The sequence below is a fragment of the Telopea speciosissima genome, chromosome 2 (genome assembly GCF_018873765.1).
Source record: "Telopea speciosissima isolate NSW1024214 ecotype Mountain lineage chromosome 2, Tspe_v1, whole genome shotgun sequence".
NCBI classification, from domain to species: Eukaryota; Viridiplantae; Streptophyta; class Magnoliopsida; order Proteales; family Proteaceae; genus Telopea; species Telopea speciosissima.
The window spans coordinates 14,821,602-15,070,432 of NC_057917.1; the positions used below are offsets into that span (position 1 = coordinate 14,821,602).

Sequence of the window (248,831 nt, forward strand, 5' to 3'; positions counted from 1 at the left end):
CAATATAAACTGAACAATTCACACCAAAGAAAAACCTTTCTTTCTCCCCCAAACCCCAACTAAATGGAGAAATCAGTTGACCAAAGTCAAAAACTATCAAGCCCATCTCCTTCTAGGATGCCAAGGGAAAACCCACCTTAATCCAGGAATTAGTGGAAAACTACCTTCTTCATCAATTCCAATTCCAAATAATTGGGTTTCTGGAATTACCTACCACCATCTCTGACTCTCCAAGAATCCCCTCTCAAGGGCTTATCCAGGAAACCAACTTCTCTGAAGATCAAAAACTATTTTGGACAAAGTTTCTCTCCATTGAAACACAACAATTTGCATCTTTAATCACAATTCAACTCCAATAACTCTCAATTCAAACCCATAAAGAATCCCAAGTTGAAAGTTGTTTTTTTAAATTCAAAATTTCTTTGGTGGTGAAATTATGAAAAGAAGAACTCACCTTTTATCTTCCCAATTCGATTCTGAAAACTCATATCCATCCACCATAGATCCCCATTTTGACGATTTTAAAAAGAAAACTCAAGAACCCAGAAAAACCTTTAGTCCCTGGGACGAGGGGCACCTCAAGATCTATGTGAAGTCAATACACGGCAGCTAGAAATCAGCTCACCAACCAGCATAAAGACGATAACCCATTTAATTAAAATAAAAATAAAAATAGAATTAACAATAATAAATAAAGTATAATAATTTAACAAAGACTGCTCAGAGAGTGTTCGTATGAAAGGGTCTTCGAAGACGAAACCAGTTATGGAGAAAAAGTCTTTGGCTCTAATACTAGTTGAAAGTTCAAACCCATTATACAAGCTTATCTCAACCATTGAAGGAGCTTCCATTTTAAAATTCATATAAGCTTAAGTTAAGTGTTTTTTTTTGGTAAACAGCTTAAGTTAAGTTAATAACTCAAATCAAATTTAAAAGAGGAGATTAAAATATCATATAAGTCATAGTCTATATACAACGACTTTCAGAAATCCCATCTTCTAATTGAGCCTTTTTTCTATTGTAGATTATTTGATTTCTAAGCTAATTATCTGGTAACAATAGTGATGATTAGTGAACAAACAACCCACCCTAATTAAGGCTATAATGCTATGTGGTCATAATTTCGTTCTGATCCAAAGTGGATTGATTGCTGGGACCATGGTTCAAGGAATCGTGGTGGTTTGGTTCAAGGAATCGGCGGGGCCAGAACAGGTTTTGTAGGTTTTTCTTTGTGGTCAATTCTAGGGTTTTTTAAGCCAATTCAACCCGATTCATGCCAAATCGGATCAGAATTGGCGGTGAACCATTCCAATTACTTGAGCTTTAGGGTTTTTTTGTGGTCAATTAAGCCCGATTCATGCAAAATCGGATCAAATTGGTGACGATGGATTCCAAATTATTCGACCCCTAAATGGGACCTATTGATCGAAATCGAACGATTGTTAAAAAAAGGACATAATCCCTTTCTAATCTAATTAAAATGATTCTTATATTGTTTTTAAGGTTTAAAACTTTTTTCTTCTTCTTCCTTTTTTTGTTTTTTGTTTTTTTGTGTGTGCAAAGTGCAAACACCCTTTCGAAAGGTGGGGAATTTATTAAGTCATATTTTCCTCTCTTTCTTAATCATTCTAAATAAGAAAATAAAATTTTTCTTTTTAAGGACCACGGATTTTTTGTTTTTTTGCTTTGAAAGGAAGTCTCACTCTGGATTTTAATCCTTTCCAATTCCTAAAAGTGTGCAATGCGGCAGTGCTAGGTGGAGATATCGACACTTGACAACTCGGACATCCAATGATCCGAGCTCATTGATATGGATCGTTGGATGTCCAAGCTACCAGGTGTTGATATCTCCACCTATGATTGCCACGTTACACATTTTTAGGAATTGAAGAGGATTATTTTCCGTCAAACTCTAGCAAAAGAATAGATAAAATCTTAAGAAGATCTTCAAAAAAATAAGTCTTTAGTCTTCCAAAGACCCAAATGAGGGTAACTCAGTGCCCACTTGGACCAGCTAGCTGTGTGGTAGGTTGAAGGCTCCTTTTGGATGTGTACTAGCAAAGCAAGTAACTTGTGTGTATGTGTGTGTGTTTGGAGAGAGGAAAAAACCAATTATTATAGTACAACTGCTACTATTGAGATTTGGGAAGCTTGCTTACATCAGTAATAAATTGAAAAACCCATCTCTTTTGTTTGCCATGGAATGCCTAGGTAGCTCTTAGCAAGAACGTTAAGAGGGTAACTATGATAATTGAAAGTCCACGGTTATGTTTGGTTACAAGGGGAATTACAAGGAAGGGAAATGAAATTTTCAAACCTTAAAAAAAAATTTTTGTAATAATTAATCCATGTGATTATATAAACTACTTAAATTTCATACCATATTTAGTAATGATAAATTTTACATGTAATTTTTATTTTACTTTTTAAATCATAGGAATTGGATGCAAAGTAAAGTAAAATTTAGTAACCAAATATGGAATGATTTGGAGTTAGTGATATACTCACATGGGTTAATGATTACAAAAATTCCTTTTTTAAGTTAAAAATTTTCATTTCCCTTCCCTTTACTTCCCCTTGCAACCTAACGGAGCCTATGTGCAAGGAGACCATGCAACTTGGAGAGTTTCCACATACTTATATACCAGTTTAAAGAAGTTGGTTTTATTTCCGTCTAAGTTCCTCGATCACCTTCTTGATTTAACGAGGAGGAATTGGGAACACGGAGACCACGAATCACTAAGTTTGTTACTAGTTAAACAAATGTCATTAGTTTTATGAAGGACAAGTTTTCCTTTCACCACGGTGAAGTGAAAATCTCTTAAATCATCAAATCTAACTCAATGTCAAAGAGTCAAACCATAGGATCATATCACCTTTAATGAAGAGATGCTTTTCTTGACCACTTCCACCTTCTTATGAATATAAAATGGTTTCTTTTTTTTTCTTTTTTTTTTAAGTCTCTTAAATTTCTAATCATTTTCGTCCTTTTATTTTTTTTTGTTTAAATTTAACTAGTGAAATGGGTATGGAATCCTATGTCACATGGACTTAACCATGTTTACTATGTTTGACATGTAGCATGCTACCATAACTGTGTAAGAAAGTTTACAAACACTCCAGGCATTTAGTCTGTCACAATTCTAGGTTTTTTTAGCCAATTCTCCCCTATTCATGCCAAGTTGGATCGGAGTTGGTGACGACGACAGATTCCAAATTATTCAAACCTTGACTTTGACCCAGTGTTCAAAATTTGACGATTCTAATTAAAATGATTTTTTTGCTGTTTTTTAGGTTTTAAGAATTTTTTTTTGTGTGCAAACACCTCCTCAAAAGGGGAAATTTATTAAGCCAATTATTCCTTTCCTTTTCTTAATCATTATGAATAGTTAAATACTTTTCCCTTTTAAAAGATCATCAATGTTTTTTTTGGTACTTAAAGCCTCGCAAACAAATTTATTAAGTCTCATTGGACAAAAAGGTAGATATAATCCTAAGATCCAAAACAATAGATAATATGTAAATCAAATATTTTTAATCAAAATAACTAAATCCTTTGAAACTAATTAAGGTCTCCCCACATGCCAATTCTAGAACAAAATGAGAGATAATGAGCCCAATGTACACAAAAAAAAACATGTTGGGTCTTTTAAACCGTTCAAATCATTTTGATGATAATTAGTTTGATCAATTTTACTAAGAAGGTCTAAGAGTCGAATCGGTATTCCCCTATCTAAATGTAATTAGAATTTGATTATTCTAAATTAAAATAATTGAGATTTCAATTAAATTAACAATTACTAATAGTAGCACGAATGACAATGATCTTTTTTTTGGTAAAGACGAATGACAATGATCTCAATATAAATATATAAGAGAAGAATATGATGATTTCGGTATAAATAAAAGGGAGAATGTTTTCTGTGTCGGGGGCGCAGGTTATGCCCAGACACATGATGGTGGGCGCAATGACCACCCTGGCCCCCTAAGTGGCAGGCCCATGTGTTTGGGCGCAGCCTACTCTGCGGCACAGAAAACATTAGCCCTAAATAAAAAATTGAAGAGGGATACGCACACCACACTTGGAATAAACTAGTGGGTGACACCAATGAAGGTATGGGATGAAGCATCATACAGGTGAGGCAAGGGAGTCATTTCAAAGGGGGGGGGAGAGAGAGATAGACATAGAGGGCGCTAGCTTACGGGACACCAGGATGTAGCCAATCTTTTTTCATAAAAAATTCAGGCACTTGCGGGTTCAATGTGAAAATTGTTTTGTGACTAATTAACTTCCATCATTATTTTTTTTTCCTGAGTTTTGACAAGTGAAATGGATATGGAATCCTATTTCACATGGACTTGACCATGTTTATTATATTCGCATATAACATGCTGCCATAACTTTTTAACCAAAATTTACAAATACTTGTGGCATTTAATCTCTCACATTTTAAATATTTTGTGGATTTGCAAGGATCCATGTAACCGATCACATTTAGATGGGATAAGACTCTCTTTTTTTTTTATGCAACTCAAGGGTCGATCGGCCATCAACTTCATCAGGGCCTCACATGAAGGTAAGGAGAGGACCCACAAGGGGTCAAATATGGTACCATGGGCTCCACTTCTTGGAAAACAAATATATGTGGACTAGGTGTCACTAAGGAGACTTGAACCACCGATCAAGCTCCTGAGTCCTGACGCAGATCTCCCAAGGGAGTAGCGAACCACCAGGACAAGCCCTGGATCGACAGATGGGATAAGACTTAGTTTGTTGTTGTTGTTGTCTAACAATTATAATATAAGAGTCTAAAAGGGTAGTTAGTGACCCCATTAGGCCTCCTCATATATGATCTAAGAAAATTGTTTACAATCATTAGACAATATGATATATAGCTGACAAATCTTCCAAAAGAAATGTCCAAAAGTCAGTAAAGTATAGAGTCAAATAATAACGCCAAGGATCAAATCAAGTTGATGAGACTTCTTCCTTTGTGGTGTAGAGAATGCTTGACTGCATTGCATCAGAGGTTCAGAGCCATCAGTGCCTTGCGGAGAAATTAGAAAACACTCCCTCTTTAAATCCAAAGTTTCAAATGAGGAGAAGATCTAAAGCAGAACACACGTCAAAGGGCAATTGATCCACATGGGTATGTATGATTCGGTTGTAGGGAAAAAAAAAAAAGGAAAGAAGATTAAGGGAGGGAAAGGAGACGTGTGTCAACACTTTATGACCCTCTAGTGAAAATGGTTCAAGGAAAATTAAAAGGAAGAGAAGTGAAATTTTAACAATGAAATTTTTGTAAAGGAAGAAAAACACTGCCGATTGCATGGCTCCTACACCAGCATGGATGCCAATGAGGGGCGCACAGGGGTATCAATCAAGGGAATTTTTATTTGTATGGGGCTAGGGCAGTCATTTCAAAAGGTTGTGTCAAGGCGTAAAGGGCCACGTGATCGGGCAACATTCTTTTTTTCCTTTTTGTAATTATTAATCCACATGATTATGCTAGTAACTCTAAATCATTCTATATTTGGTTATTAAATTTCACTTTACTTTGTTTCTAATTCCTTTAGATTTGAAGTGTAAAATTAAAATTACACCTAAAAAACCATCATTACTAGATATGCGAAGAAATTTAAGTACATCATACCCATATGTTAGGTACTAATTATAAAAATTTCTTTATTTAGATTTGAAAATTTTCACTTCCTTTCCCTTTAATTTCCCTTGCAACAAAATGGAACCTTAGGAATTAGAATCCAATGAACCAAAAAGTTGGGGAATCGTAGTTAGTTTGGTGGCCTTAGTCTGACACTATGCATGGTGGCATATTGGGATTGGCCGTCCTCATTGGCTTGTTCGTGGTTCGCGAATCGCAATTCTTAATCTGTGCTGTTTCGTTGTGTCCCAAATCCTAAAGATAAATAAATCATGGTAGACGGATGGGTATGCTAGCGGAATACCGTAAGCTAGTACCCTATGTTTCTATTTCTCTTCCCCCCTTTGAAATGACTCCCTTATCCCTCAAAGGGAGGAAGATAGAGATAGACAGATAGGGTACTAGCGTACAGTATACCTCTAGCATACCCAGCCTATTCCCATAAATCATAAACAGTGATAAGAATTCACGATTTACGTTGGAGTGGTTCGTCGTAGTTCCAAGCTCCTCCTAAGACGTAAGTCACAAACTCACAAATTGCAAAAAAGAAAAGCTTTGTGATCGGGTCCAGCTTGATCATTATGAGAATTCTGAAGAGATTTGTAAGGCAGTGTGTGTGGTATGCATTTTTAGAATAGACTCCGACTCTAAAACACGAGAAAATAGAAAAGAATCAAGTTTCAGAATGCATTCTAAACCCAAAAATCTGTTCCGAAAATGCATGCCAAACACAGCCTAAATTTCCGAATCCCCATTCTTAAAGTTGTACATTTCAATTTTGTGATGCATTTGTTACATGCAAACAATCACGGAGGAGCAATTTTTTAGGGCGTGTCGACAAGCATCATAATAGCCATTACTGCAACCTTGCTCCCACTGCTAATTTGTAAATTAAGAAGCAAACAACAATCTCCCATGACATTGCAGTATTGCAAGTTAACCTGACCCTACTGCCTCTCTAGAGGGCATGAGATAAAATATTAGTAAATAGAATTTGCAGATAGAAAACATGGTCAGCTTCAATCTTCCCTAGTATAAAGCTTTAGTACTCAAAGCTCATCCATTCCTATTGAGAACCCAGCTTTTCCGACAACCTATCAGGGCAACTAGTTATGAAATGATCAGATTTGTACCTGATACACTATTGATCCAGGTCTCAATTGTACAATTCACCAATGAAATATATATATATATATCTGATGCATGAAAATGTAAATTCGTCTTCCGTGGTCTCAATGTTAACACAGCTCAGGTTCAGGATCCAACAGTGACTCCTCAAAACTATAGATCGTTCAGACAGGAATGGAATGAAATTTTAATCTGCTCAGTCTAAGCTCCAGCAGTAATAGCTTCAGTAAGTTCACTAAGACAGCCCATGTGCAGAAGTACAATAACCACAAAATTTGACTTCTTAACTAGCACAATACATGATTATAACCATCCAATACAGTGCTTCTAGCTGGGGTCAAGAATTCCAGCCAACAATGCAGAAAAAGGAGACTCCCATGAGAATCTCCCATGAATACATTGGATTGTGGATCCAGCACATCTCGTGTGCATAATGTAATACTGTGTTGTAATCCATCAATAATTACAAACAAAGATCATAAACTCAACCCTCTCACTACATTTTTCTCTAATTTTTTACGAAACTATCACATAATGATGAAAGAATGGAACTTGAAAACCCTCACTATTGTCTCCTCAATTAGTGGCAGAAGTAATGAGAACCATAACTTATGCACTCAATTAAGAATTTCTTTTACGGTATTAGCACACAATTAATAAATGGAGAATGAAAAAGCCATCAAACAGTTAAGATCCTCCACCCACCCACCCCCACCCCAACAAAAAAGAGGGAAAAAGAATCATCTGATTACTGCAGGAAACCCCCATTTCAGACCAGGCTTTGACATTTCCCCACATGATAAGTAGGAACATAGAAAATTTGGGTGGTTGATGTAAAGTATAACAGCCAGTGCAGAGGCACCGGGAATTTACTCTGGAAGCATCTGTTCATTGTCTGCATCTCCCTCTTCCTCAATCTTAGGCTTCGATTGTGCTTGGCCAGCCCCAGGAGCTTGCTTCTTCTTGATTCCACTCACAATGTCATCAATCCTCAGTAGCATACAAGCAGCTTCAATGGCCGTCTTAAAAGTTTGTGCCTTCACATTATATGCATCCCAAATCTGAAGTGAAAAAAATAAAGAAATAAATAAAAATTTTCAATTTGCAAAACAAAGGACTAAAAAACAAGAGTAAAGCTACAGATACCCGCTTCTCTTGCATATCCACAATAGCACCAGTGATCCCATCAATACCAATCCATGGGTTTTCACCATTTGCATGCTGCAACAAAGAATCATCATAGAAGATACAGAAATAGCTCATTACCCCATCCCATTAGATCTCAAATTATTGAATATCTGCTAGCAGCTGTATACCTTTCCCTGCAAGGCAGTCATCGTCCGGATCACATTAACCCCACAGTTCTGGGCCAAAGTCCGTGGGATTGCTTCAAAGGCTATGGCTGCAGCTTCATATGGCCACTGTGGACAATCAAATGCAAAAAACCATTCAGTCAGCTTTCTATCTTACCACAGTAGAGCAATTTTTAACACTTACAGGAAGGATAACTCCCCCTCCCCCCTCCCAAGTGAAAAAAATGAAAAGTTAACTTGTCACTTGTTCTTGATCTCGGTTATTGTCTAAGTAAACAAAGAGTAGACAAAGTCATGGCACTTTTCACTCAAAGTAATACCGATTTTTTTCAATGTAAAACCTATAAACGTCCTATAAATTAATTACAATTCAATACCTTTGAGGCTGCTCCAGTGAAAGTCTCTACTTTTCTTAATAGCTAGGTAAGACAATTCTGAATCACAAATTTTCAATTTCCTAGCTATATTGATGTCACGAAGTCAATTTACCTTTTCTATGCCTTCAATAGACGAACTCTTCTGCTTCAAGGTAGCAGATACAGTCAGCTCCGAAGCACCCCCACCAGGAACAAGTTTTGGATTTTTAATTATATTTCGTGATACAGACATGGCGTCCTGTTTGTTAAAAAGATTCTTAGAATACAAATTCCAAAATTCAAATGTCTTCAAATACAAATTCAGAATTTACCTGAAGGTTCCTTTCCACTTCATTCAAGAGGTCCTTGCTAGCACCCCTTAAAAGAACTGTACAAGCCTTTGGGTTTTTGCACTCTTCAATGAAGGAAAAAAACTCATCCCCGATTTTCCTGACCTCAAAATGTCCTGCTCCAGTTCCAACGTCAGATTCCTGGAGCTCATCCGGTCTGTTGACAACAACTGCTCCACATGCCCTAGCGATCCTGTTGTTGTCAGTCTTCCTCAACCTTCTGATTGCACTGACCCCTGCCTTGCTAAAGAAATGGCAGGCAAGATCACTAAGACCCTTCTCCGTGATTACTAAGTCAGGCTTGAATTTCAGAATCTGTGCACAAAGGTTCTCAATATATTCTTCTTCCAATTTGAGAAGCACACCCCTGCCAAAATTCAACAAACAATCAATTAAACTACAGCCCAGAAGTTCAGTGGTATTCCATGATTAACGACCAACATTTTCATACACTCAATATCTATTTTTTATGAAGAAGCCAAAAAAATTTAACAGGCCATTTAACCAAATTTAATTGGGAAGAAGCAGGCTTTTCATTCTAGCCCATGAAAAAGCAGGTCTCACGATCTAATAAACATTCCAAATAACCATAACCAACTATCTAAGCCCCCTACCCACCCCCTAGTGGAACTGATAGGTAACAAAAGGAAGCCCGATGCGGGATTTTCTCAAACACTAGGAAAATGTTTGTTCAGTCTAACAGGACAGTTCAAGGGAAATTAAGAAATTGAAAATAAAGGCTTTGGGCATAAACTAGTTGCTACTTACCAGTGTTAAAAATTAGAAATTTGAAATCAAACTCATATCTAGGATTTCACAAACTTGAATTTGAGTTGTATTGACAGCCTGAAAGGATAAGAAATTGAGGCTAAAATAGAGCTTAAGTTAAGCAATACATAAATGTCTCAAGATCTTACAATCTTTTTCCAGGCTTTTGAGAGAAATACCCTGGACGTTCATCTAGTAAAAAGAAAAGGAAAAAAGAACGCTAACTGGTTGCGTGGTTCCTGCGCCCAGACACAGGACAGCGTGAAATTGCCATTCAGCCCCCAGCAAAATAAAAAATCACATTCAGGCAGATCCCTTTGCCTGCACTCTCATTGGCCCCCACGTTGATGCAGTCGCTACACAACTAGACAACTATCTCTTGCCCAAAAGAAAATTATAGTCTTGTGTGTAGTTTAAGTGTTAAAATAAAGCTTCTAGAACTTAAACTTAGCCACAGAAGGATTTTAATTGGCTTGGAATGAGAACTTTAAGCTTTGAGTTAAGAAGGAAGACATGTATGCAACAATCGAGGAAATTCCAGAGCAAGAAGAATAAAAATAAGTAGAATAATGGTGTACTAAGTAGTAGTACTAGATTACCAATACTTAAAGTCATCAAGGTTCCATTGATTAGTGTCCAATCCACACTCGGAATCTACTTTTTTCCACTAACTAGAATTCTGTTGATGAAACATGTAAAGTGAAATATATGCTTCCCTATAAATGTCACATCTGCCCTCCTTTCCTAATAGAACTCCTCCTTAAGTTTGAAATGTAACATTCTGTCAAAATTTATAAGATCATATCCTAGTTAAATTGATCCAAACTAACAAAATATAAATATGAACTAGAATTACAGAAAGTGGCCTGAAGGCTCCAAGAAAGAGAAATCAAAATACAATTCACAAACTCCTCGATGGCCACTCTATTGCAGAAACCCACTATAAGTTGATGTTCTATCTAAATGCCATGGTTTAAGTTGAATGTCAGAGTGGGATCAGAATATTCGGCTAGGCCCACTTTATTTATAGATTGCAATAGGGAAACAAATAAGGTATGCTAGGTGGAGATGACTCAGCTCCACCTTAGCACACAAGGTACATCGAACCTGGACAGTACATTGAACCTGGACACATTACACACATTAACACTTCCCCTCAAGTTGGAGCATACATATCTCGCATGCCCAACTTGCACACAAGAGGGTGAAAAACTTTACAATGAAGGCCTTTCGTAAAGACATCAGCTAATTGATTAGTTGTGGGGACAAAAGGGATGCAAATGGTGCCTTGTTCCAGTTTATCTTTGATGAAGTGCCTGTCGATTTGGATGTGCTTGGTTTTATCATGTTGAACCGGATTATGTGCTATGTTGATTGCTGCTTTGTTGTCACAATATAGGCGCATAGGTGTACCAACAGCTAAGCCCAAATCTCCTAACAATACCTTGAGCCAGACTAGTTTGCAGACTCCTTGGGCCATTGCTCGATACTCGGCCTCTGCACTGGATCTAGATACAACAGCTTGTTTCTTGCTCCTCCACATAACCAAGTTGCCTCCAAGGAAGGTGTAGTATCCAGAAGTAGAGCGTTAGTCTTCAATAGAGCCAGCCCAATTAGCATCTATAAAGGTTTCCAACTGAAGATTGTTGCTGTTGGAGAATAAAAGGCCTTTGCCAAGGGCTGATTTCAAGTATCTCAAGGTGCATGGTACGAGGATCATCTAAGAATCGGCTGACAATTCCAACTGCATAGGCTATGTCTGGCCGAGTATGGGAGAGGTAGATCAGCCTGCCCACCAGTCTCTGATAACTCTCCTTGTCGACCGGATCACCCCGGTGCTGCTCAGATGATGACTGACTTCAATGGGAGACTCTGGTGGTTGGCAACCTAACATCCCAGTTTCATTGAGAAAATATAAGACATCCTTCCTCTGCGAAATAAAGATGCCCTTATTGGAACGGGCAGCCTCAATTCCCAGGAAGTATCGAAGCGGTCCCAAATCTTTAATCTCAAACTCCTGTGCTAGTTGAGTTTTTATTTTGGTGATCTCATCCTCGTCACTTCCGGTCACAACAATGTCGTCAACATATACAATAAGAAAACCCTTTTTATTTATTTTAGAAAGGTAGTTTGTCAAAAAACATGCCCGTGACCATGCAAGGTAGTTAGTCCCATTCAACTTGGTTGGACCCGCTTTCAAAGAGAGGTTATGGCCATGAATCCCAACACAACTCACCTCACTACCCCCAACATCTCCTGTGGAGTCATTAACATCACAATCGTCTGCCATGAGATGGAATCACAACAAAGAAGCTGATATGGAACGTAAACAAATAGATAAAGCAAGGAGTAGCGGTATGGAGGCTAACGTGTCATTCACGAGAGTAGCGAGACAGCATATCGCAACGAGATGGATAGGCACCAAGGCAAATAGAGAAGTGGAGGGCCTGGGAGAGGCCAGGGTCAAGCACTGTAAGTAGGGATGTACCGTATTTGTATAGAGATATGCGGAAAAAAAATCCGAATACTCCGATAAAAATCCGTCCCGAAAAAATCCAAATACTTAATAATAAAAAATTAAGTAAATAATGATCATGAGGGTTTTTTAAGATTCAACAGGTTCTAGAATATGAGGAAAAGAGAATCATGATCTAAGAGATATGGATTGAGAGTGAATTGTATTTGCTAGGGGAGGAAGGTCCGGGTTACACAAGGCAAAGATGTAAATGAATGGTTGAAAATCCAAATTCGATCCACATCCGAATCCGTTTAGAGGTATCCGTATTCGGTCAGGGAATATCCGGATCCGATCACATCTAATCCATATCTGAGCCGAATCCGATCTGTTTACATCCCTAACTGTAAGAGGCGAAGGACCCTGGAGGTCGTGCAATAAGGGGGGAAGCCCTAGAGGTCGTGCGACAGGGGCGGAAGGCCCTGGGTGGTCTGCAGCAAGAGGCGGGAGGCCCTGGTTTGTGCCGACAAAGGGTAGGAGGCCCTAGGTGACTCCGACAGAGGGCGAGAGGCCCTGGGATAGTGCCAACAGGGGGTGGGAGGCCATGGAGGTCATGCGACAGGGGCAGGAGACCCTGGGTGGTCTGCAACAGGGGCGGGAGGCCCTTGATTTGGTTCGAGAGAGGGTAGGAGTCCCCTGGACGATCGCGAGACGGGGTGGATCCCCTGGTGCAGCGATGGAAAGAGGGCTAAGGCCCTGGGAGGCACAGCGGCAGTGCTGGAGCGGTCATTGGAGCCGGACAGCAGTGGCGGTGGTAGGTGGCAGCGGCGGTCAATGGTTGTTGATGACAATCATACATGGTATGACATGCATTGCCACATGTTCAGTCAACCATATCTGACGCAGTGAGGCCGGAGCCTCGAGATCAATGGTGGTGTTCTACTGGCGGCGGTGGCGGAAAAAGAAAACCAAATAAAATTTTAGGGTTTTTTGGCGCTCTGATACCAAGTTGAATATCAGAGTGGGATCAGAATATCCGGCTTGTCTCTCAAAGACAGAAGGCCACTTTATTTATAGATTGGAATAGGGAAACAAATAAGGTATGCTAGGTGGAGATGTCTCTCAAAGACCGAAGGCCACTTTATTTCGCATTAACTGTTAGAGGTATTGCATCAGGAACAATGCCAGTGCATTCAACAACAAAGCGTTATTGTGCTCCTGCACAGTTCACACAGCTGACACAAACCTAAAGAGGAGAACTTGCCAACAACAAACAGTTGTGCTCATGCTTTTAAAACCAACATTCAAACCGGTCATACAACCAAAACCAAAAGGATCCGAAATAAAGAAAAAGTAACCATTTATTTATGGGTGCAATGTTATACCAAAGTGGTGGACTTAGAAGTTGTAACCTTCGAGTTTTGAGTGCTCCTTATCTTATTCCGAAAAGTTCTTCAAGTCGGGTAAAAAAAGATTTTCAAAATTATTCAAAAGTGACCTACCATTATGTCATTCTTAAAGACCAGATAATGCAAAAGTCGACCTCGAACAAGGGAAACCAGCGGGAGATCGATTGCAGCCAGCATCAACACAATAAGGATGAACAAATTGAATAACTGAAACTTTTAGTGCTTTTTTTTTTCTTTTTACATATGAAGAATAACATTAAAAAAAAAAAAAGATAAGAAGAAGAGGAAGAGGATATAGAGAAGATAGAAGAAGAAGGGGGTAGGGGATGGGTTTCTCAACCTGGGTCTCTCACCCACAGCTATCCCAGCTGTTGAAACAAGAATATTCTCCCATAAACGATGGCAACATGGCCTGAAAATTCTATTCTCCAAAACCTGTTTCTATTACAAGAGGGGCTGCCTATTTAATGGAATAGGCCAGCTTACAAAATTAGAAACTTAAGAAATAGTAACTTTTAAAATAGAAACGTAATGAAAATAGAAACTAGGCTTTATAGTTCAGCCAACATGCAAGGAACAAAATTGGAAACTAGTACATATAGTAACTACTAAAAAGAAAGAAACAAAATTAGAAAATACTAGATACCTAGACTTAATAACTAAGAAACTATTACAAAAATAGAAACTAAGTTAATAGCAGCTTCTAATAGAATATTCCACCAACATCCAGCAGCTAATCTTCACACCAACTGTCCATATCAGCCCTCAAATCACTGTTCACGCGAACAATAATTTTGGTACTGTTCATGTGAACAGTAACTTTTTTTAAAAAATCAAATTGTCTTGGTCTCTTATCTTCTTCATGCTTCTCTCTGGGCTGGAGCTGCCTTAGGTGATGCTCCATCAAACATTCAAACCAACAAAAACTTGCCACATTATCAGACTAGGCTGCCTCTCACAGCAGTTGAATCCGACAACCTTGCTGAGATGGTTTTGGGGTTTGTTCATGCGGGTACATATGGACTTGTGATCTACATCACCAGAAGAGCTATCATTGTCTTGCATGCTTTCATGTGTGAAATGGTCCTCATTGAAAGAAGAATGATGCAGAGTTGAAGCACTACATCCACAAGAAGAAGAGGAACAAGAAGCTGCTGTCCAAGTAGTAGTAGTAGTAGTAGGGATGCCTATGTAAAGTAGACTTCCATACTTAGTTTTTATTTTATGTTTTAAATTGAACTGGTTGAACCACTAGTCCAATTTAAGTGATTTTAGAATATTCTTTTAGAATAGGATCTTTTTTATTTTTGACCAATTAATAAGTCACATGACCTACTGCCCATGTAATAGAGCTCAGCTAGGGGGGGATCTATTCCTTCTCCTAGGCTGGTTAGGATTAAGGCCATTGGCCACCTATATATTCTAATGAAATCGTGGGAGGTGGACATTACCTCTGACTCTTGAAAACTTTGCTCTTGCAAGTTGCTGCTTCTTCTCTTCTCTTTGAAGATTGTCTTGTGTTTGATCCAATCAACACCTTGCGGTGTGAAGCCTGGGTGGTTCTCTTCAAGTTCTACTTTCTAGTTTCAGTCAATGATTCCATTTTTATTCAGATTCCTCCATCATCAAGCTGCTGCCAATTACTTTCTGCCAGTACAATTAAGTTTGAACCCAACCCCCAATTCTTCTTCTAATCCTCTACAGCTCCAAACCCTAACATTCCCCCCTTATTATTTTTGAGTTTTCCATAACCTAAAATCTGCACAGACCAATCCACCCATCAATATCTCACCAAACCAAAACCGAATTACCCTCTCTGCCCCCTTAGCACTCGATCCAAACCCTAGCCCCATCCTCCCACTCTAAACCCTAGATCCCATCAATATTCTCTTATTAAAAACCCAAAACCCTAACCCTATACTGCTGTTATTTCAAATCAGCATACTTCCCTCCATTAAAACAACTCAGGACCTTCACTGATAGACTCCCCTACCTTGGCTTGACATAACCCTAACCCTAACCCTAATTTCACCAAAAACCCTATTTTGACCTAGCCGATTCACCTGTTCATAACAGATCCTGGTTGATTGTCTCCTAGTTGGTCCTCTACCAATCTAGGACTACATTAAAGAAGTATGTTATTCTCAAAGGGCAAGAAAGTAACGTTAAAGCTACTTTTTCACCAACTTTGGATACCACAAGATTTTCCCTTTTATTTATTATGGGAGCAGGATCTGAGAGATGCACATCCAAAATAAAGTGAGCATTGCAGGTTTCACTCTGAAACACCCAGTTCAAGTGGTCCAACCAGGTTGTATCCTACACCTTTAAGATTTAAAAGGATTCTTCTTTTTTTCTTTTTTTTTTTCTTTTTTTTTTTTTTTTTGGTGGGGGGGGGGGGGAATGCAAAACATTTGCATCCACCACAAGGGTCAATGCCAGTGACCAAAATATATGTAACACAGTAGTCACAAAGAGTACAAATCCTGCTTCTGTTTAGAATGGCAATGTTATGAACAAGAAGGAAAAAATATGCAACAGCAGCCACACAGCAAATCTTACCAGTCCTCTTCCTTAAGCAGTTCAGCATTTGTCTGATTCTCTCCCTTCTTGTATTCAAGAGGGCAATCAAGAAGTACAATGCGTGGATTTAATATCTTTCTTCTCATTTTTCCAGGGGCAACAATGTCTTTGTTAAACATAACACCTTTCAGCACCCTAGAATCTTCCAACTGGCCACCAGGAACCTTCTCAACCTTTATATACTTTTTGATATCCACTTCCCGCAATCCTTGGCCAAGATCGACACCCACAGCCATGGTAGCATCAATAGCTAAGTCCTGGAAAGAAAATTTTCAGGCAAAATTTCCCCGTTAAAAGTAAGAAGAAAAATGCTTAAATAAATAAGAGGAGATGCCTATAGAATGATTAAAAAAAAAACACGTATAAACATTATATCCAAGATAAGAGGATAAAACAGGACAGATAACTTACAGCAATTAGATCTCCAAAGTGACTAGTGAACTTTGTCGCAATACAACTCTTAACCAGTCCCAGCATTGCAGCACCTGCCATGATCAACATATGACCATTACTATCTGTTTAATTAGAAAAACTACAATGCTAAAGAACCTACAACCGAAGTAAAGCACAGATTCATTGAGTACCAAATCTTGTATTGATTTAAACAGGAATGCTCTGACAGTGAAGGAAAGAAGCAAAGCAATTCCAGTGATATCAATAAAATAATTTTTTTTTTACCCCAGAACTCCAGGCCTGGGCAGCCCTTTATAATTTTGTACTCAATACACCAGTACATGGAGGAACATCCCATATTATCCACACCCAATCAAAATGATAGAGAATAACATGATCAGCTACTGAAATTGTCTGGAAACTTACGATCATTCACATCAACCGACACAGCAATTTTGTCAAGCACAGCAATGGCGTCCTCAAGAGCTTGATTGTATGCTGTGATAATGGATTAAAATTAAAAACAATAAAAAGAAAAGACATATTTCTTGTCAAAGTAAACTAAAGGATCAATTTCCTCCAAGACATTAAATTACCTCGGCAAATGACTGTGGGGTGATAATTCTTGTCAATAAAAGCTTCAGCCACATGAAGCATCTCGCCAGCTATTAAATAATAAAAAATTGTTACATTCAAACAGATCAATAATGCCATTATCTTCCTTTTCAAAATTAAGAGCACAGCCCCACCCTGCCAACCCCGAAGTCCCAGGAAAAAAAAAAGGGACAGAGAAAAAGCCACCACTACAATGAATTTTGCAGATTAATATTTAAGCTGCCACCATTAAACAAATCAAAAGAAACTTGATAGTACCTTCCACCAGGAGGGATCCAGATAAATAGCTAGAACTTGAGTTTTATAGATGTCACAGTCACTTGCGATGATGTTAATATAGGATACCTCCCAGCTAGAAATCCTATAGTGGGCCACGTATCCCAACTGTCTGGGCAACAAGCATGTCATATATGTAATGGGAGCAATGGCACAGGAACAGCAAATTCCATTTAAGAACCACCAGTATATTAATAAGGTAAAGATAAGTCAACCCACATGCATAAACAGGAAGAATTGCCAGGTAACAAGGGATTGGAACTTAAATTTAGTGGACGTATTCCAAATTGACAAAATGATTAACCAGTTTTGACAATGTCAATCTCATTGGTTCATTGGGTTAGGTACTGTCAGCCTTACATAGGTCCAGGTAAGACATAAATCTCTCTTATCAAGGATAGCGCAAGACTAAGCAAACTCTTCTTGCATTAATATCAAGGACAGATGCACTTTCTGTTCCAGAAAACAATAGCATGGGAGCAGGCTTATATAACATACCAAGAACAATTACTGAAGTGGTTCCATCCCCTACTTCTTCATCTTGTGTGCGGCTGAGTTCAATCATAGACTGTCATTCCAGGATACGTAAATTGCAACAAAATTGAAAGTGAGTAGTTGTATTCACAGATAAACAAGTTAAGTCCAACAAAATAGCGTAAGTGACAAAAATAGTAGCATATTTTAGGAAGAATCTACCAAACAATAATCAAGCAGGAGATTGAATAAGCTACCTTAGCAGCTGGATGGGCAAGGTCCAACTCACGCAGTATCGCATTTCCATCATTCGTCACAACAATGCCTGTAAAACCCAAAAGGAAAGAAACTCATCCAATATCCATAATACTGGAAATGTTTGGACTTTGGAGTAACGAATTACACACCAAGATGACAAGAAAACAAAATATAAGCAGATCTTGGAGAAAACAATCCAATATAACGTAAAAAACAAGTCAAAAAATGGAAAGCTAATTTTTAATAATTTGATGTCATTGTTTAATCACTTCCTGAAGTTAACACATAAAATGAGCTGTTCAACCCCCCCCCCCCAACCCCAAAAAGAAAAAAAAAAAAAAAAAGACACATTGAACCAGCTTTGCCGAATTTTTAAAAGACAAGCTGGATGGAGGGAGAAAGTTTAACCATCTCCAACCTAAGAAGATGGTAATCCATTTTGAATCCACAACAGGGAGAAGCAGAGGACTGAAATACGATGGTTTCTAATGCAGAATCAATCCCAAACCAGGAAGAACTAGTGAGAGATCAATTACAACAAGATCCCAATATGGATAAAAATAAATCAATAACAGATTTTATTTTTTTTTATCTCTCTTTTTTAATTCTTTTATATACGAAAGAAGAAACAAGAAAGGATATGACCAAAGCTTCACCACCATACCCAACCTACTGAATCACCACAGTAGGGTTTGATTGAAATCACCACCAATCAGGCTCTTGGAATCACCACCAAGAGGGCATTGCATCACCACTGCACCAACAAGGCTGAAGCCAAAATTCACTTCTTCTTTTTAGAATCGTTAGAGGGTCTAAGCCCCTTCTCCTTTCTTTATAACTTCATAGAAACCAACAAAAAGGAAACCTCTAGTATGGTAAGAGGATCCCTTACAAGTTACAACTTGAGTCTTTCTTCAAAATAAAATCTATCTAGAACATTAAAAAAAAAGAAACTATGGTTGGATTGTAGCATATCTATCCAACCCTACAAAATAGAAAGTAGGAAGCCACAAAGTGTAACCCACAATCCTCATAATAGCTGGAATATCTTTAATAGAATATTCCACTCAATCTCCTCTAGGTCTTCTAGAATATCCTCCAAATCCCCTCCCTATGATCTGCATCAGTTCCACATCGAATTTAAGTAAATGACAAAATAATTGATTCCTCCATATAAGGCACCTTCCACAAATCCCTCTCGTAGTAATCTCAACTTAAGTGTCAAAGTAGCAGAAGTGAATGAGATGACCAGAGAAAACTAGCAGTCCTTACAAAACAATTCATCTCCGAATGCAGACTAAAATCTATACCCCACCACGGGCAACGATGATATGTGAAAATTGCAAGTCTAACCATGATAATCCATCAATCTAATTGTAAAATAAGGGGAGGAACAATGTCCAGAGTTGAGATAACAGAATCTGATGAATAATTTACATCTAAACACAGCACAAAGGTCAAGACATTGAGTACTAGTGCTGCACCAGAGATTGACCAGACAAATGAAAAAGTATACAGTAATATAAATAAATGAAAATGAAATACCTCCTCCAGCATCTAGGAGCATCTTCAGCATGGAACGGGGGCCCAAAGTAGTACGGATTATGTCAGCAACAGCCTGCAGAACAAATTCATGCAGTAAGAACTTCAGTCATATGAAAAAATGATCCTTAAGAAAACATGTAAAAGAAGAAGAAGACACCAAAGCCAGGCCAAGTGACGTGTCTAATAGAATCTCCAACAAAAAGTGGCAACTAATAGCAATGATTGTGAGAACTGTATATGAGCTCCTTTTCCTTGGAAATTGGGGTCATGATTGGAAACATATTTTATCGAATTTCTTTTCATCCATTTCAAGTTCGGAAAAACATCAACCCTGGAAACTTAATGCTGACGTAGTTTATATTCATTTCAGCTAACCCTTGATCAGGATTATCAAGGACTGCACCTCAAGCATAGTTGTCAAGGCGCATGCCTTAGAGTCTTGGACACCTTGGTCCCCTTGTTGGTGCCGCCTTGCATCCAGGCCCCCTCCAACTGCCTTGGGTAGCCTAGACACCGTAACAACTATGACCTCAAGCATGCACCTTGAGGCTCAAGAACAAGGCACACAGCTTGAGCCTCATCTCCTTGCACTTGCACTACTTCAACGATGAATGCATTTTTTTTATTTTTGTGGTTGGGCTGCTCTACTCATTAGACCATTGCGTCCTTGATAGCTTGCTCTGGTTGAACAGCTAGAGCCTGTATTGTAAAATTGCACATTGGTTTAAGCTATAATGATCAGGTCTAACTATCTTGCTCATTGGCTATTATAAAACTCATGGTTTGTCATCACACCAGTTATCTATTTGTTGCTGACTAATTGTAATTTTATATATGCTGTGGTTGTTGCATATTATTGCAGTGTTATTCATTGTAAGCTATTTTGGACTGTGATTGAATAATTCATAAGTATTATGCCTCTTAGTGTTATATATACTTAACTGATACGCATATATTTGTAAACTCCTCACTTAAGTCCAACAAGCACCTCAGCTTGCATCTTGGCATCAAATATTAGGAGGCCTTGGCACCAATTGGGTGCCTCTCAGCTTAGTAACTTTCTCATTAATCGCATTGATTGTTTCCATGACCTGGGAATTGACTGTGGGTCTAAGAGCAAAAGCATCACATCTCTCCCCCACCCCCGAATAACAAAACTAAAATAGAGCAAAATAAAACAGATGAAAAGAAAGAAGAAACACTTGGTATTATAAAGAAAACAACCACGAATATCAGAACCAGAACCTCAGTGCTAATGATCAGGTCTGTGATGGCCTGTCATGAGAAGCAGTCAGACCAAAGATAACCAAGGTGGAAGGGGAAGCTTAGAACTAAGGTTTTGATGTAAGACTAGAACCAGAATAGGTCTAATCCCAGGCAGGATCAAATAAAAAAAAACTCCAATAAACAAGAAATCATATGAGGGAACCAAGAGAACAATGGGAACTCAAATGAGGGACAATTTCCTTGGTTGAAATAACAAATATAAACCCACAAATTTGTAAGCAGTTGAAGCAGCAATGATCTTGATGTGGTAATCTTCAAGAAATCGATGTGACAATCAATTGAAAGAAATCCCAGCAGCTTGTAGCACTCTTGAGATCGATTTGAACAAAAGTTGGGTTTGGATTCAAGAACCGACAGAAGGGGATTGGGGAAGGTTGGGGTTGGCTATCTCAGCCGGGGCATCTCACCGATCCTATCTCAGGATTTTCAACATTGCGTAAGCAACTTTTCTATTCAATCAAATTCGTGTACAATGCTGGCCTACCTTACAAACTTATATAGAAGCTTCAAAAGTAGACTTGACACTAAAAAGGAAAGGCCTAACCCTATCCTTACCTAATAAGGTAACATAAACTGATTAAGAAAGTACAATAATAAAGAAAACACACTCAAAATAGGACTCTAACTAAACTAATGAAGCAAATCCCGTTTTCCTACTTTCTACCCATATGGCTCATTAAATTGGCCAATTACAAAATAAACCCATGGGATCAAAAGCCCAACACCTACATAACCCAACCCAAAGCTTATTTTCAATAGAATAAACCCTTTAGATGACTTATCTACATCAGGTTTGATGGGAAAGAACGGAAAACTAAGAAAACAAACTGAGAGAAGATGATGCTGATAGTTTTATAAGAATCACATCAACAGATATCTAGAGGGCTTTGAATGCAGATTTTTCTCTTGACTGAGTTCCTGTCCAACCTCTCTAATCCAATCATTTTTAAACTTGCCGAATCCACCATCCCTTTATCTCCAAGGATAGGGTACTGTTCTTCATAGACTCTAACGAAATATATCTGAAAATGTGCCTCTAGGGGCCTTTCAAAACCTATCCAAACAAACAAAGATCACATATTCAGACCAGTGTGCTCCTAGAACAAATCTTATAACTCCAAAAGCCTGGTGCAAAATAAATGAATTGGGCTGAAGGTATCCCCTCCCATTTGTGGTTCATTGAAGGGACTTTTTCAGAGTTTTTTTTTTTTTAAATGGAATAGGTAAAATTAGGTATCAATTCACTATCCATGAGGATCTCAGAAAGGCTTAGGCATAGGATCATGGCTAGATTGTTCCAACATTTACTGGAACAAGTCAAAATCAGAGAAAGATTTAAAGGAAGAAGAATTTAGAAATGAACAGGGTTCGCCTCTATTTGTTCAAGTCACAAGATGAAAAATTATCCAAAAGGAAGAAACTGTTCACACACTAATTCATTGCACTTATGCTCAACAGCTCTGGAACTATTCCTTTTTCTTGGGGGGAGAGAGTTAACTGGAACTACCAGACACTATGCTTAACTTGCTAACAGGATGGCCAGAGCAGAGACGATCCCAAAAAATGCAAGATTTAAAACTTTTTCCATTTGCACAGTAATATGTGCAATTCAAGGTATAATAAACCTAAGATGCTTTTATGACCGGTTGACCATGCCCTACCAGTCTATTAGGCTGCAGAAAAAGCTAAAGACCTAATTTTGGGGTCTCGCTTATGTAAAAGAATATAGAAACATAAAGTTAAGAGATACATGAACTAATTGGTGCTCCTCTTTTGAGTAGTTATGGAGTCTGCCTGTTTGGACCAGCACAGTATAGAAGGTTTGTGGAATTTCCCCTTCTTGCTAATAGTTATTAACCCTTGAATTAACCTTTAAATTACACAAAACCAATGAGTCATACGATGAAGTTATGGAAGAGGGTTATTGAAACACACCTGGGAAAGGAATCTAACATTTCGAAGAACTAATTTGGTTTTATGCCAGGAAGATCCACGATGGAAGCTATTTTCTTACTTGGGAGACTCAAGGAAAGATATAGAGAGGGGAAGAAGGATCTCCATATGGTCTTTATTGACCTAGAAAAATCCTACAACAGAGTCCCTAGGGAGTTAATCTAAGCATATACAAGAGAAGAGAAGGGTGCCATGTTAATATGTGTACATAATTAAGGACATGTATGATGGTGTCATTGGTGTGGTGACTAGCGAAAGAACTATGGGGGGTCAAGGTAGAGAATTCTCAATTACAATTGGGTTGCATCAAGGATCAGCCTTAAGCCTCTATTTGTATGCGCTTATCATAGATGATTTAACTAGAGACGTACAATATGAGGTTCCTTGGTGTATGCTTTTTGCTGATGGTATTGTTTTGATGGAAGAGTGATTTGATTCAGATTGAAGAAACTAAAAGAGCCAGGGGAAGGCCTAAAATAACCATAGGAGAAGTGGTGAGGACATGTTGGAGTTTATGTAATAAGGGTATTTTGGGTACTAGATTATTATCTTGTTAGTTAGGTTGCATTAAGCTTTTATGTTTTTTATCATTTACCTCCCTAGGGAGGTGTATGCAATTTCCAATATCTTATGCTAGTAAACCAATATCAGGGAGAGTCATTACAACTCTCTCCACAAGTTTGCACTCATCTAACTATTCTCTCCTTCTCTTTTCTTCCTTGTTCCTGCCTCTTCTCTTTCATTTCTTCTCTCTCACCTTGATCCTTGCTTAATTTCAACTAGACATGCATAGCTTAGGCCTCATATCTTGTATGACCTTCAAATAGATCTATTTGGAGAGTAAGGATCCATGTAGCCAACCCCATTTAGTTGGGAATGAGGCTATGCTGTTGTTGTTGTTGATGATGAAGCTACATTTCTCTCTATTTATCCACGGACTTTTAGCTAAAACATCAGCAACACTCTAATCGCTGATTCAAAAATACCATAAATGCATCTGATGCAATTTCTGAACTGCTCAACTCGTTTCATTGAGGCTTCAAAATCTTCCAATGAGAGGCGGTTGCTGCCAATCACTGCCTTGAGACTCTTGCTGCTGCCATGAACTAGATCAGCAATAGTCCTAAATCCTATGACACTATATATCTAATCTCCATATTCAACTAGGCATCAAAATCAATATAATAACCTAATGGTGGACCTCAAACAAAACGTATTTCCCACTACCCTAAAGAAATTTGAAAAGTGAATCTCATTGGAAATTTTCCAACCAAACTTCTATTTTAATTGTGGGGTTCAGTAGATGTTTAATCCCCAAGAAAAATGAAATACTGAAATAGCAATTGCTGCATAAGGAGAGTTTCTTTTTAAACAAGCTTTTTTCTTGAGATCATTATGATTGAACTGTTGTTTAAATAATGCTTTTCTTTTTTAATTTGAGCCAACTTTTTTTCCCCTTTTTATTTTGTATTCTATTGGAATTTGGAAATTTACTCTATCTTAAAAGCATATCCTCTGGGTTTCATTTGAAAGGAGAAAGTAAAATTCTACTTTCATGTGACAATTGCGTCCAGCAAGGCAGCAACTTTGAGAACATAAACAACAATAATCGGAATGGTGTGAAACTGTTAACCATAACAAGTATCAACAATCAAATCTAAAAATAGTAAAGCTCATAAATGCATATTATCTATGTAAGACATTAGAACTAAATAAATCCAAGTAATTTCTTTTTCCCTTCACCATGTACGATAGAACCCAACCTCATACATCCCATTATTCAATAGTATCATGAAACTGGGGAAGAAAATAAGCAGTAGATATGGATGCATTTGGGGCTCAACCGCAATGAATAGGACCATAATCATCAAAATGATAATAAAACTCCACCTTGGATGCTTGAATATTTGCATGGTGCACTTTACTTCCAGATTCACGCTTCAAAGAATCTTCTGTTCAGTCAAGTTCATAAAAAGCATAAGATTTGCAATAGGATACAGGTTGATGAACAATAGCACTGTAGGCACCTCAAAAGATCCAGATTCCTTATTCAGGTGAATAACAATATAAAAACAACAACAAAAAGCTCCTATAAAACAGACGTACCAAAAGACAAATAAATAAAGATCCATAAATGTGTGCATGTCAACTATTGAAGGAGCTAAAAGAGCTAGGGCAGGCCTAAAATGACCATAGGTGAGGTTGTGAAGAATGACATGCATAGTCTGGGTCTTGTGCCAAGTATGACCTCAGATAGAGCCTACTAGAGGGCAAGGATCCACGTTGTCGACACCATGTAGCTGAGATTTTCCTGATTTCCTGGCTATCCTCTTTCCTCTTACTCTCATTTTTCATTTTTCATTTTCCATTTCTCACTTTTCTAATCTCATTTCTTCATTTTTATTCTTCATTCATTTTACTGCCCTTTCCCTTTGTGCGGATCTCAGTTTTCCCTACGTTATTTTGAAAGGATCCATGTAGCCGACCCCATTTAGTTGGGATAAGGCTGATTTCTTCTTCTTGTTGTTGTTGTACATAAATGTGTGCATGGGAATGTCAATGTGCATCTAAAACCCATGGGCAATGATATCATTTCATTTCAATATCATATATCTACGATACTTATCCAAAGTGGAGTCATCTACGATACTAGGATTCAAGGAAATGAAGACGTTTCTGACAATTGTTAGCATCCGACAATGAATCCATTCTGTCTGGTGAATTACGCGCTTCAAGCACCACATAAAACCACAGACGAAGTCATTTTGAGTCCTGTGGTTTCCAGTTGAAGAACATAGAATTGAACCCTCCCCCCCCCCCCCCCGGGGACCTAATCAATGGGCGGGATACAACCACTGAGAACGAATCAGACCCAGGTGCCCCTGCAATGCTGCTGCTGCTCCTCCCAACAGAAAGTAGGGCAGGGCAAACATATTAAACCATTCCCAGGTAATCTTGCTTCACTGTATCTTTCAACAATAGCATAAATTCAAACCGACAAACTATATCTATAGAAAATCATAAATTAAGTACCACACTAGGCTTCCAAAATACTGAGTTTTCCACATTTTGGACTCAGAAAAAAAAAATACTTTCCCACAAAGAGCACTTAACCTCCAAAGTAACCGTGTAAGCATGACATAAAAAAGATAAATTTGCGAACTTACTTAGAACGAGGACGGGAGCGTGCATGGTTGATCCTCTTCCTCTTTAACTTCCCTGGTATTGAAAGTGTACGAAGTGAAATCCAAACTAACGTTAAAATGGGACTGAATGCTTCCAACATCAGCATAAATATAAAGACGAACTAGGGAACAAATTTTTAAAAAAAATGGCCGAGTAAATGGGGAGAAGGGCAGGAAATCTCATCGCAAGGATCAACTCGTTTGCGGGAAGAGGAGGAGAATAACCTGCAATTGTTGTTGAAGTCTTAGCTCTCAAGTCTGTAGAGATCACGCCTTTGTTCTTAGTGTTTTTGGGGGCAGTGGCGAAGGCGCGAAGCTGCTGGAGCAATGACGTTTCCAGAATGGGGCATTCCTATCAACTATATGACTGACAGAACTTCCAACCAATTGGAAAAAATGAAAATTTAAATGTCACCTTGTTTAGTCAAGTATAACATTTCACTCCATTTGGGGGGAAACAATGCCACCCGCCGCCCCTGACATAGGGTTGCACAGAATGACCGCCGCATCCACTAGAACCCGAAACGATAGGGGTGCGGTGGTCATTTTGGATGCCCTTGTGTCAGGGCATAAGGGCAGGTGACGTTCTCTTTTCTTTTCTTTGTTTTTAATTATATGGTTGGATGTGGCTAATCCATTATAAATAACCAGCTCATTGGTGCAATTTACCAATGGTGTGGAGCAGCGCCTGAATCTTTTGAACACATTATTGTATTGCCTTTTGCTAGGGTTGTATCAAGTTGTATGGTTTGGTTTCAACCTTTTGAATGTAATTCATGTTGATGGAGTAGCTCAAATTCATAGATACATAGTGAATTGGTCATCAATCTCAGTACTTGGGAAGAAAATATCTAAGGATGTTGCATCACAATGTTCTTTCAATGCTTGGTACTGTGTTGTTCTCGTAATGATTTAATACTTGGAAGGAAAATGTAGACTCCGGTTGAGGTAATTGCTGCTGCTCGGGATGCTTGTATTGATTTTTTGTCAGCTGGCCAACGAGTTCCGGGTATTGGTCCAGCCTCGTCTTCCTTGTTGAATCCAATCTGGACTCCTCCTCATATTGGTTTCTTTAAGTTAAATTGTGATGACTCTTACAATCAAGGAAGTAATCGTGGTGTAGTTGGTTTCCTATTGCATGACCATCTAGGACAACCCTGTTTGGGGTATGTTCAAATCAGTAATGTTCTACTGGGTGAAGCAAAGCCTCTTAGAAGCTATATCTGAAGGTACTTATAAACTACTCTGGAAAGTGATAACAAGGAAATCATCTCATACTTGCAAGATTTGTCAAAGAACTCACCTTTGTCTGTTCGTCCAGTTATTGAGGATATTAGACATCTCTCTTATTATTTTGATGTCTGTCAGTTTTTCTATATTCCCAGGGCTACTAATGTTGTTACAGATTCACTTGCCAAGAGGGCTCAGTCTATTTACGGGTAAGACTATTTGGCCTAACTCCGATATTTGTTAGTCTATAGCGGTTGTTGCAGATGACTCGAGTGTAATCTGTGTTAATCAATAGATTACTTTTCTACCCCAAAAAAAAAAAAGTGGTGCCATTTCATATGGCTAAGAATGCAAAGGATGTTATTGTGTATTTTATATGCATTTGCATACGATGGTATTTTCATAATATCAGAATTTGAGTCACTTTCTTCACGTATTTTAGGTTAAAATTTGACCATTGAGATTGATACGAGGTCCTCCATCACATTCACTAATTCATGTACTGCTAAATGGCAAATAGTGAAGTGGTACGTTTCATTGGGCATAATGACACATAGAAAGACTCATCTTTTTTTTTTGGGGGGGGGTGTTTAAATATAAAGACTCATCACTATACTAGCAAAAATGCCACTTTGTGGCTAACTAGACAAGATTATATGCTCAGTCCATGTAATTTTGGCATGTGGTAGGTTGATTCCAGTAGTTGATTAAAATGAACTATGTCTGAATTGGCCATGCATCAAATTACAAACTTGAATTTAATCAAATTGCAAACTTGAATTTAATCAAATTGCCTCCCATGTATTTTTTTATCATTCGTATATTGGCATGTATTATCGCATGGTCCTCTCTACTAACAAAAAGAAAATCTTCCCATAGTCCTCTCATATAATTGGATCTCAAAGCTTTTATAGGTTATACTTGGTATCATTTATGTTTGGGAGTGTCTGAACGACACCTCTATAGGTGGTGTATTTAGAACTTGACATCTTCTTTTAATCGTTCTTTGTCTTATTTACAAAGATTTTTAAGATAAGGGTATAAAATAGTTTTTAAAAAGAATACGAAAGTGACATATCATTATGTCATTATCAAAAGGTGTCATTGTCATGCACAGTTTATAAGTACACATGTGAAATGACACTATTACCCTTATTGTAACAAAAATTTCATGTCATACCAAAAGGGCAAAAAAATAACGTTACAATTTAATTGACACCTTGAGAGGTGTAAATAAGAAAATTCCTTTATGTTTTTGTTTATCTTACACATTCAATTTTGTAGGTATTTGTTATCACTTATGGAACTTAATTCAATTTAAAATAAAGCAGAATAACACAAAAAACCATAATAAGCTCAAAACCCATTGTATTATGGCCAAAAATCATTTTTAGCCAACTCTATTTAGACTAAAATTTTGACAGATGAACTAATGAAACCTTAGGGGCTTCTTATCCACACACACTCACATAAAAAATATATATATTGAAAATTCCATGTGGTAGACTTTTTCCTTCGATGAAAAGAAAAAGCTTCATAAACTTAAAGAAATTGTACATCATGGTGAGGATCAGTACAAAAGTTCGTTATGGCTTTAAGAGCCAAACCTTGAACTTTACTATAAACAGGACTGTTGTTATCCCATTTAATATTATAGTAGTGAAGTTGTCAGTTGCATTTGTTAGTTCAAAAAAACTTTAACTAAGTTTCATGGTAAGCACAGTTGGTCTAAAGGTCTAAGGTAGGAGTATAGATCTTTGTCACTACACCAAATTTCAGCTAATTTGATGTTAGCTTTTTCAGCATGTTTCCATCTCTACAGAAGTCCATACAATTTTGCCTCTTTTGCATCACGAGTTGGGAGACAACCTGTAGATGGTAAAACACCCTGGCCAGCTAGCAAAATTGAAAAAACCCAACCAGTTAATCTTAGATGATGTTCATATATGCCTACGCACATTAAACCAGGTAGTTGAGGAACCGGGTTAGTAATCTGATGCAATTCAGTAGTGGGGTGTGTGAATTGTGGAAATGCAATTAGGGGGGTTACATTTGTTGGGGGATGGATATGTAAATCACAAAGCCTTTTTAGAGCATCCAGAATAACAAGCATGGGTCAGCCTTAGCCAAACCCTTAATTAATTTGTTTCATACATTCCACATGAAATAGCATTTAATTATAAAAACAAAGAGAACCAAAATAGAAGATTGTTTATGAAACACTTTTGATGAAAGGAGGAAGGCACACAGATGTGCAATTGAAGGACTAGAGAGAATCTCTGTTCTCAATCCGAGAGGGCCAGATGCCCAAATATGCTTAGTTCAATCACATGACAAAAAAAGATGCCAAATGGATTCATCACTACGGCCACCAAAAAGACATGTAGGCTTGACGGGCATCCATTTCATGAGAGTAGCTTTGACAGGCAGTTATGCATTTAAGAAACGCCAAAAGAACATTTTAAATTTCAGATGAATATTAAGTTTCCAAAAAAAATGCCACCATTTGATAAAAATGGTCCTAGATGAACAAGAGCATCAATAGCTTTGGCCTCAAGTTGAGTGAAAAACAAGCCATTTCTAGATAAGGTGCATCTCCATTGATCAGCAGCGTTTGAGATGTTGATCCTAACAATTTCATAAATGAAACTCCATCACTACAGATTACCAACGTCTGCCAAAGGATGAATGGACTGAAGCTCCAACCCTACATACCTCCGAAACGTCTGAATGAAGCCTCTATGGCAGCTTTGTTGTCGGGCCCTGATTGCCAACAAAAGATCCAGAGAAAAAGGATAAAGCTACGAGAATGAAATTCAATATCAGGCGGTATGGGAATGCGTGAACTCTTTCTTGGCTTGGTTACTCTTTCATTCCAAGGACATTGAGAAGGAGAAAATTGAACAAAACAAAGGTCATGAAGGCTAGAAGAAGTAGGCAAAAAATTGCTAAGAGCATTTAAGTCCCATGCATTGTTAGAGATCAAGCTCTTTACCTTAGATATATCAGGTGGAGGTTTGATTTCCTTTGGCATAGAATCCCCAGGAATGGAAGGAATCCAGGGGTCGTACCAGCAATAGGTATTGAGCCCATTAACTATTCGTGAGTAAGTCATATTCTTTAGGTTAGGTAATATGGTTGTAATACTATTCTAGGTCCAAAACCCTTTCTTAGACTTGGTCTTAGGGTCAAAAAGGGAAGCCCGAGGGAAATACTTGGCCTTAAAAAGTTTGGCCCAAAGTGATCCTTCTTCATTGAGAAGTCTCCAGTCTAGTTTGAGGATGAGGGCCTTATTGTGGACCTGGGACTTCCTAATGCCCATTCCTCCAGCAGAGGTCGGTTTGTAGATTTTATTCCAATCAATCAAATGTGCTTTTCTCCTAGAATTACAATCATCGTTCCAGAAATTCAGATATATGGGAATCAAGGGAATTACAAACTTTTAAGGAAACAGGAAACAAGACATTAAGAAAGATGAAGTAGAGGCTAAAACAGATTGAACTAATACTACGGCCAACATAAGATAATAAAGTAGATTTCCACAGAGAGAGTTTAGAGCTTACGCTCTTTACAATGCAATCCAACTCCTTACATTTAGATCTGAAGTGACATAATCTAATACCCAGGTAACGAGACTCTAAAGACATTTCTTTCATTTGAAGGAGCGCACAAAGACTCCTTCTACTTAAGTTATTCACATTTTTGCTAAAAAATATCTTACTCTTTGAAAAGTGAATTTCTTGACCTGAAAGGTCAGAGAAGAGGTCTAGAATTGATTTAATTGTGAGAAAGTCCTCATCATTAGCCCTGCAAAATATAAATGTGTCATCTGCAAATAGTAAGTGAGATAATACCAGGTGCATGTCTTGCAATCTTGATACCCTTGAACATTCCCAAGTCTCGGTAGGCAGCAAGAAGCCTAGTAAGAACCTCCATTGCAAGGAGGAAAAGATATGGGCTTAATGGGCATCCCTGTCAAAGTTCCCTTGATGGCTTAATTTTGAAAGAGAACAATGTTGTTGAGATGAGGGTATTAATAAGAGATACCCATATATCATTGAACCCTAGCAAAACAGAGTCCATTCAACTCTATCATATTCTTTGGCCATGCGGTAGACTTTAATGCCAACTAATAAATGTTATAATTTTGTATCATGAGGCATGATGGTAAAATGTATCATTAGCATTCGATTAGTCTAAGGCTAGGGTTGACCTGCCTACTTAACACTAACCCAATCCATATTTGTAATTTAAAATGTAATTGGATATTCAAACTAAAAACTAAAGTTCAAGTTAAAATCAAGCTCTTACCAAGCCAACAATCACCATAGTCCACAATACCTAGTAAAATACAACATTTCTACCCAAAAAAAAAGTAAAACACAACATAACATGTACGTAGGGAAAAACATCCCATGTGCAACTTACGTTTGGACACAAGACCACACAAAATGATCGCTCCCACCCCGTTGATGCCCTAGCATGTGTTTGCATTGGCCCCGTGCAGGGACCACACAACCTGATAACGATATTTTGCCCTAACATTTAGGAAAAAAGAAGGTTGTTTGGTCATGCCCCTCATGCCCATACACATGGGTGGCGAAATGACCACCCCACCCCCTATATTGGATGCTTGGGCAAATGCTCCCATTGGTCCCCGTGTGGACGCAGGGGCCACGCCACCAAGTAGCATTCTCTCTCCCTAACATTTATTATAAAATTCTCATTTGACCGTGGATGTGGGAAAACTTAGTCCTTTATTATATTATCAATATTGAAAAAAAAAAAATATTGAAATTCAAACAAACAAACAAACCAGGTTGACTTGTTGAACTTTTAATTACTAAACCTGGACCTAACCTAATATTACATTCAAACAATATATTATTGTATAGACTTGAATATGGGTTAGGATATTTTGGATTTACCCAATATTAATAAAGTCTGCCAAGATTGGTACGATTGGTTTTATAAAAAAATTTGCTCCCTGATCTATAGGGTCTAATTCTTTTTTTTTTTAAAATTCCCGATAAGAGTTCTAATGATCTTTTCATCCCTCCTTAATGTACACATAGAAAATAAGTTTTGGAATTGCCTTTTTCGGGCTAGGCTAGGTTCAGTTGAGCCCATACGAGCTGGGCTATGTTTGGGATTTCATAACCCCGATGTTGGGCTAGATTAGTCTAGGTTATGACTGGGGATGGTTGATATCGGGTTAGGTTAGCCTAGACAACATGGGCAACGTGATTTAAAAAAATGGGAAAGGGTCTCCCAAACGGTCAATGTGAGAAGGAATCTACACACTACCACCAATCAATGGTTTGAAGAAGGTATCATTCATGTGAATCTTACATTTTAAGATAGATAAAAATACAATAAAAACATGTGTGGGGTCCTCCGTTTTTATGAGATGGCAAGGGTAAGAAACTGCACACGAACAATGTATGGATCTTTTCCATAAAAAACAAGTCGTTGAAGTTTCTTGGTCTATACAAACTATATAACTTTATGTGGTTTTTACACACTACCTGCTACAGGGTTGGCAGATTGAATGAGTTTTAAATTTTGTAGACTAAGTAATCCCCACAATCCTCTATTTTTATGTCAATTTTTAATTCAAATGGAATATGTCAAATGACAAAACAAAACATTGAAAAAACATATGGTATTATCAATAGGGTTTACCGACCACCTTTGGTGTATAAACATACATGGGGAGTAAATAATTAAATTTGAGGTTGAAATTTGCTATATGCTCAACCTAATTTCCTACATATCCAATTAAAATTGCGGCATTATGATTCCCTGCGGCACAACTAAGTATGCAGACCAAGTAATTTACTCAGCCTGGACAAGAACCTTTCACCAAAATTATATTTAAATTTATTTAAGGAGAGGGATAAGCACACTATCCTTGTGCGATAAGTTAGTGAGAGAAACTAATGGGGGTATCATATAGGAGGGATATGAGAGTCATTTAAAAAAGGAAGAGTGAGATAGACACAATGGGTGCTAGATTACGGTATACCAAGAGTATGCCTAACATTTTCCATTTATGAATTAAAAAAAGGGAAAAAGGTTGCCATCTCCCTTAAAAGAAAAAATGCTAGTCCGAATCAGTTGGAATCGATAATCCGATTATTTTGAATTCTATAAGCATACCCTTAATAGTGGAGGACACGATGAATCTTACATTGCATAAATGAATACATTGATGTTATCAATTAGGTGAGGATACAACCATTGACCCCTTCTCTAGTGTAAAATTTTTGTTTTTGATTTCTTCATTAAAATTAAATTGTTCTCTTAATTAAAAAAAGTCAGAAAATGGGCAATGTTGGACAAAAAAAGGAGAGAAATGAGAGAGAATAAAAAAATACATTAGATTATTTTATTACATACTAAAATAATAAAAAAAAAAAAACTAAAATTGATAGCTGTTAAGAATTCATAACAATGGGAATCTTTTTTAAGGATATGTGGCAGCTTATTAGTGTACAAGGAGAGCACACTACCAAGTAAATAATTGGAAGAAAAACATTAAGATTGCGTTTGGTATGCATTTCCAATACAGATCTTCTATGGTGCCCTGCACGTAGCGGCCTGTGCGGCCCAGACAGAGTGCCGCACGCAATGTCTGACTTATCCCTGCTCGGGCAAGGCGCTCAGGCAGGGGTAAGGTGGACATTGCAGGCGGCGCTCTGTCTGGGCTGCACAGGCCGCTTGTCGAACCAATCTATTGAAGAGAGAGAGAGAGAGAGATGGATGCAAATTAGGTAAGTAGCTTCCAACGATGGTGTTTCCTAGTTGGGCTCCCTTTTGCAAAGAAGTAAGAAGAAAACGAATAATATGTAGTTCTCACTTCGTTGTGTGATTTGAAAAGAAAAAAAAACTAATAATCTAATATGAGGAGAAGGTTGCCGAATTCGGTTCCTTTGCACGTACCAACAGGTGAACGTACATGCAAGAGCCAATCACATTTTAATTTTGTTTCCATAAAACCCCCTCATTCCCTTGTAAATTGCAAAAGTAGGACAAGTGGTTGGCTCTCACATGTACATTCACCTGTTGATATGTGCAAATGATCCATTTTCAAGGTTGTCGGCTTGTCGGTAATAGAAAAAAGCACCTAGCAGCAATACAATGTACAAGGAGAGTAATTACTCTATTTGTACAAGAAGCTGATTCAGACTCGCATTTGCAAGGGTGTGGAGACGGATCTTTATCCTCTCAATTACATTGCCCGTACTTGACTCAAGTACATCTAACAGAGGAGGTAGAAATGACTATCCTATCCCCTGCCCGAACACACTGCCCGAGGTGAGGTCCACCTCCCTCTATTAGATGTACTTGACGATCAAGTACGGACAGTGTAATTGAGAGGATAAAAATTCGATGGAGACTGGAGAGTGGAGGCCAAGGAGAGAGAGATGAGAGAGGTAGTGGTTTTAGATTTTTTTTTTTGTAAATTATATAAATGTTCTAATTCTCATCCAATCCCAAAAAATGGTGTCAAGCGTAGAATTAATTTGATTCCTATCGATTAATTCACTCGATTTAATACAGAATTAGAATCCAGAATCGGAATAAGAATTGAAATCAAAATCAGAAGGTAGATTCGGATTTCAGACCCAATTCTGATTCCCATAACCTTGCCAAGGATGGATAAAGTGGATAATGCGGGTAGTTCGATCCCTAATTTCGAGTGAGGCATTGGTACGAGCAAGCAAGCGGCTTCAGGATCTTAAATACAAAGATCCAGAGCATGGTTCTGAATCTTGGATTGGATCGGTCGATATTGACCGGATTGGATCGGTATCGGTCGAGGCCGATCCCAAGATTAGAGCGATACAACAAGGTTTGATTGGATCGTTCCTTGGATCGGTCGATTCGATCCAATTGAATTTTTTTAAAATTTTTTTAATAGAAAATTACACTATCACCCCCTGAGGTTTATGCTAAATACAGTGCAACCCCTTTTGTTTACAAAATATACACCTCAACCCCTTGAATTTAAGGTATTTGTTACATTCAGCCTCACTCCGTTAGAGCATTCCCGTTAGACGTTAGTTACCGATGTGTTAACCATTGATGCCTTAAAATGACAACTATACCCTTAATGGATTGTGAGCTTACCAATTTGCCCATAGGGTAGCCCAAACTTCACAGCCCCTTCCTCAGGCCATCTTCAAGCCCAACACCGACGACCTGCCTCAGGTTCTTGCTGTAGCGATCTGCTGAGGTCATCACCGACGACCTATGATGAACTCAGAAGAAGGCATACGGACAATGGCTTGGTACTCTGCTTCGGGGATTCCAAGATGCTCACTTTCTATGTCCATTAGCTTCATCTCAAAACCTGCAATCTTATCTTGATTTAGGCTTTCGAACATGACAGTAACAGTGTCGCTGCCGTCATCGGCCTTAAGAGTGACGATATCTTCGTTTCCGGCACACTTGAGCATCTTGGACATGTTGTTGAGGTTCATCCCCATGGACAGATTCCAGTCGCAACGGTAGTGGTCGAAGCCCTCAAATCTCAGGAGGAGAGCTACTAGAGCAACGTGGCTGGAATCCATGGCCTGGACCGGTGGCCGAGCAGTCGAAGTTAGCATCGGTCACCAGGTCCTTGATCACTACCAGCGCCTTCTTAAACAGACTCCCCTGCACAAGCCTCAGTTCCAACATCTTCGAACTTCTTCTCTGCTCACCACACCTCTTCAAGTCCTTTTTTTTTTTTTTTTAAAGACAGTAATCTAACAATATATTATCAAAGATCATTTAAGAATAACCAATAACATGATCTCCGAAAAAGCAAATATCCAAAAACAAGCATGGCAGAGGACAAGAAATCAGTCGCAACAACTCAACCAATATATTCCACCTTGAAATTCAGAATAAACAGAGTCAAGATTTAACAGACTTAAGACTGAAATCAGTGTTCTATTGCTGCTTCATCAGTTGCTGTAGGAGGAGACAAGAATACACCCAGCCGTTCAACTTCTCTAGTGTTTCTTGCTGAAACCTTCAAGACCCTGAAACTGCAAATCCATCCGTCTACTAGAGCCAATATTTTTACAGTCAAATACACTCCTTATAGTCTCCCTTCGATGGTAATATGAATTCAATCTATTGGCTAGGTTTGTCTATACCTTTGAGTTTTTAATTTTGGACTTAACTTCCTATTTCTGAATTCAATCTATTGGTTGAATTCCTTGATATTCCCCCCCTTCTCACAAGCCTCCCACCAGGGTTTTGAAGACCCTCGTCTGGTTGGATTTGGTGGCATAGCTATGCCGCTTCCGATAAGTGAGTCTGAACCATTTTCAAGAAGTGGGAAGAAAGTTGCAGCGGTGGTGGGGCGGTGGTTGAAGAAGAAGAAGAAGAAGAAAGATGAAGAAAGAAGGGGAAGAAATAGTGGTGGGTCCCATTTTTTTATGTTAGAAAAATAAAAAATGCCATTTAAATTTTATATTTAACACCGTCCACTTAAAGGTGTTGGGTGTATATTTTAAAAATACAGGGGATCGTACTGTATTTAGTATAAACGTCAGGGGATGGTAGTGTAATTTTCCCTTTTTTTTTAAATTTTTAGGATTGTCTTTTTAAATTTTTTATATTATCTTGACTAATATTGATCAATACTGACCGATACCAACCGATATTAATCGATCAACTTCGGATAATATCGGCCGATCCGATCTTGAAATCAAAATATCCACCAACTTTGGTCGATACATGACCCGATCCATAAAAAACGATTTTGGGGGTGTTTTGACCGATTTGTACCGATTCGAAAAGGTTTTGGCAATGACCGATACTGAGTTCGATACCTAGATTTTGAACCTTGATACAGAGACATTAGTAAAAGCCTAACGTGGTCTTCTCCACAACTTCTAAAATGGGTAAATTTTTTTGGGCAAGAGATTGCTCTTTGGTTGTGTAGCGCTTGCACGGTCAATAAGAGCGTGTGTAGAAGCATCTGACTAAATGGGATTTTTTAGTTCACAAGGGGTTGAGCGATAATTTCATGCAATCTTGTGTCTAAATCCAGGAACAATGCGACCAATTAGTGTAGAAAAAACATAGGCATGCTGTTCGTATACCACAAGTTAACACTCTTTCTATACCTCTCTCTTTCTTTCCCATTTGAAATGACCCTTGCCCCTTTTACTATACGATGTTTTGTCTCATGTTCCCTTTGGTGCCACACCTGCTAGCTTTGCTGCATGAAATGCGAGTCTTTTGTTTATGATGTACGAAAACAGCTGACAACCATTCAGATGAAATCCACTCGGTGGGACCCACATGGAGTAGATTCCATCTGAACGACTGTGAGTTGTTCTCGTACGTGAACGTGAGCCCAACTCCCCCTAGCTTTGCCGCACGGTGAGCCTAACCCTTTTTTTCCCCCTTTTTTATGAAACATTTCTAATAGAGTTGAAACATCTTCAGATTGGTTAAACTGAACAAGTTTTATGGACTTGTACCAAAAAAAAAAAAAACAACAAGTTTTATGGACTGACCGGACGTGGATTTCAATCAGACCTTTATCTGCTCCATTTCTTGGATAGATCCATTTTTCCAAGTTTCTCTAATAGAGGAGGCAAAAATGACTACCCTAACCCTATCTGAAGTTCTGAACACATTGCCCGGATGGGGTCCATCCCCCTATATTAATGGAGCTGACAAAAAATGGAATAGACAGGAAATGGAGCAGATAAAAACACACTTCAAACCTTAACGACTGGCTTAAAAAAAAACTTAGAAAAAAACCACCGAAACAGGAACTGGAGCAGATAAAAGATACGATCCAAAAAAAAAAAAAAATTTCGATCCGATAAAACACGATACGTTATAAACAAAAGACTCGCGTTTCGTGGGCGCAAATATTCGATATCTTTCAAACGGACGAGACGGGACAAAGACATACATCTAATTAGCCGTTGTTCGCCTACTAGGCTCATATCGGCCACGGATCTCTCCAGTCACTTGACACAGTTGCTGAAACAAAGAAGAGGAGAGTGTGGGACGTGGGACAACGTAGCCACGTTTCTATTTACCTGTACTTTTAAGTGACTGGTGAGAATTTACGCTGACATTTTGTCTGTTGTGGTCGTATCAGTTTTCACTATTCTGACTTCGCGTCGGAAACACTTCTCTTTCCCATTATTACTGTCTCCCCTTCCCATCCAATCCGGCAGGTCTTACTCCTCGCCATGTCTTGCTCCGGAAAACCAGCTGCTCATCTCAAGCCCTAGATTTGCAGAAACTTTGACCTTGGATTCTTTGGTTCCTCAGCTCAGAAAGCGCTCGAAATGCCGTCATGATCAATTGTACTGTTTATTTGCTGCAGATCTTCGACAATTGGATTGCTTCTCCGAGCATAGCATCATCTTTGATCGTTTTACATTGCTGAAACTCCCGGATTCCACCAATCATCTAACGAGGTATTCGATGTAATAAGAAATCGAGGATCTACACAAGCAATGCTATGGTTAATCTCTGCCGGAATCACTTTATTTCGGTCTTCTTTCACTTGTGCATTCTGCTCCACGTACTGTCCATTGTTTTCGAGTGTTTTCCCTAGAAATTGCATTTCTCGGGGTTATCCGCAATCGAAATGAGCACAAAGAGGGTTAATACCTGTTGGGTGCCCTCTATCCTCATCCTCATTGTCATTCTTTTGAGTTTTTCGCCGTGCGTTCAGTGCCAAGACGATGGAGATTACACTCAAGCGGACAATCCTGCGGTCCTTCCACTCCTCACGAACCTACTCTACAGTCAAATGTCCAATCTTACAGTTATATTTAGCGGGGAGATCAGCAAACAATTGGGATTCTGCATAAAGGATCCGTACGTTATTCTAATCCCCCACCCTTTTTAATTAAGGAAAAAAAAGGAGCTTAGTTCATTTATCATTTTCTTTTCTATTAATTGCTAGCGTATTTGTGTCCCAGAGTTTGAATGTGTTTAGCTGTTGATCAGGGAAACGGATTTGAATGGGGCGTTCAATTTCTCTTCGAATACGGCATTCTTGTCAAATTGCCTTAGGGAAACAAAAGGTAGAAGCTTCTCCGTTTGCTAAGATTTTTTTTAAAATATATAAATATTGCGTCAATTCTGGATTTATTTGCCGCATATATTGATGCAATTGAATTTTTGTTCATTAATACATCGTGGAACATGCAATGTCCTTCTTTTCTTTTTTGGTTAGCTATCAGAAAAGAGAACTAAAAACCAACTTCGATATCTTCTTTAGATGTCCTAGCGAAGGCAGCACAGTTACAAGATCCATCGATATATCTGACTGTAAAGACATCGTGATGACTTCTACATTAATCACTACTCTCAAAATAGGGACTAAAAACCAACTTCGATATGTTCTTTAGATGTCCTCTTGGATTATGTTCTTATCATAACTCATGCTAATCTTCTAGGCAGCCCCATTTTCAAGAATTTTCTACATCCCTCCCAAACTGAATATTACCTGTCCAGATCCATAATGACAAACCCCGCCACCCCCCCCCCCCCAAAAAAAAAAAAAAAAAAAAAAATTCCCATCTACTGTCAATCCACCCAATCACTCTGTTAAAAGCCAGATAAGCCTGCTGCATCATCACTTCGGATACTCCAATTTCAAATTCTACAGAGTCAACAATGATTCCTTCACATGACTACTCAAATGGGTTCAGCATGAGAGATTACCGAGTCCTTTTAGTGCTTATTATGGGTGAGGAATTGAGTATACTGTCACTCCCTCGCCATGAGAAATCCATCTCTGTTCTCACTTGTATGGAAAGTGCTAACATTTGAATGCGTCAGCTTACCCTTTATTTTCTGTTCCTAGCAGCTAGTTCAGAGAATTTTTTTTTTAACATTGCTTGCAACTCATTTGCTAACCTATTTTCTGCCTCTGCTTCCACACTGTACCTTTGCCTTGGTTTCAATCTCTTCTTCTGACAAAGCTTCTAAGGTGGTTTCAACCTCTTCCTTGTTATCTTTGTTACTTAGTTGCTTCTTTGAAGAGGCTTCATCAGCTGCACTAACTGTGATGCTTATTGATTCTCTTCCAATAGTTCCCTCTCTGTGGTTGTCTCTCTAGGGCGAATGGTGTACCTCCAATGGAATCAAACTCTACTTCTATTTGATCCAGTTATTCTGTGCCTCTTGTTCCCCTTCTTGCGTATTTAGCCGGGGTTGGTTGATTTAGCCTTGTTTTTGTCTGTATTCTTCCCTCACCCTAGCTATTGGAGTCTATGAGTTCTGTTACACTTCCAACACCCAACCTTCTTCTCCTTCCTTTCTCCCCTCCTTCTTAGTTCCTTATTCTACCCTTCTTTGTGTTGTTCTTGCTGGGGTTCCACACGGAAGGCGGAAGCAATAATCCCACATCGGATGTGAATAGCCCAATTTGGATGAGTTCTACCCAAGTCCGTAAAAAATGGTATTAGAGCGAGTTTGATAGATCGTTGCAAGGTGTGCACGGAGATCTGAGAAAAGGCAGTGCGCAAGGAGAGCGAAGGAAGGAGGTTTCTGAAGTGTAGATTGAAAGTTCGATTTGGAAACCTGATTTTGGAAAGAGAAGAGAAGACTTTACTGTAATTCTGACCTTGATTTTCATGCAAAATAGAGCCGCTTCACTGAGGCATTATCCAAAAATAATTGGGGAAGAGTAAGAAGACCTATGCTGTGTTATCTGTACGGTAGTTTCATGATACATAAAATTTGGAAAAAAAAATTCAACGTCTAGAGGTGTCACAATTCAAAAGTCACGACCCAAGGTGTGAGAGGAGAGTTGAGAAGAAGAAAGTGGGTGACACGCATATCAAGGGAGAGGGAGGAGTTACGGTAAAAAAGAGAAAAGGTGAGTATTCCTTGAATTTTAAGAAAGGTGCCTTGTATGATTCATTTAGGAAAAAAGAAAAAAAGGAAAAGTGAAGGTGCGTCTGTAAAGGAGGAGAAAAGAAAAGTTATTTTTTCAAAGCCGATATCGTATGGGATTGGTTTTGTATGAAAAATCTGATTTCGTATAGAGAGTGTGGTATAGAGGTTAGGTGTTTCTAAGGCTTTTCGACGTTCTGGACATAGTGGAACGAATGGATCGGACAAATTCCGCTTCGTTGGTATAGATCGTGTGGGTTCATGCAAAGATCAACAGTAATCAGGTACTTTGAGGTTGATGACGGGCACGCCTGGCACATATGAGGTAAATTGGATGGTGGTGAAGGGTTTCAAGCTCCTCCATTGAACGCTTTAATGGCTTATGGCTTCATTTTGTGGCAACAACGGGTGGAGAATATTCTTACGTAGGAGGAGACAATCAAGGCTCTCAGGAAGAAATCAGAAAAGCCAGAGAAGATAAAGCTGGAGAGTTGATACAAGTCCAAGTCGTTGACAAATCAGCTGTTTTTAAGGAATAGTTATGATCTTCGGTTGTCAGAGGGAGGGAAGTTTGAGGTGCACTTGGATGAGTTCAATAGAATATTAGCGAAATTGTCGGCTCTTAATGTGAAGATCAAAGAGGAGGATAAGACATTTCTCCTATTGGCATTACTACCTCTTTCATTTGATCACATTGTGACTATACTATTGTTTGGTAAGGATGCTCTCAAACTTGACGAGGTTATTATTGCTTTGTTGATTAATGAGATACGACGGAAAAATAGCGGTGAGGGGGTGACAAGGGAGGGTAGTGCCTTGGTTGCAGGTGGTGGTCAGGGTAGAGGTAGATCGAATAAGAGTTTGGAGGAGTTCATCAAGTACAAGGGTCGCTCGGAGTCTAAAGGTCGCAAAATAACTTGTTATTACTGCGAGGAAGGTCATATAATGAAGAATTGTACAAAGCGTAAGGAGGATAAAAAAGAGGAGGAGAAGAAAGATAAATCATCCAATGCTGGTGTCGTGGAAGGGTCCTGTAGTGATGATGAAGATATCCTTCTTACTACTTCATCAGGTACAGAAACTTTAGATTGGATTTTAGATTATGGTTCATTTCATGTGTTTAGTTACCGATCAGTTTGCTACATATCTAGCATGTGAGAGTGGTACTGTCAAAATGGCAAATAATGTGAAAAGCAAGGTTGTCGGGATTGGGACTGTACGGATTTGCATGTTTAATGGATTGTGCAAACTTTGACTGGGGTGAGGAATGTGCCAGATCTAAGGAAAAATCTGATTTTATTGGGAACATTGGATTCGAGAGGTTTCAAATGCTCATTTGAAGGTGGAGTTCTTAGGGTTTTAAGAAGTGCCAAGGTTGTGGTAGAGCCAGGGTGTTGCAACCTAGTATGCCTCCGAGGATGAAGTCGGGGAAGATCTCGGTTGGCTCTCGCGTGGAGGGGGAAATGAGTAAGATCTCAGTTGCTGCTTTGTGGAGGGTGAGATTTTTGGGGTTCCTTGCGGAAGGCTGAAGCAATAATCCCACATAGGATGTGAATAGCCCAATGTGGGGACTTACAAGTATTTGGGCACCCTCTCCTCAATAGCTAGCTTTTGAGGATGAGTTCTACCCAAGTCCCTAACAGTTCTTCTCCCCTTTAAACCCCTAATTTCCTTTTCTTCTGAAGTAATTATTGTTATGAGATATTCTGAGTTAAAGAAATTTCAAGACACTATGCACAACCATCTCTTCCTTAATGTCAGCGCTTCCTAAATGGGTGTTTGGAGCCAATGAATCCAAACTCTGGCCACTGGCCCAACTCTGGCTCTTCACGGCCTACTTGTTCTACTTGGGCATGAAGGCTCGCTAACTTACTTGTCAAGGTACTAAAACTCGGGTCTCGGTACCAACTCGGCTCTTGGAAAAACCGAGACGAGTCGAGATCTCGCCAACTTTGGGTCAACCCGAGATCTGGACCCGAGATCCGAGATGTCGTCGAGATCTCACCGAGATATGTCTAGTTTTGTCCAGTTAGGTAAGGTATTTAAGTGGTAGGTGGGTTAAAATAATGGGTCGAAACCGAGATCCGAGATCTCGCTGAGATATTGCACTTTTGAGACTCGCAAGCAGTCTCGTCTCGGCTTTTCCAAAACCGAGAAACTCGGCGAGATCTCGTGAGTTCTCGAACTATGTTACTTGTATATCATTTTGTCAGTCCTATCACCTAATTGTTTGGAGATTAAAAATTGGATATCTTATATTATTAGAATTTGAATGCCAGAAATTTTGCCAACCCCATTAATGAGTTCGTGCAACAATAAGTCGACTTGTCGGAAGAGCCTCCAATCAAAAGGTGTTACCTTTTTTTGTTTTCCATTCATCTATGATGCTCTCTCTATCAGCAATTTGCATTTCCCTCTACTTCGCCATCCATCCTCTCTAGGCTTCCCTCCCTATACCCTCTGTTTGCTTCTCTACCATCTGAGCTTGTTTCTGTGCCATCCATCCTCTATGTTGTTGTGAAATGAACCTTTGATGTGTTCCTAGTGCTTTCTGATTCTCCTCTCTTGTTCATTCCCTTCTAGTTTTCATTGCATGTTTTCCTCAGCATTTCTGTTATCTGAAATATCTTCCCTTCTCTGCATTAATGAGATTATGTTGATTCTCTACCAGCAACCCTCTATTTCTGCCCTTAAACATTGCTATTCCATCTTGACCTTGGCAGGTGCTCAGCCCAGGTGCAATATTGTCAATTGAGTCTAGCGTGACCTAGCTACTGCCACCCTAACTATAGAGTATAGACCCATTCTCTCCCAAACCAATTTGATGTTCGATGGAACAATGTCAAGAAACCAACATGTAATCATAATTCTAACCTTCTCCAACGAATCTTCTGGCATATTCAGTTTTGTCCAAACTTGACATTATGCCCTCAAAAGTTGTAGAAATCCAAGTGAACAAACTCTTCTGGTTGTCTAATTAATTTAAATTGGAGTGCTAACCTTGGTGCAACGGTAAGGTTGCTCCATTTCGATCAAGTGGTCACGGGTTCGAGTCTCTGGAAACAGCCTCTCCGCAAAGCGGCCGCGAAGCGGAGGGTACATTATGACCTTCCCTAGACCCTGTAGTGGCAGGAGCCTCGTGCACTGGGTACACCTTTTTTTTTGGAGTGCTAAAGCCCTTGTTCCCAGCTGTCCTCTACTAAGCCATTATTCCACCTGTATTGTGGAGGATTCAATATCTTTAAGATCCCTGATAGCTCAATTTTTTTTTGGGGTGAATAAGAAATTCATTACCAAAGAAGAGAAAAGAAAATACAACAAGAAACAAAACCCAGCCTTTACAAAGGGGGGGGTGTCACACCCCATCCGGACTAACTTGGATTATGTGACTGAATGTCCACAGACATTCCCAAAACCACCAAGATCTCAGTTTTGTGGCCTACCTCACAGTTACAAGCCATAATGATCAATAAAGAAATCAGAGAATGCAACGGAAGATCAAAATACTATTATAAACGTCAGTAACAAAGTATTAAATGATAACATAAGTAGATACCTAATCATACTATTGATCTAAGCATGGTTTAAAGTATCGACCGATACAATACGATACATACCGATACGTCTCTGTTTTTTTTTTAAATGAATTGTCTCGAAGTGTATCTAAATGTATCGACCGATACGATACAATATGACCGATATGTCCAGTAAAGGGTTCTGTGGGTGGTTTAATATGTATTGATATGTATCGGTCAATACGGCTCGATACATACCGATATATTACCGATACGTACTGACACATAACCGATATGTACCGATACATACTGATACGTACCGATACCATTGATACATTCCATAAAAAAGCCATTTTCATTCACAGTCTTAGTACTAAATCTCGTTTCGTTTCGGTGTTTCAGCCTGACCGAAAATTCCGAGAGTCCAAATTTCGTCGAAATATGTATTTTTCTGTGGGTGTAAAATGCAAAAAATGACCGAGATTTCCGAAACGAGATGACCGAAATTACCGAGATTTTCGATCGAAATTTTTCGGTGAAATTTCCGAAATATTCGAAATATTGCATTTTTCAATTCGATGTTGCATTTCGTTTCGACTCGACCGAGATACTCGAAATTATCGAAATCTCGACCGAGACGAAACGAGTTTTAGTATAATGCTCACAGACTCAATACAACTCCTAATCTAACAAAAAATGAAGGAAAACTCTCAAGCAAGAGTAGAAAATCTTGCATTTAAGAAACCTCATCTATTATAACAATTTCAATTTAATGCACTTGTTTGCATGGTATAAAATCTCGCGAAATATCGGCGATATATCGCCATATTTCGTGAATCTTGACATGTCCGAGATACGAAACACTTCCGAAACATAAAAATACAATATCTCGTCGATATATCGTGATATATCGACGATATATTGGGGATCTCACGATATATCGCGAGATATTGTAAAAGTGACAAATAATGTCACACTAAGGGCCTTATAATTCCATATTTCGCAGCTCTTGGTTGATATTTCGACCAAGAGCTGCTGAAAATCCAATTTTCTCTCTTCTTCCTCATTTTTTGCTTTTCTTCCTCCCTTCCAAGCCTCATCCAAGCATTGTTGAAGCTCCTTGTCGCCGGGAAGACGTCGGAGGGTCATCTAAGCTCATCATCCAAGCCTATTTTCATTATTTAAGGTAAATTATATTTCTCTAAAACTATTTTTTTAAAAAAACTTTGTACAAATGTTGTTGGATGTTGATGATATTAATATATGTTAGACACGGAGGCCGATCTCTGACCTCACGGTGTCAAATTTTTTCCCATATGTATTTTTTTATTTTTTTTCTGGTTTTAAAAATTCATTCTCCTACAACTAAAATAGGAAATAATTAGGGGTAATATGACTTAGATGGTAATGAATTAAATATATGTTAGACACCAATGGCCGATCTACGGCTTCACAGTGTCGGATTTATTTTTCTGCTCTTAAATAATTCTTTTAATTTTCGAAAATTAAGAAAAATATATAAAAAATTAAAAAAACAGAAATAAATAAGGAAAAATATGAGTTTTAAGTTTAAAAAATAATGAAAAAATATGAAAGTTATTTCAATATGTTTTGAGATGCATTACATGTATATTATGTTTACTAATTTTTGGTTTTGTTGTGTTAGGTCAATACTTATATTAACATTATATATAAAAAATTGGTTTTAATTATGTGAAAAATATAAGGGTTAGGGGAAAAATATTAAATAACTATACAAGTGTATTAGTAATCTAAAAGTGTCAATTGAAGTGCATCTACATTAAGTTTTTTAATTATTTGTGTTACTTACATTGCAGTAAACAAGTATCATTATGGCGGATCGTGATAGACAACGTGCGAAAGGGCAAGCAAAAGGTGGGGAAAGTAGTCAACAAAGGGGCGGAGGAACAAAGAGAACGAGAGGAACAAGAGAGACCAGCCGGCAGATAGGGGTGACATTGCATGGTTACATGGTACTCCCATTGATGGGGATAAGAGAAAATCTATATGTAACTATTGTCACATGCAATTTATGGGAGGTGGGTCCAGTAGACTTAAACAACATCTGACTGGAGGATCTGAAGATGTTGTAGGTTGTCATATGGTCCCTACTGAAGTAGCCAGGGAGATTGGTGATAGTTTGAGGGGAAGAAAGAAGAGGAAGGTTGACAAGCAAAGGATAAGAGAACAACTTGAGGATACAGTGAGGAGTTCGATGGGAGGAGGAAGACGATACAATGATGATGATGATGATGATGATGACTCCTCCTCTGATGATGACATTGCAGTACTTGATGACATACAAACAGCAGAGGAGGCTAGGGATTTTAGGCGGACTGTTTCAAGGAGTAGAGGAAGTTTTCAAGATGATCAGCAGAGACAAAGAGTAGGGGGTAGTGGAGGAGCTGGCAGTTCTGGAGGTCCTAGAACTTTGAATCCTTTTAAAAGATCACAAAGTGTGAGGGCAACCCCAACACCTCTACCAGTACCAGTACCACCATCAACATCTGATCTTAAATTGCATAAGAAGAAAGGAAGCAGTCAACCCATAATCAAAGGAGCATGGAAGGGGATGAAGGGATTGGTTAAAGAATCGATAGCTAAGTGGATGCTATACCATACCATCCCGCAGAACACCGCACTGAGGCCCCCATTATGATACCATGATAGATACCATTGCGAGGTGCCCAGGATTGAGGGCCCCACCCCATATGAGGTAATGAATGTTTATCTACCTCAATAAAAGAGTGAGATTGATGAGTACATTAGTGAGATGAGGAATATGTGGGAGACATATGGGGTGACTATAATGGCAGATGGATGGACTGGGCCTACAAGAAAGTCCATCATCAATTTCATGGTTTATTGTGATGGGAGGACGGTGTTCCTCAATGCGTGGATGCATCCAAAGAGATAAAGGATGCAAAATATATTTCTGATTGTTAAAGGAAGTAGTGGAAAAAGATGTGGGTATTGAGAATGTTGTCAGATTGTAGCGAGATGGAAGTAACTTAAGTGGTGGTGAGAAGATGATGAACAATAGTAAGTACCGGCTCTTCTGGACTCCTTGTGCAGCCCATTGCATTGACTTAATGCTAAAAGATATGGGAAAGTTAAAGTTGGTGAAGCTGTGGTTGAAAGTGCAAGACAAGTCATCAACTTTGTATACAACCACTCCTATGCACTCAATCTATTGAGGGAAAAATGTGGGGGTGACTTGGTTAGGCCTGGCATCACAAGATTTGCCACCAACTACATTGCTCTCAAAAGCATTGAGACAAAGAAGGCGGTGAGAAGCGTGTTTCGCTTCGAGGAGTGGTTTGAATGGAAGGGTTCCAAGACTGCAAATGGGAGGGAAGCACAAATAACGATGTCATCTGAGGACTTCTAGACCAAACTAACAAAGTGGTGAAAGTTTTAGAGCCGTAGTTAAAGTTCTACATGTTCGACTCCGCTCTCGAAGGGCCCAACCATGCCAGCCCTATATCTTTGCAATAGACTTGATGAAAGATAGTGTCTATTGTGTGGCTCCTCATGATAGCAAACTCTTCTTAGATATCATAAATGCTCATTGGGAGAATCAACTTATGCATCCATTGCGTAAATTTGGTGAGTAAATTTGTTTTATGTTTACTAATTCATAGTATTATTATTTACTAATTACCTATGCATTTGACAATACCTCTATTCTATATGTCATATTTCAGCATACTACTTGAACCCTAAGTATCAATATAACAATAGGCTTGGGTTGGAAACTCAACTTATTGATGCTGTGAAACAAGTAGTGAAGAAGTTGGAGCCAGATGGTGCACTACAAGCAATTTGCAACAATGAAGTGAGTTCATTTGGAAACTCAACTTATTGATGCTTTCAAATAAGTAGTGAAGAAGTACTTACTAATTTTCCACATGGGTGTAGATCAAGGTATTTAGGGATGCATTGGGAAGTTTTGGAATTGAGGCTGTGATACAAGGCAGAGCACGAGGTGATGCTGGTAATTCTTTTAAGTTTTAAATTACATATGTATTGAAATTTGAAAGTTGAAAGTTGAAACAACATTTGACACATATCTTTTTTGTTGTAAACTTGTAATGCAGCTGAATGGTGGGTGTTGTATGGGGAATCGGCTGAAAACTTAAGAAGAATAGCAATTAAAGTCCTTGCCCAAACATGTTCTGCATCTGGTTGTGAGAGGAACTGGAGTACCTTTGCACTCATCCACTCCAAGAGGCGCAACAGATTGGGGTCTCAACGTTTATCTGACATGGTGTATGTGTACTACAACTTGAGGCTGAAACTGCAACACATACGCATGGGACATGAGAGGGGCACCATTGATCTAGGTGACATCTTTCAAGTTGACTCAGACGATGAGGACCCTATTGTGGATTGGGTGAGGGATAGAGGTGAGCCAGTGTTAGATGAGGAGGGAGGTAGGCCCGACCCCATGATAGCTTCTGAGATTGGTGCTGATGTGGACGAGTATATGGCTGACGAGGGTCAGATACATGCAAGGGAAGCCTCACCCATACGACAAACACAGTTGCAACCTGATCACATGGACATTGATAACCTATCTAGCTCTGTTGGTGGTTTGAGTATGGGTAATAGGGAGGGAGGACCGACTGGACATTGGCGTGCCCCATCTTTTGACGCACATGTCACTCCATTGGCATCGGATTATGGTGCATCACAACCTTACGGTGGATATGGATATAGATCATCATCATATGGGCAGTTTAGTGGGGTAGGGACTATGACTACCAGTCCCAGTCCCAGGGACATACTGGATCATCTTTTGTAGATAACATCTTTGCATAACCTAGCGGACCTAGCTACCAACCTCACCAGCCATACATGCAGCCAATGCCATCGCCTCTTGCGCCGGCGCCAACATCATATCACAGTGGATCATCTTCTTCACGGACTGGATCAATTGGTAACCCTAGTTTATATCCTAGGATAGGTTACCTACAGTATGTTGATGATTCCATTTATGTGACACTTGTGGATGACTACACTCGTTTCTTCTCCGATTCTATACCGTGGTCTACATATGTCCTTCAAACAGAGAGCAATGGACGTCGACTCTAGCGAGGCATGAGTGGGATTGATCCAGGGAGGCACAGCAACTACTATTAGCAGTTTAGCACTTGTAATTTGTAACTTAAGTTGTGATTTCATTAATCTATGTGTATTTAACTATTTATACATTAGGGTCGGCGACGTATGTCAATCAAGGGTGCAAGCCCAAAACACCAATTTGAATTCACATTTTTACAATTTTATGGTTTAAATGTGTTTATTAAGCTTAAATAAGGTTGTCCATGAAGTTTCAGGCCTAGATATGGCCAAATACCCCCCGAGATGGACCCCCGAAATATTGCAGAAAAAATGCAATATTTCGGGCATACTTCGCGATATCTCGGATATTTCGGATATCTCGGTAGGCCCGAGATACCGATATATCGCGAGATATAGTACTATGCTTGTTTGGTTATACATTATTCATTATTTTAGTGTTTATGTATGATACTTGTTATATATTGCTTATTTATATTACTTTTTGTTCAAAAAATGTATTTCTATATGTATTTTGACCATTTCTATGCATATCTATATTGTTCGATATGTATCTCCGAAACGATACGATACGTCTTTTAAAATCACCCGACCGATACGATACCCGATACCGATACTTTAAACCTTGGATCTAAGCTTTACAATCATTCTTATATATATAGATAATATCCAAAAAGATAAACTTACATAAAAAGGAAACTTCATAAGTTGATCAAAATATAACCCATCCCCTAATAACTTCAAGCAGTAGTTACTAAGGTACAACTATCATCCTTACGTGTATCTCCATGCTCATCCTGCTCAGCACCACCAATGTCTGCTCCTTGCTTGACAACGAGCTGATATACAGGATCCACATCCATCATCATCACGCCAGCTGCCATATCTAAAATAAAGGTATACCTAGGGATGAGCTCCACTGAGTCCAGCGAGGGGAACATGCAAACAGATGCATATAGTCCATGATGCATGTCTCAAGTCTAACTATGCAACTAACAATAGATCTAGGTCTCATGAGGTTATATGTTATTGTAACAGGTATGATATTCTCAGTTTTGGAATCATACATCGGACTCCAAGAGTACCACTCTACTATGGTGGAGACCTGCCAGTACCGGAATCACACATCGGTGCCTAGCAAACCCCCAATGTTTACCCTACTGTACATCCCATTCCAGAAGCACACATTAGACCTAGGAGATAGCAAATGGCATTCTGGAATCATCCCTTTAGATCTACCACGGGTTATCCAACACCTCACCCCCTGTTGACAAGGATCGTAGTATAGGGTTTATGATATCATAGCCAGATGCACTTTCTAACATGTATGTTATGTAGTTCCATAGTAAATAAAATATTAAACCAGTTCCAACATCATCTCTCAATCTCATACATCATAGTTTCTCATCATATCATTCATAATATTATGCATATGCATTATGGAATGTAACCTATTATCATGCATACATTTAATGCATAAAAGATAAGCTAAAAACTACATGATCATAACTATGATATGGTGAATGTAGATGCAACAAGCATAATATAGGAAAAATAAATAAGAAACACAATTTCAAATTAAAGTCAATACCCATTCACCTTGAGTTGGGGAGTTGTACAAGTAAGTAGACGATCCAACTCATAATTAAGCCTCACCAACAGGAGATTACAGCCTAATTTTATAACACATAAGATGAATTAGGTCAAGGAATAAACCCAAGCCAAAGCCCCAACCATTTAGGGTAAAATTAGAGGCAGCAGAGGAGGATCGGATGCAGGCCAGCCCAGGGACCGGTTGACCAGGTGGATGGCTGATACTCCATCCTGTGGCTGTAACAGTGTACGGATTTGGGGTTTCTTTCATGGATCTTACCATGCACAACCCCAAAAGCTTGAATTGGTTTAGGGAAGTTTGAGGGCACAACAATGGTCATTTTGACCCAATTGCATGCATGATTAAGGATCAAGAACCCCAATCTTAAAACTAAAATTAGAATCTAAGGGAAAAGGTTGCAAGAACATGGCTGAATCCAAGAGAAGGAGAAGATTAACAGCTAGAGAGTATGCAAGCCTACCTGGTACGTATAGATGCAAGAGGTAGTAGTAGTTCTCAGCCAGCCAGCCTTTCTCCAGACTTTCTCTCTCCTACTCCTTCGCAGAGCCAAAATCAGAAGTTGGGAAAGAGTTAGAATGAATATCTAAGGCTGGTTTGTTTTTATAGCTAAGGCCGCTAAGGTCTGTTTGGTTTGGGCCATATAGAATTAGTTTGGTGACTTACATTCTACTAGCTATTTAAAAGGTAATTGACCAAAGAACGACTTATAGTTAAGTCCCGGGAATGATATCCCGCGACATAAATGAGAGCCCGTCTGTGATGGAATGCGGGCAGCTCAACCCAGACCAGGTGTGTGGGTCGCATCAGGGAAAAGTTACATTTTAGCCAATAATCACAAATAAGACATTAGCTTTACATAGCATTACTAACGGGTTCTTACTTATGATCCGGCCTAAGAGATTGACAGGTTTTGCATATGTTCCACCCTGCATTTATCGCATGCAAAACTTATGTGTGGGGTCTTGCTAGGTTCCTCAGGTCCCAAAATGGAGCAGCCTAGCGGAAGCTGTGGATCGGGAGGATCGAGATCACCATGAGTTGATCAAATCTCAAAAACAAAACAATTGCAGAAAAACTCTTAATGAGTTCCAAGACTATAGTCTCAATTTTATTTCCAATATTCACTGCCCTCCTTTGCCCTCAAGCTTACAATATATAAGAATGAAAACAAGAATCAAGCAAGCAAAATAAAAGGAAGAAGATCAAGGCTGATTGCCAGAATCATGGAGGGCTGGTTGAGTCTCCTCCAAGGTTTGGCAATCTTCTTGGGAATGGCCAGCTGCTGATGAGCACTTTCTGTAATTAACCAGCCTTATTTGGGGGGATTTAAAATCCTCTTTATTTTAATAGATCTTTCCCATTTAAGCTGCTTCCACAGTGGGAGAGATTCCCTTAGCTTGGGCCAGATTTGCTTGGTTCTTCCTTTCCTTATTGTTGGCTATCCTGGCCGACCTTCTCAGGGCCTTGGGGTGCTCAGTCGGTTTGGCAATTTGGTCTTCGTGATGCGAGGCTGCATCATTCTCCCCAGGTTGAAAAGAATTCGTGACCACGAATTTGGGTCGCCATCTTCGGAGGAATCTCCCAGATAGGGAGTCAGGTGTTTGACGTTGAAGACATTGGAAGTTTTGATGTGTGATGGCAGATTAAGACGGTAGGCATTTGGATTGATACACTCAATCTTACGATCACTGAGCTTATTGTGCGTGCCGATCGGGTGTCGGTCTGGGGTAATAATACCCAAACATAGTCTCCGGGTTCAAAAATTACTTCATGGCGGCGAGCATCAATGGTCTTCTTGTAGTTCTCAGAACTGAACTCCAGGTTACGCTGCACATCATCATGAATTCGCTGCAGCTCAGACACAATTTGTTCGACCTTTGCAAGAGGTTTCCCTGGGAATGGAATGGGCACCAAATCCAAAGCTGTTGAAGGCTGCCTGCCATAAATAATAAAGAATGGACTGTACCCAGTAGATCGGTTTACCGAACAGTTGTAGGCAAATTCGGCCAGGGATAAACGATGCTCCCAAGCGCGGGGATTATCATCGATTAAACTTCGTAACATGTTACCCAATGACCGATTAACGACCTCAGTTTTGCCATCAGTCTGCGGATGGAACACGGTACTAAATTGGAGAGTAGTGCCAATGCTGCCTCACCAAAAATGTCCAAGAAACTTGGAGTCCCGATCTGATGTAATGATCTTGGGGAGACCATGTAATTTGAAGACTTCTTGGAAAAATAAATCAGCAATACGGGAGGCATCCATGGTTTTTCTGTAGGCTATAAAACGTGCCTCTTGGAGTGGATGAGCAAAAACGTACTCCAGTTCCTCTCACAGCCAGATGCGGAACATGTTTGGGCAAGGACCTTGATTGCTATTCTCCTTAAATTCTTAGCCGATTCCCCATACAACACCCACCATTCAGCTGCATTACAAGTTTACAATAAAAAAAGACATGTCAAAATTTTCACAACTTTCAACTTTCAATACATATGTAATTTAAAAGAATAAGATATTGAATTGAGTACCAGCATCACCGCGTGCTCTGCCTTGTACTGTAGCATCGGTTCCAAAACTCCCCAATGCATCCCTAAAAATCTTCATCTATACCCATGTGGAAAATTAGTAATGACTCATTAACTAATTACTACTTACTAATTATATTCCAAATGAATTATAAGACTCACCTCATTGTTGCATATAGATTGTAGATCGGCCATTGGTGTCTAACGTATTTTTAATTGATCCGTAGATCGACCATTGGTGTCTAACATATATTTAATTGATCCCCATCCAATTTATATGACTCCTAATTTTTTCCTATTTTTGTTGTAGGAAAATCAGGTTTTAAAATCAGAAAATAAAAAATAAAAAATACATATGTAAAAAAATTTCGACACCATGAGGTTGTAGATCGGCCTCCGGTGTCTAACATATATAAATATCATCACAATCCAAGAACTCTTTTAACATAGTATTTAAAAAAAAAAATAGTTTTAAAGGAAAAAAAATCCTTCACAATTTTGGTGGGAGGTGTTTCTGACGTGTTTCCGGAGATGATCCATCGAAAAAGATGAAGAACAAGGTGGAAGATGCTTAGAATCCAAGTTGGAAGAGTGGAAAACAAGAAAAAACACCCAAATAGAGCCTCTGCCCAGCTCTCGGTTGAAATATCGACCGTTAGCAGCGAAATATGGGTTTTATAGGGGGCCTTTAATGAGTCACGTGGGGGAAATTGTAACATTTTGGCGATATTTTGGTATATCGCCTAAATATGCCGAAATGGTCCGAAATATTGCCGAAATATGGACTTTTTTCATTTCGCCATGCCATTTCGTCTCGGTAGGCTTGAAATTACCGAAATTTACCGATATATCGGCGAAATTTCGTGAAATTTTGTACCATGGATAAGAGAGGGAGTTAGAGAAGAGTTGGGAGAGAGAGAATCGTGGGTAGCACATGCTCCCCCCTTTTAATCCTCTTAAAAATCCTAATGTGATTTTCAAATCCCTCTTGAAATTCCCTTTTTGCCCTTCAAGCAATCTTCTTCCTTACAGTTCAATGAATATCTTTTATGCCCTCACAATAATATTCAATTATCTTCAAAATTCCAGCTCACCGATTAGAATCCTGCAATCATAGAAAATAACCAAGTGAATTCAATTTAACTATGAATATCCAATTAAAAACATAAATTAAATAACACTTTTATGCATATTTACAGCCCGATCCGCTACCATGATTGTCTTTCCAGCTGTTGGTAGCTGATTGTTATTGCCGTGTATGTGCTCTTTCTCTGGGACTGCCTGCTAGAAGGAAAAGATTGGGAGCAGTAACCCCCCTCCCCCAAAAAAAGTGATGAGAAAGTGATTTAGATAGATCACCTAAATGAACTTATTTTAGTGGAAATAAATCTTTAGGTTGGGTTGTGTATGTGTTGGGCCTTTAATCCCATGGGTTTTGTTTGTAATGGAGCTATAATATGGGTATATGCTAGGCATACGGGATTAGATAGTTAAATGTCTTTACTTCTTTATTTTAATTGTTATTAAGTGTCTTAGTTAGGCTGGATTAAGATTCTATAAGTCCAGCCGTATTTTGAGTATGTTTCCTTTCTTATTTCACTTTCCTAGTTAATTTAGGTTACTTTATTTGTTATGGTTTGAATTAGGCTTTTCTTTTTTGGTGTAGGAGTCTAATTTTGAGTCTTCTATATAAGTTTGTAAGGGAGGCCAGCATTGTACACTAATTTAGTAAAGAAATTACAGCTTTTGCTTGCCTCTTCATGTCACACCCCGGCCCGGTTTATGAGGGCCAAGTGTGACTGGATGTCTCTGACTTCCAACCAACCCACCAGGATCGCAAGTGCTGTACTCTATTCGCAATCGTATCTACAAATACAGAATTTAAATGCAGCGGAAGCAATTAACTATGACATTAAGACAGTAATAAAGGAAGAACTAGTGATACCAGTTGTATATATATATATATTTAAGTGAAATTGAGTTACATTGGTAGTTCAGATACAGTAACCCAAAACCCAAAAAGACTTATGTACAGTAGTAGTCTATACAAAAGTGTTACACAAAAAGAAAGGAAGGAAGGAAGGAAGTAGCCTGTCAGTCAGGCGGCTCAAGAGAATGCGCAGTCGTCGCACTAGCACGAAGCTTCGTGCTCCACTGCAAGAGGAGTGTCAATTCCATAAGCTGAAGGAGTGTCCTGAGCAGAAGAAACTCCCACAGAACCAGCAACAAGATCATTTGAAAAATAGGGTATACCACAGGGGTGAGCTCCACTGAGCCCAGTAAGGAAATGCATGCAAGCACATACAACAATCCATGATGAATGTCCTAAACAAGCATGCTCCTAACATATATACTAGGTCACATGAGGTATAAGTACTACTGTAATAGAATACTAGCCTCGGTCCCGGAAACACATAACCAGACGTCGGTCATCCGAGCGAAAGCATTCTACTACGGTGGAGACCCGACAGCTCAGGCATCATACATCTGACGCTAATGGACCCCCAGTGACTAACCCTACTGTTTGTTCCCACAGTGGAGTACACACGCTAACATGGGACAATGAATGGCATTCCGGAATTTACCCTTCGGACCTACCACGGGTTATCCAACATCTCTTCCCCTATTGGTAAGGGACGTAGTACTGGGTAATGAGAAATCCTAACCCAATGCAGTCTATCATGATGGCACATGTATTTATAGAACAATTGTAATGTAACTAGTGCACCATTATCATCATTCATACAATTTCAAGTAAATATCAATGCAATGCAGTATGCTAATGCATCCTAATTCACATGCAGACTAGTGCAAAGAATATAAAGCTAATAAACTACATGAACTGAGTTATAATTATGATGCATGACATGGCATATTGAACAAGAAGTAATTAAAGCAATAAACACACCAGAAATTAAGTCAAATTCCCTTACCTGATATGTTTGACTAGCCTAGGGCAGTAAAACTCCAATAATCCAGCCAGAAACAGACAAAGACAGGCTAGAACAGTTCTAAAATAGAACAAAATGTCACATATTAGGGTCAAGAGTAAGCTAAGGTCAAACCTAAGCATTGAGGGGCACTTTAGTCCAAAAATATTGAACCGGATTCAGAGGCCAGACCAATCGGTCGACTGGTTGCAAACCTGCAACTGAATCCGATTGAAAGGGCAGATTTGGGGGTTTTGTTTTTAGGCCTTGGATTCTTACATACATGGGTCCAATTTGGTGTTCTAAGCCTATTCTAAGATGGGTCATGTCCATTTAGTGAATCAATTTCAAAGGTTAAGTCAAATTTGGGGATTTAACCACTAAATCCCAAATTAACTGTTTTAGGGTTTATAAATTGGTCAATAGAACCAGAAATTGGGTTCAATAGGGGGACAACCATGAGGTTTCAGGTATAGCTGAACCCAAATTAACCCAAAACAGGTTAATATATGCAGAATTTCATTAATAAAGCTTGTTTGTCTAAGCTTTAATGGCTGCCATGGGGTTAGGGCTTAGGATTTGAGAAGAAAGAGATGGGAACAGCAGGAATCCTTGCTTACCTGAGTACAGCAGCAGCAACAGTGTGAAAGCAGCCTTGAATTATGCTGCCAGGTCTCCGATTTGCACTCCCAAGCTCCAATTTCAAGTAGAGAATCAAAGCCCAAGTGTAAGATTCACTTCTCCCTTCTTCTTCTTCTCTTTTCTCCTTCCTTCTCTAAGCTTCTCTAAGGTTCTCTAAGGCTGGATCGATTTTGCTCCCTTTAGTTTTAGGAATAGTGAATAGTAGGAATGGGTTTTAATTATATAGATGTTAACTAAGGCTTGTTTGCCTTAGTAAGCAAAATCTGATTTTTTAATTTAATTCCTAAAAGTGATTCTAATTAGAATTTCGTACTTAATTAGTTCTTTTAATTATAAAATGATGTCATATGACATCAGGGGTAATCCAAGTACGGGTAACTACTGGAAATAGGATTCCCCACTGGGGATGTGGGTCCCACAGAGGTAAATTACTAAATTGCCCTATAAACTCTAATTGGTCACTACAATACATTATAAAATACAAGCAAATCGTACTTACAATAGGTTTAATTGATGGAGAGGTTCTGCATGCTGTCTAGCCAGGATATCCGACACAGATAACTTCGGTGCAGGGTTCCATCGGGGTCCTCTGACTCCAGAAGAGCAAGTTGGGAAGATTCTCTGGAATCCTCCATAGGTGTGTCAAGGGATTGATCTATGTCCTCGACAGATGCAGCCCACAACATTGAGGCAACCATGGACACAGAACTGGAACCTGCAATCACACAAGTTCCAAAGTTTAAATTTACTGTGGTGCGGGGTTCCATCGGGGTCCTCTGACTCCAGAAGAGCAAGTTGGGAAGATTCCCTGGAATCCTCCATAGGTGTGTCGAGGGATTGATCTATGTCCTCGACAGATGCAGCCCACAACATTGAGGCAACCATGGACACAGAACTGGAACCTGCAATCACACAAGTTCCAAAGTTTAAATTTACTGTGGTTTTCACACTTCATGTTTGAAAATCTCTTGTATTTGATCAAGATCCCTTGTCTTTGATCAAGAAATCCCTTGTGTGCGTTCAAGGTAGGTTGGTGTTTGATCCAATCAAACCGCCTTGCGGTGTGAAGCCCAGGTGTTAGTTTCTGTTGTTCTTATTATTCCATCATCTTTTTCATCCATTGACAAGTAAGTATTCTTTTGCCACATGATTTGATTGAAACTTTAACCGGATCTCAAAAACCCTAAGTTGAGAACTCGATTCAAGTTTCATTCAATTTTGCCCTTTGCCTTATCAAACCCTGTTTTTCAGATCTAATTATATTTTGCTGAACCTATTAAGCTACTATTTATAGGTTATGTTCATGTCTGAAACCTGCACTTCATCTTCAACCTCTGAACTCTAATTGCAGTAGCTAAGTTACTATTTTACCCTTAATCCTATTGCTACTAGAAATCACTCTTGACTCCTAATCTAACCACCCGATTGGGCTGAAACTTTCAGAAAATATTCCCCCTCCTATTTGGTAAACTCGACCTCAGATTTAGCCCTAACCTACCATATGATTTTGTGTTATTGATAATCTCCTCAAATCTGGAATTAATTCTGTGTGAAAAGATCTTGTTTGGCTACTGTTTTGATCATTCAAATTCACAATTAGTGGTGATTTGCATTAAAACCCAGCGTATCCTGTGGATTTATCAACAAATGGTGGCATTATAAATCGTACCTGGATAGCATCTCTTGGTTTGTTACTCACTGTTTCTGGGATGTTAACTGTGTCGCGGACAGGCTTGCGAAACATGCAGCGACTACTTTGACTTCTACAGATTGGGATAACCCCCCTTCTTTCATAACTGATGATATTACCTGAGATGCTCTTCTGTGACCCAAATATAGGTTCTCGTAACTTGGGTTTTTTTGATTGGGCTACTTCTTTGTTGATGGTCATGCCAAAGGTGGATTAGTGGTTCAATGGTGTATTCTCTCATTCTTTTGATTTCATTATATAATAAAATTCATTTGCTGATCTTTAGCAAAAAAGGTCATTCAAATTCAGTACTACATTAGAAAGTGGCTTGATTGTTCTTAAATGAATCAAGTGAACAAAAAACATTGATTTTAGGTTTTCCACTAAATTAATTCATTGTATTATAAAATCTTGTTATGGGCAAGGTTTAAAATCTCGTTTCATTTCGGTGTTTCGGTTTGACCGAAATTTCCGAGATACCGAAATTTCGTCGAAATTTGGTATTTTGTCTGTGTTTTGCTTGGCCATTTGTGGGTGTAAAATGCCAAAATGACCAAGATTTTCGAAATTTCCAATATAAGATGACCTAAATTACCAAGATTTCCGAAATTTCCAAAAAGAGATGACTGCAATTTCCGACTGAGATTTCCGAAATATTGCATGTTTTCAATTCAATGTTGCATTTCGTTTCAACTCGATCGAAATACTCGAAATATTCAAAATTTCGGCTGAAACAAAACGAGTTTTTAAACTATGGTTATGGGATAACCACTTAGGTGACCCCCCAACAATCAAATATCTGCCACATGACAGCTCCAATAGTGCCAAAATGTCCCCTTCAATCATGTCAAGTTTCATCCCAATCTGAGTTGGCCAGGTGATAAAACAGTCCATTAAAAATCTAGGACTACTAAAGAGGGTGTATGGTATTATGAGGGGATGCATGGACATACATGGGGTGGGGTTGCCATTAGATAAGAGGGTAAAAATGATTGAATATGATGCTGAAATTTGACACCTGGCCAATGTGGACTTTGACCTGTGTATCCAAGTTAGGAATTGCCAACACAATCCTAGAAGTAGGAGCATTTTCTGTTGGGTGTAATTTCATAGTTTTTTCCTGTATATTGTTTTGCCTGCTCCATCCATTGTATCATGTCTAACAATAGATTCAACTGGATCTACAGGAGATCTCACTCGGCGCTTGTGTACAGCAGCAGAAATGAAATTTTACTTCAATACTTTCTTCGAAAGAGGGTCACAGACTACCAATTACTTGAAACCTAACAAGAACTGTAACTTGACTTCATGGGCGTCTGGATGTGAGCCTGGATGGGCTTGTAGTGTTGGCTCTAATCAGAAGGTTAACCTAAAGAATTCAAAGGATATGCCTCGTAGGACTGTTAATTGTAAGCCTTGTTGCGAGGGGTTCTTCTGCCCTCATGGTATTACTTGCATGATACGTAAGTATTTGAGTCTACAAGCATTTTCTTGGTTTTTTCTTTATACAGAAAAAAGTAGAAAAATCAGACTCTACCTCAAGGACACCCACACATAAAAATGGAAAAAATAATCTGCTGTTACTGTTGAATTTTTTTTCCCAGGTGTATTTGACCTTCCCCTTACCATTTATGCCAAGTCCATATTGGAGTAGTACATTGGGTGGCATACACAGGGTGATGTAAGGAGCATTCTAGGAAAACTTGACTAATCTTGAGTGTCAATGTCCAATCATTCAACAAAGAGCTTTAGTATGAACTATATGAACATATCAGACGTTTGAATGGGGAAAAAAATAATCACTGTTTGGTTGTGTTGGGCTTAAGTTAAGAATTTCAGCTATTGAAATATGACACGGGCCCATATATTTGACCATTGTGGAGTTGAAAGCATGAGAAATTATAGAGTATATTTACTCGTTACAGAAAATAGAAGCTTCTTCTCTTCTCTCTCTATCTCTGTGTATGGTGTGTTTGCCCTTTTTTTGTCCCAATTTTTTGGCTTCTATATGTGACCCACTAGTACTCTATTCCATATGATGCACGTTTAAATTATCTTGAGTTCTGTTATATATTAAAAGATTGCTTCTTATTGAGCTCTACAAGAGCTTGCTTGCTTGGTCAACTTGAGTCAAACAAAGGGTCATTTAGACTTAACAACCATGTGGAAGAGACTCATCTTTTCATACTTTGTTGAAATATCTCCTGACAAAATATTATTCCAATAACATAGGTGTCAAACATTGAAGCTTCTCTTCAACGATCCTCAAATTTAACTCCTGCCTAAGAATAAGGCATAGAGGAGCATAGACCACTGAGTTCTCCCCCTAGCTCCTTAGGGTCCTAATGCGATGATGCCTAAGAAGTCATCATGCTAAAGAGTGAATGAAAGAATTGCCATATATTAACAACACTACCCCGCACAGAGTTGATTCGCCTTCCTTTTGGGGATTTGCACAGGCCACACGTATTTGGAAATCACCACCATCTGTGGCCTAGATGATCCATGGTCAAAATCTTATCCAATGTCAATGTGATAGTTGTCACGGCGGTTAGGCGACCCAAGGCAGTGGAGAGGGTAAAAAATAAGGCGACACCAAGTAAGCGATCAAGGCGACCAAAGCGCCTGGACACCTAGGCGATGCCTTGACAACTATTTAAGTATTTGTCCACATAAAAGTTCAAGGCCTTGGGGCATCAACCTGCCCCAAATATAGAAAATTGAAGAATGCTTGTGATAGAGTCAGTGCGATCAAATTACCAAGTTAAGCAGATTAGACAACCAAACACGTCTCATTGCACAAATCATGACCAAGCAGTCCTATTACTCATAAAAAGGGGGAAAAGGGAGAAAAACTGACCTATCATCTCCCCAAAGCCTACTCTACTTGTTTCCAAAGGAAAGTGGTTATGACCTAAAAGTCCCATGTACATTTAGGAAGACTCTTGCCTCAAACGAAGAATCCACATGCTGAGGGTTCCAATCTCCAGCTGTCACAGTAAATCTCTGACTTATGACACTTAACCAAACGAAAGGGATTCAACGTGATATGTCCTAAGGCACCTGTGCAAGTGGTGATTCATCTCATTTACTCTGGAGTATTTGGTTGGCATCCTTGTTTCTATCTCATAAGAGTAGTTTCCCCCTTGAACTCTTCCAACTCCATAAACATTCCTCTAGGGTGCTTTTCCTAAGTTTAGCAGATGTGATGGGTGTTTTAAAATCTGTCATGTATTTGGGATACTGAGGTTAACTACCTCATCTCTGCTACTGCTAACTTGTAGGGAGACCTGGACTGAGCCGTGCTTAGTTTAGGGATGAAGCTCTCATATTTCGAGCTCTTGGGTAGCCCTCAAAACATGTTCCAGTGGAAGTTACTGAGTTGATATATTCATTCATGCAAGAAATTTACATAATTTTATACATGTATTTACAGAACTGTTGACAGCTGTACATGTTTCTTTTGTATGTTCAAAAATTATTTTCCCTTCTTCCCCACTAAAATAGTTAAAGATTGCTATTACTCTTATGATTGATCTTGAAGGATCATACTTTTTTGATAACCTCGCAGAAATTTCAAATGCTATACTACATTACTACTCAGATCCTTGAATATTGTGTACTTGTACCTTCATCTCATAAATACAGTGGATAGTTATAATATCTTAATGTAATTACCCTTAATCTTATCTATGGCATGTGATGTTCCTCTAATTGTTTCCTTGTCTATTGCCTTCGTTCCCTGTTATTGAAGCTTGTCCACTGGGTGCGTACTGCCCTCTTGCAAAACTCAACAAAACTACCGGCATATGTGATCCGTAAGTTGACATTCTAATCATGAAGTTTCTTCATCTCTCTCTCTCTCTCTATACTTGTCAATGTTAATGATGCTAGTGAATATGGTAACCTTCACTCCCTATCATGTGGCAAACATGGGTGAGTCTATGCCGTAAGGCTTTAAGGGACCGCACACCCATTTCACCAATAACTTGCTGCATGAAAGGAGATTGTGGTGTGTCTCAAAAGATGGTCCAAGGTTAAAAATTTTACATTCAAGCATTTAAAAATATCAATCAAGTGGTATTTTTGTAACTTTTTTGATAATTTCACTGAGCCATGTTACATGCTTGTTTGTGATGAAGCTTGACTGTTAAGATGGGTGTGAAGATCCTCTATCACATGCACCCACTAATGTTTGCCGAGTGGCAATTGAAGTGACCAAATTCATTAGCCTTATTTAACATTCCTGATATGTCTCTAGGGGGTGAGGGTTATGCATCATTTTCTTTCTTATTATGGCTAGAAATTTTCACAGATACCGGTACCAGCTACCTCCTGGACAACCAAATCATACTTGTGGTGGTGCAGATGCTTGGGCTGATGTTTCTAGTAGTAGTGAGGTATTCTGTTCTGCAGGATCGTACTGTCCATCTACCACCCAAAAGATTCCTTGCAGTAGTGGGTATTGTTTTATTTCCTGTCGCTCCAGTGCCTTTCTATTAGTTGCAAATAAAACTTTTATTTCCTTGTTGCAGCATGCTTTGGCATTCTTTGATAATTTAGAATTTCTCTTTAATTTCCTTGTTGCAGCATGCTTTGGCAATCTTTTATAATTTAGAAATTCTCTTTAATTTACCTAAGGCATGATTGTGATCATATTTTTATTACTTCTAACCTTCAACCTCTTTGTATACTATTTTTTTTTTCTTTTTGTAATTTCAGACACTACTGCAGAATGGGATCTACATCTGAAAAAAGTAAGTTTCTTATTTGATTTGTTAGATGACTACAAGCTCTCTTATGACTTTTCTTTCTTGCATTTTTAATATCTGAACTACCATACAAAGGAAGATAATTTGCTATGACAATAGATTTTTTTTTTGTGACTGGTGATGTGCAGGAAATATTTTTCTACATCTAGTTTGTTGTGTAGACTGCTATTATTTCCATTCAATTATATTAAAGATTTCTGTAAAGCAAAGTTCAGAAAATAGGAAGACATGATCCCGAGATAAAGGGGGTCAAAAGGAGGAGTTCAAAACCTTAGACTATGGTTTGACTTAATTCCGGGGGCTGGTTTTATGAACAGATCGTAAGACTTGGATGAGCTTGCTTCTTGTTCTAGCCTGTGATGAAATTGATACCCTTGTGCTGCTTGAATTAATGATGGGGTTTTGTTATATCATATCTTAGAGGTCATGGGCTCAAAGATACAATGTGAATTCTTTCTACTTTCAGATGGATAAATTTACTAGCGGAACATGCACATATGCACCGTGCCTGAATGGATGGATCCCACCAAATCTCTTCTTGGAAGGATATAATTTCTACAACTAAAGATGGTCTTTACACCTGTAGCTATGTAAAGGAGCACCAAACTAAATCAAATCTTTTGAGGGAACCATGACTCCATTGCTATAGGAGATGGGATTGGCTATGGAGGATGGGAAGAGAATCAAACCAATCTCAAGGCTATCTATAAGTTACTGTACCACACCAAGTGTAAGAAACTTCTGAATACATATCTTGAAAATTCATCTTGGGGAACAACAAAGTTAAGGAGAATGTAGTCCAAGGCATCAAAATCAGAGCTCTTAACTGATAATTTGTTTCCTAGCCAGTAGCCACATTTGGGAGAATCTTGTGAGCTCTTCATGGACTTTGATCACAAAAGCCTTTGATGAGGAGATATAGAACACTATCCGGAGCATCTTTGAAGTTCTCTGATGTCTGAATGCTAGCATGAGAATATTTATTCAAGTGAAGGGTTTCCATCATCTTGAAGTTTGAGAAACTCACAAGTCACAACCCAGGACCAGAATCTGTCTTCATTACCTGTTAGTCAGGATTCAACACTTTATAGAAAGGTGTAAGAAGCAATGGGATGTAATGTTCTTCATGGTAGATGCATGAAGATGTTAGTCAGAAGTCAGAATGAGAAATTTCACATTCTTGGAGATATTTTTATTGCTTATTTTATATTTCAGTCTAACTATTTGTTGAATGTATATCGTGAGGGGGAGTCCCTCTGTGCTTGTTATGTCAGTTTGGACTTATTAGCTAATAGTTGTTAGTTATGTTTGGGTTTGGTCTAGCAGTCTTATTAGTGTCAGGTGTCTAGTGTTATGTGTCTTTGGGTCCACAAGTAATTGTTTCTTAGCTGAACTCTAGTTTTAAATTTTAATAACAGTATAAGTAATTGTTCTAGGCCATGATAAGATTTATTCTGAATCCTACCGTGGCTCTAGGGATTCTCTTCTTCTCCATCGATATTGTCTTCTCTCTCTTCTCAAGCTTGGTAGGTACTGGTAGTAAGTTTCTCTGCTGCTACATGGTGTCGAGCAATTTTAAATCAGTATCTACTCTTCTATCTCTGGTTTAATAGTCTCTTAGAGACCTTTTCTTGTGGTTGCAGTAACCTATGCTGCTGTACATACTATATGAGACTCTAGTTAATGGTTATATGAAGATAAACTAGAGTCTCCTTGCATATACTGCCTACTTCTCGGTTTCCATGGAGTTATTCATCGTCAGGAGTTAAATTCATCAATATGAGGCTGGCAGCACCCCTTTTTTTTTGAAGTTTCTGGGGAGAATTCATGGTTGCAATAAATCCAGATCTAACTCTTAGATATGACTGGGATTTTGAGGCATTGAAGACTTCCTTGAGTGGGCCCTTCGACTGGAGTTTGAGGTTGATCCCAGCCTCTGATGTGGTACTATAAAAAATCTCTCAAGAAGCAGCATGCGGCACTCATGTTTTTTTTTACAGAATTGGTGTCTCTAATTAATCAAGATCTGCTTGAGTTCTTAGGGTCTTGAAGGCCCCCCTGAATAGGTTCTTCGACCTAAGTTTGAGGCTGATTTCAGCTTCTGATTTACTGGAATTAAAAATCTCCTATGACCTGTGGTATTCTGTTTTTCTGAATTGTTTGGGCAACATAAATCCTAACAGTATTACAGATCTATCCATCAGATCTGTCTCATATTTTTGGGCATTATTGGCACTTCTGAAAGGCACCTTCGATCTGTTTTTGGTGTCAATTTGACACCCTAGTGTTCTGATTTCTGCAATCACCCAAATTCTGGGTTTGTAATTCCAGATTCTTCTTATATCATTGCTGAATCCTATATCTTCATTGGAATTATTTAATATCGTGGGGCTTTTCCTCCCCCATTCTCTTACTATCTCTGTCCAGCTTTGGAGACTTATCAGAGGAGGTTGGTCTATATTTCTTTTACCTGTCAGTTCTGATCAGAATCTGCTCATCATTGGCTGCTGCTGGTATTTGTTCTTCAGGATTGATTTTTGATATATATTTGACTGCTGGTTTGTGGGTATATCTGATATTTTTCATATAATATGGGTGTCAAAACCCCCTATGAACCCTGTCAACGTCCAAGTTGCATTTGTCAAACTCAAGGGTGCATCGAATTACTTACTCTCGGCACAGGCTGTTAGTGTATGTATCTTTGTATCACTGCCAAGCAGAAAATGGATTTTTTGACTAAGCCATCTCCTGCTATAACTGTTACTGAGTATCCGGATAGCACATAATGCCACTGTGCTTTGTTGGCTGTGGAACAATATATAGCCTTCTGTGGCTTCCAATGTAATGTTTCTGTTGAAGTACTGTTCATGTGACACTGTTCACGTGAACAGTGATTTGGTTGATATGTGTATCTTCTATTTTCCTAGTCCTAGTTTCTAATTATGTCAAGTCCTAATTCTACTGTTAGTTGTTAGTCTTAGTTTCAGTTTGAGTTATTAGTTCTAGTTCTTTTCCTATTGTAACTTGGAATCCTATCATGATTAGGAATTCCTAATCTGATAAGGAGTTCCCCTTTCTATTGTAATTTGAGATTATAAATACAAGCATTATGAGGGAGACTGATAAGTTTTACAGTTCTCTCCTCTTCCTCATCTTTTCTTCTTTCTCAAGTTACTGGTTACAGGTCCTAGGTTTACTACATGGTATCAGAGCTAGGTAACCAGTGATTATTCTTTCCAAGATTGCCGGTTTGAGAGTCGTTTCAAAGTTCTCCAATTTATGGAGAAACCCTAGTTCATAAAAGAAGGAGAACTAGGGTTTAGTTTCGGTTTCATTTCAGTTTCATAATGGTTTCTTCTTCTGATTGTTTCTACACCGTAGACTATCATTCTTGGTCTGCATCTACTGCTACTGCTGCTCTGTGCTACCTGCAATAGCCTTATTGATTTGCTGCTATGTTTTTCAACCATCGTCTTTGGCTGGTTCGAAAACCCTTCCTCAATGGCTTTGAAACTTGGAGTCGCTGATGCTTTTGTTTTTTGGAATTTTTCATGGAGTCGTTTTGCTCGATTTCTGCTGCTGCCCTGAGCGAGGACTCCATCAATGGCTTCTATTAGGCAGGGATTTGTTCTTGAAGTTCAGTGAGGGTTGAAGAAGATTTCCGCGAGCTAACCTTTCCTGTTGGATGCTTGATTTCCGTGCGATAAAGTTCCAGAAATTCTTCTTCCTGTGTTCTCGGTTGCGAGATTGGTACTTGCTTGGTTCTGCTCCTGTAGCTTGGTGCTAGAGATGGCTTGATCTGGAGGTGTTTACAAATAGAATTTCTGCATCTGGTATGTCGTTTTAATTCCTGAATACCAGCATACCTTTGTTTTTCTATTGTTGAAGGCAACACCGCCAAGAAGGCCTGGTTATCCCCTTGGTTTCGCCTCTGGTTTACGCTGGAGTGATCTGGTTCTGAGCCCTACCGCCAGATTGGAGTTGCAGGATTTTTTGTTTCTTCTGCAAATATTGCTGGTTTGGTAGAGTATTAGTTGGGTTTGGAGGGCTGTGAGTTACAAAATTAAATCTGAGACTTTGCGAAGTTCGAATGTGAATCATGGGTGCTGACTCGATTTGAAGAGGCACAACTCCACCGCCTTGGTTCTGGTTTCGTGGCAGGAAGAAGAGGAACTCCTCTTTTCGGTACTTCACCTTTTCTTACTTATTCCCGATATTACCCCTTTACTTTAAGTATTATTTCATTCATTACCTACCTCCTCTTTACGTACCAATTTTACCCTTTTACCCACTGCTTCTTTAAATTGCCTATATCCCCCTTGAAAATTCTGGTGTATTACCAAATTGCCCCTCCTCCCTTAAATTTGGCCTTGCTGATGCGTATATATGGATTTCACTTAAATTACAATTCTGCCATCCTATTATAAACTTCAACTTAATTGCAATTCTGCCATTCCCCTATTTGACTACCCAATTGACCTTTGAAAATTCTGGTTTATTACCAATTTGCCCTTTGGCTTGGATTGTATTTAAAAGTGGATTTCCACCAAATTACAGCCATGCCATCCTTTTTTTCCAATATCGTTCCCTTTCAATAATTCTATTCCCTTCGTATCCTATACCTTTGGTAATTACCCATAACACCTTTGGAAACTTCTGGTAAATTACAATTTTGGCATTCCTTCCCTTTTAATTGCCCATAGCACTTTTAGAAAATTCTGGAATATTATGTTTTTGCCCTATCTCTTACATTATCTCTGTTATGTCCACGTGTACTACACGTGAGGGGGGGATTATGTACAGTACACCTGCAGACATTGTAGAAGCAGAATTTGCAGGAACACTTGGTGCAAAACATAGAAGATCAGAGTTTTCACCAATGCCAATGGGTATTGATACATCCAATATTCACCGGTCAATCAACGATCGCCACGTGTCACAGACGACCCGCCTCATAGCCAAGGGGAACGAACCGGGGTCCAAGGACCACCCAGGCGCGGTCGGGGCGCGGCCTCACCAGGCGCGGCCTCCTCCGGCGCTGCCTCGGCGCGCCTCCTCACAGCGCGGCCTCATCAGCGCGCTCACCAGGCGCGGCCTCACCAGGCGCGGCCTCAGCGCTGCCTCATCAGCGCGGCCTCACCAGGCGCGGCCTCACCAGCGCGGCCTCACCAGCGCGCCTCAGCGCGGCCTCCGGCGTGGCCTCGGGTGCGGCCTCGGGCGCGGCCTCCTCACGACCTAACCCACGCGGCCTCACCTAGCCGCAAGATCGTGGCACCTGTGGGGGCCACCCATCTACGACCCGATCGTATCACCAAGACTCATGTCACTACCAAGACTCTGGACCTTAGAGGTCACGCGTCATCCAGGACGGATTCAAGCACCAAGGACGTTATCACCACACGCGGATATCTATCCACCAAGGATCTCGATGCCACCAGGACACTCCCTCCCGCGGGAGATGGCCATCGTGATAGAGCCCCGTTACCCAGGGCCTCTATCCACTCAACGCACACTCGCCATCAAACTGGGACTCTCCACTCTGCCATACACCGCCATATGCTACTATAAAAGACAAGGTACGCAACCCATCAAAGGAAAAAAAAAAACTCTTACTGAATAATCACTATTCATCTGTTTGCGCCAGGAGATCTAACTTTGGCATCGGAGAGCCCTAGGCCGGGACCACACCGGTTCTTCTCGATCGACCCCTTTGGTCCACTTGCAGGACGCGCACTCGCAGGACCGCTCGACGATTTCGACGCAATGATTAGCGCAATGCGGGAACGACGCTAGCCATTACAACTACTACTCGCTTCCATACTCATTCAATGGCACGAAGGAAGACTACCACCACCAACAACGGAGCAAGGAATGGATCACCACCCCGGAGGGCTCTCGCCGCAGAGCCAACGCCGAGACCATGTCCCTCCTGGAGGAGGAGATCCCCCTTACCGACTTGATTCGTGATCGCGAGCCCAACAATGACGAGGCCAACGATGTGGTGAGTGGACACACCGACCCCAATGCTCCAGCCACTGTGGGTCAGATCAACGACCTGCAACGACAGATCCTCGATGAACAACGACTCTTGCGAGAATACCTGACGCAGCGTGCGACATCTCACCGTCGGAGGACTTCACCCTCAGCAAGGGTGGAGTCCATACCTCAACAAGAGCCAAACCCTAGGAGATCATCTCCCTGTGGGCGCGAGATCGAGAGACTTGCGCGGCAGCAACCCCACTCCGCGTGCGGGGAGCCTTCCCAAGATCCCAGGAGAACAAGAGACCTCTCGCCACGGCCGAACGTGGGAGGACGCCAACACCCTGTGGCGAGGGTGTCTAGCCCGCAGGATCGATCCGGAGGTCTGTGTTCGACGGACGACTGGAAGAAGGTCACATACCACGACGAAGCCGGACCCACAGAGAAGAAAGCCCCTCACCTTCACGACAGGGTTCATCCCAGCATGACCATTCACCATCCCGCCAACACTCAAGGCGGGAGGGGACATCCAGGAGAGAACGTGAACGGGGTCGCAGCGAACGTCCGGCTAGGCGTGGGGGGCAGGCACGGGACGAGGAGCTCGATCAAAGACTCCGCGACCTAGATGAGAAGCTGGAAGGGTTGAAGAAGCAGACCAAAGGCGAGACACACTCCATACCGGGACAACACCCCTTCTCGGCAGAGATCATGTCAGCGACACTACCTTCCAGGTTTCGACTACCCACCTTTGAACTCTACAGTGGTACCACTGACCCTAATGACCACATCAACTACTTTAATGGCATGATGACGCTGTATGGGGGGTCGGACGTGGTATCCTCGTCGGGCATTCCCCTGCGTCCCTCAAGGGAGCAGCCACATCACGGTTCTCCAGTGCTACGACCGAGATCTATAAAGCCTCGCTCGCAGAGCTATGCGAACAGTTCGTCACCCGCTTCCAAAAGCGTCAGCTGGTAAGAAGACCACCGTCAATCCATCAACGTGGTACGTAACCCCTGGGAATCTCTCAGGGAGCACGTTACTGTGTTCACCAAGGAGTCCCCTGAGGTACGAGACTTGGATGACTGCACACGCATGCAGCCCTAGGAGGTATTAGGGACCTGGACTTGATCAAGGACCTGGCACGCGCTGAGACCAGGACTACGAAAGAGCTTCGAGCGATGCAACGAGTTTGCAAATACGGCCGAGGTATTACAAGCTAGAACAAAAATAATCGAGGCTGCCCACAGACAACAAAGAGGTCAAGCACCACGACCGCAAAGAGGGTAAGAGGTCGAGGACAGAGCGCCGACAAGAGAAGAGCGACCGCCCATCTAGGAGGACAGACCGCCTGAGAGAGAAGTGAGAGGGCACGCCCCCGAGTTCACACCACGAACACCACCAGGTCCCGATACTCACGCAGATCCAAGACCGCGACCTACTCCAGCCGTGGCCACGACCCATGCTAACGGCGCCAGAGAAGCGAAACCCTAACAAATATTGTCTCTTCCACAAAGAGAATGGGCACGACACGGAGGAGTGCTATCAATTGAAGAGAGAGATAGTAACAACCGGTAAAAGCAGGAAGCTTGAACAAGTATGTGAAGGGGAGACGTGACAACCGCTCAAAGCAAGGAGATAGAGGTCGCGACGGAGACAGAGTGGAACCGAGACGAGAAGAAAGAAGAACGGATCGAGAGAGAGACCACCTGGAAGGGCGGAGAGAGGCCACCGAACCTAGTGGCACCGAGGACCTCCTATCCTCACCATATTTGGAGGACCAGGGCAAGAGTCCACCAGGAAAAGCTAAAGCTCATGCCAGGTTCGTGGGAGTGGCGGAGAAGCCCAAAGAAGATAGCCAGGACCGAGGCGGTGATCTCCTTCTCGGATGAAGACCTGGAAGGACTAAACTTCCCGCACGTGAAGATGCCCTGGTAGTACAGTGGAGGTAGCTAATCGACTGCGCATACGAAGGCTGATAGACAACGGGCGTCTGTTGACGTACTCTCCTGGACGCCTATCGACGATTCGGGTTCGGGGACGACCGCTCAAAGCGAGCCCACTTATCTCCACTGGATTCTCGGTGCCACCGCCTCCATCGAGGTACCATGAGCTACCCGTCACCTTCGGTACGCCTCGACAAGTAACCATCATGGTAAATTTTATGGTAGTCAAGTCCGTGGTGTCCTTCAACGGCCTCTTAGGGCGACCATCACTGTGACCCTTAGAGGAGTCATATCACCACTTCACCTTGAAGATGAAGTTCCCCACCGAGAACGGGTAAGCGAAGTCCGAGGAGATCGAGGAAGAAGCGAGTGGAGTGCCACGCCACCTTCGTGAAAAAGAATAATGGCAACACCGTGGAGTGGCACTCTGCTGAGAGCATGATCGTGACGGAGAGATGAGCCGACAGAGAGAAGGGGAAGGCCAGTGGAAGACCTCATCCCATGGCCACTCAGCCAGGATGACCCCTCCAAGGTCGTTCAGGTCGGCTCACTGCTAAGCAAGGAACAGAAAGAAGAACTTGGACACCTCCTCCAAGCAAACATAGATGTCTTCGCATGGTCAACCTCCGACATGCCAGGAATACCACGCCCATAGCGGAACACCGACTACACGTCGACCCAACCAGGAAGCCCGTTCAACGAAGCGGCGTAACTTCGCCCTCGACCGGCAAGCGGCAATCAAGGAGGAGGTCGAGAAGTTAAGCCGATCGGGGTTCATCGAGAAAGGAGAAGTTCCCAACCTGGCTCGCCAACGTGGTCGTGGTACCAAAGCCAAATGGGAAGTGGAGGATGTGTGTCGACTACACCGACCAACAAGGCATGCCCAAAAGATGAATACCCACTGCCCAGGATCGACCCTCTGATCGACGCCACCGCCGGCCGTGAGATCTTGAGTTTCGTGGACGCGCTACTCCGGATACAACCAGATCCTCGTGTGAGGATGATGAGTCTTACACCGCATTCGGATCGACAAAGAGAACTTTACCACGTCGTGCCGTTCGGGTTAAAGAATGCAGGGCCACCTATCAGAGGATGGTCAACAAGATGTTCGAGGAGCGGTCGGGCGCAACAGTGGAGGTATATGTGGATGACATGCTCGTGAAAAGCGCCCACGCCAGCCAACACCTGGACGACCTAGAGGAAGCATTCAGCGATCGAGGAGGAACCGGATGAAGCTAAACCACTGCGAAGTGCGCCTTCGGCGTAACGTCAGGAAAATTCCTGGGTTCGTGGTCTCGGTCCGTGGAATAGAAGCCAACCCATCAAGATCGAGGCCATCAAGAGATGGCACCTCCTCGAACGGTCGAGAGGTGCAGAGGTTGAATGGAAGGGTCGCCGCCCTTTCCAGGTTCGTGTCACGATCAAGGTGATAAGTGCTTACCATTCTTCAAAACATTGAAGAACCTCCGGAAGCCCTAAGGACTTCACACGTGGACGGAAGAGTGCAAAAGGCGTTCGGAGAATTGAAGGAGTACTAGAGAGCCCACCTTGCTTGGGCGACCGGAACCTAACGAGGAGTTGCAGCTCTCACTGGCCGCCACCTGCCGCGCGGTCGTAGAAGATCTTCTTGAAGGAAGAAGACAAAGTCCAGGAGGCCGATCTACTACGTCGGCCGTGTCCGATCGATGCGAGGACCAGGTACACTAGGATCGAGAAGGTAGCCTATGCATTGGTAATGGCGGCTAGGAAGCTACGACCATACTTCCAAGCCCATACCATCACGATCCTCACGCACCTACCCTTGAAGAAGATATTGCCTGCCTGGACGTCTCCGGACGATTGATCAGCGTAGGCGGTGGAGTTAAGTGAGCATGACATCAGGTTCCAACAAGAACAGCCATCAAAGGCCGACTCTTGCAGATTTCATGCAGAGTGCACAACCCAATCGAGATCGAGTCACAAACAGGGGAGCCCGAAGAGAAAGATCACGGATCGTGGGACATGTTCGTGGGACGGGTCGAAGCAATGCGCCAGGAAGCGGCGCTGGGCTCATATTAACCAGCCCAGGGGATTTCAGTATCCAATATGCTCTCGTGTTCACCTTCCAAGCATCCAATAATGAAGCAGTACGAGGCATTACTAGTGGACTCGGTGGCCAAAGCCATCCAAGTCACACACCTATCCACCCGGAGCGACTCCCGGCTCGTGGTGAATCAAAGTGAATGGAGAGTATGAGGCAAAAGATGAGAGGATGGCATCATACCTAGCACGCGCTCAAGCGTTGATCGAGGTTTCGAGAAGTTTGAGATGGTTCGAGTTCCCGGGGAGGAGAACGACGCGCCGACGCCCTATCCAAGCTAGCCATACGAGGAACTCGAAATTTGGCTAGCGCATCTATGTTGAGATCCTGCATGAGCCAACGCATAAGGAAAAGCAGGTTAATGAGATCACTGAGGGACTGCATGGATGGACCCTCTACTCAACTACCTCGAACGATGTCTTACCGTAAGACAAGGCCGAAGCAAGGAAGATCGGGATGAGAGCTGCAAAGTACACCGTCCTGGGGGTACTATACAAGCGGGGGCAACAGCACCACTACTCCGGTGCCTAGGACCCGAGGGGGCGAGTACGCCCTGGCCAAAGTCCATGAGGGGATATGTGGAAGCCGCATGGGGGACGAGCCCTAGCCTACAAAATCCTCCGCCGGGGACTATTCGGCCTCGAATGCAAGAGGAGGCCATCCAATATGCGAAGTGCGAGCAATGTCGGGTTGTTCGCCCGAGTACCCCATCTACCCGCCGCTGGTGACATCAATCCTCAACCCCATACCTTTTGCCTGTGGGGACTAGACATCTTAGCGACTTCACGCGCAGCACCAGGAAAGCAGAAAGTACCTGGTCGTCGCGATCGACTACTTCACCAGTGGGTTGAAGCTAAACCCTTGGCAAGATAACAGAGACGAGAGATGGAGAAGTTCGTCGCGACGGCGTCATCTACAAGTTCGGGTACCACGGATCCTCGTCTCGCATAATGGAAAACAATTCAACAACCCCAAATTCCAAGCATTCTGTCACGCTACAACATCGACTATCGGCTGTGGCGGTAGCATACCCACAGCCAATGGTCAGTGGAGGTCACCAACGTAACGCTATTGGAAGGAGTCAAGAAAAGGCTGAAGGAGCCAAAGGCAAATGGGTGAAGAGCTGCAGCGTCCTGTGGGCATACCGAACTACAAGACGGACGCCCACAGGAGAAAGCCCATTCCGCCTAGCATAGGGCATCAAGCATTGGCGCCGGTAGAGGTCGGGCGCCATGTCCCAAGGGTTCGCACTTCAATGAACGCACCTATGTCGACGCGATCGCGGCGAACCTGGACTTTATAGATGAGGTCCGAGAGAGAGCACTACTAAGGAACGTCGCCTACCAAAGAATTAATCGCCAGTGTACTATAACGCCAGGGTCAAGGAAAGGCTATTCCACCAGGGCGATTTAGTACTACGGAGGCAAGCGCATCGCAGCCATGAAGGCGGGAAGCTGTCACCCAACCGGGAAGGACCCTACATAGTCTCCAAGCGTATACGCCTGTGGACTTACCGCTGAAGACTCCAGGGGGCAGAAGGTAGACGTGCACTGGAACTCGGAACATCCGAAGAAGTACTACCAAGTAGAGGCATAGCAAGTAGGGGTAGTGATAAGAATCGATGCGATAGGAGTAGCAATGAGACGACATCAAGGGCAATGTGAATTTCATCAAAATAAAGAAATGTTGCAAGAATACTTGTCTTCTCCTACCACTCAATCGAATCACGGCCACTACACTAAGGCGGTATGCCAACATCGAGGCTTCATGCCTAAGGCGGTATGCCAACATCGAGGCTTCGTGCCTAAGGCGGTATGCCAACACGAGGCTTCGTGCCTAGGCGGTATGCCAACATCGAGGCTTCGTGCCTAGGCGGTATGCCAACACGAGGCTTCGTGCCTAGGCGGTATGCCAACACCGAGGCTTCGTGCCTAAGGCGGTATGCCAACATCGAGGCTTCGTGCCTAAGGCGGTATGCCAACACCGAGGCTTCGTGCTAAGGCGGTATGCCAACATCGAGGCTTCGTGCCTAAGGCGGTATGCCAACACCGAGGCTTCGTGCCTAGGCGGTATGCCAACACCGAGGCTTCGTGCTAAGGCGGTATGCCAACACCGAGGCTTCGTGCCTAAGGCGGTATGCCAACATCGAGGCTTCGTGCTAAGGCGGTATGCCAACATCGAGGCTTCGTGCCTAAGGCGGTATGCCAACATCGAGGCTTCGTGCTAAGGCGGTATGCCAACACGAGGCTTCGTGCCAGGGCGGTATGCGCCAACACCGAGGCTTCGTGCCTAAGGCGGTATGCCAACATCGAGGCTTCGTGCCTAGGCGGTATGCCAACATCGAGGCTTCGTGCCTAGGCGGTATGCCAACATCGAGGGCTTCGTGCCTAGGCGGTATGCCAACATCGAGGCTTCGTGCCTAAGGCGGTATGCCAAGCGAGGCTTCGTGCCTAAGGCGGTATGCCAACACCGAGGCTTCGTGCCTAGGCGGTATGCCAACATCGAGGCTTCGTGCCTAGGCGGTATGCCAACATCGAGGCTTCGTGCCTAAGGCGGTATGCCAACACGAGGCTTCGTGCTAAGGCGGTATGCCAACATCGAGGCTTCGTGCCTAAGGCGGTATGCCAACATCGAGGCTTCGTGCCTGGGCGGTATGCCAACATCGAGGCTTCGTGCCTAAGGCAACATGCCAACGCCGAGGCTCCAAGCCTAAGGCAACATGCCAACACCGAGGCTTCATGCCCAAGGCGACATGCCAACACCGAGGCTCCAAGCCTAAGGCGCCATGCCACCATTGAGGCTCTACGCCTAAGCCGCTAACTATCAAGGGTCAAAGAGCATCAACGCAAATAATCACCAAGAGACAAGGCAATCAAAGAAAAGCAAAAGCGATCACATAGAAAAGTCATAGTAGTTACAACTCAAGTTCAAAAAAGGAAAAAGGTTGAGACGTCTACAGGATCGGGACGACCGTAAGGTCAAGGGATCACTGAGTGATGGGTCACCTCCGACCAGTGGAGACATCATGTCCGCCTCAGAGGACGCACAAGCCACCCCCTCAGGCGTAGGGCAGCCTCCACTCGACACCGGAGCGCTCTCCACCAGCCTACACCCTAAGCGCCGCAGCAAACTCGAGAACCCCAAGACAGAGAAGTCATAGTCGTGGGTCACCTCCAGACACAAGCGGCTAAGTCCCGGACCCCTCCCTCATAGCGGGCTGAAGTGCGCCGATACAATGTCGAGAACGCAGAGGATGCACGGAACTCGGCCGCGGCTCGCTCACCTGCGAGGCCTTGCTCCACCTCATGCCTTCCCCTCGATGAATGAAGCTCCTCCTCGAAAGCGAACCCTAGCCGAGCTCTCGGCGCGCAGCAGAGTAATCGCACGCGGCTCCTCGGGCACCTCAGGAGCTTCCCGGACGCCACAGCAAGTTCCCCCGACACCCTCTGCGCGTCAGCCTCGGCCCTCTCACGGGCATCGACCTGACCCTGGAGCTCCCTCTCCATGTCACGCAAGGTGCGCTGCATCTGCGCGTCACGAGAAGCGTGACCCTCCAGTCGAAGCACCGCCTCAGCAGCACGGTGATGGACCTACAATCAACATGGCAAGCGATAAAATGAGGTAAAAATAAATGGAGCAATGGACATGAGGAGACAGTAAAGGAATAACTCACCGAAGCCATGTCATGGTAGAGGGTCTGAGCCAGACAAGCATCACTAAGCCTCTGCAAGGCCATCCTCGCGGTAGGGAGCCTGCCCCTGTCCACCCACTCCCGCGACACGCCGGCCTCGGCCAAGGTCGAGCCTCTCCGCACGCCCAAGGCGCGATCACTGTGGACTCACCCGGCGTGGGAAGATCAAATGGGCAAGATCGGGCCGTAGGAACCCACACCTTTCCCCTCGAAAGGGGCAACACAAGATCCGGTAAGAAACAGCAGAGGGGGACAGAGGCACAGAGCCGGGGACGCCATCGTCACCAGGAGAAGTACGGGGAAGGAGGACCCGCACGCCAGAGCTCGTCACGCGGGCATGTCCTGGTCCACCCTTCCGCTTCGCTCCAACAACCGCAGAGCGCGAAGCACCACTAACATCGGTCGCTCCAGCCAGATGGACCACCCTGGGAAGCTTGCCTTCCTCCGCAGATTGCCACGGAGCAAACTGAAATCCGGACGCGTATCCACTGCATAGATCGACCAACCAATCAGATGACACATACATTCAAATACCAACATGCCAATCAAGTACAAAAGACAATGCTCTTACCAGGACTCGGCCGGAGAGACAGGAAGGCCTCCGAGTCCAACTCCGGACGTGGAACGGATCGCGACCCAGCGCGGCAGGAGTCACCCTCAAAATCACTCACTCAAGCCCACGATTGACCCTCTTGAGGTCAATAACTTCCCTAACGATCCAGTAGTGAGCATCGGGGACCGTGGCAAAAAGAAGCGATCCCTCCAATACTTCACGTTGCTAGTGATCCCCGTAGAAGCTCCACGAGGCATAGGGCCCCTCGAGCACGCGGCGGGCAAAGTGATAACATTCATGGTTCCCCTTCTTCAACGAGATAAAAGTGGGAGAACAGGGGAACCGTGCGCACGCCAAAGCGGCGAAGAAGACATAAAAACCCAAGATCACCCCTCAAGAGTTGGGCAACACTTGCCCAGGGGTGAGGTGCCAATGCTCTAACACCAACTCGACAAAGCGAGGGATAGGAAGGCGAAGGCCCTGGAGGAAAAATGAACGGTAGAGGCAGATCTCCCCGCGCGATGAGAGAAAGCATACTCGCTAGGCCCAGGAGCACGCAACATGACCTCGGCAGAATATGAAACTCCTCACGGAGGGAAACCAAGTCGAGGATGACAAGATGCTAGCAACAAGGGCCTAACCTATCAAGCCACGACCAGCAGCTGGGGATGGCGCCCCAGAGGGCTGACGATCCCTACGGGGACCGGAGACACTAGAGGGTCCCACTCGTCCATCAGTATTACCAGGGGAGGGTATAGAGGAGGGAGTACCCACGAAGAAGGCGATCCGGGGAACACTCCTCTGAAGATCCAACCCCGATCAAGCAGGCCAAGGTCACCCGTGAACGACATTAAGGACAAGAGGGGAACGAACTACTTACTCAAGAAAGCGATCTCCAAATCGGCAAGAAAAAGGAAAGGAATGTCACCTGCAAGATATAAACAGCAGATCCATCACATACAAGAAGAAGAACAGGGAAGAAGAGCGAAGGTCCATCACACCAGGGCGCAGCCAGGCGCGGCCAGCAGGGCGCAGCCTCACCGCGGCCACGCCCCAGGTGCAGCTTCACCGCGGCCACGCCCCAGGCGCGGCCTCACCGCGGCCACGCCCCAGGCGCGGCCTCACCGCGGCCACGCCCGCCGCAGGCGCCGCCTCACCGCGGGCCACGCCTGCAGGGGCGCGGCCTCACGCGGCCACACCCGCCGGGCGCGGGCTCACCGCGGCCACGCCAGCAGGCGCGGCCTCACCGCGGCCACACCCCGCAAGCGCGGCCTCGAGGAGACACCCTACAAAAAAAAAAAAAAAAAAAAAAGAGGGTGGGGATCGATTTACCTCAGAAAAAAGGTGACCGCGCGAAAGGACAAGCACACGGCGATGACGGCAGCCACACCAAGAGGCACAATCAAGGGATAGAGGTCACAAGAGCCAAGACACTCAAGCCCAGCACCACTCAAGCTTCCCAAGCAAGCCAAGGCACCAAGGGCACCAAGAGAGCACAACCCAAACACAAGGGCCCAAAAGCAACAAAGTGTATACTAGTGGAGGTGACCCAAAAACAAACACATGGTGGGCACCAAAGAGAGGACAAAAGGCAAAAAGGGGGAATTAAAGGAGAAGGGGAGACAAAAAGTAAGAAAGAGAAATGAGAAGTGAAAGAAGAAGGGAGAGGAAGGAACATATACCCACAAAAAACAAAAAGAAAAAGTGTAGGAGGTAAGGTTTGAACCCCTAACCTCTCCTACCTCATTAGTGGATTTACGGGCAAACCCCACAGGAAAGTTTATTCGCAGCGGACCCCTCACTATGCAAAGACACCTACTCTCTGGGACATCCTATCCCAAGAGAGTGGGGGGCAAATGATACATCCAATATTCACCGGTCAATCAACGATCGCCACGTGTCACAGACGACCCGCCTCATAGCCAAGGGGAACGAACCGGGGTCCAAGGACCACCCAGGCGCGGTCGGGGCGCGGCCTCACCAGGCGCGGCCTCCTCACTGGCGCGGCCTCAGGCGCGGCCTCCTCACAGGCGCGGCCTCATCAGGCGCGGCCTCACCAGGCGCGGCCTCAGGCGCGGCCTCACCAGGCGCGGCCTCAGGCGCGGCCTCATCAGGCGCGGCCTCACCAGGCGCGGCCTCAGGCGCGGCCTCACCAGGCGCGGCCTCACCAGGCGCGGCCTCAGGCGCGGCCTCACCAGGCGTGGCCTCAGGTGCGGCCTCGGGGCGCGGCCTCCTCACAGCCTAACCCACGCGGCCTCACCTAGCCGCAGCATCAGGGGCACCTGTGGGGGCCACCCATCTACGACCCGATCGTATCACTAAGACTCATGTCACTACCAAGACTCTGGACCTTAGAGGTCACGTCATCCAGACGGATTCAAGCACCAAGGACGTTATCACCACACGCGGATATCTATCCACCAAGGATCCTGATGCCACCAGGACACTCCCTCCCGCGGGGAGATGGCCAATCAGGATAGAGCCCCGTTACCCAGGGCCTCTATCCACTCAACGGCACACTCGCCATCAAACTGGGACTCTCCACTCTGCCATACACCGCCATATGCTACTATAAAAGACAAGGTACGCAACCCATCAAAGAAAAAAAAAAACTCTTACTGAATAATCACTATTCATCTGTTTGCGCCAGGAGATCTAACTTTGGCATCGGAGAGCCCTAGGCCGGGACCACACCGGTTCTCTCTGATCGACCCCTTTGGTCCACTTGCAGGTGACGGCACTCGCAGGACCGCTCGACGATTTCTTGACGCAACAGGTATCTACTTTGTTATTGGGTTGAGTTTGTCGTAAGGGGGAGATTGAAGTATTGAAGTATTGAAGATATTTGGTTGTTGCCTATTTGAGGACTTTCAGTTGGGTTGATACAGTTTTTTTTCCGCTGCCTGATTCAGTTTGTTTTCGCTACTTGCTGCTCTGGTTATTTATCTTCAAGATTTTATGTCATTATGACAATCTGAGATTCATCAGTCATCACTGGTTAGCTATTGAAGATCGTTAAAAGCTGCCTTTTTTTGGAAGAAATTCTTGTCCTGGTTTGCTGATCATGTCTGTCCAGGTTTTGAAGATCAATTATTTCAAATTCTTGAATGTTTATTTGGGAGCTACATTCATCTGTCAAGCTGGATTCTACTGCAACTTAGTTTCTTCTCATTTTGTTCAAGTTGGGCATTGATACCTGGTATGCGCCAACTTGAGGGGGAGTGTTTGCATTATTATGGAGTTCTTTTTTTTCCTTTTAGTTCAAGTTGGATCTTCTTTCTTTACTTATTTGTATAATCCAGCTTGAGGGGGAGTGTTGAAGTACTGTTCATGTGACATTGTTCACGTGAACAGTGATTTGGTTGATATGTGTATCTTCTATTTTCCTAGTCCTAGTTGGAGTCCTAATTTCTAATTATGTCAAGTCCTAATTCTACTGTGAGTTGTTAGTCTTAGTTTCAGTTTGAGTTATTAGTTCTAGTTCTTTTCCTATTGTAACTTGGAATCTTATCATGATTAGGAATTCCTAATCTGATAAGGAGTTCCCCTTTCTATTGTAATTTGAGATTATAAATACAAGCATTATGAGGGAGACTGATAAGTTTTACAGTTCTCTCCTCTTCCTCATCTTTTCTTCTCTCTCAAGTTACTGGTTACAGGTCCTAGGTTTACTACAGTTTCATACCACAACTAAGGGTGTCTGAGATGATCTCAAAACAAGCTATTCTTAGGATAAGAACATGTCCAAGGTATATGACTTGTACGAAAATTTCTTCTCTTACAAATAGAACGACAAATCCGTTGGTGACTATTATAGTTCCTTGAAAGGCATGTGAGAAGAAGTCAATGTATACCAACACCTCTCCACTGATATTGCAGTCCTTAAATCTCAGCGCGCTGAGTTCTTGGTGGCTAAACTTTTATCTGGATTAGACTTTGACCTTCAATCAGTGAAAAGCTGAATTCTTTTTGGTGAAAGGATACCATCCATGAATGAGGCATTTTGTCGGATCCAACGTATCATGTCTCCCTCCTTAAACTGAATTTGACACAACCTCATCTAAAGAAAATTCAGCTCTTGTTTCAAGTGATGGAGGTCGTGGCTGTGGCATTGGTTAGAAGTCGTGGTTCTTAGTGAGGTTGAGACCGTGGCGGTGGTCGAGCTAGAGGACAGCCACTAGATCAAGGTTCGCGTGAGTGTACTCATTGTGGTATGATGAATCACACTGTTGATACATGTTGGACGAAATATGGTAAACCTAAGTGGGCTCAACAACTGTTTGCTAATGCTATACTACTATTACGTCTGATCAATTTCTACTGTGGCATCAGCGTCGGACACCAATCACACTTCTACTTGTGGAGTGAGTTAGTTCGTTTCTCCGTTACGCAATAAACTCAATCAAGTACTTAAACATATTCAACAAACTGAGACATCTGCCTCTACATCCATTGCTATCACTGCTTATTGAAGTGCTGGTGCACTTCTTCCCTCTTCTTTCACACCATGGATCTTTGACTCTAGTGCTACTCCTCATATGATTGGTAAGTCCCTATTCTCTCTTTACTTCAGAAAATTTATCACCCTTCTAGTGTCATCCTTGTTGATGGCTCTTCTACTCAAGTATTCGCTTCTGGTTTTGTTACTTTATCCTCTCATCCTATGTTGAAATATATTCTTCATGTTCCTAATTTACCCTTAAATCTCATATTTGTTAGTTAATTGGCTAAATCCCTTAATTGTTTAGTAACTTTTTATCCTACTTGTGTTTTTCAGGATCTCTAGACAAGGAATATGATTGGTGGAGGGTGTGATAAGGATGGTCTATACTACTTCGACGGCGTTGCTCCTACCTTTGCTTCTACTGCTTCTAGTGTGTCCTCTCCTCTCCAGTGGCAATACTGGTTGGGACATCCTTCTTTCCAAACTCTAAAGTAGGGTTCCTAGTTACAAGCATATCTTTTGACTTGGGTGTGAGGTGTGTAGGCTTGGAAAGCATCATCGTACTTTATTCCCTTCTTGTGACGTCTCTTGGATTTCCTCTTTATTTTCTTTAGATCATTCATTCTAAAGTATGGTTTCCGTGTCGTTTCAAGAGTCGGTTAGGTTTTTTTCTACTTTGTTACCTTTGTTAATGATCACCCTTGAATGACTTCGTTATATCTGCTAAAGGATTGATCATAATTTTTATCTATTTTAAAGCAGATTTATAGTGAAATAAAGACTCAGTTTGGTTTGTTAATTAAAGTTTTTCGCTCTGACAATGCTTTTGAATATACTCAATGTTAAATATCTAAATTTTATTCTAATCCTGGGATGATACATCAAACTGGTTGTACATATACTCCTCAGCAGGATGGTGTGGCTGAGAGTAAAAATCTGCATTTGGTGGAAATTGCTCGATCTCTTATGTTTCATATGCATGCTCTGAAATTTTATTGAAGTGGTGCAGTTTTGATTGTTTGTTATTTGATTAATCGCATGCCATCTATTGTTCTTGACAATTTATCTCCCTTCTCAGTGATTTTTCCCAAACCATCTTTGTTTGGTTTACCACCATGGGTGTTTGGCTGCACGTGCTTTTTTCACAACCTTTGATCTGGCTTTAATAAATTGTCTTCGGGTGCTACCAAGTGTGTTTTCCTTGGGTATGTTCGTACTAAAAAAGGCTATAGGTTTTATTATCCTATGATGCGTCCGTATTTTATTAGTGTTGATGTTACTTTTTTTGAAAATTCACAATATTTTTCGTTTGAGAGTCGTAAGTTGGATACTGATCTCCTTGATCCTCCACCCATTCTTGGACCTATCCTATTCCTATTCCTCTTACTGACTCCACCACCACTACTTCCCCCTTAAGCAATTGTAGGTTTACAAGCGCCATTCCAAGTCAACTTCAACAGTTCCGGCTGATCCTTCGTTACCACCCTCTTCTTCACCAGAAGCCTTGCCTAGGGATCCGACCTCCATTGACTTGCTCATTGCTCTTCGTAAAGGTATAGGTATTTGCACTTGTACTCAGCAGTCTGCTATTGCTTGTCTTATTTTTAAGTTTGTTTTAGTTTCTCACCTCCCACCTTTACTTCGTAATTTTGCTTTGTCTTCATCTACTGTGTTTGTACCCATGGTTCAAAATCTCGCGATATATCGCCGATATTTCGGATATCTCGACACTGCCGAGACGAGATGGCCATACGAAATGAAAAAAGTCCAAATTTCGGTATATTTCGTGAAATTTCAGTATATTACTTAAACAATGTGTATTTAACTTTTTATACATCAGGGTCCGACTATATACTGTCAATCAAGGGTGCAAACCCAAAACACCACTTTGAGTTAATTTTTTTGCAATATGAAGGTGTAAATGTGTTTATTTAGCTTAAATAAGGGTGTACATGAAGTATCAGGCCATAATACGGCCAAAAACCCACCGAGATGGACTGCCGAAATATGGCAGAAAAAATACCATATTTCGGCGAAATTTCAGTAAATTTCGTATATTTCGGAAATCTCGACCTGTCCTAAATGGCGAGACGAGACGAGATCTTGAGCTATGCTTGTACCTACTAAGAACTAGGAAGCATTGTCACACCTTGGTTGGAAGAATGCTATGGATGTAGAGATGGATACCTTGTTAGATCGCAAGACATGGTCTCTTACCAACTTAACCCCGGGGAAGGAACTTGTGCGGTGTCAGTGGGTGTACACTGCCAAGTACTTACCAAATGGTTCTGTTAAGTGAAAGAAAGCTTGCTTGGTTGCTAAAGGATATACTCAGATGTATGGCATCGACTCTTTTGAGACCTTCTCTCTGGTAGCTCGTCTCAACTCTGTTTATGTTTTGATATCCTTAGCTATAAATCTTGATTGGCATCCGTTTCTACTCGACATTAAATATTCTTTTCTTGATGATGATATTGAGGAAGAAGTGTATAGGGAGCAACCTCGGGGCTATATTGTTCAGTGGGAGAATGCATCAAGGTTTGCTTTCTTCATAAGGCTATTTATGGGTTGAAACAGTCCGCTTGTGCTTGGTTTGACAAATTCAGTAAGGTCATTGGTGGTTATGGGTTCACGCAGTGTTTCTTTGATCATTCTGTATTTATTCATCAACGTGGGTCCAAGGTCGTTATTCTAGTTGTGTACGTAGATGATATCATTATTTTTGGTGATGATTCTTTGGGGATTGAGAATGTCAAGGTATATTTGCATCAACACTTCCAGATGAAAGATTTGGGAGTACTGAGGTACTTCCTGGGTATTAAAGTTGTTCGTAGTACTAAGGGAGTTAGTCTGTCTCAGAGAAAGTATGTGCTTGATCTTCTATCTGAGAACGGGATGTTAGGCTCCAAGCCTCTAGATATGCCTATGGATCCTCATCTGAAGCTTGGAGCGTGTGATGATAAAGAATTTGCAGATAAACATCATACAAGAGACTTTTTGGAACGTTTATCTACCGAATTGTTACTGGACTTGATATTTCATTTGTCATGGGTGTTATTAGTCAATTCATGGAGAATCCCAAGCAGGCCCAATGGGATGCCGTGTGTCGCATTTTGAGGTATCTTAAAGGTGCTCCTGGGAAAGGCTTTATTTATCAACGTCATGGTCATATTCGTATACGGGTTATTCTGATTTTGACTGGGCTGGTGCTGATGGTGATCGTAGATCTACTATTGGGTATTGTACGTTTGTGGTGGAAATCTTGTTACATGGAGGAGTAAAAAGCAAATTACAGTAGCTCAATCAAGTATAGAGGCCGAATACAGAGCTATGGCTTATACAACAACTGAAATGATGTGGCTGGAGTCTCTTATTCAGGATTTAGGATTCTCAATCACTAAACCTATAGAAATATATTGTGATAATCAAGCTGTGATATATATTGCCAGTAATCTGATTTTCCATTGAGAGGACTAAGCATTTTGAGGTCGATTGTCACTTTGTGACGAATGCTGTTATGCAAAAGCTGATCTCTACTCCATTTGTCAAACTCAGGTGATCAACTTGGCGATATGTTTAAGCCACTGTTTAGACATGTATTTCTTAGTGGTTGTTCCAAGCTGGGTATGGGAGATATACATAGTCCAGCTTGAGGGGGAGTCCCCCTCGCCTTGTTATGTCGGTTTAGACTTTTTTGCTAGTAGTTGTTAGTTATGTTTGGGTTTGGTCTAGTAGAGTCTTAGTGTTATGTGTCTTTGGGTCCACATGTAATTGTTTCTTGGTTGAACTCTAGTTTTATAACAGTATAAGTAATTGGCCTAGGCCACGATAGGATTTATTCTGAATCCTACCTTGGCTCCTCTAGGGGTTCTCTTCTTCTCCAGGGATTTGTCTTTTCCCTCTTCTCAAGTTTGGTAGGTACTGGTGGTAAGTTTCTCTGCTACTACACTGTTTATGCTTGGTGTTTCCTTTGGTTGGACCTCTTGCACTTGATTTAGACATGGTTTAACTTATTTAGTTATTTTTTTTCTGTGCAGCTGGCCTCAAGAATAAATGATTTTGTGTTTAACTAACAGAACCAAACTCAAATCAAAAGATGTTTGTTCTAGGATTTAATATTTAATGATCACCTTTCAGGATGTTTCAGGTTGACTACTTGTGATCCAAACACTGCAAATCAAAACCTTCATGCATATGGTGTCATGCTTATTGTAAGTATTTATCGCTTTACTTCTTACCATGTTATTATGATTGTTTATATTTGAAACATTGCTGTCCTTGTATTGGCTCCATGATTGTCTGTTTGGACTGAAGTATGATATTAAATTTGACATTTATGTTTATTTTAGTTTCACTTTCTATTTTTGATAGACGAGGATAATTTGAAGGGATCTCCATCACATGGCGCTGTATGGAGAGCTTCTCTTTATGGTACACCCTTTTTGAGATCTCCATAACGGGAAATTGGATTGCACTGAAATTTCCTGGACTGAGTGATTATGATGTGGACAAAGCGTCCACAAATTTTGAGCCCCAGAAGAACTGCCATATTGCAGATGTCAGGGCTGTCCAGAGAAGATTATCATGACTGGCTGTTCAGGAAAAACATGTCCTTTTTTGAAAGCCTTGAGTGGCCAAAATTTGTGTCTGGTTGATCCCAATATCTTGGTTATAAGACTTGCCTCAGACATTGAGCTGTTTTGGTGTCAGTGTCTTGGCTTAACCGGTTTGATATTGACTCTATAACCAGGTGGATGTGTGAATTGACCGAATTCATAGTAGGAATGTAGGTTGACACTCGAACTGTTTTGACCATCTAGTTTGCTACAGGAATAAGTATGACCAATATGTAATTGTTGTTAATAGCAGGTAATCCTCTAAACTCTTTCAGAAATTATTCACATTCTCTTCGTTTCTCATTAATTCTGTAACAGAGTAAGAACTTGTTAAATACCCAGACAGAGATCAAGGGAGAAGAAACAAGAGAGAACTGAGAGAGAGAAGGATGGAACTAGTTCAGTGATATAATCAGTTAGTGAGTCTATCGCTGGACAAGATTTAATTTTAATAAATGGCAATGAGTTACAAACTGAATAGGGAAACTAACTACTAGAAGGAATCTACCCAAAGAGCAACACAATCCAAGCCCAACTAAACCTCACTCATGATAGGAACAAACCTCCTACCGTGAGACCTACCTACCACTCATACAGTCATACCGTGAGAATAATAGTGGTCCCAATAGGGGTCCACAGCTCCTATAGGAAACACCTTAACACTCCCCTCAAGCTGGAGCATACAAATCTCCCATTCCTAGCTTGGAACAACACCTGTGGAAAGCAGACCAAAAGAGTGGCTTGTAAATAGATAAGCCAACTGGTCAGTAGACGACATGAATGGACTAACAATCAGCTTCTTCAAAACAGCATTCCACACAAAGTGGCAATAATTATCAATCAAGGTTTAAAATCTCGTTTCGTTTCGATGTTTCGGTCTGACTGAAATTTCCAAGATACCGAAATTTCGTCGAAATATGGTATTTTTTCTAACACCGGGTTACTGACAATGTAGATGGGAGCTTGATTATCACAAAACATCTTCATGGGTTGAGTAATTGGAAAATCCAAATCTTGAAGAAGAGATTTCAACCACATCAACTCAGTTGCAGTGTGAGCCTTAGCTCTAGACTCGGCCTCAACACTAGATCTAGCCACAGTTGTTTGCTTCCTGCTGCGCCATGAAACAAAGTTGCCACCAATGAAGGTGCAATAACCTGTAGTAGATCGCCTATCATTATCAACATCAGAAAAGCCTACTAGATCAACATTTTGATGCGATCGGTAGATAAGCTCCTTTCCTGGAGCCCCCCTTTAGGTATCTTAAGATACGACAGGCCGCCTCCCCGTGAACTTTCTTTGGAGATTGCATAAATTGAGTAATCACTCCCACAACAAAGGAAATATCAAGACGAGTAACAGTTAGATAAATAAGCTTCCTAACTAATCTCCTGTAACGGTGGGGATCATCAAACACACCATCATCATCTGTCCCAAATTTCTAATGCAGATCCATAGGAGTATCCACTAGTTTACATCCAGGCATACCCCTTTCAGACAAAAGAGCCCATACATCTTTCCGTTGTGACAGACTAATCCCTTTTTTGGCTTTGTAGAACTTCAATTCCAAGAAAATTGAGGAAACTCAAGTCTTTCATCTGAAAATGCTGATGTAGAAAAGATTTTACCTTTGCAATACCATATGTATCATTACTAGGTACAATAATGTTATCAACATAAACTACTAAAACCACCACCTTAGAACCTCGGCGACGAATAAAGATAGAGTGATCAGAGTAACACTGTGAAAACCCACACTTAGTAACAATTGAGCTGCATTTGTCAACCAAGACCTAGGTGACTGTTTCAACTTGTAAATAGCCTTGTAAAGCTTACATACTCTGAATGAATTCTTCCCTTGAGCAACATACTCGAGAGATTTCTCCATATATACCTCTTCCTGAATCACCATATAAAAATGCATTTTTGATACCCAATTGATAGAGCAGCCAGTCCAAATTCACACCCAAGGGGGTAAGAACATAGACTGAATTGAGACAATCCACAGGGAAGGTCTCGAGTCCATACCATACGTCTGAGTGAAGCCTTTCGCGACTAAACGTGCATTAAGTCGTTCAACTGAACCATCCGAGTTATACTTGATGGTGTAAATCCAGTGATAACGTACATGATCCTTACCAAGAGGTAAGTTAACCATGGTCCATGGTTGTTGAGAGATTAAGGCATCCATTTCTATTTCCGTTGCCCCTTCTACCCAGGGTGAGGTAAGGCTTCTTGATAAGTCTGAGGAATGGAGTTAGTAGATGTTAGAATAATGTACACCAGAATACCCCCACGGTATTCTGGTCCTTTTGGGGTTATTTTTATGTTATTAAGTGTAGTTAGCTTATGTCGGCTATGTGGGTTTTAGTCCCACATCGCCTAGCTTAGACTATTTGTAACTTCCCCTCTATTATAAATAGAGGGGCCTTTCTATCATTAATACAAGCTATTCCATTATTTTATTTGCTCTCTCTGACCCACGATTCAACCAACATGGTATCAGAGCTGGTCTGATCTAGGTTAGAGGGAAAAAAAAACCCTATTTCTCCCTTCTTTTCCTCCAATCGATCTCTCCCTTCTTCTCCCTTTTCTTGGTTTTCTCCTGCTCCTGTTCTTCTTCTTTTCAGCCCAACAAAAGGGGCAGCACTAATGAGGTAAACATAATATCGATGATTTAGTTGCTGCCCCCCTTCTCTTCTATCGTTTTTATTAAAAAAACCTGCTGGAGCCTCATCTGCGATTTGGAGTTTCCCTTCTTTGAGATCAGATCTCTATGAACCTGATCCTCTAATTTAGGAACACCCTATGCAGCCTTTTTCCAGCCATATTCTACCATATTCCTAAACCTAACTTCCCTTTTTCTTTATCTCCATCTTTTATTATTTGTTTTCCAGCCTAAATCCCCAAATTGATTTCACCTTGTCAGGGTTTTTCAAAACCCTGACTCCAATCGATTTTGGGGTTTCCCTTGTCAGATGTAGCCAATTTTTCATGGATAATTCCCAACTAATCCAAGCCCTATTCGACCTCAGTTTGAACATAATCTGATGGCTGGATCTGTCCCTACAACAAAATCTTCTCATCCTGCCTTTTATGGTTCCCTGTTAAAACGCTAACTCAATTCAACATAGGGTTACAGGTTTGAGTTCTTTCTGCCTTTTTGAGAGATGATTACTCCACCTATAGAGACAACTCGACCTCAGTATTTACCTCTTTCCAAGTGTTTGAAGACCCCTAACTCAAATCGATCCTTCTTTTCAGGGTTTTTTTTCAAAACCCTGACCCATATCAATTTTAGGGTTAGGGTTGTTTGCTGCTATTGGAGTTTTTTGTTGATGTTTCTACCATCAAGAAGGACATTCTACTTCAACTATTTATGGCTTGAAGAAGGTCTACTGCACAAGATAGTTGCTGCCCTCCTTTTCTGCAAATTTTTGGTATTTCTCCCACATGAAGATCCAGTCTCAATTACCAAGGAGATTGGTCATTCGAACTGGAGATCCATTTCAGCAGTTGTGGTCAGCATGTATTACAATAAGCCAACATCTTTGACAAATCATCCTCACTTTTGTTGAAGCCCCCTTCCCTACAATTGATATTCACTTTCAGGGATTTTTACAAAACCCTGGCTATAATCGATTTAAGGGTTAGGGCAGTCCACTATTGCTGATTTTTTGAGCAGAGTTTTATAAACATCAGAGGAGTATTCAGCCCATTATTCAGCATCATTCATCAGGTTTTTTAGCAAAATTTACAGTTCATTCTGTTGGCTTGGTTTCTCCAATTATCAACCTGTTTTTCTTGTTCCTATATGGTTGGCTGCTTCAACTACCTATGGATTTGTCTGGTTATTTATCTTATATTTGCTGGTTATTTTGAGCTTCACTACCTACTTGGCTGGTGTTCTTGATTGGCTTCTGTAAGCATGACTGGTTGATGTGTTACTGCTGCCTTCATGTGGAATACTGCTGCCCTATGATTATGATTGAGTTTCCTCTTATTGGAGATCAAATTTCTTTCGTTATGGAAGACTCGCATCTGCTACCCTGGAGATCAACTTATTTGGGATTACTATAGTGTGTTCCACGATTATTGGTTGCACCTACGAACCTATTCAGTTATGTGGAGCTTTTCTGATTTATATCCGGCTCACTCTGGAGCTTGAATCCTAGCATTGTTACTAATTCAGATCTGATCCAGTTTATGTTGAAGCTCTTCAATCCATTGCTGTCCAGATATCTTCGTTAGTACTGTTTCGCATATGGGAGTTTATACCTTGGAGTTTTCCGAACAATTGTTCCTCCTTGTTTGAAGATTGATCGAGCCTTGAAGAATGGAGCATTTCCTTACTTTAAATCAGATCTATATACCTCTCAGATTTGAATATTGAAGTTAGGAGTTTCTCCCCTGCAGGGGTTTCCATAAAAAATGTTTGGTTGGTCGATGGAAGATGGTTGGAATTTTATATGTTGCATAAATCACTCCTACTTCATTATCCCACTGCTGTTTTTCCTTCACCACCTCCCAAAACATACCTTTGGCATTCCCCATAACCACCTTGGAAGTTAATGGTATTCTCTTCTTTACCATTTCTTCTTTTTTCCATTCCACTTGGCAGCCATTGAAAAATTATGGAATGTTGTGTTTTGCCCTTTCTCTTACATCATCTCTCTTATGTCCATGTGCACTACACGTGAGGGGGGGATTATATACAGTATACCTGCAGCCATTGCAGAGAGCAGAACATGCAGGGACATTTGGTGCAAAACATAGAAGGTCAGAGGTTTCACCATTGCCAATGGGTATCTACTTTGTTATTGGGTTAAAGTTTGTCATAAGGGGGAGGTTGGCCTTAAAGTTTTGAAGATGTTTGGTTATTGCCTGCCCATATGAGATCCTACAGTTTGGTTGTTTTTTTCCGCTGCTTGACTCATTTGCCGGCTACCCTAGTTGCTTATCTTCAAGATTATAATACAGAGATTCATTATTAGACAAAGATTGGTGAGAGATGCCTTTTTGTTGATCAAGTCTGTCCAAGTTTGAAGGTTTATTTGGGAGCTGCATTCATTTTGGAGTTGGATTTTACTACAATTTATTTTTTTTCCCCAATTTTATTCAAGTTGGGCATTAGTACCTTGTATGCGCCAACTTGAGGGGGAGTGTTAGCATTGTTATGGAGAGAGTTCTTTTCTTTAGTCCAAGTTGGATCTTCTTTCTTTAGTATTTGTATAATCCAGCTTGAGGGGGAGTGTTAGAATAATGTACACCAGAATACCGTGGCGGTATTCTGGTCCTTTTGGGGTTATTTTTATGTTATTAAGTGTAGTTAGCTTATGTCGGCTATGTGGGTTTTAGTCCCACATCGCCTAGCTTAGACTATTTGTAACTTCCCATAGAGGGGCCTTTCTATCATTAATACAAGCTATTCCATTATTTTATTTCCTCTCTCTGACCCACGATTCAACCAACAGTAGATATGGACAAGGCAAGATTACGTAAAGAAGGGGGAAAGTGAGATATAGAAACATAATTCTCAATAGGATAAGCAATCACAGAATTCTGGGTGCAAAAATGGATATCTTTACGAAGAGCCACAGGTGAGTCAGATAGAGCTTTAGCCAAAGGAGAAGATGTTGCGGTGGGCGGGGCAGGATAGATGGCACTGGAGCGTCAATAGATGGCATTGTTCTCTTACGCCGTTGTTACACTTGCAATAGAATCTCATCAAATGGCACAAACACAGGTATAGGGGTGCACAAATACTATCAGTAGGAGGTGTAGGAATAGGCACCAGAGGAAAAGTATGGAATACTCTCAAAGAAGGTAACGTCAGCATTAACAAAATGCTTATGAGTAGTTGGATCATAAAACTGATACCCTTTCCGGGGTTCGAGAATACCGAAAAATACACTTCATAGCCCTGGGAGGCAACTTGTCTGTTTGAGGGTGTAAAATATGAGTAAAACAACCACAACCAAAAACCTGAGGTGGAAGTGAAACAAGGGTGTTTTGGGAAACACAAAGGAGAATAGGGGAATGATTAGAAGAGGGCATCCGATTAATCAAATAGCATGCAGTGAGAACAAAATCGCACAAAAAAATGCTTGGAAACATGCATATGGATCATTAGAGATCGAGCGATCTCCAAAAAATGTTTGTTTTTGCGTTTAGCAAACCCATTTTATTGTGGGCTATATGAACAACTAGTTTGGTTAATCATAGCAGAGGCAGAACAAGAGGTTGAAATTTCATGTTGAGTGTACTTTAATGCATTATCGGAACAAAAAACCTTAATGGAAACATCAAAATGGGTCTTTATTTCATTATAAAAATCTTTAAAAATAGACAAAAACTTGGAACGATCCTCCAACAAGTACACCCAAGTAAGTCTGGAGTGATTGTCCATAAAAGTAACAGTATGAAAAGCCTAACCTATTATTAACACAACATGGACCCCATATGTCCGAATGAACTAAGGAAACTAAGGACTGACTTCTCAAATCACTATGAGTAGGAAAGGATGACCGATGATGTTTCCCAAGTTCATAAGCTTCACATTTTAGACGAGAGATAGACTTTCAGCTAGGAGCCATGTGTTGAAGCTTGGAGAGAGATAAATGTCCAACACGAAAATGCCATTGAAGAGGGGGAAACACCAGTAGTAGTAGCAGCAGCAGTTGAAGGACCAACGCCATGCAAGAAATAGTCTGAAGGTCCTTTAAACACAATGGGAAGGAAAAAAGGTGACAGAGCAGTTAAGAGATTTGGTTAGTTGACTAACAGATAGAAAACTTAATGGCAACTGGAGAATATGAAGAACAAAAGACAAGGTTATAGATGTAGTAGGGGAAATTGTCCTATGACCTGCTACATTGGTAGAAGATCCATCAACAAGTATAATAGGAGAAGAGTTAGAAACCTTAGATAAGGATGAAATAACTAGGACTTACTAGTCATATGAGTAGATGCGCCGAAATCAATGATTGACCGGGGGGGGGGGGGGGAAGATGTAGATGTAAGGAAGGCTGATGTACTCTGTGGGCAAGGGTGGCAGTCGATGTTTGGAGATTTTGGATGAGCTTAAATAAATGATTGTAGTCATCTCTAGACACAAACCCTGATGAGGAACCTCCAGTTGAGGATGCAGTATGGTTGACGCCAAAAGACACTTTTGTTGTACTACCTTCAGGTACAACAAAATTAGTTGAAGGTGGAACCCACTCTGGTCGACATGTTTAGCTCAACATGTTTCAATAGTGTGATTTGGCTTGCCACAAAAAGTACACTGTCTAAAGGGTTGATCACTCTGCTGGACACCTGGACCTTGGCCGCCACGGCCACAACCACCCCATGAGCCACGCCCCCTTCTTGAGAGGTTAGATCCTCTGCCACGGCCAATAACAAAGGCAGAGCTCTCTTTTGGAGAGGAGGTGAAATCTGTCCATGAAGTAGTACTGATGCGCTGAAGATGCGCAAAGAACTCATTAAGAGAGGGCACCTTTTCGCCAGCAAGTTGACTCTTAACTGACTGATAATCCAGGTTCAATACTGCCTTTAAATTTTGCCACATAGAACTCCTCCTGCTGAAGATGTAATTGTTCCAAATTGGTGTTGAGAGACTGCTGGATGTTGAGCTTTCCGCGGATATCCATAAAGGAATTAAAATATTCATTCAAGGGCTTGTCTCCCTACTTGAAGGTAAACAATTTATCATATAAATCATAGACATGGGATATATTTTTCGAGTGGGAGGTCCACCTCAAATCTTCCTACACACCTTTAGCAGTTCGGTGAAACATGAAATTAGCTGCAATGGACTGATCCATGCTATTCCTTAAGCATATAAGAACAATATCATTCTCCTGCATCCAGTCTTCCTTTACTTCAGAGGGTTCTTTAGAGTCAGCAGAGGGAGGATTAGACAGTAGATACTTCAGTTTGCCTTTGGCATTGATATAGACCTTGACGGCTTGAGCCCATAGAAGATAATGCCCCACACCATTGAGGTTGATGGTGGTGATTTGAACATTCACATTATCCAGAGGAGTATTGAGGTCATTCATCATGCCCCAATGTAAGCAATATCCAAGGGCAATAAAATAACAAGATTCACTCAAAAAATTGAGTGAAAATAATATCAGCAATCAGGGGTCAGATGATTTCTCAAATATAGACCAAAAGAGACTTAATAGTAATAAACTTCATCAAGAAATAATATCCAGATCTGTGAACCAAATTTGAGAACCGAAACCCAAAAACAATCCCAGTTTTTGTATTACTGCAAGCTGGAATAGGAGAATACAAATTTCCACCAACCAGGGAGGTTGATATACTCCAAAGGTGGATCAAGTGAAACCTTATAGTTAGGGAACAATGTCACAAAATCTCAAATTGATCTGCTGGCCATATCAAAAGTAATTTCAGAAGCTTGAAGTCTGAAAATTTGCCCAAAAACAGAGTACCGTATGGACTGTAGAAGATCTTCAACCATGTAAAAGCAACTTGGAGAACTTGGCTGCAAACTGAGATCGATTGTAGTGGTTGGTAATTTAGTATGGTGAATAACTTTATCAATTAAAAAAGAAAGACACTGGCTTGATGTGAAGTAAAGCAAGAGATTAAAACACTGCTCCAGATCTGCCGCAAGTCTGAAATTTTATCTTCAAGGATGCCGCAAGTCTTCAATATTGCCAATTTTCCATTAACTCAATGATATCAGATAATATGGCCCCTAGTTTATCTTCATACTACCAAAAACTAGGGCCTGAAACACCAATAAGGCAGCAGCATAAGGTTGCTGCAACCCACAAACAGAAACAAAAAGAGACTCTCAAAACCAGAATCGATGGAGTCTGATTATCAGAGTTCTGATACCATGTAACAGAGTAAGAACTTAGTAAATAACCAGACAGAGATCAAGGGAGAGAAGAATCAATAGAGAACCAAGAGAGAGAGGAAGGATGGAACAAGTTCAGTGATAAAACCAGTGAGTGAATTTGATTGCTGGACAATAGGTTTATTTATAATAAAGAAGGCAACGAGTTACAAACTGAATAAGAAACTAACTACTAGAAGGAATCTACCAAAGAGCAACATAATCCAAGCCTAACTAAACCTCGCTCATGATAGGAACAAACCTTCTATCATGAGACCTCCCTATCACTCATACCATGAGAATAATAGTGGTCCCAATAGGGGTCCACGACTCCTATAGGAAACAGCTTAACAAAGTCATTATGCATACCTTTAACAATATCTTCCTTCTTGAAACATCTGTTTCTTGATGTCTAATGCAATCACTTAATTATCTATATTCACTATGCATTTCCTTTCTTCTCTAACTTGGTTGCAAAAATTATGTGCATAACACTAGATGCTGATCATTTTGCCTATGGTTACAAAATTGACTTTGTTACATTCCAATGTAGGCTGCATTGAGTACTTTGCTACTCATTATCTATAACTGTTCTGACCAAGTACTCACAACTCGGGAGAGAAGACAGGCCAAATCTAGGGAAGCTGCAGCAAGGAGTGCTAGAGAAACTGCACAAGCACGTGAAAGGTGGAAATCTGCAAGGGACATTGCCAAGAAGCATGCAATTGGACTGCAATCCCAGTTATCACGTACTTTTTCTCGTAAAAAATCTATGAAACAGCCAGAGCCGCTGAAGGGTTTAGGTCAAGTTAAGCCTGGAACTGATGAGGCCTTGTTACCACCAGTAGCCCCAGGTCCATCTCAGCCAACATCTACAACATCAAAGGGGAAGAAAAAGGAACCAAGTAACCTCACGAAGATGATGCGTTCACTTGAGGAGAACTCCGAAAGTAATGAAGGTTTCAATCTGGAAATTGGAGATAAAAATCTCAAAAAGAATGCACCAAAGGGAAAACAAATGCATACCCAAAGCCAAATTTTTAAATATGCATATGGTCAAATAGAGAAGGAGAAAGCTCTTCAGCAGCAGAATAAGAATTTGACCTTTTCCGGAGTTATTTCAATGGCTACTGAAAACGATATCAGGACTAGACCAGTGATTGAGGTTTCCTTCAAAGATCTAACCCTCACTTTAAGAGGGAAGAACAAGCATCTCTTGAGGTGTGTTACTGGGAAAATTATGCCTGGACGTGTTTCTGCTGTCATGGGCCCATCTGGAGCTGGAAAAACAACTTTTCTTTCTGCTCTGGCTGGAAAAGTAGCTGGATGCACAATGACTGGTTCAATCCTTGTAAATGGAAAGGATGAATCCATTCATTCTTACAAGAAAATTATTGGGTTTGTGCCACAAGATGATATTGTTCATGGTAACTTGACAGTGGAAGAGAATTTACGGTTCAGTGCAAGGTGCAGGTATGCCATGTTTAGTTCCTAATTTCAAGAATTGCAGTACTTATTCTGTCTATACAACTTTTCTTTGTGTGTGACCTTCAAGTGACAAGTGTTACTTTTACATGTGGATTCAATAACTTCAAAATTCATCGCAATCAGCAAGTATTTACTTATTAATTAGCCAGTATATTTTATGGGTCATGATATTTGAAATGAACAATTATTATGTCAGATGCACATTTTTTTTCTGTCCTCATGTTAAGCTGTGGCAGATAAAATGAGAGCTATAACTTCCCCCACCCTTTTGGTTCAGGGCACAAGTCCTGTTAAGCCTTTTAAGGGGCACACAGTTAGGTCATTTCTTTGGAGAAGGTTTTGATGAAAACATACCACTTCTTCAATGGAAAATAAAGCATGTTTCTCTACTGTACTTGTTTGCCTTTGGCAACTTATTAGTTATTAGAAAAGTTTTAAGTTTATGAGCTCTCTATTGGTCACTCCCGCATTATTGCCTACACCCCCTCTCCTATGCTTTTGAGGTCCAGCTCATTGGAGTAACCAACATCCTATTTTCTCTTGTAGTAATCTTGACACAGATAAGGAATTGGTATTTACTCATTCTTTACACAACAATATATGCATCAGCCATGGCAACAACCAGATTATTAGTTGCAGAAAACCCTCTTCTTCAATTCAGGTACTCCTGAGGAAAAAAAAGGGGGGGGGGTGAGAGGAACACATGCTTATCTTCCGACAGAACAGTCAACATTGTCATCGTCTTCTTGAACCCTAACCTGAATGCATGATGTAGATACGTTCCTTGCAGTACAGCCGTAGAAACCAAAAGACCCAAGCCCATCTTCTTAAAGTGGACCACGGTTCACTTGAGTCTGAAGTGATTTAAGTTTTTTAGTAGGCCTATGGGCCTAGCTGGTTCAATGGGCTGGGTGACCAGAATCGTGAGATATAGATACTTTCTAATTTGGTTTAATAGCTAGGTTATGAAGTTTCTTGCTGTACAAGTCCCATTGTTTCTTTGCAAGGGACTTTCTATTATTTGTTATTTCCTTTCTACTGATGGGAATAACCATGCTATATGTAAGGGACCTTTAGAGTCCTTCCCCCCGATTTTGAAGTTGAATGAAACTCTGGTTTTATGCCATTGCGGTGTGAAACAATGAGAGGAGAGATTCCTAGGTTAGTGAGAGACTGACCAAGTCCATAGGTGAGAGGCCTTGGTCATATCCCCCCTTTTCCCTTTTTCTTCTCTCCATCAACTCTCTTTGTTTCTATTTTGTTCAACCTGCAATAAGCAATGAATTGGGAGTACCGAGACACTTTTCCCCACTACTAGTGTTGCTGTTTGATCATTAGAAGACTGTTGTATCGATTCTCCTTCAGAAGCTGGTTTTGAAGACTAATACAACTCTGCGGCACTGGTGTGTTGGAGTTCTTCTGCAGAATTCTTCAGGCTCCTGCAACTTCAGATCTGACGAGCAACTTTAGCTCAAACTTTGGGAGTGTAATACCCCTCTTAGTTTTTCCCTTCAATGGTGGTTTCAGCTAGATCATTTGGTTGGGTTGGCTGTAGGCTTCAAGTTACTAATTTTGAGTTCATAGCATAACTTTTGATCCTGCCATGAACAAAGGCTGAATAGTGTTATTCAGTCCTAGGAGTCCTACTTTCAACTGGAAGGATCTGCCCATCCAAGTTGCGTACTTGCTATTTTGGGAACCTGGTATTTTCTTGAGTTCAAGAACCCTCTCTGTTCAGCCGACAGTGGGTTTTAATCTGCTATTGTCTCTGTGGTTGAATACCAATATCAACACTGTGCTCAGACCTGAGAATAGGCTGTGTATTTAGACCTTATTATTGACCTGCTGTTAGAGTAAACCCTGTTTTCCCTGTTGCTGGATTTAAGTTCTAAGCCTACTGTTCACAGTATTTGTGATCGTACTGTAGGTTAGGAAATCAGTGACCTAGTCCAACATTAATGCAATAAGAGAAAATTTGGTACCAAGAGGGATGCAAAGAAACCATAATATCTGGTCCAAAAATATTCCAGGATTCATTTTTAAATTTTGATGGGTAATGGGCCAGATTTTCGGCTTCTCATTGTCAAAGAAGATAACTTCGTCCTTCTGTGGTTGAAGAACAGAGCTCCCTTGCAGCAAAACCCTTCCAACAAAGAAAAGGAACCCTCTATCAGCTATTGACCATTGACAAGTTCACTTGGGGCAGGATTACCCAAATGTCCCTCGTGACCTATTTTAGAGGAAAGCTATTCTTTTTGCCATTGTTTGCACTTATGCACGGAAGGACAATAAATACTCCTAACGATACTATTAATAAAATATGGTGACCTGAGCATTAGAGGTAATTGGATTGATGGCAAGCAATAACCTTGGTGCCACAAATATTATTCCTATATTTACTACATGCTGCGGTGTTTTGGTCACTGTAATGTTGATTACTTGTTTTGTTGTAGAAAGCATATTTGCACTACTACAATTACTGAAAACTATTATTTGACAGTACTCAATGGAATAACAATTTTGCTTCTAGTTTCCAATTAAAGTGATGTCAAATATTATTGGATTCAACTCAGGATTTTCCCCTTAATTATTATTCCTCTTGGTTGAGTCAATCCAAAATAACACTGGTTTATAACATTTGAAGTTGTTCTAGGTCATCGTTATGGACTGGCCAAATGAGCCAACTTGTATGAATTTTGATTCAATTGGTGAGTATTTTTGTAAAATATTTTTATTTTAAAAATGGACCACTTGTCATTATTTTACCTCTGAATTTTTGCTATTGAAGTAGGGGTAAAGCTGTTTGTAACCAACCCGGTTACAACAACCGGACTTATTTGCCCACCCCACATCACTTAGTTACTTTTTAAAATGGGGTATTTTTGGTAATTTTACCCGCCCTTCACCTTGTCCTGCTCCCTTTGTTATTCGTCTCCGACTCCGGTAACTCCCTTCCACCCTCCTCTTTGGTTCCCATAGCTAAAAGAATTGGGTTCATATGGTGGAGGTTTGGTTCCCATGGGTGCCGTGAGCTACAATCACTCAAACCAGAGAGAATAGAGATATTGAAGAAGAAAATCACTGAAAGGCTGTCCTCCCTGTCCACCGAATCTAGCATCAGTTTCTGTAACTGATATTGTGGTTCTCAAGTCTCATTGATGAGAAGCGATGAGTGGGATTACGAGTTTGGAGAAGAGAGAGGGAATCGATCTCATTGCATTCTTGTATTCTAAGATGCTTTTCTGCAACTTCTGCAATGGCGTAGTATAAGACCTTTCTAGTATAATTGTCTCTCTATTGCAGCCATTGGTATTCATTCTTTAAGGGGTATTTGTTGAAAATAAAATAAGAGGCAGATATAGGAGCAGGGACTCAGGTGATGAAATTCCACACACACTCAGCATCGAAAACCCTTTTATAGAATCAGTTGAATCAACCCCAAATTCAATCCTTACCCCCCAAAAAAACCCCCCAAATTCAATAATTGCCTCCAGTTCGGTGTTCCTTCGATCCTCACCCTTTTTTTTTCTTCCTTATTTGAAAAACCAGATCAGATTAGATTGGTAGCGCTAAAGTGTCCCTGTGTCATAATCAGGCCACTGATGTGGTAGAGAAGATGTAGGAGCAGCAGCTCGGTGTTCAACGGTAGCAGGGACTCCAGAGACAATGAGGTAGTTGAGGATGGGGCAATCCATCTTGTAGGCGTGTCGACGAATCGCTCAACGCTAGGAATGGTGTCCTTGCATCACCCCATCATTCCACCAGCACCAGCCGATCATGAGTGAAACACAACCGTGGTTGACAACCAAAGATTTGAACGCCGACGGCTGAATCGGGAGCAAGAGGATGATCTTTGGAGAGAAAAAGGGGGAATGTTTAACTATTTTGTGAATTTACATTAATGGAAACTCTACTGTAATGCCACATCACCAAATGAAGGGCAAAATAGTCCGGTTACAAAGTCTGTTTGTAACCTGCTTGGTTACAAACAGACGCACCCTTGAAGTAGACACCTTTTTTTTTTTTTTTTTTTAATAACCCGAATATTACCTGGGACCCGGGCCAGCCCCTGAAATTTTATTAATATTAAAAAAATTGAATTAAGGATACAAGGGGGGGACGTACCACCTTACCCTAACCCAAAGGAGCAAATCCTCTCAACTCAGCTCAGTACCCAACCCAAACAAAGAAGGGACAAGCCTAAACACTACCTTCTTAGGACTGGCAAGCCAGCCCTGTCTTCCCAAAGAATATGCTGAATCTCCCCTGGAGGCTGGCATCCAGCATGGTAAATGACGGAGGAACCGGAATCACAAGAACGATTGGCCATCCAGTCAGCCGCCCTATTGCTTTCCCTATAAGCAAAAGAAACCAGAGGCCGAGTAGAACACATTAGGTCCATGACTTCCTGGGACCAGTACCACCCTCTCCATAGGTTACACTTCTTGAGCTTGACCATTCTAACAGTGGAAGCAGAATCCGAATTAACTACAAACTCCTTAAGCCCTAGATCGTGGCAAAGTTTCAAACCATCTCTCAGTGCTCTCAGCTCCGCAATCGAGTTTGTAGAATTACCATAGAAATTAGAGAAAGCTGCTATAACAACACCCTCATCTCTGATGATCCCTCCATCCCCACCTACTCCTGGATTAACTCTACAAGCACCATCCACATTAAGCTTCACAGAGACGAAAGGCGGACACCAATAAACCGGGAGAGGACGTTTCAGCGGGATAGGGGGCGCCGACAAGCCAAAACACTGCAGATTTAAGACATCCCTGGGGGAAGTGGAGCAATAGAGCTTGGGTGGGTACGGAAGTCCTCTCACCCAGGTTTTAACGCTGTCAATAATAGAACCTGCAGTACGCCTACATTCGCCGTGTCTTCTATTGTTTCTTTCCTTCCAAAGCTCCCAAACAACCAGTGAAGGCAACAGCCCTGTTACGTAGGCACTTAGGCTGCTGCAATTCGCCGATTCAAACCAAAGAGAGATACGGCTTCTAACATCCTGTAAAGGCAGCACCTTAATATCAAAGACACTCGGAAAAAAACTCCAAACCATTGCCGCAGTGCCTCCTGTAACCAGGCAATGACCTGTGGTCTCCCTCCTAGGGCTTTCGCAACAGTTGCATTTGGACGCCAGGGGAATACCCACAGACATTAATGACTCATCTGTAGGAATTTTTCCATTAAGAAACTGCCAAGTAAAAAATGCTATCTTCGTAGGCAGGGATTGATTCCAGATCGATCTAGCATAGGCAACTTCTGTTGACCTACATCGCACTTCATTCCTGGCGGATTGAGCTGTGAATCGACCATCACTAGAGGCAGCCCACACCAAAACATCTTCCTTATCTGACAAAGGAAAATTACCATATAAGATTGCTTTACCTTACCCCTGCAGAGTCAATTTAGGCCAACAAGTTCTGCTTCCAAGCACCAACCTCATCTACAACATCTTTAACTTTCAAATCTATATCGACCAGAAGCGCGTTATCCACATAATCAATCAGAGGGCCATCCCCCACCCAGTTATCTAACCAGAAAGAAATATCACCAGATCCAAGTAACTATCTTGACTTAGCCAGTAAGAGATCCTTATGCGCCAGAGCATTTCTCCAAGACTTTGAGCCTAAACCACTTGACCCTGCCAATGCAACATGAATATTTTTAAAAAACTTAGCCCTGAAGAACGCATTCCACAGAGAGTGGTCAGAAAATATCCTCCACAGGCCTTTAAGCCTTAGAGCGAGGCCGAAGTCCTCCAATAGCCTAATCCCCAATCCCCCTTCCTCAAGAGGCCTGCAAACCTTCTGCCAATTCACCCAATGTCGGTGCCTTCCCCACTCCGAACTCCCCCATAGGAAGTCAGCGAAATGCCATAAATCCTCTTAAGAACAGCCTTGGGTGGCTCCAAAGTGGCAAGCAAATGAATGGGAATAGAAGTAAGAACATGCTTTAACAGCGTCACACGTCCCCCAGACGATAAAAGCTTTCCTTTCCAACCCGCCATCTTGTTTCTTATTTTTCCAACCAAATTGTCAAAGAAACAGATTTTAAGCCTTCTAACATGGAGCGGAGCCCCCAAATAAGTTATCGGCAGCGCCTCCCTCGCAAAACCTGTAATAGCTCCTACCATGCGCGCCCTAGCCGCCAAAGCCTTATTACTCAACACAAAACAACTTTTTTGTCTATTCACCAGCTGCCCTGAAAAACCTTCATACCTGCTGATAAAGCCCATAATTTGTTTTAAAGAGCTCTTTAAACCCCTGGTAAAGATGATGGTATCGTCAGCAAACAAACAATGAGAGATTCTAGGACACCCTCTTGTAAGCAGGAAATACAAAGCTCGCCCCTCTGAGAACTGATTTTTTAGCCCCTGCTAAGAACTTCCTCCACCAAAATAAACAGGGTAGGCGATAAGGGATCTCCTTGTCTTAAGCCCATGATGGACTTGAAGAAACCTGAGGCTCTACCACCATAGTTATCAAGGCGTTGCCATGGCGACGCCATGGCGTCCAGGCTCCTTGGTCGCCTTGGGCGCCATGGCAGGCGCCTAGCCGCCATGGCGCTTTCGCCTTGAATTTTGCCCCTCTAAAACGTCATGGTCGCTTTCCCGCCTTGATAACTATGTCTACCATCCATAACTATAGAAGACCAACAATTCTCTATAGTTTTCTTGATTAAATTAATCCAAGCATCAACAAAACCAAATTTAGAGAGAACCAAGTAGAGGAACTTCCACTCCAGGCGGTCATAGGCCTTCACCATATCCAGCTTGAGAATCACGTTTCCTCCTTGAGCCTTCCTGTTCAAATCCTGGGCAACCTCTTGGACAATGGAAATGTTGTCATGAATACACCTGTCTTGCACAAAAGCACCCTGCTGTTTCGCTACCAAAGAGGGGAGCAACCCAACCAATCTAGAAACAACAAATTTAGCAGTAATTTTATAAGAAAAATTGCAGAGGCTAATGGGCCGAAAATCCCACATTACCTCTGGGCTGTCCTTTTTTGGAATAAGCACCAGATTTGCAGAAATGAAGCTTCTTGGAAGAAAACCCCCTTCAAAGAAATCTTTAACCGCTGCCCAGACATCATTACCAACAATCTCCCAGCAAGCCGTAAAAAAGTACCCTGAGAAACCATCAGGACCTGGAGCACTGTCACTTGACAAGGAGAAAACTGCCACTCTCACCTCCTCCAAAGAGGGTGGAGCCAAAAGAGCTAAATTATTTTCCTTTGTCACACAGCCTGTGGAATAAGGTAAAGCAGTTCATCATCAACCAGACATCCTTGAGAGGCAAAAATGTCCGCCAAGTGACTCACCGCCGCCACCTGCACCCCTCCTTGATCTGATATCCACGACCCATCCCAACTCTTATTTTGTGAATACCACTCTGCTTCCTTCGGACATTAACCATGGAGTGGAAAAATTTAGTATTTCGATCCCCCTCTTTTAACCAGGTGACCTTGGATTTTTGCTTCCAGAAAATTTGCTCCAGCAGGAACACCCCTTGTAAAACTTTCCTGGCCTCCTCTAGGGTCTCCATGGCCTCCGGATTAGCATGAAGATCATTGGTAGCCTCCGCCCTGCTAACCAAATCTTTGGCATCCCTAACCTTCTGGTGTATGTTGCCAAAAACCTCCTATTCCAAGAGCATAGCGCAATACGTAGCCGTTTAAGCTTTACAAACAAAACACAGAAAGGCGAGCCGAAAGTTGGCAACTCCCATTGGCTCTTTATGAAATCTTGAAAATTCGGGTGCAACAACCACATTTGCTGAAATTTAAAAGCTGAAATAGAACGACCACCAAGATCTGAAACAGAGAGCCATAAAGGCGCATGATCTGAACAGACCATGCTAAGATGGGTTACCTACTTACCTCACACCTGGGAGAAGCAGATGACCATGCCGAGGTCACCCAAAACCGATCCAACCTTGCCAGCACCCTTCCCACAATAGTCTGATTGTTCGACCAAGAGCAAATGTTGCCAACATACCCCGCATCTAAGAGGGCAGCTCCACTCACAAAACTTCCAAAATCATCCAAAGACAGGGAACAAGCTGGCCTACCACCAATCTTTTCCAAGGGGGACAACACAACATTAAAATCACCCCCTACCGACCAGGTAAGAGAGGTAGACCTGGAAAACCGATCTAAAGCCTCCCACATATCCCTCCGCTCAATCGCCGAGCAAAGCCCATGAACAAAGGTAATATTGAAATTAACCACATTAGCAGTCAAGCATTCCAGTGTGACAAACTGGCGATGCTCCTCCACCATATTAACTCACAACGAGCTCCTCCAAAACAACCAAATTCTCTCAGCCGTATACACCGAATCCAAACCAATCCTTCTCATCACAACTTGCGCCTTAAAAGGCTGTGCTTTTGGCTCCGCAATAGCCACAACATTAGCTTTATATAAATTAACCATTGTTTTCAGCCGCCTTGTTGTAGGCTTATTTCCAATTCCCCTTGCGTTCCAGTATACAATTCATTTGGAACTTATCACCGAAGTGCCCACCCACCCCATAGACCTTGTTATCCGACTCTGGATCCCCCCTTTCACTGGCCTTGCACGCTTTAATTTCTTTCTCTTATACATCTGAGCCGCCCAGAGACTAGCGCTCCGGGGAGACTTGAGTTTTGGTCTGGGAAGATCCGCCGGATCTAAATTTCTACCCTCTTCATCCCTCCTCTCAAAAGTTCTGCGGAGCCTCTCCCCTAGAGAAGCATTAAGGGTTTTGAAACTTGCAATTAAATCAGCACGGTTCAAGAGGGCAGCATTCCCATGTGCCACATGCGAGTCATCTCTAACACAGAGATGCCCAACCCTATTCCCAAAATAAGGCGTAGACGAGCCTTCCACAGGCTGCGAGCCAGATGCCACCAAGTCATCGACGTCATCCCCATCAATTTCCGCCTCACTTATCACCTCCAGCCGCAGCTGCATAGGTGCATCAAGAACTGGCACCCCCACCTTCTCAGCCAAACTTGTTCCCGAAACCATCTGAGGTGCCACAGCACCACCCTCATCGCCAGGCAGTTCACCCTCCTCCAAGACCTCGGCGACCAAAACCGTACCAACCTCAACGGCAAATGCCTGAGCAGGACCACCATCAACAGCATAAACAACACTACAACCATTACTGTTATCGAGATCCCCAACAGAAACCAAAGAACCAAACCCCTCAGCTAAAGTCCCTCGAGACACAGCCCTCTGGACAGCAGGTCTCCATCGTCCTCCCCTCCCCTTCAGTCCACGACTAGCTGTCACACTTCCCTGCTTAGCGCACCCCCATGGGCTGCAGAAACCCCACGCGACGAACCTTCTCCCCTAGGAATAAAGACCCCCTACTTATTTCGGTCACCACCTCCATCGCCAACAACCTCAGCTCTTGATTTCTCCCCCCCCTTGAGGAGCAGCTATCTCGCCTGGCGCAGAATGAAAAGCCCCTTCCTTCGCACTTACAGTCTTGCTACACACCTCCTTTGAGTGCCCTAACTTTGAACAAAGGTCGCAGTACATCGGTAAGCCTTCGTAAGTTATCTTCTGGTAGAATCCATCTGCTCCACACCCTATCCAGACCTTCGAAGGGAGAGAAGCTCGCAGGTCAACTTCAACACAAACCCGGGCAGCCACCGTGCGCGTACAACTGGTTGTGGCACTATCAACTTTCAAAACCCTTCCAACTGCCCCTGCAATAGAAACCAAGAAATTCCCTTGGTAGAAATTTACAGGCAGCCCAGGCAAAGAAACCTAAATTGGTGCAAAGGGTGATTCCCAGCCTGAAACAAAATCTGAGGTCCACTTCATGAACCGTAGAAGAAAACCTTGGACATGTAGCTGGCCCTTCATCCAAACCTTAACAAAGTCTGCCTGGATCGAAAAACGCAGAAGCACATGTCTTGGGTCCAAGAGCGACACGAATACATCCCCTTGAAGGAATAAGGATTTCTGTAAAAAATTCTTGATCGAAAATAAGGACGGTCTGCCATAACTACACTTGGCGAGCAAAGTAGTTGAAAACACAAGCTCAAACAGCTCCACTTCCGCCTTTGAAAAAAACACTGCAGGCTCCCCATACAACTAAGAAGGCTTCTTCACCTCCACCTCGACAGGAGGCGTGGCCAGCGATCGTGAAACTACAGAAGCAAACGATGCTGGCAAAGCCCCTGCCACAGCAATCTCAAGCCCAGGGCCAGGGGGGCGATTCTCCCGAGGAGGAGGAATCGCCATCGACAAAACCCTACCGATGAACCAACCCCTGATCTCGGGAGTGTCTAACTAATTGGTAACTAATGGAAAGTTTTCAAGAGAAGACAAATAAGCAACATTCTTCTATTATTTCCACTAGCACCTTCTTCCCAAACCAATAAATCATCTATGACTCTTCATATTGAAGTAGACGCCTATTGCCTGTAATTCATGTACATAAGCAAATTGATTCCTTGAGTTCACAGCAGTAAGTTTTGTTCGCTATTAAAAAAAGGGAGCTGTTTTGGTGGACAGCAACCCATGGCAAAACCGATGAGTGAGGTTCTAGAGAAAGATTGAGAAAGGAACCTAAACCTACTCTACTTTGATTTAAAAGGCGAATAGCCCCCTATTCGTCGATCAGGTGGAGCTGAAATTTTCTGGATAGGTAGACCACAAGGTCCTCTGCTCGCATGTCAAGTTTCAACCCAATCAGAGTTGGCCAAGTGGAAAAAAAAAGCATCGCAAAAAACAAGGACTTCCAAGAGTGTGCACGGGACTACTAGGGGGTGCATTGACATACATGGGAGGGTTAAGTGATTGAATTTGAAGCTGGAATTTGACATGTGGCCAATTTAAGCCATTACCCATATATCAAACGGTCAGATTTGCCACCACATCACTATTCCATTTGACAGAACAAATTCACCCATCCACCTAGTTTGTCCATGGGTTGCCAACCAGACTTTCACCTTGAAAAAAAAATGAAAAAATTTAATTAAATAAAAGAAAAAGTTCATCGTGAAAAGGCAATCTTCACCAGAGTGATGTTCGTATTTTCTCCTATATTCTGGGACCAATGGTTGTTGTCTCTATGACAAATGATTTCCTTCAGTTTGTTGTAATTATTTTGAATTAGTTTAGCTTCCTCAAGCATGTCTATATTCACTGAAATTCCAATATCAAATAGGGAAAACCAGTGTTAGCACAAGAAGAGAAAGAGGAGAGAAAGGGAAAGCCGCAAGCCCATAGAGAAAACTGGCTCACGGTTTGGTTAGAATCCCAAACCGTGAGACCTCACTTATAGTTTCACTTTAAGGTAAATACAAGACAAGTATACCCCTACCACACTGCTATAGACTAAAGACCAGAAATAAAACAATAAAACCTACTCTCAAATTACAGAAATATCCTTACAGTAACTTAAGACTCCCCCTCAAGCTAGAGCGTGCATCACCCATGCTCAACTTGGAACAGTCTTTCCGGAAAGCAGGACTGAGCAAAGGTTTGGTGAACATATCACCCAACTGATCTGTAGAAGAAACAAAATATCAATCAACTTCCTCATAATTGCATCCCTCACAAAGTGACAATAAATTTTAATGTGTTTGATCCTTTGATCCTTTTATGAAATACCAGCTTATTGGCACTATAAGTGGCAGCTTGATTATCACAAGATATCTTCATGGGTTTAGAAACCGGAAATTCCAACTCTTGAAGCAATTTCAACTACATTAATTCGGTTGCTATATGAGCCATGGTCCTATACTCAGCCTTAACACTAGATCTAGCCATAGTCGTCCGCTTTTTTGCTTCTCCATGTGACATGATTGCCACCAATGAATGTATAGCAACCTGTGGTAGATCTCCTATCACCATCAACACCAGCTCAATCCACATCGGAGTATCCAACTAAATCAATATGATGATGAGGTCGGAAGATGAGCCCCTTTCCTGGAGCACCCTTAAGATACTTCAAATTTTGACATGATGTCTCCCAGTAAGTATTCTTAGGTGACTACATAAACTGACTAATAATTCCAAAAACAAAAGATATGTCCAGTCCTAGTAACAATAAGGTAAATGAGTTTCTCTACCAATCTCCTGTACTGGTCGTGCTTAATCATCAAATTCCTCACCATCATCTATCCCAAAATTGGTTTGGAAGCAAGCACACTAGTCTTAGATAAGAGATCCAAAACATATTTTCTCTATGAGAGACTAATCCCTTTGTTACTCCATAGTACTTCAATACCAAGAAAATACCTGAGGACACCCAAGTCTTTCAACTGAAAATGCTGCTGTAGGTAAGATTTCATCTTTGTAACCCCAGGCGCATCATCCCTAGATATGATAATATCATCGACATACACAACCAATACAATCACTCTAGAATTCCGGCGACAAACAAACACAAAATGATCAGAATAACACTACAAAAATCCGCACCGAATAATAATTGAACTGAACTTATTAAACCACGCTCTAGAAACTCTTCCAAACAAATCCAAGATTGCTTAAATCTGATTTATATTGAAAGAGTTATGTACCGGTTAAACCTTATTTGGTGTGCGAGAATGCTATTTAAAATCACTATAAATGAAAATATTTTTTTAATATAAAAACAAATGAATATTTTACCGCATTTTTGGTTTTTAGCAATGATTTACCATATTAAGATTTATGCAATTTTTAGATTTGAGAAAAACCTTTGCATTTAAAAATTGAAAATTGTACCTATCGCCGAAAATCCAATTTTTGTTCTTGAACTTGGGGGGGGGTGACTTTTATCCTTTTGGAATTTGATTTCTTAACTATTTTTATTGGATTCAAATGGGAGGTATTTGCTTATTTATGAATAATATCTTAAGTAAATGAAATAAAAAAATATAAAAGTAGCTGGCAAAACTGAGATATCTTAGTCGAAATTGTAAGTTTCGACCAAGATGTTTTTCTATGCCTGGTATACCTAGTCTCACATTTGGTTTATAGTGTTCTTAGAAAATATGATCTTATCTATATTTAATTAAATTGCTCTCGATTTAGAGAAATGTTCTTTCTCTAAGAAGTTCTGGTCAAATGATTTCATTTTTACATGAGACTTTTTGTATTAGGTAAATCACACAACCAGCTTTCCAACAAATCCAAGTTTTCTTAAATCTAATTTATATTGAATGAGTTATATACTGATATTACGGTCAAACCTTATTTAGTACACGCGAATGCTATCGAAATCGTTCTGAATGAAAAAATATTTTTTTTTGAATATCAAAACAAATGAATATTTTACCACTCCTTTTGTTTCTAACAGTGTTTTACCATATTAAGATTTATGATATTTTTAGAATTGAGAAAAACCAAAACATTAGGAAGTTGAAAATTTCACCTACCGTCGAAAATCCAATTTTTTGTTCTTGAATTGGGGGGTTGACTTTTTATCCTTTAGAAATTTTATTTTTTTAACTATTTTTATTGGATTCAAATAGGAGGGGTATCTGCTTGTTTATGAATAATATGTTAAGTAAATGATATAACAAATATAAAAACATACTTGTTGAATAATGTATACCAGAATACCATGGGGGTATTCTGGTCTTTTTGGTTTGGTAATTATGTTTTATGTATTGCTAACTCTTCTAGTTAGAGTCGGCTATTGCAGGGACAGATTTGCCCTTTAATTTGTAATTTCTTCTTTATAAAGAGAAGCTTGTTGATCGAACTGATCATTCAAGCCATTCATTCTAAATTGTGTTTGCTAACATTGTATCGAGTCCCCCTGGGAGCGGGCAGGTGTTGAATTATTTATCCACCCGTGTTCCCCTTTGGATAAACCGCCGTGTTAGAGCTTCAGTATGATATACATATTGTTTCCTCCTTTTCCTACAAGGTCGGCCTTTTAGAGGAAGCGGTTCCATCATGGTATCAGAGCCAATTCTGATCTAAAAGTTACAAAACACATCCCCCTTTTCCTACCCCCTCGTTTGCTCTTCTCCTTTCTTTCTCAGCTTCTTCTTCTTCTCCTTTTTTTTCTGGTTTTTTGTTCACTACTTAAGGGGCAGCACTAATGAGGTGATCGAATGATCTAGTTGCTACCCTCCATCTACCTCAATCGATGATATAAATCTTTTTTCTTCTCTGCGATAGTTGCTGCCCTGTTTTCCTTCTGCGATTTTTTGGAGAATCTCCCCCTTGAAGATCAAGTCTCATTCCTACTGGAGATTGGTTGTTCGCATTGGAGGTTCCATTCTAGCATCTCTGGATTCTATTGCAAGTCTACATCACATATTGAAGCCCCCTTTCCCTCTATCGATCTCAAATTCTGGGTTTTTCAAAACCCTGACACTCATCGATTTTTGGGTTAGAGTTCTCCCCTTTTGCTGATTTTGAGGGAGTTTTATACTCACCAAAGGAGCACTCGACCAGCATATCAGCCTCATCCTTGGAGTTTTGCTGCCATATCTCAGATTTCCACTTTCCAGGATCGACTTTTTGCTGGCTTTCTCAGTTGATTACCTGCAAGTATGCCTGGGTCAGATATTACCAGAGCTACCTTTGGAGAAGAAGGTCAGTCCCGGACTGAATTCCTCCCTTATGCTGCTGCAATTAAATTGGATGGTTCCAATTACTTGATGTGGGCCAGATCTCTTTCTTTAACTGTGGCTGGAAGAGGATTCACTGGCCATCTTCCTGGCACCTCTGTTCAGCCCCCTGACGAAGGCCCTCTTCGGGCTCGTTGGACTGCTAATGATGCGATCGTTATGTCTTTCGTATTGAACTCTATGAATTCTGATATCTCTGGTCAGTATCTTCTCCTTGACACAGCTACACAAATTTGGACTGCTGCCAAGGAAACGTATGGACAGTTGAGGAATGATGCTCAAGTTTATGAGATTCGTAAGACCCTCCATACCACTACACAGAAAGAATTGTTTGTCACTAAGTACTATGCTGCCCTCAAGAGTCTATGGCAACAATTGGATCACTACTCTCGGTTTCAGCCCTCTACTGCTGCAGACATTGCTGCCTATCGCAAATATGTGGACCAGATTCGTACCTTTGATTTTTTGGCTGGAGTTAATGCTGAATATGAACCAATTCTGGTTCAAGTTCTTGGTCGGGTACCTTTTCCAACCTTGGAGTAGGCTTTTGCTTTTGTTCACACTGAAGAAACCCGTAGGGCTGCAATGTTACTCACCCCTACGGTTGAAAGATCAGCCTTACAGGCTGTTGGTTCTACTCCAATTCCTTCATCAGGGTAATGCATCGGCTTTTCAACAAAGAAGCCTATCAAGTGTGAACATTGCAACAAACCATATCACACTAAGGCTACTTGTTGGAAATTACATGGGAAGCCTGCTGATTTTGAGGCCAAACGTGGTTGGTAAAACTAGAAACAAGGCTAATCACACTGAAAGTGTAGCTACAGCCCCCACTACTGAAAGTGGCCTCTCCCAGGAATAATTACAAGCTTTTCGACATATGTTACAGACTTCCGCTGCCTCTACTACATTTGCTCCTGCCAGTTGCTCTACTCCATCAAATTCCCACTTTGCCCGTTCAGGTATCTTTTTTGCTGGTCAATGTGCATCGGTTGTCTGCACTCCATAGATTATAAACTTCCGGTGCCATTGATCACATGACAGGTTCTTCTAACATTTTTCATACCTATTCTCCTACTTTAGGCAAGGATAAAGTCAAAGTGGCTGATGGATCCCTCTCATCGGTATCCGGGAAAGGATCCATAAGCTGCTCCCCTTCTCTTACCTAGTCTTCTGTTTTGCATATTCATAAATTCACTACTAATCTTTTATCTATTAGTAGTATTACCAAAAATCTGAATTGCATAGAAACCTTTTTTCCAACTCATTGTGTTTTTCAGGAACTGGACTCAGGGAAGACGATTGGATCGGGTAGTGTGCATGGTGGATTGTACCTACTTAATGATGGACTTCCTATTTCAAGAGCGTTACCTTCTTCATTATGTCAGCCATCTTCATTCTCCTCTGAGTTACACCAATGGCATTCTAGATTAGGACACCCCCCCTTAGGAACTTTGTCTCAGTTATTTCCATCCTTAGTTAAAAATTGTAATAAGGAAGAGTTTTTTTGTGAGGCTTGTGTCTTGGCTAAACAAACATGTTCAAATTATCCTATTTCTAATAAAAGATGTTCTTCCTTATTTAATTTGGTTCATACTGATGTGTGGGGTCCTAATTGTAAGGTTTCTATTTCTGGTCATCGCTGGTTTGTCACTTTCATAGATTGTTATTCTAGGTTCACTTGGGTCTATATGATGCACACTAAGGCTGAAGTTTTTTCCTGTTTTCAGCACTTTCACAAGATGGTTCAGACCCAATTTGCTTTCATTCTCAAAGTCTTGAGAAGTGACAATGGGACAGAGTATATGGAAGGTCAGTTCAAAAAATACCTGGCTGCCCATGGCATTTTACATCAGACCAATTGTGTTGATACTCCAACCCAGAATGGTGTGGCTGAGAGTAAAAATCGCCATCTCTTGGAGGTGGTTAGGGCACTTATGTTTGCTCGAAATGTTCCCTCCTTCTATGGGGGGGATGCTGTCCTTACTGCAACCTATTTAATTAATAGGCTGCCCTCTAGGGTACTTGGTTCCAAGTCCCTATCGAGCTTCTACACGGCTCTTCCTTTTTTATTGTTCCTCCTAGGGTGTTTGGCTGTGTTTGTTATGCTAGGGATACTAAATCCCCTGGTAAACTTGAGCCCCGTAGTCTTCGCTGCATTTTCTTGGGTTACTTTGCCACCCAAAAGGGGTACAAATGCTATTATCCTCCTGCCAGACGTACCATGGTGAGTATGGATGTTGACTTTCATGAGACTCTCTCTTACTATTCGTCCCCACCTCTTCAAGGGGAGAGTGTTAGTGAAGATGTGTTGACCATAGAACCTCCTCTTCTAGATGTTCACAATGAGTCTGGTCCTATTCCTCCTACTCCTAATCCTTCCTCTGCTTTAGAGGGAGAGGTTCCTATACAGGGGGAGACCATAACAGATAATGTTGACATTCCTATTCAGGGGGAGACAACTCCAGTCCGGCTAACTCCAGTCTAGAAAACCATTAGTGAGTTTCAGAAGAGGATTAATGATTCTAATGTGTAGACATATGCAAGAAAACATAAGCAACTTCAATCCACTGCAACACCAATACCTATTCAGTTGCCGAACCTGAATCCAGAACCTGCTTCTCCACTTGGTAATACTTCCTCTCTTGATCTACCTATTGCTGTTCGCAAAGGTGTCAGGGCTTGCACTAAGCACCCTATATCCCATGTTGTTTCCTATGACTCCCTTTCTCCTTCTTTTCGTGCTTTTGTTTCTTATCTTTCTTTTGTTCGTATTCTTAACAATTGGCAGGAAGCTCTATCAGATGGAAAGTGGAAGGCAGCAATGATGGAAGAAATGGAAGCCCTGAAAAAAAATGACACATGGGAGCTTTTGGTTCTTCCACCAAAGAAAAGGACTGTTGGATGCAAGTGGGTGTTTGTAGTGAAATAGAAGGTGGATGGCACTGTGGATAGATATAAGGCACGACTCGTGGCAAGGGGTTCACTCAGACATACAAGATTGATTACCAGGAGACCTTTGCCCCTGTTGCAAAGCTGAATACTGTTCGAGTTTTGCTATCTTGTGCAGTCAATCTTGGATGGGATTTACAGCAACTGGATGTGAAGAATGCTTTTCTAAATGGAGAACTGGATGAGGAGGTATATATGGACATTCCACCAGGGTTCTCTTTTGACAAAAACCAAGGCAAAGTGTGTAAATTGAAGCGTGCACTTTATGGGCTGAAGCAGTTACCTAGAGCATGGTTTGGCCGGTTTCACAAGGCCATAGTTTCTGTGGGCTACAAGCAGAGTAATGCTGATTACACTCTCTTTATAAAGAGGGTTGATGAAAAACTCACTATTCATATAGTCTACGTTGATGACATTGTGGTTACTTGCAATGATGGTGATGAGATCAGTCGTTTGAAGACCTTTCTTGGTCAGGAGTTTGAGATTAAAGATCTAGGAAAGCTACGGTACTTTCTTGGGATTGAGGTTGCCAGATCTTCTAAGGGCATTTTTCTCTCCCAAAGGAAGTATGCCCTAGACGTATTGGCAGAAACTGGTTTGTTAGGATGTCATCCTTCAGATACTCCTATGGATGCTAATGTTCATCTCAAAGAAAAGGAGGGTGAACTTGTTGATAAAGGCCGATACCAAAGACTAGTGGGGAAGTTGATTTATCTTTCACACACACGTCCTGACATTGTTGTTGCCGTGAGTACTGTGAGTCAGTTTATGCATGATCCCTACTCTTCTCATATGGAGGCTGTTCTTCGTATTCTTCATTACTTGAAGTCAGCTCCTGGACAAGGCATTCTCCTGTCTCATCATGGTCACCTACGGATAGAAGCGTACACTGATGCTGATTGGGCTGGTTTTACAGATCGCAAGTCTATTTCTGGGTATTGTTTTTTGTAGGTGGCAATCTTGTTACTTGCCGTAGCAAGAAGCAAAATGTTGTGGCTCGTTCTAGTGCTAAAGCAGAGTTTCGTGCTATGGCACAAGACATTTGTGAGTTACTTTGGCTGAAAGGTTTGCTACAAGATGTTGGTGTTCCTATTCATCTTCCTATGTTGTACTGTGACAACAAGGCTGCAATCAGCATTGCACATATCCCAGTACAACATGATCGCACCAAGCATGTTGAAGTGGATAGACATTTCATCAAGGAAAAATTGGAAGGGCTGATTTGTGTTCCCTTTATGAAGTCTACTGATCAGCTTGCTGATGTTTTCACCAAGGGATTTTCTGGAAGGTTGTTTCATTCTAATCTATTCAAGTTGGGCATGATTGACATATTTGCTCCAAATTGAGGGGGAGTGTTGAATAATGTATACCAAAATACTGTGGGGGTATTCTGGTCTTTTTGGTTTGATTTATTATGTTTTATGTATTGCTAACTCTTCTAATTAGAGTCCGCTATAGCAGGGACAGATTTGTCCTTTAATAATTTCTTCTTTATAAAGAGAAGCTTGTTGATCGATCTGATCATTCAAGCCATTCATTCTAAATTGTGTTATGCTAACAATACTTAAGTGTATATTTGGCATAAATAAGGGTCAAGCCTGATTTGATACCACTAAGGAGACAGTCGCCTAGTGATGCAGATTCATCACCAAACATGGCTTGTTTACTTAGGAATAAGTCTACGGTTGGGTTCTATACATGTTGGGCCTTTGATCCCATGGGTTTTCACTGTAATAGGCCACTTTTATGGGCCTAAAGTATGGGTAATAAGGTTGCATACGAGATTAGCTAGTTTAGTTTTTAAGTTGGTTTGGGTTAGTTCAATTGAACCGGTTGGTTCAGTTTAAGTTATGGTCCAGTCTAGGTCTAGCTGAAGTTATTTACTTTCTATTTTCATTCTTAGTAGTTGGTTTCTATTTTCATTGTAGGGATTAGTTTCGATTGTAACTCAAGCAAGGATCAAAATTGGAAGTTTCTAATTTTGTCCCCTTGCCAATCTCTCTTTATTGAAGCCAATAAAAGCAACCCAAGAGGCCATACTAGGCCACGATTTTGATATTCAACATTGTTGTCAAGCTTTTACTTCTGCTGAAGTTATTTCCTTGGTGTTTGATCCATGGAGAAAGGACTGGTGTATGATCCAGTTGACTCCTTGTGGTGGGAAGCCCAGGAGGTTGATTTTAGTTGCTGTTCTTCATCCCCTTCAAGTTCTCAAGCCATTAGAAGTCTCATCCCTTCAACCAAGCTGCTCTGCTGCTGCCCAACCTACTGTTCTCAGGTTACTTTCTATTTTCAACCTAACCTTCTAATTCCATTACACCCTTCCCTTGTTCAATCCAACAATCACCTTTCTCCCACCTTTTGAGCACACCTTATCTCCTCCAAGACCCCCACTCAGTCCAAGTTTCAGTCTCATCTGCCCAGCAGATTGGCTGCTATTGGATTTCTCTCCTATTCTGCCCAAACTCAGTTTTCCTGGCCTTTTAGTGAAATCGGCAGAGGGGAAACCAGCTGTTTTACTGAATTTTGTTTAACCCTTCTAGTCCCCTACTGTTTCAGTCTCATTCAATCACCTTATCCTAACCCTAGATCCCTTAACGCATTCGAGCATTCCAGCCCTAGTTCCATTAGCCTAAGTCACCCCCCCTGATTTCAGATCCTGTTTTGGGACTGGTTAAGTCATCAATCCTGTCCGATATTACCTAGACCCCAAAAAATTTGCTTGGATGCCTAGGTGGCGCCTTGACAACTATGCCCTCTCTGATACCATGAACCAATATCAAATAGGAAAAACCAGTGTTAGCACAAGAAGAGAAAGAGAAGATAGATGAAGAAGAAGAGAAGAGTGAAAGGGAGAGCCGCAAGCCAATAGAGAAAACTGGCTCACAGTTTGGTTAGAATCTCAAACCGTGAGACCTCACTTTTTTCTTATAGTTTAAGGTAAAAATAAAGATCTAGTATACCTCTGCTACACTGCTATAGACTAAAGACCAGGAATAAACCAATAAAATATACTCCCAAATTACAGAAATACCCTTGCGGTAACTTAACAATTCTGACAGGGGGATGTTCTCAGAAACAACTTGGAATGAATCATTTCATTTTGGTTTCATGGAATATGGAACCACAAGTTCATGATTTTAAATGTAAACATAACTGATTGATAATAAAATAAAAATAGAAATGACCATTTCTTCTAAGTCCGAAAGGACTTCAATAAAAAATGAGCTTGTCTACCACGTGCCCAAGTGTGCACCTACACAAGTCCCAAGTGTGTCTATTCGTGCCCAAGCTATGGTGCAAAACTCCCAAGTGTGCGGACTTGGGGGCTGCACTGAGTCACTGACTCGCACATGGCTGCCCAGCATGGGGCTGCACTGCCTCGCACAAGGCTGCCCAGCATGGCTGCATAAAAATATTTGATGGATTCATGTTGAAATTCTATGAAAAACAAAATTAAGTGATTTAATTTCCAAGTAGATCTTTTGAGCTTCATATTGTCTCATACCCGTGTATATATTCTGCATCCCAATATACACTATTCAGCATCTGCTCATGATGCAGTATTTGGTCACTAGCAGCAGTGCCAAGAGAAGAACTTGTGGCTTCAGGAATTTCAGAATTCCTTGTTTCTCTAGGAATCCTATTCTCACTCTACCATGGAGTTTTATTTAAGTAGAGTTCTATTTTCGGTTTCTTTTGCTATTTTGATTATGTTATGTGGCCTAGTTCTGGCTGGATTGGGAATCTATGAGTCCAGTCCTGTTATGAGTTGATTTTCTTTCATTATGTCAAGTCCTAGTTGTTTTAGGACTCCAAACACAGCTTGAGGTTCGTGAGTCAGTTTAGGAGTTGTTAAAGTCTTTTATTGGTCAACTAAATAGCCACTTTTGATTACTAGTTGGTTTAGGCTATTTCTAATCATGTTATAAGTCATTTGGAGAGTATACGTATATAGTTTTGTAACCAGCTATTAAGGCATACAGATTTTATTATGAATAAAGCATGGCTTTTTGCTGTTCTTCTGTGTGACTCAGAAACTGGTTGTGAGATTTGATATTTCTGGTGGGATTCCAGCAAGGCCAGTTGAGAGCTCTTGTCTATTCTTCTTCTAATCTCCTTTTCATTGTTCAAGTTCCTGCAATCAAGTCAGCTCTGTAACTTTTATTTCCTGCATATAAATATTCGATAGAATCTGAGTTCTAAATCAGTCCCTGCTCAGTATTTCTTTCTCAAATCAGATTTGAGTTCAATTATAGTTTGACTCTCACAAATTAAGTCTTTAAACTGGGTATCAGGTTTTCCTGTTCTTAATAGGAATTTTTACATCTTGAGTCTTAGACCTGAGTTTTCAGATCTGCTTACATATACAACAATCTCACTTCATGCTTCATTGATTCATGGTTTCACAATTTCATCTTTGAGCTGGTTTCAAGGAATCCTTTTTTTAGTAGAATTTTCTGATATATTCAATTTTGAACTCTAATTTTGATGTCAAATTCAGATTGATATTTCTGTTCTTGTTCCTGAGGTTTAGATCTGTTTTAACAATTTGTTTAACATGAGTTTGGGTCTTTTAGATTCTGGTTTCCTTTACTGTTCTGGAACCCTAAATCTGAAATCTTATCTTCAATAGGATTCTACCATATTTCCAGATCAGACCATCAAATTGGTCCCAAGTATTGATATCCTATTCTGCTTCCCAAATAGAAGACATGACCAATCTTTTGACCAGATCAGAATCCGTGATCTTCTGATATCTTAAATCTTCTTAATCTGGTCTTTTCTCTCTCTGCAATTCTGGTTTCAAATGAGTTTCTGAACCTAATCCCTTAGGCTTCTAGAAACCCATCAGCTCATGCAAGAGAAGTATGATAGAAAGGAGATAAACTACATAATCCTTGTTCTTAGGGATCCTACATCCTACTTAGCACTTAAAAATCCGTTTCAATATGCTGCTGCTGTTCCTTGAAGACATGAACTCAAGTTCAATAAATTGCACTCATTGTGTTTTTTGCTGATGCTTTGTTTCACGTTAACTTTCTGTTCTATGTGCTGTAGTTATTAATTTAATTTTTCTCCTCCCCTGCATTGACATGGTTATCTTTTCCTTCTGATCATGGAGACTATCTGCTGACATGCCAAAACCAGATAAGGTTCTAGTAGTTGAAAGAGTTATTGAGTCCTTGGGGCTACAGGCAGTACGGGAATCCTTAGTTGGAACGGTAGAGAAGCGTGGAATTTCTGGAGGCCAAAGGAAACGAGTAAATGTTGGACTGGAAATGGTCATGGAGCCTTCACTATTGATATTGGACGAACCCACATCTGGTTTGGATAGTTCTTCTTCCCAGTTGCTACTTAGGGCACTTCGACGTGAGGCTCTTGAAGGGGTAAATATCTGCATGGTAGTTCACCAACCAAGGTGTGTTCTGAAAATCAAAACTTTATATTTTTCAAAACTATGATATTTCCATTCTTTCTTTAAGAGGTCAGCATACTTTGAAAGCCATTTTATTCTTTTTGAAGGAATGTCCAGATGTACTTATTCTCATGCAGTATGCTTCAGGAATATGAATATCTAATTTCCATTTGGTTTTCTTTTCTTCTTTCTGAGAAAATCTGTATTTTGTGATCACCAGTGAGGAGTTGAGATGTACCACCAATGCTGAAACACGTAAATCCATTCCAGGAAAATTTCTGGAGAGTCTAAGTTAACAATTGATGCTGATCAAAGGATCAATATGCAAGCATTTGCAACAAGATATTAAAAATAAGAACAGGCAAATAAATAGATGACAATCTCAAGGTTTACTCCAAACAGTATGATTTGGATGCTACAACTCAAATGGTTTTTTTTTTTTGGGGGGGGGGGGGGTTGTGTGTGTGTGGTAGAGGCAAGAAATGGTTGCATTCATTCGGAGCCGAGGAGCAGAGATTTAGAGAGGGAAGCAGGGAAGGGAAGAGAATAGTAAAAGGCAAGAGAGGGGGACAAAAAGGGAGACTTTCTGTTCAAGGAAGGTTTTTCTGGGGGGTATATACCATGGTTGTCAAGGTGGTACCTTGGCACCATTTGTGGGTACAAAAAACCCGTGGGGGAGGGTCCGCCCTCTCCTACCAATGTCTGAAGAGAGGTAAAAGTGTAACACTGGATTCATTTGGGAGCATCACCCAGATAAGGGTCTAGGACCCATAAATCTCTCCCCTTTTTGGGGAAGAGAAAGAACTCCAATGGATGTCTCTGGTCAGCCCAAATCTTTGGATAGGTTCAAGGTTATGTGCTGGGAAGGTATTGGCTACCCAGTCCACCCGGCCAGAAGCCGGTCTCCTTCTATTTAGACCAATTCTATATGCTGTATGCCATCATGCATAGTGGAACAAATCTAACCGTAGTCTAGGTTGCTAGGTCAGAAAGCAGATAAAGCATGCAAAGCTAATTACACTAGCTAATGTAATGTATGTAGGCTATCATGTTATATGTAAAGCATGTACATCTATGCTAAGCATGGTATAGTGATTACCTTAGGGTCTTAAACACCAATTTAGGGTAAATGGAGTTCAATGACACTGACTAGGTGTCAATCAGACTCCCATAGAAAAGATTCTGTTTTGAGGTCCCGGATTGGCCAATGGAATCTGCTGGGAATATGAAGGCACCGGAGGTCAAAATTACCTATTTATGGTAAACGGAGTACAATGGCACTGACTGGGCATCAATCGGACTCCCACAGAAAAAGATTCCGTTTCGTAGGCCGATGAGGAATACCGAAAACTATTTTATAGTTTTACTAGAAATTCATTTTGCCGACATAAGGGCGTAAATGAGAGTATATTAATATAATTTACAAATAAATCTGGCATTCCAACGGCGTGAAAAAAAGACAGAAAAGGGGTATATGCACAGTAAAAATAGTTAATTAATTTCTAATAAAATTTGAAATAATTAATGTAACAAATAAAATAATTAAAAAAGGAGAGAGAGAGATATACCTAATTTGGCTAAAGAGGACTCGCAGACTCAATTCTGTAGAGTTCTAACACTTAATTTGATCTTATGGCGAAATTTCGGACTAGGGGTATTTTGTATTTTCCCCACTTTTGTGGTATTTTTGGCATATCTCCAGCATATATTGTATTTCTCCTGTATTTGCCAAGTATGTTTTGGATTTTTCATTTGTATTTTTGAATTAGGAGGTATTTATAGGTTTTCAGAAAAGAAAAAGAAAACAAAAAATTTTACAAATGGCCGAAATGGGACTATTTTCTCACGATTGGAAAAAAAAAACCCAGAAATGGAATCTTTTTCAGCAAATTTCGGGCGGCATTATCTAGAGACCGACTGTCGGATTTTTACCATCCATTTATCGTTGAAAAGGTCTTTCCAAGTACACCATCCAATGATACGGAGATCAGACACAAATTTGGCCGGGAACATAGTTAAAGCTGTGCTCAAAGCGGGAGACCCTCAAAGCAGTAATTCGCATAAAATAATGGCTAAACAGTGTCGTCTTCGCACCAAAGGGTATACAGGGGCTTAAAATGACAAACACTCATAACCTAGAAGGTTTGGTTAGTTTTGACAGTGTTAACTTGTCTGAAATATTCCAGGGGGAAAAACAGTCATTTTTCACCACGTGATTGTCAGACTCAATTCATCATCGTCTCGAGGGTCCTACAGGGTGACAAAATCCAGTGTCTACACTGTCTTGGAACCCAGAAAAGAAACAAAGAAAAGAAAAAAAAGAGGTAGAAGAAGAATAGGTAGCTTCTGGCAGTCAACACCTAGTTGATAATGCCTCTGCAAAAAGACAAGGACAAAGCATAAAGAGGAGGGAGAAAATGAACAGGAGGAGGAGGTATTTATTGATGGTTGCAGTGCTAGGAGTCACCTTTGTGGCTTCAACTTACAAGCAAACCCCATCCTGTCTAATTGAATAACAAGCCCCACGTTTGGTCCCTTTGAATCTGTTATGAAAGATTTTCTTACCTTAGAGCTATGGATTATGGAGTTTGTGAACGTCTTCCATGGCTGAAAAGGTTGATCCAGGAGTTGGGTCTTGAGGCAGATAAACCCATGAGACTATAATGTGACAACAAAACAGCTATTGGGATAGCTCACAATCCAGTTTAGCATGATCACACTAAACATATGGAAGTTGACCGTCACTTTATCAAGGAAAAACTTCAATTTAGATGCCTATGCACTCCATTTGTGAGAACTAGAGAACAACAAGCAGATGTCTTGACCAAAGGACTTATTTCGACAAGCTTTCATAATTTGTTAGACAAGCTAGCATGTGTGATATCTATGCTCCAGCTTGAGGGGGAGTTTTGGAACAGCTAAATATAATCTGGGAATAGACATGAAAAATGTATATGGGGACAATAATATCACCATAAGGGCGTAGTTTAACTCGTAATTGTACAGTTTTTTAATAAAATTAATAGCATATAGAGGAGTGGGAGACAATGGCTGTAGATCACTCTCTTCTCTCCTCACTTGTGGAGTAAGAAGAATCTTAACCTTATGAAGATGAGCCGTCTGAATCTAACCTGTCCATGGGACATGACTACTGTGGCTCGCACGCTCCTCTTCTCCATTTCTGGTTCTCTTCTTCCCTCTCCCTAATCTTTTCTGTGCATCTAGTCACTCAGAGCATTTGAACTCCATTGTGTAAAATATTACGCTGGTGCTCCTTATGTCAAACCATGGCGCCCACCTTGGAGCCATGCGTATGGCGTATGCAATTACTAAATCAAAATGGTTTATTTTGATTTTTTTTTCTGAGAAACAATTTTATGTACACTATTGTACTGGTGAACGACTAGAAACTCAGGTTCGATGGCATATTTGTAATGTGGGATGTTTGACTCTTTCCCAGGTTTTTGTGTAGATTTGCTTCTCCCTTATCTGGCTAATGGTTGGGGAAAATTTTCTGATGCAGTTATGCATTGTTCAAGATGTTTGATGATTTGATACTTCTAGCTAAAGGTGGCCTTACTGTGTATCATGGACCAGTGAAGAAAGTGGAAGAATACTTTGCAGGACTTGGGATCCATGTTCCGGACCGTGTAAATCCTCCAGACCACTTCATTGACATTTTGGAGGGCATTGTAAAACTGAGCACAAGTTCAGGTGTAAATTATAACCAGCTTCCTATCAGATGGATGCTTCACAATGGTTATCCAATACCCCCAGATATGCACCATAATTTAGATGGGATTGAAATATCCTCAACATCAACGACTGCAATTCCAAGCAATGGAATAGATCCTGCTGCTGCTAGCGCTGAACAATCCTTTGCTGGAGATTTATGGCAGGATGTAAAGTGTACTGTCGAGGTTAAGAAGGATCACATCCAGCACAAATTCTTGAAGCCCAAGGATCTATCCAACCGAGTAACTCCTGGTGTATTCCGGCAATACCGATACTTTCTTGGGAGGTAAATAATTTTATTTTCTTTATTAACTTATTGATTTTCATTATTACAAATTTCTGTTATCAGGTAGAATTTTAAAATGGTAATAGCTTTCATAAATTTCCTTGCATCTTTTTTGTGTCAAAAAATTAATAATGCCCATAGTGGTTTCTAATGCTAAGCACTGATGGGACTGGGAAAAGTCCTGGTGTTATCAATAACTTCCTCCTGAATTTCTACCAAGTATAACTTTCCTTCCTCTTGGAGTTTCACCAAAAAACAACTTCCTGTTGGAAATTGTCGTGATGTAGAACAAAAAAATGAAGAAAAAGAGGCCAAAACACTGTTCATGTTACTGTTCACGTGAACAGTGTCACAGCTCCTTATTTTGCCTTGGTGAGAATATTATTAGAAGATTCTGTGGGGCCCAAGATCAGATTGCATGGTGCTTTATGCGTGGGGATTTAGAAGTTTAATTTAGTTTCTAATTTCAGATTTAAAAAGTAGGCTTGAGTTTCTATTTTTAGTTAGACATAGTTTCTATTTTGAACCTTGCAACTTAGAGTTTCTATTTTAGTTTCACTACTTGTAACCCAAGTCTCAGCCTTATAAGGGACTTTCTAATTTTTAGTTTCTATTTTGGAGCTCAATCCTTGGGCCTTCACACCTACTCTGGTAGTGTCTATTGCTGATTTATAGTTCTTATTGTTGCTCTTGGTTTACACATTACCTATCGATTTGGGTTTTTCCAAATCCTGTAGCCGAATTGTTTTATCTGGTGGCCTGGTTTTTTGCCTCCTTTGCTGCCGGTGATTGTTGTTGCCCTATATTGGGTTCATACTGATATTATATATTGCTGATTACTGGTATTTATGCTGCTACAATCTGCTACTCTTCTTGACTGTCGATTTGGGTTAGTTCCAAAACCCTGAAACCTAATTGGTTTATTATTGTTGCTGCCCATATTGGCACTTGTTGCTATGGCTGAGAACCAGTCTATTACTACTACACCTTCTACTTATACAGTAAATGTGACTATCACTTCCATCAAGCTCAAGGGAAGCTCCAACTATCTGTTATGGGCTCAGGCTGTGAAAGTTTACATCATGGTTAGAGATAAGCTTAAATATATTACCTCTGATCTCCTGCTTCTAATGATCGTGGATACAGTGAGTGGATGAAGGAGAATGCCATCACTCTGATATGGTTGTGGAATAGCATGGAACCTGATATTGCTGTCAACGTCATGTTCCACAACATTGCCAAAGGAGTTTGGGATGATCTGAAGGATACATACTCTCAAGATAAGAACATGAATCGTGTCTATGACCTTTATGAGAAATTGTTTCAGCTCTAGCAATTAAATAAGTCTCTCCAAGACTACTACAGTGCCTTTAAAGGCTTGGTTGAAGAATTGAATGTGTTTCAGCCCCTCACCACTGATATAGACAAACTCAAGGCTCAATGCAATGAATTTTTTGTGTCCAAGTTCCTGAACTCTAATCTAAAGATAGTCAAGGGACACATAATTGCTAGTGAGACTGTTCCTACACTTGCTGATACTTTCTCTCGTCTTTAGCGCACTACTTCTCCTGGTAAATCTGACTCCTCCCCTAAGGATAACTCTGCCATTACTGCTGGTCATGGCCGTAGCTCTGGGGGAGGTCGTGGTGGTGGTGGACAAGGTGTTGGTTGTCAGCATGGTGGCTGTTCTAATCAGCAGTGCACTCATTGTGGCAAATCCAATCATACAGTTGGGCCAAGCATGGCAAGCCAGAATGGGGCAAATCAATTGGCCAATCATGTAGTGTCTAATGGTGGTAGTGATACAGTATCCGCAGGTGACTCTACCAGGATCTATGACAGGTGGCAGTTCATCTACCACTCCTCACTGTGATGATATTACTTAGATATTACGGCGTTTACAAAGTCTTGAGGCATCCAGTAATATACTTGCAGGGCTTTCATCCTCCACTGCTATCCTAGCTCATGCAGGTACACCTGCCTTCTTTACCACTACTTCTCCTCCCTAGATTATTGACTCCGGTGCCTTTGCCCATATGGCTGGTGAGTCTTCCTTGTTTAAATCCTTTACAAATAATACTTATTCTTCATCTGTGATACTTGCTAATGGGTCCTCTACCGCTGTTTCTGGTTTTGGTACAGTCTCTCCAACTTCTTCCATTAGTCTTTCTTTTGTACTGCATGTTCCTCAATTTCCATTACGTCTTCTTTCTGTTAGTCAGCTCATAAAAACTTCCACTGTTCTGTAACATTTTTTTCCTACTCATTATGTTTTTCAGTATCTTCACACAAGGAATACGATTGGTGGAGGGCATGAAAAGGATGGACTCTACTATCTCTACTCTGTTGCTCATGTTTCTTTTGTTGTTACTCATTCTGTTGGTGGTGTGACTCCCTTCTAGTGGCATTGCCGTTTAGATCATCTGTCGTTATCTAGGTTAAAATTGTTATTTCCTTCTTTCAAGTCTGTGTCTAAGTTAGAGTGTGAAATTTGCGAGTTAGGAAAACACTATCGTGTGTCTTTTCCTTCTCAGCCTGTGTCTTGTAGTCTGTCTTTATTTTCTTTAGTCCATTCGGACATTTGGGGTCTTTACGTGTCAAGAATAAGAACGGTTCTATGTATGTTGTTACTTTTGTGGACGATTTTTCCCGTCTCACATAGTTGTACCACTTGAAGGATCGTTCAGAATTTTTGTGAGTTTTCCAAAATTTTTATAATGAAGTTAAGACTCAGTTTGACACTTCAATTAAAGTTTTTCGTTCTGACAATTCATTGGAATATGTTCAAAATGAGATTTTTGAGTTTTGTGCTGCCCGTGGTATGATTCACCAGACTAGCTGCTCCTACACTCCACAACAAAATGTAATGGAGGAACGAAAAAATAGACACCTATTAGAGGTGTCACGTACTATCATGTTCCGTATGCATGTTCCAAAGCAATTTTGGTGTGATGAGGTGTTAAGTGTTAACTGCATGTTATTTAATCAATCGTATGCCATTTTCTGTTCTTGTCGACAAGTTACCATTTTCAGTTGTTTTTCCTAGCTTACTTACTTTTGGTTTACCTCCACGTGTTTTTGGTTGTGTATGCTTTGTTCATAACTTGCACTTATCTTCTGATAAGCTTTCTCCTAGGTCCACTAAGTGTGTTTTCCTAAGTTACCCTCGTACCCAGAAAGGGTATAAGTGTTCTGATCCCGTTTCCCACAGGTACTTTGTGAGTGTTGATGTCACCTTCTTTGAGGCAGTTCTTACTTCCCTCTACCCACTCCTTTCTCTGAGGACAAGTGGCACACTGTTGTTCCTCCTCCTATCCCTACCTTGGTTCCATTTCCACTTATACAGGTATATCAGTGACGGAATAAGACAATGCAATAGGATGGGGTTCCTACTGCTCCAACGGTTTCACCAATTCTACCAGCTTCTTCCCCTGGTGAAGCTTCATCTACTTCCTTGCCTGCTGATTTACCAGTCACCTTACGCAAAGGTACACGTTCCTGCACTCAAAAGTCTATGGTCGTGTATCCTATAAATTAGTTTGTTTCTCATCTGCCACCTAGTATTCATTGCTTTGCATTGTCTTTATCTACCTCTACTATACCCAAGATTCGTACTGAGGCCCTTCGTCTTCCTGGATGGAAAGCAGCCATGGATGTTGAAATGGATGCCCTTTGACCCATAACACCTGGAGTTTGGTAGATCTGCCTCCTAGTAAGGACCTGGTTAAGTGTCGCTGGGTTTACACTATTAAGTACCTCCTTGATGGCTCTATTAAGCGGTTCAAGGCTCGTTTGGTTGCCAAGGGGTATACTCAGACTTATGGGGTTTACTTATTTCTCCGGCTGTTAATTTGATTGGTCGTTATTTCAGTTAGACATTAAAAATGCTTTCTGTATAGTAATTTGAGTGAGGAGGTTTATATGGAGCAACCCCTAGGCTATGTTGCTCAAGGGAAAAATAGTTCTCGGGTTTGCAAGTTACATAAGGCTATTTATGGTCTCAAACAGTGGCCCAGAGCATGGTTTGAGAAGTTCAATGCTACAGTGGTATCTTGTGGTTTTTCAAAGTGCTATTTGGATCACTCAGTGTTTGTTCATCGCCGAGGGGGTAAGCTGGTTGTCTTGGTCATCTATGTAGATGACATTATCATATCTAGTGATGATGTGGCTGGTATTGCAGAGGTAAAAACATATTTACAACAACATTTTCAGACCAAGGATCTAGGTGACCTCCACCATTTTCTTGGCGTTGAGTTTGTGAGAAGCAAGAAAGCCATCAGTTTGTCTCAAAGAAAATATGTCTTAGACCTTTTGTCTGACATTAGTATGCTTGCGTCAAAGCTAGTGGATATTCCTATGGACCCTCATCAGAAGTCTGGTGTCAATGATGGTAATCCTCCCAAAGATGTGCGTCAATACTGGAGTTTGGTCGGGAAGCTGATATACCGTATAGTTACCAAACCAGACATTTCTTTTACAGTTGGAGTTATCAGTCAGTTCATGCAGTCTCCTCAAAAAGCTCATTGGGATGCAGCTGTATGTATCCTTTGTTACTTGAAGGGTGCCACTAGTAAAGGGTTGATTTATCATCCTAATAAACATATGGAGTTATATCCCTTTTCAGATGCTGATTGGGCTAGATCGGCCAATGATCGTCGTTCAACTATAGGATATTGTACATTTGTTGGGGGTAATTTGGTTTCATGGCAAAGCAAGAAACAGAAGACAATTGCCAGGTCGAGTGCTAAAACAGAGTACAGAGCCATGGCTCATTCTACGGCCGAGCTGATGTGGTTTAGATCTCTACTTCTTGAGATGGGTTTTCCTGTGCCTACACTCATGAAGATGTATTGTGACAACCAAACAGCTATATATATTGCCAGTAATCCGGTCTATCATGAGCGGACCAAGCATATTGAAGTGGATTGTCACTTTGTTCGTGATACAGTTTTGAAGAAGCTAGTTGTGACTCCTTTTGTTTCTTCTACAGATCAATTAGCTGATATGTTTAGTAAGTCTTTGTTTGTGCCTAGTTTTCGTACTTGTTGCAACAAGTTGAGCATTGGTGATATATATGCTCCAGCTTAAAGGGGAGTGTTGAGATGCTAGGGGTAGTTTAGACCTTTTAGGTTTATTTAATTGTTTAGTACTGTTCACGAGTTACTGTTTACGTGAACAGTGGATATTTTAGTCCTTTGTTAGTACTTTATATATAAGGGAAGAGGGGCCTGCGATAAATAATATAACACTATCGCAGGCTGCCTCTCTCCACACTTTTGACGGCATCTCTTCCCTTATTCCTTCTCTCTCTCTCTTCCTCCTTATTTTTTCTTGGTTTGATTACTTAGATTCTGTTTTCTAACATTTACAATTTACAATTTTGAGGCGGACCTCAGCACAATGGCAAGGTTGCTCCATTGCGACCTAGTGGTCGTGGGTTTGAGTCGAGAAAGAGCCTCTCCGCAAAGGGGGCTAAGGCTGCGTACATTATGACTCTCCCCAAACCCCGCAGTTGTGGGAGCCTCGTGCAGTGGGACGCCCTATTTACAATTTACAATTTTAATTTTATAACAGTGACGGAAGAGCAATTCTCCATCCTGGTTAATTTTCATTGCAGCACCTTACATGTAATTGAACAGTGAAAAAGGAAAAACCATTCATTATGTGATTTAAGGGAAAACTAAGCAATCTAACAGAGACTGTCAAGATGAACAATATTTGGAGGAGATATTACAATTACTTCAATGATTTCAATCTAATTTTTTAATTTTAGAAAGAAAAAACAGCTTTGATGCTAAAATCTGTGCTGCAAATAAATCAAATTTCAGTATAACCAGAAGAGACACATCACAAACAACAAGCACTCCACAATGTTTAGACAGCAATTTAAGTTGAAAGTAATTCTCAGGAAGGGGAAAAATCTGCATAAGCAACCTCAAAGCATTTCAACCCTTTAACAGATCCACACTTACGAGAAGCCATTTAAATGCCTGAGTGAACTGATTCCGCAAAAATCACACAATCCTGGATAAAAATTTGCTACAGGAAACTGTTGACATGTTCAACAATGAACCTGGACTTGAAAATCTACTGCTGTCTCTTTTAAAATACCATAATACTGCACAGGAACACCACACTTCAAGAATCATAACCCTTAAGCTATGCCAGTACATGGTCTTTTTGACTCTCCTTTTCTTTTTCAGGTGATGAGTAATTGAAAACTTACTTGAGAAGAAAGACAGAATGTAAAAGGCCCACTCTGATAGGGGCCACCCAAGACAAAGGAAAAATAAACTGATGTGATTTATAATCCTGATGCTCCAGAATGCACTTTAGGCTTAGCACCCATACTTGGCCAATTATAGGATATCTCATTGACTGACGTTGGTCTTCATTTAAACAAGGTGTTCATATAAGTTGCAAGATTCCATCTAGTTGAAATGAAGCATAGGCTGAATTGAGTTGAGTTCACAGAAGTGGCCAGAGATCTACACAGCTAATAATATGTGAGGATCTGTGTGTTTCTGTCCATCTTCTACATCCAATCCAGGGCATTGGAAGAATTGCCTTCCACCACAACCTCACCAAGTCCTCTAGATCTAGGTCAAGGAAGACCCAAACCGAAGAATAGGAAGCAGTGGCTCTTCTGGGACCTGTTCCAACCGAGTTCAGGAGTCTTTTGCTGGTTTTTACATATGAAAGGCTTATTTGGGACAACAAATATGGGCTGTTCCTTTTGGCTGATCAATTCCTCAAGCATCTTTAACTGAATGACTTTGTAACGTTTCATATTTCCTTTCTTTTTTTTTCCTCCTGACAAGCAACCCTGTAATATTTTTTAGGGTTGGTAAGCAACGGCTACGAGAGGCTAGAATACAAGCAGTTGATTATCTGATCTTATTACTAGCTGGAGCCTGTTTAGGAACACTTGCTAAAGTGAGTGATGAAACCTTTGGAGCACTTGGTTACACATACACTGTTATTGCAGTTTGTAAGTTGAAACTACTCTGAAGTTCCCGAGAATCATTTTCTGTTGAATTTTGCTTGCTCTCTTGAAGCCATGGACTTACCAGATTAAAAAGTTGTTAGGAAATCTTAGTTATTTTTGTTTCCTTCATAGATCTGAATTTTATCCTAATGTTAATAAAAACTGAATCTGTATTTTCTTATTTATAGCACCTAAATTTATGTAAAATATTTTTAACAGATTTTCCTTGACTGTGTTAATGGTCATTTCCTTCAATCTTACTTGCTGAGTTACAGCTCTCCTATGCAAGATTGCGGGTTTGAGATCGTTTTCTCTAGACAAGTTACACTACTGGAGAGAGAGTAGTGCTGGAATGAGCAGCCTGGCTTATTTTCTTTCGAAAGATACAATTGACCAGTTCAATACACTCATCAAGCCTGTGGTTTATCTCTCCATGTTCTACTTCTTCAACAACCCCAGATCTTCCTTCACAGATAATTACATTGTTTTGGTCTGCCTTGTCTACTGTGTGACTGGTATAGCCTATGCATTTGCTATCTTACTCGAACCAGGTCCAGCCCAACTGGTGTGTATTGAATAACTAGTTTACTTCTACTTTTTCTTGGAAGAAAATTTAATTATCAACTGAGTGTACACATCTATTTACAAGGGTTTTTTTTTTTTTTTTTTTTTTTTTGCAGTGGTCAGTGCTTCTGCCTGTTGTTTTGACTCTCATTGCAACTCAGCAGAATAGTAATGGTGTAATTGTGCAAAATCTAGCCAAATTATGTTTCACAAAGTGGGCTTTGGAAGCATTTGTGATTGCAAATGCTGAAAGGTTTGACCTGACTAACCTTTCACCTTATTAATTTTTTTGACGTGTCCATGTACTTGGTAATGACTAGGAAGAGAGAAGGAATTTCAGTTGTTTAGGAATTGGAAACCCCAGTCACACTAGGAGATTTTCAGAAAATAGGTTGAATAGGACTTTAAAAGTATGAATCCTTGTCAAACATGGTTTCCTGGTGCAGGCAGGATTATGTTGAAGAATCCAAGTCCTATGAGGATTTTGGAATCCTAATCCAAACAGGGCTCAAAATGAAATCCCGACTGAAGTTGGGAATCCAATTCAAGTATGATTTGAAATTGGACTGTTGTTAGGAAATAAGAATTGAACACATGTAGAATTTCTAATGCAGGTATAAAGCTGAAATCATAGTAGGAATTCAGAAATCAATCTCACACTTTAGCTAGAAATTCTAATCTGGATACAAGTCTCAGAAATTTCTGAAAATCAGAATCAAGAATTTGAATCTGACCTGTACAGTGGCTACTGCAAACCATTAAGCTACTGCGAATCTTCAAACTTGAAGGTTGGAACACACTAGTAGTAGTAGAAGAAGAATAGTTGGGGACTCCACTCAATTAGACTAAGGAATCAACATTAGCTTGTAGAGAAATCCATGTCCACCATCATCAATCCACGTGTCACTCAGAAGTTAGAACAAAGCTGAAGACTTAATAAAATTATTATTCCTATTTACTACCCATATTATCTGTACTATTAAGTGAAGTGACCTTCCTACTTTCAAGGAGTCGATGTGAAGCCTGAACTATTTTTTTTTATCTTCCCATAGTGCCTGTGTACATAGTTATTAAAATAAATCAGTATAAAGTTGGAATTTTAACCACCCTTATTTTTCTCCCCTCCTGGTGGGGGCTGGATAGAATAAATCTTATGTTAAAGAATTACACACCCCTGTGACAGGATCCAAGAAAACCCTTAAACAGAATTTAGGTCAATGATAGGATCACAGTCAACCTTTTCTGATGAAGGTCAGATTTTTACCAAGGATCACAAACTATAAGAATAGATAATCCCCAGAATACAGGAATATTCTAATGGTTGGATTGAACAATCAAATAAACAAATCTGAAACTTCAAAGCCCAGAATTAGGAGAACTTTTATTGCAGAAAATCTGAGGCTCCGATCAGCCACAAAGTCTGGCTGAATGTCAGTATTGGGGGGTTCTTCAATGCTCCATAGTATGGGCAAAATCCAATGGTCAGATTGTAATGGGCTGATTTCAGAATTAGTAACTAGAAGTCCCTAAAATCTAGGAATTCAGATATCAGAAAATCAGATTCCTTGATGGAGGTCAAACTCTGGTCAAACTACCCTACTGGAAGGTTGATTAACACCTCCAAGTATCGGACCAATCTTAGGGCTAGATTCCCTTAGATGATAGGAACAAACTTCAGCGAAAACACCCAAAAACAGGGGGTGCTGCCAGCCACTTAACTTCAGCGAAAACTGTTTCTGGTCGAACTACCCTACTGGGAGGCTGATTAACACCTCCAAGTATCAGACCAATCTAAGGGCTAGATTCCCTTAGATGATTGGAACAAACTTCGGCGAAAACACCCAAAAACAGGGGGTGCTGCCAGCCACTTAACTTCAGCGAAAACTGTTTCTGGTCGAACTACCCTACTGGAAGGCTGATTAACACTTCCAAGTATCAGACCAATTTAAAGGCTAGATTCCCTTAGATGATAGGAATAAACTTCAGCGAAAACACCCAAAAACAGGGGGTGCTGGCAGCCACTTAACCCAGTCAAAAATTGTATTAGGAAAAATTCCGTAATGTAATAACAAGTTAAGTTTATGTCCAGTAGGTATATAAGGATTGAATCTCATAGAAAAACTTAAGAATAAGTGAAGAACAGTGGCTGTACTTGATATCTCAGGGAAGAAGAAGAGAAGGGAAGGAAAAAAAGGATCAGATCTCCCACCTGATCACCCTCATAATTCTACTGAGGTTGCCGCTGTCTCCCACAGTACTGTTTCTCACAGCACTATTGAAGCAAAGCTTTCTTTCATTCATAAAATTCGTTGGATGCCTAATAGGCTTCAAGCTTTGATATAAAAAGAGAAAGAATCCTAGCTAATAAGTAGGAAACCTACTAGGCTAGAGAATAATTCTTTAAGTTAAACAAAACAACTTAAAATAAATAAATAAACTAAACATAGCCCATGGTTTGGGCCAGAAAACAGGCCTACTAATGCGCTTTAAAGGCCCATGTTGAGCTGGGCTTAAAGAAGCCCACCTTCCTTTAAGTTGGCCTGTAAGGCCTGTTTGGTTTTCTTCTTTCTTTGGCTAGGATTCCCCTGCATCACCTCCCTACTCCACAGTTGGTAAGTTTTTAAACTCTGAACTCCCCCACCTTACCATATAAGTATACTCCCTCCTCCATTCCCTTGTCTACTTAACTGTCCCTCCCTTCCCCTACCCATTTAACCATCTCTCTCTCTCTCTCTCTCTTGTTTTTCCTGCATCGCTTTGATGATGATGCTATTCATACTCAAACGCACTCTTGTGAGAAAGGTCCAGCAATGTGCACATGGAAAATGACAAAGGATACCGCTAAGACTTCATAAAACCTAGACAGAAATAGTTACTGGCTTTCCTATTAGCTTGTGATTTCATGGGTGAAAGACAATAAGATATATATGCAGGGGGCATGCATGCATGTGTGTGTGGATACACGTACTTGAAGACTAGAATCTTGACACTAAACGAATAAAAGAGAAGCTTGAAGTGAAGATTGTATTACAACAACAACAACAACAGCACAAGAAACAGATTAAGGAGCAAGATCAGGAAAATTGTGACTAGCTCTTGTAAATTGATTATCGACTGTTTACTTTGGGTAAATCAGAGTTCTTAAGATCTTTTGTTGTCACATGCATTTTGTCTACTGCTGCTGTCTGTTTTAAAATCTGTTGCAAGGCGTAACAATGCTTGTAGTTGAGACAAATGCTGAAGGTCTGACATACACAAAATTACATACTGTCACTGGAAAAAAAAAAAACTGAGAAAGTCTGCTTACTAGTGATTGCAATAGGAAAGTAGGTTTTGTGTGTAATATTAGTTCAATAGTTTGTAATGTTTGCAAAACATAAACAGTTTTCACCATTTGTTCTACATTTTTTTTTTGTACTTCCAGGTACTCTGGAGTGTGGTTGATTACTCGTTGCGGTTCACTTATGACTAATGGTTATGATGTCAATGATTGGGCTCTTTGCCTAATCATCCTCGTTATCACTGGTATAATTAGTCGAGTATTAGCGTTCTTTTGTATGGTTATTTTCCAAAAGAAGTGAGTCTAGATAATAATTCTTTCACTGATTTTTTTTTTAATTTGTTTACAAGAGGTAAATTTAGTTTTCGAAGTTGTAAAATGGTAACTTTTCATCATGTCCCAATCTTCTTGGAAACTGTAATCAAACAGCACAGCCAGCTAACCAGGACATTAATTTTGTAAAGCACGTGGCAAAACAAAACCACATTGTACTCTAGAATTTGATGGCTATGACCATTGAAATGATTAAAATGGCCATTCCAATTGAGTAGATGGGGTGTCTGCTTAGTACTGTGGTTTGGAGGGGGAGGGGGAGGGGGAGGGGGGGGGGAAGGGGTAAGCAGTGACATTCTACTAGTTTCTATAATGGGTTTTTTTTTTTTGGGGGGGAGTGGGGGTGTAGGTGTCAATGGTGGACATGGCAACCCCAAGAAATTCAGAAAAGGGATACAGTTGTGTAATTTTCTATTTATGCTGGATATATATGTTCATCTCCAAAATAGATCAACCCAAAAAGAACAAGTATAGAATAGGAAACATAAATGTGGGCAATGTTAAAGAGAAGGGAAATTGCCTAGATCTACTAGATAAGAAAATAATTTACAAAACAAGTAGGTTGACTTTGTTTAATATCTATTTTTCTTATAAATATACTTGTTTTGTAATTTTTTTTTTAAATCTAGTAGATCTAGGAAATTGTCCCAAGAAAAAAAGTACAGAAGAAAGAGGAAGCATAAAGCTGGACAATATGTTAAAGCATTTGCTATTAAAAGAGAGGGCGGTGTTAGTTCCTCACTGGTATCTAACACAACAGGTGATGATACACAAGAATTCTAAGCTGTAAATGTCCAACAAGTCATAGACTGAAACCCTTTAATGGGTGTTGATCTACAATTTTCAATGGTTACATTGCCAAGATTGTGCTTACCAAATATAAAATGACAAGAGATCGCTGCGTGGTCGCATGACCCTGCACTAGTGCAAGGGGCAATGAGAGAGCATGTGATTTTTTATTTTTTGTGGTAGGATGGTAATTTTGTGCACTCCCGTGTCTGGGCAAAGGGGCCACACGATCAGATTCTTTTTACTTGTAAAATTAAAGCGAAAAGAAATCTTGTTGTAATCAAAGTTGGTAAAAAGATCACCAGGGAGAAGCTTGAGCTTTGCACAATTTTGGTCAGGATGGACTCCAAGTGAGGAGTCTCGTGGTGGATCTCTTTCCTCATGGGCTGGAGGGGGAGTTTGTTGGTGGGGGCCAGGCCCATTTTGTCCAGCCCAAGGCCCAAATTCTAAAGGGGTTTTGAGGCGGTGGAAGCTAAATTGATTTTTTGGCTTTTATATTTCCTGGTTCGGTGATGCGTGTGGCGGTTCTCAAAAGTAGAAGTCTCAACAGAAAGGAAAATCAGAGAAAGGGAAAAAGAGAGAAAGGAAAAGAAAAAAGAAGGAGAAGGAAAGAAACAGGGAGCTTGGGATCCGTTTGAAGCCTAAGTGTTTCTATTACAACTTGGAGATCTCTTCAAAGCAAGGATATTTTGTGAGACGTGGTGTTTGTGGTGAGAACTTGGTTTGGCTTTTTGTGCGGTAATCCCTTTTATATTGTCTCCAATTGCTTGTACATCTCAAGTTTGGGCAAAAACTTGAGAAAACCATTGTACTCCTATTTTTCTCATAGTGGATTGGTGCAAGATTTGCCCCATGGTTTTTTCCCTCTACACTCGAGGGTTTTCCACGTAAAATTCTTGGTAGTGATTGTGTGATTGTTTTCTTGCAATTTTATTTCTCTTATGTGCTTGGTTAATTTTTTTGTTTTTGTAATGTTTACATTGGATAATTGGTTTCTCAATTCACACTAGACAAGTGAGTTTGATTAATCCCTATGAGTGGTATCAGAGCTTGGTGCTCAATTGATTTATTTTCAAGTGTTTAGTGTGTATTGAGATGGAAGAGTCGTCTCGTACGATGATTAAACTCATTGGTTCTAATTATTCAATATGGAAGCCCAAGATGGAGGACATTCTTTATTACAGTAATTTGTATGATCCAATTAAGGGAATCGAAGCCAAGCCGTAATATAAAACTGAAAAAAAATGGGACAGGATGAATAGGAAAACCATTGGTGTTATCATAAAGCGGGTTGATGATTGTGTGCTTCATCATGTTGCTAAAGAAACCAATGCTCAAGCACTTTGAAAAAAATTGGAGAGTCTCTATGAGCGGAAGAATACACAAAATAAAGTTTTCTTGATTAGAAAACTTATTAATTTGAGGTTCAAAGAGGGACATTCTGTTGCCGAGCATTTAAGTGATTTTCAAAGCTTAGTGAATCAGTTGGCTACAGTGAAGATGGCTTTGGAAAATGAACTACAAGCATTACTGCTATTGAGTTCTTTACCTAACACTTGGGAGACTTTGGTTGTTTCATTGAATAACTCTGCTCCAGATGGTGTGTTATCATTGAGTATGGTAAAAGACGGCATGTTCAATGGAGAAACCAAAAGAAAAGATATGGGTTTGGATAATTCACATACTTTTGTCACAAAGAACAGGGGTAGGAGTAAAAGTAAGGGACCAAGGAATTGTAGTAAATCTAGAAGCAGAACAAAATCCAGAGAAGGCAGAAAATGTTACCAGTGTGGTAAAGAAGATCACTTGAAGAAAAATTGTTGAGAATTGAAGAATGAACAGAAAAAGGAGAAAAATCTAAAGAATTCAGATGAAAAAAATACTATAGCCACTGTGTCTGATTCTGAAGACTTGGTGATGCTTTCTTTTGATGAAGAAGAATGTAATCATGCTGCAGGCCATGGTGTATGGGTTGTTGACTCAACGGCATCCTTTCATGCCACTTCCACAAATGAGTTCTTCAATTCTTACAAAGCAGGAGACTTTGGGACTATGAAGATGGAAAATAGTAGCTACTCAAAAATTATTGGAATTGGTGATGTGTGCCTTCAAACTAGCATTGGGTACACATTAACTCTGAAAGGTGTGCGACATGTTTCAGATATATGCCTAAATTTGATCTCCGTCAATGCTTTGGACCAGTTTGGATGTGAGAACCATCTAAGCAATGGAAGATGAAAACTTGCAAAGGGATCACTGGTACCTGCTAGAGGAGAAGCATGCCATACACTATATAAAACCTACATGAAGGTGTGTGTAAATGGGCTGAATGCAATTGAAGGTGATTCTTCACCAAATTTGTGGCTCAAGCAGTTGGCTCACATGAGTGAAAAGGGATTGCAAATTTTGGCAAAGAAGTCTCTTATTCCCTTTGCCAAAGGTATGTCACTAAATCCTTGTGATCATTGTCTATTTGAGAAACATCATAGAGTATCATTTAATAAGTCCACTGTTAGAAAATCTAATGTGTTAGATTTGGTTTACTCTGATGTTTGTGGTCTCATTGAGGTTGAGTCACTAGGTGGCAATAGATATTTTATTACTTTTATTGATGATGTTTCACGAAAAGTGTTGCTATATTTTTTGAGAACAACAAATCAGGTATTTCAGCACTTTCAGAGATTTCATGCCATGGTGAAAAGAGAAACAGAAAAGCAATTGAAGTGTCTTTGTACTGATAACGGAGGTGAATACACATCTATTCCATTTGAAAGCTACTGTTCAGAGTATGGAATCCGACATAAGAAGATATTTCCTAGTACCCCACTACATAATGGTGTGGCTGAGAGAATGAATCGAACCATTGTGGAAAGGGTTAGATGCATGTTAAAAATGGCTAAGCTGCATAAGCCATTCTGGAGTAAAGATGTTCGTACTGCCTACTACCTAATCAACAGATCTCCATCAGTACAATTGGGTTTTGACACAAGAGAAAGTGTGGACAAGTCAAGATGTTTCATACTCTTCTTTAAAGGTATTTGATTGCAAAGCTTTTGCACATGTGCCTAAAGAACAGAGGACAAAGCTTGATGATAAAGCAGTTCCATGTGTGTTTGTTGCCTATGGAGATGCAAAGTTTGGTTACAGGTTATGGGATCTAGAAAAAAAGAAAATTATTAGAAGCAGAGATGTGGTTTTTCATGAGAATGAGACTTTGGCAGATTTTGAGAAGACTGCAGAACCTAGGATCATGGTTCATAGTGCTTCTAACCTCACACCAGTTTTTTCTCCATCAGATAGTATCACAGATGGGGGAGAGGTACAAGAAGAACATGGTGATTATGATGAGTCAGAGACAGTTGGTGGTGATGGCATGCCAAATGTAGAAGGTATTGAGCAAAGGGAGCAGCCCCCTCCCCCAGATATTACAAAACCTCAGGTCAGAAGGTCTACAAGAGGGCACCAACCATCAACCAAATATCCCAGTTTAGATTATGTTTTACTTACTGATGAAGGGGAGCCAGAAAGCTTTCAGGAAGCACAATCTCATAAAAACAAAGAGAACTGGATCAAGGCAATGCAGAATGAGATGAGTTCTTTGAAAAAGAACAACACTTATGATTTGGTGGAGCTTCCAAAAGGAAGAAAAGCATTGAAAAATAAATGGTTATTCAAGCTCAAGAAAGATGGTGAAAAATTGGTGAAATACAAAATTCGATTGGTGGTAAAAGGTTTTGGCTAGAAGAAAGGAATTGATTTTTATGGGATCTTTTCCCCAGTTGTGAAGATGAGTTCCATTTGAGTTATCTTGGGTTTAGCAACTAGCTTGGATCTTGAGTTGGAGCAGTTAGATGTGTAAATTGTTTTTTTCCATGGTGATTTGGAGGAAGAAATATATATGGTTCAGCCAGAAGGATTTGAAGTGAAAGGGAAAGAGCATATGGTTTGCAAGTTGAAGAAAAGCTTGTGTGATTGAAACAGGCGCCAAAGCAGGAGTACAAGAAATTTGATTCGTTCATGGTGGATCACAGCTACACAAGAACCTTTGCAAATAATTGTGTTTATTTCAGAAGATTTTTTTATGGTACCTTCATTATACTTTTTCTTTATGTTGATGATATGCTAATTGTAGGACAAGATTGCAAGATGATTGGCAGGTTGAAAGATGAATTGTTCAAGTCTTTTGACATGAAGAACTTAGACCCTACAAGACAAATTTTGGGAATGCAAATTGTTTGTGATAGGAAAGCAAAGAAATTGTGGTTATTACAAGAATAGTATGTTGAGAGGGTCCATGAAAGATTCAACATGAAAAGTGCTAAACCAGTTAGCACACCTCTTGCAAGTCAGTTCAAGCTGAGTAAGAAGATTTGTCCCTTTACTGAAGAAGAAAAAGAAGAGATGGCTTGTCACGCCTCCATCCCGATAAAAGATATTTTACAATAAAGGGGGTGACTGGGACGACAAGTGTCATCCTAATACCTACCTGGATCACAGATACAGTGTCCCGAGCCACAGTCCACCCTGTTATCAAGTCATGATAACAGCAAGGAACGTACCCAATGGAATAAATCGTTCCAATTACAGAGTTAGCGGAAGCAAAATTTAATTAAATCATGTGAATATAGAGCATCAGTTCTCTAATAATAACACATAGTACAGTTGCAATATTCATAACCATTCATTTCTCTCTGTATATTTAAACATAAAGTTATACATGAAGGAAGATGAATATAAAAAAAATAATAAATAAATAAATCACGCCACAAGGGCACCATTCTTGGGTGTACATCAACATCCAAGTCCCATCCTCCAACTCCGGTTGATTCGTTTCCAAGGTGCTCATCAAAAGGTTACCTGCATATCAACTAAAAATGGGTTGCGTAACGGGGTTAGCTCCACAAGCTAGTGAGAGAGCAAAGGGGAATGCACATACACACAAACACGTAATTTCAAACAATTGATGATCATGCTAATGTTAGATTCATTTTTCACCTAGCACACAAATTCTAAGTCAAGTGTATGCCACTGTGATAACTTGGGAGACACTGAGGGTCACTTAACTTATCGCCCCAATGAAACCTCAGTTATCACGAGGGAGCCTATGCCGGTAGAAGCCATCAGACCACCCAGTGGCAGACCCCGATAGCCATCACTACCCTTGACCTGGCCTCTCTCCCCCACAGGCAACAGGTGCTCAGACTATCCAACAATAAACCCCGTTTGGTAAGGATCGTAGCATAAGGGAGCAAGAATCCTAGCCACAGATATACTACATGCAAGTCCTATCATCCCGAGAGGTATTCCGGGTACATCAACATCCCATTCCATCTAGTACCTGGGTACTAGCACGGCACGGCGCATACAGATCAGGATGATAGATAACAAGTTTCATAATTAAATTCTGTGGTTCCAATACTGGTACACCCGGCACCGTAACCCGATACAATAGTGAGAACAATATCACATCATATTCATAGCAGTTCACATTTGAGATAAATAATGCAATGAGCAAAATGCTTATATTTCATATAATAGTATGATAATGATTGCCTAATATATATATTCAAGCCCAACAAATCACCCAAAACCCACTCATCGAACTCGGATGTCACTCGGCGTGGCTAACATGAGTCTCACCGGTGCACCAGCTATCCATCGAGTTGGGTAGCCTAAGAATACAAAAGCAACCGTTAAAAGATGTATAGAGGGGTCCCATGTTATGCCCCCAAAATTAAACTTAAGTTTCAACCAAGACAGCACAGACTGACTCACGAACGAAAACAACAGGGTGAGTCCATCCCTGACTCCGTTCAGGCCAAAAGGTCAAAACACGAGGGATAGATCCACGGATGAAACTTCTACTTGGATCCGTTCCTGCATTCGTTCAAATTCTGATACACACCCGAGAGCGAGCAGAACCAAGGACGAAAGCGCCTTCTGAATCTGTCCCTGGATCCGTTCGATCCTTGAGACATTCCCGAGAGGGAACGGACCCACGGACGGAGGTAACAGAGTAATTCCGTTCATTCATCTATTCCAATTCAATCACTGGGATTATACTGGACGGAACCACAATGGTGACTCCGTTCGTGCGTTCGTCGGAATTCTTTTCTGAGATTTCCTAGGTTTTCCCTCCAGCTTGGAATCTGGAGTTCACATGGCACTCAGGATCATGGAGGGGTGTCCTAGGTCTCCCTAGGGTCACTAGAACCTAGGCTTACCTCATGGATCCAAGATCACATAAGGGTTTAGCTCCATTTGGTCCAAAGGTAGGGTTTGATGGTTTAACACTAAGGGATCAGCAACAATGGCTGCAAGGCAACTAATAGAAGCCTCAATAGGGTTTGGTCATCACCATTAGAGCTCCATTTAAGGGTCAAGCCTCACCTTGAGTCCCAAATAGAACCCTATGTTAGCTCAAGCTTAAGGAATCCACTTCAACAAAGAATGGGAATGGAAAAGAGGGATGTACCAAGAATTAGGTCATACCTTGGTGAGTGGAGATCCAATCCCAGCCTTAGCCAGCCTTGAAGATCCACCTCCTCTTCCTCCTTCTCTTCCTTTCCTTCCTTTTCTTCTTCTCCTTCTTCCCTTTTTCTTCTTTTCTTCAAGTCTTGGTCGAGCAACAGGAGGGAAGATAGGGCAGCCAGCCTCTTTGGCATGCCTTCCATCTTCTTCCCTTCCCCTCCCATTCCTCTTCCTACTTCTTCTTCTTCTTCTTCTTCTTCCTTGTCTCTTCTCCTCCACGGTTTGGCTTGGAGGGGAAGAGATAGGAGAATATGAGGATTATGCTTTATCTTTTAAGGGTCAAAAGAGGCCTTAGGGCCTATTTGGCCAAAGTCACCTCCTAATTAGTCTATTTAGTTAGGACATGTTTGGGTCTACCCTAAGTCCTATAATGGCATATTAGTTCTTAAGGTCTGTTTGGTTCAAGCTAAAATAAAAGATCTCATTATTTATTTAAATTAAGTCTTGTGGGCCTACTTTTATGGTCCAACTAACCAATTGATGGTAAGGGTGGGAGTCCATATTGTCCGAAGGTCTGATTATGTGTCCGGGACATGGGGATGTGGGTCCCACACGAAAATACTTCAAAAGGGCAAGAAACAGTATAGACGAATCCACAAACGGAACCAATCGAGTGAGTCCGTTCGTGACTCCATTGCTGCTGTCAGGGCCCAAACCTCAAGGAAAATTGCGTGGCTTTGATCCGTACTCTCAAGACTTCGAGGGGGCACTTATAATAGTATTTTAAGTTCAAGGTCATAGGTGTTGACCATTGCCACCGTGGCATTACCCATTGGTAAGGTCTAATTTGACCTGAGGTATTAGGACATATTTCGGGTACGGGTGTAACATGGCCACTGTTCCTTATTCATCTGCAATTGGGAGCTTAATGTATGCAATGGTTTGCACACGTTCGGATATTGCCCATGCAGTGGTGTGGTGAGCAGATTTTTTCTAATCCTGGCAGAGATCACTAGGAAGCAGTGAAGTGGATCTTCAGATATTTGAGGGGTAGTTCTAAGTTGTGTTTGAGTTTTAGGGGTTCCAAACCAGTCTTAAAAGGATTTACAGATGCAGATATGGCAGGTGGCCTTGATGGCAGAAAATCCACTTTAAGGATCTTGTTTACTTTTGCAGGGGGAACTGTGTCATGGCAGTCCAGATTGCAAAAATGTGTTGCTCTATCTACAACTAAAGCTAAGTATATTGCTGCTACAGAAGCAGGAAAAGAGATGTTGTGGATGAAGTGTTTCCCTGTTGAATTGGGTTTGAAGCAAGAAGAGTATGTGGTATTTTGTGCTAGTCAGAGTGCTATTGACTTGAGAAAGAATGCTATTTATCATTCCCGTAAGAAGCATATTGATGTGAATCAATGGCTTAGTAAAATTATGGAGAAGCAGTTACTTCGGTTTAAGAAGATTCATATTGAGAAGAATCCTTCAGTTATGATGACCAAGGTTGTTACCAAGGAGAAGCTTGAGCTTTGCACAACTTTGGTCAGGATGGACTCCAAGTGAGGAGTCACGTGGTGGATCTCCTTCCTCATGGGCTGGAGGGGGAGATTGTTGGTGGGGCCTAGACCCATTTTGTCCAGCCCAAGGCCCAAGTGCCCAGCACCTGAACCGTCATCAAATTCTAAATGGGTTTTGAGGCGGTGGAAGCTAAATAGATTTTTTGGCTTTTGTTTTTCCTAGTTCGGTGATGCATGTGGCGGTTCTCAAGAGTAGAACTCACAACAGAAAGGAAAACCAGAGAAAGGGAAAAAGAGAAAGAAAGGAAAAGAAAAAAGGAGAACGAAAGAAACCGGGAGCTTGGGATCAGTTTGAAGCCGAAGTGTTTCTACTACAACTTGGAGATCTCTTCAAAGCAAGGAGATTTAATGAGATGTGATGTTTGTGGTGAGAACTTGGTTTGGTTTTTTGTAGGGGTGTAAATGAATAGCCGAAATCCGTTTCCGTATCCGTGTCCATATCCATTTTACACTATCCGAATCCATCCAAAAGCTAAACGGATGCGGATACGGATATGCTATAGCTATCCGAAAAGCTATATTTACATATAAACGGATAAAATATCCGATCCGTATCCATGTCCGTATCCATTTAGCACTATCTGAATCTGTCCGATAGCTAATTGGTTGCGGATGCGGATATAGCACTATCCGAGCCGAATCCGATCCGTTTACAACCCTAGTTTTTTGTGAGGTAATCCCTTTTATATTGTCTCTAATTGTTTGTACATCTCAAGTTTGGGAAAAAACTTTAGAGAACCATAGTACTCCTATCTTTCTCATAGTGGATTGGTGCAAGATTTGTCCCGTAGGTTTTTACCTCTACACTGGAGGGTTTTCCACGTAAAATTCTTGGTGTTGATTGTATGATTGTTTTATTGCAATTTTATTTCTCTTATGTGCTTGATTAATTTTGCTCGATAATCATTACATTGGATTATTGGTTTCTCAATTCACACTAGACAAGTGGATTTGATTAATCCCTACATCGAACTAACCATTCAGGGATCTGCCCATCATCCTTTGATTGCTCACCAACATTTTGATCACCAACGTGATCCTCATGGTCTTCATCTTCATCTCTCGCCACCACTTCACCAAGAATCCTATAGAGAGTCCCTCTCACTATGCCTTAGCTACTAGGGCAAGAACTTCTAAGCATGTTGGGATGGAAGTCGGTAGTAGTTCAGACATGTACTTTTTGGTAATTTGCTAATATATTTGTTTTTCATAATAAGAGAAACTTCTTAGTTCACCCACTTTTATTACAACAAGATGCACTCATAAATAAAATAAAGAGGAAAAAAAAAAGATATGAGATTATTCTAAGCGTTGGTGATGGAATTAGTTCAGTTTGATAGGGTTGTTCTTGAAGAAAATTCTCAACTTTCCGAATTTTTTTTTTCTCAACGTTCTTAGTAGAGTTTGCAATTTAACGACGGAGAGATCACTAATTCAAACCTCTTGTAGAGGTTTTCTCCAACCTGAAAACCAAATTATGTATCATCTGCCAACTCTTTCTTTAAAATTTTAGTGAAACCAGATCAACCCAGTTCGGATTTTTCTTTTAGCATCAATTTGGATGATAATTGAAGTTGAAACTTAGACCAGTTCATGATCTAGGATAAGGCTTAAACATGAGCAGTTTGATAGGATTCCCTCTTCTTGATAGAATTCCCTTGCTTTATTGGTATACAAATTCCCCAATTCTGGGCTGAATTCCCGTTTAGTCATGGCATTACACAACTAGCTCCCATGAATCTCGCTTTGCATCACCTGATTCAATGAAAAGTGGGTGTCTCATGGAACTCTCGGTAATGGAGAACACATCTAAAAGCCCTAGAAATTCCCTGTTTTTAGATTTAAGGATCAATTCTAGGGTTCTTGGAGACTGATTTTTATCGACATTTATCAATTCCATCCCAAATTCTGTGTTTTAAAACCTTGATCAAAACAGACACTTGAATCAATTTGGGGAATTCATGCCTCGTCCCATATTAGTATCAGATTGTCTTCTCCTGGAGTAATGGATGGTTGTTACATAGCGATGGAAGATTATAGTCACATGGTTGAGAAGAGACCTGATGAGTCCTTCGACTCCATTTGGTTGCAAGGGAAATAAAATCATTTTTGGTGTTTGGGCTCGATCAAAGTAAACTGTGATGCAGCTCTAGCGGCAGGGGAAGCGCAAGGGGATTTAGGTTTTGTGTTTAGAGATCATAAGGGCCTTGTTCTTCAAGCGGTATCTCTGCCCTCTCACTTCGGATCCTCTACTCAAGGAGAGGCTTTGGCAATCAGGTGTGCGCTGACCCAGGCTGTGGTGTTAGGCTATACTCACCTCGTGGTTGAGTCTGATAATAAGGAGATTATTGATCTGATTGGGAATTCTTCCCGAGGCCCGCAAGTGGAGTAGAACCTATAATTAGGGATATTCAATCCCTTTGCACTTCATTTGAAAATTTATCTTTTGCTTATATTTCAAGGATAACTAATGCAGTTGCTGATATCCTTGCTCGGAAGGTCCTGTCTATCATGTGTCTGACAGAATGGCCACATTCCATTCCTTGGCTCCACCGTTTGTATTTGGTGGATGCCTTAGGCTGTAGACATGCTGATCCTCAATAAATTCCATTCCAACCGGAAAAAAAAAATATCCTTTTTTTTTTTAATAACTTTCCCAACCCCCCCCCCCCTCCCCACTTCCCTTGCAACCAAATGGAGGGCCATGACCGATACCTGACCAATACAAATCGATCGATATGATATGAATGGTAGTTTGTATGGAAAAAATGATATTTTAATTCAATGTCAGATCGATACATGGAACAAGAACTCGGCGAGATCTCGCTAAAAATTCATTTTTTTTAGATGGCCAAACGAGATTATGAGCGATACTAAAGGATTATAATATCTTGACGAGATCTCGATTCAATTAAGCATCTGGCCCTGTATAAATAATGCACATCTCGACCGAGACCAATCGAGATCTCATTGGTCTCGACAAAGGACACACACCCCACCCAAATTGCATGGTTTTGCTCTCATTTTTCATCGAAAATTTGTCGGATTACACGGAGAAGCCACATCCAACCCAGCTATACATGCCGATGGTATTTCAACAACTTAGTGGTAGTAGCAATGGATTGATCTCATCACAACCGCCTCTTTCATACCCTAGGATAGTAGGGTACCTTCACCTTCAGATAGTTGTGTGGAAGACTACATGCGATTCTTCAACAACACTATGACATGGGAAACCTATGTGGCACATTCAGAGGCTTACATGTTGCGGCAAAATGGCTTGGCATGATAGATATATATGTTACGATTGATGTATTTTACATTTACATTTGTAATGCTTATTTAAGTTATTTACATTAAGGGAGAATGTTCTCTATGCCACAACTTAGGCTGCGCCTAGGCACATGGGCAGACTGTGCAGGGGGCAGGGTGGTCATTGCGTCCACCCCCATGTGCCTGGGCGCAGCCTGCACTGCGGCACAGAGAACAACTCCCCTTATATTAATTATATGCTTTGATTGCTTTCTATTATTAAATTATGTGCAGAATGGGGCCTATTAGTACATTGTAACCTATCAAATTAGGGTCCGAAGTCAAACTCTTATTTGGATTTTGATTTTGGACATTCGGATAGTATCATTGTGTTTAAATGGCCCAAAATAGGCTATATATCAAGTTTCATGACCAAACTTGATCAAAAACCCACCGAAACCATCTACCAAGTTTTAAAAAACAAAAAACCACCAACTCACTCGTGGGCTAATCATGGGAACAATTACAAAATTGTGTACCAGGCATATCACATAAAAATATTATTAAACAGTGACAATAGCTGTTGATACTTGATAGCATAATTTGATGAGGTAACCTCTTTTTTTTTTTTTTTTTTTTTTCTTTTGATTTTTGGTTTAACAATCTCTTCAAAGTAAACCTGTAGCATCGCAGAGATGCATTTGGGATGTTGGACGACTGTGCTGTCATCATCCATCTTATAGTTGGCATTTCTCAGCTTCCATCCAATGGAGGGAACAGAAAAACAAGATTTCAGAACAGCAGCTATATTCCCAATACATTAAACAAAAAAAACTTCAGGAAAAGAATCACCAGTTTCCTGTTCCACTACACAACCAAAAACTTCCGAATTTACCTTAATTTCCTCAATTTGGAAGCTACGTCTGTCAGCATCCAAAACTATCATTCGAGGATGCAGGGATTTTTTTCTGTACGGACATGGACAGATCTTGATGCGCAAGCAGCTGCCATGAAAAGATTGGTTTCTTGCAGTTTCTATGGATGAGTCACTGAACCACAAACCAAAGAAAAAAAAAGGGGGAAATAAATGAACACAACTGTGAAGAGTTTCTCAAATGAATAGTATCAGAAAACACCAATAAGAGATCCGTAGTTTGGGTGATGGACATCAAATATTGCCTATAGGCCATTATCTCACTGATGGATGGACTACCTAGATAAGAGAAAGCAAAAGAAAAATATATTCACCAAGTTATTATTATTTTTTTAGGAAGGTATAGAATTGTTTCAGACATTGAAATCTTAGGTCTTGTTTTGGAACATAAGAAAACCCAATCAGAACTTTTGCTTATGGCATGTTCAAGGACCAAATGTTCAGAACAAGAAGTAATGTGCCACATGTACACTGCTATTCATAAAAATTTTCACCATCTTTTTTTTTTTTGGTACGATCACCATCTTTTACAGCAAGAAGACACAGCTCTATATCCCCTTCTAATATTTGAACATGATAAATATATGGATCAAGTAAATTCAAACACTAATTAGAAAGGCTAAATGTAAGGAACTCATGCACAAGTGAAGATTATTTTAAGGAGGGTACCAAATTTTTTGTATAGAAATTGTTGCTTATTGCTACTTGAAGAAAATGCAGCACACACAAGCAAAAGTATTTTAGATGTTTGAAGACTAAGGGAAGTGATTCTTCAGGATAAATAGGTTACCTATTATGCATATATCCTGGAACAGAACATTACTTCCAAACCATGTCCCCCAAAAATTTAAGAGCTGGAACACCTCTGATTTCTACATCAACTAGGGGTGCCTGGATTGTCCTCAACCCAGAAAGTTCAGGATCATTCCGTATCATATCAAGGGCACGCATCTGATCCTGCAATAAACAAAAAAGAATATGAAGAATCAAACAATGTGTTTTCTGAAACCTTTTAGTACTAAACTTTTATAACTGTTAACTCATTATTTTTTATTCTGTTTAACTAAGATAATGGAGTTGGTGTCCCACACAAGGATTTAAGAATCAGTATAGGGTATCTTATTGGGAGGGTGATTTTATGAGACGTAATGCAAGGTACGCTAAAAATACGCATGGATACGCTTATGATATATATAAAATATAGTTTTGAAGCATAAAACATCTTATTATGCAATATGTTAATATAATCAGCTTGAGGCAAGGATCTGAGTCGTTTTTACCTAATCTAGAGATGCATAACCAAAACAATTAAGAAAAAAGGGAGATCTGCAACTTTACCACTCATTTGCCAAATTTTATTTTGAATCATGATTCGACACTGTGAATCCCCAAAAACTTGTTGAAAATGGTGAAGACTAGGGTCTTCACCATATCGAAGTGAAGACCTTCGGTTGTTCTTAGTTTCGTATCTCACTCACGGTTTCTGTTTTGCAGGTTTAAAGGAGATGTATCAAGTGTATCTTACCTGCATCAGACTGTATCGACCTGTATCAGTCGATACAATTTTTTTCTGAAAACTAAGTATCGTATCAATACTCACCGATACCGATACTTAAAACTCTGGTCTCACATAATTATAGAGAACCAACATGCAAGTTCTCTCGTCTTCAATGTACATCTACGGCTTCCAAAATTGAACCTTCCCCATCTCTAAAGGAAGGTTCAGCCTTTACTGCTGGTACAGGCCGTAGTTCATCCTTCTCTGGACGAGGCCGTGGCCGTGGCCATGGCCGTGGGACTGGTGGACGTGGCACAGGTGGACAGCCTTTTGATAAAAATTCTCAACAATGAACAGTGTTCCTAATTCCTATTGACGTAAGCAAAATCACACTGTTGATACCTATTGGGCTAAGCCTGGCCGACCGGCCCGACCTGACTGGGCCAATGAATTAGTGAACAGACTCAACAATGCTATGACTGATAACTCCACTGAGCGAGTACCTACTGGCGACATTTTATCTGCAACTGGAGCTTCTTCCACTGTTTCTCTTCCTCGAGATGATCATAATCAGATCCTCAAGTGTCTGCAACAACTTGAGGCAGCTCTATTACTTCCATAAATACTCTAGCTCATACAAGAAACTCCGCCCTATTTACTAATACTACTCCCTGGATCATTGATTCCGGCACTTCCTCTTACATGACTGGTAAGGCTAATTTATTCTCCTCTATTGCTGAACTTCGACAGTCCTCTCCATTCTCTCCAGTCATCTTTGTTGATGGCTCTTCTACATAGGTGACAGGTCATGGTACCATTTCACCTACTACCTCCATGACATTGGCATTTGTTCTTCATGTTCCTCATTTACCATTAAGTCTCTTTTCTGTTAGCCACCTTACTAAAGCACTTAACTGTTATGTTACTTCTTATCCTTCATACTGTGTTTTTCAGGACCTTCAGACAAGGACGACGATTGGTGGTGGGGTTGAGCAGGCTGGTCTATACTATCTAGATGGCACAAGACCTTCTACTGCGGCTGCTACAATTACTAGTGGTTCATCTCCTCTTTAGTAGCATCATCGTCTGGGCCATCTATCCTTATCCAAGCTACAACTCATGGTTCCCAGTTACAAGTCCATTACCCATCTCGAGTGTGAAGCCTGTGACCTGGAAAAACATCACAAATTGTCTTTTCCCTCTAGGAGTGTGTCTAGGAGTCCATTTTTATTTCATTTAATTCATTTGGATAGTTGGGGATCATGTCGTGTCCGGAACAGATTTGGTTTTTATTACTTTGTTAGTTTTGTGGATGATTATTCCCAATCAATTTGGGTTTACTTATTAAGAGATCGGTCTGAATTTAATATTGTCTTTAAAAATTAAACTCAATTTGATGTTTCTATCAAAATTTTCAGATCCGATAATGCTCTTGAATATGTTCAAACTGAGAATTCTCAATTTTGTTTAGATAATGGTATGATTCATCAGACTAGTTGTTCCTACACACCTTAACAAAAAGGGGTGGTTGAATGCAAGAATCGACACTTTTTAGAAGTTGCTCAATCCCTTATGACCCACATGTAGGTTCCCAAACGTTTTTGGTGTGATGTTGTTCTTGCTGCTTGTTTTCTCATAAATAGGATACCCTCTTTGTTTTAGATAACCAATCCCCCTTTACTGTGCTTTATCCTACTGGTTCTCTTTTTTCTCTTCCTCTATGGGTATTTGGTTGTGTTTGTTTTGTTCAAATCTTATCCCCTCATGTTGATAAATTGTCTCCCCGTGTTGTTAAATAGTTATCAAGGCGGCAAAGCGACCAAGGCGTTGGAGAGGGTCAAAAATCAAGGCAACTTAATGTAGTCCTAGATTGGTAGAAGACCAACAAGGAGACAGTAAACCAAGACCTGTTATGAACAGGTGAATTGGCTAGGTCAAAATAGGGTTTTTGGTGAAATTAGGGTCAGGGTTATGTAAAGTCAAAGTAGGGGAGTCTATCAGTGAAGGTCCTGAGATATTTGATGGAAGGAAGTGTGTAAATTTGGATGGGCAGCAACTTAAGTTTGGGGTTTCGGGTTTTGTAAAAGAAGAAAAGAGGGGAATCTAGGGTTTAGGATGGGAATTTGGGGCTAGGGTTTGGATCAATTATTCTTAGTGTAGGGAATGAAATTCGATTCAGATATGGTGTGTTTTTGATAGTTGGATTGGTTTGTGAAGAATTTGGGTAATGGGATGATCTCCAGAAATAGGTGGGATGTTGTGGTTTGAATGGGGTAATGGGAAAACAGCTTGGTTCCAGTTATGTGAAGGTTTTGTTAGCTGGATAGGTTGTTAAGAATTTTGGGAGATGGGATGGTTTCAAGAGATAGATGGGAAAATTAGGGTTTTGTGGTGGTTTGGAGGATTAGGAGAAGAATGGGTATTGATGGGATGGATCAAACTTACTGTTGTTGCAAAGAAACCTTGGCAGCAGCTTGTTTGGTTGATGTTCTTGAATAAAGATTGAATCTTGGTCTTGATCTTGAACTTGAAGGAAATCTTCAAAGAATTGAAAGAAAGCTTCAAAGAAAAATCCAGGCTTCACACCGCAAGGTGTCGATTGGATCAAACACCAATCCCACCAACGAACTACCTGGGCTTCCCACCGCAAGGTGTCAATCGGATCAGATACCGATCCCACCAACCTTGATCAAACACAAGACAAAAATCTTCAATGGAGAAGAAAAACAGTAAAAGATTTTCATTAATTTCAAAGTTCATGTTATACTTTCCCTCTTTACAACCTTATAAAAGACTCAAAAATAGACTCCTACACTAAAAAGGAAAGGCCTACCCAATCCTTAACCTATTAGGTAACTTAAACTGACTAGGAAACTGAAATAGACTCGTCCCACTAAACACTTAAAAGAAAACTACTAAAATCACTTGAATTGAACCATTGGTTGAAACGGTTCAATTTATGAACAAAAACACAAAAATAAAACTAAGAATGGAACTAAAACAACTAATCCCGTATGCAACCTAATTACTCATATTTTAGGCCCATAAAAGTGGCCTATTACATAAAAAAAACCATGGAATCAAAGGCCCAACAGGTATATAACGCAACCCTAGAATTCAGTTTGTTTTGGTGACGAATCTACATCACAACACCAACAAAGCGGCAAGGCGCCCAAGGGGGCAAAGGAGCGTAGACGCTTAGGCGACGCCTTGATAACCATGTGTTAAATGTATTTTCTTGGTTATTCTAAAACTCAGAAGGGCTAGAAGTGCTACAATCATGTTTCTCATAAACAATACATTACTGCTTATGTCACATTTTTCGAGAACCACATCCTATTGTTCTTCTCCTGCTTTTATTCTACCCTCCCCTACAGGTTCGGCCAGTCCTCTTCCTATTCTTAGGCCTATTCCTTTGGATGTATCTCCTAGTAAATCATTACAAGTGTATTAGCGACACGAGAAGACTATGCCCCCTGCTAGCTCAACCCCTACTCCACCTGCCATACAATCGGATCCTGGTTCTGTGGTCCCTGCTCCACCTATCCTGCAATCTACTCCTAGTTCTGTGATTACTACCGATCTTCCTTTTGCTATTCGCAAAGGGTAAATGTGTCTGTACACACAAGTCTTTGACTACTTATCCTATTGAGAATTATGTGTCTATTTCTCATCTTCCTTCTCAGTTCCATAATTTTGTTTTTTTTTTTCTCGCTCTCAACTAATTCTGTTCCTCACAATCATCATGAGGCTTTATCTCACCCAGGTTAGAAGGTAGCTATGGACACGGAAGTAGATGACTTATTATATGGGGGAACATAGACTGTAATGTATTTACCTCTTGGTAAGGACCTTGTGAAGTGTCGTTGAGCGTACAACATCAAGTACAATCTTGATGGTACTGTTGAACATCTCAAGCCAAGCTTGTTGCAAAAGGGTACAATCAGAAAGATGGGGTTGATTATTTTGAGATATTTTTTCTTGTTGCCCATCTGAATTTTGTTCGTGTTCTCATATCTCTGGCAGTCAATTTGGATTGACCGCTCTATTGGATGGATATTAAGAATGCATTTCTCTATTGCGATCTATAGGAGGAAGTTTACATGGAGCAACCTCCTAGGTGTGTTGCTTAGGGGGAGAATTCTACCAAAATGTGCAAGTTACATAAGGCTGTCTATGGGTTGAAACAATCCCCTAGAGCTTGGTTTGACAAATTCAGCATTATTGTTACATGTTGTGGCTTTTCCCAATGTTATTATGACCATTTTGTATTTGTGCGACGCAAGAATTCCAATGTTGTGGTGATGGTTGTTTATGTGGATGAACAATTATCTATGGGAATGATGTATCAAGGATTGCAGTAGTAAAATCATATCTACATCAGCATTTTCAGATGGAGGACTTAGGTCCTCTCAAGTACTTCCTTGGAATTGAGATCCTACGCAATAAGAAAGGAATCAGTCTATCACAGAGAAAGTACGTATCAGATCTTTTACCTGAAATAGGTTTGCTTGCTTCCAAAGCTGTTGACACTCCTATGGACCCTCACCAGAAGCTTGGAACTGATGATGGTAAAGAACTCGAGGATAAGCATCAGTACATGAGACTGGTGTGTAAGCTTATTTATTTGACTGTTACTAGGCCAGTCATATCCTTTTCATTGGTGTTGTCAGTTAATTTATGCAATCACCCAAGAAATCTCATTGAGGCAGCTTGTCGAATCCTAAGATATTTGAAAGGAGCCCCAGGAAAAGGACTTATTTATAAATCTCGTTAGAAAGGTGATCTGGTAGGGTTCTCTGATGATGGTTGGACTGGTTCTGCTAGTGCTGGAAGGTCCACTACTGGATATTGCACCTTTGTTGGAGGTAAACTAGTCACTTGGCGCAACAATAAGCAAACAACTGTGGCTAGGTCCAGTGCCAAAGCTGAGTATAGAGTTATGGCTCATACTGCCACTAAACATATGTGGTTGAAGTCATTACTCCAAGAGTTGGGGAGTTGGGGTTTCCAATTACCTCTCCTATGAAGATGTTCTGTGATAATCAAGCTACAATCTATATTGCTAGCAATCTAGTGTTCCACAAATGAACCAAACACATTGAAGTTGACTGTCACTTTGTGCAAGATGCAGTCATGAAGAAACTAGTGGTTACTCCATTCGTCTCCTCTGCTGATCAGCTGACTTATTCACTAAGTCTTTGTTCGGTCCAGCGTACCGGAAGGGTTGTTCCAAGCTGGGCATGGATGATTTGTATGCTCCAGCTTGAGGGGGAGTGTTAAACCGTGGGTGTAATTATGTAAACTACGATAGAGGGTTCCCTCTATTGTTTTTTTCTCTTTTTAGGTCTGTTTTCCTTCTTGTACTAGGAGTTTGTTAGTTTAGTTTTCTATCTTTTGTTCTTTCCTAGTCTGAATAGGAAAGCTGTTGTGTACTATGTTTCTTTCTATAAATAAGATTGGAAAGGGGGAGGCTGATATTGGTTGTTAAACTTCTCTAGCAGTCTCCTTTCTCTTCTTCCTCAATCTCATCTCTTCTCTTGTTTATTGGTTGTCTTATTCTGATATTGTCACAAAAGAAAATAAATGATTCTCACAATATTTGGATTCAATTCTCTTATCCAGGGAATTCCATTATTCCCCTTGCAGATTATGGGAGCATCACTTCAGATCAGGATACTTGTAACCATCTGCCTTACAGCAAACTGAGGTTCTGCTTTATATGGTTCAGAGACTACAAGTCTAATTTGCCTATAAGAGAACCAAGGGGGGAAGGAGAAAAACAAAAGAAAGAAGAAATACAAGAGACCATACCTTCCGTTTCATTGCACAAAACTTGCAGTCTGATGCTGATGGTGGTAGAACCTGATTAACAATAAGCCTTTCGACGGGAACATTTTCCTTCTTCAAAGCAGCACGCAACCTTGAAGACTCACTAATAGCCATGACCTAAAAGATTAAATTTCAAGTAAATCATGTAATTATTAAAGTATTCCAATTACTGTTCTTGCATGATGTGGTTGCCAAATAAAGGTCAAAAACCATTTTAGAGGTAGATCATTAAAGTTTGTAATGCTTCCCAAGGGTGAGCAAGAATGCAATAAAAAGAAAATCTCACACCAAGTAAACTCAGCCAAAAATCATGCATGGGAACTCAGGATATTATCATGAGGAATGTTACTATGATAATTCTATCAAATCCATCTATCATAGAGCTTGACAGATTATTTTAAGAGAGAACAAAGAGTAAAGAAAGTTGTTTCTGGTTTGGGCTGTAATTTCATTTTGGTTCCTTCTGGTTACAAGTATGGGAAAATGAAGTCAAGTGAAATTAATTTGAAAAAGAAAATGGAAACTTTTGCAATCATGATTGTGTAACTAATTTAAAATATTAAAATCCAAGGAATTTGTTTGAGAAGTGAAGTGAAATTAATTACTAGATTTAGAAAGTTTTAATTTCCATTTTAATTTCATTTCCCTTCCTTGGCTCCTTCACTTCCACCAGATGGAGCCTTTATTAATTTTGCCCGTACACTATGAAAAGAAGCACAGGAGTTCGGATATTACCGTGGGAATTGTTACTATAACAAATTCAGTTGAGTCTGTGTCCCGGAAAAGCTCTCGAACTTTCCCCATCCTCTCCCTCAGTTGCTCTAATTTGTCAGACTACATAAGCAAATAAACAATCAAGGACCAGTGCCTAGAAAAATCAAAACTATAACCAATGACTGACTTACAGCATCCTGCTTGGTATCTTCCTGCCCAAAAACAGATTTGATGGCTGAAGTTGCTGAAGTTAGTTTCTTCTTTAGCTGAAACAGCAAAGTGGAAGGAAGGATAATGTTAATAAATATGCTAAAAAAGGTATTTCTTCATCAAACAGTATCAAGGGATCAAATTAAGAATAGGATTTTTTCCAACATCATTACATCTCTAGGAAGAGTGCTGGTTTTATGACCATCAAAACTTCAAATAAGGAAGCGAAATGGCTTTGAATGGTAGCATGAACAATATGTCATAGAATCTTACAAAAACACTTGAGACACGCATTTACATGTCAACCTTGAAGTGAAGATAAACCATAAGACATAAGGTTTGAATAACAGTTATCATCACTTTCAAACGGTATATAGAAGTAAAAATGTGAATTGATCAGTCGTGGACATGAACTGAAGTGCAGTAACAATTCTATCCACGTTGTCCAAAAGTAAATCTCATCTTATTGCTCATGGACAGTGGCTAAAACCAATGATCAAATACTAAAACAAAACCTAGTTGCTTTTTTGGTCAGGACCCGAAAATAGAGTTTCTTAAAATCAGTAGTCTTAACTCTTAAGCCAATTATTATCACAAAACGACAGAGGCAGTGCTTCAGAAACTTCCAAAACAACAGAAAACATTGTATTCATGTTGCTGAGCCTTAGATTGTATCTTTATGTTTTGGTTTCTCTTGCCTGACTTTCAAAGAGCTTGCTATATATATATATATATATATATAAGTAGGATTTTCTCTAAACAAAGAAGGAGAAAATAGCAGGATTAGGCAGGTACGACTTTCAGATATTCATTGTCAAAAAACATTAAGCAATGGTCAATAACTCAAAAACAACTTAGTTGCTTATTTTGGGCAGAACCTGAAAATGCAGTTGCTTATCATTAGAGCAGGTTCTCAAATGAGTTATTACAAAACCAAATGAAGCAGTAATTTGCAGATTCTTTTAAGCAACTAGAAAATTATTATATAGCAATGGAGGAGGAGGCAGGTTGATGCGGCTCAAAAATAAACTTGAAAATATAGAAGACTGAGTTGTTGGGATAAGGCTGAGTTGCTGTTGTTTGTTGTTGCTCTATACCTCTACCTCTGGCATGGTGCTTGAGATTGGCTTGCTCTGATACCAAGTCGATGTAGCTCAAAAATAAACTTGAAATTGCCAAAATAAGAAATCAAGTCCAATATAACAAGGGCCAAAGAGAATCACTTAACCATGGGGTCATTTGGGGAATCATTCAACCCAAGTGTGAGACTCACTCAACCACAAGAGGACCTCAAACTCAAACGGTGACTTACTCGACTCAAGAGTGGGACTTACTCAACGACAAGAGGACCTCAAACTCACATGGGGACTTCTCTTTTTCTCTTCTATACTTCACAATGTATAAATAGGGGAAGGGAGAACTAGCCGTTAGAATAGAGCGTTGAAATACAGTCGTTGGAAACTTATTGGAAAGAGTGCATGGGAGATAGTGGAGTGTGTATAAATGTTCATCATCATGACTGCATCACAGGATTATGCTGGTAAGACTAATGCACACTCAGTCTAAAGCCAAACCATTACCGGTAGAGAATTATTAATAAATTAAAATGGACTCCAATTCATCTTAAGATAATATATGTAGTCACTTGTTCCCTAGGAGCCTTCAAGAAGTTGCCTAATATCAGTTACTGACTCATGATTAGTATCTCTATTTTGTTTATCTTTTAGAATTAGATAAACTCAATTATATTCTGCATTGATTTGATATATTAACAAACCACAGCTTTCATAGTTTAATCTGAGTTTTAGGCTCACACCTTCAAGATCTTGCCAATGGATGCATCCAAGAAGTCTGGCAGGGATAAAAGTCGAAGAGTATGACCCTGCCAAAGGCAATTCATAAGTAAGATGGAGAACATCCTGAAAGAAAGGGTACGGATGCATGTCACGTTTCGCTTACTGTGGGTGCAGTATCAAAAACTATCCGAGTAAACATACTGTATTCTTGCGCTTCAACAAATTGCATAACCTGGAAAACAGCTCCATATTTAGAAATGAAGAAGGGACCATACTTGTAATATGGGGGTAATGGGGGGGGGATAATAGGGAGAGGGAATTCATGCCTTGGAAATTGCAATAGCTTCATCCAGACCAGGAGGAGGTGTGTCCAGCAACTCTCCTAGTTTTAGTTCTCCTAACTTAATCAAATAACCGATAGAAGGTTAGTCAAAGCATTCTACAAACACAAAATCAAACAACATCAACAGGAATGATAGGGGGAAAAGATTCTCAAGCTTGCTTCATCCAATAGTTGTAGGCAGAGTTTTTACCTGCTCAACAAGCATTCCAAGACCCATGCTATCCATAAAGTCTTTGACCCCAGTCCCACCATTTTTTTGACTAGCAGAACGGAACTCTTCCCTAGCCTTCTCAGGGTTTATCTGTTAACAAATGCTACGAATTAAACATATTCCAAGCAAAGGTCTATACGAGGAAGCCAATGTACTGTCATTTGGCTTCAAGTCACAATATACCTCAAGAGCAAATAGTGGAGATTCTAGCCCCTCGACTGGTACTAGTGTCCCCCCAGTCAAATCCTAGCAACAATGAATAAAACGCAACCCATTACATTAATATCTAACAAATTTGGAGCAAAACAACAATTACATGGAAAATTTTGAACTATCTTGAAGTTTCGAATTTCAGTATTCCACAAAGATCAAATCTTAGGAATATTAGTTGGTACCTGGGCAAAAGAGTCACTCAGGGAGTGTGCTGGATCAGTGGATACTACAATAGTGGGGTGCCCATTGTTTGCGAATTTTACAGCAAGAGATGCAGCACAGCTTGTCTTTCCAACCCCTCCTTTCCCACCTAACATATAATATTTCCGTTGTGTCCCAGCAGCCATCTCATCAAAACCAATAACAGCTTCAGCAGGAGCAGCAACCGATCTCACTACAAAATTGAGTTTGGCGGGGACGAAATTTTAAAAGATTGAATCATGCAAAAAGCACTCACCAGCTCTTTCTATCATTCTCAGGGCCCTAATCTCATAAACCAAAATAAAAATAAATAAAGCTCAGACTTGAAGCTTTCCAACAACGTTAAATTACATTCCTTACAAGCATAATATTATCAGCTAATTCCTTCTGCAAAATAGTGAGAGCTTTGGATAATGAATACACTTATATTTCATTATTTTATTTTCTTCTTCTTTATTACGACTCTACCTCCATATTCACCCTTATTTCATTCTGTAAGCTTCCAAATTTGTATTATATTATCCCTACTTCATTTGTGAAGATAAGAGGAAAATCCGAAAAGAGAACCATCACGCCCAAGATGAAAACTTGTAGAGCTACTACAATCCTCAATAAATCCAAAAAAAAAAAAAAACGATAAGATACACTTCAAAAATGTGAAGATTAAAAAATTTCTCAAAAAATCAGATGAAAGCACAAGAAGGAAGATGAATAAACGAAGAAAGTACGCACCTTGAAATGAATTTCTGAATGGTTTTCTCGCGGTGGGAAGCGAGGTGAAACCGAAGCTTCTGGTTATTTTCAACAGAGAGAAAGGGGCTTGGTTTTTGGATATGTGAGTGAACAAACCCGCCATGGCTATGGAATTTGTTGCAGAGAATCGATTAATGCAAACCGAAGAAATGGAGGGAACACAAGGTGCCATTTTCTCGTTTTTTAGGACGAGGAGTTCGAACTTCGAACTTTGGAAGTAGCTACAGAGAGAGAGAGAGAGAGAGAGAGAGAGAGAGAAATATTATTTATTTATTTGTTTGTTTTGCTTTTTATTTTTTATTTTTTATTTTTTAAGCGGCATTAATGGATTTCTTTTAATTTTTATTTTTGTCTAAAATGGAAAAAAGCAGAGGAGTGCTAGCCCAGTAGCGAGGCCCAATCGTAGTCTGACGAAGTAAGAAATACACGCAGCAACAATAAATAGTTACGTGGCTGGCAATCCAACATAGATTCACCACTCCGGAGTAGAATGGCTGCTTGGGCTGTCACGAAAGACACAATATGTGCAAAAATAATTCAGAAACCATGGACCACCTATTTTTTTCAATGTTGGTTCTCTGGTCTCTACATTAGGGTTATACGAAGAATCCTTTGAAAACTTTGGCAGGAGGAGATTGCTTCGATGACCCAACATTTTAAAGAAGATTCACTCGTAAATCACATTTAAAGATTCAGCATGATCTCCACAGTGTATCAAATATGATCAGAGCGGAATGGCAAAGCCTTTAAACAACAAGAGAGCAGTTCAAGAAGTGTTCTTCACCATATCATAAGAGACACAAGGTCTCGGTTCGCAACAATGGATGTCTGCATACCCGATTCCAGTTCCAACAGAGATTTCGTTCTCTGGTGGGAGATACAGGTCTTTTTTTTTTCATCCTGGAGCGACTCCACACATATGGCCACCCCCCCTCCCACACACACGTCACTGGGTGGCTATCAATTGTGATGGATCAATTTGGGGAAGTCCTGGAGGCTACGGTGCAATTGGTCGTGATACAACGGGGGCAGGTGATGTTTGCGATTGCATGAGCTACATGGGATGACAACATTCTACGGATGGAACTACTAGCAATCAAATGTGGTCTTATGAAAGCTAGATCCTTGAATCTTTCGGTCAGACTCATCGATAGTTGTACAAATGATTATTGGTCACTTTCAATGCTCATGGTACGCCCTCGGTGTGATTGGGGACATCTACGAGTTATGCGGGTACTTTCAAAGATGTCTTCACGCACCATGTGAGAGAGATCAACAGATACATTGACTGTCTGGCCGATTTTTCACAATCACGCCAAGAAATTCATTGATGTATAGATAGTCTCCCGAAGGTTCTCACCATTCTACTACGAGATGATGCTACTGGGAAGAAATTCTTTAGATTGTAAATATCTATATACTTTCTCTTATTATTATAATATCTCCTTTCTCAAAAAAAATAAAAAATAGTCGAATGCGTCAATTGCCATATGTTTATATCTTCTTTCTTTCTTGGACCTTCAGACATCCATGGATTGAGGAATCGGGTATTGTATCGGTTGATCCATATTGGTATTTCTTATTTGGTATCAGCTAAAAGGTGATTTGATTTGAATTTATGTTTGATATGACTTGATACAACTCGATCCATTTTCATACTAGTATCAGTATCGACGACCATCAATATCAATACTTATAACCCTAGATACATCCTCTTAGACAAAAACACTCAAACATTTTATTGCTACAACTTTCCAAGTTCCAAAAGAGAAAATCTTCTACTAACCAAAGTCAATGGAAAAAAAATTAGGACCAAGTTTCCCGGCCACCACCACCTGGTAAATAGATTCCCACCATTCTAGGGTTCATAAACCCCTCTTAGATTTTAGTATGTTCTCCAAAATACCCTTCAATACCCCTCTACGTGTATCTTAAACCACGTCGATGAATGGGATTCCCATTCACCATGGCTAAAGGAAAACTCAGTCCAAAAAACTTATAATCTTCTCATTTCACCCTTTTAATATTTTTTTTTAGTAAAGGAAAAATCTTATACTTTCATATAGGTGAAGGGATTCATGCACGACCAATTATGTACATTGACAACTTCGTATTATAGGGGGTGGTTTTGGTATTTCAAGGGGGTTTGTCTCCATCCAAGTTTCAAGTACGAGCACCATGCACAACCGTACATGAAACCTTTTGATTATGTGGAGACATAATAGTTTTTAAGATTGAAAGAATGGTAAGTCATTTTTACATTATTTTGAAAACCCTTTTTTTACCCTTGAGTTAAAGAACTTTTGAGAATAAGACAAGAGACAATCACAAGAAGGTTAGAACTTGTATGTTACCACTTTGGTTACAAAAAGATGCATCATTGTTAAAACTTCTTAATAGACACAGAATATTATAAAGAGCTGAGAATTTTTGCCAAAAGTCATCTAAGGAGCTGCTCTTGAGTAACTTCACACCTTCCAAGCATTAGTTGCAATTGAAGCTTCTTCAATTCGTTCTTTCTTCTTTTATTGTCTTTCAGACAAAGCTTTAGTGGACGAAATATTTAAATGGATAGTCAAAAATCTAGATTTAATTAGAACTCACGTTTGTTTATCTGAGTAATTAAATATAAGGTATGATTTCAAATACCAAAGAGAATATAATTGATGGAAAAAAAGAGTATGTTTGGGAGCGAGGCTCTTGTGCCCAGACAAAGACCCTACAAAATGACTACCCTTCCCCCATGCTGGTGTAGGGGTCACGCTCCCAAATAGAAAACTCTCCCCCATAATTGATAATCTATTTCAAGTTTGAACTATCGATAATTTATTTATTATTTTATAATTGTGTATTATTTATTTAATTTTTTTTTTTATAAAATAGAAACAATTTTGTATTAATTTTTATTTTTACATATTTCTTTTTTCATAACTTTAACTGTATATTAATTACCATATCTGATTCTAATAACTAAATGAAATATCCATCAAATATCATATGAGATTTGAATAATCAATATATTAATTAATTGGTCCCCTTTAATTTGCAATGCATTTTTAAGCAGTTTTATATTAATTCTAACTATATAAAATGGTGAGTAGGAAAATGCTCCTAATATCATCAAAAGAACCTTTTGTCAAATGACAGCTAGTAACTACCGCTGACTTGAGGCTAGTGGAGTAAGGCCTAGCCTCTAGGAGTTTTCGAGTTTGAGACCTCCTGTTCCTCATCTAATTTAGGATTCCCCTCCCCAACCCACCAAAAAACAAAGACAAGAAACTTTGTCATGTGTTCTGTCCCAAAATGAAAAATGGCTCTTATTTTTCACATGACAAGTGGCAATGAAACTATCACCATAGGATTCATGATGTGGTTCATAATGGTGTTTTAAGTTATTGATTTATGTTGGTTTGAAAAGATTTCACAATAGATAGAGTAAAAGACACAATAAGAAGCACTATGGCAACTTTGTCGGAGAGAAAAAGGAGGAAGAAAAAATGAGACTCAATTAGTGGTGTTGAAAATAACAGTTTTGCTAGTTTTTTGACTGTGTGTGTGTTTTTTTTGTTTTTACAATGGATTTGTAATCACCCTTATATAACCTAGGCTAAGGGTGTAAATTGCAAACCATAACCGTTTATCGAAATCAAATCAAACCATTATAATCAAAGTCGATAAAATGTTTACTAATTGATAATTTTAGTTTTAAAATGTAAAATTGATTATCAAATGATTTGGTTTGGCTTTTTACTCATAAACCGAAAGTTTTAAATTGATTAAAATCGATTAGAATCGGTATGCTATTGAACAGATTATACAACCGATTATACATACTAAATCGATTACAAATTAATTATGCATGGCATTCTATATATGCTTTCTAATGGTTTATAGTGGATATACACTATGTAAATTAATTTAAGTTATTTTTATTTCTTAGGTCCCAGTTTGAGCCTAAATGCCTTGGTTTGAGTCTAACAAAAATAGCTAGTTCCAAACCCAATTAGGCCCAGAATTGGTAACCCGAAGCGACAAAAATATCGAAACTAGAACTGATAAAACCTTTTAATTGAAACAATTTAAATGGAACCGTTTATTAATTGGTTTCAATTTAGGATATTAAATAGTTTGGTTTCAATTTCTATCTTTCATAGCCTAAACATAACTGCACCGATTAACTAGACTCGAAGTGATTACCACTCTTAACATAGACTCCACTTTGTGTGCAATTTAAAAATGAGCATTTTTATATAATTTCACATTGTGATTAGTCCGTGATCTTAAAGTATAGAGGTCACCCTTTGTTGAGATAATATAGATCTATCCCAAAAGCTTGAATTATTGCGTAGAGAGACTTGCCGGTATATGAGGTGACAAAATGCCTTAGGAGTGACTTGTTGAGGCCGGTTTGGTGTTTGACTTTGATGATTGGACTGTTTTGAGGAGCCTCCGTGGGGTGCAAACACTCTGTATTCCTGGGGTACTTAGTTTCTGTTTGAAATATATTGGGGGTTATTTTTGTAACTTCGTTCCTATTTTTGTTGCCCTATTTTGTAGTTGCTTGGGGTACTTAGGATTAAGGTTTGTTAAAAAAACCCAAGGCCGAAAACACTTTGTATTCCTGTTTACTCCATCGATCAAGAAGAAACATCATCCCTGTGGACTTAGGCACATTGGCCGAACCACGTAAATCGCTTTGTCTATATGTGTGTGTATGTGTGTGTGTGTTTTTCTATTATTGTCATCGTTTGCTAGTTCTACATAACAACATGACAGACGTATGTATGACTATTCTCCCAACAATCCTCTTTATGTGTAGCCATAACAGAACTACGTACACATGCACAATGGTAGTTATGAAGACACCTACGTGGCTACCTACAAGAAGACTGAAGAAAACTCGCTCTAACACCATGTGAATTCTAGTAAAACCTCACACCGTGATTTTATTTTTAAGGGAACAACTACATATCATATCTATACATGATTTACCCAAAAAAAAATATACCTATATATGACAGATCTATGCAAGAGAAAACTAATATAGAAAATGAAAATAAACAGAGAAAGAAAGTACAAGCACATAACATGTCTCCTCTCCGGTAGAGAATAAGACTATTCAAAATTCAAAAAAAAAAAAAAAAAAAAACCTTTGACTCCTCTTCATCATGCTCCTCTGGTCATCCCCTCCTCTACAGTCTACACCACCTTCATGGTAAACTGTTGAGCATGATACCTTTGGATGGAAATAATAGGGGTCAAAATGAACAAAAAAACCTTATTTTACAAATCTTCGTGTGCCAACCTTAATTTATACGGTCGTGCATGGTGAACCGTGGCACACGATGCCTTTGGATGGGAATAATAGGGGTCAAAATTACCAAAAAACCCTATTTGACAAATCTTCATGCCTCAACCTTTATACAACCGTGCATGAAAAACCTCCCTATAAATAATAAATAGTATATATTATATCCAATAGCCGTAAAAATAGAAATTAGTTAAATAAATACAAATACAAACTATACCAAAAAGAACCTAAGATATACAACAAGGATACCAGTTCCAATTAAGTTCCTCCAGGCTCCAATTACCATGTACATGAGCCCCTAAAGCATTCCTTATTTTGGTTTCATCTAGTTCCAAGCAAGAAGTTCGCATTTCCGAAAATAAATCCAATCTTTTCAAAGAAATGTTTTCCAAACGCTTGTAATCATGTGTTCCGGATCAATTTAATTATCGAGATTCTAACGATTGCAAACCAGCGTAAGTTAAAGTTCTAAAACCTTCATGAGTTAAGAGATTAGGGAAACATGCAATGAGAGGGAAAAAAGGTAGTTGCAGAGCTGCTTCCATTGTCTCAATTGGGTCAAACAATGAAGCATCACTACCTAACAAGAAAACACTAAATTGAGCAAATCCCCAACACCCGTTTGTGCCTCCTTAGCCTCTAAGATTTGATCTTCTCTGGTTCCAATTATATGTTAGATGAATGATGGAAATGGTGACACTAAACGTTTCTAATAATCAAAACAGGTTATGAAGAGTGATGGTTGTTCGACCACATTGTAACTTTTATCCATGTATAAGTCCATCCGAATGGTGGATCATGGCTTAAATGGTACGGAACAAAAGGAAGTAATATTTGGTCAACTAGTTTGGTGATTGATGTGGTAAAAAAGATTTGGATCTTCTGCGGCCTGGGGTTGTGTGATCATCGTGTTGTGTTCAACTTTCTGGTCATCACCTCAACACAGATGTACATTCAATTGTTGGGCATTGAGCCCCTCAAAAATTCAAATTTCAAAGGCCGCACAACCACAGGCCAAAGAGGAGTCTGATCCCTATACTTAAGGGTATTAAACGGTTTATAAATAGTAATACGGTCCAATTGGATGCATAGTAAATTAGATAGGAACTGTTATTAAACCGTTAAATAAATGGTTTTGGATAGTACAAATTGAAACCATTTATAAAAATTTTTAAATGTTATCAGTAGCTCCAAATATCTTCGAATGGCTAAAATACTAATTACTTTAGTAATGACAATTGGAATGATATTAACTCTTATTTATTAATTATCTATGTCACGCTAGATGTTCTATGGATACAAGCTATTCAATGCTCCAAACTCATTTTTTTTTGTATTTGAATTTTTTAAATAATTGTGTGGATGGTTTTTGGTCATTCTTTGTTCAATGTTGGCCTGATTTTTTAACAGTTTTGAGTCATTCTTTGGTTCAATGTTGGCCTATTTTTTTGGCTAAGGGACATGTATCTTCAAAGAGACATATCTAAGGGACATATATCTTCAAAGAGACATATCCAAGGGGCATGTATCTTCAAAGAGACTTATCAATTTGTATATGTGCATTCATAACACTTGGATTGAAATCTTTTAATCTAATCTATTGAACCAAGAGACACACCTACACCATGGGGTATTTTTAAGAGACACTTACATATAAGTGCTTGGATTAGAATCTTTAATCCTATCCACTCATGTCAATAGACACACCCATTCCATGAGATGTCTTAAAGGGATACATCCACCACTATAAATAGAAGTGAAATGGACAGCCCAAATCATTCAATTTTGTGGTATGATTTTAGCCAGTCATGCATTAACAAATTCTCAATTCTCTGATAGTTTCAAGTGATTACTGTCTCTACAAATCAGTAATCAAACAGTAATCGGTCCAGCCTGTTTTATCTTGGGAGGCAGATTTGCTGCAACCCAGTGCAGTAGTAAGAGTACAAATACTATCTTAAGGACAAAGCGTTCTCGTTCGACTCAGGCTATCTCTTTGTCCTATTCTTTTGATATCAATGTTTTTCTAACGTTTTGATTTTGAACCACGAGAATTATTTTTTTCGATCTCTATCTTTTTACTTGTAATAGGCATTGGTAGTTATACAGATTTCGTTCTCTCAGTATCAGTTGACAAAGCCGAGGCTATTTTATCTAATTACTTTTATGCTTTTGAGCCTATGAAGAGGAAAGTAATTTCAATTTGTTTAGTCTTACCATTATATGTCTTTAATTAAAATCGAAAAATTGAAATAGGGCAAATTGGTCCTTAAGTCAAAGTCCAGGCATTCAAAAAAAAAAAAAAAAAAGATAATAAATTGAGGGAAAGAGGTTTCCAACGATAAGGTTTTAGTTCACATTATCGGGATCAATAATACCAATATTGATTCCGATCGTATCAGTCTGTATTGGACTTAAACTGCATCAAAAAGTCATTTTCCAAAAAAAAACATTCTAGGATTCAAGCCGATTGGCCAGTACAGTATCGGTCAAGTACCGATATCGAACACGGTTGATACTGATATAGATCGATCACTACACCCGATGTAATACTAAACCCTAAATTACTGTCTCACAATGCTAAAGTGGAAAACTGCATTAATGTGAGAGAGCAAGAAATAGATTTATTTGATAAGAGCCCATATTTTGTCTGAGGAGAGAATGCCAATGTAGATCTCATAGGCTAATTATGTGAATGTGTGTGTGGGAAAGAATCCCCATTTTGGTGTTGTAATTTAGATAAACTAGACATTGATACAAACAAAACAACAATAGTTTGTAACTGCTAAGGACAGCACAGCTGCTAACGCAACTGGCATAAGGCTTAAATCTTAACTCTATCCCCTCCCTCTTCTGAACTTATTATTATAATTCCCTTCGTCGTTTGCTTACTTTCATGCTCATATGTATATTTCCTTAGAATTCATGCATAGCATTATGGGATCATGGTTTGAGAAATCGAAATAGTATCACTAAGTCTGGTCGAATCGGATTTGAATCTGCTGATTTTGATTCCAATTCCCGTTAATTTGAATTGACATATTTGTACTTTATTTTTAAGGTTAAGGTCGATCCTAAGTCCTAACCGATTTTGGTTGATTCCCAATCAATTTCAGCTGAATCGGAATTGAAATCGAAATCAGAATCCATGGCGATGGATTCCACTTACTTAAACCATGCAAGGAATGGATTAATTTTAAGTTACATGCTCATATTTTTCTTTGAATTTTTAAATTCTGTTGAGGAGGCTTAACAAACACTTTATAGCAATAACTTTGGACCCTTTGTTAACACAAGGATCGAGTTTCTCTTTGAGTGAAAAAATGCAATTAAAATCCTCTGCAGTACCTGGCGGGGGTGGTGCACATCCGGCAGCACAACAGAGGCCATGTGTGCCATGTGTGCCACGTGGCCTCTGTTGTGCCGTCGGATGTGCACCGCCGCCCCGCCGGTACTACAGAGGATCTTGGTCTAAAAAAATGGCACTTAAAAAGAAAAAACTATTTTTACTTAAAAAATATATTTTAATATTATAGAAATTAATAATTAGTACATTAACAAATATTAGTTGGTCTTACAATTTATGCCTTTTTTTTATTCAATGTGTTTTCAAATCTAAACGTTTAAAAATCATAGTTTTCATTTCTTTTCTTTTCTTTTCTTTTCTTTTCTTTTTTGTTTTTGGTTGCCATTTTTGAAATATTTGACCATATTACCATCCGTTCAAAATCTGAACCGTTTTAAACACGATTTACTGAACAAAAAAAAAAAATTTGCTAGTCCCATTTTAACTAACTATGGTTGGAAATAGTGTATGACATTTCAAACACCCAACAAATAAGGGGAGAGTGATAATGACCAAAAGACGGTGAAGGAAAACTTTTTAATACAAATTTGAATTGAAAGATTTCTTATTTATAGATATAGACATATTGATTATTTAAAGTTTTAAAATTTTTTTAGTATTATCCTATCTATCTATTCCATCACATCCAAACCCAATTCCTTTCATTTTAGAGTGTATTAGGTAACCATGACTATGCATTGTAGTTAGATGAGATGTGTCATAGTTAGATGAGATGTGTCATTCTTAAAAGTCTTAACTCATGATGGGTATTGTTAGAAGGAACATCAAACAAAACACAAACAAAAACAAAAACAGAACAAGATGACATAGAGATTTAACGTGGTTCATGAGACTTGGATCGAATCAAACCGTACCACGAAGCTTCGCCTCTGCACCCAATGATCCCAAACCCTCCGCTACCATCATAGATCTCAGAAAAAGTTTATTCAGATTACCACTAAAAATGTCAAAGCGGGTCAATCTTCAAAACGAGTACAAGAATTCAAGGCACACATAACAGGTCTTCTTCTGATTATGATCACCAAAGGGAAGAGAATAAGAGAAGGCACATATTAGTTCTTGGGTTGTTTTTTTTTGTGCTATTAAGTAAGCTTCAAAAACACACTTTAGAGTTTAGAGTCCAAAATATTAAAGAAAATTCACAATAGAAAATGAGAGAAGCCATAACTGAAAACTACCAAAAACTGCAATTGCAAGCTACGCCAAGTCGCCAACCCAAACCACCAGTTAAATGATGCCACACTCACTACCACCCACAAAAGAGTAAAATTAATTAAAACTGACTCTTCCGAAAGCTCTTTCTCATCTTCCCACAGACAAACTAGTTCTTCTCCATTCAAATCTAACTGCAACAATGACCCATGATACTACCTTGCTTTCCAAGTCTTCTCTTCTCTGCCACCATAACTTAAACACACACCATACTTTACCATTCCATTCCATGGTGTTTCAACGTTGGTTTCAGATCAGGTTGCAGGCGTAGTTCGAAGCAGCTCATCAGTTGCACTATTTCGATCTCGTTAATGGCGAGTAGTGGCGAAGCATCATTCCAATCACTATCTGTAAGAGTAAGTATGAATCAGAAGAATTCATGATTTCGTTTGTTCTTTCTACGGTCTGTAGTTGTTTTTTGTATAATTTTTGTTATTCTTATGTTTCTGTTGCCTTTCTTCCATTTCAGAGAAATAGGAAGCTTAATGGGCAACAGAAAAGGGAAGATCTTGAGAAAGAGGTAGTATCTGCCTTCTTGATCTATTAACTTTTGGGCATTGTTTGGAGATCATTGTTTTACTGATTTTTTTTGTGTGTGTGTGTGTGTGTGTGTGTGTGGTGGTTTAATCATAGTTTAAAATCTTGTTTCGTTTGGTTCAAATTTTGAATATTTCAAGTATTTCAGTTGGAAACAAAATGCAACATTAAATTGAAAAAATTCAATATTTAAAAAAAAATTCAGTCATCTCGTTTTGAAAATTTCAGAAATCTCGGTCACTTTGGCATTTTACACCCACAAATGGCCAAACAAAACTAATAGAAAAAATACCATATTTTGATCAAATTTCGATATTTCAGAAATTTTGGTCAGACTGAAACAACAAAACAAAACGAGATTTTAAACCTTGGTTTTAATACACATACATGCAGCACTGTGTAATATGAATAATGCAGATTCGATGCATTAATCATAGAGTAATGAGCAATAAAAGAGAGTGGAAACTCACATTCACTTGTTTTGCCAACATTAGGGGAGAAATAAAGGAGTGTCTTGTCTTCCCTAACTTTCTTTCCTTTCTTATACCTACCTATCTTTATATATTTTTTGCTTCTTCTTCTTCTTCTTCTTGAAAGAGGAAGTTCATATAGGCTAGGCAAAGCCAGTCATCCAAATTGTTGAAGGGCAGACCAGAACTTGTTACACTGAATTAGTCTCTCAAAAATTTGATCGTCAACCACCTTTTGATTACTAACATTACTAGATACACCAAGGGCTGATTAGAAAGAATTATTTCTTAAGTTGTATTTAAGTAGTCTCAGTAGATTGCATACCCTCACTCTGTTGGGGTACGATGTCTTGTATTTCATCGTTTGCATTAGTGGATTGATTCTAAATGTCTGTTAAATATTTTAAGGGCTATATGGGTATTTTGATAAATTGTCTGTATAAGGTTTCACTATTTATTTGTAGCAAGGGTATTCTTTCTCTGTAATCGATCTGAGAGAGATCTGAGAGATTTGTGAGATCGAGCGATTGTAACCCTATTCTCCATTGATAGTAAAGCAGATCTGATCTCACCGTAGACGTAGGCAATCTTGTCAAACCACATGATTTTGCTTTATGTGATTATTGTTTGCGATTTCCATTCTTTTCTGCATCAGTTTTAAGTTTTCATTTTTCTACATTCCCATCTTCCTACAAAACCAAATCAAAGTGGGGAAATAGTTGTAATTAATCTATTAAAGGCAAGAAAAATTGTAAGGGACTAGCTAGGTAAGAAGATCCTTACTTCCATCCAGGAAGAGATGATCTCTACGAGGATCACCATGGCTGTGGGACTTCTAGTAGCAGAATATGATTGGGCTTTATTACATCTCTATTGCCTAAAGTTTAATCTAGTTAGGTACTCAGTCCTTAAGATGATGATGATGATTGTTGGGGTACAATGTGTTGAATTCCACCGCTTGCATGAGTCAATTGTTTCCAAAGGGCTACTAAGAGGCCGAAGGCCTCGAGCAAATTTTTTAGGACTATATGAGTATTTTAATAAACTCTCTTGTATAGGGTTTTGCTATATGTAGAAAGGGTTCTTTCTCTTTAATCAATCTGACAGAAGTGTGAGGAAGAATAGTTGTAATCCTATTCTCTATTGATAGTGAAGCAGATCTTATCTCACCGTGGATGTAGGCAATCATGTCGAGCTGCATGTAAATCTTTGTGTGCATTGTGTGTGATTATTGTTTGCGATTTTCATCGTTTTTTGTATCGTTTTAGGTTCTTATTTTTCTACAATGATGATGATAAAGAACAATTCTGTTGCATGAACTAGGTCTCTATGCTTCAGAAGATGCTCGATCGGGAAGAAAAGATTCACCAAATTTTAGAACATGCATCGAATCGACAAGATGGCTCTACTGCTCAGATCCCAAGCTTCCTTCCACATAAGGTAATGACTTCCTCTATCTTCTCTTTATTAAAAACTAGCAATTAAGGAGAGGATGCCCAAGTATCTATAATTCACCACATTGGGCTACTCACATCCGATGTAGGATTATTACTTCTACCTTCCACGTGGAACCCCAACAATCTCTACGTACAATATTCTTGTCTGTAGTTATGAAAATAGTGATCATTGTAAGAACTCTCTATATGATGAATTGCAGGTCAAGGAGCTCTTAGCAGAATTGGCAATGGTTGAGAATGAGATAAAAAGACTTGAAACCGAAATAAGCCATCTTCAAAGTGGTTTGAGTCATGAGCAGCAGGAGACCTTCAGGGAATCAAAATCCATACAATGGCAACATGGAACCCAAAGTATTAATCCTCGTAGACACTCTTCCCCACTAAGGAATCCAACTCCCATCCCCAAACGAATACCTGAAAGGCAAGCATTTGATACAAAGGCATTACATTTCATAAGCAAAGCCATAAAGGGTGACTACCCACTTGATTACTTCTCTAACAATGAGAACATGAGCACTTCCAAAGTGAGATCAGTAGATCAGAAAGGAAATAATGCCAATGAGGAGATTGAACTTGAAGACAAGGTTTCAAGAAAAAGTGGTATACAAAAACCAACCTCCCCCAACTTATTGCCAAAGCAATCAACATCGAAGGTGAGATAAAATTTTCTTGTGCCACTTGCTAAGGCTATGTTTGGAAGTCAAGAAAAGAAAAGAAAAGAAAAACATAATGAGACAAAAATCATGATGATGTAATGATTGTTTTATGTGCCTATCTCTCTCCTCAAATTCATTTTTTTTTTTTTTAATTTTCTTTTCTTTTCTTGACATCCAAACATAGACTAAGTTATAAGTTATCATTGACATGGATAAAATACTCTTCATATATCACTACTAATTAGTGTTGAGAATAATCCCACATTGGAAAAGGATTTTGGATAACTTCGTATACTCTCGGAATTATATATCTGTGTACGGTTACCCAAAAGTGAGACCACACATGCCACGTGTACTGCCTCAAGTGGGTATTGGGAATAATCTCATATTGAAAACTCCGAGACCTTCGATGCCTTTATATATATACACTAGTAGGGTTTCTCCACATATTAGCTTAAGCTTTTTGGGTTGGATGCTTACTTTTTTTTTGGGTCCTTCTAAGTGTCACTATGCCGCCTAGTGAAGTATAATACTTCATTATTTGCCACTTGGCAATACATGGATTAGTCCATGTGATAGAGGACCTCACATACAACAATTTTAGTCTAAAATAAGCATAGAAAGTTGGTCAAATGCTGATACAAAGTTTTAGTAAAATAACTTCAAAATGACATCTTTTGTAACTCTAGCTACTTCCTCTACTCATTTTAAGTTGAAATTGTATCAATGAGATGTTTGTCTAGTCCTCTATCACACGGACTAACCATGTACTACCATGTGGCAAATAATGAAGTGTTATACGTTACTAGGCACAACGATGGGAAGAAAACCCCCTTTTTTTTTTAATAAGATATATGAACACTTTCTTACTATAAGAGTAATTTAGACATTCATTGATGCTAGTTTGTGGATGTAGTATGCACTTTATTGTTCTCTAATGGTTTGAAGTTTCCAATCAATCTTTTTTCAGCCACTGGAACATGAAGAAAAGGTTTCGCTAGACCTCCGGCCACCAAAATCTCTATCTAATTCAGGTCCATTAGATCAAGAAACTGGTCATAAATGGCAACCAAACAAGCTATCTGAGAGCATCATGAAGTGTTTGATCTTTATTTTTGTAAGACTAATCAGAACATCAAGAACAATGGAACTAGAGAAGTCAGCGGCCGGCACAATTTCTAAGCCTATTAACTCATCTTCAAGCTCATCAAGAAGCTTCAGGGTTGATATTAGCTTGAACTCCAAACCCAACCTTTCATTACAAAAGGGATCATCAAGGCAACAAGACCCATATGGGATCTTTGATGTTGAAGATTCTATTCCTAGAGACATTGGTCCATACAAGAATTTTGTGAGATTTACATCTACTTCATTGGACCCAAAAAACATCTCAAGCTCCAGTTCTATTCCTTTACTGCAAAAGCTAAGGTAGGTTATATAGATGGTTGCCATAGATGACCTGAAATATAAATTGTGTTTGGGATTTTATATACTCAAATTTTGTTTTATTTCTTGTTATTGTTATTCTTTTGACATGCAGGGTTCTAATGAACAACCTAAGTAGGCTGGACTTGAGGTTTTTGACTTATCAACAAAAACTAGCATTTTGGATCAACATGTACAATGCTTGTATCATGCATGTATAGTATGATCAAATCCATTTTTCATTTCTATATCTTTGTTCAAGTGTTTTGATTTGTTTGAAACTGATGTTATATTTGCTTTTACATACCATGCATTTAGGGTTTTCTTCAATATGGAGTGCCATCTAGTCCAGAAAAACTTCTTACATTGATGAACAAGGTACATTACTACTTAAGCCATAATCACTATCTAATCATGACTAAATCAATCTCATGTAACAATTTAGTTGTCTAATCTTAGACCAAAATCCATGTTTTGGGCGGATGTAGGCTACGTTGAACATCGGAGGCAATCAATTAAATGCTCTGGCAATAGAGCATTTCATCCTCAGGCATCGATCAAATTCCAATTTAAAGGATGTAAGTATATTAAACTTTGATATATAGGATTTTTTTATTGACACCCCTCATGGTGTCAAATTATTTGTAACCTTACCTTTTTGCCCTTTTAATATGATACACAATTTTTTCTAATGAAGGTAATAGTGTCATTTTACATGTATATTGGAAAAACGTGCATGACAATGACACCTTTTGATAATGACACAATGATATGTCACTTTCAAATTATTTTGAAACCCTTTTATAGTCCTATCTTAAAGATCTTTTGTAAATAAGATAAGGGGAAATTAAAAGAAAGTGCCAAGTTCTTCATTTAACATTCCCTTTATATATACTTCGATCGAGATTTATGTGCTACAAATAAATCTTTAATTTTTTTTCCGGTAACAAATAAATCTTTGATTATAAACTCCTCAAAATAATGTCCTATTTAATAGGTCTACAGGAAGGGCGAGATGGATGACAAGGAGGCCATTGTAAGGAATATCTATGGACTCGAGTCTCCAGAGCCAAATGTGACATTTGCTCTATGTTGTGGGACTCGTTTTTCTCCAACTGTAAGTCTATGCCCTCTCACACATTCTCTCATCCATAACACTCTTTAATATTCTTTCTCCTCCTTAACCATGTGGGGTTTTTTTCATATATAAAAGTTAGTGAGACACTAATTAACACAAAGCTCAAAATTTTGTGTACTTATATAGGTAAGGATATACACAGCAGAAGGTATATCTGCGGAGTTGGAGAAATCAAAGTTAGAGTATCTACAAGCTTCAATTGTGGTGACTAACACAAAAAAGGTCCTAATCCCAGAGCTCTTGCTTCGAAATATGATTGATTTTGCAACCAATTTCAACTCATTAGTTGAGTGGATCTGTCACCAATTACCAGCATCTGGGTCTCTTAGGAAATCAATGGTAGAATGCCTCAGGGGACATAGTTGCAGCAAGCAATTATCAAATGTCATTGATAAGATGCCATACGAGTTTGAGTTTCAGTATTTGTTAGCCATATAAGCTTTCCCCCCCCCCCTCTTGTAGCCATAATAGGCGATTTTAATAAAACATGGAAGGAAGTTTGTGATATTTTAAAATTTCTTTGGAACATAATAGTTATTTCATACACTTCCCTTATCCAAATAGCATGAGTTTTTCATTATTTAAAATATTTAATAGGCAAAAAATATGACAAATCCTATAGATGGATTTTCTATGATTAGGTGATCATGATCATCTAAAGACCTCATTTTTCAACAAAGTTGAGTTATTGTGTCATTTGTCATAAAGTGTGTTCTATTGATTGTGTTGTATTTGTTGGGCACCCTCTCCTTAGCTTTTAAGGACGAGTTCTATCCAAGTCCCTAATGGCTCTTAGTGGGACTATAATTTCCGCCTTCCACGTGGAAGGCCAACAAATACATGCAACACAATCAATAAAACACACTTGGGTAGCACATCCTTAAAAGCTTACCCATTAAGGAGAGGGTGCAAGTCTCCACATCAGGCTACTTACATTCGATGTGGGATTATAACTTCCGTCTTTCACGTGAAATCCCAACAATATCTCCTTTGCTTGCGTTTAAGTTTTCTCACATAAATAATATAATGGAAATCCAAAAATCGTAATCCCAATATAATTACAATTTTACTCCATAACATGTAATGAACCTAAAACCCGAACCCAATTACAAAAATACAAGCTCAATAATAATTATGTGGACCTGTAGAATACAAGACACACTCAACCCCAACAGTATTTCTGTTACATCGGAACTACAACTAAACATATGGTGAATGGTTTCCTAGTCTATGAGACTACATTGGTTACTTAGACTGTGTTTGGTTTGCGTTCTTGGAGTGCATTCCAAGAATTTATCCCAAATAGAGCCTTCAGATGATCATTTTTCTGAAAATTAATAATGTTGGTTAGAAATAGAGCTAGACCATACATTTCAACCACTCCAGTCAAAGGATCAATTAAATGGGAAAGTTTATTTGAGCCACTGGAGCAACATACACAAGAATCTTTGTGTCCATCTCTCTTTTCCTCACATGAAACGACTTTATTGTCCTTCGATATACGATACCATTTGTTGTACCTTATTGTTGCGCTCCTTTATGCTGCTCACTCAGAGAACTTTCTCCTTAATTAAATATAACCAAAAGATAAAAATTCAATCCCCATTAGTATCTCATCTACCCCAAAAGCCCATTGTAAGATTTTCTCACTTTTGATCCCGTTGATCCTATACTGGGGAAGTTTAAACGTATCTGAAATAAACTTGGTTGTCCACAGTATAGATTAGAACTCAGAAGCATGAGAATTTAATCCTCCAACTTATTAGCTCAGCTCAGAAAAACCGGAAGACACTATGACTAATGTCCGAATCGTGTGTGAATATGTGGGATGTTGAGCCTTCCTTGAATCATATTCACATCCATTCGTCTCAACTGAATCCTATCTAATCATTAGTAACTATCTCTAGTTACTAACCCAGCCTTAGTATCCTCTGCATGGGCCTTTTGCATTTTGTTTCAGGGAAATATTGTGATGATAGCTGTAGGTTTTGAAGTTTTGGGAAGTAGGTGGAAGCAGAAATAGCTGGTATTCTAGCAGGAATCGGTCAAGCTCAAAAGGATCATACCTCGTTGACCGAGCCATAGTGCCTTAACAAAGATGCCCAAAGATGCTACTGACTTCTTCTAAGGAATTCTGGCCATCATACTTCATGCCCGCCTTAATTTTTTGCCTGATATTTTTGCCTTGTCAATGCAACATCATCCTGATGATCCTTTGGTTTTAATTATGTAGCATTTAGCGTTTTGCACTTTACTTGGAAAACAATCCGTTTGTGTTAGGAACTCCTTTGTAAATTTTTCTCAATAATCTAATTTTCTTATTTCACTAAAAAAACAAGTCTCCAGTTACTTCAAAGGAATTTTTGTTTTGCTATATTTAGGAAGGGGTTTGTTGTTAGCCATTGACTCTCTCCATCACGTCAAAATTTTTTTTGTTTCACTAAATTTAGAGAAGGGCATCCAAGGGGAGGGTGGTCATTTTTGTTTCACTAATACTTCCAAATGACTGGAACTGGAGGTAATGATGTCAAAAGTTGACTCGTACTAGTAGGCCCGATTTGATTCGATTAATTGAAGCCCAAGATTGGTTTGACCAATTACTAAACATGTTGGGTTCAAGCACTGATTGATTAATAATTGGGCGCTCCCAGTGCAAGGTATAGCCCGATGGTCATTTTACAATTTGATTTACTTGTTTAAGGCTATTTTACCCAATTATAATCCTTTTACAGATTGTTTATGGTCTGTTTAAGAACTTTTATAACCCAATTAGGCAATTAGCCCATTTAAATACTAATTACTGGTGTCAAAAAAACCTGGCCAGCCCGAACCTACCCTAACCCGCCCTTAGCCCGAAGAAGGCCAAGCCTGGGTTGAGGTCTTGACCCTGGTAGGGCCAGCCCGACCTTGTATGATATAATATATATTTATATAATATACCAATGGCTGGCCTTGATGCAACAACTAGGTTGCTTCATTCTAACGAAGAGGTCATTGGCTCAAAATTGGAAACAACCTCTCCGTCTTTGTTAAAAATGTCATTTTTATATAACTAGGGCTGTGATTGGGTTTTGTTAATTCCACAACTCAATGGGCCAAGATATTTAGGGTCAATCAGGACCGGGCTGGGCTTGGGAAAACCTTGTCAGGGTCGGGCTGGGTTGAGGGTATGCTTGGTCTGGTAGGGTCGGACTGGGCTTGGATTTAGGTTAAGGCTTCTAAGGTAGACTAGGGTTTAGGGCAAGCCTGGCCCATTGACACCCGGACCTTAAATTGGTGAGGACTGATGAAGTTGGACCAGTTGACACCCCTAGAACTCTCGAGAGGAACAGAGGAACGCCATGAATCACGAGCAAGTCGGTCTATGTCTCCAAGATGAGAAGAGAGTGAGAGACTTCGAGTCATCGCGTCTCAATCTTCTCTTGTTTTTTTTTTTTTTTTTTGTGGAGGACAACCAGATAAATCTAAAAGAGAGGAATATAATTAAAGAACTCTTATAATTAAAGATAGGCTATGCTTTGCTACTACGTACCTGATAACAGATAAGGGGACGACATCAAACACTACAGACCCCAACCATTATTTTAGTATGTTTTGTACCGTTAACTGATATAATAATCATTACGTAAAAATCAACGCATCAGAAGGCTTTACGCTGCACTTCAAAGATCGCAGTTATTGAAAAATTCCATAATGGTGGTTATGATAGGTTGGTCTACCGTTATAGCTGTGGACTTTGGATTTATTCTATCATATGCTACATTAAAAACGAGAGTACGCAAAGACAAGCGCCGCTTCTTCGTCTGAAATTCCCTGTCCGTACTAACGTCGTTACCTACGTGGACGGCGACGGACAATAACCGTCAGTGCACTCATGCGCAGTGTCCGCGTGTAGAAGCAGCGGATTCCAAGCAAAGTTTCTAATATGATTATAAATTATTTTTGGAGTCCGTCGTGGGAAAGGGTAGAAGTGTAGAACCGCCCTTCGCCACATAGCTTCTTCTCTCAGTCCTTACTCAGTCCTTACTTTTGTTTTTCCTCTCATTCTCTGTGTCTCTTACACAGTCTCGCTTGCTTCGCTTTTGGCGGTTTAGCTGGAACATTCGCTCGACATCTCGCTGTTAACTCGAGGTAAGATTTTTATGCATTTCTTTACAAAATTCTCTCACTCAAGCTTTGTTCTTCCAATTTCGTTGTCTGTTCTCTGTTCTTTATTTTTTTTTCTAACCAAAGTTTCAGTGGTTTGCTTCGTTTCCGGCTTTCATTTTCTTTTCTGAGTTTTTGTTTTTTGTTTTATTTTTTCTTGCATTTTAACTCGTGTTGTTTGAAGTTTGACGTTTTTTCTTTTCAACGCATGGTCCTTCTGTGGACGTGGATGCTAAAATTTGCAGAGGATAGTGTTGTCTGCTTTGATTTTGCTTTCTATAACTAGGCATTTCTAAATCTTATTGTTTTCAGTTTGGAGTGATTTTATTTAGGATTATTATGCATAAAAATGTTCTTTTCTTTACTAGTTTTATTATCCGGTTTCTGAATTTACTTCTCTTGCTCTGAGATTCATCCATGTGTACTGTGGCTGCGGTTAAATTTATTTTCTGGTAAGGACATGCAACGATGAGTACATTATCTATAGTAATTACAGTGAGAAATGATAATCTGATGACTGCCGGCAATGATGCATGGCCTCTTCCTGACTACGGATGGAAAATTTCCGATAATGGCTGTGATGATTTATTAGCAAGAATTGATATTTTGATTGTAACAATGAACGTGGTTAATCTTTTGTAGGAATATTGTATGATGGCAATTTATAAAGACTTATCTGATGTAGAACATTTAAAATATGTCACCAAATGCTTGTATTGGTAGGAGCAGAAATCCGCAACATGAACGTATGCACTTTAAGTATGTTGAATCATAAACAAAATAGAGTTGAGTTGTAACTTAAAGACACTGTCCTTAAGGTTTTTAGATGTCCCAATTCTGCAATCCGGGTTGACCTAGCACCTCTACCTCCAAGATAAAACAACTCTCTTAAACCTCATAGGCTGCAATACCAAATGTGATTATACAGGGAGTTTGAATGGTTATACTCAGTAGAGGATGGAGTAATGAAGAACAATCTACGAACACAGTACTGAAACAGAACCGAACTATAGTACAAGACACAGTATAGAAACAGTATATGGTCACAGTATATGACATTATACAAATACAATATAGAACAGAGAACAGAGGAGTAGAAGTGCGAATTGTTTCATCGTCTATGGCAGACCCGAATTGTATTGTAGTATTTATAGGATTTCGAAAGCCTCTTACATACCTGTACATATAGGTGCTTGTAAGCGTATAGGTACCTGTACGTATGGGTAATACCTATATGTATGTACTTGTATGTATGGTACCTGTAGTATGGGTGTGACTAAAGTGTATAGGTACATGTATGGGTATATCTATCTTTACAAGGGGTTGTACCCCCAATACGTTGTAATTTGAATTTGAATTTAAAACATTATTTAAAATATTTAAAATTGACAATGTATAAAAAATTAGTAGACTATAACCCACACACGAACTGGACCTTGGCCCCAGCCCGGGCCCCTGCCCCGGCCCGGCGGCTCTGCTAGGTTCGGTTCGGCTCGGCTCGGCGCGCGCGTGTGAAAAAGCACCCTGGACCCCTTGGCACATGGGAGGAGGGATACTTCCCTCTAGAACCTTATATCCCTTATAAGTTTTATGAATACTTATAAGGAGGTCTTTTCTTTTGTCCCTAATGACACAGTAGAAGAAAGGTGATATCGTTCGAGCACAAACAAACCTTGAATCCACTAGTAGAGAAAAGTGGGAAAATTTCTTCTATTCAGAATCTAAATTGGATACAAAGGAGAATTCAAAGCCCTTATATAGAGAGGCTTGCTTACAGAAGAAGAAAACAAAAGTTCAAAATTCAAATTCAAATTTCAAAACATTGGCGGGCTGTTCTGCCTTCGAAACATGCACAAACAGCCAAAAAAACACATACAGTTTTCTTGTGAGGTACTATATGTAATATAGGAAGCCATTAAAATGGGTTCCCTCCCCCCACACACATATCTAATGGTAATCCTGAACTTATTAACATTTTTTTGGATGAATGAAAATTTCAATTATTAGCATTGAATTGATCATTTCCTTTAAAGTTCTGTTTTTCGTTTCAACTATCCTATTAAACTTGGGCTGATAAGGCGCCGTTGTCTCATGAATGATGCCTTTATCCTTACAAAATTTAGTGAGATTATTCTAAACCTTTATCTGTTCTAATACTTTTTATTCTTCTCCCAAGTTAATTCTCAACCTTTGTTTTATATGACAAAGGCAATTCCAGCCTCATCTTTTGATTTAAGAAGATTGATCATAGTAACCTAGAATGGCCATCAATAAATATTACCACATATTTTTTACCACCCATAGATTCATATGATTTCAAATCACATAAATCACTGTGTACAAGGTCAAGAAAACCACATTGTCTTTCTACTGGTGTATGAGACATTTTGCTAAATTTAGCTTCTACACAAGTGAAACATTTAGTCAATGGTGGTTTGATATAATTATCAATTATGCCTATCTTATATAATTTAGAAACATAAGGTGCACTACTATGACCTAATCTTCTATGCCAAATATCATAAGAATCAACAAAATAAATGGAAGAAGTACTAGGCTTGTCTTTTATTACTTCAGAAACACTTGGTACAAATAGGCCATCACTAAGGTAGCCCTTACCAATGAGTACATTATTTTTAAAAATTACAATTTTGTCAGATTCAAAAGACAATTTCATCCTAGCCTTAATGAAAAGTGGACTTGAAATAAGATTTCGTCGAATATCCTGTACATGTAGTATGTTGCTCAAGACAAGTGCCTTCCCCAAGGTGAGCTTAAAATTAATTTGCCCTTTGAAGTTTGAGAATTCCTCATGAAGTCTTAATCACCAGAATTGATAACAGAGAAATTAAAGAATGAATTATGGTCTCCACAAATGTGCCTTGTGGCACCAGTATCGGTTACCCAATCCATTGGTTTCTCAACCAAATTTATTTTAGTTATCATTGCTGCAAAGATATCTTCCCCAATTAAATTGACCTTCATCTTCTCAGATTTCATGTTCTTCCTGTTCCGACAATCCGTCTTGAAATGACTTGGTTTACCAGATGCAAAACAATTCCTTTTCTGTTTCTTGAAATTCTAATCCTTATTAACTTTAAGGCCTTTCTTGAATTGTCCTCGCTTCCTTGTTTCAACAAATTTGCCTCGAGTCTGATATACCCAACTGGCTTTTCACCCTTGTCCTTTGCACGGTTCCTCTATTCAATTTTTATTCTAATCACTACTTGATCGAAAGTCCATTTCTTCTTCTTGTGTTTCATATTTAGTTTAAATGTATTCCAAGAGGTAGGAAGCTTCTCAAGAAGAGCACTAGTCACAAAGGCATCTGGCAGAATTATATTCTACTTGGACAAATTTCCAACTAAAATTTGGAACTTGTCAATTTGGAATGAAATGCTTTCTCCATCTTGCATTTCGAAGTTCAAAAAATTTGCCACCACATACTTCTTACTCCCCGTATCATCCAAGGTGTACTTCTTAATCAATGCATCTCATATCATATATGCATAATCAAAAGAGTTATAAACATTATATAACTCAATTGAAAGTGCATTCAAAATGCGGTTTTTGCATTGGAAGTCAGCCTCAATCCATGCAAGTCACTTCACATCAATAGCAGGATCCTCACTCTGTTCTGGTTTGGGTTCAGTTAGTGCAACAGCCCCTTGTCGACTCTGCTACCTTTGTCTAGGACGCCTTCTGCCCCACCTGGGCTCCCTGCTGACCTTTTTGGTTCTGTCTCCCTTGTTTGGGCTCTCCGCCGCTTGCGCCTAAGCACCCCACCACCCTGCACAGTCCTTCCGGCATCTCTGCCGATTTGCGCAGGCCTCTTTGCCATCTCACTTGGCCTCACAGCTCCCATGCACAGCACCGTCAGCTCCCTGCTGCCTTATCTGGGCTCGACAGCCCTTGTACCACCTCTGCCTAGATCTGCCCAGGTCAGGCGGTCTCTTCAGGCCCTTCTGCCGACCTGCCCAAGTGCCGCCAGCCCTTTGCTGCCTTGTGCCTACTTCCATGGCATCCTTTTTGGTCCGTATGCTTGCTGGCACTTGCTAGATCTCTTCAGGCTCTTCTTTTGTAATGCAGACCAAGCATACTTCTTCAAAACTTGTAAAAGAAGAAATAAATCTTTCTGCACGGGCACACACACACACACACAAATAAAAGAAAGAGTGTGGAGTGTTTTGATTGGTTAGTGCATTACTGATTGTGTGAGGGTTAGTTATTGTATAATGAGTCTTTAAATGATTAGTTATTTTCAGGTATTGGAGGGTGGCCGCAGCGTCATTTTTGGGCTCTAAGTTGGGCTTGGTGGTTTTGTTTGGTTATTAATTGTAATTGGTTTAATTGATTTATTTTGGATTGAGGTTACTAGCTGTAGTCTGTAGACTTGTAGTAGGAGTCTGTTTATCTAATTACCAACTGAGAATACTATGGGTATGTCCTATATAAAGATGTGTTGGAAGGCATAGTTGTCAAGGGGTTATCTATGCAGTGAAGTATTTCTTGGCTAGTTGCCGTATATTCATGGCAAGACTTTTTTTTTTTTGGGGGGGGGGGATGAAGAGGGAAGAAGAAGAATGAGGAGGAGTTTGCAAGAAACAACACTCAGCAAGAGCCTCTGGTTTCTGTCATTGATGGACAAAATGCGCTGGTCTTCCCTGCTGCTGTCAACAACATTGATGGGGGCATAAGTTGTATTGGATTTTGAACTCTTGAAAAAGAGCATATATTTCAAGTGATGACCTAAGCATCGACATAACTAGTAAAAGGATTATGTAAGCAATACCTAGAAATTGTCAAGGTTTTTTGGACGGAAGTAGGTTAAGTATTCTAAATGAATTGTTGTTTTGGTTGTGTGTAATATAGTAGAGTTACTTTTGGATAAAAGGATGTTGATTTGTTGAATATGTGCTGCGATATTATGTTTGGAGGTCTCTACTAGCAGAGTAAGTGCTTTTATCTATGATCTTTGGTTTTGAGATGGGGGATTTTGTCATACAGCAATATTAAAATGAAAGATGTACAACTCTGCAATGACAGTATTGTTATATTCTGCAAGGGAAATGACCAGAGTAGGAATATGGGGTTTGGTTCATTTTATGAAAATAAAAATGAACTCGCTCATCTATGAGGTTCTTGACTTATTTATTTTTCTGCTGAACATGAGTCATATATTTTCATGTATAAATGAAAGTATTCACATTTCTCCTTATTCTGTTATTTATGTATAAATGAAAGTATTCACATTTCTCCTTATTCTGTTATTTATTTATATTCCATGACAGTAGCAGGCAAAGTAATGAATCAGTGTATTTCTTAGTGGATGTAAACTGCTTGGTCACCCTTTGTATATTAATATTGCTGATTTTAAGTTCTGAAATGGTGCTTTTTCCTTCTCCATGGTTCTTTAATGTGGCTTTGGTTTAAAGGAAATGTACGGAAACAGGCAACAAAGTTTTGTATCGGAGATGACGTCACATTCTGGAGGAGACACTTCCATGACTCCAAGTGACAAAGCAAACACATTGATGTGTAAATTTCAGGTATGGAGTGCCATGATTATAACCAAAGGTGGAAAATGGTCACCTTATTGTAATATTGTCGCATTGTGCAGGTTCGTTTCAGTTGATGAACCTTGACTAACGTTTTTAAATGATCAACTTTGATATGTGTATTTGATAATTTTTTTTTTGTTGATTCTTGAAAGTGTTAAAAATTGCAATTTTTTACTTTTACGTTTTCTTATTGTATAGTGAAGAGTTCTTGTTAAGTTTCTGGCCATTATGCTGTCGTCACAGTGACATGTATTCAGTTCTTCATAGTATAATTAGTGTTCCCTTTTTCTGCTTTCCCATCACCTTTTTAATAACAAAAATGGGGTGAGCTGCCCCATTGATTTAACAACTGGACATGGTCAATCTAATAACAGTTAACTGGAACCGGCTACCTTTTTGGTTTCTAGTTTCTTGTTAGGTTCCTGGTTTTTCTGTTCATACACTGGCCAATGGAGCTATCCCTTATCTCTCCCAGCATATTGCTAAAATTAGGAACCGTAAAAAAGGGGTGCTCCCCATCTTATCTCTCTTACTAACTCTTGTATTACTATGATGATCTATGTTCATGGATTACATAGGTGACCAGTTATAAATAACCTTCCTCCTTCGGGTGGGCTTTACTTTTTTGAAATCGAGGTAGGCTGGGGTTGAAACTATACAATAGAAGGAGGCAGCACCAGAAAAAGCAAGGACTAAATTAGCTGCTCTCATTTATCCCTTGGTTTCAGCATATTGTATGTTGTTGAAGGCCCACGAGCTACTGCTAAAATGAGTCACAAAACATATGTGGACAACTGTTCTTTTGATGCTACAATCTGCATAGTCCTCAAGATAGTTTCCCCTATGCAATGCATGGTCAGTGGGTAAACTCCTACATGATGGGTTAATGTTTATTTGTGGTCCATATAACACTTTTGGTTTGGCCAGCTGCACCATTCCAAAAAGCAGGTAAAATGTTCATATATTTTTTGCCTGATTTCTCTTATTTTTGGGTTTGGAGGGGTCTTTTTTTTTTTGTAAGTTTTTCGTGCAATTTTGGCCTGGTTCTTTTTTTTTTTGGGGGGGGGGGGGGGGGGGGGGGATGGACAGGAGGGGTTAATTTGGTTTTGGTGAATCTGGTCTAATGACCAGAAGAATTGTGGATTTTTAAATTTGTATATAAGTTACGATTCCTCTTGTGTGTTGATGCTCAAACTTATATAGAAGAATTGTAACCTATGTTAGAATTATATTAGACGTTATTGTGGACTGCATGGCCAAGCTTGGTGGCATGGATCTACTTCCCATCATGTGGCAGCTTTAGTTCTCGAATTTAGTGGATAGGTAGCCCATTTACACTTTCTTCACATGGTAAGTTTCAGTGCCTATGTGGAATTCTCCATGGACAAAACAGTGGTTTGAGAAATGGTTGAAAAATCAACATTCTGAAGAGATCTGGGGAAAAAAAGTGGTGGCTGAGAGTACAATCGATAAGTATACAAAACATGGTGTGTCACACAGTAGAGTTGGACCACAATATTTGACATGTGGTCAACTGGTTGGTTACTTGTCTATCAACTGTCTCAATTGCCAGTCCAGTCCTCCAAATGGTGGCAAGAAGATCCACCATTTTTATGCTCAAATCTCTTCTCTTCTTACTTTTTATTTTGTTTATACATCACTAGATTAGGTAAGAACGACTCAAATCCCTGCATTAAACTGATATGTTTACATTGCATAATAAAGTGTTTTATGCTTCAAAATTATATTTTATATGTATTATAAGCACATCCATGTATTTCTTGACCAATTCCATGCATATTGTATCTTGCATCTCTCCGATACGATATGAAACGTCTCTTTAAATGTCTCCTCCGATACAATAACTGATACCAATACTTAAATCCTTGCTAGTAAGTGGAGTGATATTATGATTTCATTTGTGGTGGTTTGGTGGAGTATGAATAATTTGTGGTTTGGTAACAGCATCACCAATATAGGTCAAGATATTTACTTGAATATTCTTATTGAGGGTGCTTACAACAAAACAGTTAAGGACAGCTTTCAAATTGACCAGGGGTCTTTTGCAATGAGGAAGTAGAGACAAAAGCATTTGACTCTCTTGGTTGGTTGTGGATACTGTATTGAAGAATTTCTTGGAGCTGTTTGGAAGACCATTGGTGCAGGAGTTGAAGATGATATTCACCAAATTACCCAAAATTCACTCTGGGACTAAAGGGTTGAGATCGTGGCGGCTAGTTCCATTTGCAACGTCATGGGGTTGTGGAAAGAGGCAATAATGATATTTTTTATGATAAAAGTGTGGAATATCCCAAGGATATGCATGGATGTGCTGGGCTTCATCGAAGGAATTTGCAGAAGTGGATATGATTTTGGCAAATAATGGTTCTTTGATTTCATAATGTTTTCTTTATCTGAACTGCGTGTGTTGTACATCGAGTCTTACTAAATAAAATCACTTTGTCGCTGAATATAAGGAGCAAAATGAGGGGAAAAGTAATTGTCATTATTTCTCTCTTGTGATGATTTCTTGCTGTAATAAAATAAGAAGAAAGAGAAGAAGAGAGGAAGAAGAAGAGAGAAGGAGGAGAGAATTACTGTAACTTGATGGGAATCACTGCCGTACCTGTGACAGCCCCTATTCATTCAAATAAATAATACGATTAACAATAGGCAATAGGGCATACACCAAAAGACCAAAACACCCCTGAGGGAAGGAATCGTGAATTAGCTCTAGCGCTAATTCACGACTTCCCTCCCCCTTATTACGACAACTTGTAACACTCCCCCTCAAGCTGGAGCATATATGTTAATCATGCCCAGCTTGTTACAAATATAATCTACTCTCACTCTCCTCAAAGACTTTGTAAATAAATCAGCAAGTTGCTCCCCAGTTCGAACATGACGAGGAGAGATAATACCTTGTTGCAGTTTTTCACGAACAAAATGACGGTGAACTTCAATGTGTTTCGTTCTCTCATGAAACATAGGATTAGTAGAGATATGAATGGCAGCCTGATTATCACACCATAGTAACATAGGAGAATCACCATCAAACCCAAGTTTTGTCATCAACTGTTTAATCCACATCAGTTCACAAGTGCCATGTGCCATAGCACGATACTTTGACTCTGCATTGGACCGAGCTACAACGGTCTGTTTCTTGCTCTTCCATGAAACAAGATTTCCTCCAACAAACACACAGTAACCTGAAGTGGATCTTCGATCAACTGGAGACCCTGCCCAGTCAACATCAGTAAAACCTTCAATCCTCCCATGACCATGATCAGAATATAGAAGACCATGTCCCGACGTTTTCTTGATATATCGCAAAACCCGTATAACTGCATCCCAATGAGAAGTCCTAGGAGAGGAGATAAACTGACTCAGTACACTGACAGGAAAGGAGATGTCAGGCCTAGTCACAGTCAAATAGTTGAGTTTCCCTACCAGCCTCCAATACTTCTCTGGATCATCAAGGATATCACCACCATCTGCCACTAGTTTCACACCAGGATCCATAGGACTATCCAAAGTAACCCTGTCTCTGTAAGCAAGTGAAGAACATACTTTCTCTGTGAGAGAGAAATTCCTTTCCGTGATTGAGCTACCTCAATGCCCAAGAAATATTTCAGACGTCCCAGATCCTTAGTTTGAAATTGCTGTCCCAAATGTGTCTTCAAGCTCTCAATACCTGAAGAATCATCTCCTGTAATAACAATGTCATCTACATAAACCACCAAAAATATCCTCCCTGCATCAGAACACCGGAAGAACACCGAATGATCACTCTCAGATCGAGTCAGACCAAACTCCAATACAACTTCAGTAAACCGGCCAAACCACGCCCGTGGCGACTGTTTCAGCACATACAAGGATTTCTTCAGCCTACACACCTTACCAGACTCCCCCTGAGCAACAAATCCAGGGGGTTGCTCCATATACACCTCCTCATGGAGATCACCATGCAAAAAAGCTTTCTTGACGTCCAACTGAAATAAAGGCCAATGGTGTGTAGCAGCCAAAGAAAGAAAAATGTGAACCGAAGTAAGTTTTGCAATAGGGGAAAAAGTATCCAAATAGTCTATACCATAGACCTGTGCATATCCTTTAGCAACAAGACGGGCCTTCAAGCGAGCCACAGAGCCATCAGGATTAACCTTCACCACAAAAATCCACCGGCAGCCAATTGCGGACTTACCAGAGGGTAAAGAAACAAGTTCCCATGTCTGATTTTCCTTCAGCGCAGATAATTCCTCAGTCATAGCAGTCCTCCACCCAGGGTCAGACAAGGCTTCTGTAATAGACTTAGGAATAGGATGACTCTCAATAGTGGATAGACAAGCAACAAAATTAGAGGACAAACCAGAATAGGACACAAAGTTAGAGATAGGGTGCTGGGTATAACTCCGAACACCCTTACGAAAAGCAATAGGAACATCTAAATCAGAAATAACTGGAGCATGTGGAGAAGAAGAATTACCTATTGGAGGACCCGGATCTGGAGGCGAAGAAGATGTGGTAGAGGTAGCGAACCGTTTGCTATATTTGTCAAGGGCTGAAATGCGAGGTGTCGGCTCATCATGTGAGCGACGGTGAAACACAACAGGTGGCGGAGCCTGAGGTGGTGCTGCTAGCAAAGGATCCTGCAAAGGGGAAGATTGCTCGACAACATAGAGGGGCAGATCATCGTCTAAGTCAGAAGAGGGTAATAAAGACTCAACAAATGGAGTGGACTCAAAGAATTTGACATCAGCAATAACAAAGTATTTCTTTAAATTAAAAGAGTAACAACGATAACCCTTTTGAGTTTTAGAATACCCCACAAAAAGACATTTAAGAGCTCTAGGATCCAACATAGAACGACCAGGACGATGATCCCGAATAAAACAAACATACCCAAAAATACGTGGGGGTAAAGCAAACAAAGGTTGCAAAGGAAACAATAACGAATATGGAATACCCCCACACAAAACTAAAGACGGCAAACGGTTAATAAGATAACACGCTGTCAATACTGCATCAGCCCAAAAACTTTTAGCTACTTTCATCTCAAACAAAAGAGATCGAGTGATTTCCATTAAATGCCTGTTTTTCCTTTCGGCCACACCATTTTGTTGTGGTGTGTCTGCACAGGAGTATTGATGAATAATGCCATGCTGAACCATAAATGAAGTGAAAGGAGCAGAAAAATATTCTTTAGCATTATCACTACGAAGAATTTTTAACGAAGTATTAAACTGATTCTGAATTTCAAGAATAAAAGCACAAAAAATGGAGAATAACTCAGAACGATTCTTCATTAAATAAATCCAGGTAACTCTGGAATAATCATCAACAAATGTAACAAAATAACGAAAGCCTAACTGAGAAACAACCGGACAAGGGCCCCATACATCAGAATGAACAAGAGCAAAAAAGTGGGCAGCCCCGTTTATTGACTCTAGGGGGATAACTTACACGGTGAAGTTTCCCAAACTGACATGACTCACAATCAAGACTAGACAAAGACTTAAAACGATGATCCAAAAGGTTCAAACTCTCCAAGGATGGATGACCCAAACGACAATGAATCTGATGAGGAAGCGCCATACTCGAACATGCCACAGAGGATGTGTCTTCAAGCAGATACAGCTCCCCAAATTCACTGCCTCTACCAATCGTCTTCTTCGACTTGAGATCCTGAAATACACAATAGCCAGGGAAAAAAGTGACAGAACAGTTACGAGCTTTGGTAAACTTGTGAACAAATAACAAATTAAATGGAAACTTAGGCAAATAAGAAACAGAGGATAATGACAAAGTTGAGGTAGCATGCATAGTGCCTGTACCCCGAACCTGAGCTAAAGATCCATCAGCTAACACAACATTGGAAGAAGACTCACGAAATGAAGAAAAAATACTTGGAACCCCAGTCATATGGTCCGAAGCACCTGAATCAATGAGAGGCATGCAGTAGCATTACCTATCTGAACAAGAGTAGCAGCGGAGAACTGAGAAGACTGGGAATTCTGAAATTGAGTAAAGCGCTCATTATCTTCATCAGACATCGTCACAGTCTTACCCTCGGGCTTGGAAGGAGAAGAAACACCCGAATCACTACTGGCCGAGTTGGCAAATTGAGGTGGCTTACCATGTAGTTTCCAACAAAAGCGCTGAATGTGGCCAGGTTGACCACAATGATGACAGGTCCTCACCTGTCCTGAAGTCTCCGAAGCACCAGTCGTGGGAGCCTTACTAGTACCAGTCCCACGACCCCGACCACCAACACCACTATTGCTTGACCCTCCTGTAGGACCACGGTTTGGTGGAAAAGAAGCGAGAGTAGAATTTTCAGCATTGGTGGGCTCTTGGCTGCTCTCACGAGAAGCACGTAAAACTCGAGAAAAAGTTTCAGAAAGAGTGGTGACCTTATCCCCACCGAGAATCTGAGACCTCACTAATTCAAACTCCGTACGAAGGCCTCCCAAAAATACCATAACCGCAAGCTGTTCTCGCTGGTTTTGCATTGCTTGCACATCCGATGAAATAGGAAGGACAGAATTGAGCTCCTCATACAAGCGTTTGAAGTCAGCAAAATATTGGGTGACATTGAGATTCTTTTGATCCACTTTATAGAACGCCTATGACAAATCATATATACGAGACAGGTTTATCTTGTCCAGAGTATAGGACATTCAAATATTCCCATAGTCCTTAACTGTATCAATGTGAGTCACCAAATCTGCAATCTGATTTTCCATTGAATTTAGCATTTGGCTCAAAATCCTTGCATCAACAGTGTCCCATGTGGTATCTCCATCAGGTTTTGGTTTAGTTAAATGATCCTGTTGATCACGGCCAATCAAAGCTAATTGAACAACCTTCTTCCATTTCTGGAAATTTGATATTCCTTCTAATTTGCGATCAGTAATACGATGAGAAGCTGAGATTTCATTCACAGTAGTCTTGGTTTCAACCATTCTCACAAACCACAAGGACAGCCAACAAATAGGTCACCAATTAAAATAAAAATCGTGACTCACCTCCAAAAAACATAAACCAACTCACCATAGAAAATCACTGCTCAATATTCTTCATCAAAACCACAAACAAATCAGACCTAGTTCTTCATATAAACACGAACTAGTCTCTAGACACGCATCAAAAACAGCATAGGGTGCTGCACCCCTTCCAATGAGAGCCTGAAAAGACCTACAAACCAATCAACTTGTCGAAGCAGATTACAGCCACTGTAGAGCCTCGATCAAACAGAGAATGACTGATCTTTGTAAGTGTAAACCAGTCCCTATCGATCCAGCTCTGATACCATGTAATAAAATAAGAAGAAAGAAGAAGAAGAGAGGAAGAAGAAGAGAGAAGAAAGAGGAGAGAATTAATGTAACTTGATGGGAGTCACAGCCGTACCTGTGACAGCCCCAATTCATTCAAATAAATAATACGATTGACAATAGGAATACGGCATACACCAAAAGACCAAAACACCCCTGAGGGAAGGAATTGTGAATTAGCTCTAGCGCTAATTCACGACTTCCCTCCCCCTTATTACGACAACTTCTAACACTTGCAATTTTGTATTCTATGCTATTCTTTGATTTCTGTTTGCATCTCCACATTCGTCTAACACCTATTTCTTAACCCACAAAAGAAATAAAAGAAAATATCTTGAATGTGAAAGTATTTTGAATTTTTTTTTTCTCTTTCTAAAATTCAGGCATCCGACTTCTTTGGTCCTCCACCCATCTGGATTTCAAGGCATTCAAAAACAGTTCAAAGATGGGGAAAGGCGAACATATTCTTCTTGATTGGAAAGGTTTTTCAATAATTACCAATTCCAAGGTTGTTCCCTTCAACCGCCAAAAGTAAATTTTGGTTTTTCAATAATTACCAATTCCAAGGCTGTTCCCTTCAACCGCCAAAAGTAATTTTTTTTTCTTTCTTCTATCATATAGTAAGGTATGTCTAAATGATTTGTCAACTAATGAATGGATAAATAATCTATCGAGTAGTATTGTATTTGGTTGTCTGTTCTCTTGTCCTGTGTATGATCAAGCATGTTTTTTCAAGTATGTTCTCTGGTAGGCTTACTTTTTGGATGTTATTCACTTTGACATTGTTAAGAACATGGTAGGGGTGCTATGTGGCAACTCCTCTTGCTAATGGAGAATACATAGATGAGACCTTTGTCACTTGGAACTTGTGTTTCTAACTCATTTATCTTTCTTTGTCTAGGTTGAGGAAGATGGATCCTTAGTTTCTGCTTCAGAAGATGATGTGATGGAAGTTGAGCATTTATTTGTGGAACCAAAAAATGACATGGTTCTAGTGGATAACATCTTATGCTTCAACCCAGATGTTCTGGGTAAGTGCCTAAAAATTGAAGATTTTCCCTGTTCAGTTGTCTGTGATCATATGCAAAGTGATAGTGGTAATAACCATGGTTCATGTGTCTAGGCCCAAGGCATTGGAGGGGGCCTGGATGCAAGGAGACACCAACAAGGTGTCTAGGCGGACCTAGGTGACTGGGACTCCTAGGTGACACCTTGAGTCCTTGACTACTATGGTAATAAACATATTGTTGTTGTTTTAACACAGCTGCACATCAATTTCATAATGATTCTTGCCTGATATTGATGGGTTTCTAGAAGCTTAATTGATTAGGTTTCAGAAATCCAAACAAAACAGAATCGTAGTGAGAAGAAAAAAAAACCAGATCCAAGAAAATTTGATAACTTGAACTCAAAAGCTCAGAAGGATGCGAAACTATGGTCAAAGGTCACTTTTATGGCCAAGAATAACTTCTTAAAATCTGACTGAAATATGATGGTCAGATCTGGAGTTATGGACTAATCCTACTGGCAATAGGATTCCAGATTTTAAGGTTCCAGCACAACATTAAAAGCAGAAACTTAAAGGTCCTATTTGATAGTCAACAAAAAGTAGAATAATGACCAGACATCAGAATTAAGAAGTGACTATAAATCAGAAATAGCAAACAGAATCTGATATTTCAAAACAAGCAGAACTAAGAATCCAACTTGAAGTAGGATTTAAGAAATCACACAAAAATAAAATTCTGAAACTGTTGGTGTGTTTAGAATACTATCTGGTTACCAAATCTGAAGTTTGATTTGAAACCTCAGATGGAAACAAAGGAGAAACTGAAGCAAGTAGGGTATGCACAAGAACATAACAGAATTATTAGATTACTGAATTGATTTGATGATGGATAGACTGAAGATGAATGATAGAAAGATAGATTGATACAAACCAAGAATATCACCCAGAACTAGATTGGAATCCCACCGATCCTACCTTAGCATCTCACCAAGGGTTGCTGCTGCATGTCAGAGAATAGAATCAAACAGAACATGTGGGGGGGGGGGGGGGCGCTAAAAGCCAACTTTTATTGAACAAATTCGTGTCTCTTAATGGCTGGTTTTATATATGGCTAAAAGCCAACTTTTATTCAACAAATTCGTGTGTCTTAATGGCTGGTTTTATATATATATATATATATATTTATATTTATATTTATGGGAATGGGAATGGGTTCTCTGTCCGGGATCGTAGCCCCTGTGCCAGCACACAGGCCTATGGAAGAGTGCATGGAAGCATCAACAGAGGTGGCATTTCTGCTTTTCATGGGGGGCGAGGTGGTCATTTTGCCCCGTGTCTGGGCATAGCCTGTATGCTCTCAGACACAATTCTTTTTCCATATATATATATATATTCTCTCAAAATATGACTCATAACATGACTAGAAATAGCCTAAACCAACTAGTATCAAACTGGCTACTTAATTGACCAATAAATGACTAAAACAACTTCAAAACTGACTAAAAAACACAACATAGTGTCATAGACTTATAATGTACTATGGATTCAAATTCCTAATAATTCTAGGACTTGACTTTACAAAAGAAAACCACACCAAACAGGATTGGACTTGTAGAATCGTAATCCAGCCTGAAGTGCAATAATTAAACATAGTCAAAATAGAAAAGAAACAGAAAACCGAACTACTTAAATAGAGCTCCATAGTAGACTAAGAATAGGATTCTCAGTGAAATTAGGATTCCTAGAGAAACTAGGAATTCTGAAATTCCTGAAACCGCAAGCTATTCTTCTTCTCCTGACATTGCTACTGGTGCCTAGATACTGCATTAGATTTATTTCAAACCTCTCCAATTTGAGTCCATTGTATTCCTAGAAAAAGCAAATACATAGGAAAATAGATCAGCTGACATCCATATTTATCATCTATGTTGAAGACACCCCTTAAACTTGTTTTTGTTGCAATCCTTCCAAATGCAGGACATATAACTTCAGGAAGAACTATCGAGATAATTTGGGCTCACACTCTGAAAGTAACTCTTCCCTAGTGATATCTACCTCAAGGATCTCCCTTACCTCATTATCAATCTCTAGTTTTGCATACCATAGTGAATGAAATGTTCAGCTGTCAAATTATCTCCCAGACCCTTATATATCCAGATAAAGGCTTTCACTTTTGTGGCAGTGGGTTTTTCCTGCTTCTGTTTTCCCCCTACCTGCCAAAGTAAAAAATTGTCAGAAGACTTAGAAATGCGAAGGACTTTTTTTTGCCTTGGGGGTCATTGAGAAGCCTACAAATTGTGATATGTATCCAAGGATGCCATTTCCATGCAAAATAGGGTGATTTAGAACCAATGAATAATCCAGACCTCCAAAGAGTGGAATATCCTTACTTGTTTTTTGTTACACTGGAGGCTTGGGCCAAGAATTGGAGTGAAGGTTGGAGTGGGCTTAGTTAGAAAAAGGAATATATTTTCCAAAAACAGGATACCATAGATGCTGTTTAAACAGGGGGGCTGACCAACATTAACAAGACATGTTGGGCTTCATTTTGCCCCCTTCTTCATCTGTTCTTAGACTGAAGGTGTTTTTCCTTTGTCAAGATGCCAACAGCCTAGTGCAAGTGCTGATTCCAACCTCCCTTTGGAGCTTTCCACCAGTAAGCTTCTCCTGTTGCTCACTTTCCATTGCATTACCATCCCTGTAATGGTCTGGATACTGTTCAGGACGCAGATGATAGCCCTAACCATACAAGGAACTGCTCCCTTAAACCTTGATTCCTGTAGGTGGCAGGTCATGTCTCAAATGGTCTTCTGGTCTTTGCTAATCTGGGAGCCGAGCTATCTCATGATTGTGGCTATGCCAACAGTAAATGACTGCAAAGTTATTTCTGTATGTTGGGTCATGGGAAGTAAGAAATTAGGGAAAGGTATGTTTGAAAGAATTCTGTATCTATCATGGGAAATAAGATGTTAGGAAAGGTATGTTTGAAAGAGCTGGTGCTTTTGATCATATCTAAAAATTTGGTGAGGTTAAGAGAGTCCTCCAGAAACATGTTGGATGCTAATTTTCATGAGCATAAGAGCTTATTCTTCTTTTTGTGTCTCTGCATCTCTTTCTTCCTCTTGATTTTTTGGTGGGGCAAGTTCCCCTAAAAAACCGAGGAGAATGGTGCTGGTATGAGAATGGGTGGGGGCCGGGAAAGGAAGCCCTGTGGGGAATCTGAATAATGTCTCTAATTTTCTTCTTGCCTGGAGAGGCACTTCTAGTGGTGCTTTTACCTTCTTAGCAATTGGAGGGTCTCTGTATTCCCCAAGTATATCCAAGGGGAGCTCTCCGGTTGAAGCCGAGGGAAATGGCGCTGGCTTTATTTTGATTACTCTGGTTATATATCTGCTTGCTTCAGTGGCTTATTTTTCTTTGTCTGCTGGAGGGTTGGGGGCGTGGGGGTGGGAAAGGGTGTTGGTAGGAAGCGCTGTGGGAGCTGAATGTCTCTGATGGTTTTCTTCTTGCGTGGAGAGGCACTACCTTCTTAGCAATTGGAGTCTTCATGTTCCCAAAGTATATTCCGTGAGATCTTGCACGTAGGCTGAGAGTGCTGTGCTTCAGTTCCTCTGCTGAATTGGCCAGCTCGAAGGATGGCAGCTCTTGGGTTATATTCAACCATTTGCTGCTCAAACAGAACCTTTTAATGTCAGAGGGGGTGGGTAAATGTCATCAAGGTACCAATGGAATCAAGATTTGGAGGCAGAAGAAGCCATGACAGAGGGAAGTCATTGGGCATTTTTCTCCTAAGGACATTATAATGTTGCAAGATATTACTTTCACATGTTGGTAGGAAGAGATATAACAATCGGCAGTACCTGCATCTGCTTCTTTTGGAGGCTTTGATGCTGATTATGGTAGGGGGAAGAGGTCTCTTGTAGAGTCTGTATGACCCATGTGTGTATCTGCTATATAGGGTTAGTGCTTTTCTGTTCTTATAGTAGATTTCTTGCTCTTCCCCTTTTTTAGTTTATTAACTTGAAAAAAAAAAAATATAACAGAAGATTAAGAGCATTCAGTGGCAGATATCAAGCTACTGATTTTGAATCCAATGCACAAATGATTGCTTGGACTCCGGGAAAATAGAAGTTTGGGACATGTGATCTAATGGGTCCCTGGCATGAAGACATGGCGGGGGAAGGGTGTAAAGAGGGTTTGGTTGTATATGTCTACGTACTTACAGTGTGAAGGTTGAATGCCTCAATGAGTTTGAGTTTTTTCTTTTTAATTAGTCGGCCTGTAATCATTGTGCACTGCTTTTTACTTCCTGTTCCGAGGGCTTCCCTTTTGGAAAAAGCTCTCATCCTTGACTTACCGTCCATTAACAATATTGTTGTTACCCATTTATATAGTTTGATTTATCGATCACATTTAATTACTGCTATCCATTGCAAATACCTCAGTTTATAGAAGTCTCAGGTGTCTCAATTGATCTTCGTCTGCTCAGGCAGGGGTTTGCACATTGTGGCTGTATTGACAAGCATGAAGGGATTCACCTCTCATTCAGCTTCAACCGCCTCTGCATTGCAATTTAGACTACTAGCCTCTGCCATGTAGCAAAAAAAAAACATGTTTCTTTTTCCTTTTCTCCTGAAGAGTTCTCAAATATTTGACCGCCGCATTTGTTGGGAAATAGAGCAACACACAAGGTATGGGGATCTTTTTGATAATGACACCTTGCAAACCAAGATATATATGTCAGATGGGTGGTCCATATACACCATGTTAATGCTGCATATTGAAGATTGGAAGTTATAGAGAGAATGAGATGTTGGACTGCTCTTTTTTGTGAACTAGAGCAGTATTTGCAGACTGTGTCGCAAATCAGGACTGCTCTTTATCAGATGGCCAGTCCATTATGTGTTGCTAAATGGTAATCCATTTGTTTCATGGTGATCTGCTGTGAGAGTCCTTTGAAAACCCTGGGAAACCTTTCCCTTATTGTGGAGAATGGCTAGAAGTGTTAGCATATACTGAATTATGGTGGCATTGTTATTATTTCCCCCCCCCCCCCCACTACTTGCTTTTCTTGTGTTGTCTTGTGTGAAATACTGAAATGACATTGACCTGGCTATGGTAGTTGTTGCTTCTGTTTAATTTTTTTCAAAGAATGACACTATTGGACAGGAAAATGGTTCATTTGTTGAGACTATTTTGATTCCCTTTCAACTTCTGGGTCTCTGGCACATTTTATTTTTTCACTTTTATGTTTCTTTTCTTTTCTTTTCTTTTCCTTTCTCTAAGTAGTTGGTCATTCTAATGCATGTTCATTTCCATGGGATCTATTGGTTAGAAACACAGGATTCTAATACTACTCAAGGAGGGAAGAAGGAATCAAAATTTGAAGTACGTATTCCTTTTCTATTATACTATAATAAACTGCATCCTAATTTTTTCAGTAGTTACTCATTTATTCATTGATTTGTTTGTATCCATGTAGTTTGTTATGTCATATATGTCAATAAAATTTTTCTTTCATATTTAAATAAATAAATGGGGCTATTTTAAATTATTAAGCATGTACTTATTTTTTACTTAAATATTATTACTCATCTCATACCATCCCAACCAAATCTTACCTTTACTAGAGTTTTGTTAGATGTGTTGATGTATACATTTACGTTGCCCTTCCCTGACAGTTCGAGCTTTTAGATGAAACAGTAGCGAACATTGTATCAGAGCAGAGAGGTCAAGTGTTCGACTCTTGGGAAGTGCAACGGGGTTTCCGGACACTTCTTCCCCCTTGGTATCATGTGTGGGGACGCGTTGCGTCACGTGCAAAGTCCAAGATTGGCATGCACGTGCGGGGGGTGTTGCTGTATACATTTACGCTGCCCTTCCCTAACAGTTCAAGCTTTTGGGTGAAACAGTAGCAAACAGGATGTTTCACTCTATTTTATGCCAGAACTCTTGTTTTTACTCATACACCCAAATCAAGTTACTTTTCCCTTCTCTTGTCAGCTATTGGTACTACTCCTTGGTTATAGGGAATGCATTCTTTCCTAATTCTATTTAATTAACAAAAAAAATAATTTATGTTATTTTGTTATTCAAGTTTATGTTAAAAACAATAATTAAATATTAAAATCCGACTACGATAAGAAAAACTAATCCATAGCAACAAAATAGTTACGATGAATACAAAAATGTTAGTGGCATGGTGTTAGTGTTTGATTTGGCAGGCTTATTTCTGGTAAACAAGAGCTGTATATGTTCTGCTCTTGAAACTCATATTTCTGATTTATTGCATCTGTTACAAACCCCCATCTTTGGGTGTCAAGAGTTGTAATACGTGCAGTTGGACAGTTATTTGCATTACCACTATGAATTTGACAACTGCACACCTACAAATGGAAATTTTTTTAAGGGAAATTTTCAGCCCCCCCCCCCCCCTCCGTTGGACCGTGGTATTAATGCCAACTCATTAAGTCCCAATATTTCAATTTGGGCCCAAAACCTAACGGAAATAACCGAGAGTTAACTGAGTGGTAGTGAAATGTCTAAACTACCCTCAGTTGAACAAAGGGACAAAAAATGGAAATGGAAATGGAAAATGGGGACTTTCTTCCCAACCCCATCTCATCCAGCTCTGATCCAACCATTCTTCTCAACTCCATCTCATCCAGCCACGATCCCAGCCTTCCCCGAACAATTCAACCCCCATGGCTGCCCTCTCGACCTCCCTAACGAGCTCTTGCACGCCTTCAACAACGCTTGCGGTGCAATGAAAATAACCCAAATGCACACACAGGGCTGAAACGAAGTCGCTGCTGCCCTGTGCTTGCCGCTTGGCTCTACTCTGCATACTCTGCATACTTTGCATACTCAGACTTGCGTTCTCGTCTATTGCTATTGTGGTACAAGGCTCCAACCCTTGGGCTGTCCTGATGCGTTCTCGGTGTCGAAAGAGGAGAAGCTTTTCGGTGGTGAGAATGTGAATCGCCCTGAGAAGGATTGCTTGAGCAGCAACAAGGTGAGTAAGTTCCAGATTAAAGGAGAGGGAACAAGCTTTCTGGTTGTTGCAATTGCTTGAACTCACTCTACCAGGTGAGTAAGTTTCAGATTAAAGCTCTCTTTCAATTCTCTCAAATCGATCCATGGTTAGAGATAACTGTGTGAAATGAGAATCTGGGGAGTGAAGAGACAAAAGTCCCCCATAATGGAAATTTTCCATTTCCATTTCTTCTCCCAATTCCAAAGTCCCCATCTCCTAATTCTAGGAAAATTATCTGCTCCAATTCCATGGTTGGTATTTGGGGAAAAAACCCTAAAGCGGACACAGGAAAAAAACGAAGAGAGACAGAGAGAGAGAATTCATGATGGTGCAATGACGGCATCAAAGGTGCCCTTGCAGATCCGGAGAAATTCTATTTCTCTTTTTTATCTCTTTCTGAATTTCTGTTTTTTACGTGATTAGGGTTTTAATTTGGGATGAAAAATGAGATTTGTATGGAATGGATGGAAGTGATGATTCTTTCCCCAACTTCTCGACTCTGATGATACTAAGCTATTTTTTCTCTTCGGAGAGTCCAAGCTAAGAGTCTGATCCATTCTTTCCTCAACCTTTCTGTTTTTTCCTGTGAATTTTGAACCCTGAAAATTTTCTTACCTACAACCCACTTTTAGAAGGTTGAATTGCTGAGAATATGGTGGGGCGGGGAAGACTGGAGAAGGTGGTGGCGGGGTTGCAGGGGAGCGAGAGGAGGGTTGGAGGTGGTGGTGGTGGCAGCGGCAACGGCGGCAGTGGAAAAAATAGCAGAAGGAGAAGAAGAACGAGAAGAAAGAAAGAAAAAGGAATTAAAAAAAAAAAAAAAGGGGAAAATTGACTTTACAAAATTACTAACATGGTGACATCACTAGTTAACTGTTACAATGTGATTTCCGTTAGTTTTTGGGCCCAAATTGAAATATTGGGACTTAATGAGTTGGCATTAATACCACGGTCCAACGGAGGGGGGGGGGGCGCTGAAAATTTCCCTTTTTTTAATGTTGTTGGATATGTTAAGATTCAGTGGTTCATCTTTGGTGTTTAGGAATCAGACATCCATTGAAATGGTTGATGTTGGGGAGATTCTCCAACTTCAAACTTCATTTCTATTGTTAAAAGTAGATAATTTAATCTAGTTTCCTTTTTGGTTTTGGTTACTATTTTAAATGAAAAGGATATAATGTACTTGTGTGCATGTGTGTAGATTATTTCATCTAGTTTCCTTTTTGGTTTTGTTTACTAATTTAATCTACTTTCTTTGGTTGATGACATGATGACAAAATTGATTTCTTTGTAGTTTCTTGACGGAGTGTTGAATGGAGTTGATGGGGAGGGGGATCTTCAGATAACAAATGGGCTATCTACCATGTGTGATGAGTATCTGTTGGGTAAGCATTCTTCTGGTTACTTAGGTTGGAATTTGGAAAGTGATTCTCATAAAATTTCATTTTAAAATTTTATGTATCCTATGATCTGTGTGTACAGATGCTGAATTTGCTGGTAAATTTTCTGATTTGAATTATGGTTCATGTGGAGGGTCTTGTCTGGGAGACATTGGGTTGGAAAGTCAATCCTCTGAATGGAGTGGGAGAAATTGCCATACTTCTGTGTTATCAGAATTGTCAACATCAACTATTCTAGTGCCTGAATCTTCATCTGATCCAAATGCTAGGTTACTTGACAAGATCAGCATTTACGACCTGCATGAGACATTCAGGAGCACATTTGGACGTGAGACTTTTGTTTCAGACGAGCAGTGGCTTAAGTGTCGTATCTCATTCGGTTTACAGAACCTTGTTGAGTTTGAGAATGTTTCGAGCTTATTGGAGTGTGGAGTGCAAACTAATGAGAATGAAAGCAACATGTTCACTTCTTGTAGTGGTTCTTCTGGACAAGTGCATCCGCTTTCCACTGATGCTCAGGGGAGCAAGATTAGATCATTAGGCAGAGATGTGGAAAGGGAAAACATTGCTGCGGGGGTTGAATTGGTGACAACTTCTACTGAGTCCGGCAAAGTTGGAGTTGAACTCTTGGATTTGGGAGATGGAGAAGGTTTGCTTCTAAGACGGAAGAGATTGCGCAAGCCCACACGGAGGTATATTGAAGAGTCATCAGCTTTGAAATCAAGATGTTATACTGGAAAACTGGAAACTCCTACAACCAATTCAAGGGATAAATTTTTTCCGGTTAAATCTCACAGTCAGCATCAGCGGAAGGGATTTGGAGCCACGCCTTTGGTTTGTCGGCAGGACTATCTTGGTGGATCTGGTATTCAGGTGCCATTTGGTCTTCGGGCTCGGAAAGGACGCCCAAAGAAAAGTAGATACATTTCGGTAAGAAAGACTTACTTTTTGCGTTGTAGGTTTTATTAATCTTTTAGTTCTCGGATCCTTTGAACAGAACCTCCCAGAAAAATGAGAGTTTCTTTTTCTGTAGTTCCTTTGTTATTCACTAAGGTCCCGTTTGTTTAGTGGGGTTTACGGGGTGGGAGAGCAGAAAAGGAAAGGGAAAGGAATCCCAAGGGAAAGATACTGGGAACCACAGACACACAGTGAAGTGGGAGCAGAAGAAGAACAGGGGACGAGAGGTCTTGAAGTCTGATAAGGGTAACTGCTTCAACATGTGTTCTTGTGTTTCAATCCATAAGAAGAGGGGACGAGAGGTCTTGACCATTCTGAGAAGCTAAAGACTTGGAGAATGCTATGGACACAAGGTTACCATTGGAAGAAGAAGAAACCACCAGACCATTTTGGAAGCCCAAGTTGTGATTTCTCTTGAGATTGAGATTCTGACATTCTGTAACTTGTGCATATGTTGTTATTAAGGATCGAGATACAAGTCATGAAACCCACCACCACAGGAATCCATCCATTCCTGCAAGCCACACAATGGAAAACCCATATTCTTCTATATTTCCTCTTTTTCTTGTCACTGTTTGCTTCCATTCTGGTTTGATTTGTGGGAAGAAACAATAAAAACCCAAAACGGAAAGGTAGGTGGTGGATCCCTTTTACAAGTAACCTCCCTACTAAGTCATCGTTTTCTGATTTGAGAATCGATGGTACATACCAGAAAAATCCAAACTCCTTTTGTCTTTTCCGTTTCTTTCCAGTCCCGCCAGTACAGAAATGAACATCGTCATCCCGGTGTATCGAGTCCAATACCAGAGAACTATAGTATTAAAACTCGGAACTCGACCAGACTTCGATCCTGAGAAAAACCGAGTTGTCTCGAGATATCTCGAGATCTTGGTCAAGTTTGTGAATTTTTTTTTCCAACCCGAAACCTTGTTTCGGTGGGTTTTAGACCTAGTTTGGGTCTGAAACTTGGTACTCAGCCTATTTTAAGCCATTTTAAACACAATGACACTATCAGATTGTGCAAAAAAACAAAGTACAAATAGGAGTTTCACTTTGGACCCTAGGTTGGTAGGTGACGAAGTACTAAAATACCCTACTCTACGCATAATTTAGTAATAGAAAGCAGTCAAAGCATTCAATTAATGTAAAACAACTTAAATAAGCATTAGAAATGTTAAAGTGCACAATACATCAATATGTTTCACATATTACATGTATGATCTATCATCCCATAAAATGTGATGCATTCACTCGTGCAGAACGAGTCGGCCCACATACTCTTCCCAGCTCATCATGTTGTTGTAGTATTGTACATAGGGGAAAAATTGTTTATCTTTAAAAAATTCTTCAAATTTGAGATGAAGAATCACAAATATGATGCAAATCCTTCAATTTTGTAGCTGAATCAACTCTTCGGCAGGTTTACGTTGAAATCCGGAGGCAAGATGAGGCAGTAACTCACAGGGGAAGAAATGAGTGTCTCGGCAGAACTTGATCGAAATATCTAGAGTTCTGTCGAATTTTGATAGTTTTAAAGGATAAAATGGGTTGAAATCTCGACCTGAGATCTCGAGTCTATCGAGAAAAGGCACTTTTATAACTCGTAACTCATCTCGTCTCGACCCCTTGGAAAATCGATATCTCGCTCGAGATTTCGCGAGAGCTCGCGAGTTTTAGTACTATGCAGAGAACAGAGAGAGACAGAAGAAGGGAAGGAAGAAGAGAGAGTTACCATGTTACCGTTGAAACTCTCGTAGATTCCACAGAGTCTCGCCGATTTGGTGGGACTTTGTGAGGGAGTGGGTGAGAGAAATAGGCGGCTACGTAAGCTGACAAGGAAATTCTGACATATATAATGTTGTTTTCTCCATTTCCTACCCCATTGAAACAACAACCTAAGAATGCCATGTTTTAGGGAAAGTTTGATAACTTTCCCATCCCAAGGTTCCTACCCCATCAAAATCCCGTTAAACAAACGGGGCCTAAGCATGGGAACACTTTGTAAACTCTTGCACTATTTGGTGGACATAATAGTTACCAAAACCTTTATGTAGTGGTTTATGGATGTGAGAAAGCATTTCTGAAATGCGTTAGGACTCTGGGATCTATATCCTACTGGAGTTCTAGCAGTTGTTTTTCTTTTTGTTCAGCTTTGTAAAAGATGAAAACTTTTGAGGGGGGAAAACCAGAAGAGGAAAGGAAGCGGCTTTCTATAGAAGACCAAAAAACATAGTTAGAAGGCAAACTAGATGGGGGAGGGGAAAGTATGATGTGTCCGATGCATATACTATTACATATTTATTTGTTCGCACAAACTTTTGTATGTTGTTATACTGAATGACTAGCCTTCATTTATGTTTATGGTTGGGAGTTCTGATTGTCTTTTGGAGTGTTACCATTATGCCATTTTATATACAGGACAATTATGCCGTATTGCTGATCAATTTCTCTCAGGGTCTAGGCTTGTCTGTGAAGATCTGGTCTTTTTATTGAGGAGGATGTCTGTAAATAATGCTCATGTTGAAATATATGAAATAATTTTAGAAACTTTCTGCAATATTGGAAATATTCCCTGCATCTATAAGAGGAGAGCCACAATCTTCACCAAGCTTATGATTTTGATCAATTGGGGAGTTTGCTGGTTTACATCCCAACATTCCTGTCTTTTTCAATAGGTCCAGTTAAACTTTCTCTGGCACATATTGATTCCCTTCTTTGTTCTTGATACTTCAATTCCCAAGAAGTACTTCAAAAGTCCAAGATCTTTAATCTCAAACTGTTAGGCTAGGTAAGATTTCTATCTCGGCATTGTCAGTCCCAATCACTACAATGTCATCAACATAAACAATGAGAGCTGTGACCATACCATTTCCTCGCTAGATAAACAAAGTGTGGTCAGCCTGGCTCTGGAAATACCCATTCCTTAGAATGACATGTCTAAATCGCTCAAACCAAGCCTTAGGAGACTGCTCAAGGCCATAAAGTGCCTTTTTTAGAAGGCACACTTTCCCTTCTGCAGAGGGAAACTTAAAACCAGGTGCAGGTTGCATATACATTTCTTCTTCTAGGTTACCATGGAGAAAGACATTCTTTACATCTAATTGATACAACTACCAGTCTCTATTGGCTGCCACTAATAGAAGAACTTTGATCGAGTTGTGCTTGGCCATGGGAGCAAACTGCAAATGTCTCTTGGTAGTCAATGCAATACAACCGAGTGTACCCTTTGGCCACCAATTGAGCCTTATATCTTTTCATAGTACCACTGATCGAGACTTAATTGTATAGACCCACTTGCATTCAACTGGAACTCTCCTCTTGGGAAGATCTACAAGTGTCCAAGTACTACTCTTCTCAAGAGCCATCATTTTCACATATGGCTTCCTTCCACTTTGGGTCAGACATAGCCTCAGTGACATTTTTGGGAATGGAAGAAGAAGCAAGAACAGTAGAAAAGGCAATACCTGTAGGAGAAATAGCATCATAAGAAACAAACTTGGCTATGGGATTAGTACAGGCTTTCTTCCTCTTTTGAGTAGCAATGGGAAAATCTAACTCAGAGGAAGGAGAGAAAGTGTTATCTGACTGAGGAAGGTGGGGCTCATGATGTGGATCCAAAGAGGACTCTTGGCAGGTCTTCTTTTCCTTTCCCGTCAAGCATTCACCTCTTTTGTACAAACTAACTCTTTTTCATTGCTAGCATTGACACCTGAATGAGTATCAATGTCAACAACATCCACTTCCTTGTATTTCCCAATATCAAGTAAGAATGGGGAGATGGGCAAAGGAGAAAGAAAGCGGATGACATCAGCAGCCTATTCACTCTCATTAGTCTCCCTCTGAAGAGGATGCTGATGAGGAGAAAGGAAAGGATAGACTCAAAGAAGGTGACATCATTGGAGAGAAGTCACCTTCGGGAGCAAGAATGGTAGCAATATCTGGACGGATATGGGAGAGGTATATCAATCTGCCTACGAGTTGTTGATATCTCTCCTTGTCTACTAATTCTCCTCCCTGAGTTGATGATTAACCTCAATAGGAGAGTCCGCAGGTTTACAATCAATCATACATGTTTCACTGAGAAGATCTAGGACATACTTCCTTTGAGAAATGAAAATACCCTTGTTTCAGCGGGCTACTTCAATCCCTAGAAAATATCTGAGAGATCCTAAATCCTTGGTCTCAAACTCTGTATAGACAATTGGTTGTCAGCTGTAGATGATGATGCAAAACCTGGAGGGATATCCATGTATACTTTTTCTTTGAGATCACCATTAAAGAAAACATTTTTCACATCAATTTGTTGAGGATTCCATCCAAGATTTGCAGCATAGGATAGCAGTGCTCCAATAGAGTCCATTTTTCCAACAAGGGCAAATTTGCCCTGATAGTCAATCCCATAGGTCTGGGTGAAGCCCTTGGTAACTAGTTTTTCTTTGTCTTTTTATTGTTCCATATGCTTTCTGTTTTATAGTGAACACCCATTTACAACCTACTGACTTCTTCCCTTCAAGACGAGCAACTAGCTCCTAGGTTTCATTTTTTTCTTTAAGGCCTACATTTTCTCCACCATGGCATCTTTCCACTTAGGATCTATGACAGCTTCTTCCCAGCCTTGTGGGATAGGTATAGAAGACGGAGGAAACAGAGGCGCGATAGGAATGAGAGAATGATTCATAGTAGACAAAATTAGAAATAGGGTGTTGGACGCATGTTCTAACTTCCTTCCTAATAGCAATTGGAACATCATCAGACGAGGAAGGAATATCATTACCTGATGTCTAAAATGAAGAAGCTGGATCCGGGAGCATAGATGGACATGGTGGATTTGAGATGGGCTTTTCTTTACGTCGAGGGTAAGTGAGTAGATCCCTTTTTCCTAGTGCTGGAGGAATGTCAGATCTGTCCCATTTTTTCAGTGGCATGATCAGTATCTATCTTCTCCCCCCGAAGTCGAATAGTATCAATAACCAAAGGAGAAAGAAGCTCTTCCTCAACACTCTCCCCCTTGAAGAGAAGACTGGTAGTAGGACTCATTTTTCACGAAATGTAATATCCATTGTAACCAATAACAACGGGAAGGAGGATGATACCATTGGTATACTTTTTGAAAAACAGAATATCCAAGGAAGATGCAACAAAGAGCCCTCAAATCTAATTTGGATTGAGAGGGAAAGGAATTGTGATCGAACACTTGGAGGAAGGTGATGCAGATTCATCATTAAAATAGGTTTTCTTAGGAATCAGTCTAGGGTTGGGTTCTATACATGTTGGGCCTTTGGTCCCATGGGTTTTCAATGTCATCGGTCACTTTTATGGACCTAAAGTAGGGGTACATAGGTTGCATACGGGATTTGTTGTTTTAGTTCCATACTTAGTTTTATTTTGATGTTTTTGTTCATAAATTGAACTGGTTAAACCAATGATTCAATTTAAGTGATTTTATTAGTTTTCTTTCAAGTGTTTAGTGGGGCTGGATTAGGACTCTGGTTTGAGTCTATTTCAGTTTTCTAGTCAATTTAAGTTACCTAATAGGTTAAAGATTGGGTTAGGCCTTTCCTTTTTAGTGTGAGAGACTATTGGGATAATTCCTTCTGAGTAGTCTTATGAACTTGGCAACAAAGTTCATAAATCTGAGTGGAGTAGTATAGGCCATGGAAAAAAGATGATAGAAGTCCAACTGTTGCCATAGAATGTTAAGAGTGGAGTTGTAGGCTGGGATAATTCCTTCTGAGTAGTCTCATGAACTTGGCAATAAAGTACATAAATCTGAGCATAATTATTGGACTGTGCATGTCTGTTTGACCACATCCCACGACTCTTTTTCAGAGTTTAATAAGACAAACCTGGGGCTGATAGTGGAATCCATTGAGTTCAAGAGAAAATATATGATGAGAGCATCATTGGCCAACCAATTATTTGTAGCAGTAGTCTCAGTTGGTTTGGGGGTGTTACCAGGCAAATACCCCAAAAGAATATTACCTCGGATAGTGAGAAGGCATACCCGGGACCAAGTGAGATAGTTGGTTGCATTTAATTTTGTAGGGCCTATTAGAAGAGTAGGGTTATGGCCATGGGTTCCAAGACGACCACCACACTACCCCCAACTCCCTCTGTAGAGGTAGCACTACTTTCTGCCATTAAAGAGAGGTAATAATATAATAAAAAATAACGAGCGAGACTAATCCTGATTCCCGAGACAAAACACTCACTGGAGGAGGTACATGGGCTGATGATACGACAAATAAAATAGAGTCTGCAGCGAAGTTGATGATGTTTGGCAACAAGCAAATGATGGGGCAGGGCCACTAGAGGGCCCAAACGGTAGCTATCAGGGGCCCTAGAGGCCCTGGTAGTTTGCGACTAAAGGCCAGGGGGTCCTATCGGAAAGCAACAGGGGCATGTGATGCACAAGCGGTGGCTGGTGAGAGACTGAGAGGGCAGAGGCCTGGGAATATACGATAGAGGGCCTAGGCCCTGGCAATGCTCGACGAGGAGGCAGGAGGCTTGTTGCAGATCGGGAAGATGGCCGGGACCTTGGCGGTGATTGGATAGAGGGCCTAGAGCCTTGGCGGTGCACGATGGTGACCGGAGAGAGGGTTGGAGGTCCTGGCCGTGTAGGGTGAGAGGGCAGTAGCCCTAGCGGTGATCAGCAAAGGGAGTAGGAACCTCCTGTAGGGACCGACTGTGGGCCTTAGTGCCCGGTGGTGGTTGATGAGGGCCTAGTGGCCGGCGGGATGATGTGAGGACATGGGGCCATAGTCGAGTTAGTGGGTCAGCGAGTAAGTGGAGGCGACACGTTTCAGTTGATCATGCTCAGCCTAGGGAGGCCGAAGCCTCTAGTGCGTAGGGCTGACCTCTTATAGTAGCAGGAAAAAAACTTAAAAATACCCAAAGTAATGGACTCTGATACCAAGTTGAGAAGAAGAGATTGAGAGAATGGATTGGCTTGTCTAGAATGACAAAGGCCATTGCTTATTTATAGAGAGGATAGCAATTACAAATATGGTATGTTCGGTAAGATTGAGTCACAAGCTTATCCTAACATACAATGAACCAAGATGGTCTTTCATCAAAAAAAAAGAAAAAAAGAAAGAACCTAGACGGTCTAGTCAATAACTATCCTTAACAGTTTTCTTGTGACTGGCGGTACATCTTGGTTGGAGTACTTGTTGCTGAATTAGTTTCCGTCAGCGTACTGTTGGGTGGTAAAGTTAGATTTGCAATATCGATTTACCTATCCAGATTGGATCAAACCCTTGAGTGTGAAACCCTCCTCCCTAGGCGACTGAGATTCGAAGGTCTTTCTTCCCGTGATCTGTTCTGTTAAGAGTTGCAGTCAAAGCGCAGGGACTGCTACTGTTTCTACACAACCAACTTTCAGGGTTAATCTACTCAACCTATGGTTCTTATTATCGTCCCTCTTGTAAGGGTTGATATTTGCAACCTTTTTCCTCGAGTTTCCAACTGATCTATGGTGGCATAAGGGAGTTCCCACTAGAGGAGCTTTGGTCTCAGACTACAAAAAAATGGGGAAGTACACAGCTGCTAAGGGACGATTCTTTGCAAGTCTTCATCATATCATTAAGTTTTCCATTTAAATATTTATATTGGTGTGTTCAACTTCAATTCCCATCCCCCCCCCCTGTTTAGAAGAGTTCTCTCTCTCTCACTCCCCATCCATTGTGCTTAAAATATCAAATATATTCTGCTCTTCTTTTAAATTGAAATGACATTATTCTTAGGGCTACGACTCTGATAGTAACAAGGAAGACAAATTACCCTCAGTTCCCAATAGAAATTCTGTTACTGAAACTGCTGCTGAATCACAAGATGACATGTCTGACGACTCGGTCACAATAATTAAAACTGTGAAAAGTGGGATGAGGCGGAAACATCACAGGTTGTGGACTCTTTCTGAAGTGCTGAAGTTGATTGATGGTGTTTCTCGATATGGAGTTGGAAGATGGACTGAAATAAAGAGGCTTTTGTTCTCGTCATCTGCTTATCGAACATCTGTTGATCTGAAGGTAATCCAAATTGGTTCATTAAAAAACCCCTTTATTTTCGGAATGTGAAGATTTGTTTACCAATTTACATACTATGCAGGATAAATGGCGGAATCTGTTAAGGGCTAGCTGTGCACAATTGCAGAGCAATAGAGAGGTTAGTGCTTTGTAGGGTTTTGTTTGCTGTGTAAAATATTCCTTCAATGGCTGTAAGGATTAGCTTTATCATTAATCATGAGTTCAGCTTTCCACTTGCTTGTTTCCTTGATAAATATGATGCCTTGGGTTCACTTTATTGTAACAATCTAGCAGCTAGTAATGGGCGTTACAGCATTGGCTGGTTGTGCATATTAATTTTAGGGCTATTACATTCTTTTAAATGCTTGTATTCTGAGTTATGGTTGTTAAACAAAAATATATCATATTTATTAACAAAATGTGTAATAGTCGTAAGGTAAACAGAACAATCTAAAACCTACTATTATGCTTTTGGACAGCTATTATGGTTAATTACATTCAATGGATACCACTTTTACCCTTGATATCTTTATTCTTTGGAATCTTGGTTGGACATTAAAGGTTATCATTAACTTGTACTTCTGGCTATCTAGCCATGATAGTCTGCTGGCTAGTGAGTAGTGATTCAAAGCAGAGTTCTGCTAAGCTGACAGTTTGCATCATGTCCCAGTGATAGTTTGACATGTGGAAGGGATTTGGTTTGCAACTCTCACATAAAACCAAAGTTTTTAAATGAACTGGCCTTTGTATCAGTCAGGCCCAGATATCAGTGATCCAGATGGTCCAATCACCTGTCTAGTGGTTATACATGGAATATTCTCCAAGAACCATGGACCATTGGGCATTTTCAATTGACAGCCCTAATTTTGGGACACCAGTCTAATAGTACCTTTTAAACACTGCTTAAAGCTGCTAAGACAGTCCTGAAATCACCTTCAGATGAAATTTTAGACTGATGACGGACCAGTACTCCATAATATCACCCAAGAAATATTTTGTTTAATCCTCAGCTTCTTTATCCTAACATGTGGCGGGGTGGGGGTGGAAGCTTTGGAGAATTTAGTGTTGGTATTGAGGTTCACGATCTTGAGAATTCTGGGAATGAAGGATATGTTGTTGATCTTGTTATAATTATTCTCTCTATTCTGGGAGCTCAACCGAAGCCTTGTCCACAACCTAATGGGAGGCAAGAGGTCTTTAGATAACTAGGATTTATTGAGATCATACATTGCCAACTCGAAAGAGTAACTTGGCTTGGTACTTGGCAGGTCTACCAATACTAATGGGGTTGACTTCAACGTAGATTTAGCCTTGGACCGAAAATAGGGGGTTCCAGTTTTTTCCTGATTTGACCTCCGATTTGGTCTTTAAAACAATACGTCTGTAACTACAGTGATGTAAAATATCTACATGAAATTATGAAAATGTGGAAGACATAGTTAAAAGGCCATATACAGTCTGGTCCATAATAAGATGGAGATATGTACTTTGTCCTGTGGGCTGCATATCTCAGTCTCTTATAATTAACATTAATTCAAGTCACATTATGGTGGATAACAACATTATTTTATTTATTTTTTATTTATTGAGGGGAGGGGGGGGAGGTGGAGGATGTAAAATGTGCATCCATGCATGTTGGTTCATAATCCTGCTGAGACTAACAAAATACTTGGTAGTGGTCCTCTGAACCTTGATCCATTGATGGTATTCAGAATTCTGGCATGAAAGATGCAGCTTGCATGGTTGCATAATACCTAGGAGCTTAGAATGGATTCCTGTCATCTAACTTGCCTATGACTGATTGACTGTACTTTTCTGTGATGGTAAACATGTATGCAGACAATATCATCCAAGTAATGGAACCTGCCACTCTGCTGCCTGGTGCCACTTTGAATAGCTTTTAGTCTGTGTGAAGTGATTGATTGAAATGGTGAACTTGACATTGTTGCTTCAATTTGCAAAATGTAAGAAACTGTGGTTGGTCATTGCATGTATCAAATGTATTGTCTGTGTCAAATATTATTATTTGCATGCTATCTGACCCAGTTATCACAAACTTAAGCAATCGGAACTATTTTTTTTTTCTGTTTTAACTATGTTACCACCATCTAATTCCTTCATGAAAGGACATGCTTGCTTGGGCCATTGCTTTGTTTATTTCTAGAAATTAATTTGTTTATTCTTCCTACGTAGAAAATAGTGATTTATATAATGGATATGCAGGTTGAAGGACGGAAAAATGCATGCCGACCAATACCACAATCTGTACTACGACGTGTAAGCGAACTGGCTATCATTTATCCATACCCGAGAGAGCGCAAGTCCAACCTCTCATATGCTACTGCAATTGCTGCCCCCGTTACCTCTGCTCTCAATGGTGGCACTCCTATTAGCCGCAGTGGAAGAATTGTACACAGGAAAAGTCAAGTCTTGAAATTAGTTGGGTAAAGAGAACCACCTTTTAATGGCCCCAATGGATGGTCACAGGAACAATTTTTTACTTGACAGTGGAATGAAAGTGAGGTTTATGATCTCCCAGTCTCAGACTATTGGTTGCCCTCTTCATATGTACAGTTTCCAATATGTTCACGTAATCTAGGAAGATCATTGCTGCAGTATGCCAGCTACCAGCGGGTGTTGTACAAACAAATGGACTTTTGTCTTTACTAAGTGAAGAACATTTTTGAAGTGGTTGTAGTACGTGTTTCAGATTTCTGGATGGTTTCCCGAGCTTTTTCATAAAAAAAAAAAGAAAAAAAGAAAATTTCATAGTTAAGCTATTTGGTTATAATACATGTATGGATTTTTTCCATATAGTATTTTTATCAGTTTAGCATTGTTACAAAATTGTTTTCTTTTCAGCTGTAATAAATTAAGGTCTTTGAAACAGTAACTGTATTTTGATTCATAATTTCTTTGATTGGTTGGACTTTCCTTTTAACCCTTGAGCAGACGGATCAATCATAAACCCTTCTTGGCCACAAGATAGTATTTGCTTTCGGATGTCAAACACCATGAGGAATTAACTTGGTAGAAGTATGGACCAGATTTCAAGAGGTTGGCATTTTAAGAGTGCTGATCATGAATTGTTGTTGGCGTTCATGCACAGGAAACCAGGATTGTGAATTCGGACTTTGGGGTAGACAGGGATGTATGGAACTTCGTATTTTCTCTTGTAATTTTTGTTCTTTTCATCCGAAAAACAAAACCAATGACTGCTCTTTGATCTTAATCCAGGTGCCTTCATTCATAAACAGATAAAAAAAAAAGAAGTATGCAAAAGAATTGAACATGCAAACCTGTTTATTGTGTATTACCAGTTTGTTACTGTGTAGCTCAACAGGTATCACTTTAATTAACATTGGCTATTCTCTTTGCAAATAAATAAATAAAGGGAAGTAGTTTTCTGTCCGGGAGTGTGGCTTACGTCAACACTCCCATGTGTCTATCTCTCTCCTCAAAACAAAGGGTAGACTATTCATATGGAGAGGAGAGAGATAGGCTCTATAAGAGATCGATTTCGTTGAGAGAGGAGAATCGAGTCACCCGATATTCTCCTCTCTCGATGAAAATGCAGTGCCTGTTTAGAGAAGAAGATTACAGAGTGATGAACAGATGATTGGGGGCTCCACTTGCGTTATGCTTCGTTATCTTTCCAACTCCTTAAAATCATATTTATAGGAGTCCATAGAAGAGCCGTTGCTTGTTACCTTAACGCGGAATTGCCCCCCCCCCCCCCCAAACTCTCACCCATATCCCTTCTATTACGGGACGTGACGTTATGGATCCGTTGGATAACGGCAATGTGGCCACATCACCCAACATCTCCCACTTGGCCACAGTGTCCGAATCCATAGTCCATGTTTCAGATTCTAGGAACTTCTGTCATGACATTTCCTTTTCATTCCCATTTCCATGAACTACCAAAAAAACATCCATTATTGTTCCCAAATTTCCAGGAATTATATTTGCATTTAAATATCAATTTCCATGAACATTTGTCATGTCATTTCCATTTCCGTTCCCATTTTCCAGGAAGAATCCATCATGACATTTCTGTTTCTATTCCCAATTCCAGGAACAATCATTAAGAGTTTCTATTGCCATGATGAGGAACAATTAGTCCCTATTCCAGACTTAGATTGCTCTTAGTCCCATCAAATTCACATGTTTGATGTAGGCTTCCGCATGAATTTCCTTTGTGAGAGGATCAGCTACCATGTCACTCGTAGGTATATATAGGTTACTTTAATTTCACAATTTTCTACTATATCTCGTATATAGTGGTATTGTATTTCTACATGTTTTCCCTTCGAGCTATTTGCACCAATGTGTATTAAGCTTATTGTCGCTTGATTATCACAGAATATTTTCACTGGCCCATTTACAAGATCCAGCCCAAATTCCATTAAAAATCGTCTTATCAAAATTGCATGAGTAGTTGCCATACTACAAGCAATGTACTCAGCTTCCTGTGTGTGCCTTGCAACACACCCTTGTTTCTTGCTACCCCAAGAAACAACTGCACCTCCAAATATAAATACATGACCAGAGGTGGATTTATAGTCATCTCTGTCCCCTCCAAAGTCTGCGTTAGAGTATCCAATGACCTCAAGTTTTTTCACTTGAAAACATAATTTCAAGTGTTTAGTTCCTTTGATGTACTTCATAATCCTTTTCACTGCTTCCCAATGGGTAGAACCGGGATTACTTTGGTATCTACTTACCAATCCGACTGGATAGGCCAAATCCGATCATGTACATAACATGGCGTACATCAAACTATCTACTGCCTGAGCATAAGGTACATTTAGCTTTTCCTGTCCTTCTTGAGGGCATTGACTTTTCGACAAAGCCTTTCCCTTAACAATTGGAGTCGATGAGGGATTGCTATTTTGCATTCTAAATCTTTTCAACACAGAACTCAAGTATTTTTCCTGACTCAAATATAACTTACGTTGTGTCCTGTCTCTAGAGATTTGAATTCCTAGGATATATGACGCTTCCCCCATATTCTTCATTTCAAATCTGCTACTAAGTTCATGCTTGGTCTTATTCAACACTTCTATATTGTTTCCGGCTAACAATATGTCATCAACATATAAGGAGAAAATGGTAAAACTACTCCCACTTTTTAAGACATATACACAATTGTCCAACTTGTTAGCCTCGAATCCTAATTTAAGGATCGTTTTGTGAAATATCAGGTACCACTGTTGTGAGGACTGTTTTAAACCCTACAAAGACTTTTTAAGTCTACATACTTTATCCTCCTGTCCCATTACCTGAAAACCCTCGGGTTGTCGCATGTATATGGTTTCTTCCAACTCTCCATTCAGAAAAGCGGTTTTCACGTCCATCTGAAACAATTCTAAGTCCAGATGTGCAACTAGGGCCAATATCAATCTAATAGAGGCAAATTTGGCTACCGGTGAGTAAGTTTCCTGGTAGTCTATTCCTCCCTTTTGGGTGTAACCTTTTGCGACTAAACGGGCCTTGAACTTGTCAACAGACCCATCTACTTTGTATTTTTTCTTAAGCACCCATTTGCATCCTATGGTATTTCTACCCTTTGGTAGGTCACAAAGTTCCCATACTTGATTCTTTGTGATAGAATCAATTTCCTCCCTCATGGCGTTTAGCCATCCACCTGATTCTAGCGATTTAACTGCTTCACTATAGGTTACGGGATCGACTACTTCTTCCACATCCGTGTCAACTGTATGACAAGATGGTTCACATAAATAAAGGTAGTAGTCATCTAAGTAAGTTGGTGGTGTCCTTGTTCTTTTACTCCCACTTACCCTAGGTTTCGGGTCTTGCTCTTGAAGATCAACTCGATTTTCAAGAGCATAGATTCCTTGATAAAAAATTCCTGGTTCCTCTTGAGAGTCAATACCATAGTCATCATCAATAACATGTAGGGGTTCAGTATCCTCCTGTTGTGGTTCCCCTTCTAGTTTCTCTAGAAATTTCGCATCACGACTCTCAATGACCCTTTTTCAGGGTGATAAAACCTATACCCTTTTGATCCTTCTGGATATCCTATGAACTTGCATCTGATTGTTCTAGAATCCAACTTGTTTCTATATGGCTCAGGTGTTAGAACATGGGCTACTGATCCCCATTTCCTTAGATTTTCTAAGTTTGGTTTCCTACCTGTCCATAATTCATAGGGTGTAGTTTCAACAGACTTAGTGGGAATTCTGTTCAAAATATAATTTGCTGCGAGAATGGCTTCTGCCTAGAACTTTTTGGAGAGAGAGGAATGTGATAACATACAACGTACTATATTAAGTAGCGTTCTACTCCGTCTTTCAGCCACACCATTCTGTTGTGGTGTGAAAGACATAGTCTTTTGCTTAATAATTCCTTGTTCTTCACAGAATTTTTTGAACTCAGGGGAGTTGTACTCTCCACCACGATCGGTTCTTAGAATCTTAATGTTTCTTCCCAACTGATTTTGCACTTCCGTTCTATAGCGTCTGAAGCATTCAAATGCTTTAGATTTCCTACTAAGTAAATAAATGTATCCATATTTAGAGAAATCATCAGTAAACGTGATGAAGTAAGTCTTTCCAGTATGGGTATCCACATTGAGTGGTCCACAAATGTCAGAGTGTATCACTCCGAGGAGTTCCTTTGCTTTCACTCCCACTGGAAAGGGTTTTCTAGTCATCTTACCAGATAAACAATGTTCACATGCATCATATTCTATTTTAGTTAACCTAGGAACTAACCCCAATTTAATTATTTTTCCCATCTTTTTGATTTCAGGGTGTCCTAGTCTCATATGCCATATGTATGAATCAACTATGTTTGCACAATCAGAATAAACCAATGAACTAGGTGCTTTTTCATTAATTTCAGTGGTTACATTGATAACTTTTTCAACGGTAGAAAGTAAAAACAAGTCCTGCTCAGGGACAAACCGTCCTGAAGCAAAAGAATGACCGTGTCGTCCTATAGTGACCTCAGTGCCTGTAAAGCGCACATCAAGGCCCTTCTTGACAAGGGCAGGTACAGAAATTAAATTTCGGCGCATGTCAGGAGCATAGATTACATCCTTAAGACAAAAATTAGCCTTCCCAAGGTCCAGCACATAGTCAGCAATACCTTGCACTTCACTATATGAGTTATTTCCCATGAAGATCTTGTGGTCTCCAGGTGCAATAGGCTTCGTCTCTTGTTGTCCTTGCTTAGTCTTTGCAATGTGACGAGTTGCACCTGAGTCGATCCACCACTCCTCGTACAGTTCCCCAGACAAATTGCACTCAATTGTGCCAATAAACTCTTTCTGTCAAGTGTTTGATGAGGATCCAGGTGCGTGATTTCCTTTGTTATTCCATTTGTTATTCTTAGGATTAGGGCAATTAGCCCTAAAGTGGCCGAAATTCCCACAATTGTGGCATGCTCCAGGTCGCACCTTATGAAAATTCTTGGGCTTCCATTTACCCTTCCCCTTAAACCTATTCGGATTGGTGTTCAGGCGAAGCTGGTTGGTATTGGAACGGCTCTGGTGCTGATGTGCCAATGCTTCCACCTTTCCACGCTCAGGCTCAGTTGGACTAGGCTGGGCTATGTGCAGTTCACTCATGGATTTAGTCACCATGCACTCTTGGAAGTACTGTAGTTGTTGGGGAAGCTTCTCAAGAGTGAGATTTTTCCCAAGAATCTCAGTGCAGTTTGAGCCATTGCCCAAGAAGGGGGCAAACTGTTGATGATTGTGGATACTTGGTAGTTATTTGACACATTCGATCCCACATCATCCAACTCTTGAGCCATTACGAGCATCTTGTTGATGTGATTCACAACATCCTCACCTTCAGCCATTCTACAACTATTGTATCTCTGAGTCAATAGCTGAATGTGAGTTTCAGTTTTTACATCATATTTGGCCTTCGCAGCTTCCAACACTGCTTTGGTCGACTTGTGGTTGTTAAACACCTTCATCACATGATCTTCCATCTTCAAGAGGATCATGCTACGGGCTCTCTTGTCATCTTCAGCCCATTTTTTCGCAGTTTTAATCTCTGCAATGGTGGAATTATCCCCAACCAAAGGTTTTGGTTCCAGAACATGGTCCAACTTCTCATATATCAGTATATGATTGATTTTCATGTTCCATGTATCATAATTCGACCCATTTAGTTTCTCAAAATGATTGATTTCTTGTGCTACGGGTTTTCCGGCCATAATGATGATCTGACAAATAATTAATAAAATTTAGTTTTCTATTCTAATTTGTTTTCCCTCTCTAAGGGTTTAAAGAAAATATCAATAGATATACGGTAAGCTTAATTAAAATCTAGAATATTAAAAAATATACTAAACTAATTTTATTGTTCTTAAAAGGTTATCTCAATTGCGCATAACAGAATGAAGTAATCTCATGAAAACAAATAAAACACCCAGAAATAGTGATAGATATGAAACGGCTATATAAAAGTTAATATAAAAAACTTTAACAGAAAAGCATTAAATGCATTAATGGATTAAAAAAATCTTAACTACAGTTGGGGAGAAACGTTCAATGTGTTTATTAAATAATATAAAACTTCATTCAAATATCAAATTCCAAAAATCAGATTTAATAATTTCCTTTTTTAATACTATGAGACACAAATTCAAGGTGTCTTGTCACTTCAATAGGAGATATTGGCTGCTAAATTCAAAAAAAATCTTGTCACAGAGAATGACTGGTGCATTCAATGCATTCATAAAAAATATATATTAATAACATGGCACTTTCAACAAAGCAGATGCATTTAATGAATACTGACAAATCTGTTTAAGAAAATTTTATCATAAACTATTATTATCAAAAACTTTATCATAAACAATTCATGAACTACTCACAATCGTACTAGTCTTTATCTAACTGATGGGGGTTGAGACGAAAAAATTATCAAATAAAATTTATTTGTTGTGGCAGAGATGCAGTCAACCTACTTTCAAATGCTTTCTCTAGAAGCAATGTAGAGTAATAATGAGATAAGATTAAAAAAAAATTCACTTACCTCTCGGACTTGGGCAGCAACAATTAATGAAATTCAAAATTACGTTAAGAGCTAAAGGCTACTTTCTCTTCCAAAAGAGAAAAAAAAACGAATTGTTTCGTTCGTCAAGAAGGAGCCGCTGCTAGTTGGAGAGGTTAGGTGCCTTAGTTGCAGGTTCAACTCGACAACGGATATCAGATTTTCGTCACACAACCGCGCTCTGATACCAGTATAAGAGATCGACTTCGTCGAGAGAGGAGAATCGAATCACCCGATGAAAATGCAGTGTCTGTTTAGAGAAGAAGATTACGGAGTGATGAACAGATGATTGGGGGCTCCACTTGCGTTATGCTTCGTTATCTTTCCAACTTCTTAAAATCATATTTATAGGAGTCCATAGAAGAGCCGTTGCTTGTTTCCTTAACGCGAAATCGCCCCCCCAAACTCTCACCCATATCCCTTCTATTACGGGACGTGACGTTATGGATTCGTTGGATAACGGCAATGTGGCCACATCACCTAACAGACTCATGGGAGTGCTAGTATAGGCCACACTCTCCTCTCAGACAACTTTTTCCCATAAATTAAAATTAAAAAAAAAAAACCCTTCCAGAAGAGATGGTTTTTGTGATCTTTTAGTCGATGGATGGATGCTCTTATTATACTTGTAGCCTTTGGAGGATGAGAATCAATTATGTAGAATCTACAATGAGAGCCATCAATTAGAAATAACATTATTTCATTTGAATAAACCTTCTTCCTCGCAACTGAAGAATAGAAACCCCCTTTAGGTTTCTACAAAAACCACAACTGCCGCTAGGGTGACCAAACTAGGCAACTGCCGCAATGGCCTGCCCAGCAAAGCAACACCTACCTCCGGAAACCCTTTGACGATGGTCCTAAGGTCAGACGGAAAATTATCTCCTCCAGTTCCCTCCCAGCCCAGTTCCCCAGTCCCTTTAATAAGGGAGGGTGAATCCCACCTGGGTAGAGTATTCAAGCAGGGATAGGGTGGTCATTGTCCCCCCGGTTAGGAGTATTGTGGAAATAGACCGGACAGGGAACTGGAGGAGATAAAGATCCCATTGGACAGGTATTGGTGGCGGCCTGTATGGCTATTACCAACGCAACTGAAGACCAACAAAGCATCGTCTCACTCAGGTGATTCCCAGGCAGGGTCCAAAATTCGGAAAACCAAGGTCCAGTATTCCTCTATAAATAAAATGATCTTATTATCAATGATCCTTTCTGAAAGCCAACCCATATCAGCAGCTACCGTGGTTGTCATAGCTGCTACCGGCAAGGCTTACAGCCACTATAGACTGTTGGCTAGCAAACCCAAAGACCAGTTCACGTTAGCAAACCCAAAGACTAGTTCACGTTATATTATTTTAAAAAGCTATTAACACATAAGCAAGGCCATTTTTCTGCAGAGGGTACAAGCACTTGAAGGGCGGTCTGATACCAAATTACAAATCTGTAAATAGGAATGTAGGAAACCATACCTCTATTAGGTCCCATCATTCCACCTATACCCATCACTCACAACCCCGGAAAATGCATTGTGTTAATCGTTCTCTTTCTTCTCTGGCAGCCTTCCAAGATTCACACACACACGGTTTGCTTTCTGGCCTATTGTCTCTCCCTAAAGTCACAACTGAAATGGTAACTTGGTAAGTGCTGTGATGTTTTTCAAAATCCAGAAACCCTTAATTTAACCAACTACATACAACTCCCTACCATCAAGGAGTTTGTGGGGAGTTGCATTTGGTTATGGATAACCACCATCTTTAATGCTAATCTGGCCACATCAGCCTACTAATGTTCAAGAGTTAGAATTGAGTGTAAATGCAACCTTTCTTCACTTCTTCCCCATGAGCAGCCAACAGGCCCTTATAGCTCCCTGGTTCTCCAAACCACCCAAGCTCGATCTGCAATGAGGTGTAGATTGTTACACCGTCCGCAACATTCCACTACCACACCCTTCTCATATGATTCACAACAGATAGTCTTGATTTCATAGACCTTGCAAGTAAAAATCATCGTCAGGTCATGTCGCTTGGATGCTTTCAGGTTAGAAATGATGTGTGTTTCATAGTAGGATTGCCAGTATCAGAGTAATGGAGTGGAGCTCATGGACCTTCTCATCTTCGTTTGCTTTCAATGGTTAGTTCTGTCATCTGAGATGTAATATAAAAGAGGATATATAGTCCATGAAATGGGCATCCCATTTGAATACATACAAAGCTATGCAATTTGGTGACATAAAAACCTTCTTAGGACCACACAAAGAGAGAGAGAGAGAGAGAGAGAACTTGGTGTAACAAAGCAAGTCTTGGGACTTTCTCTTAGTCAAATGAGAACCTGTTTATATGCTCTCAGATTAGTAAAATGAGTACCTCACATCACCAATTGAAAATCAAGTTCTATCAATTTAGTATAGGGTGCAACTTGTTGTCACCAAAGTGGTGAACTAAGCTTCTTTTAGTTACCTCTTATTTTATTCTCAAAAGTTATTTAATGTGGTAATTAATGCAGGGTCAAAAAAAAAGGTTTTTAAAAAATTGAAAGTTATTATATGCAGTATTTATGTGAAATGACAGGATTTATTCTCACTGAGAAAAAAAATAAAAACTCGTAAACTGGCAGGTTTTTTTTTTTTTTTTTGGGTGCAATTCAAGGGCCCACCGGCCATCAACCTCAACAGGACCCCACAAGGAGGCAATGAGGGGACCCACAAGGGGTCAAATATGGTACCCAAAGACTCCACTTCTTGGAAAGCAACTAAATGTGGACTAGGTGTCGCTAAGGAGACTTGAACCACCGATCAAGCGCCTGACGCAGTTCTCCCAAGGGAGTAGCGAACCACCGGGGCAAGCCCTGGATCGACAAGGGATCGAGTCTAGGTTGGTAAACTCTCCAAGAATTCCTGAAGTGGAAATTATTGCGGCTGTCACTAAAGAAAGAAAGCTTTGCAGCTGAGTCCAGTGCACACAGGGTATCTCCACTAAGGGGTCGGTAGTGCTGTTTCATTCCCTGCTTTAACATATTTGGATCTTACAGGCAGTGAAGCCAAGCTCAAGCTCAGTTGTGAAGCAAAGGTGATCAAATAGTGTAAAAACGATCAGTTTCTTAAAGTAAAGCAAATATTTTTATGGATAATTTTCATTGGACAAAGTTTTTCTCCACCCATAGAGGGCAGTTCACCCACCATCCTAGGGTTTTAGTATGTTCCAAAATACCCTCCCGATACGCATTCCCGCCCTCTCCCGTCCCTCGGTGAATGGGATCCCATTCACCATGGGTGGAGGGAAACTCGGTCCATTTTCTTTTCAACCTCAATGTGGCGGAACTTACTCTGTACGTTAATTGGTAAACAAGTAGTGCATAGTTACCAAACATAAGCAAGACTAAGATATGAAACTCAACATACTCCATAAATGTTTCAAAGGTTTCATCTCAGGGTGAAAATTATTAGCTGAAGATAAGATGTGATAAATACTAAAATGGTTCCACATATAATGGTTGAACCACCTCAACATCATGAAAAACAACGAAATGTGACACTACCCCAAAAATAGAGGCTCTTCAAGCATGCAAAAATGGTCCATATGACATTATAAATTCAAGTTTCTATAGAGGCTCATTTGACAAGCCTACTAGAACACCTGCAAGTTTCAGAATTTTTCAGTAAAGTTACATATCTACTTACAGAAAGTCAAGCAATGAACTGCATACCAGGAGAATTGCTGCCTAGCATTACTGGTAGAGTTGGTTAATATTGCATTCCCAACTTGGGATTGAACACTGTCTTCACCAGAAATTACGACGTCATGTTATCATATTTTCCTCCCATTCTCAGAAGAAGGGATTTCATTTCCAGGAATTAAAGCCCTCCCCACTAAATCAAAACACATCAACTCTACAACGTGCACTCAAGAGATCCTACCATTATTGATGATATTTATCAGGAAGCTTTGGATGCTACTGAACAAACCTGGGCAGCCCTTGTATGCAATGTCATCAATAACAATATCTTGCAGGCTGCAAACATAGCCAAGGTCCTCCAGGAGAAATAGTCACAGGACCATGGCATTAACAGCATATCTGTAACAGGTCACAATTTGCGGCATATTGTCATGCCATCTCCAATAGGTACCTAAAATATCCCAAGCTTAAGTATAATTGAGGAACTAGAAAACGTTTTGCTAATGATATTAGCAAAAAATTATCCCAATGGGAAATCCAAGCACCTACCATACTGATGCTAACACGAGAATCCTCCATAATATTTTTATTAAATTCTCTTATGCTGCTGGTCTTTGGATCATTTACCTGCTCAAAGCATGTTATTACATGTAAATTCCCAGCCAGAAAAGTTTCAAGATGAAATAGATTACCTTACCAGAGGATCAGCCACTTTTCCATGCCAAAGAACATTATCAACCACAATTACACCCCCAACCCTCACCTGCAAAAGGATATGATGAGTGAAGAAATATATCCCCACAAGCAGCTGGTATAAAATTTGGATCAGATGGAAATAAATATTATAAAAAAGAGCATATTTTTGTTTTACCAGTTGTAGAAGCAGCTCAAAATATTCATGATACATTCTTTTCTCAGCATCAACAAATGCAAAATCATAACTGCATAACAAGGAGGATGAATTGGGATGCAATCCACAATAATTGTCTACTAAACAAATATATAAGCATTATGATGATCGATAAAATGGGAAAGAAACAAAATATCTCATATAGTAAATATATTTTCATACTATCAGACAAACATGTAAATTTGGAGAGAGCTTCATATAAAAATGAAGTCCACACATTTGACCTATCTCAGGCCAACCTGTGGCACAAGGTGTAAATTAATGAGTTCAGGACCCATGACTTAACGTCTCACTTCCTCACAGGATCCACCTAAACTCACCATGTTTCACTGGACAATCAGGAAGTTTATCCAATAAACCCCCCCCCCCCAAAAAAAAATCTTTTGAATTATTTATCGGGCTTTTTTTTTCCCCCCATGGCGTCCATTCAGTATGTTGGACCCTGCTACTTGCACAGAAATCTGACCTATTCACCTATTCACTTCAAGTTCTTTATAATGCTTAACCTCCAAAGTGTTGTACATCAGATTTGTCTTATTCATAAGGATAAAGAAAATAACAAATTAAAATGTGCATAAAGTAGTTCAGACATTATTTGTTAAGTTAAATAAATGCTTTTTTTAAGGCATACCTGCAAGCTTCCCCATTCATAATTAAGGACCTTAAGGTGTCTGCTGCTAATGCATGTCGCACGTCCACCTAAACCAATATAAATACTAAATTCTATCAGTTTTGGCAAGTCTAAGAATGAAACTACTGTTGCAAATACACAATTCTATATCTGTAAGAACAGAACAAGGTGAAAAAGGAACTCTTTGATCCCACTATATATTCAACCAAAAAAGATCCATTATATATTCTGCATCAGTTCATGGTGCTTTAAGTAGACAAGAAAAGAGGAAATTTATGCAGTTAAATTGGGCGAGGCTCAGGTGATGATGATGGCAAGCTCTACGATCATGGTGGTGGCAGTGGCCTTTAAAAATTTTTGGAGGATACCTCTTTTGAGAAGTGTGTTTTACCAAATCATTATTACAGTAAATAGCTGGTCAACTTGAGAAAAGATAATCCAAATGTTAAATAAGACAGTTGCTTGACAATTTATTAACTGAACACTTCAACTGCAAAAACTAGTGTGCATTCATAAAAAAGCAAATCACCTTGTGGGAAACCTTAGCTCGCTCATAATACCTTTTTGCAATCTCAAGAGACTTTGCATCTCTTTCGCATGCAACCAATCGACCTGATTCTGGAAGGACCAAGGCAATAGCCAAGGATGAATATCCCTGAAGAATAAAATAAAGAATACACATTTCAGTTCCCAACAAACAGAGCAATCATCAACTCACATTCAATATGGATGACCACAGGTTTAGGGAGAAGAAGCTGTCTAATGGGCGAGCTGGAAAAATAGAAAAAAAGGAATTAAGAGCAATCATCAAGTCACATTCAATATGGATGACCACAACTTTGGGGGGGGGGGGGGGGAAGCTGTCTAATGGGTGAGCTGGAAAAATAGCAGAAAGGAATTAACTTAACACTATTAGTAGTTAGTACATCCAGAATCAAACTGCATTCGTGAACCAAATGTTAGGGTAAACTTCACAAACGAACATCCAATTAGTAATTAAACAAAGTTTCTCCAATTCTAGTGTTTTGGCAAGCCATTTATCATCCTTCTCTTGACAGTGGCAAGTGCAAATTGACAACCATATGTACCAAAATGGAAATTTTCCAATGCATATTAGTCCCTTTTTCTTTCCAATAGAAAACATTTGTATTTCAGGCAATTGTTTTCAGTTTTTATATTTCATACTGCTACAAATTAATTTTATTTTACTACATAGGTCACCCAGGACAAATGATGATAATATATGGGTCAACAAAGTTTTTGATAACAGTATGTATTTATGAAATAAAAGAGAACTGTCAAATATTTGGATTTTCACAGGAGAAAAGTCAGTTGTTGACAAGAAACTCTGGAATCAGGTAGACTCAGCACTAAGAAGATGACAAGCTGTCGGCAGGCAATTGAGTTTAAAGATACGTACAGTATAAACACCAACTTCAATGCATCGCTGTGCCCCAAGAATTTGAACAAGCATTGCGAGTAATTGAGCTTGATCAGGAGACACCTATTGACAAAAGAATGTGTATTCAACAACTATATCCAAAGCAAATTTCTCATTCAAATGAGAAGTACAATTATTACTCCATGTATTAAGATTGTTGATCCTTTTTGAGTGTGTTTGACAACGGTTATACAGTAATAAACAGGAAGAGTATCACACTTCCGGATAATCTTCAGATAAGTGATGCTAAAAGGCATCCTTCACTGCTTGATTCCTCCAAATATTTCCTCTCTATCCGGGTTCTTGTGCATTTGGGGGGGGGGGGGGGGGGTGGGTGGGGGGTGAGGACAGAACAACTAAAGCAACAAGAACAAACTAAGTCATGTACTGTACATAATCCATGTAAGTGGAGGATAATCTTCAAATGGAAATGGGCAATTTACAATAAGAAGCCAATCACCCATTAAGGGTTTCACATTTAACGAAATTTTAAAATATTCGAATAAAATTACAATTAACCTGCATCTGACTCCCTCGCATAGAAGCAGTCTCTTCGCGAAGCTCCCGCAGAATCTGCAAAACGGAAAATTAAAAAGCAAACCTCTAAATTGTAAATGCGGGCTCAGAAACATTAGTTGCAGAATCGCGTTTTACCTCTGGTTCTCGAACATTGGCTAGCATGTAATCATAAAGCTGAGGCGTAACACTAATAATCTGTTTATTCCCGTACTTGCCATCTTTAGCTACAATCACTGTGTCCGTATAGCAGCTTCGAGGCTGATGAAGCTTCGACACCCTGACTGCGCCACAGCACCTCCGAGAGGCTTTGAAAATCGAAGTTATAGTGGAGAAATGGAGTTTCACAGTACTACCTAGAAGAGTTGGTTGGAATTGTATAGAGACGAGGTTGGGAGACATTAGAGGGTGAAGGGTTCGCATTAAGTTCGCAGAACCATACAAGAATGGCCTCGTCATAGACATTAATGGAATGGATTGAGTAAAGACGAACTATCCTTTAGAATCGGCAGCTTTGCATTCTCTGTGTTCGATCATTTTCCCCTGTGGAGTGTGGAGTGTGGAGTGTGGAATCCTTATCCCCTCTAATTCGCTGCCCTCTCCAATTCCTCCAATTCCTCCAATTCCTCACATGGGGAAGGAAATGACAATCCTATCCCCTGACCGAAAGTACTGCCCAAGAGGGGTACACAGTACACTCCCCCATATTAGAGGAATTGGAGGTGCCCAAAAATACTGCCCAATGCGTGGTAGCTCAAATGATTGACTACACATAATAATCGAAACTAAATCGATCCCACGTCTAGATCGTTGGGAAGGTTTTGGACCCAAATGAACTGATGTTGGGTGGATGCATATGGGTGTGTGCACAAGCCGGGTTAAGAGATGTCCATCTATCTACCCATTTTAAATATTGCCATGTGGACAGATGATATAACTATATTTGATACACATAAGATTGGCTCGCCAATGAGAAAGCACCATGTGGTAGGGATTCAAGCCCGAAACCACATAAGCAAGCCCACACATGATCGGCCCAAAACCATGGGAAAGTCAATAAAACCTTATTCCTCACACCAAACTCATGACCTAAGCTTTCCACGTGGCCAACCAACTTGGGACTCTCTATGATACCAGTTACAACGATTCCTACTCAGATCTGCCCCCAAACTCAAAAGTATGTGTTTTGCATGAGCTCGAGATTACATAAACCTGATGATTACGTGAACTCAATCATTCCTTCCTTGTTTGATAAATAGAACTACAATACTCGAAGTACATAGGTGAAATCATACAATCTTAAGTTTAACACATGAGGGTGGGTGAAATGACCAGCCTACCCTCCTAAATGGTAGAAATACCCAGCCCATGTGTTGGGCCGTAGCTTGCGGTGTGGCACTGAGAACATCAGCCCTAGTTTTTATTTCCACCAAGGAAAAAAAAAAGGTAGAGATTGGATACGCTGCTAGCTTTCTTGGAGCTAGTGGCTGAACCAATGGGGCGCTGAGATGGGAGGGGCAGGAGGGCTTTTTCCAAGGGTGGAGAGAAACAGACACTATTGCTGGGCACAACGCTAACATTGCCAACCTTTACCAGGAAAAAAAAAACCTAGGATAGTTTAACCAAAAAATAAAACTTTTTTTTATTTGGTTCAAACCAAAAGTAAACTTGATAGCATGTAACTTATCATTTTAAATCATATAATAATAATAAAAGAAAAGGAACCGCAATATGTGAGTGTGTGGATTCTTATGCATACCCTTTCACATCTCACTTCTGGATCCCATATTCTCTATCTTCATAAAATGCCCACCCCTATTGGATAATCTGAAACCCTCCCCCTAATAATAATTAAGGAAACTTTTATGAGCAAGTGGGCGACATAGGATACGTCAATACCACTATACCAGTGATCAAAAACTCGATCGAAACCTGTCAAAATCGTCGAGTTGTCTCGATTTCGACAGGTTCTGAGACGAGTTGGACTGAAACTTTTAAAAATCCCTTTAACTCGACCTGGCTTCTAGCATTTTGATCTGGTTTCAATCGAAATCGACGGTTTCGATCGAAAGCAGATCAAAACGGTCGAAACCATGACCAAGCAGCATGCTTTTTCCTTGGTTTTTGCTGAACTGAACATGATGCCAATAATTCACAGATCAAGCATCTTTACTTTTAGGTGCAAAACCATACTACACAGCCTTATCTTCTACTCCTACCTTCTTTTTTCCATTCAAACCAATGACAGCCTTATCTTCTATTCCTATCTTCTTCTCCTATTCTTTATTTTTGCATCTTTTTCTCCTTATTTATTTATTTCTTTTAGTTAAAATTCCATTCTGGGTCAAAGTCGTCTATCCTTCCAAAGTTTTTTTGTTCAAAATGGAGAAAAGGATTTGATGGAGAAATATTTGGAAGAAATGAAGTTGTTCTTGGTATTCTTTTCGTTCTATTCTATTCTATTCCACAGTAATTGTTCAAATTGTATGCTCTGTTGTTTTGTTGATTTTGCTTTTTTTTTTTGGGGTTCATAGGTCTTAAAAAGAGGATCATTTCAAGGAGGAGAGCAGTTTTTATGGAGGCATGTCCTTGTATGACAAAAAGCTTCTCAGGTGGGCTAGGGAGATCAATAAAGAGTTTGACATTAAATTCCAACCCTGTGCTCTTCTTTTTCCAATCAGTAATGGACTATCAGACCAATTGGTCTCATAGTATGTCATGGGATACGTATGTTGTGCATTCGGAGGAACGGCTTCGCAATCTTCAGTGGTACGCTGCTCATGGATTAGACCCACCAAGAAACTCCGCATGGAATTGAAGATGGGCATTTTAATGTTTTATTTGGATTCAATATATTATTCATGGTTCAAGTACTTTATAATTATGTGAATTAATTATAAATTTATAATACCATTTAATGTCTGTATTGTATCAGCGCGTACATTAGTAAACTTGGGTCAATAACCACAAGTACTATTTTCAGTGATTTTTTTGGTGAATGCAATTCATGGATTGTGTTTAAAATGAAAAATAGGTAACCTGCAAAAAATTAAACCTAAAAATCCTTGTTTTGGGGTCGAAACCTTGGTTTCCCCATCAATGGAAAAAAATCCCAGGTTTCAACCGAGATATGGTCGAAACCGAGACGAACTCGATTTTTGGCTGGTAGAAATCTTGTCGAAACCCGAGTTTTAGAACCTTGGTCAATTCTTTATATCTGTCTCTCCTCTCCGCCCTTGTATATGACCGTCGTTCTCTTCTCTTGCATATCCTATCTCGCTTGCTCAGAAAACCCCCTCCTTAATCATAATCATAATAATAATAATAATAATTCTATCCCTAATCAATAATTTATTTCTCTTACTTATTAACTCTAAGGTCGGGTCAATTTCGCTTTAATTAAAAAAAAGTCCAAGCTCAAGTTAGGCTTCATTAAGAAAAGAAGAACCTTACCAAAAAAAATGAAGAAAAGAAAAACATCTTCCAATATATTTGGGTATAATCACAGACTCACAGTTTTAGGTATTGGTACGGATCAGCTGATACGTATCAATATCGATCATGCCTGACCGATATAGAGTTGTTGATACGGTATGAATATCTAATTTTTTTTGGTTGCAAAAACAATGTTTTGATTCTGTATCAGTCTGATACGATTAGATACATATGGTAGTGATGTCGCCCACAACCAATACCGATGCTGAAACCATGAACTAAGTCCTTGAGTATAATAATACCTATCCACCAAAACAAAAAAAAAATTCCTCTAGTAACACAATCTTCTTTGTAAGAATACTTATTATATAGGAAAAAAGATCCCTACTAGGTTGCAGGCAGCCTGCTGCCAGACACAGGTTGTATACGCTCTCATTGGCCCACACTTTTATAGGGGCCACGCAGCCTGGTAGCGATCTTCTGACCTATTATATAATAAAAACTTAAAAACAATATAAATTCCTCACCTTCGGAAGATACTTAATCAAATCAGAAAACAATACTAATTTTCAGAGAAAATTGAAAAAAATAAAATACAAAATGACTCACATATGACGTGTCATATGATGTCATTGTTTTGTCCCATTCACAACCTATACAAACTCCGTTGAAAGCTTCGAGTCAAGAGTCTTAAGACCCAAGACTTGATCGTCAAAAATATTTAGAATAGGTGGGGCAGTTTTGCATTCTCTGTGTTCGACTGTTTGCCCGTGTGAATATTCAGAATAGGTAGGCGGCCAGTTTTGCACTTTTGCATTCTCTATGGTTGTTCCAAAGAATGGTAGCGCAAACCAACCCATTGTTTTCAAGTAGTTCTCCAACGTAACGACTCATTATTGAGGCCATCTTATCATGAATTTTGATCGTATGCGGTTCTTTGATCGGCGCGGTTTTCTAGTGCATCTCACAAGAAGAAGGTGGATCCCATCCAAGCAGAGTGTTCAATTAGGTGTCCAGATGGGTCCCACCCCCCTCTTGTGAGAGGCACTAGGGAACCGTACTGGTCAAGGAACTGTAGACGATAACGATTCATCTTATCATGCCAAATAGGACCTTGCGTCTAGGGGTGTAAATGAATAGTCAAAATCTATTTTCGTATCCGTATGTATTTAACACTATCCGAATCCGTCTGAAAGCTAAACAGATGCTGATACGGATAGGTTATAGCTATCCGAAAAACTATATTTACATGTAAATGGATAAAATATCCGTTCTGTATCCGTGTCCGTATTCGTTTAGTACTATCCGAATCCGAAAGCTAATCGGATGAGGATGCGGAAGCGGATATAGCACTATCTGAGCCGAATCCGATCCGTTTACATCCCTACCTACGCCCAGCTCATTGGAAAGGTTTCATACCGAAATGAACTTATGATGGGGAATGCTTAGGTGTGCACATTGTTACGTGTTTGTATTGGTATTGATATCAGTATCAGTATTATAGTGATTGTATTGCCAATTTGTATTAATATTCGTTGTGTTTGGTACCAAAACAAAACAGTGGTATTAATTAAAAAGGGATATTTTTTTTTTGGCATTATTGCATGATTCGGATCAGATACGTATTGGTATCGTATAAATATCGACGATGACCAATATTGATGCCAATATCGTGTACTACCTGTAGGGTAGGGGTGTATAAAGGCTGATTAAAGATAAGATACTCAATCCAAATTACTAAAAAAAGAAAAATAATGAGTTTAATGAGAACAAGGAAGAAAGGAGATAACAAAGATAGTAGTGGGAAAAATGGTTCGCCCAAGGAAAGAACCAAGTTAAATATTGCCATGTGGATAGATGATATGGCTAGTGTATATTTTTGGATAAAAAGGTCATGATTTGGACGAGTCATGTGTCAAATTTCAGAGCCTAATTCAATCAAATATCTTCTTATATTTAATATGTTAGTATGCCATAAACACAAATCCTTAATGAGGAATATAATTCCAAAATACCCCAAAGACTCAAATATCAAGAAGGTTGTAAGGCACTGCCCATTTACCCAAAAAAAAAAGGTTGTAAGACCTTTGCATCTCCTTGTATATCCGCTATTGTGCGTTCTCCCATAGTCCCAAATTTTCAAAGTTTTATTTTATAATGTGTCAAAACTCTGATAAGACTGAAACTTAACATGTGAGCAAGGAACTTAGGGGTTTAGCAATACAAAAATTGGATCTCATCTGATCTACCATGTGACTATATGGGGCACATAATTAAAGAGGCATGTACAAAAGCTTCCAACATGGGTTGTTGGAATCAGGCTGCCATATGTAGTGTTATAATGTCTTACTCTGTCAAATAAACAAAACCAACACCATTGATAAAAGGGGTTTTTTTTTTTTATGGACACCCGCTAAGGTATTAAATAATTTATAATTTTATTTTTTTATTCGATGAAAATAAATAATATTATTTTATATATGTATTAAAAAAATATACATGATAATGACAGTTTTTGATAATGACATAATGATGAATCACTTTCAGATTAGTTCAACTCCTTTTATACCTTTAATTTAAATAATTTTTAGAAATAAGATAAAGGCAATTAAAAAGAAATAATTAAAGGTATCATTTAGATGGTTCCATTGATAAAATATACAAAATACCAAATATCTCCTCTCCAATCAAATTTAGTTTCGGATTGCTTGCCAACATCGCTTCTGCCTGGCAGTATCTTTCTTACAAAAGAACTCAAACAAGTACACATGAGGTGGACTTCCGCATGCCTTAAAAGTTAAAACTATGAACTTCCCATTTCCCAACAAACTGAATATCCAAATTGATTTGTTTCTGTTTAACTCTCCTCTTCCATCCTTTGTTAGCATAAGTGTGTGGTTCTTTGTGGGCTCCCATTTTTCGCCCTTTGTGGGTCCTTTGTCTGCCCCCTGTGGGCCCTTGCACCAAAAGATAGTTTCATTTGTGTCTAACTCAACTATTTTAAATCATTCCCCTTTTGTCTTTCCCTTATTATTATATAATAACAATAATAATTATTATTTTTATTCTTAACCAATAATGCATTTTCCTTGCCAATTAAGTCACAGTCAGATCATTTCCACAAAAAAATGAGGAAATTTTATAACTTCCTTACCCTAAATTTCTTTTATGTTTTCCCCAGGAAAATAAACTTTCATCTCTCTTTTCTACCTTGTTAATTTAGAATCCTTGTAGTTTTTCTACTAGCAATAGTTGCAAGAGTAGATAAGAAACATTAGAAGAAGCCATACTCACAACTTAAAACCGAGGTGGAGAAAAAAGGAAGAGAAGCTGAGATTGCAAGGAGGGGAGAAGGATGTATTGGGTATTTAACCCGGCTGGAATGCATTGGAGGATTGGATTGATCTCCTCTCAGATGCGAAACTTATCGTACAAAAATTTAATGGGGAACAAAACGAGTTACATTGGAACCGCAATCGAAATCCCTTCACGTGATCTTAGTTCTTCCATACTTGAACCATGCAAGGAACAAATTCACGCAACGGTTGCATTCGTTGGGAATGCACATTGATACCATGTCACCTAGGGTTTTAGAAAACCCTAATTTCTCACCAAGGGAAGGAGGAGAGAGAGAGAGAGAGAGAGAGAGAGAGAGAGCAATAAAGATGGAGGAGGGAGGAGAATAGTCAAAATCGTGGGCTGCTCCCTCCCCAGTCTCTCTTTTAAAAGTGAGTTACCACTTTGAATGGGAACCACAGCTGGAGTACGTTTGGGATTCTAAATTTCAAAAAGACAAATGTTCTTGTCATCCCTTAATGCTTGATGTTACAAAGTGGGAAGTGGTAGGATCTCATTGGGTATTTTACCAAATCTAAACACTTCATAATATCAATTATTCTCCTTAAAAATATTAAAAATATATTAATATATAAGTTAGTACTATTATCTTCCAAAAAATAGAAACTTGCAATTTATAATCAAAGTAATTGCATATTGCATATTAGTCTCTCCACTAGAACAATATCATATAATGGACCATAGCGCATGTAATTCAACTACTGCCAAAACGTTCATTGAATATGCCAATGGTAGATATTCTGTGTCAATGATGGATGAAAATATATTTTCTAGATATTTAATAAAATAATATCATAAATATTAATAATTTTATAAAACAATTTATAAGTACTTTACGAGTTTTTACCAGTTGTGGCTTTGAGTCCAATCATACACATTCTCTTTTCTTGTTTTCCCTAGTAGGGCAATGGATTTCGTGTTGAGCGACTCTTTCATTCATGATCAAGCATCATGAATTCAATACATTAATATATAATCAGGAAGACATCAATCATTGGTGCACTAAAACCCATGATGCATAACCGCAACGACAAGTATCTCTCAAGTCAAGTGATCAATCGAATTCGTTAAATGAGAATTTTGTTTCCAATCAATTGGCAGTGACACATGCAAGATTCTCGTATGATCCTGCACTATGCACTAATCATATTTGCACTTATACTTGTGTCCTAGAATCACCATTCTGAAAATTCATTGTATGATGATTATATGAATAAGATGTCCACTCATAGCCCTAATTGAGTTCAAATTTAAGAATAAACCTAAAAACAACCATAGTCCGTTTTTTATCATGCAAATTAAATGAAATTAATATTAATTAAAAAATTTTGATAGTCACACATCCAACAGGATGGTGTGGGGGGGGGGGGGGGAGGGGGTATGGTGGAGGTGGAGCCATGGGATGGTGGCAGCCAGAGGGGGCTATTGGGAGGAGGGAAGGGGAGAGCACTAAGGCTAATTTAGGAATTTCATATTCATGGAAGAAAGAGATATGAAAGTTGTGGTCAAGTGCCTAGTGCACTTGGCAGCTAGTGGTGTGTAAAGGCCCATTGCTACCAGGAGGTCTTGAGGTCAAGTCTCCTGGTTCACATCCTACATCCCCCCTTATCTATCAAAAAAAAAAAAAAGAGATATGAAAGTTATTTTTAGAAGGAATAGAAAAATAAAAGTTTAGAATATAAGAGTTGAGGAAAAAAACTCTCTTCAGGAGTGTGGCCTCTCAAAGAGAGTTTTTTTTTTGGAGGGTGTATGGAGGAGGTGGAGCCGTGGGATGGTGACGGGCGGAGGAGGCTATCCGAGGGAGGGAAGGGGAGGGGATTAGGGGCAATTTAGTTTATTTTTAGAAGGAATAGAAAAAAAAAAGAAGTTTAGAATATAAGGGTTGGGAAAATAACTTTGTTCGAGAGTGTGGCATACGCTTACTCCAGCACTCCCATGAGTCCATCTCTCTCCTCCCCTTATGAAAAGATATCTTTGCCCTTTCTTTTGAGGAGGAGAGAGAATGAGAGATAGACATATGAGAGTGCCGAATAGATAACTATTCCCCATAAGAGTTTAAATAAAGATAGTGTGTCAATTTTATAGGTGTATTTAGAACTTCACATTTATTTTCAAAAATAAATTAAAACTAACAAAGCATTACATCATTATCTATACATATCATTGTCATGCACATTTTCCAGAGTATACATGTAAAATGACATTATTACCTTTATTAGATAGAAATTATATGTCATTCGCAAAGACAAAAAAATAAAGTTACAAATGATTTGACACCACAATGCATGTCAATTAGAAATTTCCTTAAATAAAAGGCAAGTATAAGGATGGTGATAGATATTTTTCTAAGTCAAGTCAAGCTTCATTTAGAAAGGAAAAAATATAATATCTAAGAGTATATTATTATTATTATTTTTTTGGGTGCAATTCAAGGGTCCAACGGCCATCAATCTCAACAAGATCCCACAAGGAGGCAATGAGGGGACCCACAAGGGGTCAAATATGATACCCAAAGGCTCCATTTTTTGGAAAGCAATTAAATGTGGATTAGGTGTCACTAAGGAGACTTGAACCACCGATCAAGCGCCTAACGTAGTTCTCCCAAGGCAGTAGCGAACCATCAGGGCAAGCCCTCGATCGACAAAAGTATATTTAGGTATATACTAACATTCTTCCCCATAAGAATACTCATTATTATACAATAAAAAAATTTTAAAAATAGGGGAAAATGTAGGTACACCCCTTCAACTATGGCTTGTTTTCATGTACACCCCTTCATCTATTGAAAGTAAGTAAATTAATCCATCAAACTAAAATACTCACCCAACCATTTTTTTTTAAGACCAAACAGCCCAAATTAAAGGGTATTTTCATCTTCAAACTTTTCATTTGGACAATTTGGTCCTAAAAAAAATGGTTGGGTGAGTATCAACATTTAAAACTAACGACAATTAGTTTGATGGACTAATTTACTTACTTTCAATAGATGAGGAGGTGTGTTTGAAAGAATTTAAAGATAAGAGGGTGTACATGAAAACAGACCATAGTTGAGGGGATGTCTCTATATTTTTCCCTAAAAATTATAAAAATTTTTTTTACCTTCGAAAGATATTCAATCGCCAAAAAATAATACTTTTTAAAGACAAACACAAACAAACAAACAAAAAAAAAAAATCCAGAAAAACTCGCACATGACGTGTCGTATGATGTCTTTATTATGTAAATAAACAAACTTTTTTTTTTGGGGTGCAAGCAATGTCAATAAACAAACGAATAAATACATTTCTACAAATATACAAACTAATTAATGTGATTAGCCAACCACCAAAACTGACCGTTCAGTCAAACAATTTCAAATTATCTCTTTGAATACCAAGTCACGTGCTTTAATTAATTGGTATAACAAAGCAATTTGAATCAATCAACTCCTTGTCACCAATGACGCAATGGCCAATAACTATTCCCCACTCACGATTCACAAAGGGCATTTATGTCAATCAACAAAGTTCCACGTGTCTTAACGAGGAGCGAATGATACCGTAAAGTCCGTTGGAACACCCATCCGGTTGGACCACTGCTCCGATTTCATGTAGAGCTTCGAAATCTTTCCCACAACATCACGCATGTCGGGTCTTTTCTCCGGTTCCTCGTCAACACAATCCAGCGCTACACGTGTTATCTTCTCCGCCACGTCTAACGGGAACGAATCTTTCAACCTCCGGTCCATCCAGGTCCTCAACCGGCCTCCTCCACCTCCACCCGCTTCCTTACCCGTACCAGGACCGGAACTCTCCTGCGCCATCGCTTCCCTCGCCGTCTCGATCACCGATACTCTTCTGTAACTCCCCGTTTCCTTGTCCAACTTGTACCTCAACGGTTCTTCTCCTGATAACAATTCCAAGAGAACAACTCCGAACGCATAAACGTCGGATTTCTGAGTTCCGATTCCGGTTGCTTGGAATTCCGGCGACATATACCCTCTCGTACCTTCGAATCTCATGTCCTTACTGTTTGTTCTCTTCACTTTCGACGAAGAAGACGACGACGAGGCTTCCGTAATCTCTGTAATCTCCTTATTCCCCTCCTGATGCTGCTTCTGATGATGGTATTCGGGGATTTCTCCGCAGAGTTCTGCCGTACCGAAGCTACAGATCCTCGCGTGGAAAGAGGGTTGATCGGTGATGATCACGCTGGTACTCTTGATGTGGTTGTGGACGAAATTCTTGTTTAGCCCAAGTGAGTTGTGGATGTAATCGAGCCCGTTGGCTATACCCATGGCTACCTGCATTCGCAACATCCAGTTGGAGAGGACGGTGAAATTTGGGATTTTAGGGTTTCGGAGGCAATCGGCGAGGTTGGCTCCGTTCACGAAGTCGTAGACGAGGTAGATGTGATCGCCGGAGATGGAAGCCCCAAGAAGGTTGATCAAGCTAGCGTGGTGGCTTCTACAAATCAAGGAGAGTCGTTCGCGGAGTTTGGAGGGTTCCAAGGATCGCCGGAGCCTGCGCTGGAAGATGATGACGTCCTTACTGTGGAGGGAACAACGCCAAGCGGCAGATGAAGAGGGGAAGCGTTTGGCCAAGAAATTGTTGGTGGCTGTGCAGATCTCAGAGAAATTGTAGATGTGGGGGTTTTCGGGCAAGGATTCACGGATGCTGGAAAGGGAGGTTTTGCTAGAAATCGAAGCTCTGGAGTTGTCTCTGTTGCTGGAACTGGTAGTGTAATTCACGCTCGAAGTATTGCTCCTGCTGGTGGAGGGCGCAGCACTCGAAGTTGAAGATATGGGAGGAGTTGGAATATCCAGTGTGGAAGAACGTTTCGAAGGTCGTGAGCTTCGAGAGCTGCGGGTGCGTTTGGTAGCAGTGGGCTCTGTTGCATCAGTTTTCGATTTTGATCTACACATGAGAACAAGAGAGGCATATATAGAGTTCAATGTGCGAGTCCTGGGAATTGGGTTTTGAGAATTTGTTGAGCTTTGAGGGTTAGAGTTAGAATTTGTTGCAGAATTTGGGCCAATGCGACTGAAAGAGCCAGATTGAGACTGAGATTGAGAATGAGATTGAGATTGTGATTGAGATTGAGAAGGTGGTATAAAAGTAGCGGAAGAACTCGATTGCACCGCTGTAATTGGCAGGCTAAAGCAGCATTGAATACACACGCGGTTGAAAGAACCAGATTGAGATTGAGAATGAGATTGAGATTTAGAATGAGATTGAGAAGATGGTAGAGAAGTAGCAGAAGAACTCGAATGCGCCGCTGGAATTGGCGGGCGAAAGCAGCATTGAATCCACATACGGCTTTCCTCTGCTGCCGAGGCAGCTGGAAGGCGATGGAAAAAGTTTTGGGAGAAGAAGAAGAAGAAAGGAAGAAAAATAGGAATTTTCTTTTTTTGGTTAAAGAAGAAAAATAACATTTGGGAACACGAAATTGGACTCACACAGACAAGGACAATTATTGACCCATTTTTACCGAAAAGTACTTTTGTAGTTTTCTTTTTCCCATTAGATGGAGGCCAGACGAGCTGTCTCTGCCCAAGAAGATCTCTCGACTTGTCAAATGATTTCCAATCAGAAGTTTCATTCAATAACATAAATCTAGAGATTTTATTCTCTGCTAATTTTTTGTTTTGTTTTGTTTTTGGTAAAATCTGCTAATTTTTTGTTTAATGTATATTATAAGAGCTCGGGATTATCCATATCTGTTAAATGAGCTGTGAAGTTAACAGTTAATCTTATTTTAATGAATAATTAATCATACATGTGAGATGTTAACTATTTTTCCTCTTAAATTTTTAATGCTTAGTAACATTCTTTTTAACAAAACAGGCTGTAAATGGATAATCAAAAATCCAAATTCGATTCGCATCCGAATTCATTTAGAGATATCCGGAAAAAAAATAATCCAAATACTCCAATAAAAATCCATCCCGAAAAAAATTCGAATACATAATAATAAAAAATTATGTAAATAATGATCTTGAGGGTTTTTGAATATTCAACAGGTTCTAGAATATGTATATCAAAGATGGGGATCACAACTAGGGGTGTAAAGGAATAGCTGAAATTCGTTTCCGTGTCCGTATCCGTTTAGCACTATCCGAATCCGTCCGAAAGCTAAATGGATGCGGATACGGATAGACTATAGCTATCCGAAAAGCTATATTTACATGTAAACGGTTAAAATATCCGTATCCGTTTGGCACTATCCGAATCCATTCGATAGCTAATCGGATGCGGATGCAGATATAGAACTATCCGAGCCAAATCTGATCCGTTTACAGCCCTAATCGCAACGCTAGATACTGCCATTCGGTGGCAAAAACAGATATAAGGAAAAGAAGAATTGAGTACATTCGGGACAAGAGTGGGAAAAAATTGGAGGACCCAAAACAAATGGCCAAGCTCTTCGCTGAGCATCTTAAGGATGTATTTACCACTTCTTATCCTTTGGCTGCAAGATTCATAGAATGTCTATTCCCGCAGATCCCAACTCTGGAGGATCTGGAATCGCTATGTAATCCACCATCGCTACGAGAAATCAGGAAAGTGGTTTTCTCTTTAGGTCCCCTTAAAGCACCAGGTATGGATGGGTTTCAAGCATGTTTTTATAAAAAATTATGGGATTTGGTAAGTCCTGACCTACTTTCGTTTTCCACTCAATTTTTTAATAATTCCTATCTACCCCCCAACACTAATCACACCCTTATTTGCCTGATCCCTAAAATCGATTCAGGGGATAGGGTAGAAGATTTCAGACATATTAGCCTATGCAATGTCTCCTATAAAATTTTATCCAAACTGATTGCAAACAGGTTAAAAGGTTTTTTAAACAAAATCATATTACATTTTTAAGTTGCGTTTGTTCCTAGAAGACAAATCACTGACAATTTTATTATGGCATAGGAAATCTTTCACTACATGAAACAAACGAGAGGTAAAACGGGGTACGTGGCAATAAAGATTGATATGTCCAAGGCTTACGACAGGATCGAGTGGGACCTTATCTCTTCTTTGTTTAAATTCCTTGGGTTCGGAGAGCATTGGTGTAATTTAATTTCGACACTCATGACTACTTCTTCCTTTTCTATTAAATTAGATGGTAGTTCGTTTGAATTCTTTAGGGGGTCTAGAGGAATCCGACAAGGCTGCCCTCGGATCCCTTATCTTTTCATCATCGCAATGGAAGTCTTGTCGAGGCTTTTTCTAACTTACAGGGACCTTAATTTGTTTAAGGGAATCAAGGTGGCCAGATCGACACCAGAAATCTCCCACCTCCTATTTGCAGATGATTTGTTTATATTTTGTCGGGTCTCTCAGGAGAATCATCTTAAAATTAAGGCAATCCTTGACCTTTTCTCTGATCTTTCAGGCCAGGAAATTAACCTCTCAAAGAGTGGTATTCACTTCAGTCGAAATGTGTCTGAGGTGGACAAATCGGCCCTTTGCTCTCTTATTGGCATCCAAGAAATGCATAACAACTCTTTGTATTTGGGAACGCACCTCTTCCATGGAAGATCCAAAATTAGTGTTCTTAATAGAACGGTGGAGAGGATGCAAAAGAAACTGTGTTCCTGGAAAACAAATTTCTTGTCCTTTGCTGGCCGTAGGGTTTTAGTCCAATCAGCCCTGGCTTCAACTCCAGCTTATCTAATGAATTGTTTTCTTTTCCCCCACAAAATCTGTCGGTCCATTGACACCATCTGTCGTAATTTCTGGCTAGGTAATATGGGGAACAAAAGAAAAGCCACTTTAATCTCATGGGATAAATTGTGCACCCCTCTGCACCAAGGGGCCTATGGCTTTAGGAAGGTTGCCACCCACAACAAGGCTCTCCTTATGAAACTGGGGTGGGGATTGTTGTCTGAACCCTCCACGTTATGGGCTAGAACCCTAAGGGCCAAATACTTTCCCTCCTCTTCTTTTTTTGACCCCAAAATCAGGAAGAAGAGAGGATCGTGGACCTGGAACAGCATCACCCAGGTTATCCCTGCTCTCCAAGAGATTACAACAATGAAAATTGAAAATGGGAGGTCCACATTCTTCTAGACCGATCCCTAGATCCCTTCTTATAGAGGTATTCTCCTTCCCTCTCTAGAAAATATGGAATTGCGAAGTGTGAAAGTTGCTGATTTTACGTTAAATTCTAGCTGGAATACACGACTCATAAATGCTACTATTCCTTTGCATGTGTCTTCTCATGTTCATAGAATCTCACTAACTTCTGATGAAGACAGGTGGCGGTGCACGCTTGCCAGGAATGGATTATTTAGCACAAAACTAGCTGCTCAATCCCTAAATTCAATTGTGTTTACTAGTAATCCTATTATATCCACATGATGGAAATTTTTTTGGAAATTAAAAATCCATCCTAAATTCCAAATATTTTTTTTACGACTTATAAATGCAGGTCTCCCAAGCAACATGGTCATATCAAAATGGACCCAGATTGATACAACTTGTGCTTTCTGTGGACGGGGTGTTGAATCTTACTGGCACTTGTTCCTATCATGTGATTGGACCAAAAGAATATGGGCGGCGAGGCCATTGGGTCTGAGAACAGAAAGTTTAACAAGTTCTTCTCTGAAAAACTACTGCAATACTACTTTGGTTAATCGATCTCTAGATAAGAACTCCTAATACTGGTTTTTCAAGGTGTTCATTATAATGTGCTACTTCATTTGGAACATGCGAAATAAGGTGGTAATAGGAAGGGAGAAACCTAACCCAAATTGGATTGTAGAACAAACAAACTGTTGGTTGGAGCTTTTGAAAATCCCCCCCCCAAACCCCAACCCCTGAAGTAAAGACTGATAGTATTGATCTGTTGGCATTACAATCTCTTTCCATCCCTTACATTAGTTACCCTGTCTTAATCTGTGCAGGATACAGAATCCTCAAGTAAACCATGCAGGATGGTCGTCCATTATCTTGCTCAACGGGAGTCTCAACTATTGGGTAGCTGGTTTTACTAAATCTAATTGGGAATATGCCTCTGAAGTCCTTAGTATTAAGAATGGGCTCGAGATAGCGAGGAACCGGGGATTGCATATTAAAGAAGTTTGGTGTGCTTCTCAAGAGATAGCCGACTTCCTCCCACATCCATCAACCAAGCCGTGGCCATGGTCTTTACTTAAGGAGTTGTTCTGTATAAATTATTTAGGCCAAGATATCACTTTTAGGACTTGTCCTCACCCTTTTTGTCAATTATTAGCTGGTAATCTGGCCAAATCCACTAGTATGTCTAAATCTATGTACATGTTTTCTCGGTAGTTTCCTTTATATATATTTCTATTTTCATCCAAAAAAAAAAAAAAAAAAGGTTCTACAATACGAGGAAAAGAGAATCATAATCTAAGAGATATGGATTGAAAGTGAATTGTATCTTCTAGGGGAAGGAAGGTCCGGCTTACACAAGGCAAAGATGTAAACAGATTGTCGAAAATCAGAATTCGATCCGCATTCGAATCCATTTATCCGTATTTGGCTAAGGAATATCCGGATCCGATCACATCCGATCCGTATCTGAGCCGAATTCGATCCGTTACAGTCCTAACTTCTAATTCCAAATTTAAAAGTTTACAATGAATTTGTAACATAGTAGGTGACTTTAAGATGGCCGGAAAATTTTTTCACTTCTTCTCAAGAAGGAAGAATTCTTTCACCATGGGTGAAATGACTCATGATTGAACTCTTGGTCATCATTATTTTCTCACCCCCTATTGATGAAATCAAATAACTACCTTACATATCGCCATCTCGCGATACTGATGCCCATGGCGAAGGAATTCCTTCTTCACCATGGTTGAAAAGAAAATCGACTCTTTTATTTTAGTTTTCAATAAGGGGTTGTATGGCAACGTTTCTATTCCAAATTGCAGAAATACTTTTTTCTGTAAATTTTGAATACTCTTGTACCAAAAAAAAATTGTATGATAAAACTAGAAGAAAAAAAAGTATTTCTACAACTAAAAATGAACATAAACACTTATGAATTGCAAATTAATAGAAGTATTTTTTTTTCTGTTTGTACCAAATTATATAAAATGACATCTTACACAAATTTTCATTACTCATATATTTGAGAACACTATTTTAGCCACGTAAACAAGATCGTCGAATGTATCAATCAAACACATGTGGTAGCAGTAAAGGTGGAGGTGGTGGTAGTGGAGGAAGTGATGGCAGAGGTAGAGGGTCGAGAGTTGAGAATTCGTAACATCAGGCCTTTTTGTTACAAGTTTTGTGTTTTTGTGTTTTCAAAGCTTCTACAAATTACTTCTCAAATGGCCATAAGAAGTGTTTTTATTTCACCTGTTTCCTTCAAAAAAAAAAAACTTAAAAACAAATCGGACAATATATACAAGTTCTACTCCAAATCTGTTCAAAAAAAAAAAACACAAACAACAATAAATTTTTTTTTTTCTTTTTGTTTGCCATACTGCCCCTTAATAATCTCAAGTGTTTTGGTCAAGAAGACACTCCATGTGTTAGTATTATAATTTCAACTTTGTATTTTTTTTACTACTTTTCTTTCAATTCAATGAAGAAAAAACCTCTTAATCTACAAGATATGATATTTTGCTTGGACCCAAAAAAATATATATATATATTTTAGATCATTGTTGAAGAGAATTTTTTTTATTTGACCAAAAAAATATTCTCCTTGATTTTTAGAAAAGAAAAAGAAAACTCCAGACATAATGGATGTGCAGTCTCCTACAATGATCTTATAGGAACCCTATATCAAAAAATTGGAATAAAAAGACACCATTTTGGAAGCAAAATATGTAATACCTTAGATTAAATGATGCATGGGTCATGACTCATGAGTCCACTTGGGAATTTGAAACTAATTTTTCTTAGGAAAGTCTGGTTTGTAGAGGCATTGTGCTCGCCCATTTCCTCTCCTTCAACCATGAAAATGATGGTTAGTAAATCCAAATTTTGACTTCAACATGTTCATAATAAGGGCGGATGATGTGAGGAAAATCATCTTGAAGAGTTCAACTTAGACTTGTTCACGTAGAACTCAAGGGGGGGCATTAGTCCTAAAAAACCCTAGAATAATCGTCGGATCTGAAAAATCAATGACTCTTAGGGTTTTGGACCAAGAGTTGGTCGTGTCGAATTGACTGGAATCGGGATCGGTTATGGCTGATTCAACCAATCTGATCCTGATTTTTTAAACAGTGATTTAGATTTGATAGCTATCTTTCTGATGTGGTCCGGTCGATCTGTTATTAATTTATTGTACAAATGGTTGTTGTAGTAGTCTTATGAGTTTGGTCCGGTTATTTAGTGGTCTGGGGAGGGTCGTAATGTACGTAGCCCTACCCAGTTACCCCCCCCTTCGCGGCTTCGCGAAGAAGCTGTTTCCAAAGACTTGAACCTGTGACCACTTAGTCACAATGGAAGAACCTTACCGTTACACCAAGGTCCACCCTCATGAAGATATGATAAATTGATAAATATCTATAACTACTAGTAAAATGTTCAGAAGATGCCCAACGTGACTGTACCAATAATTCTATCTACTACATTCTCACTAACAATGATGTGGTAGTTATGATCTATATTTGGTGGATATGTTGTTCACATCATTATTTACTTGTAGTTGAATTTATTGATAAATTTCATATCCCAAAAGAAGTATGAATAATTTTGGAAACTCGACAAAAACTTTTGAAAAATCATAGAGGCAAATCATACATGGTAAGCAATATGGTTGAGTTAAATAATTAAATTTTATATATGATATAATAAAATAGTCGCAAGTGGTAGCTATGATCTATATTTGGTGGATATATTGCTCACATCATTATTTACTTGTAGTTGAATTTTCTGATAAATTTTATATCCCAAAAGAAATATAAATAATTTGGGAAACTCGACAAGAACTCTTAAAAAATTATAGAGGAAAAATCATGCATGGTAGGCCGTATGGTTGAGTTAGATAATTAAATTTTACATATGATATAATAAAATAATCCCAAATCTATCGAATGTTCAGCTTGTCAAATTCTCAGTCTAGTATAGAAGTGCAAGAAACAACTTCCCCAATGCGCTCCAAACATTAATATGGGAGAGTTTCTGCAAGGTCAACATAAGAAGGAATCTGAACACTATAACCAATGAGGGGCTGAAAATGGTATCACCGTATGGAGCCCGCATGGTCAAAATAAGAGAGAAATATCAGTGTGAGTCCAACTATTTATTATGTGAGGAGGGTGTTAAGGAATTTGTACAAGGGCATTGTAGCAATCTTTTTCACTATTAATATTGAGGTGTTCAGGTAAACTTTGAAGGAAAGAGATTTTCTAGGTAGTTTAAATATCACATGGCAACTTGGATGAGGTCTAGTGTTGTGGATAGGTAGACCCCAAAGTCACCCACTAATATGTAAAGTTTCAATTGTTAAAGTGACAGAATAAAGCATCAGGAAATTCAAGACTACAGCGAAGTCTGATTCAAGAAATTTCTAGAGATGATGGTTCTGTGATTGCAGACATTAAAGGCATTGGGGATTACATGGTGAATCATTTCGAAATTTTTTTAAAAAAAGGGAACTCCACAAAGAATGCAGACTTGTTGGCCGTGATCCCCTCTCTAATTTCAGACTTAGATAACTCTATGCTCACCAATATTCCTTCTATTGAGGAGATCAAGGCTTCAGTCTTTGATCTGGACCCCACTAGCGCCCCAGGGCCGGATGGCTTCCCAAGGACCTTTTTTAGAGTTTGCTGGCACATTATTGGAAGTGAGGTTTGCCGTGGTGTTCAAAGCTTTTTCAGAGAGGGTATTGTTACGAAAGGAGTTAATTCCAATTTCCTATGCCTTATCCCGAAAGTGGAGAAACCTACCAAGGTAGGGCAATACCGACCACTGTGCTTAGGGAATTTCTTCTTCAAGATTATTCCAAAAATTATGGCGACAAGATTGTCATCCATCTTGCACAAAATTATCTCTGCAGAGCAAGGAGCCTTCTAGAAAGGGAAGGTTATTTTTGAAAATATTGGAGTCGCATCAGAATTGACAAACATGATGATGGAGAAATGTAGAGGGGGAGGACTAGGCATGAAATTGGATGTCCAGAAAGCTTTTGACACCTTGGAGTGGGAATTCCTTTTCGATGTGCTGCTGGCTTTTGGGTTCTCTCAAACTTGGATCCATTGGGTGCATCAAATCCTAGTCTCGACCCGGATTTCAATCATGATAAATGGAGGACCGGTGGGTTTCTTTGGGATGGAAAGGGGCCTTCGACAAGGGGACCCATTGTCCCCTCTTCTCTTCATTATTTCTGAAGAAGTACTTTGCAGGGGTCTTAGTGAGCTACGCAATATGGGGAAGATAAAAGCTCTCAATGGAGCTCGCCTGGTAAACACTCCCACCCACCTTTTATATGCTGATGATCTTTTCATCCTCATGAAAGCAAAAATTCGGGATCTCAGGTGAGTGAAAAAGTTTCTGGACTTCTATGGTGCTGCTTCGGGTCAGGTCATTAACCCTTCCAAAAGCAAGATTTTTATGGGCAACGTCAACGCCAGAAGAAAGCAAAGAATCTCATCGCTGCTTCAGATTCCGGTTTGCAATCTTCCCACTAGATATCTGGGCGTCAGGCTGATGAAAGGCAAAATCAAGAAAGATGTCATCCAACCTCTCATTGATACATTTAAGTAGAGATTGGCCTCTTGGAAGGGACACTTGCTTTCCATGGCTGGTCGCATTGAACTGGTCCGCTCTGTGATGGGCAGCATTCCTATTCATAATTTTTCGGTTTATCTTTGGCTGGCCAGTGCCATAGATATTATGGAGAGATGGGTCAAAAATTTAATTTGGACTGGTGAGCCAGACACTAATAAAGCTATTACAGTTAAGTGGGATCTAATGTGCAAGCCCAAAGTAGAAGGGGGTATTGGGATTCGCCGGCTGCGTGATCTCAACATGGCTTTGATTGCGAAACTTGCTTGGAGGATCAAAGTGGATAACTCACCGCTCACTTCTTTTTTGAGATACAGGTTTTTAAAGCAAGATGGCACTTTGAAAAATTCAATTGGCGCTTCTTCTATCCTCCCTGGTCTTAAAAAAGTATGGAACTTTGTGCTCTCGGCAGAAAGATGGGTGATCGGGAATGGAGGATCTACGAGATTTTGGTATGATAAATGGCTCGAAAATGACAGCATTGAAAACCTCCTTCCTCCCTATAAAATTCCGAACAATCTTTGTGCATCTGTAGCTGATTTCAGGGTCGATGGAGTATGGTCTTTCCCACCTG

At 39.9% G+C, this 248,831-nt stretch overlaps 8 protein-coding genes, 2 long non-coding RNA genes, 1 other non-coding gene and 1 pseudogene across 19 annotated transcripts in view; 5 read left to right on the top strand and 7 right to left on the bottom strand.

Annotated features, from left to right (window-relative positions):
* LOC122651402 (serine/threonine-protein kinase PCRK1-like) overlaps positions 1-649 on the bottom strand; it is a 5,922-nt gene extending 5,273 nt beyond the window's left edge. The window contains exon 1 of the mRNA XM_043844785.1: positions 455-649. Coding sequence (XP_043700720.1) covers positions 455-501 — 47 coding nt within the window. The 5' untranslated portion in view covers positions 502-649. The remainder of the gene's footprint in view (positions 1-454) is intronic.
* A 6,864-nt stretch (positions 650-7,513) lies between these two features.
* On the bottom strand, positions 7,514-26,050 carry LOC122651401 (T-complex protein 1 subunit gamma-like). Of its 2 annotated transcripts, none has more exons than XM_043844783.1 (14): positions 25,994-26,046; positions 24,717-24,778; positions 19,587-19,659; positions 18,041-18,108; positions 17,808-17,877; positions 17,015-17,083; positions 16,845-16,916; positions 16,437-16,540; positions 16,005-16,282; positions 8,793-9,177; positions 8,594-8,719; positions 8,108-8,212; positions 7,938-8,012; positions 7,514-7,852 (listed from the first exon to the last, which is right to left on the bottom strand). In XM_043844783.1, exons 1-14 carry the CDS (start codon positions 26,016-26,018, stop codon positions 7,661-7,663), a joined length of 1,704 nt encoding a protein of 567 aa, XP_043700718.1. In that variant the 5' UTR covers positions 26,019-26,046; the 3' UTR covers positions 7,514-7,660. The 2 variants fall into 2 exon arrangements, with proteins under 2 accessions (XP_043700718.1, XP_043700719.1); XM_043844784.1 differs by having other exon boundaries at positions 7,515-7,852; positions 16,437-16,510; positions 25,994-26,050.
* A 9,437-nt stretch (positions 26,051-35,487) lies between these two features.
* LOC122650482 lies at positions 35,488-35,967 on the bottom strand (annotated as a pseudogene).
* A 2,430-nt stretch (positions 35,968-38,397) lies between these two features.
* LOC122651698 (ABC transporter G family member 28-like) lies at positions 38,398-135,964 on the top strand. 3 transcript variants are annotated; one of them, XM_043845194.1, is made up of 15 exons: positions 38,398-39,097; positions 39,230-39,306; positions 60,339-60,614; positions 62,906-62,969; positions 63,467-63,613; positions 63,874-63,901; positions 79,637-79,645; positions 86,756-86,827; positions 96,664-97,583; positions 120,260-120,556; positions 124,077-124,574; positions 131,417-131,565; positions 131,838-132,127; positions 132,243-132,379; positions 135,551-135,964. In XM_043845194.1, exons 1-15 carry the CDS (start codon positions 38,865-38,867, stop codon positions 135,705-135,707), a joined length of 3,354 nt encoding a protein of 1,117 aa, XP_043701129.1. In that variant the 5' UTR covers positions 38,398-38,864; the 3' UTR covers positions 135,708-135,964. The 3 variants fall into 3 exon arrangements, with proteins under 3 accessions (XP_043701129.1, XP_043701127.1, XP_043701130.1); XM_043845192.1 differs by lacking the exon at positions 79,637-79,645 and having other exon boundaries at positions 63,874-63,908; positions 86,754-86,827; XM_043845195.1 differs by lacking the exons at positions 131,417-131,565; positions 132,243-132,379; positions 135,551-135,964 and having other exon boundaries at positions 131,838-132,041.
* LOC122651704 lies at positions 109,727-115,188 on the top strand. Its single transcript, XR_006331493.1, has 3 exons — positions 109,727-109,863; positions 111,490-111,491; positions 115,174-115,188. It is a non-coding gene; the product is annotated as an uncharacterized LOC122651704 (long non-coding RNA).
* LOC122651703 lies at positions 115,289-131,914 on the bottom strand. Its single transcript, XR_006331492.1, has 3 exons — positions 131,780-131,914; positions 116,694-116,697; positions 115,289-115,299 (listed from the first exon to the last, which is right to left on the bottom strand). It is a non-coding gene; the product is annotated as an uncharacterized LOC122651703 (long non-coding RNA).
* A 12,524-nt stretch (positions 135,965-148,488) lies between the features above and the next one.
* Positions 148,489-160,736, bottom strand: LOC122651700 (ATPase GET3B-like). 2 transcript variants are annotated; one of them, XM_043845199.1, is made up of 12 exons: positions 160,506-160,736; positions 159,755-159,966; positions 159,543-159,605; positions 159,339-159,449; positions 159,132-159,206; positions 158,969-159,037; positions 158,826-158,891; positions 156,991-157,065; positions 156,821-156,919; positions 156,068-156,202; positions 149,546-149,712; positions 148,489-148,870 (listed from the first exon to the last, which is right to left on the bottom strand). In XM_043845199.1, the coding sequence occupies exons 1-11, from the start codon at positions 160,696-160,698 to the stop codon at positions 149,575-149,577; spliced, it is 1,236 nt and encodes a 411-aa protein (XP_043701134.1). In that variant the 5' UTR covers positions 160,699-160,736; the 3' UTR covers positions 148,489-148,870; positions 149,546-149,574. The 2 variants fall into 2 exon arrangements, with proteins under 2 accessions (XP_043701134.1, XP_043701135.1); XM_043845200.1 differs by having other exon boundaries at positions 148,489-148,882.
* A 10,059-nt stretch (positions 160,737-170,795) lies between these two features.
* On the top strand, positions 170,796-176,547 carry LOC122650483. The gene is made up of 9 exons (XM_043843895.1): positions 170,796-170,936; positions 172,747-172,863; positions 173,081-173,533; positions 174,507-174,964; positions 175,077-175,176; positions 175,280-175,339; positions 175,450-175,539; positions 175,959-176,078; positions 176,226-176,547. Exons 1-9 carry the CDS (start codon positions 170,796-170,798, stop codon positions 176,535-176,537), a joined length of 1,851 nt encoding a protein of 616 aa, XP_043699830.1. The 3' UTR covers positions 176,538-176,547.
* Positions 176,548-180,109: 3,562 nt separating this feature from the next.
* On the top strand, positions 180,110-214,260 carry LOC122651699. Of its 3 annotated transcripts, XM_043845196.1 has the most exons (10): positions 180,122-180,213; positions 180,268-180,278; positions 185,657-185,794; positions 194,039-194,168; positions 199,482-199,534; positions 202,474-202,564; positions 202,662-203,509; positions 211,282-211,566; positions 211,646-211,702; positions 213,787-214,260. In XM_043845196.1, the coding sequence occupies exons 3-10, from the start codon at positions 185,684-185,686 to the stop codon at positions 214,009-214,011; spliced, it is 1,800 nt and encodes a 599-aa protein (XP_043701131.1). In that variant the 5' UTR covers positions 180,122-180,213; positions 180,268-180,278; positions 185,657-185,683; the 3' UTR covers positions 214,012-214,260. The 3 variants fall into 3 exon arrangements, with proteins under 3 accessions (XP_043701132.1, XP_043701131.1, XP_043701133.1); XM_043845197.1 differs by lacking the exon at positions 180,268-180,278 and having other exon boundaries at positions 180,110-180,230; positions 185,681-185,794; XM_043845198.1 differs by lacking the exons at positions 180,122-180,213; positions 180,268-180,278 and having other exon boundaries at positions 202,713-203,509.
* Positions 201,647-201,739, top strand: LOC122653303. The gene has a single exon (XR_006331740.1). It is a non-coding gene; the product is annotated as a small nucleolar RNA Z103 (small nucleolar RNA).
* A 9,863-nt stretch (positions 214,261-224,123) lies between the features above and the next one.
* LOC122651701 (O-methyltransferase MdmC-like) lies at positions 224,124-228,261 on the bottom strand. Of its 3 annotated transcripts, XM_043845201.1 has the most exons (9): positions 227,907-228,261; positions 227,772-227,825; positions 227,232-227,315; positions 226,341-226,466; positions 225,812-225,879; positions 225,142-225,211; positions 224,968-225,033; positions 224,820-224,897; positions 224,438-224,721 (listed from the first exon to the last, which is right to left on the bottom strand). In XM_043845201.1, exons 1-9 carry the CDS (start codon positions 228,231-228,233, stop codon positions 224,680-224,682), a joined length of 915 nt encoding a protein of 304 aa, XP_043701136.1. In that variant the 5' UTR covers positions 228,234-228,261; the 3' UTR covers positions 224,438-224,679. The 3 variants fall into 3 exon arrangements, with proteins under 3 accessions (XP_043701137.1, XP_043701136.1, XP_043701138.1); XM_043845202.1 differs by lacking the exons at positions 224,438-224,721; positions 224,820-224,897 and adding an exon at positions 224,124-224,230; XM_043845203.1 differs by lacking the exon at positions 226,341-226,466.
* Positions 228,262-238,019: 9,758 nt separating this feature from the next.
* On the bottom strand, positions 238,020-239,548 carry LOC122649829 (lysM domain receptor-like kinase 3). The gene has a single exon (XM_043843075.1). It carries the CDS (start codon positions 239,461-239,463, stop codon positions 238,078-238,080), a length of 1,386 nt encoding a protein of 461 aa, XP_043699010.1. The 5' UTR covers positions 239,464-239,548; the 3' UTR covers positions 238,020-238,077.
* Between the last annotated feature and the right edge of the window lie 9,283 nt (positions 239,549-248,831).

Bases quoted from the DNA above. Each gene is read 5' to 3' on its own strand.
- LOC122651401 (XM_043844783.1), bottom strand. From the start codon at position 26,018: ATGCACGCTCCCGTCCTCGTTCTAA. The intron at 17,084-17,807 runs GTATGTTATATA...ATTATTTAATAG, and splicing joins CACTTCAGTAATTGTTCTTG to CTGGCGAGATGCTTCATGTG. The intron at 16,917-17,014 runs GTAATTTAATGT...CCATTATCACAG, and splicing joins CCCCACAGTCATTTGCCGAG to CATACAATCAAGCTCTTGAG.
- LOC122651698 (XM_043845192.1), top strand. From the start codon at position 38,865: ATGAGCACAAAGAGGGTTAATACCTGTTGGGTGCCCTCTATCCTCATC. The intron at 131,566-131,837 runs GTAAGTTGAAAC...GCTGAGTTACAG, and splicing joins ATACACTGTTATTGCAGTTT to CTCTCCTATGCAAGATTGCG. The intron at 132,128-132,242 runs GTGTGTATTGAA...TTTTTTTTGCAG, and splicing joins AACCAGGTCCAGCCCAACTG to TGGTCAGTGCTTCTGCCTGT.
- LOC122651700 (XM_043845199.1), bottom strand. From the start codon at position 160,698: ATGGCACCTTGTGTTCCCTCCATTTCTTCGGTTTGCATTAATCGATTC. The intron at 159,606-159,754 runs GTACCAACTAAT...CATTGTTGCTAG, and splicing joins TGAGTGACTCTTTTGCCCAG to GATTTGACTGGGGGGACACT. The intron at 149,713-156,067 runs GTATGGTCTCTT...TGTTTATTGCAG, and splicing joins TTTGTGCAATGAAACGGAAG to GATCAGATGCGTGCCCTTGA.
- LOC122650483 (XM_043843895.1), top strand. From the start codon at position 170,796: ATGATTTCGTTTGTTCTTTCTACGGTCTGTAGTTGTTTTTTGTATAAT. The intron at 175,340-175,449 runs GTACATTACTAC...GGGCGGATGTAG, and splicing joins TTCTTACATTGATGAACAAG to GCTACGTTGAACATCGGAGG. The intron at 175,540-175,958 runs GTAAGTATATTA...CCTATTTAATAG, and splicing joins CAAATTCCAATTTAAAGGAT to GTCTACAGGAAGGGCGAGAT.
- LOC122651699 (XM_043845197.1), top strand. From the start codon at position 185,684: ATGTACGGAAACAGGCAACAAAGTTTTGTATCGGAGATGACGTCACAT. The intron at 199,535-202,473 runs GTACGTATTCCT...ATTTCTTTGTAG, and splicing joins AGAAGGAATCAAAATTTGAA to TTTCTTGACGGAGTGTTGAA. The intron at 202,565-202,661 runs GTAAGCATTCTT...CTGTGTGTACAG, and splicing joins GTGTGATGAGTATCTGTTGG to ATGCTGAATTTGCTGGTAAA.
- LOC122651701 (XM_043845201.1), bottom strand. From the start codon at position 228,233: ATGTCTATGACGAGGCCATTCTTGTATGGTTCTGCGAACTTAATGCGA. The intron at 227,826-227,906 runs GTAAAACGCGAT...TCCGTTTTGCAG, and splicing joins CCAATGTTCGAGAACCAGAG to ATTCTGCGGGAGCTTCGCGA. The intron at 225,880-226,340 runs GTGATTTGCTTT...ATATTGGTTTAG, and splicing joins GAGCTAAGGTTTCCCACAAG to GTGGACGTGCGACATGCATT.
- LOC122649829 (XM_043843075.1), bottom strand. From the start codon at position 239,463: ATGTGTAGATCAAAATCGAAAACTGATGCAACAGAGCCCACTGCTACC.